Raw genomic sequence first — 288,358 nt, forward strand, 5'->3', positions numbered from 1 at the left:
CAGGTGCAGGTCGGAGATTGCGGGGGTCTGGGGGCCACCGGGTTCCATGGCCCGAGCAAACTGTTATGGGTCCGGGGGGTAGAACCTCTGTGCTATGGTGCAAGGAGGGACCCAGAGGGGCGTAACTAAGTATCAACCCGGACCGACCTTGGTCGTACGGCGGCTAATGACTCCGTGACCAGGGAGGGACCGAGCTGAGGGACCAGGTGCTACTCTGGGGACGACCTTGTAAGGGAGCAGGTGACTCCCACGGTACAGATGGCAGGGACTGACCGGAATAGCAGGTAGGCACAGCAGGCTGGCTGGCGAGCAGAAGCCTCCAGGTAGGCTATCAGGTAGACGTGGCAAGTTACGGCAGGAGTCTCTAGGTGGGCTGGCAGGTGGTCACGGCAAGTGACGGCAGGAGTCTCTAGGTGGTCACGGCAAGTGACGGCAGGAGTCTCTAGGTGGGCTGGCAGGTGGTCACGGCAAGTGACGGCAGGAGTCTCTAGGAAGGCACGGCAGGTAACAAGCAGGTAACAGGCAGGTCACAGGCAAGTGCTCCCAGGTGAGCGAGCTGGCAGGCACGGCAGGTAACAGGCAGGCAACAGGCAAGTGCTCCCAGGTGTGCGGACTGGCAGGCACGGCAGGTAACAGGCAGGCAACAGGCACGTGCTCCCAGGTGAGCGGGCTGGCTGGCACGGCAGGTAGCAGGCAGATAACAGGCTGGCGGGCAAGACTGGTAGTCAGGCTAGCAGCGGGACCTGAGGGCTGAAGCAGAGGTCAGAAACACTGCAACAACTTTGCTCGGGCACCTCCATTTTGGAGGAGGTGCCTTATATATGGGAGGACCCTCGGCTATTGGCCGGGGACTCCTTAGGACGGCGCGCGGCCCCTTTAAGAGGGAGGGAGCGCGCGCGCGCCCTAAGCACAGTGCCCGGGAAGCTGCGCGCGCCGGCAGTAGGAAGAGGAGCGCTGGTGAATGCAGAGCGGGGAGCGAGGAGGTGAGTGGGACTGCGTCTCTGCATGGCAGGGGGCAGAGACGCCGATGCTACAGCCAATAGCAACTCATCACAGCTCTGCTTCTATTTTGCTGCAGTTAATTAATCTGAGCTGTGATTGGTTAATATAGGCAACAAAGGACATTCTCAGTATAACAAAGCTTGTGTAAGGTAATAAGATGTCAGTTAGGGTCTGTTGGTGGAAAGGCTGATGTCAGTCACATTACTTCTATGTGAGAGGATATAGAAACTGCCAGTTACAGACTATTTTTACCACAATAATGCCTCATAAGAAAAGGAATTTCATGGCATGAATGTCAGCTGATACGAAAAGAAAAGCTGCATTACGGGCCAATGAAAAATGTGAAGACCGAGAAACAAGGCTGACACACATGAGAACAGCAGCTGCTTCCTCAAGAGCCAGTGAACTTTCTGAGCAGAGGGAAGCGAGGCTTGCAGACAAGAGAACAAGAGCTGCTTCCTTAAGGGCCAATGACCTTTCTGAGGAGAGGGAAGCGAGGCTTGCAGACATGAAAACAAGAGCTGCTTCCTCAAGAGCCAATGAACTTTCTGAGGACAGGGAAGTGAGGCTTGCAGACATGAAAACAAGAGCTGCTTCCTCAAGAGCCAATGAACTTTCTATCTATTTGTTTTGTGCTTTTTGTGTGGAGAATAAATTTTTGTTAACACATTCTATTTTGCTAACAGCAGATATTAACCCGGGCGAAGCCGGGTAGTACAGCTAGTATATATATACAGTTAGGTCCATATATATTTGGACAGAGACAGCATTTTTCTAATTTTGGTTCTAGACATTACCACAATGAATTTTAAACAAAACAATTCAGACGCAGTTGAAGTTCAGACCTTCAGCTTTCATTTGAGGGTATCCACATTAAAATTGGATGAAGGGTTTAGGAGTTTCAGCTCCTTAACATGTGCCACCCTGTTCATTTCTAGTACTTGGTTGAAAACCCTTTGTTGCCAATGACTGCCTGAAGTCTTGAACTCATGGACATCACCAGACGCTGTGTTTCCTCCTTTTTGATGCTCTTCCAGGCCTTCACTGCGGTGGTTTTCAGTTGCTGTTTGTTTGTGGGCCTTTCTGTCTGAAGTTTAGTCTTTAACAAGTGAAATGCATGCTCAATTGGGTTGAGATCAGGTGACTGACTTGGCCATTCAAGAATATTCCACTTCTTTGCTTTAATAAACTCCTGGGTTGCTTTGGCTTTATGTTTTGGGTCATTGTCCTTCTGTAGTATGAAACGACGACCAATCAGTTTGGCTGCATTTGGCTGGATCTGAGCACACAGTATGGCTCTGAATACATCAGAATTCATTCGGCTGCTTCTGTCCTGTGTCACATCATCAATAAACACTAGTGATCCAGTACCACTGGCAGCCATGCATGCCCAAGCCATCACACTGCCTCCGCTGTGTTTTACAGATGATGTGCTATGCTTTGGATCATGAGCTGTACCACGCCTTCGCCATACTTTTCTCTTTCCATTATTCTGGTAGAGGTTGATCTTGGTTTCATCTGCCCAAAGAATGTTCTTCCAGAACTGTGCTGGCTTTTTTAGATGTTTTTTAGCAAAGTCCAGTCTAGCCTTTTTATTCTTGATGCTTATGAGTGGCTTGCACCGTGCAGTGAACCCTCTGTATTTACTTTCATGCAGTTTTCTCTTTATGGTAGATTTGGATATTGATACGCCTACCTCCTGGAGAGTGTTGTTCACTTGGTTGGCTGTTGTGAAGGGGTTTCTCTTCACCATGGAGATTATTCTGTGATCATCCACCACTGTTGTCTTCCGTGGGCGCCCAGGTCTTTTTGCATTGATGAGTTCACCAGTGCTTTCTTTCTTTCTCAGGATGTACCAAACTGTAGATTTTGTCACTCCTAATATTGTAGCAATTTCTCGGATGGGTTTTTTCTGTTTTTGCAGCTTAAGGATGGCTTGTTTCACCTGCATGGAGAGCTCCTTTGACTGCATGTTTACTTCACAGCAAAACCTTCCAAATGCAAGCACCACACCTCAAATCAACTCCAGGCCTTTTATCTGCTTAATTGAGAATGACATAACGAAGGGATTGCCCACACCTGTCCATGAAATAGCCTTGGAGTAAATTGTCCAATTACTTTTGGTCCCTTTAAAAACAGGGTGGCACATGTTAAGGAGCTGAAACTCCTAAACCCTTCATCCAATTTTAATGTGGAGACCCTCAAATGAAAGCTGAAAGTCTGAACTTCAACTGCATCTGAATTGTTTTGTTTAAAATTCATTGTGGTAATGTCTAGAAGCTAAATTAGAAAAATGTTGTCTCTGTCCAAATATATATGGACCTAACTGTATATATATATATATATATATATATATATATATATATATATATATATATATATATATATATATATATATATACAGTGGTGGCCAAAAGTATTGGCACCCCTGCAATTCTGTCAGATAATACTCAGTTTCTTCCTGAAAATGATTGCAATCACAAATTCTTTGGTATTATTATCTTCATTTAATTTGCTTGCAAGGAAAAAAACACAAAAGAGAATGAAGCAAAAATCAAATCATTGATCATTTCACACAAAACTCCAAAAATGGGCCAGACAAAAGTATTGGCACCCTCAGCCTAATACTTGGTTGCACAACCTTTAGCCAAAATAAGTGCGAACAACCGCTTCCGGTAACCATCAATGAGTTTCTTACAATGCTCTGCTGGAATTGTAGACCATTCTTCTTTGGAAAACTGCTCCAGGTCCCTGATATTTGAAGGGTGCCTTCTCCAAACTGCCATTTTGAGATCTCTCCACAGGTGTTCTATGGGATCCAGGTCTGGACTCATTGCTGGCCACCTTAGAAGTCTCCAGTGCTTTCTCTCAAACCATTTTATAGTGCTTTTGGAAGTGTGTTTTGGGTCATTGTCCTGCTGGAAGACCCATGACCTCTGAGGGAGACCCAGCTTTCTCACACTGGGCCCTACATTATGCTGCAAAATTTGTTGGTAGTCTTCAGACTTCATAATGCCATGCACACGGTCAAGCAGTCCAGTGCCAGAGGCAGCAAAGCAACCCCAAAACATCAGGGAACCTCCGCCATGTTTGACTGTAGGGACCATGTTCTTTTCTTTGAATGCCTCTTTTTTTTTCCTGCACACTCTATGTTGATGCTTTTTGCCAAAAAGCTCTACTTTTGTCTCATCTGGCCAGAGAACATTCTTCCAAAACGTTTTAGGCTTTCTCAGGTAAGTTTTGGCAAACTCCAGCCTGGCTTTTTTATGTCTCGGGGTAAGAAGTGGGGTCTTCCTGGGTATCCTACCATACAGTCACTTTTCATTCAGACGCCAACAGATAGTACGGGTTGACACTGTTGTACCCTCGGACTGCCGGGCAGCTTGAACTTGTTTGGATGTTAGTTGAGGTACTTTATCCACCATCCGCACAATCTTGCGTTGAAATCTCTCGTCAATTTTTCTTTTCCGTCTGCATCTAGGGAGGTTAGCCACAGTGCCATGGGCTTTAAACTTCTTCATGACACTGCGCACGGAAGACACAGGAATATTCAGGTCTTTGGAGATGGACTTGTAGCCTTGAGATTGCTCATGCTTCCTCACAATTTGGTTTCTCAAGTCCTCAGACAGTTCTTTGGTCTTCTTTCTTTTCTCCATGCTCAATGTGGTACACACAAGGACACAGGACAGAGGTTGAGTCAACTTTAATCCATGTTAACTGGCTACAAGTGTGATTTAGTTATTGCCAACACCTGTTAGGTGCCACAGGTAAGTTACAGGTGCTGTTAATTACACGAATTAGAGAAGCATCACATGATTTTTCAAACAGTGCCAATACTTTTGTCCACCCCCTTTTTTAGGTTTGGTGTGGAATTATATCCAATTTGGCTTTAGGACAATTCTTTTTGTGTTTTTTCATTGAAGACAAATTAAATGAAAATAATAATACCAAAGAATTTGTGATTGCAATCATTTTCAGGAAGAAACTGAGTATTATCTGACAGAATTGCAGGGGTGCCAATACTTTTGGCCACCACTGTATATACACACAAACCGTATTTTTGGACCATAAGACGCACCCCAAATTTTGGGGTGGAAAATAGGGAAAAAAATATTTTTTATAAGATTGGGGTCCATCTTATAGTCTGAATAGGTACGGTATCTTACCGGTGGAGGGGTCACAGGAGGCAGGGTCCTTCAGAAAGCCGGCGAAAGTGGAGGAATGCTGCAGACCCTGGGTGCAAGAAGCCGGTGCTCCAGCAGCGGGGAGTTGCGGTGGTGGTGGAACAGGATCGCAGGGCCCTCCGTTCCCTCCCTCAGGAACCCGGCGGCTGCAGCAGAAGAGGTGAGATGCTGTGGAGCCCTTAGCCTGGCTGGGGCCTGTACAGGGCTGGGGCCTGTGCAGGGCTGGGGGCCTTAGCCTGGCCGGATGTCTGTGCAGGGCTGGGGCCCTTAGCCTGGCTGAATGCCTGTGCAGGGCTGGAGCCCTTAGCCTGGCCGGGCGCCGGGCTGGGGCCCTTAACCTGGCTGTTTCCTGTGCCTGGCTGGGGCCTGTGCAAGGCTGGGGCCCTTAGCCTGGCCGGGTGCATGTGCAAGGTCGGGGGCCATTAGCCTGGCCGGGTGCATGTTCAGGGCCAGGTGCCTGTGCAGGGCTGGGGGCCCTTAGCCTGGCTGGGAGCCTGTGCAAGGTTGGGGGCCCTTAGCCTGGCCGGGTGCATGTGCAGGGTCTGGGTGCCTGGGCAGGGCTGGTGCCGGGCTGTGAGCGGCGTCGGGCGGTGAGGCAGAATGGTGTGTGCGGGTTTCTGGTGGCTGCAGCCATCTTCCTAAAGCTGTGATCTACAGGAAAATGGCTGCCGGAGCTCCCGGTCTGTGCATGCGCATGCTGGGGCAGCCATTTTCCTGTAGATTGCAGCCTCAGTAAGATGGCTGCGCACACCGGAAAGTTGCGCAGGCCGCTCTGCTTCACCACCCGATGCCGCTCACAGCCCGACACCAGCCCCAGCACCGGCCGCTCTGCCTCACCACCGACAGCATCTCAGCGCTGCTGCCACAACCGCCGTGTTCCTGAAGGAGGGAGGGCCCTGCGATCCCGCTCCACCACCACCGCACCTATCCAGTAATGTAACGTTCGGACCATTAGACGCACCCCCCCATTTTCCTCCCAATTTTGGGGTAAAAAAAAGTGCGTCTTATGGTCCAAAAAATACAAGATATATATATAATTTTTTTTTTTAACTTCTGAATTTTTTAAGCTAATAATTTATGAAATAAAAATTAAAAATTTAAACTACAGGGTGGTCACAAACTTAAGGTACCAGGACATCAGTGGCGCCTCCTTCAGCATTGGTGGCAGATGAACCTTCAGCAAATACACACCCCTGAGGCTGGCCCTAATGTACGCTATGTTCACTCTCTGCCTTTTGCTATGCTTATGACCCAAAGTAATTGCTATCGTTGACAGTCAGGACCCTTTATGTAAGATGTGATCTCATGGATGGACACAACTTACCACAGGGTAATTAAATCACAGAATCCTGCTTAATTCTGATTTTAGAATTATGTCTGATCTCCTTACAGGGGTCCTGGAGCGTGGACAATATCATGACGTCAGCTCACAAGTGGTTGGTTGTATTACTGGAATACTAAAGCCTCTTTCACAACGTTTCTCAGAATGTCATCTTTTTATATCTCGGCTGATGGTTCTTTTCTTTATTAAAGGGCCAGTTCTATCCTTCATATATGAATGTGACTTTTTATCGGACTTGCATATTAAATCAGCAGTTCAAAAGGAAACCATTAAATATCATATAAGGAACAACTTATCTGACATATGGCCTTGGGGGTCTACAGGTGCTTCTCACAAAATTAGAATAGCATCAAAGAGTTAATTTATTTCAGTTCTTCAATACAAAAAGTGAAACTCATATATTATATAGAGTCATTACAGTGTGATCTGTTTCAAGTGTTTATTTCTGCTAATGTTGATGATTATGGCTTAAAGCCAATGAAAACACAAAAGTCATTATCTCAGTAAATTAGAATAATGAACAAAAAACACCTGCAAAGGCTTTCTATGTGTTTAAAAAGGTCCCTTAGTCTGTTTCAGTAGGCTCCACAATCATGGGTAAGACTGATGACTTGACAGATGTCCAGAAGGCAGTCATTGACAGACTCCACAAGGAGGATAAGCCACAAAAGGTCATTGCTAAAGAAGCTGGCTGTTTACAGAGTGCTGTATCCAAGCATATTAATGGAAAGTTGAGTGGAAGGAAAAAGTGTGGTAGATAAAGGTGCACAAGCAACCAGGATAACCGCAGCCTTGAAAGGATTGTTAAGAAAAGGCCATTCAAAAGTCATTTCTTCAAGACCCACCACACACACACGTATCCAGGACATGGGCTACAAGTGTCACATTCCTTGTGTCAAGCCACTCATGACCAATAGACAACGCCAGAAGTGTCTTACCTGGGCCAAGGAGAAAAAACCTGGACTGTTGCTCAGTGGCCCAAGGTGTTGTTTTCAGATGAAAGTCAATTTTGCTTTTCATTTGGAAATCAAGGTCCCAGAGTCTGGAGGAAGAGTGGAGAGGCCACAATCCAAGCTGCTTGAGGTCTAGTGTGAAGTTTCCACAATCAGTGATGGTTTGGGGAGCCATGTCATCTGCTGGTGTAGGTCCACTGTGTTTTATCAAGACCAAAGTCAGCGCAGCCGTCTACCAGGAAATTTTAGAGAACTTCATGCTTCCCTCTGCCGACAAGCTTTTTGGAGATGGAAATGTCATTCTCCAGCAGGACTTGGCCCCTGTCCACACTGCCAAAAGTACCAATACCTGGTTTATATACAACAGTATCACTGTGCTTGATTGGCAGCAAACTCGCCTGACCTTAACCCCATAGAGAATCTATTATAGAGAATCTATGGGGTATTGTCAAGAGGAAGATGAGAGACACCAGACCCAACAATGCAGACGAGCTGAAGGCTGCTATCAAAGCCACCTGGGCTTCCATAACACCTCAGCAGGGCCACAGGCTGATCGCCTCCATGCCACATTGCCGCATTGATGCAGTAATCGATGCAAAAGGAGCCCGACCAAGTATTGAGGGCATTTACTGAACATACATTTCGGATTTTAAAAACAATTTTCAAGCTGTTATAAAGTATTCTAATTTACTGAGATAATGACTTTTGTGTTTTCATTGGCTGTAAGCCATAATCATCATCATTAACAGAAATAAACACTTGGAATAGATCACTCTGTGTGTAATGACTCTATATAATATAGGAGTTTCACTTTTTGTATTGAAGAACTGAAATAAATTAACTTTTTGATGATATTCTAATTTTGTGAGAAGCACCTGTACTTTTATTGTAATGGCCAACTATTTACTGCTGCGTGTGTTATATAATGTATAGTAGTGTTAGGACCTATAGTACTATTAGTATCAAGTAAATGTGAATGAAGCCACAATCTTTGAGTCCATTGTAATGCTTTATACCAGTTCTACAGGAGGGGTTGACATTTTTATCAACAGCTTCCATACTCAATTGACAAAAATATACGTACGGGGTGTCTTGGGTGTAGCACACGACAAATAATTTCTCCTGCTTCTACAACCAAATAAAAATAATTACAATATTCCAAATCTATGTGCCCTCTTCCCAGGCTAGAATATGATCCGGTTTGGCAAAATATGAATACATACGTACCTACCCACACTAATACACTTATTCTTTACTTATAGACCTAAAATACAATAGTATCAGAACCAAGCTCATTCCATATATACAACACCAGAACCAAGATCAGTACAGAAATACAATACAAGAAAAACACTAATTACATAAATACAGTACAAGAAACAAACTAGAATCATAAATACAGCTCCAGAGCCAAGCATAGTAAATAAGTACACTATCAGAACTTGGCTTATGACATAAATGCATCACCAAAACCAAGCACAGTACATAAATAAATGCAGAACCAGAACTAAGCTTAGTACAGAAATACAACTCCAGAACCAAGTTCATGACATAAATATAGTGCCAGAATCAAACTAATAACATATATACAGTAGCAGAACAAAGCTCATTACTTAAAGTACCAGAACTAAACTCCTTACATAAATACAGTACTAGAGCTAAATTGATAACAAATGCAGCATTATAAGTAAGCTCTTTAAATAAATACAGTTACAGAACCAAGTTCATAACATAAATGCAGCACCAGGATCAAGCTATTTCTATAAATACAGCAGCTGAACCAAACTAAAAACACCATAATTAAGTATAGCTGAGTTTTAATACTCAATAGATTGCCCTGCCTACATGTCGACATGATATGCAGCATGATGTGCACCAATTCTAACTCTGGTCTTGATTTTTTTTCTCTTATATGTTACTCACGTGGTTATGGAACCACAATGCCACGGTCCGGAGAGAGCCTGAAGGGGTGTAACTAAGTAAACACCAGGTTCTTCGCTAGAGCCCCTTATAGTATCGGCGTCTCTACCCTGTGACAGGCAGAGACACCGTCCCTCTTACTGCTGCGCTGTCTGCCCGGCGTCCTCCGGCACTCCTGCTTCTGCTGCTGCCGGCGTGCGCAGCTTCTGGGGCACTGTGCTTAGGGCGCGCGTGCGCTCCCTCCCTCTTGAAGGGGCCGCGCGCGACGTCCTAAGGAGTCCCCGGCCAATGGCCGGATGACCTCTCATATAAAAGGCACCTCCTCCAAAATGGAGGTGCCGTGCAATGTTGTATCTTTGTGTGTAAAACTCTGCTTCAGCCCTCAGGTCCCGCTGCCAGCCTGACTACCAGTCCAGTCCGCCAGCCTGACTACCAGTCCAGTCCGCCAGCCTGATTACCAGTCCAGTCCGCCAGCCTGACTACCAGTCCAGTCCGCCAGCCTGACTACCAGTCCTGTCCGCCAGCCTGACTACCAGTCCTGTCCCCAGCTTGTTTACTCTCCAGCCCGACAGTCTGTCTACAGTCCAGTCCGCCAGTCTGTCTATGGGCCCTGCCCGCCTGCTTACCTGGAAGCACCTGCCTGTTACCTTCCGTGCCTACCAGCCAGCCTACCTGGAGGCTTCTTCTTGTTACCTGCCATGCCTACCTGTCAGCCTACCTGGAGGCTCCTGCTTGTTACCTGCCGTGTCTGCCAGTCCGTCTACCCGGATCACCCGTCAGCCTGCCTGCCGTGCTCATCTGCTGTACCGGTCAGTCCCTGCCTTCTGACCCGTGGGAGTCACCTGCTCTCATACAAGGTCTGGCCCAGAGTAGCACCTGGTCCCTCTGCTCGATCCTTCCCTGGTCACGGAGTCGATTGAGCCGCCGTACGACCTTAGTCAGTCTGAGTTGATACCTAGTTACGCCCCTCCGGTCCCTCCTTGCACCGCAGCACAGAGGTTCCACCACCCAGATCCGTAACACCCCTGGTGGTGTGGTTAGACTTGAACCCAGGTGAACACCAGGTGCTACTCCAGGACAAATCCCGTAGCCGCGGCAGCTGACCCCCAAGGGGACAGGGAAGCAGAACCAGCCAGGAACTGGTTAGCTGGAGGTATGTGGCTGGTAGACAGATGCAGGATAGGTACAGGAACACAGGACGGCCACAAGTGCAGGTTCACAAGTGCTGGTTCAGACGGGTCAAGATCAGGACTAGACACAGTCAGGGCGAGTTCAGGTATATGTAAATCAGAACGGACAGGATCAGGTGCAGACTAGGCGGACAGAGTCAGGTAAATGGGATGGACATGACCAGATACAGAGAGTACAGGTAAAGGGACCTTACAACTAGGTAGCAGGAAATGCACTGGTGCTAACGTTGCTAAGGCACCTCCCATTTGGGGAAAGTGCATTAAATAAGTTATGTCTCCCAGCCATTGGCTGGGGACATTTTTAAAAGCATGCGCCCTAGGCATTCTCCCAGGAGACCTGCGTGCCATGCACAGGCCCTGGGTGGGGACCAGAGCAGCATGGTGCGGTGAGTGAAGACTCTGGAGTTCCTGCTGAGAGGGGGAAGGGGACACATGCGGAGGCAACAGCGCTGATCTAACATTGTATCATAAACACAGAAGTACCAGAACTAAGTTCAGCTGATTACATAAATACCGCATCGTAACCATGTACATAACTTAAATACAGAACCAGAACTAAAATCAGTACATGAATCCAACATTGGAGCTGAGCTGATTACATAAATCCAGAACTTGAACTGAGCTGATTTAATTTCACACTTCCCCACCAGACCTGTCAATCTCTGTTAATGGATCTACACTTTTCTCAGTCTTACAGGCCATTTCAAAAGTCTCTCAAATCTGCTCTTTCCTCAACTTTGAGTTAGCAAAAATACCTTCATCATCTTCTGCCTAGACAACAGCAATATCCTTCTTCTTTGCCTCTAATCCACCCTTAACTCTGCTGCTCTTTGCTCTCTACCAATTCCTTCACTGGCTTCCCATTGCTCAGGAAATTCAGATCCAAATATATTTAAAGGGGTTTTCCTGTTTCTAAAAACCTCTGTCCCCCAGCTGCAGTTCATTTTGAACAACACAAACTCACCCTCCCTGGGTCCAGCGCTGTGTCTCCGCCGCTGCTCCAGGTGCCTGTTATAGTCTGCAGCGCTGACGTCACATCGTTAGCATTGCAGCCAATAGCTGAGCTCAGCGGATTTAGCATGTAGACGTCACAAGCCGCTCAGAGCCGCTGAGTGCAGTTATTGGTTGAAGTGCTATAGATGTCATGACAGCACTGCTGACAATAAAATACCCTGGGAGCAGCAGCTGAAACTCAGCGCCGGACCCAGGGATGGTGAGAAAAGCGCAGTTTGCCTTCTTAAGATAAACTGTGCCAGGAGGAGAGGGGTTTTCAGAAACTGGAAAACTCCTTTAAGGTTTTGAACTTTCCTACATACATCTACAACCTAATCTTGCATAATCTCCAGTCATCATAAGACCTACATATGTTATCACATACATTCTGGAAGGACATCTTAGTTACACCAATATTCTACTTTTTTTCAATCTGGCCTCAGCTGATCTCAATCACAAGAAGACCTGCAGTTCATTGCTATAATTAATGTAGTCATAAAATAAATGAAAACGGCACAATGCAGTTTCATGCCAATGTTACACCTAATAACCCTATATATACTGTGCTCGAGAGACTTGCTCTGCTGACCACTGAGGTAGACATGGAACACTGTCTCTTTAAGGTTTGGATTGGTTTATTAAAAAATATCATAAACCAATCTAGAGTTCATAATGTAAACACAGCCCATTCAGCATAACAACCAAGCAAAATAAAAGATACAGCACAGTCCGTATATTGGCCGAGGTCCGGGCACTCAGGGTTACCAATAACACATGGTCCAAGTTAGCACAAAACCACAAGCTCCTCTCTCTCTCAGGAGCTAGCTTCTCCATACACTGAACAACACCTGAGTCAAAAGGCTGGATATTTATAGCCCAGACCCTGGGGTGGAGATATGGTGAATGGCCTCCCACCCACACTATAGTAGGTCAGCATGGTGGCTCAGTGGTTAGCACTGCAGCCTTGCTGTGCTTGGCTCCTGGGTTCAAATCCCACCAAGGACAACATCTGCAAGGAGGTTGTATGTTCTCCCCATGTTTGCGTGGGTTTCCTCCGGGTTCTCTGGTTTCCTCCAACACTGCAAAAACATACTGATTTTGAATTTAGATTGTGAGCCTCCATGGGGACAGTGCCGATAATGTTTGTAAAGCACTGTGGAATATGTTGGCGCTATATAAAAGTAAAGATTATTATTATTATAGCCATTCACAAAAACTAAGCCCTTTTAAATATGGCTGATTAACCCTCTCAGCACATACCATGCAGGAGAAAACTTCCAGATTTCACATCACTGAAGCTAATAGCCTCAGTGAAACATATCTCCCCTCCAGCACTCTGCCAGTGACTTTGTCACAATGCTAATTGGGCTTGAAGATGGGAGCGAGTTACAATACATCTGAGCAGTTTAATGGCAACGCTTTCCAAAACACGGGCAACATGAATTAGAGCCTGGCCGCACTATTGCAGCTATTCTTTTCTCTGAAACGTTCTTACGGTTTCAGAGAAAACTTAGTTTAAAGATCCGACTGGGGACTATAGGGAAAGATGAGACGAGTCCAGTGCCACCGCCGATCGGCATCTCCCAGCACAACTACAGGTGGTTGACAGTTCTTTCCCATGTGTGTGCATTGGGAGAGACCTGTCAATCATCTAGAGCTGTGCAGGGAGGAGCCGGCCAGAGGCGGACTATCTATGCTCCCCAGCCAGATCTTTAAACTAGAATATGTCAGGCTCCGATTCATGCTATCCCCAGTTTTGGAAACATGAATCACCTGACAGGTTCCCTTTAAAGCCATGTAATGTGCTTGTTATGTGACCTTTCAGTAATAAGAAACACCACAAAATGCTTCGATGTTCCAAGAAGATTTGCCATTGTCCCATAGATCAGTGACAGTACATGTCAGAGTAGTCATATTTGCAATTAGTTCCGTATTCCTTCACGTTCCTCAACCAGGAAAATTCTTATGTGTAAAAAACTGCATTTTATTAAATTATATCTCAATTATTTAGCAAATTTTGACATGTACCTTGTTAGGTGAAGGTCACTCCAGTTATACAGTAAATAGAAGACAGGGAGGAGGGGGATGCAGCTGCAGTTTCCCTCCCTCTGTATCTGAGAGACTGGAGAGGACATAGAAATGAAGAGACTTGAGAGCAAATGGCACATAAATAAAAAAAGAAAAACATAATACACTATAAGTCCTTGAATAAACATGTATCTATAATAAGTAGCAACTCGCTACTTGTATAAAATCTCAGAAGTTCAGGTATAGGACTGCCTGGTCCTACAATGAGTCCTCAGCTGCTTCTACTCAACCCAAGATATTGTATCGTTGAGATTAGCCTTACAGTTAGTTTTATCGTGATGAAGTGTGCCCTGGAGAAAGATGTGGGAAATCCATGAAATTAAAATAATTAAATAAAATTATTATACATTTGTTGCCCATGCTTTATCACATCACCCTCCAGCTATACTGCACTCACTTTTCAAAGAGTTTCAGAGCTGGAGTAAAAATGCCAAAAAAATCACATTTTATGACATTTCAAACAGTTTACACCTGAGTTCTTCAGTACCTGGAATTTCTTTACTTTTCATCAAGAGGGACCTCGCTGGGTTTAGTGGCTTCGAACAGTTATCCAATTATGAAAACCTGATTACCGGACTAAATTATAGGATAAAAGTGTGACTTTTATCAGGTTAAATCACAAGCCTTAGGGTATGTGCCCACGTGTCTTTTTCAGGTGGATTTTGTCTGAAGAAGTGCTAAGAAATGGCAAAAAGAATGAACATATGCAGCGCAGTGTCAAAACAGCTTCCTGTGCACATGTCCACGTAAACCACTTCAGGCTTCGAAAGCCGTGAAGCCACTAGAAGTGACTTGACCATTCTTCTGGCGGCTTCCTTTTGGAAACTGTTACTACAGTGGCGTGAAAAAGTGTTTGCCCCCTTCCTGATTTCTTATTCTTTTGCCTGTTTGTCACACTTAAAAGTTTCAGATCACAAAACAAATTTAAATAAAAGACAAGGATAACACAATTAAAAAAATGCAGGTTTTAAATGAAGATCTTTATTATTAAGGGAAAAAGAAATGCAAACCTACAGGGGCCTGTGTGAAAAAGTGTGAAAAGTGATTGCTCCCCACCCCCCCTTAAACCATAAATTAACTGTGGTTTTTCACATCTTTGGGAAGCTGAGTTCAATTTCCCTAGCCACACAGAGGCCTGATTACTGCCGCACCTGTTCTCAATCAAGAAATCACTTAAATAGGACCTGCCTGACAAAGTGAAGTAGACACACTGCATTTTATATATGGAATTAAACAAAAATCGCCAGCAGTGTTACCGCAAAAGGTGTTCAGGATGACGTCAGAGAAAACCTCAGGGAAACCACCACCGGCATTTTCCTGAAGCTCTAAAAGATGCCAAGTGCACACACACTAAGGCTGTGTTCACACGGTGCGTTTTTGCAGCGTATTTTCCTTGCGGAATTGGCCCAAAAACGCTATCAAATCCTTTTGCCAGCAAAGTCAATGAGAATCCTGAAGTGCTGTGCCCATGATGAGTATTTTTCCTTTCAGGATTTGCTGTGCTTTTCTATCCACAGCATGTTAATTCTTTGTGCTTTTTTGCCTCGTTTTTCATCCATTGACTTCAATTGAGTCAGTCAAATACACATCAGTGACTGCTCTACAACTGATCCAGATCCTCATGGGACACTATGGATTATTTCATCACTTCAGACAGGTGAGGGATATGGTTGTTTTTTATTTTTTTTTACAGGTGACAATAGCTTTGGGGATTAGGTGTTAGGTGAGTATATGGTTGCTTTTTTATTTCTGTTTTTTTACAGGGGACAAGGGTTTCAGGGGATTAGATGTTAGGTGATTATAACTGTGTTTTTTATTTTTAAATAAATATGTAAAAAATGGTGTGGACTTTTATTTAAAATAAAGTATTTTATTCTTGCTGTGTCTTTATTTAAAAGCTTGTACTATTGGGTTAATATTTGAAGTGACCAAATACCAGAAAATAACCAACATACGTTGGAAGGAGGGTAAGTAAAGATTATCTACCAAAAAAGACAATTACCCATTAAAAATTAACTTTTAATTTAAACACACTAAAATAATGTACTCAATAGTACAGTTGGGACAAACTAACATATAAGAAAGGAGACATAGAGGGATATAAAGGTGAAAAAGGAATAGAAATAGTGTCAGCTAGGCCGTAAATAATACGCTATAAGGGATAATAGACTAATCCCTTTCTGGCAGTGGAGTATATCAGCCCCCAATATTCAAATAGTGCCCCCACTGTACCACGGCTATCCTTCACCTAGTCCCCAAGAAACCTTAATAATGCAATTCAACAAGTACACATATGAATTTTGCAAACAGTGTCCTCAGTAGCGTATTCAGCAAATATCCAATAATGACATCAATGGCATATAGAAAGCTAAATGTCCACAGTAATACTAACACCCCAATAAGTCAAAAAAATTGATGCGTATGGAAATGTAGTCCACCAGCATGCAGAGTCATGTAAGACTCAAAGAAAAAAAAGTCCAATTAAATCTTGAAATAAATATAAAGTCCAGAGATTTTTCAAAAAGCCATATCAGATGACCAGTGTAAAGCAAAATAATAGTCCAGTAATCACCAAAACAGTTACAGGAAATATAGATGATATTAGAGGTGCTGATGGATACAAAAATGACAATGTCCCAAATAAAGAAAATCCAATGAGAAAAAAACGCTGAATCAGGGATTCTTCCCCTACATCATGCTGCTCTCAGATTAGGTTGCGCAAACCTGATTGCAGATTCTCTCTTAAGCCCCCGTCTCACATAGCGATATCGCTAGCGAGATCGCTGCTGTGTCACGGTTTTGGTGACTCACCAGCGACCTCACCAGCGATGTCGCTGTGTGTGACACTTTGCAACGATCAGGCCCCTGCTGTGAGGTCGCTGATCGCTGCAAAGTGTCCTGGACCATTTTTTGGTCGTTGGCCTCCCGCTGGCCAGCACACATCGCTGTGTGTGACCAGCGGGACCAACGATCTGGCTGGTAACTATGGTAAACATCGGGTTACTAGGGGCACGCGCGCACTTAGTAACCCGCTGTTTACCATGGATACCACTCTGCTACGGTAAGCGGAGGCTCCCGCGCACCGTAGCAGAGTGGTATCCATGGTAAACAGCGGGTTACTAGGGGGACACGCGCACTTAGTAACGTGATGTTTACCATAGTTACCAGCCTGCTCCTGCTTGCAGCAGGCTGGTAACGGGAGCAGGACATCGTGGAACGATCCTTTCCACGATATCGCTGCTCCCCTGATCGCTGGTGAGCCTGCCTGTTTGACAGCTCACCAGCGACCACATAGCGACGCAGCAACGATCCCTGACAGGTCGTATCGTTGTCGGGATCGCTGCTGCATCGCTTAGCGTGACGGGGCCCTTAGGTTGCTTGTTGATTAATATCTTGAGGACACAGATGTGGCAGGCCTCATCCTCCCGGTGATGCGTGATGTTGTATACTAAAGGGATTCCCAGGATTAAAAAAAAAAAAGATGTGCTTATATTCTACACAGCGCCACCAATGTCTATATACAGTGTCTGGTATTGCAGCTTATCCCCAAGTGAGTGCTACAATACTAAACAAAGCTTATTGGACAAAAGTGGCGCTGTTCATGGAAACTTTATTTTTCATACAGCACCTTCAATCCTGTTAATACTAAGTGTATTTTGGACTTTAAAGACATATTCCCATCACAGACATTAACATGTGGGTCAACCAGTACAGCACACAATATAAAAGATCCCAAAAACCATAATAGACCCCCCAAAAATGTCCTAAAATATATAAGATGGTTTTGTTGGGGATACCTATAACCAAGACCCTGTTATTACAGACGACGCAACATTCCGCCCAGATTGCAGGGAGTTCCCAGTTGTGCTGTAGATGTCATCCCTCATGGACTTGTACAATAGTTCTTTGTTTTGCGATACAGCTGCCATTGTCCCTGAAATTATCGAGCAGAAGTTCTAAAAGTGATCGGAGAAGTTATCTCCAGGCTTTGATGAGAATCACAACGATTACTAACAAGTTCTCTTTCATCTGCTGAGAAGTTCATTAAATCAGTGGAATAATGTCATCTATTTCCAAATGTCAAAGCTTAGGTGAAACTTGTAGCTTCTGGGCTTCATCCTTTATTCTTCCCGCTAGAAAAAGAAAATGACAGACTTTAAGGGAACCAAATTCACTTACTAACGTGAATGAGTCTAAAAAAAAAAAAAATGGACAACACTCGGATGCCGTCTGAGCTGCACTTTTTCCGTACGTGACAAAATGGACGTATGAATGAGCCTTAATGCTAAGAAAAACTTATAAGAAAAACAAATGACACACTGACCAAAAATGGATGAAAATCAGATCCAGTGCACTGATGAAAGTTGCTCCTAATGAGAAAAAAAATATCAAGAGAATTTGCCCCAACTGCTCATCCTCCCAAGCTAATTAGTCAAGACCCCAAATGAGATGAAGTCGATAGAAATGAACTGACTCCAACTAAATATGTTCTATTCTCTATCTATCATCTATATGTCCCTCTTCCTGGTATATACTGTTTGTCTCTAATCCTGGCCCCATCTTGGTATATATATATACAGTACAGACAAAAAGTTTGGACACACCTTCTCATTTAAAGATTTTTCTGTATTTTCATGACTATGAAAATTGTACATTCACACTGAAGGCATCAAAACTATGAATTAACACATGTGGAATTATATACTTAACAAAAAAGTGTGAAACAACTGAAAATATGTCTTATATTCTAGTTTCTTCAAAGCAGCCACCTTTTGCTTTGATGACTGCTTTGCACTCTCATGCCATTCTCTTGTCCATCTGTGGACGTCGGGCCCTCATACCACCCTCATGGAGTCGGTTTCTAACCTTTTGTAAGACACATGCACATTTGTGGCCTGCTGGAGGTCATTTTGCAGGGCTCTGGCAGGGCTCCTCCTTTTCCTCCTTGCAGGCGGAGGTAGTGGTCCTGCTGCTGGGTTGTTGCCCCCTACGGCCCCCTCCACGTCTCCTGGTGTACTAGCCTGTCTCCTGGTAGTACCTCCAGCCTCTGGACACTACGCTGACAGACACAGCAAACCTTCTTGCCACAGCTCGCATTGATGTGCCATCCTGGATGAGCAGCACTACCTGAGCAACTTCTGTGGGTTGTAGAGTCCGTCTCATGCTACCACGAGTGTGAAAGCACAACCAACATTCAAAAGTGACCAAAACATCAGCCAGAAAGAATTGGTACTGAGATGTGGTCTGTGGTCTCCACCTGCAGAACCACTCCTTTATTGAGGGTGTCTTGATAATTGCCAATAATTTCCATCTATTGTCTATTCCATTTGTACAACAGCATGTGAAATTGATTGTCAATCAGTGTTGCTTCCTAAGTGGGCAGTTTGATTTCACAGCAGTGTGATTTACTTGGAGTTATATTCTGTTGTTTACGTGTTCCCTTTATTTATTTGAGCAGTGTATGTCCCACATTCTGGTATATTTGTCCCTTATCCTGGCCCCATCCTGGTATGTGTCCCCTGTTTTGCCGCTGTTCTTAAATGCATAGAAAAAAAATAAATGATTCTACTCCCCTTCCCCCCGCTCCCCCGCTGTGCGGTGTCCTCTTCTGAGGTCGGCAGCTGACTTCAGCGTGCAAGAGACCGGAGCGCATGAGGTCACTGCCATGTGCCCCCAGTCACATGCACACCGACATCAGCTGCTGGCCTCTGATTGGCCGGCAGCGTGTATTACAGCGCATGGACCCCTTACGCCACAATACACTGAATGGTGTCAGCGGGCCCTTCACCCACATGGGTCCAGTCACAAGTGCGATTGATAAACCCCTGTATCTATCTACAGTGGCTTGTGAAAGTATTCACCCCCCCTTTGCTTTTTACCTATTTTGTAACAATTTTGTAATCCGATTTGTGTGTAATGCATCAGCATTAAATAGTCTAAGTTGGTGAAGTGACAAAAATATCGGCATACATTTAATTTATGGGATCAAATAACTCAAAATTGGCATATGCTTATGTATTCACCGCTTTTGCTATGAAGCCCCTAAAAAATGTAGGTGCAAACAATTACCTTCATAAGTCTCATGCTTAGTGAAAAGAAGTTCACCTGTGTGCAATCTAAATGTCACATGTCAGTTTATACACTTTACCTTTTCTGAAAGGCCACAGAGGCCGCAACACCATTTATAAGAGGCACCACTAACCAAACACCATGAAGACCAAGGAGATCTCCAAACAACACCATGGTGACCAGGGAGATCTCCAAACAAGTCAGCGACAAAGTTGTTGAGAAATACAAGTCAGCGTTGGGTTATAAAAAATATCCCAATATCTGATGATCCCCGGAGCACCATCAAATCCATTATCATCAAATGGAAAGAACATGGTTCCACAACAAACCAGCCAAGAGAGGGCGCCCACCAAAACTCTCAGCCCGGGCAAGGAGGGCATTAATAAGAGAGGCATCACAGAGACCTAAGGTAACCCTGAAGGAGGTGCAGAGTTTTCAAGCAGAGACTGGAGTATCTATCCATACGACCACAATAAACCGTACACTCCATAGAGGTGACCTTTATGGAAGAATGGACAGAAAAAAGCCTTTACTTACACACAAATATTGTAAGGCTCGTTTTGAGTTTGTCAAAAGATGTGGGAGAGTCCCCAAATGTATGGAGGAAGGTGCAGTGGTCAGATGAGACCAAAATTGAACTTTTTGGCCACCAAGGTAAACGCTATGTCTGGTGCCAAACCAACACAGCTCATCACCCCAAGAACACCATCCCCACAGTGAAACATTGTGGTGGCAGCATCATGCTGTGGGGATTTTTTTCTACATCAGGCACAGGGGAAATGGTCCGAGTCAAAGGGAAGATGGTGTAAAATACAGGGATATTCTTGAGCAAAACCTGTTTCAGTATGTCAGTGATTTGAGACTGGGATGGAGTTTCACCTTCCAACAAGACAATGATCCAAAGCAAACTGCTAAAGCAACATTCGAGTGGTTTAAGAAGAAATGTGTAAATGTTTTGGAGAGGTCTAGTCACAGCCCAGACCTTAATCCAATTGAGTATCTGTGGTCATACTTGAAGATTGCTGTTCACCAGAGGAAACCATCTAACTTGAAGGAGCTGGAACCGATTTGCCTTGAGAAATGGGCAAAAATCCCAGTGGCCAGATGTGGAAAGCTCATAGAGACTTATCCAAAGCGACATGCAGCTGGCTGTAATTGCTGGAAAAGGAGGCTCTACAAAGCACTGACTTTAGGAGGTTGAATAGTTCTGCACACTGAAGTTTTCAGTTATTTTGTCCTATTTGTTGTTTGCTTCACAATAAAAAGAAAACCAAATGTTCACAGTTGTAGGCATGTTCTTTACATGAACTGATGCAAACCCTCAAAAAAAGAAGTGAAATTCCAGGTTGTGAGGTAGCAAAACATGAAAAATACAAAGGGGGAGAATACTTTCGCAAGCCACATTTTATTTTTTTATAAATATACCTTTGTACATGCATGGATTGCTGGATTTGATAGTAATGGAGGAAAGTTTATACATTTTAATGACATATGTCATGTTCTATTAGTCTTAAGGATATGTACACGTGGGGCGGTTGAGACGTTCAAATATTCAAAAGACTGAACATGATTTTACGATAGAAATAAGAAAAAATCTTTTAAATGTTTTTTTGAGCGGACTCAATGCCGATTCTAGATTTCCTGCTGCTTGAGGCAAAAATTGAAATGGCGCCCCTGCCCATAGTGCAACATAAACTTGCAGTGACTAAACGCAATTCTGTAATTTTTGGGGAGATTTTGCTTTTATGGTGTTCATTTTATTGGATAAAATGACCTATAAACATGATTCTCCAAAACAGTTTGATTATTGCGATACCAAACTTTCTGTGTTTTTCTTCAATGTTTGGTTAATGATGCTACTTTCTGAGACCCCAAACAATTTTTTATATTTTTCTGTGGACGGAGCTGCATGAGTGCTTGTTTTTTTGCATGATTAGAACTTAATTTCTCCATTGCCTGTGTCTGCGGTAATCGGACTGCAGTCAGATGACATCCGAGTGCAGTCCTATGTTTCACACTCACCTATACACGCATGATCTGCAGCATGCTGTGATTGTTTTCTCATGATTAAATATTTGTAGATCTGCCCTGCCCCATAGTATAACACTGGGCCGCGTGCTCTCCAAAAAAAAAAACACATCTGTATTATATGCCAGTGTGAGCGCGCCCTTAGGCTACGTTTCCACAAATGAGCTTTTGATGAGTTTTTGATGTTGAGGATTTTCTGCACCCATTAAGTTAATTAGGTTACTTGCATTTTTTCTAAAATACGAAGCGTCAAAAACTCATGGTGTGAACGCAGCCTAAAGATTAGATTACATTAGAATTATTAACATAGTAAACTGTATTTGTACTTAATTTATTACATTGTTAATGCACAAAACGGATGTCGTATAGATGTACAAAACGGGCATACAGATGACCATATGGTTGAAAAAAATGTGTGTTTTCCGGATGAAAAATGGACCATTTTGCACACGGATGTACCCAAAGACCCAGTCATGTGCACATTTTTGGCCAGTCCGCTGGATGGCGGCTATACTGAGAGAGAACTAAGAAACTAGAATGAAGAAGACATGATCATTGGTACAAATGATACCAATGTTGCACTCGATGAATATAATGGTGCGGCAGCGTTCCCACGATGAGAACTGCTCAGATTTTGATGTTGCAGATTTTAGGTAAGTTTGCTCATTTGTGTTCTTTCATATCGTTTTTAGCACATTTTTTCTCTTTTTGCCGTCATGTTTAGAATTAATCTGCTTTGTTTTTGACACTTTCTGGTATTTGGCTTTGATAAAACGTCATTGATACAGTCATGTGCGGATTATATGTGTTTTTAGTGCCTAATGCAATTCTGTGGGGAAATCTGCACATAAAACTCAGCATACCCGCAAGAGAAATTGCCATTTTGCAGAGTTCGAGCCACGGATCTGTTTTTTTCCTGCGTAAAACAAAAAGCACAGTGGGAATGAGATTTCTATAAATTCCCTCCACTTTGCTGGACAGTTAGGCTATGTTCACACTAGGTGTTTTTTCAGCGTTTTTTTTTTCTGCAGGAATTCCTAATCTATTGGCGGGAAAGAAGCCGCGGCAAAAACTTTTTTTGCTGTGTTTTTTGCTGCATTTTTTTTGCTGCGTTTTTGTCTCTTGTGCATGCTGATAAAGTTTAGTGCAAAAAAAACTAAAAATCTGATTCAATTTCATTAGGTTTTGGCAGAAAAAAACGCTGCAAAACCTGATACCTGCGTTTTTTGTAGTGTTTTTTCACCACCCATTCAATGGGTGAAAAACGCTGAAAGAAGAGACATATATTGTGCAAAAAAAACATGCAAAGCACAAAAAAAAAATCAGTGTGTGTGTATGATATTTCTGAAATCTCATAGACTTTGCTGGCACTGTAAAACGCAGCTGAAAATTTGCATTAAAAAACGCCTAGTGTGAACATAGCCTAAGACATTGTGTTTTTTTGGGTTTTTTTTGCGCAGCATCAAAATCTCATTGTGGGAACTCAACCTAACACAATGTGGAGTAACAATGGTTTGGGGAGGGATCCGTCTGGCTGCGGAGGCTCCAATCCTGCGGCGGCCGCTCGGCTTCTTAGGAGTTGTGAGCCAAGCACATGATCTCAGTCAGGTGGTGATTCACATCCAGAACAGCAGAAGCTGCTGGGAAAGAAGGAGGAAGTTTTTTCAGAGTTTCTAGTCAGTGATAGATGAGGCTGAGGACATGCTGATGTAGACATGAGGACAACGCTGCAAAGTCTCCTCTGGAGGACCCCGGCTCCGAGCCTCCTGCTAGGTGAGTGCTGCTCCTTTTTAAAACCAATTTTATAATTTTTGCTTAAAACACGTCGGTGATTGTATATAAATATATAGACTAATAGACATCGCAGAGCTGTGATTGTCAATTCATCATTTTTAATGGGTTTGATTGCAGTCCTATGTAAAACCACATTGTGATAGCAAGTAACAGTTTCACTTCTGCAGAGTTTCGTTGTTTCTAGATTTGCTGGATTTCTCGGTGCACACGCAGTTATTGTCCAGTGTACAACGCTCATCTAATCGCACCTTTTACGCGCTTAAAAATAATTGATCATTGGTTGTCAGCACATCCCCCACCTTGTGTAAATAGCAGAAGAGCTGTTGACAATTCTACAAATGATTTTTCCATCATACACGTTCATAAACTCTCTCCTCCACCAATCAATGCTACATGTGAATGTAAAGATCAGACGACAATTGATTTCCAATATCAGCGGCTGAGCCTCATTACAATCAATTTGTGTGAATTGACCCTTTTAGCCAAGCTGCTTTCTGGACCTCCCTTTCCAAAACATCTTCCCTCTACACCAGGGGTGCACAAACTTTAACTTTTTTTTTAGTAATCCAAAAGCCACACTGTCAGATTCTACTACTCCCAATGCCCACAAAAAGGGGCATTGCTATGTGTACATTGTATGTGCACAATAATCACTGACCGGTTCTTTTTTTAAAGTAAAAGTATAAGTTTACCAGGCATAGTTGTACCCAATGTCAAACTCCACTTTGCGCTATATCCGTTTTTTCCGACTTTCAGCGTGTGCATGTTAATTTATGTAAATCGCTTGATTTAGATTAATAACGAAGGACATCGTCATCTTCTTCCTCCTCTTATTGCTTTTCTCTGTAATCTTCCACAGCGTGGGCAGTCGTGTGCCAGCTCACCACCACCATCGCCCCCATAACCTCCACGCCTGATGCCAACTGCACCACAGTAAACACCACGGCCTGCGGGGCCTGCGCCCCTGGAGCACATTCCGACAATGGTAGGGGTAATACGTTGTGTGCGGTGGGGGGCTCCAGATCCCCTATTCTAGAGATCCTGTTATTCTGTATATTTGTAATAAATGCATTTTATGGGTCAACTCTATCAAATTATAATATTCTGCCACCACTTGTGGACGCCTGCCGAAGGGGGATTTATTGAGGTCTGTAGTAATTCCTATACAATGAGCTCCCCTTGTAGCTGCCTAAATTTATTTTTTTTCTGAAGTTTTCTAAAATTTAGTAGATCATCTCGAATAAAGAAATAAGCATTACTTTGTTTAAAGTGATGATGACCTGTCCATCAGTGACCGCTGCAGCTAATCAACACCCGTTCACAGCTGTGCACACCTTGTGTATTGGATCTGAGCTTTGTTTGATGTGAAATAAGACTGAAGATTTTCTATATTTTTTTTTTTTATATTATTGTGAATATATATTTGCCAGTAGAGTGGAGGGGCAGCATACTGGTGCGGTGTAAGGGGGCCCTATGGGATAACATAGTGCGTGGATGGACAATGGGGGGGGGGAGATCTTTGGGGCACGATACTGCATGGAGGCCATTAAGGGGATATTAATCTGTGTGGGAACACTAAGGGGCTTCTTTAGGGACACTATTTTTGTGGGGATGTACAAAACGAACTGGGCAGGTTAGGGATGTAGACTAGCTGTCGCTCTTTGCTGTCCTTCAGATTTGAGACTGTCCCGGGCAGAGGAACCTGTGCCTGCCCATAAGGAGAGGAGGAGAAGAATTTCCGCTCTATTGCTGAGTCGCCCCTGTAGCGAGACAAGAAATAGGGAAGAGTAGAGGTTGGTCGTGGTGGCAAAGAGATGGCACCGTGAGGGAGGGCAAGGAGAGACAGACCCCTGAGGAGACAGGGAAATGTAGTCACCAGGAAAAAGTGGTGAGTTTCTGCCGCCTGAGGGAGCTGACAAGCGAAAGGTTGGAGTTGAGCAGAGTTGTTACCCAGTCCTGTGGGTGAAGAGTAAGGAACGAGGGTCTGAGTGTCTGCAAAGACCTGGTGAAGAAAGTGGGGGTGCCACCACCAGCAGAGGAATCAGCCCGGGGTGAGGGGACAGTCCCTAGAGGACTGGATGGAAGAAATGGCTACAGAAGGACTGTAAATCAGTAGTTGCTGAAACATTTAAGGAGTCTGGACCTCGAGAAATGTTGTAAAATTACTATTCCTCAATGTCGCCCTGAGAAGGGGATCACCAGCCGGGGGCCATCCTGCAAGTTACACGAGGTCCCATGTCCCACAAATCGAGAGGTTTGATGCGGTGATATAAATGGTCAAGATGTTGTGTTTTCATGTTGATGTTCTCTGTGTAGGAACGTTCTGTGGATTTAGGTTATTTCCCTTTTTTTGTGGTCCTGTGACTCAGAAATATGTAAATGACTGGATTAAAAGGAAAAAACAAACAAACTATCAATAGCGTTCATTATAGAGAGCGGCCCGGGGGGGTTTAGGAAGAAAAAAAGTGTAACTTGTCTAAACGTGAAGATAATCTGATCATTATCCGCATGACATACGTTTAAGGCTTCAATCAGACGTCCATGGTTTGTTTGTGTTTTTTTTTGTATACTAGAGGAATAGTAGTGTGTGGCATATGCAAAAAACATACGTGTTCTCTCAGCGGGTTTTACAGACCATGTGCACATTATAGTTCATGGGGCTGTTCACATGTCTGCAGTTTTTTTTGTGTTTTTTTTTTTTATTTTTTGAACAGTGTCCACAAATAAAAGGACGTGTGCTTTGAACGGATCAAATTCACACATTCAAATCAATGGGTCCGTGAAAATAGGCAGCACATGAATGCCTCCTGCGTGATGTCCATTTTTTTTAATTTTTGGAAGTTTAAAAATGGGCACATGGAGAAAAATTGGATCTATTGTCCCCACGCACCACAAAAGAAAAAAAAAAGTTAAAACTGAGCACTGACTTTTATGGGCAACAGAGACCGATTTTTTTTTTTTTTTTTTTTTTCTTTTCTTCTTTCCCCTCTCGGGCACTTTTGATAAATGAGGCCCATGTGTGTGAAAGAATCTCTAGGGGTTTGCTCACATGTAACGTTTTTACAGAAAAAATGTAGAGTTTTACAGTAGTAGTAGCATCAAGAAAGTTACTTGTGAATATACCCCTTTAAAAGGTTTTCATAAGGTGAATGATTGCTTTCTTCCAGAAACGTCACTTTTTTTTTTACTCTTATCCGGTGCGTGTGTTTGGTATTGCAGCATTGAAAGGGAACCTGTGGTCAGATTCACGCGAACCATGGGTAACGTGAATCAGACATTGGCTGAGCGATTGTAACCAGGTATTTCTTTACTCTGAAACACTGTCGCGTTTCAGATAGCCCCTACTTTAAAAGGCCGGTGCTGACAAGGAAGCAGGTACCCAGCTGTCGCCTGCCTAACCAGATACCTTTTGACTGATAGGCCTCCAAAAAATCGGAATAAAAAGCGATCAAAAAATGTCATGTGCCTGAAAATGGTACCAATAAATACTTCAAGTCGTCCTGCAAAAAACAAGCCCTCACATGACTGTCGGCCGCAATATAAAAAAATTATAGCTCTCAAAATATGGCGATGCAAAAATTTGTTTTTGCAAAAAAAAAAAAAAAGAGAGCGTTTTTTAGTGTGTGACAGCTGCCAAACATAAAAATTAAATATAAATCTGGTATCACTCTAATCCCACTGACTCTTAAGAATAAAGTCTCCTAATCACTTATACCGCATGAGGAAAGGCGTAAAAAATAAATCCAATTTTTTACCTGCTGCTGTTTTGTTTTTTTTTATTCCATTCTGCATCCCAAAGATCACAGTAAGGCTCGGCTCACATTTATCCTGTGTTCTACGCTGAGCGCTTACACTGGGGTTTCCGTGTAAATCTCTGAAATACGTGATTCAGACGGAACCCCCAGCGGAAGATTCCCTGTAATGAGGCAGATGGAGGCACTGTGGACGCTGTCTGCCCTGTGATCTGGCGGTATCTGTCTTTTTACGTGTGCATAAAAGTGAGGTCGGCCACGGTTTTGTGCTTATCTGAAAAACCAGATACCACCAAACAGAGGTCAGACGGAGTACAGAATAACTCTGCTGCTTCATTAGTGAATGGATCCCTTGGGAGTTTCATTTGAATCGCGTCACTCGAAGATTTAGATGGAAACCACGATATAAGCGCTCAGCGTAGAGCGCAGGATAAATGTGATCCCAAACATTATGTAAAATGTTCTCAATAAAATTTCTACTCAATCCACCAAAAACAAGTCCCAACTCAGGTCCGTCATCTGTTAACAGTAATATAGGGGGCTTCCACGTTACTGGTAACACAAAGGGTCTGGAAAAGCGCCATGGCTCATCGCCCCCCCCCAAAAGAAATCCAGTGAAATCTGCAGTCTCAAATCCAAATGCCCCCTCCCTTCTGAGCCCCACATTGTGCCTAAACTGCAATTAGCGTCCACATGTTTGGTGATGAGAGCCCACTTAATTTACAGGTGCATGTCTCCAGAAGCACAAGCTGGGCATAATGTACTGGGCACTACAATGGAGGATTTGCAATTTTCACTCCACAACATCCGCTGCTGCTTGTTTCTGGAAAACAGCCATGGAGTCAAAATCCTCGCCACACTTGTAGATAAATTTCCAAATTGGGGTCACTTGAGGAGGATTCTGCTCTGCTAGCACTTAAGGTCTCTGTATATGGAGACTGCATACTTTTCTAGGAAAATTTGCGCTCCAGGAGGCAAATAGCTCTCCGTCCCTCCTGAGTCTCACGGTATGGCTAAGCACTACTGTACAGCCACATATGGGATATTTCCACGTTCACGAGAAGTTGTGTAACAAATTATGCGGTCATATTTACCCATTTCCTCTTATAAATGTAAAAATTTGGGGCTAAAACAACATTATAGTGGTATTAACGCTCAATGTTATAACAATTTGTTACACACCTGTGGTGTCAATATGATGGGTTCTGCTGTCCTGACAATTCAGGGGCTCTGCCAATGTGTCATGGCAACCGCAAACCATTCCAGCAAAATGTGCACTACAATTTGACGCTCCTTCCCTTCTGAGCTTTCCACTGTGCCTCAAAAGTAGTTTTTCCCTTCACCCATGAGTGCACACCTGAGAGAGGGATCCACCCCACCAAGGACAGGAAACCATCTGCAATAAAAGGGTGTACCTCTCTCCATCTTCAGTTGGTTTCCTGTCCTTGATGGGAACCTGGTCTGAAAATGGCAGAGAAGAAAGAAGATGGAGTATCTGTTACACTTACCCGGCCCTGACCTGATCGCAGAAGAACAGGCTCCGGCCTGTGCACCGGCCTTCAGGGACCGGAGGCGCTGTCCTCAGCTCCCTGGCGATGCTGCGTCCGAGCAGGAGCAGGCGGTGAGGAGGGCTTTGGCTTCGTGCAGACCGCTGCGCCGCCCTCCCCCCCCCCCCCCTGCCATGATTCCCTGGTCCACGTCACGGCATACTTCCGGGTGAGGCACCAGGGTTGCTCTGCCCTGACGCCGGGGCACGCTGGGAGAGGCGTGCCGGATCCAACATGGCGGCGCCCTTTAGCGTCGCTGGCCGGTTAATGAAGCCTTGACCGGCAAACGCAAGGAGGGGGCTGAGTACGTGGACAACCGGAAGAGGAGGCTCAGGATGGCACTGGCCCCCTATGAAAAGGGGGGCAGATGAGGGTAGCGTTGCTCATGCTCCAGCCAATGATCTTGGTAGCTATGGCAGACCAGGATAGCCAGGAGCAGCAGCAGCAGCTGACACCTCCACCTCAGCAGCGACAGCGAAAGAAACAGCCAGACTCCCCTCAGCCAGACAGCCGCTCGAGCAACCGGAGCAGCAGCCGTAGTAGCAAGGTATCAGAAGACTCCGTGCCATCCAGAAGGGATTCATCTCACATCCCGCTACATTCTCCAAATCCGGTATCCTTCAGTGACTACGGGGATGAGTGATCTTCGTGAATGTCACCATTTATTAATGAAGGTTTTATGTGTTTTAACCCTTAGGAGCCTAGGAAGAATAGCACAAAAAAGAAACACAGGATGTGTCTTATGTCAAATACCTCTAGGTCTAGATTGGCAGAAAGAGCTTTTCTTGGACTGTATCAATAGGACCATTGCTCAAGGTACCCCAGACTTCGCAGCAAGTCTTAGGTCTAATGTCCGATCAGAGGTAGAAGGCTCCCTAAAAAGGCTTACTTAAGAGGAAGAAGAGGCCTCATAGAGAAAGCTATTCTAGTTCCTCTCCCCAGTTAGAAGAACAATATGTTAGTAGTTCCACATCCTCTTCCTCTTCGGATAGTGACTGCGCTAGATCATGCTTCACCATAGAGGTTACAAACAAATTGGTCAAAGCCATTAGGTCCACTATGGGGAGGGAGGAGAAAGCAGCCAGAGGATATTATGTTTGCAGTGCTGGAGGAGAAAAAGAAACATACATTTCCAGTAAATTCTAAAATTCAGGCCGTCATTGACAAAGAATGGAGGAAGCTCGAAAAACGGGGCCATTACCCTAGTCCTCGAAGAGAAAATACCCCTTTGAGGACAAAGATTCTGAGTCATGGGACAAAATCCCCAAGGTTGATGGCGCCGTAGCCCGATCTTCAAAAAATCGTCTCTGCCCTTTGAAGACTCAGGGGACCCTAGAGATGCCCTGGTTAAAAAGGCGGACTCCTTCCTGCGTCACACATGGGAGGCAGCAGCAGGAGACCTTAAGCCACCGGTTGCAGGGACCAGTGTAGCCAGATCTCTTATGGTCTGGCTACAACAGTTGGAAGACCAACTTAAAGACAGAAAAGTTCCAAGAGATAAAATCCTGTCTAATCTGCCCCTGATGCAGGCGGCATCGGCCTTCCTTGCGGATACTTCAGCTGACTCAGTAAAGCTGTCAGCTAGATCAGCTAACCTTTCAAATGCAGCCAGGCGGACCCTGTGACTCAAAGGTTGTCCGGGGGACTTGCAGTCAAAGCATAAACTGTGCTCTTTACCATGTGACTGGAAGTTCCTATTTGGTAAAAACCTGGATATTTTAGAGAAGGCAGGCGACAGAAAAAAGCGTTTTCCAGGATTCTCAGGTGACACAAGGAGATCTTATATTTGGAGCAGAAAATTTAACCGTGGACATACTCCGGGGAGGAAAGGAGATGGGACTTCAAAACCAAAAAGGAGTCAGGTTACATGTTTGGAAGACCCTCCTCCTCCATGTCAAAAAATCCCTCACAATGACGCCTGGCCGATGGTAGGCGGAAAACTGTCCCGATTTGTTCAAGCTTGGGAAGTCATCACCTCGAGCCCCTGGGTGCTGGGCATAGTAAGAGAAGGCCTAAAGATACGCTTTCATCAGATAGCCCATCATTACTTTGTAGTCACCCCCATGAGGAAATCGGCAGAGGAGCAAATGACCTTGGAGGCAGAAATTCTAAACTTGGTGGAGAAACAGGTCCTTTACGAGATCCTAGATTTACAAAAGGGAAGGGGATTTTATTCCCCCCTCTTTTTGATAAAAAAAAACCAAACCCGTCCTTAAGGACCATCATCAACCCCAAGAACCTGAACTGAGTGGTGGAAAATCATACATTCAAAATGGAATCAGTGGACTCGGCAATAAAGCTCTTTCATCACAATTGCTTTATGTTGGTAGTCAATCTAAAGGATGCATATGATCACATCCCGATCCATCCGGACTACCAAAAAGAGTAGCCTTGTACATAGAGGGGGAAAATCAGGCATTTTCAATTCACTGCCCTACCATTTGGTCTCTCAATAGCACTGAGAGTATTCACCAAGCTTATGGCCAAGATGACAGCCTTCCTACGAATCAAGAACATAATGATCATCCCCTACCTGGACAACTTTCTTATAGTGGGGAAATCAGAGGACCACTGTTCCGCTCAGCTATCAAAGGTTACAGCGGTCTTACGGGGGCTAGGCTGGCTGATAAATACTCAGAAATAGAGTATGACATCACCTATGATGTAATTGAGGAAAGCGATGACGTCATGTCTCCCAGCGGTCAGGCCCAATTTCATTTGTGGCAACTCCATTGGGACGTCCTGTCAGCTCAGAAGTCATTGAACGGACATTTAGAAGGAAAAGTAGATCTTTCCTTGGAAATTATACACTCCCTCTCATGGTGGACAGCCAGGGAAAATTTGACTTTGCATGCAGTGGGCCAGACCCACAACCGATGCAAGCAGTTCTGGCTAGGGAGCCTATCTGGCAGACCACACAATTCAGGGGCGCTGGAGACCACAAAAAAAGGGGTCATCAAACCTAAAAACTGTGGGTGGTAGAAAAATCCCTGACAGGCTTCCTATCTCACATTTAGGGTCACCACGTCCGAATCACGTCGGACAATCAGACAATGGTGGCATACATAAATCACCAGGGGGAACAAGATCTCGCTCCCTGATGTTAGTAGTGAACAGGATCATTCAGCTAGCTGAGCGGTGTGAAGACCAGGGGTCTTACGTGGGCGTAATGCTACTCGGACAACACAGGGTGAGGGTAAAACAGCATGGCAATACTTTATTGAATCACAAAGCGGACAATAAACACACAGAACAGTCCCAGCAAATACCCAAGATGGTACAACATTACACAGTCTCACCCTTCCGCTCCGCTCCCACCTGGGATAGAACAGCTGCGACTTTGGGACTTCCAGGGCCAACTACCTCAACCAGTGGGCCCCCGCTTCTGGTGGGCCCCCACAGAGAGAAGGTAGCGGCAAGCTTAGGAAGCTAGCTGTCCATTGAGGTTCAAGGCCAGGAGACCCGAGAATCCCACCCTGGCCTCTCCGAGAGTTTCCATGGGGCCAGATGACCGGCGGGTCCCAATCTGGCTTCTCCGAATGTATCCATGGGTTCAAGGCTACTGGTGGGTCCCTCCTGGCAATCCCAAACAATATATCCATGGGGCCAGGTGACTTCCCACCCTAGTCTCCCCAAAATGTATCCATGTTTTTCTGATGGTCAGGGACGATACTCTTAAGCTAGAATCATGTAAAATCCAAGTCTGTCTCTTTGGGTAATGCCATGCAATCCATCTACTGTCCTTAAGGATGTCTTTCACTCTCCTTGTATTGTAAAGTCTTACTCCAATCTCTGTTTCAAGTCTCTTTTCAGCAGGATGGATAAACCCTTTTTTTATTTACATAAAAGGTCATCAGTCACGGGTCGAGGTTAGGGAGGGCATTACTCACATGGCTCATCTCTCATTGTTTGAGCTAATCTATTTACACAGTTGGTATAGTAGGAGCTCTTTTAAATCAACATTCAGGATTATTCAAACAATAGTCTGTGTTAACCAACCAAAGAAGATCACAGGTTAAAAAGTCAACATAAAAATAAAGGTATACTGCTCTTGCCATCAGAAAGTATGTCTGGCATAATTAAGATTTTACGCTGCATCTCCCATCCCTCATGGCACTACACATAAAAGGGGTAGAAAACACAAAAGCAAAGATCCAAGATGACCGCTGACTGAGGACGCTGTTGTAGACAGAGCTCCTCTCCAGACCTACAGCATCCGTGCCATCTAGCCTCGCAAAGACGCCATCCATGTGATTCAACCCCCCCCCCCTCCCCTCGCCATTTTGGCCCGGCGTGCACGCAGTCTCGCACCCTGAGAGGAGCGCAGTCTAGACGATCCACCCGTGTCTGCCTCCTGCACCAACAACCGGCTGAACATATAGCCCGCTCGGAGGGAGTGGTGGAAAAGCGAGAGGGGCGACGCCATCAAGGAGCGGTGAGAGCTCCGGAGATCACGGAGGCCTGAGATCACCTCCAGCCCCGACTCCAGAGCAGAGGGGAACAGACTGAGGGCGCGGGACCTGGGCAGTGCTGGGGAGTAGTGGAGACTCCTGCGACGGAGGCTGCAGCTCTCCTATTAAAATTGGCACTACGGACCCTGGCAAAACCTGAGCAGGGCTGAGGATCAATTGAGGACACAGAGACTGAGGCTGCAATTTTCATATAAAAATCAACACTGCAGGTCCCAGTGACACCTGGGCACCCACTGACATACTTTCCCCAGCCCACTGTTCTGGCCACATTTGAGATTGCAAGCTGTGTCCTGGGACTGACGTCTTGTGCAATTTAGAGGCAATAGAGAGGCTGTGAATAGAGCTTTACTACACACCACCATAAGCTCTCACCCTAGTGGATTGTACAGCTTTTTATTCTCTACTGCTGGTGTACTAAAACTCCCACCAGTAGGATCTACCAGTAATATACTTGGATTCTTACCATATAGCATTGCCTGATAAAATATGTCATATTAAACACCCCTAAACCAGCAGGGGGAGCCATTAACCATAATTTGACTATAATCTCCTTTACAGAGCTTTCCTGCAACACTATGGAGAAATCGAGTGTTAAGCCCCCCAAAAGTGTATCTAAAGCTGTGAAATCTGTCACCCAAGCTGATGTTGACCAATTCTTAAAGAAACAGGGCACTACAACAGAATCAACAAAGCCTGCCAAACACTTCGATATGAAATACATAGACGATTCTGACTCTGAGGTGGAGAGTGACACGGATGGAGAAATCTCGTCTAAGGACCCCATGGTTACCCGCTCCTTCATAAAGCGAATACTGGCTAAAGCCCTTGAACCAATTAGTCGAGAATTGGCAGAGATAAAGCATGACCTAACCCAGCAGGGCCACAGGCTGGAGATGCTTGAACAGTCCCAAACTGCACTCTCACATTAATCCAATACGCTGCTTGAACGCACATGAACGACAACTACATCTGATCCATAATACCCTGGAAGATCACGAGAATTGGGAGCGCCGCAACAATATTAGGATTAAAGGCCTTCCCGAATCTGTGGCATTTGAGGCTCTGGGCAAAGCTGCAGTAGAAATCTTCATGGGCCTACTTGCTGACGATGATCCCTGAGAAATCGAGCTAATCCAGGTCCATAGGGCCCACCGCCCCAAGGAGAGGCGCCCCGAAATGTATTATGTCGCTTTCTGGACTACAGAGTCAAAGATATGATTCTCCGTAGAGCAAGGGATCAACAGGAGATCATCTATGAGGACACACGGATCTAGCTCTTTCAAGATCTGTCGGCTATCATCTTGAAAAAACGAAGGTTGTTGAAACCTTTCACGGATGCTATATTGCAGAGGGGTCACCGTTTCCGTTGGCTATTCCCCTTCGGGGTCCATGTAACAGCAGGAGACATGAGGATCGTCGCCAGATCATCCGCAGATGTTAAAGCTGGCTGCAAAACCCGTGACATAACTCTTGAATCCTACCCTGATCTGGAGTCATTCCGTTTTGCGGCGCTGATTGAACCTTTTCCGAGCCCAGTCCCTTGGCAACAAGTGACCCCGAAGGCACAGCGCACGAGGAGAAAGTCAGCTTAAATCTCCGACTCCTAAAAAGCCTGATGATGCCACCTGAGCGGTATTTGCGCTCACTGCTGTCCCATCTTATCGCCTGTCCTTTTCGGGACAATTGAGGAGGGGAAAACTGTTTTGACTTTTTTTCTCCTGGGACTCTGTTGGTCTCGGTCAAGGAATTCAGGAACAGACTGTGGCCTTCCCCCTCTTTTGAATTCCTAAGTATGTTGTTTGACTCATACCATTCTCCCTTCAGGCCTTGGCACCGCTATTCGCTACTTCACGTAGCTCCTGTTATGCAACGCTCTACAAGGATGTTTTCGTTTAATATAAATTTGTATGTTGGACATGCTCCCCAAAGCTGGCTACCAATGCCACGCATTATGTTGTTTGAGTTTGAATCTGGAATTGTTATATATTGTTTTCAATTAACAAAACTAATGCTTCTCCTTTTCCATCTCTCTGACTCCTAGTCTTTCCTCCCCTCCTTCCCCTCTTCCTATCCCCTCCCATCTTCTAAACCCTATAGGCACAAACGGCTCCTTTTCACGGGAAACGCCATCTGAGAAAGCCCTATACCACCATAATGGATGCCGATAAGGTAATTACTTTTGCATCCCTAAACGCCCATGGTCTAAACTCGCCGAGTTCCAGACACCCCACACTACATAGACTTAAAAAACAAAAGGCGGATGTGCTATTCATCCAGAAGACCCATTTTAAACCCAACAGACTACCGAACTTTGAACGATCACTCTGACACATGGTACCATGCCACCTCAACCCAATCTGGCTCGAGAGGAGTCTCCATCGCTATGCTGCGGGGAGTTTCATTCCAGTTCAGAGAATCCCTCGTAGATCCTCAAGGGCGCTACATATGTGTTAAGGGGTTACTCAATGGGTCATTGGTGACCCTATGTAGCCTGTACGCACCCAACAAAAAACTGGTAAAATGGTTAATATCGACTTTAAAAAAGATAGAGCGCTTTAGAGACGGTGTGCTCTTGATCGGAGGAGACCTCAACATTGCGCTGGAACCTATGCTGGATACTTCCAAACAAAAAAGCGCTATCTCTCCTAGAGACCCAGTGAGACTGCGTACGTTTCTTAATTCTCTGCAGCTAGTTGACTCATGGAGATACTTAAATCCCTCCGTACGACATTACACTTTCTATTCCAATCCTCATAAATCCTACCACCGTATAGATTACATTTTTGTACTAAGATCGCTCTTGCCTAGACTGTCTACTGCAAATATAACCCCGAACGTTTATTCAGACCACGCCACTGTATTACTATCAATAAATGCACTCAGGTTCCAGATCTCGGCAAATAAATGAAGCACTACTGGGCTTACCTGATATCCGGGCGCGATTGAGTAAAAAACTTCACCAATACTTCCAACAAAACGAAATAGAGGGGACCTCCCCCCAGACCCTTTGGGAAGGACATAAAACAGTGCTAAGAGGCGAACTTATCTCCATTGCATCTTATTATAATAAAAAGAGACATCAGGAAGTTCAAAGCTTATACGACGATCTAGCTGAGCTGGAGCTGCGCCACAAAAAAACCATTCACAATACAACTTTGGCCTCCATCACCAGCAAGAGACAAAAATTGAAAGATATTCTCGTGGAAAAACAGGATGTTTGCACATGGAGATAAGGCCTCAAAATTTCTTTTATCCCGGCTCCGCAAAAGACAAGCCCGCACCCACATCCATTCCATCGTGAACTCCAGTGGTGTTACAGCTCAGAACCCCTCTCATATTGAGACGACCTTTCTGGAATACTACTCACAGCTCTATAATCTCTGTCCAAATGACACAGAGGCTCATGTGATGCAGAGAAAGTCAGACACTGCTCACTTTTTGCTTACACTGAATCTCCCGGTATTAACAACATCTCAACAAAACAAACTTACTAAACCTTTCACACTAGAGGAACTCCGGTCCACCCTGTCGAGGTGCCCGAAAGGCAAAGCCCCTGGCCCAGATGGGTTCTCGGTGCTATATTACAAAACTTTCGCCACCTCCTCTTGCCCCATCTTCTGAAGATTTGTAATGAAACACTAGAGGGTCAACCCCTTCCACAACAAATGCTCGAAGCCAAAATATCATTAATACACAAAGATGGCAAGGACCCGACCTTATGTAGCAGTTACAAACCAATATCTCTGTTGAATGTTGACCGAAAACTACTGGCCAGTATGTTTGCACGTAAGATTTGGCAAGAACTCAGAAATCCTATCTCATTGAATCAAACTGGAGTTGTGGGCAGGAGAGAGGGAAAGGACAATACTCACAAAACTTTGCACCTTCTTCAGTATGCCAAAGCCCACAAGATCCCTTTAGTATTGTTGGGTACCGATGCTGAAAAGGCCTTCGACAGGGTGGACTGGATCTACTTAGAGGAGACACTCCTACGATTCGGCTTGCCACCTGCACTGGTTACTGCCATTATGGCTATGTATCATAACCTGCCTGCACGCATCAAGATCAACGATTCCTTGACAAATACATTTACCATACACAATGGGACCAGGCAAGGCTGCCCGTTGTCTCCGCTGTTGTTTGTCCTGGCAGTGGAGCCTTTATTGATCTCAATACAAGAAAATCAGAGGATAGAGGGCATCAGAATACACAACTCACATTTTAAAACGGCAGCTTTTGCTGATGACCTTCTGGTCCTCTTAGAGGCTTGGTTAAGGGGTCTCCCTGCCTTGATGGCACTGGTGGAGCAATACGGCAGCCTCTCTAATTTCAAAATAAACCTTACCAAATCCAAAGCTCTGGACTTTCATGTCCCCATGCACTCCCTAGCAAAACTGAAAAACTTATACCCATTCACTTGGCCTAAGACCCATATCACATACCTTGGGGTGAAGATAGGCAGAACAGACAGAGAATTATTTAAATTGAACTTTCTCCCTCTGCTTGACTCCACAGTAAATCTCATTAAGCAGTGGAGAGACTCCTATCTATCGTGGATGGGGAGGAAGAATATAATGAAAAGTCTGATTCTGCCTAAATTTACCTACTTATTTCAGATGTTGCCCATAAAAATACCATTGTCTTATCTTCAGAGGGTGAATTCCCTTTTCTCTTCATATATCTGGAAGAGTAAAAAGCCCCACATATCTTACCACTTGCTGGCACTACCAAGGACGTGTGGGGGGATGGGCGCACCAGACATCAGGCGCTACTATAGAGCCGCAATTTTGTCTAGGACGGTGGACATCATACGAGGCTCCGAAGATGAGCAGTGGATCGAGGTGGAGGAGGCACTTGCTCCTCTCCCTCTCAGATCCCTTTTCCTAACACAGTCCCACAACTGACCTAACACTTCTATACCAAACCCTCATACTAAAGCCACACTCAAAATATGGCAAGACTCCAGTGACATCTTAGCCCCTGTCTCTCTCGGACATTCTAGGCCATTCAATGCCACACTCAGGGCAAACTAGAGACAGACTAAAGTACTCTAACATCTCTATCGATCATTTACTACGAGAAGGATCGCTCGCCCCACTACCGGAATTGCAGCATCACCCGGGCTTTTCGTCTCTAAACTTTGTCCAATACGGCTCCATCAAAGAATTTATAAAACGACATATTAAGCATTCCAATCTATCCAGAGCTCTAACTAATTAATTATGAAATGCTTTGCACCAGGATCACTAGACCCAAGAAAATATTCTCTATCTACCAGACCCTACTAACCTCTGGGATACCTGCCCAAAGAGAGCATATATTTCTCATTGGGAACGAGACTTAGGTTATCATTTCACGCAGGCCCAGACTCTCTATATCTATATGCATTCCCATGGCCCCATCCAGTGTGTCCGAGCACAAGAGAACTCTTTCAAAACAGTCACGAGATGGTTTCATACACCTCTCCGGAGTTCTGGCTGGAGTGCAGATGCATCAACTTCGTGCTGGAGATGCGGAACGGATCCTGGTAGCTACTTTCATATTTGGTGGCAATGCCCCATCATCCTTAAATTCTGGCAACAAGTAGAGAGCCTTATTCACACTGTGTGGTAAAGAAAAAATTGCGCCTGAAACCAGAGACAGTTTTATTGAACTATTTGATCTGGCCTGAACATAGAAAGACATCGATCTTGGCCCAACATATTATTGCTGCAGCCTAATTGTTAATACCGACCCACTGGAAAACCACTAACCTTCCCACCTTACTGCACCTCCAGGATAAGGTTCATATGCTTTCACGTGGCAGTAACGATGTCATTGGTGAACCACGCTCAGGCCTCCTTCCTAGACACTTGGCAACCATGGATCCCTTAATAAATAAATTAAATCTTACCTTGTCGCATTCCGTGACATATCGTGCCTACCTCCCCCCTCCCCCTCCCCTTTTCCTTCTCTTCCACTTTTCCATCTACCCCCCCCCCCTTACTGTATCTATTCTTCTTCTTTCCTCTCTCTTTGATCTTACTCTCTATTAATCTTTAATTCAATTTATGCATATCGTTGATTCTAAACACCTTGATTTTCAGGCAAGCTTAGAACACATGAGCGGACTCAAATATGTATTACTTTACTCTTGCAACAGACTTACATTCCGCACTACAACCGGTCCGTCCTGTTCTCCGAGGACTGAAACACTATCATAGTGCGGACCCCATTTCTCTTCTTGTTTGTTTTCATATTGCTTAACAATCGCTCATTACACATTACTTAATCTTGTTCCACAAGTAAGTCTTGTAACCTGTATGTGAAATTTACTCTTTGATAATAATAATAAAAAGAAATTTGAAAAGAAAAGAAAACACAAAAGCAGACTTTGAGTCGCCATACGTTAAAACAGGGAGAGCGGGCCCTAACCCTAATAATATTTCAGCAAAAAGTCCAGCTATGGGGTTTACCAGAGATAGATCTGTTCGCCTACAGATCCAACAGGAAAGTAGAGAAATTCTGTTCATTAGACCTAACAGAGGGTTCTTATGCAGTAGACTCCCTCCACATACCGTGGAATTTCGAAAAAGCCTACCCCCCCCCACCGATAGTGAGGAAGATAAGAGAGGATCAGGCGAGAGTAATCCTGATCGCCCCCTTCTGGCCAAAAAGACCTTGGTTTTCTCTGCTCCGACTGATGTCAATATCAGATCTTTGGATCCTGCCGGAGAGGCGGATCTTCTCATTCAAGGGCCAGTGTTCCACACACAAGTCAAAGGTTTCCATCTTGCAGTGTTAAGTAACAAAGGATTTTCCCCAGGCGTAGTCTCCACCCTGCTGAGTATCAGGAAGCCTATAACAACAAAAAGTTATGGCAGGACAATTCCTAGATTTTCTAAAAACCCTGTTAATGGATAAACCTCCAATTAAGGATATTTTAGAGTTCCTACAAAAAGGATACGACCGGGGATTGGCCACTAGAACACTCAAGGTGCAAGTGTCAGCTCTGGGGGCATTATATAATTGAAACCTGTTGGGTGACAGATGGGTTTCCAGATTCATTAAAGCCTGTGACAGGTCCAGACCGGTCCGGGTTCCCAGAATTCCTCCCTGGGACCTGAATCTAGTTCTGAACGCTCTTACGGAAGACCCATTTGAACCGCTACAGGATATTTCACCAAAGATCCTTACTCTTAAAACTATTTAGTGGCTTTAACATCAGCTCGTAGAATAAGCGACCTGCAGGCCCTTTTGGGAAATCCTCCTTATACCCAAATATATGATGACAGGATTGTTCTATGGCCAGATCCAGCATATCTCCCTAAAGTAGTATCAAGATTCCATCGTACTCAGTAGATTGTTACCTTCATTTTCCAGCATCTCTAGAAACCCAAGAGAAACTAGGTTTCATAGTCTGGACATTTAGGAGGTCACTATTACAGTACATGGCCATGACCAGCTAGTGGAGAAAGGATCATTCCCTATTTTTAGCCTACTAGGGGAATAGGAAGGGCTGCGGGGTATCAAAGTGTACTATCACTAGGTGGCTTAGGGAGGCCATTAGTATAGTCTACACGTCTACTGGTGCTCCGGTCCCGGATGGTATCAAGGCTCACTCCACCACTCTACCAGAGCTGTGGCGACCTCCTGGGCGGAAAGAGCAGAGGTATCGATTGACCAGATATATAAGGCTGCTACTTTGGTCCACACCATCCACCTTTTTTAAGCACTATAGGTTGGATCTGTCCTCCTCTGTTGACCTTACCTTTGGGAGAAGGGTGCTTCAGGTGGTGGTCCCTCCCTAGGGTGCTTTACATTCTCCAAAAGTCTCTCAGGTGTGCTGTCATGGGTGAAGGGAAAACACCAAGTTTACTTACCTATAGCTGTTTTTTTTTCCAGAACCCATGACAGCACCCGTATATTTACTCCCCCCCCCCCCCCTCAACCTCACTTTTTTTTTTCTCACCATATCGGCGTGCACTATAGTTTGGGTGCTTGTGTGATGTAGTTGTTAGTTATATGTCTAACATTTTATGAAGGTCCTCTCAATGCTCTGTAATCAACTGAAGTGGGAGAGACGTACTGCCCTTTTGTTTCAGATGGTTTCCTGTCCTTGGTGGGGCAGATCCCGCTATCAGATGTGCTGTCATGGGTTCCAGAAAAAAACGGCTACTGGTAAGTAACCTTGGTGTTTTGACCACATATGGGCTACTGGTGTGCTCAAATTGTACTGCTCGTTGTCTCCTGTTAGCCCTTTTAAAAATTAAAAACTTGGGGCTAAAACAACATTTTAGTTGGAAAAAATTTAACTTTTTTTCATTTTTTCAGTCCAATGTTATACAATTCTGTGAAATACCTGTGGGTTTAAAATTCTCACTACACACTAAGAAGAATTCTTCGAGAGGCGTAGTTTCCAAAATGGGGTCACTTGTGGGTATTTCTGCTGCAACATATCATCCGGAATCTATTCTAGACAATTTTGCATTGCAAAAATCAAATGGCACTCCTTCACTTCCAAGGGCCAAAACAAGAGTCTCTGACCACAATTGGTATCCCTGTACTCGGGAGGAATTGTGCAACAAACTGTGGCCATGTTCTCCTGTTACCCTTGTGAAAATGAAAAATTTGGGACTAAAACTAAATTTTTTTTGGAAAAAATGTAGTTTTCAATTTTCACGGTCCAATGTTTTAAAATTCCAACAAACACCTGTGGGTTCATGGTGCTTACCTTACCTCTAAATAAGTTACTTGAGGGGTGTAGTTTCCAAATTGGAGTCACTTGTGGGGGGTTTCCACTGTTTAGGCACATCCGAGGCTCTTCAAACGCAACATGGCGTCCACTATCTATGCCAGCCAATTTTTTTATCCAAAAGTCAAATTGTGCTCCTTCCGAGCCCGGCCATGTCCCCAAACAGTAGTTTTCCACCACATATGGGGTATTGATATACTCAGGAGAAATTGCACAACAAATTGTATGGTCCATTTTCTTCTGTTACCCTTGTGAAAAAGAGAAAAATTTGGGACTAAAGCAACATTTTTGTGGGAAAAATTATTTTTTTCATTTTATTTCCTTCAACATTGTCTTAATTTCTGTGATGCACCTAAAGGGTTAATACATTTCTTGAATGTGGTTTTGAGCACCTTGAGGGGTGCAGATTTTAAAAGTGGTGTTACGTAGGTCCCTCAAAGTCAATTCAAATATGTTGTGATCCCTAAAAAAAAAAAAAAAAAAAAAGGTTTTGTAAATTTTGCGCGTGGAAAAAAGAAAAATATTTAGATTTGAGTCCTCAGTGGTTGATACCTTTTTAATGGCTAACTGAAAAGATGGTAACAGGTTGCACGCTTTCGAGACTACTCAGGCCCATTCATCAGGTTAGTATAACCCAAAATCTGAAGTCACATATTTATACACAATAGGGCACAGAAATAATGCAATAGATGAAACCAGTGATGAAATGATGTTTGCAGAGCTATTACTATGGGAGAGATATAAACATTTCTGGCTGTAAATATTTTAGCAGTTCATAGATGAGCACTGTGAAAGTTTTATTGTTTGGTGCAGTGTTGTGATGACCCCACAAGTCTGATGGGCACATTCCTTAGTTGTAGAATGACCTAAATCCATGTGACACATTCATTCCAGCTCTGAAGGTGTCAAAGGTCATCATTAGTTTATATTCCTAGACTCTCCTTTCTCTCTGAGATTTGAAGTTACCTTTTAATACCAGTACTTTCATGTATTTGATGCTGTGATCAGGGGAACAAAAATGATTGGCTACAGGTAGATGGCTTAAAAAATTATGCAGATGTAAAGTAAACATGTGGTTAAATGTTATTTATCAACTATCTTGTGTGATTTAGAACTCTCTGGCTTAAGGTCATAAAAATTCAAAGTTTGAAAATTGCAAAATGTTCTAACTTTTTTTTGTCAATTTTTTATTTTCATAAATTAACACAAAAAATATCAAACCAAATTTACCATTTAACATAAAGTACAATGTGGCACAAAAAAAAACAATCTCAGAATCACTGGGATATATAGAAGCGTTTCAGAGTTGTTACCTCTTAGTCCACGGCCCCACTATCAGTATTTGGTCAATATTTTTTCTCAGGAGTGGGAGCCAAAACCAGGAGTGGGTGATAAATGCAGAATTGGTGACTTGTTTCTATTATACCTTTTCTCTGATTGTTCCTCACCTGGTTTTGGCTCCTACTCCTGAGAAAAAATACTGACCAAATACTGATAGTGGGGCTGTGGCCTTATAAGGACACCGGTCAGTTTTTAACCCCTTAAGGACCCTGGGATTTTCCGTTTTTGCATTTTCGTTTTTTGCTCCCCTTGTTCCCAGAGCCATAGCGTTTTTATTTTTTGGTCAATATGGACGTGTGAGGGCTTAATTTTTGCGGGACTAGTTGTACTTTTGAACGACATTGCTGGTTTTACCATATCTTCTACGGGAAAATGGGAAAAAAATTCCAAGTGTGGCGAAATTCCCCCCCAAAAAAGTGCAATACCACAATTTTTTTATTTTTTTTTTAACCACGTTCACTGAATGATAAAACTGACCTGTCATTCTTATTCTCCAGGTCTTGAGTTTGTAGATACCAAACATGTATAGGTTCTTTTTTTATATATGTGGTGAAAAAAAAAATCCAAAGTTTGCTAAAAAAAACAAAAAAAAAAAAAAAAACAATGGCGGCATTTTCCGAGACTCGTAGCGTCTCCATTTTTCGGGATCTGGGGCTGGGTGAGGGCTTATTTTTTGGGCACCGAGCTGATGTTTTTATTGATACCATTTTGGGGTAGATCCGATGTTTTGATCGCCCGATATTGCAATGTTGCTGCGACCAAAAAACGTAATTCTGTTTAGAATTTTTTTCTCATTACGCCATTTACCGTTCGGGTTAATTTTTTTTTTATATTGATAGATCGGGCGATTCTGAATGTGGCGATACCAAATATGTCTATGTGTTTTGTTTTTTTTAAAATGTTATTTTGAATGGGGCGAAAGGGGGGTGATTTAAACTTTTATATTTTTTTAATTTTGTTAATATTTTTAAAAACATTTTTTTTACACTCTTTGCTTGCTTCTATAGTCTCCATAGGAGACTAGAAGCAGCAACTGTCCGATCGCCTCTGCTACATAGAGGTGATGAACAGATCACCTCTATGTAGCAGAAATGCTCCTGTGCTATGAGCGCCGACCACTAGGTGGCGCTCATAGCGATCATTACATGACAACCACTGGGGTCTGCTGCAGACCCAGGGTTGTCATGCCCACCAATCAGTGACCCGCGATCATGTGATGGGGTCACCGATGGGAGGGGTAAGTGACGCGCTTCCGGCGAGGCGCTGTTAAATGCCGCTGTCAGAGATTGACACTGGTTGACAGCAGCAGGTGGATCGCGATTCTACCTGCGGCTGTTGCGGGCACATGTGAGCTGTAAGAATCAGCTAACATCTGCCTGGTTCAGTGCGGGCTCAGCGCCGGAGCCCTCACTGAACCTGAGATGATGGCCTGGGGCGTACTAATACGCCCCAGGCTTTAAAGGGGTTAAAAATGAGTCTCTGTCCTTAAGGGGGTTAAATAGAAGGGGGAGTTACCAGTGTGATGTGTGATGGCCGCTTTCTTCTCTCCTGATCTCGCTGCTGAGCTGTGTGTGACTATAACTGACACATCTGCAGGTTCCTCTCAGCTTCCATCTCACAGGCAGGCAGGGTGTAATATTGTTGCAATACAGCAGAGCTGTGACAGCTGCAAAAAATGTGTTTGCAAGAAGACAAAGTTGATATCTCCTGTTCCGTGTTAGTTACTTGTCTCACACTGGTAACGCCCCCTTTTATTTAAAATTCTCTCTGGAGGCGGAGTTATCTTTCTAGAACAGCTCATTTACATAAGAAAAACGTGGCTTTCTCTGGAATAAGGTATCGAAATAACAGATATTTAAGGTATAATTTTATTCAGCTTCCTATGACCTTTATGCCCATATAGATGGCTTAGGAGGGTTGATCCTACTAACAGATTCCTCTTAAGTGGATAGTCTACTCTGCATGATTCTTGCACGTCAACTTCAGTGATATCAAAAGAATACAGAATAATAATGTGCACAATGATGCACAAGAATAATGGAGACAAAATGTCATATGTACACAGACATCACATCGCAGGAAGAAAACTGTCATCCCGCATATACAATGATACACCAGCACAAAAACAATACATCACTATTGTTTGCCTTAGCCTACCACTGAGGCATCACTGTAATATAATCAGCAACAACGAGGAACCACAGCAATTCTAGGGCAAAACTTAATTTTCTATACCCCTTTTATTATCCATGACCACCACTAACTGCATCATATTCCTAAAAGCAGTTTGGAGGAAACGCTCTGGTCATCATTGACTTTATTCCCAAAATAATGCCTCTCATAAGATCTTGACTTTCTTTCTTTGCTTGACCCTAAAGAGACCTTATTTGTTTAGGAAACTTAAGTGCCGAGGTTTTCCTTCCTTTTTTCATAAATCAGTTCATCCTATGAAAGAGAAGTGAAACTGATGAGGAAAGACTGGTTATTGGCCCAAGGGCTGCAGAAATGCCCCCTTCTCATAAACTATGTTAATCTGTGATAATTTGTTTAATCATAATCAGATTTTGCTTGGTATTCATTACGGAAGATATAAGATAAAGTTAAGATTTATATTTATCAGATTTTTGTCGTGGATATGACTATGCACAGATGAAATCCACACTGAAAATCTGCGGCGATCTTTCAAATTAGCAGTGTGTTGTGTTTTTTTTCCTTTTCCCGCCCTTTGCCTTCCTTTTCCCGCCCTTTGCCTTCCTTTTCCCGCCCTTTGCCTTCCTTTTCCCGCCCTTTGCCTTCCTTTTTCCCGCCCTTTGCCTTCCTTTTTCCCGCCCTTTGCCTTCCTTTTTCCCGCCCTTTGCCTTCCTTTTTCCCGCCCTTTGCCTTCCTTTTTCCCGCCCTTTGCCTTCCTTTTTCCCGCCCTTTGCCTTCCTTTTTCCCGCCCTTTGCCTTCCTTTTTCCCGCCCTTTGCCTTCCTTTTTCCCGCCCTTTGCCTTCCTTTTTCCCGCCCTTTGCCTTCCTTTTTCCCGCCCTTTGCCTTCCTTTTTCCCGCCCTTTGCCTTCCTTTTTCCCGCCCTTTGCCTTCCTTCTCCCTCCATTTCTATAAAGTAGGAATTTTTCAAAGTGGAGAATCTCTGTTATATAAAAATTTTGCTTTTCTTCCAGATACAGAATCTTGTTTCTGCTGCGTCAGTGGCTTCTGTGTAAATTCATCTGATTGCACGCCTTGCTCATTTGGCTTTTACCAGCCACGGGGTGGTGAGGTGTCATGTCTGCCGTGTCCTACTGGACTGTATACCAAGTAAGGAACATTTTAATATTTCTAAAATGTATCACAGGCAATTTTATTATTTCTCATATCAGCAACCACGAATTGGCAATATTTAAAGAGGTTGACCAGGGCTAGAATAAAACATGGCTGCTTTCTTTCACAATCACCAGCCCCCGCCCCGGACCATGGGCTGTGTGGTTTTGCGGCTCAGCCCCATTGAAGGGAATGGATCTGAGCTGCAATACCACACACAACTCATGGTCAGGGGTGGCGCTATTTCTGGAAGAAAGTAGACATGTTTGTTTTTTGTTTTTTTTAATCTTGGACAATGCTTTTTAAGTTGGATTTTTTTTAAATGTTTTGAAAGTTTCTGAATATACAGTAAATAAAACTTCTGAAGTTGCGCTGTTATTCTTCCTGGAAATGTGTGTATAAATGCAAACTGGGTGTTACCATTCCCTTGGTCAGTAGGGTGTTTTCTTACACACCATCATACTATGAGAAATGATTGGACAAAGTGTAGACACACCCTTTTAACACAGGTGTGGTAACACCTAGTTGTCTATTTATATATTTCCAGGAGGAATAATCGAGGCGGCGTACCACAAATGTCTTCCAAAAATTGCTCCAGATTTGTTTGTTATGGTGAATACAAATATTTATTAAAACATTGTTCAGGAGAGCAGACAGAGCCCCTTTAAAGAGGACCTTTCACCTGCTCAAAGGTGGCCTGTTTTTGTTTTTTACGTTGTGACAGGTCCTCTTTGAACCAAAATTGCACACTGAGAGCTCCCAGTTTTACAGTTTGTGCATAGTAACTGTAACACTTACAGTTTCATATATGAAAATTGGAAATGCCTAGCACCATTTATATCACTACATGGACCTTGTTACTGAATACAGACCTTTTTTAAACTGATACTTTCTGTGTGTGCAATACGGGGTTAAAAGGGCTTACTTATCATGACAGCCCCTTTTAGGAATGAAGTGGGCCTGGAGATGGCTGATCTTGACTTTTGAAATCCCCAGTGATCTTGCTGAGAGAGTACCTTGCAACCAGCTATTTCTTTTCCCAACAGTGGCCACTACAGGGGAAATGTGGTATTACAGGCCAACATTGGTTTTCACTACATGACCTGTATATAGTCTTTCTCTATCTAGTCACAAGGTATAAATTGTCCTATAACGTCTCTATATTTAGCATGGACGTCTATTTTCATCATACAGCACAACGGGAAGTGTAATATGCCAGTCGTGCCAACCTGGGTATTTCACAAATGAGACGGCATCTGTATCTTGTATGCCATGTGAAAAAGGTAAGATCAATACGTGTACATTAACTAAAGCGGTGCCCAGTACTAATGTATATACAGCAATATGATCTGACATTTCCCAGCATTCCTTGCAGGTGCAGTATCTGCTCAGAGCTCGTCGCTGTGATCTGTAGCTCACACATACCAGGAAAACTAACTGTCCCCTGTATTATACACGCTCAGCTAATCTGCTAGGGACTGTCAACTGCATGTACTAACAAGCAGCAGAATTGTGAATGCAGCTCTGGAGTATAATACAGAACAAACGCATAACACATATTTGACATGCTACAGCTCAATGTCAGTCAGCTGGACAAATAGCCAAATGATAATCCTGAAATTATTCTGCCCATTACAGTTGTTTTAAATATGGTGCAAAAACCCCCCAAAAACAAGCGATTGAAAGATCTCATGACACTTCTGGTTTTATTTTTTTCTGTTTTTGTTTTCTAAGAGTCAGATGTCTTGGTAATGAATATCTATACATACAGTGGGTACGGAAAGTGTTCAGACTCCTTTAAATTTTTCACTCTTTGTTTCATTGCAGCCATTTGGTAAATTCTAAAAAGTTCATTTTTTTTTATCATTAAAGTATACTCTGCACCCCATCTTGACTGAAAAAAACAGAAATGTAGACATTTTTGCAAATGTATTAAAAAAGAAAAACTGAAATCACATGGTCATAAGTATTCAGACCCTTTGCTCAGTATTGAGTAGAAGCCCCCTTTTGAGCTAGTACAGCCATGAGTCTTCTTGGGAATGATGCAACAAGTTTATCACACCTGGATTTGGGGATCTTCTGCCATTCTTTATTGCAGATCCTCTCCAGTTCCATCAGGTTGGATGGTGAACGTTGGTGGACAGCCATTTTCAGGTCTCTCCAGAGATGCTCAGTTGGGTTGAGGTCAGGGCTCTGGCTGGGCCAGTCAAGAATGGTCACAGAGTTGTTCTGAAGCCACTCCTTTGTTATTTTAGCTGTGTGCTTAGGGTCATTGTCTTGTTGGAAGGTGAACCTTTGGCCAAGTCTGAGGTCCAGAGCACTCTGGAAGAGCTTTTCATCCAGGATATCTCTGTACTTGGCTGCATTTATGTTTCCTTCAATTGCAACCAGTCGTCCTGTCCCTGCAGCTGAAAAACACCCCCATAGCATGATGCCACCACCATGTTTCACTGTTGGGATTGTATTGGGCAGGTGATGAGCAGTGCCTGGTTTTCTCCACACATACCGCTTAGAATTATCACCAAAAAGTTCTATCTTTGTCTCAGACCAGAGAATCTTATTTCTCATAGTCTGGGTGTTATGATCTGCTACAAGCACTAAGGAAAGACAGGAGATCTGTCCCTACAATAGAACTAAACTGGATCCCTACGATGTAACGGGGAACCTGATCCTGCGATCAGACCCGCTAAAGTCCTCAGCTAGTCTGTACGAAGACCTATAGATGCAAGGGAGGGATCCCTAAAAGAACTAGGGACTGGGATAAAGTTGGACACCTCCTAGCAGAAATTGTAGCAGTAAAAGACAAACACACAACATAGAACATAGAGGTCAGAAGACCTAGCAAAACTAACAGAGAAAGGTAACAGAGCACCAAGCTAGCTCAAGAGTAGTAATTACAATGAAGTCCAGCAAGGCCAGGAGGGCGGAGCCGGATTAAATAGGCAAAAAAGGTCATGTGACCAGCAAACTAGAAAAAAACCAACAGGAGAGTTCTAACAGTACCCCCTCTTCTAAGAGGATCCTCCGGATCCCCTAGGCCCGGGCTTATCAGGAAACCTCCTGTGAAACGCTCTGACAAATCTGGAAGCAGAAACATCATCCGCCCTTACTCAGGAGTTATCCTCGGGTCCGAAACCCTTCCAAGCGACGAGATACTGCAAACTCCCTCTATACCGTCTAGAATTTAGGATGCGGGAAATTTCATATTCCCCGTCCTCCACCACCGGAGGAACAGTGGCAGAGGCGTCACCAACCGACACATCAGCTCTTTTCAACAGAGAAACATGAAACACCGGATTAATCTTCCAGGAGGTAGGAACCTCCAACCTAACAGCAGATTGGTTAACTATCTGAAGCACCTTAAAGAGCCCTACAAACTTGGGATCCAATTTTTTAGAAGGAATCCTCAATCGCAGATTCTTAGAGGACAACCAAACCATGTCACCAATAGCAAACGAAACCTCTTGCCGTTTCCTATCAAAGTACCTCTTAGATTTTTTGTTAGCCTCCTGAAGATTATCACGCACATCCGTCCAAACTCTCTCCAAATCACCGGAAAAACTCTCCTCCTCAGGCACAGCAGATACCAATTTGGAGAATGACCCAAAAGACGGATGTTTCCCAGAACAACAAAAAAAAGGCGAACACCCAGCAGAAGAGGATGTATGGTTGTTAAGAGCAAATTCAGCAAGTGGCAGAAACTCAGACCACCCCTCTTGATTGTCTGCCACAAAGCAACGTAAGAACTGCTCAACATCCTGGTTCTTTCTTTCTGTCTGGCCATTAGACTCAGGATGATATCCGGATGAAAACGACAAATGAACTCCCAACCTGTCACAAAAGGCACGCCAAAAACGAGCCACGAACTGAGGTCCCCTATCAGAAACAATGTCAGTAGGAACGCCATGTAGTCTGACAATTTTCTTGACAAAGGCCTTAGCGAGTGTCTTAGCGCAAGGCAGTTTGATGAAGGGAACCAAGTGACACCTCTTACTAAAACGGTCCACGACCACCCAGATGACCGTGAAACCTTCAGAGGGGGGAAGGTCAGTAATAAAGTCCATAGCCAGATGTGTCCAAGGTGCACTAGGAACCTCCAGAGGGCAAAGCAACCCCGCAGCAGGAGCATGCGAAGACTTAGATCTAGCACACACAGTACATTGACGCACCCACTTAATGACTTCCTTCTGCCATCCAGGCCACCAAAAACTGCGACCCACAAGTCTCTTGGTCTCAGAAATTCCTGGATGACCTGCCAACCGAGACTCATGACACTCAACAAACAAATCTCTCCTAAAGGTCCTAGGCACAAACAACCTCCCATGGGGAGTGTTAGATGGGGCATTCTCCTGAGCTTTAAGAATCTCATCCTCCAAAACGGAGTCCAAAGCAGCAATCACAACACCTTCTTGTAAAATGCTCTCCTCCTCCTCCTCAGCACTGACCATGGGAGAAAAGCTGCGAGACAACGCATCAGCTTTAACATTCTTGGTACCCGGGATGTAAGTAATGGAAAAATTAAACCGCGAGAAAAAAAGTGCCCACCTAGCCTGACGGGCATTCAAGCGCTTGGCAGCATCAAGATAGATCAGATTTTTATGGTCAGTGAAAACCTGAATGGGAAATTCAGCACCTTCCAAGAGATGACGCCAGTGTTCAAATGCGAGTTTAATAGCCAGCAATTCCCGATTACCAATATCGTAATTAAGTTCAGTCTCAGAAATTTTTTTTTAAAAAAAGGCACAGGGATGTACTCCATCCTTGCTTTCCTGAGACAACACCGCACCGACCCCCACAGAAGAAGCATCAACCTCAACCAAAAACGGCTTAGTCACATCAGGCTGCATAAGGATGGGGGCAGAGGTGAACCTCTCCTTTAGAAACACAAAAGCTTCAATGGCCTCAGAAGTCCACTGAACCGCATTAGCACCTTTCCTGGTGAGATCGGTCAGTGGTTTGACAATAATAGAAATTTTTTTTATGAATTTTCTGTAATAATTGGCGAAACCCAAAAACCTCTGTATCGATTTCAAACCAATAGGCCTAGGCCATTCCTGCACAGCTTGAACTTTAACCGGGTCCATCTCAAAACCTTCACTGGAGATAATTTAACCCAAAAAACTAATTCTCTGTACAGCGAACTCGCATTTCTCCAGCTTAGCAAAAAGCGAATTGTCCATTAATAACTAATACCTCACGTACGCTCCGCCAATGAGACTCCAGATCAGGCGAAAAAATCAGAATGTCATCCAAATACACAACCACATTTTTGCCGATCAAAGGTCTAAGGATGTCATTAATAAGATTCTGAAAAAATGCAGGTGCATTGGTAAGACCAAAAGGCATAACCAGATTCTCAAAATGACCCACAGGAGTGTTAAAAGCAGTCTTCCATTCATCACCCTCCTTCATGCGCAACAGATTGTATGCCCCCCGGAGATCAATTTTAGAGAACCACGTGGCCCCCACTAACTGGTTTAGCAAATCAGGAATCAATGGCAGTGGGTAAGGATTGCGTACAGTAATTTTATTAATCTCACGAAAGTCTAGACAAGGACGTAAACCGCCATCTTTTTTTTTTTACAAAAAAAAAATCCAACAGCCACAGGAGACTTGGAAGGCCTAATGTGACTGTATGTATTCCTCCAAAGCCTTTCTCTCAGGAATAGTAAGATTAAATAAACGACTTTTAGGAAGAGTTGCTCCAGGGACAAATTCAATGGTACAATCATAGTCTCTATGGGGAGGCAAAATTTGTGACTCCTCCTCAGAAAAAACTCTCCAAAAATCCTGAATAGGTACAGGTAATTCCCCTTTTTCCACCGCAGCAATACGTCCGTTACAACACTTGTCATAACATTTAGGGCTCCAGGACTTAATTTCATTGGTAGACCAATCCAGTACAGGATTGTGCAATTTTAACCAGGGCAACCCCAAAATTACTGGAGAAGGCAAATTATTTAATACTACCAAATCCAAATTCTTTTGATGAATACCATTAATAGTGAGGGGAAATTCACAGACCTTGTGAGTAACACATTTCAAGGGAGAGCCATCAACAGAAACCACAGCAATAGGGGATGACAAAGGTTTAGGTTTTAATCTAAGTTTTTCCAAGAATCCCCCATCAATCACATTCAGAGTAGAACCACAATCCACAAATACCCGAAATTCAATTAATTCTTCCTGAGCAGCGGTAGTAGCAGATAGGAATACTCCCTTAGTATTTAAACAGGCTATACGTGCATGACTGATCTTTTTTTTTTTTCTTTGTTCATACGAAGCATACAGTTCTTAATGAAATGACCAGAATTTCCGCAATAGAAGCACAAACCTCCAGAAAGCCTGCGGTCTTTTTCCTGAGAGTGGGGTGACATCGCCCCAATCTCCATCGGCTCTCTTTTGTCAGCACAGACCCTCTCAAGACTCGGAGCTGACATGGCAGAGGATTTACTCTCATTAACCCTTGCACGCAGTCTCCTGTCCACCCATATAGCTAATTGCATTGCCTCCTGCAAGTTTCCAGGTGTGGGATAAGCAATCAGCAAATCCTTAACCCTTTCACCTAGTCCTGCAAGAAACAAACTTTTCAAAGCTGAATCATTCCACCCCACCTGGGCAGACCACCGACGGAAGTGAGAACAATATTTTTCCACATTACCTGATCCCTGCCTCAGATGTCTCAATTCAGACTCAGCAGATGAGACACGATCAGGATCATCGTACAACAAACCCAAAGCAGGAAAAAAAACTATCCACTGATCTAAAGCACGGATCACTAGGTTGGAGAGAAAAGGCCCATCCCTGAGGATCTTTGCGCAAAAGTGACATTATGAACCCTATGCGCTGTGATTCATCACCAGAGGATCTGGGTCTTAAACGAAAATACAATAAACAAGCATTTTTAAAAGAAAAAAAATCTTGTTGTTCACCAAAAAATAGATCAGGCAGACGTACCTTTGGCTCCACAAAATGTGCTCCAGAACAGCTACTCGCGTGTTGTTGGAGCTCAGCCACCTCCAGAGAGAGTCCCTGCAAGCGTTGAGCCAAATCTTGAACCGAGACCATGATTGAAACTGGAGGTCTTTCCTTAGAGAAAAATTTTTTTTTTTTTTTTGGGCTGGACTTACTGTTATGATCTGCTACAAGCACTAAGGAAAGACAGGATATCTGTCCCTACAATAGAACTAAACTGGATCCCTACGATGTAACGGGGAACCTGATCCTGCGATCAGACCCGCTAAAGTCCTCAGCTAGTCTGTACGAAGACCTATAGATGCAAGGGAGGGATCCCTAAAAGAACTAGGGACTGGGATAAAGTTGGACACCTCCTAGCAGAAATTGTAGCAGTAAAAGACAAACACACAACATAGAACATAAAGGTCAGAAGACCTAGCAAAACTAACAGAGAAAGGTAACAGAGCACCAAGCTAGCTCAAGAGTAGTAATTACAATGAAGTCCAGCAAGGCCAGGAGGGCGGAGCCGGATTAAATAGGCAAAAAAGGTCATGTGACCAGCAAACTAGAAAAAAAACAACAGGAGAGTTCTAACACTGGGAGTCCTTCTTGTGTTTTTGAGCAAACTCTATGCGGACTTTCATATGTGGAGAGTCTTCCGTCGGGCCACTCTGCCATAACGGCCCGACTGGTGGAGGGCTGCAGTGGAGCTCAGCCACAGTGATCTTGGGGTTCTTATTTACCTCTCTCATCATGGCTCTTCTCCCACGAGTGCTTAGTTTGGCTGTACAGCCAGGTCTAGGAAGACTTCTGGTGGCCCCAAACTTCTTCCATTTAAGGATTATGGAGGCCACTGTGCTCTTAGGAACCTTCAGTAATGCAGAAATTCTTTTGTAACTTGGCCAGATCTGTGCCTTGCCTCAATTCTGTCTCTGAGCTCCTTGGGCAGTTCCTTTGAGCTCATGATTCTCATTTGGTCTGACATGCACTGTGAGCTATGAGGTCTTATATAGACAGGTGTGTGCCTTTCCAAATCAAGTCCTACCAGTTTAAATAAACACAGCTGGACTCCAATGAAGGAGGAGAACCATCTCAAGGAGGATCACAAGGAAATGGATAGCATGTGTCTTAAGTGAGACGGTCTGAATACTTATGACCATGTGATATTTCAGTTTTTCTTTTTTAATAAATTTGCAAAAATTTCTACATTTCTGTTTTTTTTCAGTCAAGATGGGGTGCAGAGTGCACTTTAATGAGAAAAAAAATGAACTTTTTAAAATTTACCAAATGGCTGCAATGTAACAAAGAGTGAAGAATTTAAAGAGGCCTGAATACTTTCCGTACCCACTGTATATCTATGTATTATCTATCTGTCTTGGGGGCAATTATTGTACAAGGACTTGTATGATTTAGACAATTACTTGATCAATATTGTGATTGTCATTATATCTTTCTTTTAAGGTAATTTTGCATCTGCACAAAATGCATCGCGCTGTGAGCCTTGTCCGGAGGACACCTCTTGCAAGTAATTTTTAAATAATTGTCTGTCCCTATTACTATATATATATATATATATATATATATATATATATATATATATATATATATATATATATATATATATATATATATATATATATATATATATATATATATATATATATATATATATATATATATATATATATATATATATATATATATTATAATATATTACACACACACATTATTATTATTATTTTTTTGACTTGCAATGGTCATACATAATACATAGAGTAAGCCTAAAAAAATGACACATAATCATAAATATAGTAAAATATATCAGATTTTAGTCATCATTAGTGTTGAGCGATACCTTCCGATATCGGGAAATATCGGATCGGATTGGATCGGACCGATACCCAAAAAGTATCGGATATCGCCGATTCCGATACCGGAAACCAATGCAAGTCAATGGGACAGAAATATCGGAATGAAAATAAACCCTTTCTTTCCTTGTAGGTTAATTCTACATGAAGGAAAACAACGAAGAATAATGTAGAATGTATTGGGAGAGGTGGGGGAGACAATAAAGGCATAGAGGTTTAGCCCAATCAAATGGAATAGCAGGAATTAATATTTTTTTTAAGACGTTCTGAGTTACGGAAATATTGACTATGTTAAGTATTTTTATATTTTGTCAGATATTTATGTTTCACTACTTCCATGCTCTTCACCTTATTTTTTACTTCTCCCATACTTTCTCCTTCATCATCCTCAGCATCAGCATCTTTTTCATCAACTTCTTCTTCACCTTCTTCATCTTCTTCTTCTTCACCTTCTTCGTATTATTCTTTTTTTTTTTACATTCTTCATATTCTTCTTATTCAACTATTATTCTTCTTCATATTCTTCTTCTTCATCATATTCTTATTTGTGACAGGCATTCCTGTAGTTGCTATCTATAAAAGTTTGAACATTACACCTTTCGTTCTGCCCGTCACAAAAGATTTACAACAGGATTTGTCCACGTTCAGTTTGGCCTGCAGCAGCAGGTCTTTTCCAGGGGCACCACGAGGAGGAACGGACTCACCCCCATACACTGCTTAATCATCTTCTGCTTATAATTTAGATATTATCTTTTGCTCTGATTTTTAGTCTTATGCTTAATGTTCTTCCGCTTTTTGTTCTGCAGCTTCTTGTACTTCTGCTTCTTGGTTTTCTGTCTCTTTTTCTTCTGTATCTTGGTGGTTGTCTTCTCTTCTTTGTCCTCTTGGTCAACTTCTTCAGGGTCATCTTCTTGGTGGTCTTCGGGGTCATCGTCTTCTGGGTCGTCTTCGGGGTCCTCGTCAGGGAGATCCAGAGTAATTACCAAGAACCATTTCAAAAAGCTTGAACTTGGAAATGTAGCAGAAGGTACAAGAAGGCTGAGGAACTACCGAGGACCAGCTGACGGTACTGGAACCCGGATGGGTAGCAGAAGGTACAAGAGCCAATGGAACTACCGAAGACCAGCTGACGGTACTGGAACCCGGATGGGTAGCAGAAGGTACAAGAGCCAATGGAACTACCGAAGACCAGCTGACGGTACTGGAATTTGGTTACTAAGCAGGAGGTACCTGTGCCAGAAAGCACTACCAAGGACCAGCAGACGTTGGTGGAACTTGGATACCGAGAAGGAGGCTCCTAATCCAAAGGCACTGCCGAGAACCAGCTGACGGTACTGGAACCCGGATGGGTAGCAGAAGGTACCCATGTAAAAAAAAGTTTCAAGGCCGCGAGCCGGCCGCAGTTACCAAAACCCACAGTCCTACAGGGGGTGCTTGTCCTATTGTCCTATATAGCCTTCATTGCCAGATCCCGCAGCCCACATAGGAGTCACCTAAACTGCAGGCACCATAGAGTCGGCTAACCCGACCGTAACACGACAGGACAACGCATTGGAGGCAAAGTGACGTTGACACTACCTGGAAACAGCTGGCGTGCTGGAACCAGGCTGGGCAGGAGGGAGTACTCGTGCCAAAGACACTGCTGGGAAACAGCTGGCGGTGCTGGAACCCAGGGTAAATACTAAAAACAGAGTGGAGCCAGAGGCGTAATTGGAGCAACTTTAAAATCTGTAGTAGTGTGAATGTGGACAAAGCAGGAGAATTTGCCGGACACACAGCTGGGGAACAGCTGACGTTACTGAACCCCAATAACACTGGAGCAAGCGTTGACTGTGCAGACGGCACTTCTGAGCAGCAACTAGCGGTATTGGAGCCCAGGGTAAATACTAAAAACAGAGGAGCCAGAGGTGTAATTGGAGCAAGTTTTAAATCAGTAGTACAGTGGATATGGACAAAGCAGGAGAATTTGCCGGACACACAGCTGGGGAACAGCTGACGTTACTGAACCCCAATAACACTGGAGCAAGTGTTGACTGTGCAGACGGCACTTCCGAGCGCCAACTGGCTGTGTTGGAGCTCAGGGATAATACTGAAAACAGAGGAGCCAGAGGTGTAAGTGGAGCAACTTTAAAATCTGTAGTAGTGAGAATGTGGACAGAGCAGGAGAAATTGCCGTTCGCACAGCAGGGGAACAGCTGACGTTACTGAACCCCAATAACACGGCAGCAAGTGTTGACTGTGCAGACGGCACTTCCGAGCGCCAACTGGCGGTGTTGGAGCTCAGGGATTACAGTTCAGGTGGTAGAAACATGAACACAACAGGAGACCTGGATACTGTTGCCAACCAATTATTTATTCTGGAAGAGGACTGGCAAATTCATGAGAGATCCAGGCCTTGTTCATTTTGAGAAAAGTAAGCCGGTCAACGTTATCGGAGGATAGTTGCATGCGACGGTCTGTTAGTACACCACCTGCGGCACTAAAGACGAGTTCCGATAATACACTAGCAGCAGGGCAAGCTAGCACCTCCAATGCATACTGACTAAGCTCTGGCCATGTATCCAGCTTACAGACCCAAAACTTGAAGGGAGAAGAGCCGTCTGGGAGTACACTAAGAGGGCAAGACATGTAGTCTGTCACCATCTGACGGAAACGTTGCCTCCTGCTGACTGGAGCAGTCTGTGATGGTGTAGACATTTGTGGCGGCGGGGACACAAAACTTTGCCACATTTCGGCCATACTGGTCTTGCCTTGTGCTGAGGCGCTGCTTCTGCTCCCTCTTTGTGCAGAGCTTCCTCCACTGCCTCGACGCACTGAGCTGCTTTGTAAAGCACTAGCAGCACTGCTCTCGGTTGGAATGGAGAACATGATGGAATGCACCAGTGCGTCTTGGTACTCCCGCATTTTACGCTCCCGGTTCAACGGTGTTATGAGGCTTTGTAAGTTGTCCTGGTAGCGAGGATCTAGGAGGGTGGACACCCAATAATCAGCCGTGTTGAGGATGTGGGCGATGCGGCGGTCGTTTCTCAGGCACTGCAGCATGAAATCAACCATGTGCTGCAGACTGCCAACTGGCCAAGAAACGCTGTCCCCTGCTTGAGGCGTGATCTCTGCCTGCTCTGCATCACCCCACCCTCGCTCTAGATACTGACTACTAGAGCATTGTGTACCTCCCTCCTCTGGACAGATGTCTTCCTCATCCATTGACTCCTCCTCATCCTCCTCACAAAGTGTCCCCTGCCTAGGCCTTTGTGAGGAACCACGTTGTGCAGACTGTAGAGAAGCAGATGGCATTTGTGACTCCTCATCCTCCACCTCTTCCAAAACCTCGTCCCTTAGTGCTTGCAGTGTTTTTTCAAGCATGCAGATAAGGGGGATAGTCATGCTGACTAGTGCATCATCTGCACTCGCCATCCGCGTGGAATAATCAAAGGCACGCAAAACGTGGCAAATGTCCTTCATAGAGGCCCACTCAGTGGTGGTGAAGTGTGAACGGCGCGCACTGCGACTTGTTTGCGCCTGCTGCAGCTGGTACTCCATTACTGCTGCCTGCTGCTCACACAACCTCTCCAACATATGTAACGTTGAATTCCACCTGGTGGGTAGGTCACATATGATGCGATGTTCCGGAAGATGTAATCGGCGCTGCAGAGCTGCAATGCGTGATCTTGCGTTGCTGGAATGCCGCAAGTGAGCGCACTCTATGCGGACCTTGTGAAGCAGTGCATCAAGATCCGGATAGTCCCTCAAAAAACTCTGCACGACCAAGTTGAGCACATGTGCCAGGCATGGGATGTGAGTGAGGTTGCCTAGGCCCAGAGCTGCCACCAGATTTCGGCCATTGTCACACACTACCATGCCTGGCTGGAGATTCACTGGCACAAACCACACGTCGCTCTGCTGCTTGATGGCATTCCAGAGCTCCTGCGCTGTGTGGCTTCGATTCCCCAAAGAAATTAATTTTAATACGGCCTGTTGACGTTTGGCCACGGCTGTGCTCATATCAGTCATCATAACAGGTAACCATTCACGGGTCGATGTGGAGGTAGACCGTGACTGCTCCTGCAGCGCTGATTCAGAGGAACTGGAGTATGAGGAGGAGTCAATGTGTACAGACTGGATTCCTGCAATTCTTGGAGTTGGCAGAACACGTACAGCGCCACTCTCAAGATCTGTACCCGGCTCCACAACATTTACCCAATGGGCAGTGAGGGAAAGGTATCGTCCCTGTCCATGCTTACTGGTCCATGCATCGGTGGTCAGGTGGACCTTGCTACTGACGGCGTTTTGTAGCGCATGTTTAATTTTTCCCTCCACATGATGTTGCAGGGCAGGGATGGCTTGCCTGCTGAAATAAAAGCGGCTGGGCACGTTGTATTGTGGGACAGCCAATGCCATAAAGTTACGGAAGGTGTCAGTCTCCACCAGCCTGAATGATAGCATTTCAAGGGCCAGTAGTTTAGCAATGCCAGCATTCAGAGCCTGTGCTCGGGGGTGGTTTGCCGAGTATGGGCGCCTTTTCTCCCATGCCTGTGCTAACGATGGCTGTAGACTGGCCTGGGAGTGTGAGGATGACTGGGAAAGTGGTGCTGTGGGTGGAATTACACTGTGTCTGTACAACAGTGCCAGAGATTCTTCCATGGCGATCCTGTGAGGAAGCCGAACCAGCTGTGTGTGAGCTGGAGGAAGAGGCTACAACACGAGCTGAAGAGGTGGTAGGTGGCGCTGTAGGTTGGCCTAGGTCTTCAGTGTGTTTTTGTAACTCCACCACGTGCTTGGTCCGCACATGTTTCCACATATTTGTGGTATTGAGGTTGCTGACACTTTTCCCTCTTTTCACCTTCTGATTACACAGCTTGCTTTTGACAAAGCAAATGTCATCTGCAACTGTGTCAAAAAAAGACCAGGCACTGCAAGTCTTGGGAGCGCCCGCTTTGGATTTTGGAAGAGCCATGCTCCTAATGGGTGCCGAAGTGGAGGCTACAGGCAACCAAGTCTGCCCCCTCCCTCTCCCTCCTTTTTGGGCTGTTCGGGGAATCTCTTCCTCAGAGCTGCTCCCACCACCTTCCTGTCCCTCACGCCATGATGGGTCAAGGACCTCACCATCTACACCACCCTATTCAAACAACTGCTTCTGCTGGGTAGTCTCGACAGCACAGTACGCACCAGAAAGTGGAACCTAAGTCTAATCATCAGATGCGTACTGAGGTGTGCTGCTGACCATAGGCACTGGCCCACCCGCCTCTTCAGATTCAGAGAGACAAAATGGTTGCGCATCACTGCATACTACCTCTTCTTCAAATTCTCGAATTCTGCTTGGCTGGCCCCCTCTTTCCACGCCAAGAGATTCAGAGAACAGAAGTAGAGATGGCTCCTGTCCAGGGCTCTCTGACTGCCTGGGCAATTTGGCAGGTGGTGAAGAGACAGATGGGTGCTCTTCAGTGCTCAGGACCTGAGCGGATCTGGAACTAATTGAAGTCGATGCGTTAGCTGCCATCCATCCGACAACGGCTTCAATTTGGTCCTCCCGCAGCAGTGGGGTACGGCTAGCTCCTACAAAGCTGCACATAAAGGACTGTTCCCTGGTAAAACTGGTGGATGCTGAGTCACTGGTGCCCGCAGCAGGCACAGAATCCCCACGTCCTCTCCCTGCAGAAACTCCACGTCCACGCCCATGAGCCTTACTCCCTGCCTTCTTCATCTTGGTAGACTGATAAAGATAGGCAGAAAAGTACTAAGGGCTTAGTGTGCTTATTCCTGAACAGCTGCTAACAGGTATAAGAAACACTAATTTTATAAAGTGTGGACTAGACTTTAATATGAGCTAATGTGGCCTACACAACTGTAAAGTGGAGTGTTTGGTGAACTTTATTTAGGTTTTTTTTGTCACAAAAAGACACTGGATGTGCCCAAAGATGTAATACCGATAGTATCGCAAACTTTTTGTAGCTATTACAATGCAGGAAGGTAACCTACAATGCAATAGATGAGGCTACAAAAAATAGGCTAATACTAATCTGGCTGGGGCTGCAGGGCCCAATGCTGCAGAAAGGCTCCTCTAACTACTCCTATATAGTGTGTTTGGAACCAATTTAGCTGAATACGGATGGAACCACCACACTAATAGGAGATATCAGGAAAAATTATGAATTGGCAAAAAAGGACAATGTATGAGGCAGTGACACACACTGAGTACACTACAACCAGACGTGGCTGAAGCACACACTACAGGGTGAGCTGCACTCACACACCAGACCTTGCAGACAGCGGTGAACAGCACAGAGAACTGTGCACTAGCACTGCAAGGCACAGCGATTTATAAAGTAGCTTGGGTAAAGCAGAATAGAGCAAATAGGTAGCTAAAACTGTCCCTCAGAACAACAGCGTCCTATCCCTAACTGAATTCACAGCAGAGTGAGCTCAAAATGGCGGCGGCGGCTTTTATAGTGCATCATGACATAATTTCAGCAGCCAATCACAGCCATGCCATTAGTTAAGATGCCTACATGCCTAACAGGATGTGCCCACACTTCTTAGGATCCTCATTGGCTGAATAAAATGAAACTGGCTCATTGCATTATGGGAACTTCCGATTCCGGCATACGATATTGCATAAGTATCGGAATTCCGATACCGTGACTGTCGGCCGATACCCGATATTTCAGTATTGGAATGCTCAACACTAGTCATCATATTAAAAATAGTTCAAAATATAAAGATTAAGGAAAAAAGTCTCTAACAAATGGCACCCAGGGTTCAGAAGTACAGAATTCAAGACAAGCTCATATTTTGGGTCATGATACTAAATTAAGACATGATTCACCTATATACCAGATAGTGCATTATTGTAAATCAATCAAAATAAAGTGCAATATGCTATACCAGTAAATCTACAACAGGTAGGTTAATCAGTAGATAATTTGTGCATCGCCTAGGAAGTACATGTCCATAGTATCACAGATCCATACATAAAGTATACGAAATAGGCAGAGCAAACATGTCAGTATTGGTATCTTTTGACCCCAGGGTGCCACGACTCCTCTGACGCGCGTTTCGCCGTGTTGCTTTGATGAGGATCCTGAACCCTGGATGACATTTGTTGGCCGCTTTTTTTCCTTTAATCTTTATATTTTAAACAATTTTTAATATGATGAATAAAATCTGATATATTTTACTATATTTATGATTGGTAATTTTTTAGGTTTATAATATTGATGGACACATAACAAATGCTTACTTGGTTATCTCTTTATTGAATAATACATAGAGTGCAAGATGTAATTCACATATTGTCTCATCAAAAGCCCCGATTGCTGCTCTGCTCCTCCATGCTTTACACTTCAGATTTGCTTGTTCAGCCTGGTTACTCCATAGAAGCACAAGTTCACCAGGAAGCCAATGCATGGGGAATGGATTCAAAATACAATGCAATTAGCATAAGCTTGGCAATGGAAGAATTGGGAATATAAATTTTGAAGAATAGAGGGGAAATAATTTATTTTAAAATTGTCCCCCCATCCTCACCTTAGGATAAGTGATCACTTCCTGATTGTCAGAGGACTCCCATAATCCTCGTGACGCGCCCCCTGGGCCGTGGGGGTACCCGGAGCCGGGCCTTGTAGATGCTGGGGGTAGTAGTCACCGTGGCGGTGACCCGGTCCGTGACCCAGGGCGGTCAACCCAGGGTAGTTTACGTATATTATTTATAATGTCCGACTGCGCCACCACTGGAATGCGGTTACCGCTGAAGCTGGTGGTATGTGCAGCAAGGTAGTGTAACTCCCCACAGGAAGATTGTAGCTTCAGGGCAGCGTGTATAGATGATGGTGGTGATAGTGCCTGGATCAGTAATGATAACACGGAGTCTTTGCAGTGCAGTCCTAGGGTCTTTACTGGTGGTAATTATATAGGCCCCAGCGGGAGTACTTGCTAGGGATGAGGGCCTGGTCAGTCTGGGAGCAATCCTAGAATTCCCCTGGTCAGGTGGAGTTGTAGGCCTGCCGTTCTGACTGTACTTTTTTGACTATCCCGCTTATAGTCGTGTTGTAGCCCATGTCCCTGAGTGTGACGTGCTGTGCTCACCCATATGGCTGGTGACTCGGACCTTGTGTATTCCTCGCTCCTCTGTGGCGGTACTAGTCCTTTCGTGTGGCTGAGCCTCCGGGCTTCTGTTGGGCCAGGAGACCTGCAATCCCCTGCCCTGCGGTATCTGCTGCTGGGCCTGAAGGGTCCCACAGCCTCGGACTCCGGTCCTCCTGTATGCTGTCCAGGACGAGCTATCTCCAGCTCCTGTCCCTGGCTCCTTACTCCTGTGTCCTCAACTCGACTACAGCCCTGTCTGAGCTAACCCCGCCTCCAGATCCAGTTATATAGGGCAGGATCCTCCCCTTTCTGGCCTCGGGTAGGAGGTGTTGCATGTAGTGTGTTCCCTGACAAGGAAACTGCTGTTTTGCTCCCAGACATGGTATTACTACCACTGTGGAAACCAGACCCCCTGTGGTGCCACACTCGCAATATTAGTTAAAGGTTATTCTCATCATGGCAAGATATCCATATGATGGGTGATCACTTGCTGATCATTGGGACCCAAATGGATCCTAAGAATGGAGCAATGGCTGCTCATGAGCGCCACCGCTATGTTCTATGGGACAGATGGACATGTCTGTTGAACATGGCCGCACTCCAGCTAACACAGAGGTGGCGCTCATGGGCAGCCATTGCTCCATTAAAATGGGCATTTAAGAGCCCCATTCTCAGGATCCCTAGGGCTCCCATATGATAACTTGCGAATATGGAAATATCCTTTAAGTGCCTGTTCACTTGAATAAAGTGATGATCGTTGGCCATTTAACTTTTTTTTTGTCTTTGGAGGGAGGCTATGTAATCTGTGTAATCTACTACAACCAATATTTTATAATTATTTTATGTCTGCAGCATGTCTTCATGTACCCACTGCACAATGTGCCCAGAAGGGCAGGAATCTCTGGAAGTCGGCTCCATAGAGTGCTCCTTGTGTCATCCCGGTAAATATACAATCGGTTGGATAATTAATTCATCATTCATTATGTGGGAACATAACTCTACAGATCATGATCTGCTTTTCTTTGTCCGGTCATCCATACACAATGCATACAAGATATCTCACTGTTCCATCAGGTGAGATTAGAGATTGGGCATGTTGGATTTCTACATGCCTGAGCCTGTGATCCTGTAGGAAATAACCCATTGATGGTGAAGTCTGGCATCAGCTTTTACCCCTCTCCATAATGAAATAAACACTCACACAAGCCAAAAAGTTGTCCGACTGCAATTTCTATCGATTCTTGGCAGAGCATATTTGGCAATCAATCTGAAAGAAAAATTGCCGGTTCAGCCTCATTTTGTGTGTGGGCACCTTCAGGATGGCTAATGTGTCTCAGAGAAGAAGCCGGATATGTTCTCCTGTACTATATTTGTATTCTTTATCTACCTAGGTATGTATAAAGGACATGGAGACAATCGATGCAAATATTGCCCTGATGGTGAATACCAGGTGAACTCGGGAGGAGAACGCTGTGAAGTCTGTCCTAAAGATCACTACTGTCCTGTAAGTATTTAGCTTCAAGGGGAAGAAGATGACCTTGGTCCATGTGGATCACACAGTTGGCACTGCGTTGGGTTTTCCATTAGAATTCCCCCCAAAAAGCAGGATTTTGATGGAAACCCTGATGGAGTCCTTCACTATTGTGGCCAAGATTGTCACTTTGGACTGCTGGCAGTATTTGTCTTTTTCAGTCGTGCACAATATATTTCTATGAGGCTGTTCCACTCGGGTCGGGAAACCCACCGGCCAGTCTGTACATTGCAGTCCAATCTCGGACCGATTTTATACGGACGTCTGAATGCACCCTAATGGTGAATGGCTCCATTTGGGTTTCCGTTGGAATCCTATATCTCAGGGTTTTTGATAGAAAACCCAACGCACTGTTCATCAGAGAACACTTTAAATGTGTGACCTTAATCTTATGGAACCATAATGCGGCCCCCTTTGTAAACCTATAGACTAGGACTATGAAAGTCGGATGTGGTGTGATGTCTGGATCGGCCATGGTTCTCCAGACCCAAACTCTGCAGCCTCAAGGGCATATATGAGGCTGTCCAGTTTGGGTCATGAGTCCATACTCAGACTACGACACACGGGTGTGTGAATCCGGCACGATGTCAATCCAGAATACTCTCGATCAGTCTAAAAATCATGGTCTGTATTTGACGGTGAAAATTGCATATGGAAATCTGGCCTTTTACTGTACGATGGTGGAAAGAAGACAAGAGTCCAAAAGTATCAACCAGCGGGTGGGAGAGTAATCTAGACGAAAGGAAGCAAAAATTAAGCCATGTACTTGGATAACTTCATAAGATGTCTTCTCTCATGCACAGAGTCCAGACATTAATCCCATCAGCTGTCCTGAAGATGCCTTTTGTCCCTCTGGGAGCACCGAACCGAGTTATTGCATGGAGACATTCTTGCGTAAGGATGGAGAGTCCTGTCGACTGGCGCCTTTAACCATCGCCATACTTGTAGTTTGCATAGTTGGTAAGTTGAGTAATTATGATGTTTATTTACTCTGCTCCAAGAATGGTAGACGCAGTGTTCTTCTAGTACCATCCTGGCCAGTTGTACAACTTCAACAGATGACAACTACCAAACTCGTCCATGTTGGCATGACCAGCAGACCATAATGTGTTAGAGATTTTGGCTGATGTTCTTTGGCTGATACTGGGTCATCAGATATTAAGGGGATTGGAGTTGGAATGGGCATGTTGTAGTTAAAGGAAGATGAGCCTTCAATAGACGTGTCTGGTAGTGGCTTAATCCCCTCTCCCTAAGGCACACGTCAAAGCCAAATCTGGCCCGTCGGGTGATTTTATACTTGGCCCATGACGCCAGCACCGTTCCACCCACCTCCCGGCATCGTACTTGCAAGTGTATCTGCATGCCAATACAGTTGAAAGGAATGACGGGAATATTTCGGGAACGACGAGTAGTATTTTTATTTTTTTTTCCAATGTGAAGCCCTTTATAATGTGTGAGGTGAAAGAAAAAACTAGCTCACCGCCATCAATGCACATGAGGTTCTGGAACACGGAAAAGCGTCTTTGCTTGAAAGCCATGATAAGCGGCATAGGAAATGGGGATCCAGCTACATAGAGTAAAACTTTTCTTTATTGTGAATAAATTCAGTTCCAATAGTAAGGGTTAAAATATTATATCGAAGGCATAGCATGACTATAACGTAAGTGCGCAGTCCGTGACTCGATGGTCAGATAACCATCATAAGAGTGGATAACACCAGAAACGCGTAGATTGCCTGGTCGATCATCTGACCATTGAGTTGTGGACTGTGCACTTACTTCATAATGGGGCCCTCTATTCCGTGTGGAGGGCTGCGTGGGGCCCTCTATTCCGTGTGGAGGGCTGCGTGGGGCCCTCTATTCCGTGTGGAGGGCTGCATGGGGCCCTCTATTTCGCGTGGAGGGCTGCGTGTACAGTAAGGTCATCACACCGTGCGTTTGGAGGAATTCACTGTGGTGAGACATGCTCTTCTGTTGCCCCACCGAATATTAAGGTTTCTTTAGGGGGACTTGTGGGGCACAATTAGAACTTCTGCTATGGGGCCTCAATGATTTCTATGTATTCCCGTGCCTGCAAGGAAATACCCAATGCTCCGGTTATGTGATCTGACTCTTAAGATCTATTAATTAAAATGTACTTTGTTCGTGGGACAACCCCTTCAAGTTTCTTTCCGTATGAAATGGTTCATTGTTATATTTGATTAGGAAGCATTTCCTCACCTGTAGACATGTTTTCTTTTTTTTTTTTTCTATAAACATGAAGGTTGGACCACGACTTTTTCCAAGTTTTTAATTTTGGCCCTCTGTGTATTTGAGTTTGACATCTCTGCCCTATTGGGAACACTTGGCCAAACAGAGAGTGCATCAGTATGGGAATACCAAGTGCACATGGTGGTATCCCCCCCAATAAATGTAGCCCAGGTAACCACATATCTGTTTTCTTTGTATTTCTTGCTTCAGTAATACTTCTTTGCGTGATGTATATCATTCGAAAACAGATGTCGGAGAGCAGACGGGTGATGGGTTTCAGCCCTAATTCTCCTCTTCTACACCCAAAGCGATCTTCTAGTTCTCTATATGGGATCACGTACGATGCAGAACCTGTGTACGCCGGATGGTAACATATAGGTGCCCACCCAATATACCACAACATGTGCTCGCTGGATGGAGGCATGCTGGTATGGACCTATATCCCACTGGATGGACGGTGGACGATTCTTTCTACTGACTTGAAACTACATTGTTGTTGTTACGTTCATTTATTATTATTTTGTACATTCTGTGAATAGTCTTTATTTAAGGTTCTATAGGTCCACTTGGGGTATAGCCGTTATTTATAGTGATTTGTAAAAATTATTTATCCTATGCATATGACGCAATTCTTGTGTTACAACCGTGTTTTTTTTTTTTTGGCCACTTATTGGGTTGTTATGGATCCCGTTCTGTTTATAGCAAAGTGCTATATATATATAATTTCCATATAAATAAGCACTAGGTCATGTCTTTATGCCGTGCTGGTTAAGGAAAAGAAAACAGCTACAATCAGGTTTCATTAAAACTGGAGACTGTGTGTGATTTTGTGTGAAATAAAAAAATAAATAATGCAATGAATGTTTTCTCATAAAGCAGTAATAGGTTCTGGCCACTAAAATGCAAAAGGTGGCTACTTTTTGCGCGAGTCAGCCAATGGTAAGAAGAATGGTTGATTGACAGGAGTCTATTTTTCATTGTGATTCACAAAGTCCAGACTGTGACAATTTTGTGCCAAAATTCTGGCTGGATATTTTGGACCCTTATTCGCATGTCCGAATCTGTATTCATAAGCCAAAAGTGGCTACAAAACGCAGTAGACCTCCCTGATCTTCAGTTTACACCAGAATTCTGCCATAAAACAGAGTTGTGCAAAAATTTAGTGATACTTCAGATTTGTAAAAACACAAAGTTGCAAAATTTGTTTTGGCACCAACTTTTCAAAAAGTGCCTGAAGCTCAGTCAAGAAGCGGCATAGCAAACAAAGCCATTCATCATAATTTACACCAAAAAAGTGGCATAAATTACAACAAACGGTTTCCTGACTCTTACTGGAGTATATTTCTTGGTGCATGGTGACTAGAACATGGTCCAAAATCATTAGGGTCTATGCCACATGCGTCATCCAAGACTGTGGCTACTGGCCGAGGGGGGCTTGCAAATCGATTCGCTCATCTCTAGAATTTAGACTAGGCAAATTGAGTATGGTCATTCTCCTATGATCCCTCCAGGGTCCAGAAAATGTGAAACCAGGATTACGGTATATAAAGGCAGTAAAAGGTCTGTGCGCACGGAGTGTTTGGAAAAGAAACTCTCTAAATCCACCACCAAAAATTTTTGGAGCAGGAAGACTGGTCACAGTCCCTGAGACTTGCTTAGTGGGGAGTGAAGGTTTCTGCTGCTGGAAGCTACATCTCCACATCTGACTCTTCAACCATCACTCATGCTAATCGCTTCTCCATGAAATGTAAAGCAGATTCGGTGGTGCACATATTGGTGGTTGAGTAACTAATTTTCAAGCTTTTCTATATTTACCAAAAAATGTGAGTGGTTCACGGCCTAGGTGTGAGGGGAAATGACAAAGTTTGAACAGTTCTTGTTTTCCGTTACTGCATTGGATTCTATATTGTAAGGCAATGGATCTTCTGACCATCAGTGTAAATGATTGAGCACAGGACAGTTGGGGGTAGTTTGTGTGTTCTTGAAGTATTTTGCTTAAAGACTGCAACCCTAAGGAACTAAGAAAACCTTAAAATAATTATTTTTTATTAGGAACCTTAAAGTATATTTATTTTTTTTGTTATATTCCCTTGCTTGTCCTCCATTCACTCAAATGCCCACGGCATCCATATGAATGTGCACAGACACAAACTTTCTACTGAGCGCCTGTGGCAGGACCTGAACTCTTATGACTTTTGTTTGGGTCTTGAGAAATGTCCCCACCACTGATTGCTTGGTTCCTGCATAAGAGCACATACAGATCCACAAGATGTAAGTAATATCTTATCATAAAGGAGCTGAGCCTAAAAGTCATAACGCTCTACTTACTCTATACCTCCTCTAGTATTAACATCAGCACAAACACTGCGCCCCCGCCAGGAGCCGTACATCACCAAGCACAATGCTGAGCGTCAGATAGAGTGGTGTAAAGCCGCCACCACTGGACTCTGGAGGAGACTTGGTCTGTGCAGTGACAGATCACACTTCTCTATCTGGCATCTGATAGACAAGTCTGGTGAATGCCAGGAGAATGTTGCCTGCCTGACTACATTGTGATCGGGGTACAGTTTGGTGAAGGAGGGATAATGCTATGGGGATGTTTTTCAGGAATCAGCCCTTTAGTTCCAGTTAAAGAAAATCTTAATACTTCACCATAAAAGACATTGCGGACAGTTGTAGCTTCCAGCTTTGTGAGAACAGTTTGGAGGCCATTTTCTCTTCCCCATGACTGTGCCCAGTGCACAAGGTCCATAAAGGCATGGTTGGGGAAAGAACGTGATCGACCGCACCGAGCCCGGACCTGAACCACATCCTACACCTGCAGGATCAACCAGAACGAAGATTGTTATACTGGCCTCTACCCAACATCACTGTCTGACTCACAAATGCTCTTCTAGATGAAGGGGCAAAAATTCCGTAATATATACCTCCAAAACCTGTAGAAAACCTTTCCACTAGAGCGGAGGCTGTTATAGCTGCAGAGGGGACAATGCCATTTTAAATGTCTATGAATTATGTTCATTAAGGCTCCAATTCATTAAAGAAATTGTGCCAGAACGCTGGAGTAAATCGCTTTGAAAAGGCACAACATTTTTGCAGCTTTTGACGTTCACACCAGTTTCTCACTACTCCGCCACAATGTGCACAACTTGGGCCGGACTGGGATGTGACACCGCAGCTCATCTAATTCATGATGAACTGTGGCATTCCTGCGGTCAGAAATCCCACTCCAGTCAGGGACTGGAGTAAGATTTGTGGCAAGGCATATGCCACTCATCAGATGTTTCTGATTCAGTAAAAGGCATGCGCCTCTTAAAGAATCAGTAGTGTTTGACTCCTACATGTCCCCTCAGTAAGCACAGGGAAAAAAAATCACTGGTCTTGGGCCATGATGTAGAAAAAAAGATATTTTTTGTATCTGCCATGAAGTGACTCTTACTAAATACAGGCGCTTTCAATTAAATCTCTTCAGCGCTGTACATAATGAGGTCCCTCGAAGAACGGTATCTGCAGTTTTCTGTTGGTGCAATTTCTACAACCTGTCACTTCTAGGGGTCAACGACCTACAACGATATCACAGCTTTAATACCAGGGTGGTTCAACTACACCGATCACCAGGAAACACTATGTTGATTAATGGTCGATTCAGTTTAAAGGAAATCTGAGAGTAGCATAATATAAAGACAGATTGGGTGGCAAAAGCCTGATGAACGAGACTCTAGTTTCAACAATGTGTCCATTTACTGGGATGCTTGCTGTAATTTTGATAAAATCACTGTTATTGGCTGCAGAGCTACTAGCTCTCAAATGCTGAGCTCTGTATAACCCCACCCACAGCACTATTGTGTACGCTGTGCATAGGCAGAAAGCAGCCAATCGGTGTGGGGGGGGGGGGCTGGGTTATACAGAACTCGGCATTCGGGGAGCTAGTAGCACTGCAGCCAATAAAACAGTGATTTCTCCAACCCCCTCCATGACAGCACCACAGGAGGTTGCCTCCCCATCCTAACTAGGACCCGTAAACAGATGTTAAATAGCCCCTACCCACCTTCTAGCCTCAGTGTTTTTCCTGTGTAAGGGCATGAAGAGGTTACCGGTGGGGTGATGTGGCCAGCGAAGCAGGGACCTAGGATACTACCTGAGTATTAAGCCAGGCTGCAGAGGTTGATCGCGCTGCAGAGGTTGATCGCGCTGCAGCTTCACTCTCTTGCGCTTCAGGGTAATGCTGAGTGGTGTCGGGGCTGGGGTCCTCCTGTAGCTCCTCAGCCGTAGTTTTCCTCTTTTGCTCCATGTTGGCGTGTGACACGCATGCAGAAAGTACCGAAAGTTACCAGGATCCGCATGATGTCACTTCCGGGTGCGGTCCAGCATGGTGTCTTGAGCGGCAAATTTGAAAATGGACTGCTAAAACTACACCCTAGAGCAGGGGTCTCAAACTGGGCTGGGTAGATGGGCCGCACATGGAAAAAATTTGAATGGGGGGGGGGGGCTGCATTCGTTGCAGGTCAAAGTGACATTTTTAGTGATATTTTTTTTGCATCCACCTTTTGAACATTTTTGCCGTATTTTTTTATCGCTTGGGTCGTGCACTTTTTTTGTTTACTTTAGTTTATATATAAAACGGCATTTTTAGTGCCAAAATATTTTTCATTCTTTTAACTTTTACAATTTTGTTTCCCCCAATTGGCCACATACACTAATATTTTCTTACAATTAGCACCATGTAGTAATTCTGACAAACATCTTGTGGCTAGGTCCCCCATCCCGGTCTCCATGTTGTGGCTATGTCCCCCATTGTGCTGTTCTTCACACGCATAAGAGAGAGAGAAAAAAAAAAAAAAAAAAAAGATTCTCATCTGTCCACTGTTCCCTTGGCATCCTTTCTGGAAATGTGGCCCGCAGGCACCACAGAATCAGACCCATTGACGATCCCGACCTGGTCCAGGAGGAGCCGCCGACAGCAGCGCTGCATTGCTGCACACTGCACTCAGAGACAGGCTCCCAGTACAGCATTACCAATGCCAGTCGCTGGCCAATCAGAGACCAGCAGCTGATATCTGCGCATGGCAGTGACAGCATACGCTGCTGCGCCGGCACGCAAATGTCAGCAGCTGGCCTTCGTAATGCTGTGCTGGGAGACTGTCTCTGCGCGCAGTAATGCTGCTCTGCTGTCGGCAGCTCCTCCTGGACCAGGTTGGGATAGTCAAGGTGTCCGACTCTATGGTGCCTGCGGGCGGCATAAAGCAGCCGCGTGTTTGAGACCTCTGCCCTAGAGGATCCCTGGGCCGGTTTCTTTCAAATGAAGGAGGACTCTTTCATCCCATTGGATGCTGGCACGCTGAATCACAGTCTCTGCCCTTATACAAGATCCGGATTTAAAAAAAAAGACACCTTAAAGTAGGACAAGAGGTCTTTGACTATGGAAGGTGTGGTGTCCCTAAGATCTGCATCTGCAGAACCCAGTAAGTATTGCTGGTGTGGGAAAGTTCCCACTCTCTTTGGTCAGGATCCAAATTTAAATAATCTCCCCTCTTATTTTAGGAAGACAAGGATCCTGACCCAAGAGTAAAGGAGAAAACTGCGAATCGCAAATGCGCAATCTGTACTAAAAAGCTCCAATCTGCCCATAAAATAAAACCTTTAGGCCAGGGGTGTACAGAGATTATAAAAGAGGAACAACCTTCCCTTATGGAAGAACTAAGGGGAATGGTACAGCAGGAGATTGAAAGGAGGCGAGGGAAGACAATCTGTCTCTATGGGCCCATCCTCCGCAAAAAAAAAAAGAACAATCCTAGGGAAAGTTCTGTCTTTGAGGCAGACGTTTCCATCTCTGACGAGGGGCTAGAAGAAGGGGAGTTGAGCTTGAATCGAAACCTGGGAGGTGGATAAAGTGTATTATTTTTCCTCTGAAAATATGGAGGAACTGTTGTCAGCAGTGAGACATGCAGGTAGAGGAAGAGGATACTACTCAAACCGTTCAAGATGAGCTGTTCAGAGGGTTAAAATCCAAAAAAGGAAGTTGAATACTGGATGAATGGGAGCTTCCAGAAAAACAGCCGAGCATTCCAGGAGAAATGAAGGATAGATTTCCCCTTGAAGACGATATAGGCAAATGTTGGTCCGAGATTCCAAAGGTGGATATTCTGGTAGCTAGACTGACAAAGAAGACTACTTTACCATTTGAGGACTCCTCAACTCAAAGATCCGATGGACCGGAAAATGGATAGTTTAGGAAGGAAGTCTTGGGAAACATCTGCGGCTTTGTGGAGGACAAATGTCGTTTGAACCTGTGTAGCAAGATCCACTTTACGTTGGGTTACAGCAGCTGGAAGAGCATCTCTGTAGGGGCTCTCCGAAAGAGGACCTACTTGCCTCCTTACTGCTGCTTCTAAAAGCTATGGGATTTCTAGAGGATGCATCAGCGTAGTCAGTCAAGATAGCAGCAAAATCTTCAGTCTTATCAAACTCCTCAAGAAGAGCACTCTGGTTGAATATGTGGAGCAGAGATATTGTTTCTAAGTCCAAGCTTTGCTCTATTCCCTCCCTTCAGAAGGGATCATGTATTCAGATCTGCCCTAGATCTTTTAGGAAAGGCAGCAGATAAATTTAAAAAAAAATTGCTTCCCGAGCCAAAACATTTTTAAGAAAAGATCCTTTCGTCCATCACCAGCCCAAACCCTACAGTACACAGAGGGAAGGGTAAATCGGGACCCTGGGAGTTATCCTAAAGGAGGAAGGGGAAAAGGAGATTTTTGTGTACTCACCGTAAAATCTCTTTCTCTTAGCCTCTAATTGGGGGACACAGGACCTTGGGTGTTATGCTGCTGTCCACTAGGAGGCGACACTATGCTTATCTGAAAAAGATTAAGCGTGGCTCCTCCTCTGCAGTATACACCCCCGGACGGCATCAGCCTACTCCAGTTTTGTGCAAAAGCAGTAGGAGGAACGTAACATAGATAACATAACCATGCCTATAAAAAGGCAACTATGTAAGAACTCAAAGGAAAACCAATATGGGAACTCAACTTAACAGCCCGGAACGGGCAAAGGGTGGGTGCTTTGTCCCCCAATTAGAGGCTAAGAGAAAGAGATTTTACGGTGAGTACACAAAAATCTCCTTTACTCTGTCGCCTCATTGGGGGACACAGGACCTTGGGACGTCCCAAAGCAGTCCCTGGGTGGGAAGCAATGGACGAATATTGTGTAGATGGGTCCCTACAATTGGGGCACCGCCGCCTGCAGAACACGTCTGCCCAGGCTCGCATCTGCTGAGGACTGGGTATGAACGTTGTAGTGTTTTGTAAACGTGTGTAGGCTAGTCCAAGTGGCTGCCTTACACACTTGTTGTGCCGAAGCCTGGTGCCGAAGGGCCCAGGAGGCCCCTACCGCACGTGTAGAATGTGCCGTAATACCTGCTGGAATAGGCGAATTTTTGAGGCGGTAGGCCTCTTGTATGGTGGATTTGATCCACCTGGCAAGGGTAGCTTTGGAAGCTGGTAGACCCTTGCGGCCGCCTTCCAGAAGAAGGAAGAGAGAATCAGACTTCCGGAAGGGCGTAGTCCTAGACACATAGATACGCAGTGCCCTGACAAGGTCAAGCGTATGCAAAGCCTTTTCCACTCTATGAACCGGAACCGGACAGAAGGATGGTAGTGAAATTTCTTCAGTGAGATGAAAGCTGGATACAACCTTCGGAAGGAAGGATGGAACCGTACGAAGGACTACCTTGTCCTGGAAAAAAATCAGGAAAGGCTGTCTGCAGGAGAGTGCCGTGAGTTCAGACACCCTGCGTAGCGAGGTGATTGCCACGAGGAAAACCACTTTCTGGGATAGAAGACGGAGTGGGACTTCCCTAAGGGGTTCAAAGGGTGTTTCCTGTAATGCTGTCAGCACCAGGTTGAGGTCCCATGCTTCTAGAGGTCGTCTGTAGGGGGGAACCACTCAGGAAACCCCCTGGAGGTATGTTCTTACTTGCGGTTTATGAGCAATGCATTTTTGAAAAAGCACTGAAAGCTGACACCTGGCTCTTAAGGGAGGCCAGGGATAGTCTGGCTTCCAGACCCGATTGGAGAAAACAGAGTACCCTGGGTAGGGAATAAGGGAGTGGGGTCTGGTTACGAGATTCGCACCAGGTAAAGAAAGTTTTCCAGGTACGGTAGTAAATCTTGGCAGAGGTTGGTTTTCGTGCTCTGATCATGGTTTTAATGACGTCTGGCGAAAAACCTGCCTGGGTTAGAACCCAGGTCTCAATGGCCACGCCGTCAAATTGAGGGTCTCTAAGTTCTGGTGGTAGAACGGGCCTTGTGACAGAAGATCCGGGCGGTCGGGAAGACGCCAGGGAACGTCTGCTGTGAGTCGTACGATGTCGGCATTCCATGTACGCCTGGGCCAGTCCGGTGCGATTAGGATGGTTGGAACTCCCTCCTGTTTGATCTTTCTCACCACTCTGGAAATCAGGGGGGAGAGGTGGAAAATTGTACAGGAGCTGGAACTGGGTCCAGTCCTGAACCAGGGCGTCCGCCGCTAGAGCTCTCGGGTCGCGTGTTCTGGCCATGAAGTTGGAGACTTTGGCATTGAGGTGAGACGCCATTAGGTCCACGTCCGGAGTGCCCCAACGATGGCAGATCTGTTGGAAGATTTAGGGATGGAGAGCCCAGTCTCCCGAGTCTATTCCTTGTCGGCTGAGAAAGTCTGCTTCCCAGTTGTCTATACCCGGAATGTGGACCGCAGAGATAATGGAGCTCGTTTTCTCCTTCCAGTGAAGGATGCGTGTCATCTCTCGCATTGCTCTGGCACTGCGGGTTCCCCCTTGGTGATTGACATATGCCACGGCTGTGGCATTGTCCGATTGTACTCTGATGTGAGAGGCTGCCAGTAAGTGATGGAAGGCTCTCAACGCCAGGAGGATGGCACGAATCTCCAGGATGTTGATGGGCAAGGTTGCTTCCGCTGGGGACCACTTGCCCTGTGCTCTGTGATGTAGGTGTACTGCACCCCAACCTGTCAGGCTTGCATCGGTGGTCAGGACCTTCCATTGACCTGGGAGAAAAGATTTCCCTTTTGTTAGAGAGGTCCAGTTGAGCCACCAGTGAAGGGACTTCCTGGTTGACGACGTCAGCTGGAACTTCCTGTCGAGAGAAGAAGGGTTCCTGTCCCATGACTTGGAAATGTCTAGTTGGAGAGGTCTGAGGTAAAGCTGGGCAAATGGAACCGCTTCTATTGCCGCCACCATCCTGCCAAGGACTCTCATTGCAAACTGGGGAGATGTTTGCTGAGAAGGGTTCCTAGATGGAGAGGCAGTGCCTTGTCTTTGGGGAGAAGCATTAGGCCCTTGGAGGTATTGAATAGCATTCCCAGGAATGTCAGAGACTGGTTTGGGGTTGGTGATGACTTTTGTAGGTTGACTAACCAACCCAGGCGACTCAGGGTGTCGATTGTGATTGGGACACTGAGCTCGCAGTCCTTGAAGGTAGAAGCCTTGACGAGAAGATCGTCCAGGTATGGAAAGACTACTATGCCTCTGGAGTGTAGAACATGCATGGTGGCTGCCATGACTTTGGTAAACACTCTGGGAGCCGTGGCGAGTCCGAACGGGAGAGCCACGAACTGGGAGTGGTCCTGGTCGATTGCGAACCTGAGAAATCTCTGATGGGCAGGTGCAATCGGTATATGCAGGTATGCATCTTGTATGTCTATGGAGGCGAGATATTCTCTTTTCCATGGATGCAATGATTGACCGGAGGGACTCCATACGGAAGTGACGTACTCGTACATATTTGTTGAGTTGTTTTAGGTCTAGTATGGGGTGTACCCCTCCTCCTTTCTTGGGGACTACGAAAAGATTGGAGTAGAACCCCTGGAAGCGCTCGGCTGTGGGAACAGGTATTATGACTCGTGCTTGAAGAAGCGATGAGACCGCTTGGTGGAAGGCACGAGCTTTCACTGGTGATTTTGGGGGAACAGATATAAGGAGTCTGTTTGGTGGGTTGGAAGTGAACTCTATTTTGTATCCTGAAGATACTAGTTCCCTGACCCACTTGTCTTCTGTAATAGGTAGCCAGACTTGATGAAAGAGTAAAAGTCAGCCTCCTACAGGTGGAGTGTCTTCCTGAGTCTGTGAGTCATGATGAGGAGAAATTCTTAGATTTTCCTCCTTTTGATTTTGAGTGGCCTGCCTTTGACTGCCAGGATTTGTCCGACCTTTGTGTCGGCCTCGAGCTGTTATTTTATGGTGGCCGTGAAACGGACCAGCCGGAAGAGTTCCGAAAGGATCTGAATCGAGCTTGGTTACGCTTGTTATAATTGCGCTTGGGTTTCAGTTGGGGAAGAGAGATACTCTTACCCCCTGTGGCATTGGATATCAGTGTCCAAGCTTTCACCGAAAAGTCGACCGCTGAGGTATGGAAGGTGCGTGAGGGACTTCTTTGAGGCTGCATCCGCTTTCCATTCACGCAGCCAAAGGATACGCCGAATTGTGATGGCGTGTGATATTGCGCCCGCTGCACCTCTTGCAGAATCCAGAGCTGCATGAAGCATGTAATCTGCCACAACTGCTATCTGAACTGCTTGGTCCGACAGTTCAGGGGCAGAAGCTTGGAGGCCAGTTTGTAGATTTTTTGCCCAAGCCAGTATGGCCTTGGCTGCCCAGACTGAAGCGAACGCGGGTGCTAGGGAGGCCCCTGTGGTTTCGCAAATTGAGCGAGCCATACTTTCTACTTGCCTGTCTGCTGCATCCCTAAGGGTTGAGCTATCTGGCAGTGAAAGAAGTGTCTGTGCTGCCAGTCTGGAGCCTGGGGGGGGGTCCACTGCTGGTGGGTCTGCCCATTTTTTGGTGGTTTCCTTTGGAAAGGGGTAACGGGCCTCCAGAAACTTGCGATTGTTAAGCTTCTTGTGAGGCTGTGAGAATTGTTTTGTGAGGATTGATTTAAATTCTGGATGATCCAAGAAAACCTTAGGTGGTTTCAGAGCTCCTTCAAATGAAATCTTATTTTGTGGTGCGTCCGGGATCGGATCAGAGATGTCCAGCACCCGATGTATGGACGACATTATGTCCTCAACTAGCGCTGCATTGCTAGGTGGGATTGGAGTTAGGGATCCATCAGTTTCCTTGTCTAAGTCAGAATCGCAGATGCCTTCTGACTCCTGTGCATCACTAAGGTGTGTCCTAGGTGACCCAGAATGAGGGATTTCTCTGGACGGAGATTGGTGCAGAGAAATATCATGTCTGTCCTTGGTAGGGGACTGTGTAGATGACCTGTGACTACGGTATCTCTCCCTAGACAGGGATGACGCAGATGAGCGTGACCTATGGGTGCGCTTGCGTCCTGACCTTGACATAGATGTGCTTGGGTCAGTATGTGACTGAGTCCGGCTTTCCCTTTGTTGGGTAGCATTCATAGTCGAGGTATGGCTTTGCAGAGCCTGAAGCAATTTGGAGGTCATGTTATCTATGGACTGTGTCATAGATTGTGACATTTGCGTGACCCATTCCGGCGTAGGATTAGACACTGAAGGGTTGGTAGGGGCTACTTGGGACTCTGGCACAGTAGTCTGAGTACAATCCTTGCAATGCGGATATGTGCTGCCGCTGGGAAGAGCATTACTGCAGGCTGTACAGAAAGCGTAAAAGCAGTCCTGCCTGGTTTTCTTAGACTTTGAGCCTGGCATAGTGCACCTGTAGTGGCTATGCAAAAGGGCTAACTGTGCAGAGGAGGATACAGAGTAATAAAATTCACAGCTGAGGTAACTCAGACTGTGAACTTACCCCACCAATGTGCCCCTGTGAACAGCGCTGAAAGAGCCTGGTCCTGTGCTAGGCCGAAGCCGCAATGTAAATTTATTTTCTATGCCCAAAAGGGCTCCAGGCCAGCGCAGTAGTCCGGGGGGGGGGGGGGGTCGGATCAGAACAGGACCCCCCCAGATTGAAAGGCAGAATGGCGGTGGGGACATAAGTGGAAGGGGGTCTCTGAAAAGAGTCCCCCTTAGGCGCTTAAGATGAAAAGCTGCCGCAGGTGCAGGGCCTGTGAAGGCCTGTGCCGGTGTGTGCCTTGGCAGCCTGCACTCCCCCCGGCTCCTACAGGGTCCCACAGACTGGGGCTCCTGTATTGCTGCTGGTCCTCGGCGGCAGTGTGCTGGCTGGTGAGAGCTGCAGATGCTGCCGTCCAGGCCCTACCTGATGGTGTCTCAACCTAATACCCCGAGGGGGGGATTAGGGAGTGTGCCGCTGTCACCTGTCAGGGGGCTTTGTCCTCGCCTCAACTTCGGACCAAGACCGAGGGAATTGGGGAAGGAGGGGGGTTCTTAACTTCGAGCCTGACCCGAGGGGCCGGAGAAGGAGCAGCATGGTGGCTACGCCATCTCAAATTTCAACTGTGCACCCCGTAGGAGGGGGCAGAGGAAGGAGCCATGCCAGGGGTCTCTTAAGAGACCCTCTTTTCTTCATCTGTAATCCCGTGCTGAAGTGAGGGACGAGTGAAGGTCTGAGGTGTGCCTCCTTGCGACACTAAGCAAAAACTGGAGTAGGCTGATTCCGTCCGGGGGTGTATACTGCAGAGGAGGAGCCACGCTTAATCTTTTTCAGATAAGCATAGTGTCGCCTCCTAGTGGACAGCAGCATAACACCCAAGGTCCTGTGTCCCCCAATGAGGCGACAGAGTAAGAATATTTTCCAGAACCAGCACACCGAAAGGCAATGATGCCAGGCGTGTAGGAGGCAAAACTGCAAAATTTTCTCTCGCGGTGGCAAGAAATCTCGTCAGACCAAAAGATCATAGAATCCGTGGGAGTAGCAGCAAAAATAGTTGATCTTATCCTCCTCGGAGGCTAGAAATAACATCCCTGTCATCCCCAAAACTACAAGAGATCCTGATATCAGGGCTTCAAGACCTGCAGGAGTCAGGAATGATATCACCAGTTCCAGTGATAGAACAAGGTAGGGGCCACTAGTCTCATTTATTTCTAACAAACAGGGACTTACGGAATATTCTTCAATCTAAAACATCTGAACCACCATGTTATGTACAGAAGATTCAAAATAAAGTCCACGATTGCACTGATTGTTGCCATGATGAAATCCTTGCCTATTGATTTTCAAGAGACATACTACTAATACTACTGCCTCATCCACAACTACCACAAAAGACTTCAAGCTGTCACTGATGTTAGAGGGGGAAATACACGGTATTAAGAACTGGGGTATATGAACTTTTGATCAGGGTCATTTGGATGTTTTTGGTTGTCGTTAAGATTTAAGAAGAGAAAACACAGTAGTTTGACAATGGCTTCACCCAACCAATAACCATGAGTGGAGAAAAAGCTTTTTGTTATCATTCATATTCCCTGAAACAAGGCCAAGAAAGGAAAAATTCTGCCGGGGTATGTAAACTTTTGAACACAACTGTAGATCCCAGAGAATGGAGTCTAAATACAGATATCTTCCAGATGATTACGAGAAGATGGGGTTATCCAAAGGTACATCTGTTTGCAAATCATCAAAATGCAAAAGTAAAACCATACTTTTCCCTGGATCCCAAGGACACTTCAACGGTGGTAGATGCATTTGTCCACTCTTGGAAGGTCAAGCTTGCTTATGCGTTTCCTCCAGAAAATCAGGGCAGAAGAGGTCAAGACTATCCTCATAGCTCCAATATGGCCATAAAGAGGATGGTTCGGGACGCTAGACAACCTGAAAATAGAGGGTTCTCTGGTTCAAGACCTGCTGTATCACGGTCCGATCTATCAACCGACTCCCAGAACCTATGTCCAGTTGCCTGGCTTCTGAAGCCTCAATCCTAAGAGCTAGAGGCCTTTCGGAGAGCGTGATCCATACCCTCCAGAAGAGCAGGAAGCAGATTACTAATTCCATCTATACTAAGATTTGGAAGACCTTCAGGTTATAGTATGGGTCATTTGGATCCTTTCCATCCAGACATTGCCAAAATATTGGATTTCTTGTAGGAAGGCTTGTTAAAAGGGTTAAAACCTAGTACCTTCAAGGTCCAGGTGTCAGCCTTTATCCGCCAGATTTCTATTGAAATAGGAGCTTATCGATGGATAAAGAGATTTATGACAGCTGCCTCTCGAATGCATCCAAGAAGATCCAATCGTGGGATTTGAATTTTGTGCTCAAGGGTCTAACCAGGCTTCCCTCTGAACCAATGTCCTTGTCACACAAACTGTCATGGAAAGCGGCATTGCAAGTCACCATAACCGCTAGAAGGGTTAGTGAAATCCAGGCCCTCTCTATCAGGGAGCCCTATCTAAAGTTCATAGCGGAGAGAGTGGTACTCCAGCTAGACCCATCATTCTTACCAAAAGTCACAAAAGACTTTCATATGTCAGCAGATAGTCCTCCCTTCCTTTTGTCAGAATCCAAGAAATCGTAAAGAATTGCATGCTTTGGATGTTCAGAGGACTAGTCTCTTCTACTTGCAACAGACAGAGGCCTGGAGGAAAGATCAGAATCTTTTTGTACAATACGGTGGACTCCGCAAAGGGAAGATCTCCAAAAAATGTGTTAGTAAACTCAATTAAGAAGGCAATCTGCGAATCATATAAGAGCCAGAATCTATCTCCTCCAGAATCGCTGAAAGCTCATTCCACCAGAGCCATGTCTGTCTCCTGGGACGAGGGGGCTAGTGCCTCCATCGAGCAGATCCACAGAGCCGCTAGCTGGTCCTTGGTCCATACTTTCTCAAAACATTATAGGCTAGATTTGATGTCAAATAGGGATTTAGCCTTTGAAAGGAAAGTCCTTCAGGCAATCGTCCCCTCCCTAGCATTATTCTTTGGTATTTCTCCTGTGGTGCTGTGGTGGAGGGGATTGGAGAAAACAATTACACTTACTGGCAATTCAGTTTCTAAGGCCCTCCACAGCAGCACCATTAGTTTTCCACCCCTTTTTATTCTTTAATGATTATTCCTTCAGAAAAACACTAAGGTTAGAAGGTGGGGAGGGGCTATTTAACCTCTGTTTCTCCTGTCCCTAATTAGGATAAGGAGGCAACCTCCTATGGTGCTGTCGTAGGGGGTCTTAGAAACAAAGTTACAGGTGAGTGTAATTTTATTTATCAAAACTATGGAAAGCATCCCAGTAAGTGACATCGATGGAATCATGGTCTCTGTCCCTACATCAGGCTTCACTCAAGAGAATCTGTCACCAGATTTTTGCCACCCTTTGTAACTGCGGGAAATCAGAAAACTTAAATGCCCCATTATTGATCCCGTGTAAAAGCGGATTTATTAATCTTTTGGAAAATAAAATGCAATCGGACACATTAAAGTAACGAAAACTCTATTCTGACAGCTCGTGAAAAACAAAAATAAAAAAAATAAGAAACATTTTGTATTTAGTTCAAGTTGAAGTAATGATACAATAAAGGCATTACATGTAATAAAGTGCGTCTTTCATTGCTGATGAACAGTTTTTTAACAACTTCAACAAATGGGAATCAAAAAGTTCTGATTCTTCAATATACGAGTTGCGACTTTATCCCGTCTGTAATACCAGGATCCAATAACGTACAGCCTACTTATACAGATTTCTTCTCTTCCTTATTAAAATCAGGACAAAAATATAAGAGCTACCGTTCAACCTATTTTCTAAAAACACGCTAAAACAGAGGTGTAAACTGATTTAAAGGGGCCAATCTACGCAAATCCCCCACCCACCCCCGAGCACCTAAAAAGTGATGTCTGGGATTAGAAAAACATGGCGGCTATGAGTTTTTCCGGATTCACACATCCGTGTGCCGTGGCCCCATTATGGACCGGTCGCCGGGCTCCTGACCTCCACTTCACAGCCTCACATATGCCTACAAAGACGAGTTCGGGTCAGGAGAGCTGCAGCCGGTCCGTCACTCACAAGTGTCATATTGCAGCTCATAATCCTTCACTACGAATGGAGTAGAAATTAAATACCAGACTCAACCAACAGCCCTGTGTGGCGCTGTTGCTGCAAGAAAGCAGCCACGCTTTTCTAATCCTAGACAAACTCTCTAAATATCCCCTTAGGAGGTCAGATCATGCAAAAATATAAGATGTGTAGTTAAGTGAATGTTCCCTTTTCTTATACATTGTAATAAATCAAAAATTAGATCCCGAGTGATTTTATTAAACAAGAGTTTGTGTTTGATAAGGATCTCCCAAAAGTCAAATAATATTTTTTTTTTTTTTTGACTACCTGCCGTCACCACCAGGAGGAGCTGAAGAGCATACTGATATTACATTGAACTCAACAAAATATGTATGCAGTGAGCTCCCTCTAGTGGAGGCAGATGGTAGTCAATTGATAACATTTTAGCTATGTGGATGGAGGCCTGCAGGGCATCGGGAGGCCGTTTCACACGTGCAACACGCACTGTAAAAGGATCTATAAAATGCATGGGGTTAAAATTGGACATTACTTTCCAAGATTGCCTAGGATCCTGGCTAAGTAATCGATCCCCTAACCCAAATTGCTACTTTTCCCAGTAAAACTTCAGAAAAAGGGGGGGGGGAGCTAAATATTTGCCAAGCCTGATTTCCATAACAGCCATCTTCCCAGAACGAAAATCCAAGATACGTGAACAATGTGTAATCTCCCTGACACGGTGCCTGGCGCTAAAACTCAACAGTGAGGAATCCCAGCCTGAGCGTACAGAGGTATACGACACCATGTAATTGTATAAAAAATAAAATGGGCAAATCTGCCTCTTTATATATATAAAAAAACAACAAAAAAAACCTCCTCCCAAAGGAAAGTTCTCTGAAGCTTGAAATGACAAAGCCATGAGGTTGCGGATTTACATCAATCCTTAAGAGCAGATGGGGATGCTCCGCTGCGGCGGCAAGGAGCGTTTTGCAGTCCCATCGCAATATTAAAAAAAAAAAAAAAAAAAAAATGTAGTTTAGGAGCCACACTTGTAGCCAGGTGAGGTAGCAACTGTACATTTGTAAAACGAGCACACTACTGTGACTGAATACAAGAGAAAAACTTTATAATAAAAAAACCCAAAAAGACAAGCATAGCAATACGTTCTCGCAGTCCAGCTTAAAATGTTAAAAACCTGCTAAAAAAAAAAATAAAAACGCAGTTGACAGCACTGTTAAACTAGCAGGTCATATGGCTGTATGAACGTGGTAAAAGTGGCATTGGCAATGCTAAGCCCAGTGCATGGTGTCACCGTTGCATGCAATGTTGCGGCCTAATGCACATTGCAGCGCCGGCAAAAATGAAACCGTGGTGCAAGTCGCATTGGCATGCATGAAGCGTCAACGCTGCAAAGTTTGGTTTGTGCAGAATAGTCATTTCTTGGCCTTGTGTACGTAGTCGCATAATCACCAAGAGCGATGCCGCCCGTGCTATCATGGGCTTCAATGTGACGCACACTGCGCTATCAGAGAGTTGATGTGTGTAACGTTGGCATGATGCAACCTAGTGCACGCAGTGTTGTCCTCCCTGAGCTCTGCGGATGTAGCATTACCATTATTGAACCCGTTGTGAGCCATTATCGAGGCTGTTGTATGTAGCATAACAATTTCAAGACTGTTGCTGTGTGCCATTATCGAGCCTGTAGTATGCAGCACACCATTATCAAGACTGTTGCACGCAGCGCGCCATTATCAAAGCCCACAGTGCACAATTTTCAAGCCCCTAGTATGCAGCGCGCCATTATCAAGACTGTTGCACATAGCACGCCATCATCAAGACTGTTGCACGCAGCGCACTTTTATCAAGCCCACAGTGCACAATTTTCAAGACTGTTGCACACAGCACACCATTTTCAAGACCCTAGTATGCAGCGCTCCATTATCAAGACTGTTGCACAAAGCACGCGATTTTCAAACCCTAGTATGCAGCACGCCATTATCAAGACTCTCACACACAGCGTGTCATTATGAAGCCAGTTGCACACACAGCATGCCATTTTGAAGAATGTTGCACACAGCACGCCATTTTCAAGACTCTTGTATGCAGCGTGCCATTATCAAGACTGTTTCACTCAGTGCACAGTTATCAAAACCCAATGCACGCAGTGGCGCACTGAATCTGGTGCACGCAATGCCGCCATTATTGAGCCTGTGGAACGCCATGCTTCCACTATTGACCCAAGTGCACACAGCGCTGTCATCAATGAGCCCTTTCAGCAAAAGAACAAATTGAAAACATTTTTTTTTCTTTCTAAAAGTTGGGTTAAATGTACCTATAATTTTTGAAAAAAAAGCGTAAACGCAGAGAACCTTTAGGACTAGTCTTAAAAAAAAAAAGAAAAAAAAAAAAAAAAGATATAGATTTCCACGGCGGACCAATAGTGTCTTGTTTTACAAAAAGAAAATATTTGCTGTAAGCGGCTCCAGTTGTCACTTATCACACACAGCTTTCCATTGGTAAGGGTATAGCGGTGTAAGTGTGGGGGTGTTATTATACGGGGAGTGAGCGATGGCAGGAGCAGTCGGCGATCAGTGCAGGCGCAGCCAAGGCTGCAGAGGATGGCTCAGTGGGTATGTTCTGTCCTGAATCGGGGTATATCACAAGAGAGCAGAGCAATCAATGAGAAAAGCGTCCGTCTCCCCCTTTATCCTTATTCACAAACAGTCCTATGTACAATAGTGTTGCAGTCCACTAGTTATCTGCTCCTCGGGCTCTTTTTACACTTGGCTTTTGAGTGCTCGTTCGGTATACATTCAGCTTGTACTTCATTGAACTCGACCGGGTCGTGGTCTAGACAGCCGAGTCTGCCGTCAGCCGTCTTTCTGAACAGTCCATCCTCGTGGTGACTTTTGCAAAATGAGTTTGGACACAGGCTGCAAAAGCTCACCGAAGCCTTTCCACAGACATCGCAGTGATGCCACGGGCACTCCCACTTCCCTGTAAGTAAAGTTCATATCAGTTAACATGTTTTTTTTAGAACATTCCCCTCCCCCAGCTCCAAATCTCCTGCATAGACATTGAATAATTCTGGCTTCCCACAAGCACCACTAGAGGGAGCTCACTGCACTGTGTAAAGTTAATGCAGTGAGGTCCCCCTAGTGGTGACTGCAGGGATCTAGAATCTTGTAATTTCACACCACGTCTATGCATCAGATACACACTGACAGCTATAAAGCTATGTTCATGCTCACATTTAGGATCATACCAAAACATATGTTGGAGAGTTACTCACCGAACGGCCTTTTGTTGAGATCGAGACATGAGAGGTGATAGGTCTTCGTACACAGCTTCTTGTCGCAGAGAATTAGCTCGCCGCCATCGTTGCAGCGGAAACAGTAATCCTCGGATTCCTTCTTCCCTTCGCCTTTAGTCTTACGTTTTTTCGGCTTTTTCTTGGCCTTCTTGGCTTTTTCGTCATGCGACAACGCTGAGGAATTCTAGAATACCAGGGACAGAAAAAAAAAAGGTGATGTCAGATTGGATGCCGACCTAGTTACCAGAGTACATGCTGCCACTTCTGACAGCGTTTCAGGGTTCCTGCATCCACAATGGCCACCGTCGTGACCTGGGGGCAATGGCAAGTCTGAACCACATCTTTGAAGCACAGGAAAGCCATGGCTTAGACATGTTGGTTGCAGGAGGAACACACCGCCTAAGTTGGTGGAGGAAGCTACAAATGGAGGGCACCAGATGGGGCAATTATATGTGACAAATATACAGACACTGCAGTGCCGGGGTGAAAGGGTTGTCCTGTTCACGCGTTGTGTCAGCTACACTGACGTACATCGGCAGAGCCGCCATACCATCCCCAACCTGTGAACAGTTGGATGAAAGCCGCCATGTTTTGATAATTAGAAAAACAAAATCCTTTAAAGAGAACCCATCACTAGATTCATGCTGCCCAAATTGGGCAGAGTCTCCTGCACCGCTCCAGGTGATTGACAGGCCTCTGTTTGGTGAAACATGGACCCTGCTTGGACTGTAACCACCAGTGCGGCCCGTGGGTCTCCTAACCGTAGTGTAAATACCCACACACATTAAAGGTGAACACATGGGCTAATTTTTTCCATGACAGTTCCTTGGATGGATTTCCTTTATTATGTAAGGAGGCTGTGATAAAACAGCCTCTTCTCTTAATCAGCCAGACATCTAGATTTGTTTAGCCAAGAGAAATACTCTATTGTGCTTACTTTAGAACTTGTGTGTGTTTCTTTGGTGGGTCAAGAAGGACAGACCAGTATTTGTATAACCCTGAATGTTGTTTTCTATTGGTCTGTGAACAAATGATGTTTGTTATTATGCTAATTACATATTATACTAAAGCCAGCTAGATGTTGATTTAATGAGCCCCCCTGCTATACCAACTAGGTAAATTGATTAAATGCTCAAACAATGAGACCTGAGCCCTGTGGAATAATACACTCTCTAACCCTTGCACTGTGGATGTGTACTTGAAAGAAAAAAAATGTGAACTATTTAAGGAACATATGCCTCTGTAGCAGGCAGAATTGAAAGAGACTTTACAAGGAGAATCAAAGATCAGCCTCTCTTCAGACCACCAGCTTGGTAGGATGGCTTTCACCAAAGAGACACAGATTTGGTTTGGATTCTACATGATTCCAGCCTAAGGTTACAAGGCCCTGACTGGATAGATACGGATCTGCTCCATTGGCCATCAGAAAGCCCATGGATACATTTGGGGATACCGGCTTGGGATGATGAAGTCACCTGGCCTCAGATATGTTGTTTGGGGTTACCAGGTGGGACTCTCCGGTCGCCTGGAACCCATGGAGACATTTGGAGAAGCCAGACTGGGACCAGCCAGTCATCTGGCTACATGGAAACTCTCGGAAATGTCAGGGTGGGATCCTCGGGTCTCCTGGCCTTGTACCTCGATGAACTGTCAGCTTCCTAAGCTTGCAGTTACCTCCTCTTGGTGGGGGCTCGCCAAAAGCAGGGGGACACTGGTTGAGGTAGTCAGCCCTGGAAGTCCCAAAGTCGCAGCTGTTGTATCTCAGGAGGGCCAGCGGAAGGGTGAGCCTGTGTTATGTTGTACCATCTTGGTTATTAGCTGGGACTGTTCTGTTTATTGCCTGTTTTGTGGTTTAAATAAAGTATTGCCGCACAGTTTTACCCTCACCCCGTGTTGTCTTAGTAGCGTTACGCACACGGAAGACCCCGGGTCTTCACAGAGGCATTGATGTAGAAAGGCCGATCTTGTATCCCATATACTTGTATGTGCTGAGAGCGGATGCCACGTGTTCTACACGTGCTTGGCTTACGACATCACTCTTATACGCACATCGGTATTCTAAATGTAGACGAACCTTGGGTCGGTCTCCAAGGAATCCACTACAATTCGGAGCCCCGCATCTGCAGACAGTCTTCTCATTTCCAAGGCAATCCAAATTATAGTTGAATGTTAGCTCTTCTCCTGCAAAATGAAGAAATATACGAGTTCATTACATAAGGAGAAAACATGCCCTGAACAAGCAGCACAGTGGAATTCCTTGATAAGTTGCTGGGTCACATTGGAGAGGTGCTGCAGTCTTAGTAGGAGAAGCAATGTCCGTGAGAATAACCCTTTAAGTGGTGGCATATTTTAGGATTAAATATTATCACAGATCCAAAGGATAAGAGATAACTTGGGACCCTCACTGATCCCGAAAACAGGGCTCCGAACTACCCAGACACAAGGGAGCGGCGGTCGTGCACACGTCACTGCTCCATTCATGCTCGTTAGAAGTCACAGATAATGGCGGAGAAGCGGCGCACATGTGTAGCCGGGGGCATTTCAGAACCCCATTTGTGGGTGATTTTTGATGGCCTCAGCTGGACAGGAGCCCTGCAAACCGCTTGCTACAAGACAACATCCCCGACTACTCTTCATTAGCCATTCGTTGAAGTCGAGCCAGACCGGCTAACCGAAAGAGGAGCGGGTTGGCGGTGGATTCTCAGGGCTCCCGTACAGCGGCCATGGGCTACTGGACGAATCACTATAATAATAAACCTTCCACTGGGAATAAATGGACTTGTATCATTACCTGCAGGGATGTCCCGTACAGCGAAGAGGCCTACACGGGTGTCTCCATTTACCGTCCATTTCTGGGTGTCACAGTTTGGCTGACAGCTGTGATTCATGAAGCGGGAAAAGTTGCCCTTAGGTCCTGCGTCAATAACCCGGTCCTGCAGAAAAACACCCATCCAGTCAGACATTAAAAGGACACAAACCTGATTCTCATAGTAGAAACTTTTCTACTTTAATATAGGTCTTGTCATTTGGATAGACTGAACTGTGCTTTATTTTACATGTCTGTCACATGTTGGGTGCGGAGGTAAAGAGCGGGGTCAGGCGGTGCCATACAGCCGGCATCTGCCTCTTACAGCAACAATATGAGCTGGGGTCAATCTCAGACCGCAACATTTAACTGGTGCCCTCTTGCAGCAGCTCATCGCGCCACTTCCACCCTACAAAATGATCTGGATATCCTTTGGGATAAATAACTGCAATCGCTTCCTATGACCATCAACAAGCTTCTTACACCTCTCAACTGGAGTTTTGGACCCCTCTTCTTTTGCAAACTGCTCCTGGTCTCTCAAATTTGAGGGCACCTTCTACTAACAGTAATTTTAAGATCTCTCCACAGGTGATCAATGGGATTTAGATCCGGACTCATTGCTGACACTTCAGAACTCTCCAGCGCTTTGTTTCCATCCATTTCTGGGGGCTTCTTGAAGTATGTTTCATTGTCCTGCTAGAAGAGCCATAATCTAGGAAGCAAGCCCAGCTTTCTGACACTGGGCGCTACATTGCTACCCAAAATCCTTTAGTAATCTTCAGATTAAAGCAGCATGCAAATATGAAATATGAATTGCATTACTGCTCTAGAAAATAGGAAAAATTAAGATTACTTAGCGCATAAAGTGGCCAATTCATGTGTACCCAGCAGCCACGATAAGGCGATTTTTTCTGCTGGGAACCGATCTAATCTGAATCCTCTCTTAGGCTGAAGCCTACATTTATATGGGAAGATAGGATCCTGCTGTGATCAAAACCACCTTACCGTTGCTGCCAGGTACACATGAAGTGGCCATTTTGTGTGCCAAGTATTCTCAATTTTTCCTATTTTCCGGAGAAGTAATGCATTTCAAATTTCATATTTGCATGCTATAGCGCTACAGAGTGCTACTTTATTTGTTATATATCTAGATGACTACTCTTAGTAAGCACCTGTACACACCAGTTTTCTGTTTGGAAGTGACTGTCAGTCTTTATATATGCACACAGTCAAGGCACCCAGCTCCAGAGAAAAGCAAAACAACCCCATATTTGACGGTAGGTACTGTGTTCTTTTCTTTGTAGGCCTCATTCAGTTATCGGTAAATGGTAGAATGATGTGCTTTACCAAAAAGCTCTATCTTGGTCTCATCTGTCCTCAAGACGCTTTCCCAGAAGGATTTTGGCAAACTGCAGTGTAGCTTTTTTAGGTCTCTATGTCTACAGTGGGAGCCTCCTGGGTCTCCTACCATAGAGTTTCATTTTATTCAAATGTGGACAGATAGCGACAGGGGAGACTGATGCACCCTGAGCCTGCATGACAGCTTGAATTTCTTTGGAACTTCATTGGGGCTGCTTATCCACCATCCAGACTATCCTGCGTTGCAACCTTTCATCAATTTTTCTCTGCCGTCCACGTCCAGGGAGATTAGCTACAGTGCCATGGGTTGTAAACGTCTTGATTATGTTGTACACAGTAAACAAAGGACCATCAAGATCTCTGGAGACGGACTTAAAAAAAAAATATATATCAATCTCAAGGTTATAACAATTTTGGTTCTCAAGTCCTCAGACTGTTCTAGTCTCCTCTTTTTCTTCTCCATGCTTAACCCCTTTCCGACCTGGTCTGTAATCGTACGCACCAGGTCGGAAAGGCTGGTTCAGCTGGGGCTCCGGCGCCGAGCACGCACTGAACAAGGCAGATGTCAGCTGATTCTTACAGCTGACATGTGCCCGCAACAGCCGCGGGTAGAACAGTGATCCACCCCCCGCCCATCGGTGACCCCATCACGTGATCGCGGGTCACCAATGGGTAGGCATGACAACCCAGGGTTTGCAGCAGACCCCTGTGGTTGTCATGTCTCAACTGCTATGAGCGCCACCCAGTGGTCAGCGCTCATAGCAAGTGCGCATTTCTGCTGCATACAAGCGATCTGTTCATCGCCTGTATGCAGTAGAAGCAATCAGACAACTGCTGCTTCTAGTCTCCTATGGAGACTATTGAAGCATGCAAGTGTAAAAAAAAAAAAAAATATAAAAAAGTTTAAATCACCCCCCTTTCGCCTCATTCAAAATAAATGTAAAAAACCCCCCCACATAAACATATTTGTTACTGCCGCGTTCAGAATCGCCCGAACAATATAAAAAAAAGAATTAATCCGATCGGTAAACTGCGTAACTAGAAAAAAAATTCTAAACGCCAGAATTACGTTTTTTTTGGTCGCTGCAACATTGCAATAAAATGCAACAACGGGCGATCAAAACATCGGATCTACCCCAAAATGGTATTAATAAAAACGACAGCCTGGCGCGCAAGAAATAAGCCCCCACCTGGCCCCAGATCCCAAAAAACGGAGACGCTACAGGTCTTGGAAAATAGTGTTTTTTTTTTAAAGCAAACTTTGGATTTTTTCACCACTTAAATAAAAAAGAACCTGACCTGGAAAATAATGATGGCAGGTCAGTTTTAGCAATCAGTGAATGTGGTAAAAAAAGGACCCAAAAAACAACCATGGAAATACATTTTTTTTTTGCAATTTCACCGCACTTGGAATTTTTTCCCCGTTTTCCAGCACAAGATATGGTAAAACCAGTGATGGCGTTTAAAAGTACAACTCGTCTCGCAAAAAATAAGCCCTCACATGGCCATATTGAACGAAAATTAAAAAAAGTTCTGGCTCTGGGAAGAAGGGGAGCAAAAAATGAACACACAAAAACAGAAAAACCCAAGGTCGTTAAGGGGTTAATGATGTGGCAGACAGACGATGCAAAGATCGAGTCAATTTCTCCCAATCTTTAGGCTATGTGCCCACGATGCAGAAATGCTCAGGATTTTTTCCTGAGCGTTTCTGCATCTCCCTGGCAGAAAAAACGCATGTGGATTGTACATGCAGATTGTACATGCGTTTTCCTGCCAGGGACATGCGGATATGAAGCGTTCTTCAGATGCATTTCCACATGCGGGTTGACAAGCGCTTTCCAAGCAAATTTAGCATCACTTGGAAAGTGCTTGACAACTTGGTCACACTATATAAATCCATGCAAAAGGCAACCGGCATATATAGTGTGACCGAAACAATGGTAAAAAATAAATCTATACTTACCTTCCGATGGCCCCCGCAGTCTTGATTCCCTCTGTCCTGGCTGCCGGCAGCTCGCGGTACACTGAAGGACTTGCCGACGTCAGCGTCGCGTGACCTGTCACATGACTATGACGTCAGCGCAGGTCCTTCAGTCCATCGCTAGCTGCCGGCATGAAAGGACGAGGGCAGCGGGGGCCGCCAGAAGGTAAATATAATCTTTTTTTTTTTTTCTTTTTTTCACAGTTTCTATGGTACCCAGGTCCGGAGGAGAGTCTCTTCTCCTCTAGACCTTGGTACCATCCACACACTAGAACACATGGAATGCGCATGTCCTTATCTAGTGAAGCGGAATGCACGCGTTCCAATGCAAGTCAATGGTGGCGAAAACGCAGCGCTTCCGCAAAATAATTGGTAGTGCTGCGTTTTTTCCCACAATGATAATCCGCAGCGGACATTTCCGCAGCATGTGCACAGCACATGCGGATTATAATTGGGGAACATGGCAGGCCTTCTACCAAGCGTTTTTTTTTTAAGCGTTTCTGCAGCGGAATTGCCGCTGCAGAAACGCTTAAAAAACGCATCGTGGGCACACAGCCTTATCTGGTTTCAGGTGCGATTTTCGTATTGCCAAAATCTGTTACTTGCCACAGGCGATACAATCACATACATACATTACTTATACAATTTTAAAGCACAAATTAGCTTAATTTTCAATTAAAATATTGATAGACCAGACATTTACTGAACTGGGAACAGGGGGTGAATAATAATAATAAAAAAAAAAAAAAAAAAAAAAAAAAGGATTTTTAGTACTTACAGTAAAATCTCTTTTTTGGAGCCTTCATTGGGGGGACACAGTTCACCATGGGTGTATGCTGCTGTCGCTCCTGTGAGCTCCTCAGCAGTGTACACCCACCGACTGGCACAAAGCTCGTCAGTTAGTGAAAAAAGCAGTAGGAGAAGCAACAACAACATAACTACGTACAGGCCCAACAGAGGTACAAACCAGGGAGGGTGCTGTGTCCCCCAATGAAGGCTCCAAAAAATATTTTACGGCGAGTACCAAAAATCCTTCCTTATCACTTCACTGAGGGACACCGGTAACCACGGGACATACTAAAAGCAGTCCCAAGGGACTAAGTCAGGCGGCAGCGACTACCGCTTGCAGGACTTTTCTTCCCAGACTGGCAGCCGCCGAAAGGTAGGTATGTACTCTGTAAAACCTCATGAAAGTGTGAAGAGATGACCAGGTAGCCACCTTGCAAATCTGAGATGCAGAGGCCTGGTGGCGAATGGCTTCATTCGAGACACCATCAGATCGACGTCGTGGGTGCCCCTTCTCTGACAGATCTGATTGAACATGTTGGAGTTGAATGGCCATGACAGTTGCCATCACCTTCGTGAATACCATGGGAGCCAAGGCTGGGCCGAAGGGGAGCGCTATGAATTGATAGGGATTCCCTTGACAGCGAACCGGAGGAATCTGATGCGGTACTCTGAATGTGCAGGTAAGTGTCTTGAATGTCCACCGAGCAAAGAAACTTCTCGGGTTCCATTGTGTCGATTACAGAGCGAAGCGACGGAGGCGTACTCGTCGGTTTAGGAGTTTGTGGACCAGGATTGGATGGAGGGAGCAGTCCTTCATTGGGACAACAAAAAGGTTGGAATAAAAACCTGAGAAGTGCTTGTGAGAGGGAACAGGTACTATGACTCCTGACTGGAGGAGAGAGGAGATTGCCTGAAAGAAACCTGGAACAGGAGGGGGGGGGGGTGAGACATGAAATAAAGTTCTTGAAGGAGGTGGGGGGAATCTATCTTGTACCAGGAAGACATGATCTCTCTGACAAACGCATCGTCGATCACGGATCACGTGCGTTCCGGAAGAGAACACTGCCACCCACCCTGGGGGAAGTCGCAGGTGGGGGGGTGACCAGTCATGCTGAAGACGACCCACTGGAGCGGGAGTGGGACCCGGAGGACTTTTAAGAGTGAGTCACTGCGCCAGTTATGGCCTGAATGATGGTTTCTGTCTCTTCCGCTGGGCAGAAGAACACTCCTGTTGGGAGGTCGTCCCTGGAGAAGAGAATTGACAAAAAGGAGCGAAACTAAAGAATGCCTCCTTGTAAAAGGACGTTTTGGTTTGGGCTGCGGTAGGGAGATTCTCTCACCGACTGTAGCATCCGAAATGATCTGATTCAATGAGTCTTCAACCCCGGAAGGGGAGATTAGTAAGGGTCTTCTTGGAAGCCGGATCCACGTTCCAAGCCTTAAGCCAGAGAATTCGCCGAATAGCAATGATATTGCTAGTGACGCGGGCCGAACAGCTGGCCGTGTCCAGGGATGCAGTGAGCAAGTACTTCCCTGCATGTGCAATCTAGTCCGCCAGGTCAGCGAGCTCATCCGGGGGAGCGGCTGATAGAATGCCCAGTTGGAGGAGTTTTGCACAGGCAGAAAATAGGAATTATTCCTACCGTTAATTACGTTTCCAGGAGTCCATCAAAACGGCACGACAGGAGTTAAGTCCTCTGTTCCTCTAGGTACAGGAAACACATGAGAGGTTAAACCCCCCCCCACCTTATCACACCCTCTGTTTGTACTAATCACCAACCAGGATGGATGCAACTCTATTTTATTATATACATATACCAATGTTACATTCACATTAGTGTCAAGAGCAGGGGAGGGAAATATGGTGCCGTTATGATGGACTCCTGGAAACATAATTAAAGGTAGGAATAATTCCTATTTTACCAGTACGTCCATCATAACGGCACGACAGGAGACATACCAGATCAAAAATTAGAACATTTAGGGCGGGACTACTACGGCCATAGGCTAATTGTTGACTTAACGATACATCTAACTTATAATGTTTACTGAATGTTGATATACTAGACCAGGTTGCTGCCTGGCAGATTTGGCCTACTGAAGCTCCCGCTTTCTCCGCCCAAGAAACGGAGATTGCTCGAGTGGAATGAGCTTTAAGAGAAATTGGGGCGATAGTCCTTGTCAACCACCTTGCTAGAGTCGGCTTAGAAGCTTTCTCGCCTTTATTCACACCCGAGAATTGCAGAAAAAGGTTTGAGTCTCTCCTCCAGGGGGCTGGGACTTCTATATAATTGCCCTCCTGACGTCCAAGGTATGGAAGGATTTTTCCTTTTCATTTTTGGGAGACTGGCAGAAAGACGGCAGTATTATTTCTTGATTCAGGTTCGTACTGGACACCACCTTGGGGTAAAAGGAGGGATCCAGTTTAAGAACCAATCAGTCCTCCAGAATCTTAAGGTATGGGTCTAGAACTGAGAGAGCCTGGATCTCACCTACCCGCTTCGCTGTAGTAACTGCCACAAGAAAGGCTGATTTCATAGAGAGCAGGTCTACTGATGTTTCTTCCAGGGGTTCAAAGGGAGACTTACATAAAGCCCTCAACACCAGGTTCAGATCCCACGGTGGTACTAGACTCCTTATCGTGGGTCTTAAACGAGAAGTTGCTTTTATGAACCTTGATATCCATGGGTGGTCTATTAAGGAGTAGTCCAAAAAAGCACTTCGGGCCGAGATATGAACTTTTAACGTATTTGGCCTCAGACCCTTATCCAACCCCTCTTGGAGGAAATCCAGAATCTTTGGAATATTAGGGAGAGACAAATTTCCCACAGACTGACCTGCAAAGCTACAGAACTGTCTCCAGATCCTAGAATAGATGGCTGACGTTACTGGTTTCCTACAGGCTTGGAGAGTTGTAATTACTCGAGGAGAAAGGCCCTTAGAGGCTAGGATCCGCCTCTCAGGTTCCATGCTGTCAGTTGGAGGAATTGGATGTTCGGATGTAACAAGGGACCCTGCAACAGAAGATCTTTCCTGGCTGGGAGTCTGAATGGGAGATCCACAGACATCCGGTGTAACAGAGGGAGCCAGCTCTTTTTGGGCCAGTAAGACGCTCCCCTCTCCTGTTGGATTTTCCTTAGTACTCTTGAGATGAGAGGGACTGGAGGAAAAGCGTACACCAGTTTTGTTCCCCATGATTGAGAAAGGGCATCTATTCCTTGTGGGCTGTCGGCTGCGTCCAAGGAAAAAAAAGAGCTGCAGCTTCCTGTTTTTTCTTGTCGCGAACAGGTCTATGGACGGGGTGCCCCATAGTTGAATGACTTGATGAAACACATTTGGATTCAGCTCCCAATCTGAGGGACCAACTCTTGCTCTGCTGAGAAAATCTACCACCACATTATCGGACCCCCTTAGATGAATAGCCGATATTGAAAGAACATTTCTCTCCGTCCAGTGGAAAATTCTTGCCGCCAAGGATTGTAACCATTTCCCTCTTGGACCTCCTTGTCGACGAAGAAAAGAGATGGTGGTTCTGTTGTCTGAGAAAACTTTTACGTGATTTCCTCTGAGCAAATGTTGACATCTTTGAAGAGTTTCCCTGACCGCCTTTAGCTCCCTGAAATTTGACGACCTGTGTTGTATCTCTTTGGGCCACATCCCTTGTAGATATACATTTCCTATGCTTGCTCCCCAGCCTTTTTGGCTGGCATCCGTATGGATTTGGATTGAAGGAAGGATCCAGTCTACTGAATTTCCTAAGTTTGAAGAGTCTGTCCACCAGGAAAGAGTTTTTTTAGCTCTCTTGATAGTCTCATTTTCTTGTCTAATCCCAACGGTCGTCTGTTCCAAACTGACAGGATCGATTTCTGTAACGGCCTTGAACGGGCCTGTGCCCATTTCACGCTCGGAATGCATGAGGTCATCAATTCTAAGATCCGCATGGCGTATCTGATTGAGGTGGTCTTCCGTTTCTCGAAGTTGTAAATTTCCAGTTTTATTTTTTCTCTTTTCACCTGGGGCAAGGAGGACTTCTAAAGACTGGAATCTATAAGCACCCCTAGAAATACTTTTGTAGTACTTGGATGGAGGCTTGATTTTTCCCAATTGATGTTCCACCCCAAATATTCCAGGGTTTTGATCGTATGAGCTGGTGGACTGAGAAGAAGAGACTGCCACCAACAATATATCGTCCAGGTAAGGGATTATTACAATCCCCTGTGTTCTTAAGAAGGCCGCTACTTCTGTCATAACCTTTGTGAATATTCGGGGGGCCGAGGATAGACTGAAGGGTAGGCAAGGGAATTGAAAGTGGTGTACTGTGTCCTCTTGCTCTAGAGCGAACCTTAGGTATTGCTGGTGACTTGGGTGAATTGGAACATGGTAATATGCGTCCTTGAGGTCTAGGGTGCACATTACCGATCCCTTCTCTATCAATGGAATGCTGGTTTTTATAGTTTCCATTTTGAACCTTTTGTATTCCACCCACTGGTTTAGGGGCTTGAGGTTTATAACCGTACGGCGTTTGCCTGAGGGTTTTAACACAGAGAATAGGGGGGAATAATGGCCTAAACCCTGCTCTGAAGGGGGGACCTGTTTTACCACGTGTAGGGATTGAAGGACTAATATATCCTGCCATAGACTTCTGAGATCTACAGGGGAGTGAGGACGAGTGATTTGGAAACGACGAGGGGGGGGGGGGGGGGGGGGGGGAGTATGGGAGAAGTCTATTTTGTAACCTTCCCCTAAGGAACGTAGGATCCATTGATTTTTTGTAATGGACGCCCACTTGTCCTGAAAGAAACGAAGCCTGCCCCCTATTTCAATGGCATCATGGTCTAGCTGGGGCTCCAGAGGCGACCTGATCTGCTCTGTCCTTTCCTCCCTTCCTGTAAGACCATCTCCCTGTCTTACCCCTGTAATCACATTTAGGGGATCGATGGGTTCCACAAAAGGGCCGGTAACTTTTAACCCTATCCTCGGGAAACCCTTTTTTCTTGTCGGACGCTCTTTCTAGGATCTCGACCAACACTGGACCAAAGACCCGGGTACCCGAAAAAGGAATTGAGCACAGCTTATTTTTGAGTGGCCATCATCCGAACACGTTTTAGCCATATTGCCCATCTAGCGGTATTAGATAGTACACTACATCTAGCTGCGAACCTGACCGATTCGGCTGAGGCATCAGCCATGAATTGTGTCGCCAGTTTTAACATGGGAAGAGAGTCTGATAGCATTTCTACTGGGGAATCGGACCTAATTTGATCTGACAGATCGTCCAACCAGAGGCACATGGATCTTGCCATTGAAGTGGCAGCGATATTAGATTTGATTATGGCTGCTGAGGCTTCCCAACTCCTCTTGAGCATGCTCTCCGCCTTCCTATCCATTGCGTCTTTGAGGCAAGACGAATCTTCAAAGGGGATGGACGTTTTCTTAGCCACTTTTGCTATTGGGACATCTACCTTAGGGATTTCCTCCCAAAGTTTGATGTCCTCCGGATTGAAAGGAAGACGGGATTTAAAGTCTCTTGGCACAATGAGTCTTTTTTCCACTTCTTCCCATTCCTCCATAATCGCTTTTAGATGCTCATTTACAGGGAACACTATTCCTCTGAGTCCTTAGACCCACAAACATTTTATCTTGTCTGGAGTGGGAGACCTGAGTGTCTTCCAAGTTCATAGTATGTCTAACGGATTTCAATAGCTCATCCGTATGTTCTGCAGAGAAGACATTTTTTCCTCTCTTGTGAGGGTAACTGTGAGAAGCGATCCTCATCCTCTTCCAGACTTTGCTCTGATGCGGAGTCTAAATATTCCCCTTCCTCAGACAACTCTTCCATCTCCCACCTGGATCTTTTCTGGCGAGGAGAGGGTTGAACTATTTGGGGTGATGGCTGCGTATGGGAAGGTATAAGGCTCGAGACTGTGTTCTGGACCTCCTCACGGATCATAGATATGTCCGTCAAAAAGGAAGCTTTTTCTTCTTTTAAAACTTCAGCTATACATTCTTTACACAGCCTCTTTTTATACGAGTCCAGAAGCTTAGTGTTACAGGATACACATCTTTTGGATTTTTTGGAGGACGATCCGGACCTCTGGGCTCCCCTATCCTAATCCAGAAAAAAGGACACAGGAGACTGCTAATAAAAGAGCTGTCCTGGATTACAGGGTTCAATTATCCAGGCAAGGGCCATAGACTATACTCACACTGCCCAGGGACTCTGAAGGGGCTTCTGACCGTGTAGGATTGGATTCCATGGTGTCAGTGTGTGTGCCTGAGGTGTACCCTTTTATAGGGTCTTACCTGATCCAGGTGAGTAGGCCACGCCCCCAGCATCAACCGCTGCTTGTTGCCATTCCTTTTTTTTTTTTGACGTGCCCTGAAGGCTCACCAGTCCCACTTCCCGGCATCATCGCCCCGGAAGGAGAAGCCCACGTGGCGTGCGTTCCACCCTGGAACGCACGCCAGCCAAAAGCGGATGTCCGCTTATCTGACTCTGCCCCCGGTGTCTCCCGGCCGGAAGTCTAGGCTCCGTGGAACACAAGCAGCCTCCGATCTTCATGGAAAATGCCGGCGGCAGCGCAACGCTCAGAGCCCCCTGTCCGGGGGATACAGCTGCATGGCGGCGGTTCTCCTGGCTGAGAGACCCCCGCCCAGTGGGGTATCAGCATGGAGCCTCCGGACCAAAGGAAGGGGAGAGTTCAGACCCCCCCGATATTCTTTAGTGAGAACCTTTTCTAGCGTCCTGTCCTGCTAGGGACAGGAAAAACACTGAGGGTGTGATGAGGTGGGGGCTTTAACCTCTCATGTGCTTCCTGTCCCTAGAGGAACAGAGGACTTAACTCATGTCGTGCCGTTATGATGGACGTACTGGTAAAACAGATTTTGCTACCCACGTGGAAGCAAAAGCTGCACCACCAGCCTCAAAAGTCGATTTGGCTAGAGCCTCGTTCTGTCGGTGGCATCCTTGAGCAAGGAGCCGTCGGGTAGGGATATAACAGTCTTGACGGACAGGCAGGAGACGGATGGATCAATGGCCGGTGATTCTGTCCACTTATTGATAAGGTCTGGGTTAAAAGGGATATAGGATATCCAATTGTTTTCTGCAGGAAACAGCGCTTTTCCAAATGCTCCCAGTGTTTCAAAAATACTTTATGATTTGAAGACATCCGGGAAGGACATTTCATCCTTTTAAAAGAGACAGAGTGGTCCATGGGGAGGATCCTCGTCCTCCTTAATATTAAGGCTTTGGTTTACGCCTGATATGAAGGTGTTAACCATATCCTAGAGCTTGAAAGTCTGATCGTTTCCAGATTGGATTCTGAAAGATTACCCAGGGCCACCTCGGGAGAGGAGGCGTGGGATACTGAGGGCATCCTGGAGGATGTGAACGGGGAACAAGAGCTGGACGAGAAGCTTGCGCAAGTCAGTTTCTTAGATCTTACTCTTGATCTTCCCTTCTGAATGTGGTGGTGGGGTGCCTGCAAATCATACAGAGGAATGGTCAAAACACTGGTGGAGGTAGACAAGTTAGGCAGACGTTCTAGGGCCTGGACCAAAGACTGAGATACCTCGGTGAGGTCTGATACTGACTGACAAATGACAAAAGCCCACGGTGGGGGTTTCCAGTGATATCAGCATGGTGGAAGGGCTGCAAGTTGGGCAGAAGGCCGAGGTCTGACCTGTGAGCCAGTTTTTCTTGCAGAGGGCACAGGAATAGTGAATGATAATAGGGGAAGGGCGGTAGGTTTTCTCCCTACCTCTGGGCATGTCAGGATCTGTCGATTACTGCTGAGGAAAGAGTCTAGAAGAAAAAACTAAACCTGGACAGAGCCTACCCGGTTTTGGCGGCATTTAATTGTGGAGAGGCGCTGGACCGGAAGAGTAATCCTTTAATGCTGTGACTTGAAGCACTGCGGGGAGACGACCGGAGCTGCTGCATACCGACCGGGAAGAAGCGTGGGAGAGGATGGGGAGGCCCGAGCAGAGATTGTGATTTAATCTGCAAGCATGGGAGGAAGAGGAAGGGGGCGTGTGCAAACATCCGCAGTGATTGGCCGGCCAGCCAGGGGGCGTGGATAATCTGGCATGAAGTTACCGGTGTGTTCATAGGCTGTACGTACTGGCGGGGGTGTGGCCAGCTGCAAGGACGGGAAGAAGAGAGGACATGATAGGGTAAAAAAAAAAAAGGAGCGCGGTAGTTTTCTGCACACTGAAGCAGGAGAGGCGGCGCGCCAGGAAGTACAGTCATATGAAAAAGTTTGGGCACCCCTATTAATCTTAAGCTTAATGTTCTATAAAAATTGGTGTTTTTGCAACAGCTATTTCAGTTTGATATATGTAATAACTGTTGGACACAGTAATGTTTCTGCCTTGAAATGAGGTTCATTGTACTAACAGAAAATGTGCAATCTGCATTCAAACAAAATTTGACAGGTGCATAAGTATGGGCACCTCACCAGAAAAGTGACATTAATAGTTAGTAGATCCTCCTTTTGCAAAAATAACAGCCTCTAGTCGCTTCCTGTAGCTTTTAATGAGTTCCTGGATCCTGGATGAAGGTATTTTTGACCATTCCTCTTTACAAAACAATTCCAGTTCAGTTAAGTTTGATGGTCGCCGAGCATGGACAGCCCTCTTCAAATGATCCCACAGATGTTCAATGATATTCAGGTCTGGGGACTGGGATGGCCATTCCAGAACATTGTATTTGTTCCTCTGCATGAATGCCTGAGTAGATTTGGAGCGGTGTTTTGGATCATTGTCTTGCTGAAAGATCCATCCACTTTGTAACTTCATATTTATCACTGATTCTTGAACATTATTGTCAAGAATCTGCTGATACTGAGTGGAATCCATGCGTCCCTCAACTTTAACAAGATTCCCGGTGCCAGCATTGACCACACAGCCCCAAAGCATGATGGAACCTCCACCAAATTTTACTGTGGGTAGCAAGTGTTTTTCTTGGAATGCTGTGTTTTTTTGCCACCATGCATAATGCCTTTTTGTATGACCAAATAACTCAATCTTGATTTCATCAGTCCACAGGACCTTCTTCCAAAAAGAAATTGGCTTCTCCAAATGTGCTTTTGCATACCTCAGCCGACTCTGTTTGTGGCGTGCTTGCAGAAACGGCTTCTTTCGCATCACTCTCCCATACAGCTTCTCCTTGTGCAAAGTGCCTTGTATAGTTGACCGATGCACAGTGACACCATCTGCAGCAAGTTGATGCTGCAGCTCTCTGGAGGTGGTCTGAGGATTGTCCTTGACTGATCTCACCATTCTTCTTCTCTGCCTTTCTGATGTTTTTCTTGGCCTGCCACTTCCGGCCTTAACAAGAACTGTCCCTGTGTTCTTCCATTTCCTTACTATGTTCCTCACAGTGGAAACTGACAGGTTAAATCTCTGAGACAGCTTTTTGTATCCTTCCCCTGAACAACTATGTTGAATAATCTTTGTTTTCAGATCATTTGACAGTTGTTTTGAGGAGCACATGATGCCACTCTTCAGAGGAGATTCAAACAGGAGAACAACTTGCAAGTGGCCACTTTAAGTAGCTTTTCTCATGATTGCATACACCTGGCTATGAAGTTCAAAGCTCCATGAGGTTACAAAACCAAAAAAAGTGCTTTAGTAAGTCAGTAAAAAGTAGGTAGGAGTATTTAAAACAAGAAAATGATAAGGGTGCCCATACTTATGCACCTGTCAAATTTAGTTTGAATGCAGATTGCACATTTTCTGTTAGTACAATAAACCTCATTTCAAGGCAGAAACATTACTGTGTCCAACAGTTATTACATATATCAAACTGAAATAGCTGTTGCAAAAACACCAATTTTTATAAAACATTAAGCTTAAGATTAATAGGGGTGCCCAAACTTTTTCATATGACTGTAATAAGGAGAAGGGGGGTCCACAGTTAAAAACAGTGCCCCTGTCACAGAGCGTCGGGATCCACCCATGTTCCCCTGCCGCCGTGGATGCTGCGGAGAAGAGGCAGGACAGTACTTTTTGATGCACGTCCCGAATCCTTCTCCACTTCTGAGGATGGCTTCAGGGGGCCCTCCGTTGACAGAGGGGGGTCCTGGTGACTCCTCCTTCCCGTACCGTCTGGTCCTAGACAGTGCAGAAGACTGTCGACCCCTTGAAGAGGGAAGGTCACCTAAAAGGAACCATCTTCTTCCTCCCAGCCCGCTCTGAGGAGGGGGCTGGGGTGGGGAATGGGCAAGGACCAGCCACTGGGAAAAGCCCTGAAGCACCATGAAGTGACGGGAGAAGGTACTGTCCAGCAGACAGAGTGGATGACACCACACTGTTCCCTCGGCCACTTATGGGTGGGAAAACGGTGAGAATTTACACCCTGTTACCCTGTAGAGAAGTCTGAAAAATAAAAGATTAATAAAACAGGGTGACCTGAAAAGGAAAAGACGGATCCGGGTCTGCCTCCTTCTGACACTAAGCTTAAACTGGCGAGATTTGTGCCAGTCAGAGCCGCTCATTTTTCTGCCTAGTGTCAGCCTACTAGCGACAGCAGCATACACCCATGCTTACCCATGTCCCCCAATGAAGAGATAAAGAAATAATTGTTCAATAACATATTATATATTTAAATGACCTTCATTCTATGCAATTCCCTCTGAACCCAGCAATGAGGAAGAAAAAAAAAAAAAAAACTATTGATTTTCTTTACAAGTTTCTTTAACCGATAGAACACATCTATAACAGGTAATCAAGAAAAGAAAAAAGGAAGATTGACTGCATCCTTAACCCCTTCACGCCACAGCCAATTTCTGTTTTTGCATTTCTGTTTTTTCCTCCTCTTCTTCCCAGAGCAATAACTCTTATTTTTTCTGTCCACATAGACATATGATGGTTTGTTTTTTGCAGGACAAGTTGTACTTTTGAATAACACCATTCATTTTACAGAACTGATCACTTAACAGCGTTCACAGTCACGTACCTTGTCAATGGTCAGCATGTAAAAGTGCATGATATCGTTCTCCTGTGCGTGGCGAATTCTCGCCATACACTCCTCTTCGTCTATAAGCTCCCCTATATATTCATTTACAAACTCTCCCTGCAAATGAGAGACAATAATTAGATTTTTTTTTTTCATACTGCTTAGGTCGACCTCCGTATTTCCCTATAGGGATGGGAGAAGGATGCACATGACTTACAATAGATAAATGACTTTCCCCCTTATAGGGGAAGCTAAGTCTGCACAACTAAAAGGGCTATTTCTATTTTCATTGATGGATAGTCGGATAGAGCTTGTAAATACAAGCACTTTTGTAATTTAATGTTTATTAAAATTTTCAGTCGTTCTTGAGATAAAACATTTTTTTTATTTTGTTCACAGCTCATCGCCTAGGAAACAGACCACCACTGCTGTCTGGCTTCTAAGGAGGTAACCCTTTGCTCCAGTGATACCAGCCAGCTTCAAAACAATAACTTACAAGCTTAATAGCAAAGAGGTTGCATGTTCAGCGGTCTAGCAGCGGTGGTTGGTTTCTTAGGCAACATGCTGTAAATAAAAGTGTTAATATCTCAAGAATAGCTGAAAATTTTAATAAGCCGTAAATTGCAAAACTGCTTGTATTTACAAGCTCTATCCAAAAATATCGGTTTACGAAGACGGGAATAACCCGATAAAGGCCAAGTACCCCTTTGCCCACAAAGACTAGCAATATTTAAAGTCTATTTTTTAACAATTTTGCTGCAGTAGAGTGTTTAAGTCCTAAATCTAGCTCAGTGATCTACGAAAATGTTACAAATCCATAAAAGCACAAGCTCCTGGATCTCTTCTCTACCCTTCTCTCAGTGTTAGGCTATGTGCCCCGATGCAGAAATGCTCCGGATTTTTCCTGAGCGTTTCTGCATCTCCCTGGCAGAAAAAACGCATGCGGATTGTACATGCGGATTGTACATGCGTTTTCCTGCCAGGGACATGCGGATGTGAAGCGTTCTTCACATGCATTTCCGCATGCGGGTTGTCAAGCGCTTTCCAAGCTATTTTAGCATCACTTGGAAAGTGCTTGTCAACTTGGTCACACTATATAAATCCATGCAAACAGCATGGATTTATATAGTGTGACTGTAAACTCCCGTCATTTAGTCATGTGACTGTCACGTGACCGCCGACGTCATTGGTCGCGTGACCCGTCACATGACTAAATGACGTCATGGCAGGTCCTTTTAGTCCACCGCCAGCTGCCGGCAAGTCAGGACGCATCGGATAAAGACACCGGGGGCCATTAGAAGGTATATGTATATATATTCTCCAAACCAGGGTACCATCCGCACATTGAAACGCATGGTATCCGCATCTGCAGATGCAGTGATGCGGATGTCAAGCGTTCCAATGCAAGTCAATGGCGGTGAGAACGCCACGATTCCGCAAAATAATTGGTAGTGCTGCGGATTTTTCCGCAATGATAATCTGCAGCGGAAGTTTCCGCAGCATGTGCACAACACATGCGGATTATCATTGGGGAACATGGCAGACCTTCTACCAAGTGTTTAAGCGTTTCTGCAGCACAATTGCCGCTGTGGAAAAGCTTAAAAAATGCATCGTGGGCTCACAGCCTTAGAGACACTAGCAGGAAGGAGGATTTGCATAGATCTTCAGTGTGGAGAGGAGAGAAAGCACATACAGTCTCAGGGAGGGCAGATGAAAAAAAAAAAACTGTATAAAAAAGGAGGAAAGCATATGGAGAGGCAATGAGTAGAGAATAGAAGCTGTGCTGATACATGAAGACAACAGCATCCTGGATGCTCACAGCCAGCCTATACTACAGAAAAAGTAACTTGACAAAAAAAAAAGGAAGGAAGATAGCTTGATACAGCAATTGTATTAACTAAAGTTATCCACTAACATGGAAAAAAAGCTTAAAAAGCTTTATTTTTTTCACATATGTCATAAGCTCAAAGTAAGATCAAGCTGCAGTTTACCTTTTTTATGTCTCTTGTAGCAATGAGACCCCATCCTTTGCCCTCGGTTTTGATGATCTTGGTCTCTGGATACAGACGTTTGGTGAAACTCTGATTATGGCATCTATTTCCAGCGGGGCACACTTGCGGGTGGCATTCATACATCAGCATGCGATTCAGACATTCAGAGTCAAGTCCACAGGGTTTGTCGCTGGTCGGCTTACAATTGCACTTGGGTATTTCCGAGATATCAGCAGTGTAAACTTGGACTTTCCCATAAGGTTTGTTTACCTAGAGGAAAAATAAAAATAGATTAAAAGAGGTTAAGAAAAAAAACACAAATGCATCACCGCCACTAAGGCACCCAAGATTGTGAGGACAGGGGACTCTGGTGCTCCGATTGAATGGAGTTGGTGAGCATGCATGACCACCACGCCATTCACCTATATGGGGTGATGGTCGTGCACGACCATCATTCCTGCAGACAATGAATGGAGCGGTGGTCATGTATGCTCACTAGGACTCCATTCACACAGACCCTCATTGGGATCGACAAGGCTTACCAACGCAGCCGCTGTTATGAGCAGAAATCTTTTTACCATACCTTTATGTGCCTATAAGGTGGCGGCTTTTTTTCGTTTTCCTGAGTTTGTTTGGCTTTTCGTTGCAACTGGATCTCAATAAATCGTTCTTGAGCTTCTTGTAAAGCTTTAAGGGATTTAAAAAAAAAAAAATCTTAGAATTTATTTTCCATTAAGAAAGAGGTTTCCAACATCCAACAAGAACGAGAAATGAACAGATGTCAAAAACAAGCCACATAGACGGCCAACAGTTGCAACAACCGCACACCGGCAGCCCTTTATTTTTTTTATTTTTAGGCCTGAGCAGATTTTAAAGGGTACATATAATCAAAAATTACTGTTTATAGGGGTATTCTAATCTCTAAGGTGTAGTAGATTTAATAAAATTAGCAAATACCTCCAATTAGAAATGTAGTATAGTTCTTCCGATTAGCTTTTGTGCTTACCCCATGTGCAGGGCATTGCATTAGCTTAGCTATCCATGGTTAAGACCACTGAGAACTGTCACTATACCAGTGGTTGTAACCATGGATAGCTAAGCTTCTGCAATGCCCTGCACATGGGGTAAGTGACATAGCGAATCAGAAGAACTATACTACATTTCTAATTGGAGGCATTTGCTTATATTGTTAGTATACCTAATACATATTGGGATATGATCTTGGAGATGGAAATACATTTTACCTAAAAACATGACTTAAAGGGGTATATATATATATATTTTTTTAATTATTTATAGTTTTCCTGTCACTATAGCAGTTATACTAGAAACTTATGAAAATTACCAATAGACTGACTAAACCTATTTGAGTGTATAGAAACATGATCTGCTCATGCTCTGACTAGGAAAAAGATCACCGAAGAGAAAGGGAGGAGGTGAGCTGTGCCATCACCTATTGTGAATGGTGGATCCTGTGTTATCTACTGTATATAGAGGTGTTATCAGTCATTGTACAGGAGGTGAGCTGTGACATCATCTATTGTGAATGGTGGATCCTGTGTTATCTACTGTATATAGAGGTGTTATCAGTCACTGTACAGGAGGAGGAGGTGAGCTGTGACATCACCTATTGTGAATGGTGGATCCTGTGGCATCTACTGTATATAGAGGTGTTATCAGTCACTGTACAGGAGGAGGAGGTGAGCTGTGACATCACCTATTGTGAATGGTGGATCCTGTGGCATCTACTGTATATAGATGTGTTATCACTCACTGTACAGGAGGAGGAGGTGAACTGTGACATCACCTACTGTGAATGGTGAGCCCATGTTAACTATTGTATAAGGTCTATAAGTATAAGACATTAACACACAGTATCAAAAATTTAAAAAAAAAAAAACACTAAAACAACTAACCCAAAATCTTGAGATACATAAAATTTAAACCCAATTTAAAGGGGAATGTTCATCTATCTTTGAGAGCACACAGCTACCCAACCTCCCGGTGCGCTCCTGAAGATTGCCGATTCAGAACAGAGGTCACACCACTTTGCTTCTGCAGCAATGGATAACCGCGACATCAGTAAACTATAGAATTAAGAATCCTTCCGTTCTTGAGAAGGAAATTGCAAAGTTGCTTGTTTTTACAAGCACTTTGGAAATGTAATCATTCATTTCCTGATGATACATTCCCTTTGCTACAAGCAGTGCAAGGCCGGACCCAGCCGCCCCCAAGCAAAGAGAAGCGGGAGCAGCAAGCAGTCACTTGCCTGTTCTGGCGGCCATTTTAAAAAAGGGGATGTCCCATCAGTTATATTAGTCCATATTAATGGTGGTCAAAAACAAATACGTCTTGGATGTGGCCACCAGCTCATATTGGCTATGGATAACGAAATGTGGCACTGGACAGTTTTGCATTGATTTTTGGAAATGATCGGCGGCTCTCACCACTAATGTGTTGGATCATAAGGAGCCCGATTATTCAATGATATCACAGGTGACAGTCGGTGTAATGTAAAAAAGACTTTTTATATTAAGATTCGGCCACTTTTCTAAGCTCACCATTTTTAAACACTTTGCCGATGCTTTTAGCGCCGTGATGTTTAGTGCCACGATCCCCCTCCATGTACGGGAACACCCGCGCCTGGTGCGTCCAGTAATAGTCTTTGGAGCCAAAGAAGTACACCGGGAACTCCCCGATCTCATGTTTCATTTTCTGGATATTTGGAGGGATATTTTTGGGGTGACATACTTCTGCAGGCCACCATCTATAAAATAAAAATAAAGATAAATGCACAAGGACATTTACAATGACTTAATACATAATGGAGAATTATTTAGATTGCACAGATTTATTTTGGTGCATTTTTGACGCAGTTTCTCTCTGAACCACACGCACAGGCTGATTTAATATAAAGAATTTTTCTTACTTGATCACATAGGATTTTGTGTCAAAATGTGTGTGTGTGTGATTCCACCCAGTTACTATCCGGCCAGTCTTCATACTGCGTTTTTCTGCACTGGCTAATAGATAGTGGTCTTTACTAAAGACCCCCCTCACAGTACAATACTTAGTACCATGACCCTTCTGAGCTTATTGGATCAGTTTTGTCTTTAGGGAAATCAGTGTGTATTGATCTTGAGCTTTTTTCATGTCTTCCGTTCACTTTTCATCCCTCAGAGTTACTTATCATAGACTGTTAGAGCTGGAGGGGACCTCCAGGGTCCTAGTGTCCAACCCCCTGCTCCATGCAGGATTCACTAAACCATCTCGGACAGATGTCTGTCCAGCCTCTGAAGACTTCCATTGAAGGAGAACTTGCTACCTTTCGTGGCCGCCTGTTTCCCTCATTGATCATCCTCACTGTCAAAAGGTTTTTTTCTAATATCTAATCTGTAACTTCTCCCTTTCAGTTTCATCCCATTGCTTCTTGTGTTTCCATGTCCAAATGAGAATAAGGATGATCCCTCTACACTGTGACAGCCCTTCCTTTTTTGAAGATAGGGACAACATTTGCCCTTCTCCGGTCTTCTCCTATTATCCAGGAATTTTCAAAGCTTCTGGCTAGTGGTTCTGCAGTTCCCTCTCTCTGTCAGTACCCTAGGATGAAATTCATCTGGACCAGGAGATTTAAATTCATGTAAAATTAGTTAAGTGTTCCCTCATCATCTCTCCGTTTATAGATAGTGTGGATTCTTTTAGTCCTTCAATAGAAGAACAGTTGATTCTACATTTGTTTTCTTAGAGAACACAGATGCAAAATAGGAAGTTTAAAGTTTGGCCTCCTCAACATCATTTTTGGCCACTTCACCCATTTCATCCTGTAAAAATCCTATAGCATCTTTGACTTTTCTTTTGCCATACCCCCAAAATCCTTTATTATTGCTTTTGGTCTCCCTTGCATGCCTCACTTCATTACTGGCTTTAGCTCTTCTAATGCTTGCTCTGCAGACACCTTTATATTCTTCTTTAGATATGGACCCTCTTTCTATTTGATATACATTTCTTTTTATCCTTTTTAGCAGGTGCTCAAGTTCTGTGTTCATCCATCCTGGTCTCTATATTCTTCCAATTCTTCCTTTTCTGGATGGTTACTGATTGTGTAGTGGGAATTTCGTTTAGCAAAATCTCGCATCCTTCTTGGACATTTCTGTCCTTTAGAACATCCAGACATTGGACCTTTCCTACCCTCTTTCTGAGTCCATTAAAATCTGCCTTTCTGAAGTCCAACCTTAAAGTCCAAGTCCAAAATTTGAGGAAAGCATGATCGCCGTCTCCTAAAATCCCAGCCACCTTTACTTTCTCAACCATTTCTTCCCTGTTGGTAAGAATTAGGTCCAAGATAGAAGATCCTCTTATTCCCTCTTCTACAACACAACCCTTCTATAACACTGGTACCTGTAGTTGCCTAGCTTCACCCAAATAATGTCTTGAAATCGTGGCTTCTTCCCCGCTCGGCAGTCATTGCAAAACCAGCTGCCGTCTGGCATTTCAATATTCAAGCAGTCAGGATGAAAAGCAGCAGGACAGGACTCGCAGCAAAGCAGACTTCCACCTACAAGGCAAGATCCCCCCCAAAAAAGGGTGTAAAACATAAAAAGAGGCCATGTCACATCTAGAGCACAGAAGTATTGGATTAGGGCATGATCCAACAGTGCATACATACCTTTGGAGCACACGAAACACCAGCATATATTGACGAGGCCATGGTGGCTTTTGCCCTTTTTGGTGACAAAGTGAGCAGAACAGATGATGCTGGAGGGAGAAAGCACCGTGCATCCTGCAGATATGCAGGAGTCTCCTCCGTGGTACGCCACCGGGCAGCGGACACACCGTGTCAATTTAGCTAGAAAACATGAAGCATCTCTTTCACATACGGCACCAGGAACCTTTACACAAGCACAGGACAGACCATGGAGGGACAGACCATGGAGGGACAGACCATGGAGGGACAGACCATGGAGGGACAGACCATGGAGGGACAGACCATGGAGGGACAGACCATGGAGGGACAGACCATGGAGGGACAGACCATGGAGGGACAGACCATGGAGGGACAGACCATGGAGGGACAGACCATGGAGGGACAGACCATGGAGGGACAGACCATGGAGGGACAGACCATGGAGGGACAGACCATGGAGGGACAGACCATGGAGGGACAGACCATGGAGGGACAGACCATGGAGGGACAGACCATGGAGGGACAGACCATGGAGGGACAGACCATGGAGGGACAGACCATGGAGGGACAGACCATGGAGGGACAGACCATGGAGGGACAGACCATGGAGGGACAGACCATGGAGGGACAGACCATGGAGGGACAGACCATGGAGGGACAGACCATGGAGGGACACACACTGACCTCTGACGGCCCGGGAACATGAACGTTGAGGCATAAGACAGCTGGCACAGTGATGCAGCGGGCAGCGGACTGCTTTCCCATCAATTACGGCATTGGGATACAGCCGTAGACAGGAATCGTGGTAAAATTTGCCACAGTTTGATGCGATGCAGCGCTTCACATCTCCATCCTTTTTTTTGCATACAAAACATGAGTGAATCCCTGCAGAGGAGCAGAAAACCATGGGAGCGTCTAATGGACAATGGTAAAGTTACTTTATTTTAGCATCTAAAATGAGAAATGAAACATCTTCGCAAGGGTGGAAATTAAATATTTTTTTCGGTTTTGTTTCTTCAGCTCTTAAGCAGACCTATGCATATCTATGGTGATAGATCGGGTTCCCCCTCCATACGGCGACCCCGCCAGTCACGCGTTCCCCCTCCATACGGCGACCCCGCCAGTCACGCGTTCCCCCTCCATACGGCGACCCCGCCAGTCACGCGTTCCCCCTCCATACGGCGACCCCGCCAGTCACGCGTTCCCCCTCCATACGGCGACCCCGCCAGTCACGCGTTCCCCCTCCATACGGCGACCCCGCCAGTCACGCGTTCCCCCTCCATACGGCGACCCCGCCAGTCACGCGTTCCCCCTCCATACGGCGACCCCGCCAGTCACGCGTTCCCCCTCCATACGGCGACCCCGCCAGTCACGCGTTCCCCCTCCATACGGCGACCCCGCCAGTCACGCGTTCCCCCTCCATACGGCGACCCCGCCAGTCACGCGTTCCCCCTCCATACGGCGACCCCGCCAGTCACGCGTTCCCCCTCCATACGGCGACCCCGCCAGTCACGCGTTCCCCCTCCATACGGCGACCCCGCCAGTCACGCGTTCCCCCTCCATACGGCGACCCCGCCAGTCATGCGTTACCCCTATACGGCGACCCCGCCAGTCACGCGTTCCCACTATACGGCGACCCCGCCAGTCACGCGTTCCCACTATACGGCGACCCCGCCAGTCACGCGTTCCCACTATACGGCGACCCCGCCAGTCACGCGTTCCCACTATACGGCGACCCCGCCAGTCACGCGTTCCCACTATACGGCGACCCCGCCAGTCACGCGTTCCCACTATACGGCGACCCCGCCAGTCACGCGTTCCCACTATACGGCGACCCCGCCAGTCACGCGTTCAAACTATACGGCGACCCCGCCAGTCACGCGTTCAAACTATACGGCGACCCCGCCAGTCACGCGTTCCCACTATACGGCGACCCCGCCAGTCACGCGTTCCCACTATACAGCGACCCCGCCAGTCACGCGTTCCCACTATACGGCGACCCCGCCAGTCACGTGTTCCCACTATACGGCGACCCCGCCAGTCACGTGTTCCCACTATACAGCGACCCCGCCAGTCACGCGTTCCCACTATACAGCGACCCCGCCAGTCACGCGTTCCCACTATACGGCGACCCCGCCAGTCACGCGTTCCCACTATACAGCGACCCCGCCAGTCACGCGTTCCCACTATACAGCGACCCCGCCAGTCACGCGTTCCCACTATACAGCGACCCCGCCAGTCACGCGTTCCCACTATACAGCGACCCCGCCAGTCACGCGTTCCCTTCTGTCCTTTACTTCTTGCTAATCAGCACAAAAGCAGATAGTGAAATAGGACTGCAGACAATACTAAAGTGCTAAATGTGTTTGGTGTGGGTAATTTTATCCTCGGCCTCCTACCTGATGTACATTCTTCACATTGAAATGGGCCATTTGGTCTTTCTGAGAGTCCAAGACATGATAAATGGAAAGCAGAGCAGCACAGACCTTCACATAACACGAGATCACCTGTTTTTTCACATAGCTAGAAAGAAAAAAAATATTTGTAATGCACAACATGAAAAAAAAAAAATAAAAATTCAGCACAATACGGATGACTGTCGGACATTGTGAAAAAAAAAGAAGAGAATTTTTTTAAATATCCATATTCTTACAAAAAATATATATATAAATTCCATATTAAAAAATATATATACCTATATAAAACAAAAATATTGATCTCCATATTCTAAAAATATATACTTTTTTTTAAAATTTTATTTAATACATAACAAAAAAATGTTCGAATATGGACAACCCAAATGGGCAAGGTATCCACTACGGTGGCCCGAGCTGTCCTGTTGCACAGTCAGCCATCTACTTGAATTTTTATAGTATTTCTACATGTATATATACAAACACATACACACTCCACGTGAAACTCTTCAAAAAATTTATTTTTTTAGAATTTATCCTGCCGTGCGATCAGCTGATCACTGTGGATCTAGTCTATTAAAGGGAAGTTGGTATCTAAAAGACAGTGTTTAAGGGTTCTTGTGACATTTATTATTTTAAAATGTTTGTAAAGTTTTTTTTTTTTTTTTTAATTGAAGATATGAAAAACAATCTTGCAATTTTCAAACTGGCCACTGGGGGGCAGTTTTATACTCATACTTCCTGTTCTTTCAAGAAAAGTTTTTCATAAGGCTCATTATCATCACAGGCAGGATCACAGCTTCCCCCTCCTTTCACAATGACCTTTCCACACGCACATAAGAGGCTTCAATACAATGTGGCTAATGTTCATGTATTTCCTAAAAAGCCCTAGTGGCCGGTGTGAAAAATTGCAAGATTTAATCATTTTTATTCTTTATATAGATTGTAATTTGCCCAAAAAATAAATAAGTAAAAAAAATAAAAAAAGAAATCAAAACTACATTTTAAACAAATAAAGTTTATTAAAAAGTATGAGAAGGATGTACATAAATCAATGCAATACAGTTTTCATAAAACCTTTTCATAAGATCTACGCCAATTAGATATGAAAATGTGAATATGCACAATACCGAAAGTCTAACACAACAATAAAAGAAAGTTAAAAACAAGTTTAGCCGCCATGTGCTCACTGAAAATAAGAGAAGAAAAATACAGATATATCATAATCAGTCGTTCTCAACATCGCCAGAGACCTCCTAGGACCCCCACAGCCGACTATGAGGGTGCACTCAGCTCGTACAGTCACTAAGGTGAGACAGCGGAGGTCCGAGGAAAGCCAAGCCCATCTGTCCCAGATTCTAGAAGAGTCATCCAGTATCCCACAACACACTTTCAGGTGATAAACAAGGGCCTTGATTCCATTATTGCATTTTATACCTGATTTTTGTGAAATCATTGTTTTTCTTTCATTCTTTCCATTTGCACCATTTTTAAAATTGTTTGTATGTGTGTTCGCTGGTAGTTTTAGGGTTTCCTGATGTTTTGGCGCAAGAAGTCAAGGTCTCAAAATCTGTTGCAAATGTGATCCTAGTTGTCCACTTCGCGGAGTGATTTTAAGTGTGAAAAAAAATTGTGCGATTGACGTGTCATTTTATGAAACATGCGACTTTTTGCGGGAAAAAAAAAAAAAGGAGCGGTCAAAAAACGCAAAAAGGGTAAGAAAAAAAAAGTAAAAAGACAAAAAAAAGGAGGGGGGGGTCAAAAGCCGAACAAAGGGTAAAAACAAAGGGTTAAAAAAAAAAAAAAAAACACTTTAGGTTGTGCACCATTTTGATGAATTTCAGACCCTGATGCAAGTGGGAAAAAAATGGTCCCCACAACACAAGGCATGAGTCCAGCATTGCTGGTGCCAGAGAGCCCAGAAGCACCCCAGCTAAATCTTGCAGAGTAGGTGGAACATATGGGACCTGTGCCCGCAGGGAGTGCCCAAGTTGTAGGAAGCGAAAGAAAAGATGGTCAGGGATGAGAAATTCTTCCTTTAGGGTTTTAACTGGCTTAACGCCAGCCATATACACTGTGTTCCAAATTATTATGCAAATAATATTTTCTCAGATTTTCCCAAATTACCTATATGAATTGCAGTCATTGTAATTTTCCAGTCAAATAACTATTAGGCTGAGTTCACACGATGCGTTTTTCATGCGTTTCCGCGGCGTTTTTGCAGTTGCGTAAACGCCGCGGAAACGCATGGTAGAAGGGCAGCAATGTTCCCCAATGGAAATCCGCATGTGCTGTGCCCATGATGCGGATTTTTCCGCAGCGTAAACGCTGCGGTCAAAAATCCGCAGCATGTCAATTAATTTTGCAGAAACGCTGCTCTTTTGCCGCCATTGACTTGCATTAGACCGCATGGAATCCGCATCACTGTATATGTTGATGCACTTTTCATGCGGTCTAATGTGCGGATGGTACCCGGGTGTGGATGAGAGGACTCTCATCCAGACCCAGGTACCATTAAAAAAAAAAGAATAAAATAAAAAATATATATATTCTCACCTTCTGACGGCCCGCGCTGCGTCCTGCCGGCTTCCCGCGCACTTCGCGGTTGAATGAAGGACCTTCGCTGACGTCAGAGTCATGTGACGGGTCACGTGACGCTGACGTCGGAAGGTCCTACAGTCTTCACTGCCGGCAGCCGGGACCGATGAAGCAGGACACCGGGGGCCATCAGAGGGTAAAGTATAGATTTATTTTTTATTTTTTGACATTCACACACTATATAAATCCATGCCGGCTGCATGGATTTATATAGTGTAAAGTTGACAAGCACTTTCCAAGTGATGCTAAAATCCCTTGGAAAGCGATTGACAACCCGCATGCGGAAATGAAAGTGAAGACCGCTTCATTTCCGCATGTCCCTGGCAGGAAACCGCATGTACAATCCACATGCTTTTTTTCCTGCCAGAGAGATGCAGAAACGCTCAGGAAAAAATCCTGAGCATTTCTGCATCGTGTGCACATACCCTTAGAGTACAATTGAAAGGTTTTTGTACAAACTGCCTATGATAACAGTATATTTAAAAAAATAAAAAACTCAAACTGCACTCAAAATGCATGTTCCAAATTATTATGCACAGCAGAGTTTTCAACCTTTTCATTTTAATAAAGAACAAAAAAATGGTCATTTTTGAAATTATAAGCATTAGCAGGTTATTACACACTGAAATCAAACAGTTTTCAACTCAAAACTTTATTCTAGGTGATGTTACATTTGCACATAGGACCCCTTGTTCGAAAGGAGCTTCTGAACTCTCTCGTCCATTGAATTTGTCAGGTTTTGGATGGTTTCTGCTTCAATTGTTTTGCATGAGGACAGAATACCCTCCCAGAGCTGTTGCTTAGATGTGAACTGCCTCCCGCCATCATAGACACTCCTTTTGATGATGCTCCAGAGGTTCTCAATGGGGTTGAGGTCAGGGGAGCATGGGGGTCACACCATAAGTTTGTCCCCTTTTATGCCCATATCAGCCAGAGATGCAGATGTGTTATGTGCAGCATGAGACGGGGCATTACCATGCATGAAAATGATCTTGCTGTGGAATACACGGTTCTTCTTCTTGAACCATGGCAGGAAGTGCTGTTTGAGAAACTCAACATACATTATGGAGTTCATCTTTACCCCTTCAGGGATCTTAAAAGGGCCAACAATCTCTCTCCCCATGATTCCAGCCCAAAACATTACTCCACCTCCTCCTTGTTAGCGCCGTAGCCGTGTTTGCATGGGGTGTCCATCAACCAGCCATCCTCCACTCCATCCATCTGGACCATCGAGATCATTTTCATGCATGATAATGCCCCGTCTTATGCTGCACATAACACATCTGCATCTCTGGCTGCTATGGGCATAAAAGGGGACAAACTTATGGTGTGGCCCCCATGCTTCCCTGACCTCAACCCCATTGAGAACCTCTGGAGCATCATCAAAAGGAGTGTCTATGATGGCGGGAGGCAGTTCACATCTAAGCAACAGCTCTGGGAGGGTATTCTGTCCTCATGCAAAACAATTGAAGCAGAAACCATCCAAAACCTGACAAATTCAATGGACGAGAGAGTTCAGAAGCTCCTTTCGAACAAGGGTCCTATGTGCAAATGTAACATCACCTAGAATAAAGTTTTGAGTTGAAAACTGTTTGATTTCAGTTTCTAACAACCTGCTAATGCTTATAATTTCAAAAATGACCATTGTTTTGTTCTTTATTAAAATGAAAAGGTTGAAAACTCTGCTGTGCATAATAATTTGGAACATGCATTTTAAGTGCATTTTGAGTTTTTTATTTTTTTTAACAAATATCCTGTTATCATAGGCAGTTTGTACAAAAACCTTTCAATTGTCCTCTAATAGTTATTTGACTGGAAAATTACAATGACTGCAATTCATATAGGAAATTTGGGAAAATCTGAGAAAATATTATTTGCATAATAATTTGGAACACAGTGTAGATCAGGCCTAAACATACCAGATCTGCCCAATCCCGCCATCTCACACAGACAGGAGTATTATTGTAAGGCAGTACATTAAATAATTGCTGAACCGTTGCCCAGACCAATAAGTGGATAATTTTTATGCTTGTACAATACACCGGTCAACAATCAGAACACTGTATGCAACGGGTGCGCGAGGTCCAGGTCATCTGGATTGTCCAACGAACAAAGTACACTTACACTTTTACAATTGGATGTGTTTAAATAAAATGTTCCTGTACCAAGATAATCCTATAAATGTGCCCCTGCTGTGTACTGTGTAATGGCCGAGTCTGACCGTACAGGAACATGGTCGAAACAAAATAAATCTCAAGGCACGGGAACACGGGTCAGTGTGGGGGAGGGGCCCATTATTCTGTACGGAGGCCTGTGTGGGGGCCCATTATTCTGTACGGGAGGCCTGTGTGGGGGCCCATTATTCTGTACGGGAGGCCTGTGTGGGGGCCCATTATTCTGTACGGGAGGCCTGTGTGGGGGCCCATTATTCTGTACGGGAGGCCTGTGTGGGGGCCCATTATTCTGTACGGGAGGCCTGTGTGGGGGCCCATTATTCTGTACGGGAGGCCTGTGTGGGGGCCCATTATTCTGTACGGGAGGCCTGTGTGGGGGCCCATTATTCTGTACGGGAGGCCTGTGTGGGGGCCCATTATTCTGTACGGGAGGCCTGTGTGGGGGCCCATTATTCTGTACGGGAGGCCTGTGTGGGGGCCCATTATTCTGTACGGGAGGCCTGTGTGGGGGCCCATTATTCTGTACGGGAGGCCAGTGTGGGGGCCCATTATTCTGTACGGGAGGCCAGTGTGGGGGCCCATTATTCTGTACGGGAGGCCAGTGTGGGGGCCCATTATTCTGTACGGGAGGCCAGTGTGGGGGCCCATTATTCTGTACGGGAGGCCAGTGTGGGGGCCCATTATTCTGTACGGGAGGCCAGTGTGGGGGCCCATTATTCTGTACGGGAGGCCTGTGTGGGGGCCCATTATTCTGTACGGGAGGCCTGTGTGGGGGGCCCATTATTCTGTACGGGAGGCCTGTGTGGGGGCCCATTATTCTGTACGGGAGGCCTGTGTGGGGGCCCATTATTCTGTACGGGAGGCCTGTGTGGGGGCCCATTATTCTGTACGGGAGGCCTGTGTGGGGGCCCATTATTCTGTACGGGAGGCCTGTGTGGGGGCCCATTATTCTGTACGGGAGGCCTGTGTGGGGGCCCATTATTCTGTACGGGAGGCCTGTGTGGGGGCCCATTATTCTGTACGGGAGGCCTGTGTGGGGGCCCATTATTCTGTACGGAGGTCTGTGTGGGGGCCCATTATTCTGTACGGAGGACTATGTGGGGTCCATTATACTGTATGGAGGACTATGTGGGGCCCATTATACTGTATGGAGGACTATGTGGGGCCCATTATTCTGTACGGGAGGCCTGTGTGGGGCCCATTATTCTGTACGGGAGGCCTGTGTGGGGACCCATTATTCTGTACGGAGGTCTGTGTGGGGCCCATTATTCTGTATGGAGGACTATGTGGGGCCATTATTCTGTACGGAGGTCTGTGTGGGGCCCATTATTCTGTATGGAGGACTGTGTGGGGCCCATTATTCTGTACGGGAGGCCTGTGTTGGGACCCATTATTCTGTATGAAGGACTATGTGGGGCCCATTATTCTGTATGGAGGCCTGTGTGGGGCCCATTATTCTGTATGGAGGCCTGTGTGGGGCCCATTATTCTGTATGGAGGACTATGTGGGAACCATTATTCTGTACGGAGGTCTGTGTGGGGCCCATTATTCTGTATGGAGGACTATGTGGGGCCATTATTCTGTATGTAGGACTATGTGGGGCCCCTTATTCTGTACGGAGGTCTGTGTGGGGCCCATTATTGTGTATGGAGGACTATGTGGGAACCATTATTGTGTATGAAGGACTATGTGGGGCCCATTATTCTGTATGGAGGACTATGTGGGGCCCATTATTCTGTATGGAGGACTATGTGGGGCCCATTATTCTGTATGGAGGACTATGTGGGGCCATTATTCTGTATGGAGGACTATGTGGGGCCATTATTCTGTATGGAGGACTGTGTGGGGCCATTATTCTGTACGGGAGGTCTGTGTTGGGCCCATTATACTATATGGAGGACTATGTGGGGCCCATTATTCTGTATGGAGGACTATGTGGGGCCATTATTCTGTATGGAGGACTATGTGGGGCCATTATTCTGTATGGAGGACTGTGTGGGGCCATTATTCTGTACGGGAGGTCTGTGTTGGGCCCATTATACTATATGGAGGACTATGTGGGGCCCATTATTCTGTATGGAGGACTATGTGGGGTTCATTATTCTGTATGGAGGACTATGTGGGGCCCATTATTCTGTATGGAGGACTATGTGGGGCCCATTATTCTGTATGGAGGACTATGTGGGGCCCATTATTCTGTATGGAGGACTATGTGGGGTTCATTATTCTGTATGGAGGACTATGTGGGGCCCATTATTCTGTATGGAGGACTATGTGGGGCCCATTATACTGTATGGAGAACTATGTGGGGTTCATTATTCTGTATGGAGGACTATGTGGGGTTCATTATTCTGTAGGGAGGACTATGTGGGCCCATTATTCTGTATGGAGGACTGTGTGGGGCCCATTATTCTGTATGGAGGACTATGTGGGGTTCATTATTCTGTAGGGAGGACTATGTGGGCCCATTATTCTGTATGGAGGACTATGTGGGGCCCATTATTCTGTATGGAGGACTATGTGGGGCCCATTATACTGTATGGAGGACTATGTGGGGCCATTATTCTGTATGGAGGTCTGTGTGGGGATCACAGTTGGGGCATTATACTGTGATGGGTCACCATACTTTGCTGGGCGGGGGTACAGTAGGGTCATCATACCTTGTGTGGAAGAGTTCACTGTGGGGGTATCATACTGTGTTTGAGGGGGACACTTAATGGCATCATACTTTATCTGTATTTATTAATTCAAGGTTTTTTATGCTTTATTACATATTTAAAACAGGCCATTGGGCAATATGCTTTTTACTGCTCTTACATAACATTATTCCTGTGGCCCCGTTTGTGATTATTTATTCTAAGATCTATTAAAATGTACTTCATTTGTGGGACAACCCCTTTAAGTTTGTTTCCATATGAAAAGCTTAATCATTATATTTGATAAAGGTAAAAACTTCCTCAATTGTACACTTTTTTTCTAAATAAACATTAAGGACGTCCCGCGACTTTGTCAAAGTTTTTAATTTTGGCCCTCTGTGTATTTGAGTTTGACATCTCTGTCTTCAAGAACGCAGACTAGATCCACGGAGAACAACTGACCGCACAGAAGGCTAAACTTCAAAAAAGTTTTAGTATATTACACAAATTGTTTTGTGGAACCATAAAAAGTAGTAATCTTCAAAACTGTGGTTTCACAGCTTATGCTGAAGTACTCGGGGCATGCTGGGAGTTGTAGTTTTGGAACAACTGGAGCGCCACAGATTGAAAATCAGTGATGTTATGTGACCAGGGTCGCTCTTCTGCTGGGAAAATAAGGATCAATACTCAATTTAAAATAGGGATCAAAATTTGAAAATTGGTTCCCCAGGAATGGAAGAATCGATTTGTCAATGGACAGTGCACTGAACTGCTCAGCCACACCAGGGGTGCACCGAGCGCCTGTGCTTGGTTTGAACAGTCATTCTGTGCTGACTAGAGGGTTGTCCGGTGAAAAAAAAGTTATAACCTACCCATTGGATGGATTATAACTTGACCGGTGATGGTCCGACCGCTGGGACCTACACAACGCGGCACTTTTATCCACCGCTCCATTCATGCTCTATGGGGCTGCTGAACGCAGCAACCGGCTTTTTTACAGGGAATGGAGAGACAGTCGGACGTCTGACCTGCCACGCCATTTTTTTTTTTTTTTTTAACGGGCACAAAAGCCCCCCCATTCTACTTATCGAGGCAGGTACGAGTGGCAAGACCCCACTGATCACCCCTTTACTTTCCATTAAACCCCCTGATTAAGCTTTACTGGCACTAAATAAGGGTGTGGGGGTGGTGGGATCAATCAGGGGGCCAAACTATTTAAGTAGTGGGCTGGTGCCATGAAATGTAAAGTTGTCATGTGTTACCAGGCACACAAGTTCCTTCTTTCCTTTTTCGGATTTCTTGCACAGTAACAATTCATCGGCGCTTTCGGAAGGAGACTCCGATCTTTCATCAGACACCTACGACAGAAGAAAAACGCTAGTTTAAAAACATCGGACGTCACCACCATCTTTCCATACGGGTAAAGAGAGACTTTGATCTTAGAGTTGAGAGTCACTAGTCAGTCAGTGTCTGCTACGCCAGAGCACTGCGAATCTTCTCCTACCCACCGACATCCCTTGTGACTCTGATTCGTAGGCCCCGCGACATAGTGTGTGTGCGCCATGCCGTAAAAGATTAGATCGCATGGGGCCTACTAATCAGAAGGGCGACAGGCTAGGAATTTGCTCGCAGCGCTCCGATGTAGCGGTCACGGATTGCAGACGTGACTGCTGGATCAGAGTTTGACAAATCTTTTTTGTTCAACTCTAACCATTGCAAAAAAAAAAAAAAAAAAAACACACGTCTGCAAAAATATCACCATATAGTCCCAGCATGAAACAACACAACACAGATACAGAACGGTACGTACCTCGTTCTCAATCATAGACAAAGGAGATGAACTCTTGCTCGCGGCCAGTGTGACCGAGGCCAAGTAAGAATTGCGAGTCCTCTTCTTCAGTGGCTTACAGGCATCAGACAGGTTGTGCACTGCTGCTGAAAAAAAAAAAAAAAAAAAAAAAGTCTTCATTTACTGCACCACTAGCTAATCACGATCATTACGAGACTAAAATGATGTAGCAGCGTTTCTGAAAAAAAAAAACATCTTTTGAAACAAGCCAGTTTTGGTTTGATTGACAGGTCTCTCCTTATGTGTGTATTGTGAGACCTGTCAATCAAACCAAAACTGGACGGGGAGAAACCAGGGGACAAGTCTCCGCATTGCCCGGCTCATTTGTAATACTGTATGTTCTTAGTGGGGGGGTTGGCTCCACACACCCAAATTTCATGGTTTAAGTACGGACTGATGTAGAGACCGGCCACTGGTCCTGACCCAAAACAAAAAACACCCAATATTTGGGGTATCAGGAGCCAGGCCAGCAGTAATCATATTAAAAAAAGGGTCATCTGTGCGGAAACTACCCATACAATTATATACAATAATATAATCAAAACTTCTTGCAAAATTGCCAAGTAAACTTCTGGGTGGGTGGTCTTTCTCAAAGAGGATGGCCAGTATGTAGAATATTTGTCACAATAAATCGGATCTGGATAAGGTGGTGTGCGTTACCTGTCTGGGTCCTAACGGGGGCGCTTTCTCTGCTTCTAGAGGGTCTGGAGGACTTTTCATTACTGGGCTCCACTTTCTATAAGTTAGGGGAGAAAATAAAATAAATATATCAATATTGCTTAACCTTACAGTTAATCGGTATCTTTAAAGCAGATTTTTTTTTTTTTTATACAGAAATGGGCATGAAATGAGCGGCCGATGAGAGCGAGGTGGGGGCAGGGATAGGGCAACATAGGAAGAGTCCCTTTATGCCATACACCTGTCCTTGGCTGCCATCTAGTGGACAGAGTGCAGAAGAGCAGCCTGCAACCAACAGCTACGCAGACAGGAAGTGACATGACGCTGTACGTCTGCAGCATGATGTGCATGGAGGGAGGGGGAGGTAATAGAAATATCTGAAATCAGCAGTGAATGAAGAGAAGGACGAGCTCGTCATTGCTGTATTAATAATGTAGAGCCTGTGTGTGAATCAGACATTACAGCTCATTTCCATTGAGGAGAACGAGGATAGGCCGTAATACCAGACGGGGAGGACAGGCCGTAATACCAGACGGGGAGGAGGGGGGGGGGGGGAGAATTCAAAAAAAAAAATATATATATATATATATATATATATATATATATATATATATATATATATATATATATATATATATATATATATATATATATATATATATATATATATATATATATATATATATATATATATATATATATATATAAAAAAAAAATCCTTTTAAAAGCGTCTCCTTTACGGGGTTACAGGTAGGAAAGATGTGTGGAGTATATTCTGCACATTCTTGGAAAAAAATATTTCTTACCTGCAGAATGTGTTTGCACCTATAGCGGAGACATTGGGGCAATTACCATTAGCAATAACAACAAAAAAAAGTTTTCCATGTTTTTGGAAAATGATTTAAGCAATCCGATTGGCTGCTTTCATCCCCATTTATACTCTCCTCACTGCGTGCAGCCGCGCCAGTGTATACCGGGGGATCCAGGCCCCTCGTCTGCTCTAGGAGTAAATCTGCAGGGACCCTGTGACTTACAGATCTATGCAAGGAGTAGGAGGTGATTTGGCCCGGTCCCCAGGCTCGGACTGGATTACTGCATTCCCTTCCTACAGATCCGGTGCTGGCCATGTATAAATATTGCATGGCGTACTATTTATAAAGAACAGCCGTGTGCTTCATCTCTGCAAATAGCGATCTGTATACAGCTGGAAAGAGCAGTACAACCCTGCAGTCCTATGAAAAAGGTCATTTACCCAGATCCTGCAGAATAGCAGGTAACAGCAGAGACACAGATCAAGTATTAGAGCTGTGCACGCAGGAAGGAAGGCTTGGGTTTTTTTTGTACGTTAAATTTAATTTTATTTTTTATGTGCATTTATTTGATCTATTTTGTGTATTTTTATGCGCATTTAATTATTTTGTGTATTTATTTTTTATATGCATTTAATTTTTTTATTTTGTGTATTTTTATTTTATGTGTATTTGAGAATATATATATATATATATATATATATATATATATATATATATATATATATATATATCAAATAAACACATTAAAAAAAAAAAATTTTTTTTATATAAGATGCATCGAGGAAAAAAAAAAGTTGCAAAAGTGAAATTTAAAAAATTGCAATAAAAAATGGTTGCAAAGTGGTAATAAAAACATCCCTTCATCATTCGTATTATAAATTCATATGTAACAGACGGCGAAAGATTCTCGAATCCATTCTGAGGACTTGTAGCTAAATAGGTATTGTTTTATTATACATTTATTTTTATTATTAAAAAGGACTGCTGATTAGCTTATTCTGAGGTATAAAACTTATAGGATATATAAGGTGGCAGCAGGATGAGTTGTCTTGCAAAATTGGATAGTAATAGCAGTGAGACGGGAGAGGTTCTTTATAAGATGTTTCTACCACATTGAAGTTCTCACTTTACATTTAAAACTTAAAGTGTTGTCCATGTTTGAGGATATTTTTTTTCTTTACACGTATGTATTTGGGGCTAAAATCATTTTTGCAAATTGGGTTTCGTTAAGAATTTTGCACCGTATGCCTCCTATAGTCTCTGTGCTGCACTGACTATTGTTGGCTGCAGGATGAGTTAACTGAAAATCTGTCAGTGAGCTTAGTCTGGTGGGAAAGCTAAGAGAAGAGTCAGACGTACAATGGCCGGCGGCTCTCCCGACCCGAGCGTGACAGCTGCATAGAAATACATGCCTTCACGCACAGATCAGGAGAGCCGCCGGCCAGTCCAGGCATAGCGATCCTCGTCTGCTGTCTGACTCTTCCCTAACGCTGTGTTCCCAACAAAGAATTCCCCATAGAACTGCATTAGATGCAGAAAATCCACAGATTGAGAAAAAAAAAAAATAAAGCAGAAAATGTACTAAAAAAAAAATGCATATAATCCGCACACGACGGTAGCAATCAAGTTTTGTCAAAGCTAAATACCAGGAAGGATAAAAAGAATGAAGATTTATTGAAAACAAAACATACCATAAGGCTAAAAAAAATAATAAAGATGCAGCAAAAACAACGTAAAGATTCAGGAAAAAAAAAATACCGCAGGCATAGTCAGCTAAAAAAATTATGTGGTTATGCTGGCGTCTAAGATTTGAGACAGTCAGAAAGTTTTCTTGTGGAAACCGTTGCAGGAAACTCTCCCCATTCAGGGGTTTTATTTTCTAAAGTTTTTTTTGTAAGCAGCATTTTGATTGGACAGCACCTAGCTTGGAGCACATGCTCTTTTCCCGTTTGACAATGGAAATAAATAGTGTTTAAAGCGATTCCTCAGGCAGTTTACTCCCAATAAAAAAAAAAAATATGAGCACACATACACTTATCCATCTTCTTCACAACACTTCTCAGCTGATTTAGGACCCCAAGCCAAGTCAAAGTTGAGCCTGTAAAAGCCATTCAGCTTTGATGTGGTCATAAATCAGCAGAGGGGAGCCGAGAAAAAGACAAAACTCTCCCATCTGACTGAGCTCACTCATGGATACTTAGTTATCTCATTCTGCAGCCAGTTATAAATGTACAGGCTGTGGAAGGCAAACGGTGCAAAATGGTTAGTGAAGTCCAATGGCCAAAATGATTTTTAGCCCCAAATACATACATTTACGTAAAAATAAAGATGGCTTTAGAATTCCTCCAGTTTCTGGTACTCGTTCTGCAGACAGAAAAGTAAGCTGTAGATTTGAGCTCACCATGTCATTGGTGCCGTCTATCAACGGGACATTAAGAAGGGGTTTACGCCACGAGCCAATAAACCCTTTGCATTGAATAAATCAATAGATCACAGTTATGTGCTGGATCCTTTTAGAAGTAAATGCAATGTTGACCGTTACACAAGAAGTTCTCAAAGTGACGGGATTCATAATGTCGTGGTGGTCTGCAGGGTTAGGGCTACGTTGTTAGTATATCGCTACTAGTGCAGATGGAAAGACGTTACCTTCTGAGTCTGGGTCCTGAGCCTCTTCCTAGGAGCCGCTTCCTCGTCGGGGGCTTTGCCGTCCGCCTCTATGTGGCTTCGTGTGTTTTCATGCAATCTACCTTTAGAGGGAGGTTGTGAAACGTGTATGAAAATCCCAGGAATAAGAAAGGCGCGCCTCTCCAGCCCCTCATAACATTTGGTCACATTTTTCTATGTCAGATCTAATAGCAAATAGACCATTTATTTTTGCAAATATGTAAAAGAAGATAGCAGCAAAGCGGCAGTCCCCATCGGTCAGGTCCGAGGCTTACACCATAAATGTATGATCCATTGGTACGCCAATGATCGCCAGAGCTGCGCCCTATCGGCTTTTCACATTTTCTACCACAGGTCCAGAGGGGGGCATACTGTACTTTAAAGCATTATTTTTGGTACCCTGCCAAATGGATCATACATTAAAGTTTAAAATCCTGATTAATAGGGGTCCAGGTGCACGATTGCTAAACTAAGGGGGGAAAAGGAGCGCTGCTCTCCTCCAAGGAGGACTCAGACTTTTACTAGCGCTCGCCTGAGTGCTTTTTGCCTTCAATTTTTAGCAATCCTGGTGCAGTGACCCCCATTTATCATAACTTATGACACCTGTAAACCCTGGGAGAGAATCCATTTAACACTCCAACAAAAAAAGGAAAAACCAGAGCACTGGGGATTTTCCAAAAAAGTCTGGCGCTATGCATGATGTGTGCGCGAAGGGGGCTGGCTGACTGGTTCATTTCAAGCCAGCCAATGTATAGAAAGTAGGGGTCATTAGCGCTACTTTATGTGCGTGGTATTAGGTTGCCCATTTTTGCAAATGGGTTTCATCACAAATTATGCACAGTTTGCATCCTGCAGCTTCTGTGTTGCGCTGTCTTGTGTTGGCTGCAGAGTGAATTAACTGAGAATCGGTCAGATGGGGACATTTTAATTTTTGTCTGAGCTTCTCTCATGACCACATCAAAGTTGAATGGTCTGGAAGCCAAAACATACATAAGAGAAGCTCAGAAAAATACAGATACAAACTCTCCCCATTGGACCGATTCTCAGTTAACTCACTATACAGCTAACAAGACAGCGCAACACAGAAGTTGCAGAATGCAAAAAAAAAAAAAAAAAAAGATTTTTAACCCAAAATACATGCATTTAAAGAAGAAAAAAAAAAGTTACCAAAGATGGATAACCCTTTAATATCTCCCCAGAATGCAGAAACGGGTGTAAGCATGCTGCTATATACCTCTGCATGAAATTGGAAACAAGACAAAAATTGGCACAGTTTGGCATAAAAAGGTGCACTTATCTGGAATTCATCCGGTGCTGTGGTTTTTCCTCGGACTTTTCGGCTAGTAGGTGGCTCGTATGTATGTGTAGTGTGCACAAAGACAGGACGTAAAAGCAACGCCAGGTAAAAGGTCAATTGTTTTATTTATTGCTGGCTAAGGTCACCCATTGAAAACCTTAAAGAAAGTGAAAGCGTCGGATGCACAGCATATAAATAATCACAGTTTTCCTTCCGTCATCATCATCATCATGTTTAGCGTGATTTTCGGTAATACATGCGACTCGGATAATACACCCAGAAAGTGTCCGCCCCGCGCACAACGGAGGAAGAGAATGGGAAGGAAACTTTTTTTTTTTTTTTTTGTTATCTCGGACATAGCTAGCATAGTTGCAACAACCACTATAGTTACTCCATGTAAGAAAAAACAGATGAAATGACTTTGTTTATTAGGATGGACAGGTTTACCATTAAGGGAGGACCACTGTGCCGATACAACGTGTGACTGCACAACGAAGGGGGAAGAACCACGAGAACAAAAGAAAAATATATATATAAAATTATTATTATTATTTTTTTTTTTTAAAACAAGCAGTCTCTTCATAAGGAAGCCGTACGACAGTAAAAGAGTACAAGTGTGTGTGTCCAGAAGCCGGCAACCTTCGACACCGGATGCGGCGCCGGCAACCTTGTCAACACCAAACGCGGCACCAGCTTAATATCTAACTGGACGGGAGTATATATGTATATATATATATATATTTCCAAAAAAGAGATGCTTAACCAAACGCCGCAACTTTGTGATATTACATGCAGTTGTGGGTTGTGTTTTTTTGTTGTTTTTTTTTAAAAAAAGGGTTAAGAAAAAAAAAAAATTGGGAAAAAAAAATAAATAAAAGACGTTAAAAGAACCCATCTCTACGCTCCGTTTACGAAGCGTTTCCATCGGAAATGAACGGACAACATGAATTTCATTTACTTCTTGATCTCCTCTCTGGTCGCTCTTCGCGTACATTTCGCTTGACGTCCTCAGCGCTCTTCTGCTTTGTACCTTGGAAGGATACAGAAGTGTTTTTGTTTTGTTGTTGTTTTATTTCATTGTTCCCCAATATTTCATGACAAATTGCTGAGAAAAAGGCAAAAAATAAAAAATAAAAATAAATCACTACTCCAATGGTGGGGATGGACCACCAGAAATGCTTTTAGGGTGGTCTGAGATCCAAAGTCAAGTCTTTAGTGGGTGGCCACCTACAGGAGACATTTCTCTTCTGGAGGACGAGCACCAATTTACACACTTGCCTACACTAGCTTGATCAAGTTCCGATTTTTTTTTTTTTTTTTTTTTTGGCCGATACCATATGGGTAAAATAACTTTAAATCCTGATAGATCGGACTCCTATGGACGCAGAGATACTAAACATTTTTTTTTTTTTTTTTATTATACTAAAATAGAATGTGTTTTTTTTTCCCCCGTTAAAAAAAATGAGTCATTCGAATTTTTAGGGTTTTCATTTTTTTGTACTTTAGGGACATGAACCTATGATCGTCCTACTGCTTGTTCTATATACTGCAATACCACTCTATTTCAGTATATAGCTAAAATCAGTGTCTTACAGCTTGCCCATGTAAATGCACACCTTATATGCCACTGTCAGAAATTGAGAGCAGCGTTTAAAGCAGTTAGCAGCAGTGATCAGAGCTAGCTCGGCTCGCTGCTGCTTCAGGCAGAAGCCGGATGTGTAACACAGCCTGCAGGTACAGCGGCACCCAGTGTGACGTATATGTACATCACACCTCGGAAAGGGGTAAAACCATTAAATCTATGCAACTAATATAGTTTATGCAATTACACTTTCTTTAGCTGGACAATCCCTTTAAAAGGGGGTCTTACCACTGGAATATCCCACAAAAGACTAATCAGGGGTGGGTACAGACACGTGATCCCATTACTAGACCCCCCCTCAATCAGGTTTTTTGGCTTATCCTATTAACATGGGAGTATTCATTTCCTAAAAAGGAGCATCGGAGATTGATAAATCTAAACTTTATCACCCATGTTCAGCAGCCTCTATATCGTACTTGTAGAGGGATCTTTTCCCCTCCATTTAATAAAAAAACATATCTATTTGTCTTTGGATCAAAGAACATTCTGTCCCCCTTTGTATAATGGATAGAGCTCGTAAAAACGAACACTTTTGCAATTTACTGCTTGTTAAAATTTACAGCCGTTCTTGAGATATTAATATTTGTTTAAAAGCTAGTTGCCTTGGAGACCAACCACCACTAGACTGCATAGGTGGTTGGTCTCCGAGGAAACGAGCTAGAAACAAAAGTCTTAATATCTAAAGAACGGCTGCTAATTTTAATAAGCCGTAAATTTCAAAAGGGCTAGTTTTTACAAGGACTATCCGACAATATCCATATCTATGACGATGGGAAAAACCCTTTAAATCAGTGGGTTATTTAGAAATGGGACTTGCATCTATTTTTTGGCCTTCATCATCACTTAATCAGCAGCATTTTTGAAGCCATTATTTTAACTCTTCCGTTCAATTTGCAGCAGGAGAGGTTGTTTTGAGTGTGATGAGTTGAGCTTTATATACATGCCCCATATTGGTGCTTTTTTTTATGTCCTTTTCGTTATAGGGTGGTGGAGGGTGCAAATCAAAATCATCCATCCCCGTATTGTTTTTATGTGCTTTACTGCTGTTTATCTTCATCCTATGGGTTAGACCGATTGCGGTGGTATCAAGGATGTAATTTATGTTAAACTGGTTTCACCTTAATTGTAGACTCAGCCCTGATTCCCCCCCCCCCCACCCATTACATTAGTTTTCCCTTATCAGTAATCTTATATTGTGCCGTTGCTCTGTTACTTCTCCGGGATACATTTGGGGCTATAAATATTTTTTAAATTGGGTTTCATTAAAAAGTTTGCACAGTTTGACTTTTGCAGGCTCTTTGCTTCCCGGGACATTCATCTTTTATGTTGTCTATGGTTATAAATCAGCTGAAAGGAGCTTAGAAAAAGACAAAACTATCCTGTCAGTCAATGAGAGTGAGCTCACTAACAAAATCTCAGTTAACTCATTCTGCAGCCAGCAATAGGTAGTGCAATACGGAGGCTGTAGAAGGCAAATGGTGCAAAATTTATACTGAAACCCAATTATAAAAATGATTTTTAGTCCTAAATACACTTAAGAGGGAAAAAAAAGTGTTCTCAGAGTCAATGTCTGCAACCCAACTAACAATACAAGTCGAGTCCAAGTCTCCTTTCATCTGCATGTAGAGGTTTTAGGGTACTTGCCCCTCATCAGTGCAGAGCAAGGGTCTGTGTCAGACCACGGACGAGGATCTAGGAGGGGTGGTAGGCTGGGGTAACGTTTCTACATTTGGAGAGCAAACGGAAAAATTAGGGAAAAAAAAAAAAACTGCACTTCCACCCCCAACCCCTCCCTTTCCTGGAGGAGTAACAGAGGGACAATACAAGGAACATTTATTTTAGGGGACGAGCAGACAGATCCGCTTACGTCAATCGCCTACAGACAAATATACATTTTACATAAGGTGTGAATGCGCCCCTTTAATAAAGTGGTCTTAAAGGCATTGCACGTAACCTTTCAATAAAGATCTAACTAAACAGCAGCGTTATAACGGTGGGGTGGGTCACAGCTCCAGATAGCGAGCGTACATATTATACAGAATATATTGGGTCGTATCGCCGTCTTGGCTGCCATTTTTTTTTTTTAAATAAAAATGGCGGCGAAATCTGCGACCGAACCACAAAGTGTGTATAATTCCTTTAGTAAGAAAAATTAATAATTACAGAAAATGAACTAAAAATATGCTGTCAGGCTAAAAATCAGTACAGACGCTTCCAATATGGCAGAAAGCATCTCGGTCAAATGTAAAAACCAAGAAAGGGAGGATTTTTTTTTTCCCCCTCCCGTTGGCTTTTTTTTTTTCTTTCATTGCTATAAAATAGACTCTCTACATCTGTGTTATACGTAAAACAATAGAAGAGGAGGATGAGGAGATGTAACTACGTCAGCGGGAACATACAAAAACAATGGCCAATAGATATAGTAAAAGGGATTAGTAGAAAGGGGTTTTTTTTTTTGCTCCCATTTAAAAGCATGATGAAAGCTATTTAAATGCCTTAGAGTACAGTGCAGTATCAGGTTTACCAGAGTCTTCTTCAGATTTGGGCGAGGTGATTATGGCAAACTTTGTATTATAACGGGCTTTTTGTTTATCGCTGAGCATGTTCCATTGCGACTCAAGTAACTCTTCGATCTCTTCGCTGGACGCGTCGGGATGTTCACTTATAACCTACGGAAGGGAGGAAAAAAAAAAAAAAAAAGGGTAAAAAGTTCACAAAAAAAAAACACCGAAAGTCATTCTACATACAATAAAGATGTTGCATGTGTGGCACTGACAATTGAGGAACTCCAACCTTGTAAGATACTGACACTGAGTGTACGTTTTTATTTAAAGGGCTATACACCACTTTTTTTTTTTACCACGCAACATACACTTTTTTAAATTGGATATTTGCGTTTAAAAAAAATAAATAAATCGCAAAATCTTTTTCTTATTGACTACAATGGGGGCAGAAAAAAAAGTATAAGACTTGCCGAAGGAAAGCTAGACACAAAGTAGAAAAAAAAAAAACCTTTGGTAGTTCTACATGGTGAGCTATAACCGCTCCTCGGACACCAGAAGCCAGGCTTAGTGCCAACTAGGAACCAACATCACTTTAACCCAGGAAAGAACATAAAAACCACAGATAACCAGAACGGACCCCAGTACCAGGAACGGAGGAGGATCTGCTTCCCCCTCCCATTGTATTCAACGAGAAAGTAGTTTTAAAGAAAATACAAAAATCCTAAATTTTCTTAATAGCATTGGGGGACACATGACCGTGAGGCGTCCTAGAACAGCTAACCATGTACACCGGCTAGCAGACTGAGGTCCAGTTTTCCACTACGGGAATGTTTACTGTAGAGGGCACTGAAACGTGAAGAGCCAACCAGAGAAGAATCCTGGCGGTTTCCCTCAAGGCTGAGGGGCTCCTGGTGACCCCTAAAGATTCAGGTAGGCCACAGAAATCAAATTCTCTGCATACAAAGTAAGTGGTCCCTGAGAAGGGAGGACAAGTGGTAGAGGGGCAGAAAATTGGCTCTCAGTTGTAGAAGGTTGATCTGGAGGCAGGATTCTTCCAGAAAACTAGAGTAAAGCGACCACACCCCAGCCTGAGAGAAGGGCAAGGAAGGATCGGCCGGAAAGTAAAGCCAGGGTTGTCCAATACCAAATAAGGTCTCCAGACTAATGGGGAAACCAAAGAAACGATCAAGGAGTCAGAATGGGGTGGGTGTGAAATTGGGCTAAGGGTACTGACTGAAATGGACCACCCTGACCAGAACCCTCATGCAGAAACAAATTGAGCACAAGGACTACAGCCGCCAATGAGATACTCTAGCTCGAAGGGAGAGCTTGAACTGTGGGAGAGAATCCCGACCTACCTGAAAGGTCATATTCAGAAGTTACAGGTGCTGGGATGGCTCAGATATGACTTACTCCAGTGGATGATCTAACCAAAGAATCTAAAGAGTTTGAGACTGGACAAATACTCTTCCCTAAATGGGCTAGTCACCAAAAACATATCCAGATAAGCGATTATTGCCACCACTGGCATGGAGGAGCGCAATCCAGGGAGGCTAGAACCTTGGTGAAGACCCTGGGAGCTGTTACTAGTCTGAATGGAAGTGCAAACAAACTGGTGATGAAGAAAACGTATGGGAAAGAACCTGTTTGGGAGTACGGAGGTGAATTTGATCTTCTAACCAAGAGATGACACTTCCTTATCGCAGGAGTCATCCAGATCTCTCAGATGGTGATTTGAGTGTAAGACCTAGATGTGGAAAGCTTAGTGGCCTTGGGAGAGGCAAGCCAGAAAAGTTTAGGCTTGAATGAGGAAAGCATGACGTTGTAGGGTTGGGAGAACGTCTCAACAAGAGTGTAGCAGAATAGGTCTACGATTCTGGGGAAACAGAGCACTCTTACCCCCAAGTAGTATTCTTGATGATCTCATCTAGGCGCCTTCTAACGAGCCCATCTTCTTTACAAGGGAGCCCAGTGGACCAGGAACTGAGTCAAGTAAAACACTGAACAGCCATGGAATTGGCAGTAAAACGGGCCACAAGTTGTACAGACACTAGAGAAGCCTCAAAAAAGGAATTTTGAGGCGAGCAGCATGTGAGGAGAGGTCAAGAAAACACTTCTGTGGAGGAGTGGAAGATGAACTCGGGTGAAAATGCATAGTCCAGGCTCTACAGGCCTTGCTGACCCAAGATGCTGCAAAGGAAGGAGAAAAGACCACTTTAGAGAGGGAGTAAGGTAGTGGTTTTAGAGAAATGATCAGGTGTTCCAACGAGGAAGCTGAGGAAACCAATTCACCCTGGAAAGGGTAAGAGTGCCTCAAACTTTCCACGAGGAAGACACGCAGCTATCTGAATCGTTTTCGTTCTTTCACAAGAAGATTGTCAAAACCTTCTTGGTTGGGAAAGGTGATCTGTTTCCAGTGGTGGAAAGAAATTGCTTCTTGGGAAGGGGCTTTGGATTCATCCTTGACATGAAGGGTGTCCTTCAACTGTCTTAATAAGGTCCTGCATGGCCAAAGTCATGGACTCAGTGTGAGGTGTACCCAAAGAATTCATATTGGGCATGGGGAGAAGAGGTCTCATCAGCTGTCGCTCTGCCCCAGGAGTGATTTGGAGACAAAGATCCTACATCTCTTGTGAAATCGTGTGTAGAGAGATGATGTAGGCTGCTCAAGCTCAATGTAAGATGAAACCGACTGGGCAAGTGAACACCGAAGGTAGAACTAGGCTGCTAAGTGCTCCAGAAAATCAGTCAGACTGGAGGGGACTGGCCAAATTACCTATAGCCTGGGACAAAGACTTGGCCCACACGAGGGAGCTTTGTTCCTGAGGGGAATTAGAGGGCTCCAGGCACTGGGTGCAAAGGGAGCCTGGCTGACAGCACGGTAAATGTTTATTGCAGTGGTGCAAACAGAGAAGACTAGGGGGAGTCACCCCAGAAAATAAAGCCCCAGAAATAGGGGAAAACATGCAGAAAAACAGACCCAAAATAATGCAGTTGCCGAAGAAGGTGTGTGTGTGTGTGTGGGGGGGGGGGGGGGGGGGGAATAGGGGTCGGAGGTTAAAATGGTATCCAGAATGACCATGTAAAATGCATACTTGGAGGCAGAACAAAGGTGCAAGACTTTGATGCAAAAACATCCTAAACCATACCAGGGAAGAGGGTCCTCCAGGGAAAGGTAGAACACAGGGAATAAAAATGAGGAGGGGGGGGGGGGGGGAGCCACTTTTTGACCTAGGAATCAGACTGTAGGAAGGTGAGCTGGGGGGGGGGGGGGGGGGGGATATATTAACCCTCCCGATGTTCCCAGACACCAGTGGTGTTACCTCTTTGGTGACCTCCCATGGTCAAGTAGTTAATAGTGCACTGCTGTGGCAACCACCAGGTACAAGTGACCGATGGACAGGTGTTATCCACAGGAGGGGCTTGTGGTTATGCTCTGTGCAAAGGTCATTGTACAAGAGGGGGAGGAGGTCAGCTGTGATATCAGCTATCAAGATTGGTGGATCATGAGGAATTTACTAAATTATGTATGTATGTATGTATGTATGTATGTATGTATGTATGTATGTATGTATATGCAAAACACCCTCCGAAGCAGCAGGAAGGACATTACACAGCAGTACTGAGTAGTGTAGCTGTGAGTCCAACACTGGCGCGAGATAAACAATTACTAAAAAGCAGAACCCACTGTCCGTATGAGTCTCTGCCTCTTCCCTCTCCATGAACAGCTGTAACCTGATCCCTCAGTGAACGGAAAGCCCATCTCCTCTCTCAAGATTTTAGCAGAAATAAGCGTGAATGATGAATTTAGGAGGCAGAGGGGAGAGAAAGAAGTGGCTCATAAGTGGAGAAAGAAACAGCTTCTTACAGTCCCTTGTACTATAAATTTATGTAAAGTTTGTTAAAACGAGAGTCACCATATAAATAGTGTGCAATACTAAAACTAATGTCGCAAGGTAAGGGAAAACGTGGATTACAAACCTCGTCTTTGTGCTTCTGGCAAAATACTAGAAACTGGTTCACAGCATCTCCCTTTCTTCCTCTTACACCGTGCCCTCCAGACTTCTTTTTCTGCGGAGGTGACGCCATGCCACCTTTCGGCTCCGAGCTTGCGGTAGTGGTTTCAAAATCAGGGTCAGTGTCTTGACAGGTAGAAGATGAATTCCTGGATGCCCTCCGCCTCTTGCTGGGTACTTCATCTTCTTTCTTGGGGCTCTCTGGTGGCTCGTCTTCTTCATCTTCATCGTATGCCTCCACAGGGATAGCAGCTTCCCCAGACACTTTAGGGTTAAGATGGGGACGGTCCTTGATGTAGATGAAAGTAAACTTATCCTTCCTCTCCTCCTTAGACATGGATATGGCTTCTGTAGCTTGCTCTATACCCATGTCCCATTGGGCTTTAAGTTTACCGGAGATCGGTTTTAAAAGCTAAAAATAAAATAAAAAAAAAGCACATTAAAAATGGCAACTTTATTATAGCATATCACTAATATTAATTTGTGGGAGGTCCACAGATTCCAAAAATGAAGAGGCAGCGGTAAGTATTTCCTGTGCAGGTATCACCGCCAAAAAGAGACATTGCGCCAAACCATCACCATCATTCTGGGGATGGTGTGTGGGGGGGGGGGGGGGTGCTCACATGTCCTACAGATACAGGATCACTTCTAGAAATAGAAATACATCATGGAAAAAAAAAAAACATGCAAAATGTACAATCAAACATTGAAATCAGTTACGCACCTTGATTTTTTCAGCTTTGGGCGCTTGTTTCGCGCTCTCTTGGCACAGGCGATCGTACTCGTGCTCTCCCTTGAAGTTTACCAAACTCTTCTCAAATATCCAAGCTCTTTCAGGTGCGTTGCCAAAAAACTGCACGTGGTATTGGCGGATACTCTTTTTTTGCCCTAAAAAAAACAAAACAAAACATTACCACCTAGAAAGCAGATGTAGCGGCATCCCTGTTTTTCACGATCAAATTCATAGTCCAGCTCAAGACAAATGTTGGTAAAAACTGAAGTGACTTGGGGCTAAAAGCAGAGTGCGATTGGTGGGGCCGAAACGCTGGGACCCACCACTCCCCCACCGCTGGGACCCCGCCTTCCCACTCCGATCCCATACCGCTGGGACCCCCCCTTCCCACCAAACGCTAGGACCCCCCACCGAACCCAAACACGAGCATGTGGTTGGCTTACCATTCCAGGCAGGGATGTGGCCACATATATGTGGAGGTCACACTCTAGCAAAGTGAATTAGGTACATAAACCATTTACCTCCTTCTTAACCGATTCGACCAAGAATCCGATACATATTTTTTTGACCCATCTATTGTATATAAATGTTACACCCAAAATAAATGATGATTTTACCCTTTATCTTTGTGTGGCTGTGCAGGACAGGGTCAGACGTCACCATACATGGCCACCAGGGATAGCCGGACACTTTGGACCACACCAAATCTCCAACTGAGAACTTTGTTTCTTCGTGTTCTTGCAGGTCTGAGGTGTTCAAATCCGAACACGACTATGGGAAGAAAATAAAAAAAATTACAGCAAAGATTCCTCTGCCCGGAACAAGGAGACTTAAATTGCACATGCGCCGATCCTATTATGTACGGCACAAGAGATTAGGACTACAGTGCGGATGACGAAGGGGATAACATCCATGGCAAGCAAGAGAAAAAGGACTGGCTTTGCTAAACTAGGTTGCCAACTTATAAACACAAAGTTTAGGTTTGGAAACACCAATACCTTCTCTTCAGGGGCTTCGGCAGAACTGGACTCCTCTGGGGTGGTTTCCTCACTCGCTTTATCCTCCTCATTCGCTTTATCCTCCTCATTAGGCTCTAACTTTATGCTTTTCCGTTTCCTTCCTCTCTTGCCTTTGGTCTCCGTCACCTCGGGTTTCGGAGCTTCTTCCCCTTGCTCTCCGCATATGGAAGATTCGAACAGGGGTTTCCCGTTCATGTAGGTTTTGGTGATTTTCAGTTTTATCTCCGGGGATCCGTTCTTACTTGGAGTGGTGTTGGGTGGAGTCTCAATGCCTTGAATTTCTGGTGCGTCGATACGCACTTTGGCTTCTTGAGCTCCGGATTCCCCATTAAAAACCCGAGACGTCAGATCCTTCAGTTTGTCCGTCGGCAGGAATGGCAAGGAGTCGTGGCCGTTCAGCTTCTGTATTACTCCCTCTTTTTGTATTGTGGTGGAAATCTGTGCTCTTCCCAGGAAGACCGAGCACTCCCGACTCACTTCCTGGGGTGCAGTCTTGGCGGCGGGATTGGGAATGATATGAGGAACTTGCTTCATTGTGCTCGAGTGTTATAACTTCTGTGCAGAACTTCAAGTAGTCGTCCGGACTCACACTACTGCAAGACAAAGCGGGCAAACATCTTCAGAAACTGGGTCCTTCACAAAAAAACAAACCATGGACCAAGAAAACATACTTTATTTCCAATTTTTTGGGCTACTTTTTATTTTACTATTTCTCTATAACGTTTCTTTGAAGGGACAGACGTGAAACTGAGTGTACACGTGAACAGAGACGAGAGAGATGGCCATTGGGTAGCCATACACATTAGATGCTATCTGACCGTAATGTTTACTCACTACTCCTTACACGTGCACGCTTGGCTCAGTGGAATGTGCATGTGTTTCTAGTAGTAAGAGGGGAGTACCAAAATATAAGAAGGTCGAAATTCAACTACCCGAAGATTATCTCCCCCCCAATATCACCTATCTTGGGGACAAAATACATATCAACGGTCTTGCTAAAATAATGTGCGATACACATGGCCAAGCTTAGGTTTGCTTCAGTATATTAATATACTCCATGTACAATTACTAAATCCCCAGACCAGTTACTTAGAGAACGACTCCACAATTTCCCCAAATTAAATCAATGGTAGCGTGGTTCTTGTGCTGGTTGAAATTGCCCCTTGTGGAAAACATTCATGGAAATCTTCTCAAAAATTAATGTGCCAGTGACTTCACCCAAAATGTCAATCCATGCAATGCTTAGAGAAATTGCCAAAAAAAAAAAAAAAAAAAAAAAAACACCAAGAGCTACAGCTCAGACTCTAAAGGCCTCGGTTAACATGTTAAATATTCAAGTTCATGATAGTACAATTACATTCAAATTTTAAAAATAAAAACTCAGGTCCTAAAGCAGAGTTGGCTGTGTGGGCGCTTATATTCCTATAGTCACAGAAGGCAGATTGGTTACACGCATTTACATACATATTAATAGGGTTGTGTCTTTGGAGTGCACATACATTTCTGCTATCCCCACTCAAAGCTGGAAAAGCCGCAGAACTTCATCTGCAAAACAACTGGTCAAACGTTCATCAGACTTCCGGTTTTAGCAAAATGATCAATATAGGGTTGGAGTGGGTGGGGTAATGATATTAAAAAAAAAAAAACACTGACCTAAAGGGACCGTCACTACAGTAGGTTGTACAGTCTGCATTTGCCTAACATATGTGCTTTCCTACACCACCGCAAAAAATTTTATACTGTGAGGTATATATATTTTTTGCAATGGGAGTCTAATGTGGAAGAGCATCCCAGCAACCATCCAGACTATGGCCACCATCGGGGAGGCTGGAAGAGCGTCCCACCATCTATCCAGACTGGCCGCCATCGGGGGGTATACCTTATAAGCACATAAGTCTGACTATGGCTGCACATGCAGTGTGGACCAACCAGGGCTGTGGAGTCGGTGCCCATTTTAGTGGCATCGGAACAAAATGGACCGGCTCTGACTCCTAAAATATATAATAAATTGGGTACAGTAGTTCAATGTAGTTTGTGGGGAATATTTTTTCATAAGAATTTGGGAAAGTTATGAAATGTCCTATAAATGTCTGTCCTATTCCTGATCTAATGGTCTAGACTTTTAGCTGAGATGAATCTGAGCTACAGTAAATTTATCACAAACATGAGCCATGTATGAGGAAGTCTGTGTCATGGAAAATGAGGGGTCGAAGGTTTGGCTTACCGACTCCACAGCCCTGCCCGGCACCCATGCAGACTATGGCCGCCATCGGGGAGGCTGGAAGAGCGGGCCAACATCCATGCAGACTATGGCCGCCATCGGGGAGGCTGGGAGAGCGGGCCAACATCCATGCAGACTATGGCCGCCATCAGGGAGGCTGGAAGAGCGGGCCAACATCCATGCAGACTATGGCCGCCATCGGGGAGGCTGGAAGAGCGGGCCAACATCCATGCAGACTATGGCCGCCATCGGGGAGGCTGGAAGAGCGGGCCAACATCCATGCAGACTATGGCCGCCATCGGGGAGGCTGGAAGAGCGTCCCGGCATCTATCCAAACTGGCTGCCGTCAGGGGTATACCTTATCAGTGCATAACTCGAGACTATGGCTGCACATGCAGTGTGGGCCAACAGTACATTTAGGCAGATTTCTTCCCCCATACATCTTGCAATATTAACGTTCGGTGCCCAGTTTTCGTCAGCAGCACATCCCCCATTCACACGACGACATGTGCTCCTGAGAAGCTGCCTCAATGGTTCAGGCAGCATGTCTGCATGGGTGAATGATGGGAGCAAGTCCTCTTACAAACAATTATCGGCTATTTTCTGTCGGTAAGAGAAATACTGATCGATATCTATTGACAAGTAGATTTGACATAATTGATTTCTTGAAATTAATTAAAAAAAATATATATTTTTTTATAAATACCAGGTCTGCATCCCATGATGGAAGCTTAGACTGGGCTACAGATCGTCTGCTCTGTTCAGGGTAATGTCATCTGAGATGACAGACAAACCATGAAAGACAAGTAATTCATGACTCGGCCGTATGAGGTCCCGTATACCTGGCTGTACGATTCGCTGTGCTGTCACATATCCATATCTTTACTTGCGGATGAATAAAAAAAAAAAATAGGGGGGGGGGGGGGAGGAAGCAGCTGATAGACACAGACGCCATGCAACAAGACAACAGGAGAAAGTGAAGAAGTCTGAGTATTATGATCCAAACGCACCTCCAGCTTAAGAAAAAAAAAGAAAAAAGGAACAATTCCCATTGCATTATTATAGAAGGGAATCCATTTTGCCTTAAAGGGGGTGCGGTATCTCTTTAAGAAAGCTGCAGTCTGGCTGACTACAGGGAAAACCAATCAGAGCGGAAGCAAACGCACAATTAGGATTTATAGCGCTGGGATAATGCAATGCAAACTAATCGCTTTACTGAATGCTAATGAAAGCTTCTAATAAAAAGCAAAAAATAAGCAAAATGGAAAAAAGAAGGAAGGTGGTGCACATCCAGACTGTGGAGGGGGGACTCAGCGCTGGGGGCCGGTACTGACAGGAGGGTCCGCGGCTGGGAATTACTACATGCCAGATATGTGGTGAGCTATTAATATAGACTGGATGTAAACCCGGGAATAAGGTGCGGGGGCGGGAAGTCACAGAACGGCACGCTGCGGACCACCACACAGCACATCCATCACCCCAAATCGCAGGAGGAAAGGCTCATCCGTCTCTTCAGCTCTTACGCTTTTTTGGCCAACAGGGTCAGAAAGGCGGATGTGAAGACCCTGCTGATCATAGTACCGAGAGGAACAATACGAGCCCAAAGATTACAGAATTAATGCCACATGTTAGAGCAATCGTTCTACAAGTGATCTTTCTTCTTCTGGAGACCAGAGGTAGTCTTATAGTCTATAGGCCCTATAGGCAAGGGAGCTCTCCTTTAGAAGAATGAACGCCGGCTCTCCGCTGCCACCTATTGGAGGAAGTTGCCCTACAAAAATGTTTGAATTTCAAAGTTTTGCCCCATGAGAGGCATTTGACAAGGCTCTGGATGGGGTAATTAAAGGGAATCAGCAAGTAGAAGGAAGCTGAGCAGAATGATAAGAGTCCAGTGGGCGGGCCTACATACAGGAAGACTGTCAGTCACTCACTAGGACCGCCCACTGGACTCCTGGAAATGTATAAATATCAATCAGCTCCTCCTGCCCAATAACATGCCGCCTGCAGATCACGCACCATGTTTAACATGACAGGGTCCCTGTAAAGCTCCTTCTTGTAGAGACCAACAATAGATGGACAGAAAATGTTCAATAATGGGGTTCTCTCATCTCAAAAAGGAAATGTTTTCAGTGGTAATCAAATCCCCAGGGACCCCGACCAATCTGGGGAATGAAGGGGCTTCAGGAACAGCAGGATTAACTACTATGATATCATATGGAGTAAGTGTAGAATCACAGTAATGTCATAATGAAGGGGAAACCTGCACGTGGAACCACAGGTGGTCCTTGTCTGCACCGACTTTGGCCTCTTCTCCTCTTCTATCAAGTTTACTCAGGCCACTGAATGTAATGGAGTTCACCACCCCTGATGTACAGCAAAGAAGCAAAACTGAATAAAAACAACCATCACCCGAAAAAAAAACACACAAAAAAACAGTGCAAGTAAACTGCCTGTAGTCCTGGCGCTTTCATACTGAAATACACAATTATAGAGACAGGCGTTGGAGAAGCCAGAGTCAATGTGAATGAGTTGTGGGTCATTATAGCGGTTTCCCAATCACTGACAGCAAGCAGAGATATCGGGGCGGTGAGGAAGGGAAACTAATCACAGGCTTCAAACAAAGTTGTTTACCCACAATTTCGGAAAAGTGCCAACAATTATGTCGTCCAGCTCATTTTTTGCATTTGGTGTGAAATTATGTCCAGTTTGACACTTTTTCTCTCTGTTTTTTTTGTGTTGTTCCAATACACAAAAAGGAAATAACCATGTGTATAACAAACCATGTGTAACTGCAACCATTCTCTGGGAGAAATCCTTCATTTCCTGGAACTATTTCAAGAGCACCAACACGTACGTACGTGTGTGTGTGTGTGTGTGTGTGTGTGTGTGTGTGTGTGTGTGTGTGTGTGTGTGTGTGTGTGTGTGTGTGTGTGTGTGTGTGTGTGTGTGTGTGTGTGTGTGTATATATATATATATATATATATATATATATATATATATATATATATATATATATATATATATATATATATATATATATATATATATATATATATAGTAAATAAGTGATGTGTAATACTTTATTTCGCCTGTGGGGGCGATGTAGGAGAACTGAGCACTTGCTGATAGCTCAACGAAAGTCAGCTGATCGGTAGGGATCCCTACAGCGGACGGGACACCCTGTAATCAACTATTAGGAAATAGTGAAGCGAACCATTGAGTGAAGAGTCCACATGCGATGACCAGGAAAGAAAAAAAAACATAAAACAAACACACAACATAGTGAATAACAGTCACAATCGCCGGCATAAACCAACTGTACGGCATTAATATCTAGGCCTAGCAAACCTCATGATGAAATATTACATGATGCAAAACAGAGTTTTCAATAAGAATAAAAAAAAAAAACGAACCCACACATTATGGCGCCCCCTGCTGTTCTTTTCAGAATGTGCTGTGAGAGGTGGGGCTTATTGGCTGCTCATACAATAGGAATCACTCCGCTGCCCATGTACATGAGGATCCGGGAGGCAGCTACTGAGCAAAGCGAGACACTAACTGAAGGCCCCAAATACTGAGCAAAGCGAGTCACAACCCAAATATACCAGCGGCTACTAGAGAAAAATAAAGTAACTTTTTAACAGGTTTGAAATCATTTTCTAACCGGTTTGTGTTCACAGCTCCTATACTGGTTAATGTGTCCCCATGGCAACAGATGACAAACGCTGCATCATCTGATGCCTCATTCATTCCCTTCTATCACCTACTTGGCTTTTTTCTCCCCCCCCACAAAGCAAAGGAAAGATATGGAGAGAAATGAAAACTGCACAACTTTTGTTATCCGTTACCATGGAGACACATAGGTTGGCATATGAGCTGTGGAAACAAAACGACAAGGAATTTTTAAATCATGACATATTGCAGCCTCCCCCACACACATGCATGCATGCTCTGTTCAGGTGAGTGTGCATGTATTCTGGATAGATAGGTTTTATTTACCTCGAGTATAATGGATCGGGCATGTTGAAATTCAGCCCCATCCTTTCCCTATCTGCTCTTGTAGGAAAGTTAGGACACCCCTATGGACACTAGATGGTCAACCACTCCTGCGTGTCCGGCTTACACGGCCGTTCCTGTGTTTTGCAGCTCAGCTCCTACTAAAGTGAATGTGACCTGAGCCGCAGTACCCAAGAATGGCCACTACACGGTGTATGGAGCTGCAATGTTCCGCACATATGCAGCCACCGCGGAGGCTGCAAACATCTGATCAGTGGAGATACCGGCAGTCGGACCACCACCGATCTGATATTGATTACCTAGAATTAGTTTGTCCGCAAAGCTCCAGATGTGTATAAAATACCACAAATCCTAAATACACATACCAAAAACGCTAAGCCCCCTCCTGTGCCCCCGACATCAAGCTATACCAAATCCCAGTGACCCCATTTCCAGGAATGTACAAACGAATGACTACGCCTGAGTCACAGGAAATAGGATTAGGCCCGTCTCCTGACTTCCGACCATGCCGCACACACATGTAATCTGCATTACTGAAAGCCAATGAGCCATCATAGTATGGGGCCCCTTCAGCCATTTCCCCGGAGTCCCCCAGAGTAAAACAAATTGTGTATATTGTTCTCTCCCCCTGATATATATACAGGATGGCCCGGTACCCAGCATGACTAATACCTGCTCAACTTTCACCCTATTCCAGGTGGCCGGCCGGGCAGCTGCTCCCGAGCATTTTCATGGAGACTACAAGCTCCTCAATTGGGGGCTGCAGAAATGCAGTGTAGATTTCACTTTGGAAGTAAAGACCCCCAAAAGTGCATGACAGCAAAGTCAAGATATCCAGGAAGTGCAAACGTGGGAGGCAATTTTGCAACATCCCCCTGGAATTCTCAGACGTTTCTCCGGCAGATTTCTACATTGTATTGTTTGAAAAAAGCCGTCGAGGAAAACAGGCCCCGAAGCACCCCTCATTCAGCGAGGTTACACCCTGCGAGGAGCGGCGCTTTATATCAGCATTCCTCTGCCGTTATTATACACAGATCCTTTCACCGCCTACTGCAGAGCTGAAATCTGTGTGATACGGCCCCCCTCTACAGACACCGAGGGGGCATCTGTGGTGAACCAGCGCATGTCATACCCTCCCATACGACTCATGACGCAGCTACTGCCGCTGGCACAATGAACAGACGAGGTTAGATTGCACCCAGCAAGGATTGCATATTGTGGAATTGCAGGAAATCATCCGGCCCCCTCTTGCTCATAAAAAGGAGCAATTGCAAAAAAACACAGGAATTGTTATACTAGCAATTCCTTCATACACATCTCCATACTGTTGCATCCATTATTACTGCTGCAGATCATTATGCTTCCCATTGGACGGTGGGAGACAGGGTGCAAAGGGGTCTGTATGATTTCAGCTGCCCCATACACACTGCACCTAGTTAAACATTGATTGTGGAGAGTGGAGTAGACCGCATATAACAGCCGCCCAGACTTTATGTGAGCCTTTAGATCACCAAAGGCTCCTTATAGTCCTCTGGGTGTCATGCCTGCTGTAAAGCCTCATTCAGACGCCCATGTATGGACCACGACTCCAGGCCCGGGTGTGGGTCTCCTGAACTGAACTTGACAGCCTCATATATGCCTTTGAGGTCATTAAGTTCAAGTCTGGACCCCAGCCAGTCCGTGCTTCTACATTTGCAAAACAAGAGCACTTAAAGCCACAAACACCCCAATGTAGGCAAAGCAAGAGCAATACCATGTAATGTGAACTGTGGAGAGGAAGACAAAAGGGGTCTAAGCACAGGGGAGACCCCAGTTTCAGCACCCAAGGTGCCCCCTCAGTGTATACTTTTGCAGCTCTGGGCAAATTTGATACATTGTTATAACATCCTAGCATTGGGAGAATACAATGCATCACAATAGAAAATACCATGGGCAACACTGTTCTCAGGATGATCAGACAGGAAAGACTTTGATGTGACCAATGTGCCATAAAGGTATTATAAGGGGAAAAACCCAACGCTTCGTCCTTCCCATAGAAGATTTATATTAACTGCTCAACTCGGAGCTGCCACACAAAGATGGCCGCCCATAAGGACTTATGACAGCCATACCGGTCAGAGACAAGTGATGGAAACGTACATGATAGTCAATTAGCCGATAGTAGAAGAAGTTGGGTCTGCAATGTCCTAAGTCAATGGGATTAATCCAGACATCCCAGGGGGCCCAGCAGCAGCCGCACCCCATGGAAAGGGGTCGGGGGGGAGCAGCCACATGGAGGACCGCTCCACCTGAAGCTGCAATAAGAGTGCAGTCTGAGCCAAATCCAGTAGCAGATGCAGCAGGAAAGAGACGTACTGCCCCTGCATTTCTATTTCCCAATCCCATAGAATCCATTCATGACCTTGGAAAAAACAAAACTGTATCCAAATATGTAAAAACCGCTCTAAAAAGGCTGTGCCAACATCTGCCCTTCCCACTAGGCCATGTCAATAGGCCTCTGTATTCTGCCAGCTGCCCGAGGGAGTAGTTCACGATGGAAGACAAGTTGTTTTTTATAAATGCAGGAAAAAAAAATAAAAAAAAATTGACAAAGCCATGCACATTTCCCCATAATTTGCTGCAGTTTGCAATGTATTAATTACCACTTTTTTACAAAAAAAAAAAAAATTTACAGTTGGAAAAGGTGTTTTGACATGTACAAAAAAGGCAGGGAATGCGTGTCATTCATCCTGCGCATTAGGAAGCAAAAAGCAGAAAATCCTCAAATCGGCGGTGTGTGCGCAGGAATTATCAGCAGGTCCAAAAATAGCTGCGCGGTGCATTGCGGTAACGGTGCAATGCAAAGGGTGAAAGCCGTGGCATAACAACACACAGGCCAAATTACACCGTGGATGAAGTTCATACAGGACGCTGCCACTATAATACCCTGCACTTCCATACCTGCACTGTGTGCCCCTAGCTCAATAGTGGTACATAGGGACGACGTCACTCATTAGTGCGGTCTAGCAAGTTACATGGGACCCAAACAATGAGGCTCATTGCCATTTTTTGCATCCACTATACAATGCATTTGTGCCGGCGGCAACAAAAGGACCACTGTGCCCAGGTTTCAACAAAGCAGGCTCAGGAGCTGATTCTGCTACATACAGGGTAGGTGCAGTCTGTGTTATACAACTAACACCTGAACCTAAGGGCGCAGTCACACAGCCGTATAAAACGGAGCGAGATCGGAAAGCAGTGCACGGTTCTCCCGACCTGAGAGTGACAGCAGCATAGAAATAAATCATGCTGTCAAGCTTGGGTCGGAATAGCTGCCGGCCAGTCCGTGCACTGCGTTTCTATTTATACGGCCATCTGACTGCAAATCAGCCCTAGCTCAGATTGCAGCAGTCTAACCTTTAGTTGTGAGGGGTCAATTAGACCCTAAGCAAGTTTTTGACATTTCTGCAAGGTAGGTAACCGGCTGTTTCAATGGATCGCGAGATGCAGCGTCGACTACACGTGCCACAGCGAACCCAGCGCGACAGGTGGATAACTGCTTAAAGGGAACCTGTCACCAGTTTGGCACCTTCTTTAACTGCTCCTGTTCTGCATCCCACAAACGTGTTTATCAGCTTCAAACTCCCCCTTATCTATCCCCCAAAAATACCATATGATACGCTTCCTCGCTGTATGTAAATGAGGGTGGTCCAATAGGCGTTCCATGTCCCTCCACTCCTAATCGCGTAATAAAGCATAAAACAGCACTGCGCAAGCGCCTGGCCTTGATTGATGTTAATGACGCTGACAACGTCGCTATGCGCTCACGCAGTGCTGCTTTATGCTCTGCTCACAGTATGGCAGAGTGCGTCTGCACGGTCCTGTGAGGCGCAATACCTCTGTTCGCAATGAAGCGTCAATCAAAGCAGGACTACGCGATTAGGAGCAGAGAGGGGAGACGAGGCAGGGCGCCGCAAAGAGGGGAGACGAGGCAGGGCGCCGCAAAGAGGGGAGACGAGGCAGGGCGCCGCAAAGAGGGGAGACGAGGCAGGGCGCCGCAAAGAGGGGAGACGAGGCAGGGCGCCGCAAAGAGGGGAGACGAGGCAGGGCGCCGCAAAGAGGGGAGACGAGGCAGGGCGCCGCAAAGAGGGGAGACGAGGCAGGGCGCCGCAAAGAGGGGAGACGAGGCAGGGCGCCGCAAAGAGGGGAGACGAGGCAGGGCGCCGCAAAGAGGGGAGACGAGGCAGGGCGCCGCAAAGAGGGGAGACGAGGCAGGGCGCCGCAAAGAGGGGAGACGAGGCAGGGCGCCGCAAAGAGGGGAGACGAGGCAGGGCGCCGCAAAGAGGGGAGACGAGGCAGGGCGCCGCAAAGAGGGGAGACGAGGCAGGGCGCCGCAAAGAGGGGAGACGAGGCAGGGCGCCGCAAAGAGGGGAGACGAAGGGAAGAGACAGGGCGTCGCAAAGAGGGGGGAAAAGGGGAAGAGAAAGAGCGACGCAGTGAGGGGAAGAGAGAGGGTGCAGCAGAGAGAGGGTTGAATGGGACAGGGCGCCACAAAGCGGATACCCATCGGACAGAACCAGGCGAGGGTGGTATTTTTGGGGTATACAGGGGGAGTTGGGAGCTGATGGGCACGTTTGGGGGATGCAGCACAGGAGCAGATAAAGGTGGTGCCACTTGTAAAAAGGCTCAAAATCTGGTGACAGGTTCCCTTTAAGATGCAGTGACAATAGTGACAGCAGCATGTAAGGCGGTTATAAACTGCTGTCCATCAGCGCACGCCATCACATGATCAGCGGCCGCCATGTTTGTACACCCAGAGCCTGTGACGGGCTTCATGGAGCTGTAATAATACAACATTAGAGCGCAGGACTGTATTATCATACAAGTGCTAAAGTCACCCCGGGTTTAAAGTCCCAGGAAAGGAACAATAAAAAGAAAAATATTCTTAAAAAAAAAAAGTTCATATCCCCAATATTTTTTTTCGATTAGCATTTATCACCGGTCCGAACTAATGAGATATAATACTTAACCTGTATGGTGAACGCCAGCAAAAAATTGACAGGGCAGACCCGATGATTTTTGGTCACTTTACCACCAAAAAATAAAATCTAGCATCAATAACCCCCGCAGCAGCTCTATTACAGAGTATCAGCCCAGCAGGAAGCAGGGCTCAGAGCCGGATCACATCCAGCTTTCCCGCAACCCTGCACACCTGTCCCCCGGAGCCTCCGGGCATGCTGGGAGTTGTAGTTTTGCAACAGGTTGTAACATGATTGCTAATGCATAAAAGCCGTGTAGTGTGCACAGGGGCTGCAGGAAACCATATAACGCGGCTGCAGATGACAGGAGTATAATGGAGCCCGCAGACCGCGCACAAGGCCCGCACTACACACGGAGCAGACGCAGAGGCGATCCCGCCAAGTTTCAGGCCCAGCCGCCCACCTCCTCACTCACCCCCTCCTCCCTCCCTGTAAGGGGAACATGAAGCGGCTGCTGGCAGTCAGGCCCGGTATCCGGGCGCGCAAACACGCAGCTACGAGGGCCGGGGAGGGACAGACGGCCAACACTCACCTGTCTGTGGCATCCTTCTGCGCTGGCGGAGGTGAGAGCTGCTCCTGGCTGGTAATCAATGGAGAGAGACAGACAGCACACGGCGGCGACAGGCCACTCCCCCCTCATACCCAGCGACACGCCCACTAGAGAGGAGCCCAGGACACGCCCCCTCTCTTCGCAGCAGCCCGCGGGAAAATCTCCGGCCTGTGATTGGCTGCAGGGGGGCGGGGGGAGGAGGAAGCGGCGGCGCAACCGGACATTTCAAATGTAACGTTTATAGCATGACGTCAGGAGGGAGGAAGGATGGCGGCCGGGGAGGAGCGGGGACCGCTATTGATGACAGATTGCAGCCTCCTCAGGGGAGTCCGGGGTTATAGCGGGAGCCTCTACCAGTGTGTCAGGGGCCAAACGTGTAACAGTGGGGCCCCATACAAAACCGCACGATACGTCACATCCCAGCGTCATACATCACCTCCATCACATCACAGCGTCATACATCACCGCCGTCACATCCCAGCGTCATACATCACCTCCATCACATCCCAGCGTCATACATCACCGCCATCACATCCCAGCGTCATACATCACCTCCATCACATCCCAGCATCATACATCACCGCCATCACATCCCAGCGTCATACATCACCGCCAGCACATCACAGCGTCATACATCACCGCCATCACATCCCAGCGTCATACATCACCGCCATCACATCCCAGCGTCATACATCACCGCCAGCACATCACAGCGTCATACATCACCTCCATCACATCCCAGCATCATACATCACCTCCATCACATCCCAGCGTCATACATCACCGCCATCACATCACAGCGTCATACATCACCGCCAGCACATCACAGCGTCATACATCACCGCCATCACATCACAGCGTCATACATCACCGCCATCACATCCCAGCGTCATACATCACCGCCATCACATCCCAGCGTCATACATCACCGCCATCACATCACAGCGTCATACATCACCGCCATCACATCACAGCGTCATACATCACCACCATCACATCCCAGCGTCCTACATCACCACCATCACATCCCAGCGTCATACATCACCGCCATCACATCCCAGCGTCATACATCACCGCCATCACATCACAGCGTCATACATCACCACCATCACATCCCAGCGTCATACATCACCGCCATCACATCCCAGCGTCATACATCACCGCCATCACATCCCAGCGTCCTACATCACCACCATCACATCCCAGCGTCCTACATCACCGCCATCACATCCCAGCGTCATACATCACCGCCATCACATCACAGCGTCATACATCACCACCATCACATCCCAGCGTCATACATCACCGCCATCACATCACAGCGTCATACATCACCGCCATCACATCACAGCGTCATACATCACCACCATCACATCACAGCGTCATACATCACATCCCAGCGTCATACATCACCTCCATCACACCACAGCGTCATACATCACCTCCATCACATCACAGCGTCATACATCACCGCCATCACATCCCAGCGTCATACATCACCGCCATCACATCACAGCGTCATACATCACCGCCATCACATCACAGCGTCATACATCACCACCATCACATCCCAGCGTCCTACATCACCACCATCACATCCCAGCGTCATACATCACCGCCATCACATCCCAGCGTCATACATCACCGCCATCACATCACAGCGTCATACATCACCACCATCACATCCCAGCGTCATACATCACCTCCATCACACCACAGCGTCATACATCACCTCCATCACATCACAGCGTCATACATCACCGCCATCACATCCCAGCGTCATACATCACCGCCATCACATCACAGCGTCATACATCACCGCCATCACATCACAGCGTCATACATCACCACCATCACATCCCAGCGTCCTACATCACCACCATCACATCCCAGCGTCATACATCACCGCCATCACATCCCAGCGTCATACATCACCGCCATCACATCACAGCGTCATACATCACCACCATCACATCCCAGCGTCATACATCACCGCCATCACATCCCAGCGTCCTACATCACCACCATCACATCCCAGCGTCATACATCACCGCCATCACATCCCAGCGTCATACATCACCGCCATCACATCACAGCGTCATACATCACCACCATCACATCCCAGCGTCATACATCACCGCCATCACATCACAGCGTCATACATCACCGCCATCACATCACAGCGTCATACATCACCACCATCACATCACAGCGTCATACATCACATCCCAGCGTCATACATCACCTCCATCACACCACAGCGTCATACATCACCTCCATCACATCACAGCGTCATACATCACCGCCATCACATCACAGCGTCATACATCACCGCCATCACATCACAGCGTCATACATCACCGCCATCACATCCCAGCGTCATACATCACCGCCATCACATCCCAGCGTCATACATCACCGCCATCACATCACAGCGTCATACATCACCTCCATCACATCACAGCGTCATACATCACCGCCATCATATCACATCACAGCGTCATACATCACCGCCATCACATCCCAGCGTCATACATCACCTCCATCACATCACAGCGTCATACATCACCTCCATCACATCACAGCGTCATACATCACCACCATCACATCACAGCGTCATACATCACCGCCATCACATCCCAGCGTCATACATCACCGCCATCACATCCCAGCGTCATACATCACCACCATCACATCCCAGCGTCATACATCACCACCATCACATCCCAGCGTCATACATCACCTCCATCACATCCCAGCGTCATACATCACCGCCATCACATCACAGCGTCATACATCACCACCATCACATCCCAGCGTCATACATCACCTCCATCACATCCCAGCGTCATACATCACCGCCATCACATCCCAGCGTCATACATCACCGCCATCACATCCCAGCGTCATACATCACCGCCATCACATCACAGCGTCATACATCACCACCATCACAGCACAGCGTCATACATCACCACCATCACATCACAGCACAGCGTCATACATCACCGCCATCACATCCCAGCGTCATACATCACCACAATCACATCCCAGCGTCATACATCACCGCCATCACATCACAGCGTCATACATCACCACCATCACATCACAGCGTCATACATCACCACCATCACATCCCAGCGTCATACATCACCACCATCACATCCCAGCGTCATACATCACCACCATCACATCCCAGCGTCATACATCACCGCCATCACACCACAGCGTCATACATCACCGCCATCACATCACAGCGTCATACATCACCGCCATCACATCCCAGCGTCATACATCACCACCATCACATCACAGCGTCATACATCACCACCATCACATCACAGCGTCATACATCACCACCATCACATCCCAGCGTCATACATCACCACCATCACATCACAGCGTCATACATCACCGCCATCACATCACAGCGTCATACATCACCGCCATCACATCCCAGCGTCATACATCACCGCCATCACATCACAGCGTCATACATCACCACCATCACATCCCAGCGTCATACATCACCGCCATCACATCACAGCGTCATACATCACCGCCATCACATCACAGCGTCATACATCACCGCCATCACATCCCAGCGTCATACATCACCGCCATCACATCACAGCGTCATACATCACCACCATCACATCCCAGCGTCATACATCACCACCATCACATCCCAGCGTCATACATCACCGCCATCACATCCCAGCGTCATACATCACCGCCATCACATCACAGCGTCATACATCACCGCCATCACATCCCAGCGTCATACATCACCGCCATCACATCACAGCGTCATACATCACCACCATCACATCACAGCGTCATACATCACCGCCATCACATCCCAGCGTCATACATCACCGCCATCAGATCACAGCGTTATACATCACCTCCATCACATCCCAGCGTCATACATCACCGCCATCACATCCCAGCGTCATACATCACCGCCATCACATCCCAGCGTCATACATCACCGCCATCATATCCCAACGTCATACATCACCACCATCATATCACAGCGTCATACATCACCTCCATCACATCCCAGCGTCATACATCACCGCCATCACATCACAGCGTCATACATCACCTCCATCACATCCCAGCGTCATACATCACCTCCATCACATCCCAGCGTCATACATCACCGCCATCACATCCCAGCGTCATACATCACCGCCATCACACCACAGCGTCATACATCACCGCCATCACATCCCAGCGTCATACATTACCGCCATCACACCACAGCGTCATACATCACCGCCATCACATCCCAGCGTCATACATCACCGCCATCACATCACAGCGTCATACATCACCGCCATCACATCACAGCGTCATACATCACCGCCATCACATCACAGCGTCATACATCACCGCCATCACATCCCAGCGTCATACATCACCTCCATCACATCCCAGCGTCATACATCACCGCCATCACATCCCAGCGTCATACATCACCGCCATCACATCACAGCGTCATACATCACCGCCATCACACCACAGCGTCATACATCACCGCCATCACATCCCAGCGTCATACATCACCACCATCACATCCCAGCGTCATACATCACCACCATCACATCACAGCGTCATACATCACCGCCATCACATCACAGCGTCATACATCACCGCCATCACACCACAGCGTCATACATCACCGCCATCACATCCCAGCGTCATACATCACCACCATCACATCACAGCGTCATACATCACCACCATCACATCCCAGCGTCATACATCACCGCCATCACATCCCAGCGTCATACATCACCTCCATCACATCCCAGCGTCATACATCACCGCCATCACACCACAGCGTCATACATCACCGCCATCACATCCCAGCGTCATACATCACCGCCATCACATCCCAGCGTCATACATCACCGCCATCACATCACAGCGTCATACATCACCTCCATCACATCCCAGCGTCATACATCACCGCCATCACATCACAGCGTCATACATCACCTCCATCACATCCCAGCGTCATACATCACCGCCATCACATCACAGCGTCATACATCACCGCCATCATATCATAGCGTCATACATCACCTCCATCACATCCCAGCGTCATACATCACCGCCATCACATCACAGCGTTATACATCACCTCCATCACATCCCAGCGTCATACATCACCGCCATCACATCCCAGCGTCATACATCACCGCCATCACACCACAGCGTCATACATCACCGCCGTCACATCACAGCATCATACATCACCACAATCACATCCCAGCGTCATACATCACCGCCATCACACCACAGCGTCATACATCACCACAATCACATCCCAGCGTCATACATCACCGCCATCACACCACAGCGTCATACATCACCACAATCACATCCCAGCGTCATACATCACCACAATCACATCCCAGCGTCATACATCACCGCCATCACACCACAGCGTCATACATCACCACAATCACATCCCAGCGTCATACATCACCGCCATCACACCACAGCGTCATACATCACCACAATCACATCCCAGCGTCATACATCACCACAATCACATCCCAGCGTCATACATCACCGCCATCACACCACAGCGTCATACATCACCACAATCACATCCCAGCGTCATACATCACCGCCATCACACCACAGCGTCATACATCACCACAATCACATCCCAGCGTCATACATCACCACAATCACATCCCAGCGTCATACATCACCGCCATCACACCACAGCGTCATACATCACCGCCATCACATCCCAGCGCCATACATCACCTCCATCACATCACAGCGTCATACATCACCGCCATCACATCCCAGCGTCATACATACATCACCGCCATCACACCACAGCGTCATACATCACCGCCATCACATCCCAGCGTCATACATCACCGCCATCACACCACAGCGTCATACATCACCGCCATCACACCACAGCGTCATACATCACCTCCATCACATCACTGCGTCATACATCACCTCCATCACATCACTGCGTCATACATCACCGCCATCACACCACAGCGTCATACATCACCGCCATCACACCACAGCGTCATACATCACCGCCATCACATCCCAGCGTCATACATCACCGCCATCACATCCCAGCGTCATACATCACCGCCATCACATCCCAGCGCCATACATCACCTCCATCACATCACTGCGTCATACATCACCGCCATCACATCCCAGCGTCATACATCACCACAATCACATCCCAGCGTCATACATCACCTCCATCACATCACAGCGTCATACATCACCACAATCACATCCCAGCGTCATACATCACCTCCATCACATCACTGCGTCATACATCACCGCCATCACATCACAACGTCATACATCACCGCCATCACATCCCAGCGCCATACATCACCACAATCACATCCCAGCGTCATACATCACCTCCATCACATCCCAGCGTCATACATCACCACTATCACATCCCAGCGTCACACATCACCGCCATCACATCCCAGCGCCATACATCACCACAATCACATCACAGCGTCATACATCACCGCCATCACACCACAGCGTCATACATCACCGCCATCACATCCCAGCGCCATACATCACCACAATCACATCACAGCGTCATACATCACCGCCATCACATCACAGCGTCATACATCACCACCATCACATCACAGCGTCATACATCACCGCCATCACACCACAGCGTCATACATCACCGCCATCACATCCCAGCGCCATACATCACCACAATCACATCACAGCGTCATACATCACCGCCATCACAGCGTCATACATCACCACCATCACATCACAGCGTCATACATCACCGCCATCACATCCCAGCGTCATACATCACCGCCATCACATCCCAGCACAGCGTCATACATCACCTCCATCACATCACTGCGTCATACATCACCGCCATCACATCCCAGCGTCATACATCACCGCCATCACACCACAGCGTCGTACATCACCACAATCACATCCCAGCGTCATACATCACCACCATCACATCCCAGCGCCATACATCACCGCCATCACATCCCAGCACAGCGTCATACATCACCTCCATCACAACACTGCGTCATACATCACCGCCATCACATCCCAGCGTCATACATCACCGCCATCACACCACAGCGTCGTACATCACCACAATCACATCCCAGCGTCATACATCACCGCCATCACATCCCAGCGCCATACATCACCACAATCACATCCCAGCGTCATACATCACCTCCATCACATCACAGCGTCATACATCACCGCCATCACATCACAGCATCATACATCACCGCCATCACATCCCAGCGCCATACATCACCACAATCACATCCCAGCGTCATACATCACCTCCATCACATCACAGCGTCATACATCACCACAATCACATCCCAGCGTCATACATCACCTCCATCACATCACTGCGTCATACATCACCGCCATCACATCACAACGTCATACATCACCGCCATCACATCCCAGCGCCATACATCACCACAATCACATCCCAGCGTCATACATCACCTCCATCACATCCCAGCGTCATACATCACCACAATCACATCCCAGCGTCATACATCACCTCCATCACATCCCAGCGTCATACATCACCACTATCACATCCCAGCGTCACACATCACCACAATCACATCACAGCGTCATACATCACCGCCATCACACCACAGCGTCATACATCACCGCCATCACATCACAGCGTCATACATCACCGCCATCACATCCCAGCGCCATACATCACCACAATCACATCACAGCGTCATACATCACCGCCATCACACCACAGCGTCATACATCACCGCCATCACATCCCAGCGCCATACATCACCACAATCACATCACAGCGTCATACATCACCGCCATCACATCACAGCGTCATACATCACCACCATCACATCACAGCGTCATACATCACCGCCATCACACCACAGCGTCATACATCACCGCCATCACATCCCAGCGCCATACATCACCACAATCACATCACAGCGTCATACATCACCACCATCACATCACAGCGTCATACATCACCGCCATCACATCCCAGCGTCATACATCACCGCCATCACATCCCAGCACAGCGTCATACATCACCGCCATCACATCACAGCACAGCGTCATACATCACCACCATCACATCACAGCGTCATACATCACCACAATCACATCACAGCGTCATACATCACCGCCATCACATCCCAGCACAGCGTCATACATCACCGCCATCACATCCCAGCGTCATACATCACCACAATCACATCCCAGCGTCATACATCACCGCCATCACATCCCAGCACAGCGTCATACATCACCGCCATCACATCACAGCACAGCACAGCGTCATACATCACCACCATCACATCACAGCGTCATACATCACCGCCATCACATCCCAGCACAGCGCCATACATCACCGCCATCACATCCCAGCGTCATACATCACCGCCATCACATCCAAGTGTCATACATCACCGCCATCACAGCACAGCGTCATACATCACCACCATCACATCACAGCGTCATACATCACCGCCATCACATCCCAGCGTCATACATCACCGCCATCACATCCCAGCGTCATACATCACCGCCATCACATCACAGCGTCATACATCACCGCCATCACATCACAGCGTCATACATCACCGCCATCACATCCCAGCGTCATACATCACATCCCAGCGTCATACATCACCGCCATCACATCCCAGCGTCATACATCACCGCCATCACATCCCAGCGTCATACATCACCGCCATCACATCCCAGCGTCATACATCACCGCCATCACACCACAGCGTCATACATCACCGCCATCACACCACAGCGTCATACATCACCGCCATCACATCACAGCGTCATACATCACCGCCATCACATCACAGCGTCATACATCACCGCCATCACATCCCAGCGTCATACATCACCGCCATCACATCACAGCGTCATACATCACCGCCATCACATCACAGCGTCATACATCACCGCCATCACATCCCAGCGTCATACATCACCGCCATCACAGCGTCATACATCACCGCCATCACATCACCGCCATCACATCACAGCGTCATACATCACCGCCATCACATCCCAGCGTCATACATCACCGCCATCACATCCCAGCGTCATACATCACCGCCATCACATCACAGCGTCATACATCACCGCCATCACATCACAGCGTCATACATCACCGCCATCACATCCCAGCGTCATACATCACCGCCATCACCTCCCAGCGTCATACATCACCGCCATCATATCCCAGCGTCATACATCACCGCCATCACATCCCAGCGTCATACATCACCGCCATCACATCACAGCGTCATACATCACCGCCATCACATCCCAGCGTCATACATCACCGCCATCACATCACAGCATCATACATCACCGCCATCACATCACAGCGTCATACATCACCGCCATCACATCCCAGCGTCATACATCACCGCCATCACACCACAGCGTCATACATCACCGCCATCACATCACAGCGTCATACATCACCACCATCACATCCCAGCGTCATACATCACCACCATCACACCACAGCGTCATACATCACCGCCATCACAGCGTCATACATCACCGCCATCACATCACAGCGTCATACATCACCACCATCACATCCCAGCGTCATACATCACCACCATCACACCACAGCGTCATACATCACCACCATCACACCACAGCGTCATACATCACCGCCATCACATCCCAGCGTCATACATCACCGCCATCACACCACAGCGTCATACATCACCGCCATCACATCACAGCGTCATACATCACCGCCATCACATCCCAGCGTCATACATCACCACCATCACATCACAGTGTCATACATCACCGCGATCACATCACAGCGTCATACATCACCGCCATCACATCCCAGCGTCATACATCACCGCCATCACACCACAGCGTCATACATCACCGCCATCACATCACCACCATCACAGCGTCATACATCACCGCCATCACATCCCAGCGTCATACATCACCACCATCACATCACAGCGTCATACATCACCGCCATCACATCCCAGCGTCATACATCACCGCCATCACATCCCAGCGTCATACATCACCGCCATCACATCCCAGCGTCATACATCACCGCCATCACATCACAGCGTCATACATCACCGCCATCACATCACAGCGTCATACATCACCACCATCACATCACAGCGTCATACATCACCGCCATCACATCCCAGCGTCATACATCACCGCCATCACAGCGTCATACATCACCGCCATCACATCCCAGCGTCATACATCACCACCATCACATCACAGCGTCATACATCACCACCATCACATCACAGCGTCATACATCACCACCATCACATCCCAGCGTCATACATCACCGCCATCACATCACAGCGTCATACATCACCGCCATCACAGCGTCATACATCACCACCATCACATCCCAGCGTCATACATCACCGCCATCACATCCCAGCGTCATACATCACCGCCATCACATCCCAGCGTCATACATCACCGCCATCACATCACAGCGTCATACATCACCACCATCACATCCCAGCGTCATACATCACCGCCATCACATCACAGCGTCATACATCACCGTCATCACATCACAGCGTCATACATCACCGCCATCACATCACAGCGTCATACATCACCACCATCACATCTCAGCGTCATACATCACCACCATCACATCCCAGCGTCATACATCACCGCCATCACATCACAGCGTCATACATCACCACCATCACATCACAGCGTCATACATCACCACCATCACATCACAGCGTCATACATCACCGCCATCACATCACAGCGTCATACATCACCGCCATCACATCCCAGCGTCATACATCACCACCATCACATCACAGCGTCATACATCACCGACATCACATCCCAGCGTCATACATCACCGCCATCACACCACAGCGCCACAGCGACATACATCACCGCCATCACATCCCAGCGCCATACATCACCGCCATCACATCCCAGCGTCATACATCACCACCATCACATCCCAGCGTCATACATCACCGCCATCACATCCCAGCGTCATACTTCACCGCCATCACATCCCAGCGTCATACATCACCACCATCACATCACAGCGTCATACATCACCGCCATCACATCCCAGCGTCATACATCACCGCCGTCACATCCCAGCGTCATACATCACCTCCATCACATCCCAGCGTCATACATCACCGCCATCACATCACAGCGTCATACATCACCGCCATCACATCCCAGCGTCATACATCACCGCCATCACATCCCAGCGTCATACATCACCGCCATCACACCACAGCGTCATACATCACCGCCATCACATCCCAGCGTCATACATCACCGCCATCACATCCCAGCGCCATACATCACCGCCATCACATCCCAGCGTCATACTTCACCGCCATCACATCCCAGCGTCATACATCACCGCCATCACATCCCAGCGTCATACATCACCGCCATCACATCCCAGCGCCATACATCACCGCCATCACATCCCAGCGTCATACATCACCGCCATCACATCCCAGCGCCATACATCACCACCATCACATCCCAGCGTCATACTTCACCGCCATCACATCTCAGCGTCATACATCACCGCCATCACATCCCAGCGTCATACATCACCGCCATCACACCACGGCGTCATACATCACCGCGATCACATCACAACGTCATACATCACAGCCATCACATCCCAGCGTCATACATCACCGCCATCACACCACAGCGTCATACATCACCGCCATCACATCACCACCATCACAGCGTCATACATCACCGCCATCACATCCCAGCGTCATACATCACCACCATCACATCACAGCGTCATACATCACCGCCATCACATCCCAGCGTCATACATCACCGCCATCACACCACAGCGTCATACATCACCGCCATCACACCCCAGCGTCATACATCACCGCCATCACATCCCAGCGTCATACATCACCTCCATCACATCCCAGCGCCATACATCACCGCCATCACACCACAGCGTCATACATCACCGCCATCACATCCCAGCGCCATACATCACCGCCATCACACCACAGCGTCATACATCACCGCCATCACATCACAGCGTCATACATCACCACCATCACATCCCAGCGTCATACATCACCGCCATCACATCCCAGCGTCATACATCACCGCCATCACATCCCAGCGTCATACATCACCGCCATCACATCCCAGCGCCATACATCACCGCCATCACATCCCAGCGTCATACATCACCGCCATCACACCACAGCGTCATACATCACCGCCATCACATCCCAGCGTCATACATCACCGCCGTCACATCCCAGCGTCATACATCACCTCCATCACATCCCAGCGTCATACATCACCGCCATCACATCACAGCGTCATACATCACCGCCATCACATCCCAGCGTCATACATCACCGCCATCACATCCCAGCGTCATACATCACCGCCATCACACCACAGCGTCATACATCACCGCCATCACATCCCAGCGTCATACATCACCGCCATCACATCCCAGCGCCATACATCACCGCCATCACATCCCAGCGTCATACTTCACCGCCATCACATCCCAGCGTCATACATCACCGCCATCACATCCCAGCGTCATACATCACCGCCATCACATCCCAGCGCCATACATCACCGCCATCACATCCCAGCGTCATACATCACCGCCATCACATCCCAGCGCCATACATCACCACCATCACATCCCAGCGTCATACTTCACCGCCATCACATCTCAGCGTCATACATCACCGCCATCACATCCCAGCGTCATACATCACCGCCATCACACCACGGCGTCATACATCACCGCGATCACATCACAACGTCATACATCACAGCCATCACATCCCAGCGTCATACATCACCGCCATCACACCACATCGTCATACATCACCGCCATCACATCACCACCATCACAGCGTCATACATCACCGCCATCACATCCCAGCGTCATACATCACCACCATCACATCACAGCGTCATACATCACCGCCATCACATCCCAGCGTCATACATCACCGCCATCACACCACAGCGTCATACATCACCGCCATCACACCCCAGCGTCATACATCACCGCCATCACATCCCAGCGTCATACATCACCTCCATCACACCCCAGCGTCATACATCACCGCCATCACATCCCAGCGTCATACATCACCGCCATCACACCACAGCGTCATACATCACCGCCATCACACTACAGCGCCATACATCACCGCCATCACACCCCAGCGTCATACATCACCGCCATCACATCCCAGCGTCATACATCACCGCCATCACATCCCAGCGTCATACATCACCGCCATCACATCCCAGCGTCATACATCACCACAATCACATCCCAGCGTCATACATCACCGCCATCACATCCCAGCGCCATACATCACCACAATCACATCCCAGCGTCATACATCACCGCCATCACACCACAGCGTCATACATCACCGCCATCACATCCCAGCGCCATACATCACCGCCATCACATCCCAGCGCCATACATCACCGCCATCACATCCCAGCACCATACATCACCGCCATCACATCCCAGCGTCATACATCACCGCCATCACACCACAGCGTCATACATCACCGCCATCACACCACAGCGTCATACATCACCGCCATCACATCCCAGCGCCATACATCACCGCCATCACATCCCAGCGCCATACATCACCGCCATCACATCCCAGCGCCATACATCACCGCCATCACATCCCAGCGTCATACATCACCGCCATCACATCCCAGCGTCATACATCACCGCCATCACACCACAGCGTCATACATCACCGCCATCACATCCCAGCGCCATACATCACTGCCATCACATCCCAGCGTCATACATCACCGCCATCACATCCCAGCGTCATACATCACCGCCATCACACCACAGCGTCATACATCACCGCCATCACATCCCAGCGCCATACATCACCGCCATCACACCACAGCGTCATACATCACCGCCATCACATCCCAGCGCCATACATCACCGCCATCACACCACAGCGTCATACATCACCACAATCACATCCCAGCGTCATACATCACCGCCATCACACCACAGCGTCATACATCACCACAATCACATCCCAGCGTCATACATCACCACAATCACATCCCAGCGTCATACATCACCGCCATCACACCACAGCGTCATACATCACCGCCATCACATCCCAGCGCCATACATCACCTCCATCACATCACAGCGTCATACATCACCGCCATCACATCCCAGCATCATACATACATCACCGCCATCACACCACAGCGTCATACATCACCGCCATCACATCCCAGCGTCATACATCACCGCCATCACACCACAGCGTCATACATCACCGCCATCACACCACAGCGTCATACATCACCTCCATCACATCACTGCGTCATACATCACCGCCATCATATCGCAGCGTCATACATCACCGCCATCACACCACAGCGTCATACATCACCGCCATCACATCCCAGCGTCATACATCACCGCCATCACATCCCAGCGTCATACATCACCGCCATCACATCCCAGCGTCATACATCACCGCCATCACATCCCAGCGCCATACATCACCTCCATCACATCACTGCGTCATACATCACCGCCATCACATCCCAGCGTCATACATCACCGCCATCACACCACAGCGTCATACATCACCACAATCACATCCCAGCGTCATACATCACCGCCATCACATCACAGCGTCATACATCACCTCCATCACATCACTGCGTCATACATCACCGCCATCACATCACAGCGTCATACATCACCGCCATCACATCCCAGCGCCATACATCACCACAATCACATCCCAGCGTCATACATCACCTCCATCACATCACAGCGTCATACATCACCGCCATCACATCACAGCATCATACATCACCGCCATCACATCCCAGCGCCATACATCACCACAATCACATCCCAGCGTCATACATCACCTCCATCACATCACAGCGTCATACATCACCACAATCACATCCCAGCGTCATACATCACCTCCATCACATCACTGCGTCATACATCACCGCCATCACATCACAACGTCATACATCATCTCCATCACATCACAGCGCCATACATCACCACAATCACATCCCAGCGTCATACATCACCTCCATCACATCCCAGCATCATACATCACCACAATCACATCCCAGCGTCATACATCACCTCCATCACATCCCAGCGTCATACATCACCACTATCACATCCCAGCGTCACACATCACCGCCATCACATCCCAGCGCCATACATCACCACAATCACATCACAGCGTCATACATCACCGCCATCACACCACAGCGTCATACATCACCGCCATCAAATCACAGCGTCATACATCACCGCCATCACAGCGTCATACATCACCGCCATCACATCCCAGCGCCATACATCACCACAATCACATCACAGCGTCATACATCACCGCCATCACACCACAGCGTCATACATCACCGCCATCACATCCCAGCGCCATACATCACCACAATCACATCACAGCGTCATACATCACCGCCATCACATCACAGCGTCATACATCACCACCATCACATCACAGCGTCATACATCACCGCCATCACATCACAGCGTCATACATCACCGCGGTCACACCACAGCGTCATACATCACCGCCATCACATCACAGCGTCATACATCACATCACAGCGTCATACATCACATCACAGCGTCATACATCACCGCCATCACACCACAGCGCCATACATCACCGCCATCACACCACAGCGTCATACATCACCGCCATCACACCACAGCGTCATACATCACCACAATCACATCCCAGCGCCATACATCACCGCCATCACACCACAGCGTCATACATCACCGCCATCACACCACAGCGTCATACATCACCGCCATCACATCACAGCGTCATACATCACCGCCATCACAGCGTCATACATCACTTCCATCACACCACAGCGTCATACATCACCGCCATCACACCACAGTGTCATACATCACCGCCATCACACCACAGCGTTATACATCACCGCCATCACACCACAGCGTCATACATCACCACCATCACATCACAGCGTCATACATCACCATCACATCACAGCGTCATACATCACCACCATCACATCACAGCGTCATACATCACCGCCATCACATCACAGCGTCATACATCACCGCCGTCACATCACAGCGTCATACATCACCGCCGTCACACCACAGCGTCATACATCACCGCCGTTACATCCCAGCGTCATACATCACCGCCATCACACCACAGCGTCATACATCACCGCCATCACATCACAGCGTCATACATCACCACCATCACACCACAGCGTCATACATCACAGCCATCACATCCCAGCGTCATACATCACATCCCAGCGTCATACATCACAGCCATCACACCACAGCGTCATACCTCACCGCCGTCACATCACAGCGTCATACATCACCGCCGTCACCCCACAGCGTCATACATCACCGCCGTTACATCCCAGCGTCATACATCACCGCCATCACACCACACCGTCATACATCACCGCCATCACATCACAGCGTCATACATCACCACCATCACATCCCAGCGCCATACATCACAGCCATCACATCCCAGCGTCATACATCACCACCATCACATCCCAGCGCCATACATCACCGCCATCACATCACAGCGTCATACATCACCGCCATCACAGCGTCATACATCACTTCCATCACACCACAGCGTCATACATCACCGCCATCACACCACAGTGTCATACATCACCGCCATCACACCACAGCGTTATACATCACCGCCATCACACCACAGCGTCATACATCACCACCATCACATCACAGCGTCATACATCACCATCACATCACAGCGTCATACATCACCACCATCACATCACAGCGTCATACATCACCGCCATCACATCACAGCGTCATACATCACCGCCGTCACATCACAGCGTCATACATCACCGCCGTCACACCACAGCGTCATACATCACCGCCGTTACATCCCAGCGTCATACATCACCGCCATCACACCACAGCGTCATACATCACCGCCATCACATCACAGCGTCATACATCACCACCATCACACCACAGCGTCATACATCACAGCCATCACATCCCAGCGTCATACATCACATCCCAGCGTCATACATCACAGCCATCACACCACAGCGTCATACCTCACCGCCGTCACATCACAGCGTCATACATCACCGCCGTCACCCCACAGCGTCATACATCACCGCCGTTACATCCCAGCGTCATACATCACCGCCATCACACCACACCGTCATACATCACCGCCATCACATCACAGCGTCATACATCACCACCATCACATCCCAGCGCCATACATCACAGCCATCACATCCCAGCGTCATACGTCACATCCCAGCGTCATACATCACAGCCATCACATCCCAGCGTCATACATCACATCCCAGCGTCATACATCACAGCCATCACACCACAGCGTCATACCTCACCGCCGTCACATCACAGCGTCATACATCACCGCCGTCACCCCACAGCGTCATACATCACCGCCGTTACATCCCAGCGTCATACATCACCGCCATCACACCACACCGTCATACATCACCGCCATCACATCACAGCGTCATACATCACCGCCATCACATCACAGCGTCATACATCACCGTCATCACATCCCAGCGTCATACATCACCGCCATCACATCCCAGCGTCATACATCACCTCCATCACATCACAGCGTCATACATCACCGCAATCACACCACAGCGCCATACATCACCGCCATCACATCCCAGCGTCATACATCACCGTCATCACATCCCAGCGTCATACATCACCTCCATCACATCACAGCGTCATACATCACCGCCGTCACATCCCAGCGTCATACATCACCACCGTCACATCACAGCGTCATACATCACCGCCGTCACATCACAGCGTCATACATCACCGCCGTCACACCACAGCGTCATACATCACCGCCATCACACCACAGCGTCATACATCACCGCCGTCACATCCCAGCGTCATACATCACCATCACATCCCAGCGTCATACATCACCATCACACATCACCACCATCACATCACAGCGTCATACATCACCGTCATCACATCCCAGCGTCATACATCACCGCTATCACACCACAGCGTCATACATCACCGCCATCACATCCCAGCGTTATACATCACCGCCATCACAGCGTCATACATCACCGCCATCACACCACAGCGTCATCCATCACCGCCATCACATCCCAGCGTTATACATCACCACCATCACAGCATCATACATCACCGCCATCACAGCGTCATACATCATCGCCATCACATCCCAGCGTCATACATCACCGCCATCACAACCCAGCGTCATACATCACCGCCATCACATCCCAGCGTTATACATCACCAACATCACAGCGTCATACATCACCGTCATCACATCCCAGCGTTATACATCACCACCATCACAGCATCAAACATCACCGCCATCCCAGCGTCATACATCACCGCCATCACATCCCAGCGTCATACATCACCGCCATCACAACCCAGCGTCATACATCACCGCCATCACATCCCAGCGTCATACATCACCGCCATCACATCCCAGCGTCATACATCACCGCCATCACATCCCAGCGTCATACATCACCGCCATCACATCACAGCGTCGTACATCACCGCCATCACATCACAGCGTCATACATCACCGCCGTCACATCACAGCATCATACATCACCACCATCATATCACAGCGTCATACATCACCACCATCACATCACAGCATCATACATCACCGCCATCACAACCCAGCGTCATACATCACCGCCGTCACATCACAGCGTCATACATCACCACCATCACATCATAGCGTACAGTACAAACCAAAAGTTTGGACACACCTTCTCATTTAAAGATTTTTCTGTATTTTCTTGACTATGAAAATTGTACATTCACACTGAAGGCATCAAAACTATGAATTAACACATGTGGAATTATATACTTAACAAAAAAGTGTGAAACAACTGAAAATATGTCTTATATTCTAGGTTCTTCAAAGTAGCCACCTTTTGCTTTGATGACTGCTTTGCACACTCTTGGCGAGCTTCAAGAGGTAGTCACCGGAAATGGTCTTCCAACAATCTTGAAGGAGTTCCCAGAGATACTTAGCACTTGTTGGCCCTTTTGCCTTCACTCTGCGGTCCAGCTCACCCCAAACCATCTTGATTGGGTTCAGGTCTGGTGATTGTGGAGGCCAGGTCATCTGGCGTAGCACCCCATCACTCTCCTCCTTGGTCAAATAGCCCTTACACAGCCTGGAGGTGTGTTTGGGGTCATTGTCCTGTTGAAAAATAAATGATGGTCCAACTAAACGCAAACCGGATGGAATAGCATGCCGCTGCAAGATGCTGTGGTAGCCATGCTGGTTCAGTATGCCTTCAATTCTGAATAAATCCCCAACAGTGTCACCAGCAAAGCACCCCCACACCATCACACCTCCTCCTCCATGCTTCACGGTGGGAACCAGGCTTGTAGAGTCCATCCGTTCACCTTTTCTGCGTCGCACAAAGACACGGTGGTTGGAACCAGAGATCTCAAATTTGGACTCATCAGACCAAAGCACAGATTTCCACTGGTCTAATGTCCATTCCATGTGTTCTTTAGCCCAAACAAGTCTCTTCTGCTTGTTGCCTGTCCTTAGCAGTGGTTTCCTAGCAGCTATTTTACCATGAAGGCCTGCTGCACAAAGTCTCCTCTTAACAGTTGTTGTAGAGATGTGTCTGCTGCTAGAACTCTGTGTGACATTGACCTGGTCTCTAATCTGAGCTGCTGTTAACCTGCGATTTCTGAGGCTGGTGACTCGGATAAACTTATCCTCAGAAGCAGAGGTGACTCTTGGTCTTCCTTTCCTGGGGTGGTCCTCATGTGAGCCAGTTTCTTTGTAGCGCTTGATGGTTTTTGCAACTGCACTTGGGGACACTTTCAAAGTTTTCCCAATTTTTCGGACTGACTGACCTTCATTTCTTAAAGTAATGATGGCCACACATTTTTTTTTTTACAAAATTGGTATCTGTCACCATATTCTAAGATCCGTACAGTTTTAATTTTTCAGTCGATAGAGTTGTGGAAGGGCTTGTTTTGTTGAGTCATGAGCCACTATTTTTATTGGTACCCTCGTGGGGTACATACAACATTTTAATCGCTTATTATTGCAATTTTTGCAAAAAGTGGAAACCAAAAAATGGCAATTCTGGTGTTTTTTTTAAATTTTATTCTTGCTCTATGGCAAGGGTGGGGCCCGCAATGACATTTTCTCTGGCTCCCGAGAACCACAATGCTTGGGCCAAAGTACTCATTTTGCTGGCCGCGGGCCCTTTATTTCTTTCTTCCATGCTTACGCAGTATTCACTACTGTATGCAGCGGCACATGCAATGAAGGACAGTTCCAGCTTCAGGACATTCTCGTGGGTGGAGTCCAAGCATTTCCTGTGATGGATCTGCTCCTGACCCAGCATCTGTTTTGGTGTAAATGCTCCTGCCACAGCGTCTCCTGTGATGTATATGCTCAAGCCCCAGTGTCTCCTATGTGATGTATATACTCCAGCCCCAGTGACTCCTAAGTGATGTATACAGTAGTTTTGATGTCTATGTGTTGTTTACAGTAGAGTCTTGGTATCTCCTATGTGATGTATATAGAGTAGTCTCGGTGTCTCCTATGAGATGTACATACAGCAGTCTCTGTGTCTCCTATGTGATATATATACAGCAGACACAGTGTCTCTCTTGCCATAATACAAATTCTAACAGTCTATTCAGTAGGACTATCAGCTGTGTATCCACCACTTCTGCACAACACAACTGATGGTCCCAACCCCATTTATAAGGCAAGAAATCCCACTTATTAAACCTGATAGGGCACACCTGTGAAGTGAAAACCATTTCCGGTGACTACCTCTTGAAGCTCATCAAGAGAATGCCAAGAGTGTGCAAAGCAGTCATCAAAGCAAAAGGTGGCTACTCTGAAGAACCTAGAATATAAGACATATTTTCAGTTGTTTCACACTTTTTTGTTAAGTATATAATTCCACATGTGATAATTCATAGTTTTGATGCCTTCAGTGTGAATGTACAATTTTCATAGTCATGAAAATACAGAAAAATCTTTAAATGAGAAGGTGTGTCCAAACTTTTAGTCTGTACTGTACATCACCGCCATCACATCCCAGCGTCATACATCACCGCCATCACATCCCAGCGTCATACATCACCGCCATCACATCCCAGCGTCATACATCACCGCCATCACATCCCAGCGTCATACATCACTGCCATCACATCCCAGCGTCATACATCACCGCCATCACATCACAGCGTCATACATCACCGCCATCACATCCCAGCGTCATACATCACAGCGTAATACATCACATCACTGTGCAATACATCACCGCCGTGACATCACTATACACAATACATTACTGCTCTGACATCACCATGTAATACATCACCACCATGACATCACTGTACAATACGTTTCTGCCATGACATCACATCACCACACAATACAGCTCCGTTGTGAAAGACGGCGCTGCTGTGACATCACTGCACAATATGACCCAGCTGTGACATCAGCGTGCAGCGCGGCGCGCCACATCCAGCCTTTTGGCTGTTGCAGCTGCTCCTGGGGACCGGAAAAGCCAACGGGCTGGAAATCAAATGCAAGTGACCTAAGCCCCGTACACATTAGATGGCCGTCAGCCGATACTTCTGCCCATCTGTCCGGCAGCCATCTTGGCCATCTCTCCCGTACACAGAAGATCTGTTGGTGCCCTGATGAAGGGGTGTGGAACACCCGGAAACGCGTAGGCATTTACCAATAAACAAGGATATTATTACATGTTCCTGACTTGAGGATCTTTCAGCGGCGCGGACGTATATCTCTACTTTCACCGCCTTTGGATTTATTCTGGTCCTGTGGGACACCCATTGGAGATCCGCTGCAGCTGCTTTTTATACGTTATGGTGGTTGTGTCCTTACACAACCAAACCAGGTGAGCACCACCTTTTTATTATTCATTCCTATGTCTACAGGTGAAACTCTATTGGTCTTTGCGCTCTCTCTCTCTTTGTACACAGAAGCGCACACTCGGCCGAGCACTCCTGTTATTTCTATGAGAAAATTGGACATGCGCGATCGACATCTTCCCCAACCGTCAGTCGTCCGGCGCCCCCGTGCACACTAGACCGTCGCCAGAACCCAATGATATTGAGAGCTGCGGCCGGTGTTAGTCTCATGTGTATGAGGGGCTTTAGACGCAGGTCAGGTGCATACACCATGATGGAGAAACAAGAGGACGGCAGAAGGAATGTGAGCGACGAAAGAAAACGAGAAGAAAACAAAGAGCGGGAGAGGAAGCAAGAAAGAGAGCGGAACGACAGACCAAGGGAGAGAGCAGTCCGCAGGTCATACAGTCACTGCACATCTCCGCGCTACAGAGGCGACTGTGATCTTCTGTGTCTGTATTATGCTGCCAAAGCAGCTTGCACTTGTTCACACTTGCTTTATTCTGTTCGGAGGTGCTGATCAGTTTTTTTTTTACAGAGATAAAATATTATAATAATAGTAATATAATATTGAGCAGAAATTATTTCAGCCAATGGATTTGTCTCTCCACAATATCGCCCTCTGGTGGCTGTGGATATTTCCATACATCGCCCTCTGGTGGCTGTGGATATTTCTATACATCGCCCTCTGGTGACTGTGGATATTTCTATATTTCTATACTTTGGTGGCTGTGGATATTTCTATACATCGCCCTCTGGTGGCTGTGGATATTTCTATACATCGCCCTCTGGTGGTGTGGATATTTCTATACATCGCCCTCTGGTGGCTGTGGATATTTCTATACATCGCTCTCTGGTGGCTGTGGATATTTCTATGCTCTGGTGGCTGTGGATATTTCTATACATCGCCCTCTGGTGGCTGTGGATATTTCTATACATCGCCCTCTGGTGACTGTGGATATTTCTATACATCGCCCTCTGGTGACTGTGGATATTTCTATACATCGTCCTCTGGTGGCTGTGGATATTTCTATACATCGCCCTCTGGTGACTGTGGATATTTCTATACATCGCCCTCTGGTGACTGTGGATATTTCTATACATCGCCCTTTGGTGACTGTGAATATTTCTATACATCGCCCTCTGGTGACTGTGGATATTTCTATACATCGCCCTCTGGTGGCTGTGGATATTTCTATACATCGTCCTCTGGTGACTGTGGATATTTCTATACATCGCCCTCTGGTGGCTGTGGATATTTCTATACATCGCCCTCTGGTGACTGTGAATATTTCTATACATCGCCCTCTGGTGGCTGTGGATATTTCTATACATCGCCCTCTGGTGGCTGTGGATATTTCTATACATCGCCCTCTGGTGGCTGTGGATATTTCTATACATCGCCCTCTGGTGGCTGTGGATATTTCTATACATCGCCCACTGGTGGCTGTGGATATTTCTATACATCGCCCTCTGGTGGCTGTGGATATTTCTATACATCGCCCTCTGGTGGCTGTGGATATTTCTATACTCTGGTGGCTGTGGATATTTCTATACATCGCCCTCTGGTGGCTGTGGATATTTCTATACATCGCCCTCTGGTGCTGTGGATATTTCTATACATCGCCCTCTGGTGGCTGTGGATATTTCTATACATCGCCCTCTGGTGGCTGTGGATATTTCTATACATCGCCCTCTGGTGGCTGTGGATATTTCTATACATCGCCCTCTGGTGACTGTGGATATTTGTATACATCGCCCTCTGGTGGCTGTGGATATTTCTATACATCGCCCTCTGGTGACTGTGGATATTTCTATACATCGCCCTCTGGTGGCTGTGAATATTTCAATACATCGCCCTCTGGTGACTGTGGATATTTCTATACATCGCCCTCTGGTGACTGTGGATATTTCTATACATCGCCCTCTGGTGGCTGTGGATATTTCTATACATCGCCCTCTGGTTGTGTGGATATTTCTATACATCGCCCTCTGGTGGCTGTAGATATTTCTATACATCGCCCTCCGGTGGCTGTGGATATTTCTATACATCGCCCTCCGGTGGCTGTGGATATTTCTATACATCGCCCTCTGGTGGCTGTGGATATTTCTATACATCGCCCTCTGGTGGTGTGGATATTTCTATACATCGCCCTCTGGTGGTGTGGATATTTCTATACATCGCCCTCTGGTGACTGTGGATATTTCTATACATCGCCCTCTGGTGACTGTGGATATTTCTATACATCGCCCTCTGGTGGCTGTGGATATTTCTATACATCGCCCTCTGGTGGCTGTGGATATTTCTATACATCGCCCTCTGGTGGCTGTGGATATTTCTATACATCGCTCTCTGGTGACTGTGGATATTTCTATACATCGCCCTCTGGTGACTGTGGATATTTCTATACATCGCCCTCTGGTGACTGTGGATATTTCTATACATCGCCCTCTGGTGGCTGTGGATATTTCTATACATCGCCCTCTGGTGGCTGTGGATATTTCTATACATCGCCCTCTGGTGACTGTGGATATTTCTATACATCGCCCTCTGGTGACTGTGGATATTTCTATACATCGCCCTCTGGTGACTGTGGATATTTCTATACATCGCCCTCTGGTGACTGTGGATATTTCTATACATCGCCCTCTGGTGACTGTGGATATTTCTATACATCGCCCTCTGGTGACTGTGGATATTTCTATACATCGCCCTCTGGTGACTGTGGATATTTCTATACATCGCCCTCTGGTGACTGTGGATATTTCTATACATCGCCCTCTGGTGGCTGTGGATATTTCTATACATCGCCCTCTGGTGGCTGTGGATATTTCTATACATCGCCCTCTGGTGGCTGTGGATATTTCTATACATCGCCCTCTGGTGACTGTGGATATTTCTATACATCGCCCTCTGGTGACTGTGGATATTTCTATACATCGCCCTCTGGTGGCTGTGGCTATTTCTATACATCGCCCTCTGGTGGCTGTGGATATTTCTATACATCGCCCTCTGGTGGCTGTGGATATTTCTATACATCGCCCTCTGGTGGTGTGGATATTTCTATACATCGCCCTCCGGTGACTGTGGATATTTCTATACATCGCCCTCCGGTGGCTGTGGATATTTCTATACATCGCCCTCTGGTGGTGTGGATATTTCTATACATCGCCCTCTGGTGACTGTGGATATTTCTATACATCGCCCTCTGGTGACTGTGGATATTTCTATACATCGCCCTCTGGTGGCTGTGGATATTTCTATACATCGCCCTCTGGTGGTGTGGATATTTCTATACATCGCCCTCTGGTGGCTGTGGATATTTCTATACATCGCCCTCTGGTGGCTGTGGATATTTCTATACATCGCCCTCTGGTGACTGTGGATATTTCTATACATCGCCCTCTGGTGACTGTGGATATTTCTATACATCGTCCTCTGGTGACTGTGGATATTTCTATACATCGCCCTCTGGTGGCTGTGGATATTTCTATACATCGCCCTCTGGTGGTGTGGATATTTCTATACATCGCCCTCCGGTGACTGTGGATATTTCTATACATCGCCCTCTGGTGACTGTGGATATTTCTATACATCGCCCTCTGGTGACTGTGGATATTTCTATACATCGCCCTCTGGTGACTGTGGATATTTCTATACATCGCCCTCTGGTGGCTGTGGATATTTCTATACATCGCCCTCTGGTGACTGTGGATATTTCTATACATCGCCCTCTGGTGACTGTGGATATTTCTATACATCGCCCTCTGGTGGCTGTGGATATTTCTATACATCGTCCTCTGGTGGCTGTGGATATTTCTATACATCGCCCTCTGGTGGCTGTGGATATTTCTATACATCGCCCTCTGGTGACTGTGGATATTTCTATACATCGCCCTCTGGTGGCTGTGGATATTTCTATACATCGCCCTCTGGTGGCTGTGGATATTTCTATACATCGTCCTCTGGTGGCTGTGGATATTTCTATACATCGCCCTCTGGTGACTGTGGATATTTCTATACATCGCCCTCTGGTGGCTGTGGATATTTCTATACATCATCCTCTGGTGGCTGTGGATATTTCTATACATCGCCCTCTGGTGGCTGTGGATATTTCTATACATCGCCCTCTGGTGGTGTGGATATTTCTATACATCGCCCTCTGGTGGCTGTGGATATTTCTATACATCGCCCTCTGGTGGCTGTGGATATTTCTATACATCGCCCTCTGGTGGCTGTGGATATTTCTATACATCGCCCTCTGGTGGCTGTGGATATTTCTATACTCTGCCTCCTGCCCTATATACCTCTGTATAGGTGACACCCGCCATCACGCCCCCTGTGCACACAGCAGCGGCCGGGGCAGCGGCGACCGCCATCAGCAGTCATTGCCAATGTCATTCACTGACAGACAGGGGGAGCCAGACCCGTCTGACGTCACAACACAACTGACGGAAGCCCCGCCCACAGACAGTAAACACGCGATGATGATTGGCTGCCCAGTGTTAAGGGTAGCTTTGCTGCCGCTTGTGCTTACCGGGCTCCGGTGGTCGCGCTGACCCTTCCCGATGTATAAACTCTGCGGTCACACCGACATCACCGCACTAAGGGGCGCCTGCGTGATCCTGACAATATTTTTTTGGCGGGAACGTCAGTGAGGGTGGGGGGCGTGGCCTTGGTGTTTACTAGCTGTCACCACAGAGGGAGGGCGGGACTGCGCGCTGTCATGGTGACACTGATTGACGTGTGGCCACATACGGGGCATTGCCAGCCTTCTCTGATGGGCTACCAAATACTGTTGAGGCAACTCCAACTATGAAGGAACCAAAACAGAAAAAAAATCAAACCCCCCCCCCCCAAAATATTACTATAGTATCTTCGGGCTAATAAAAGGCCAATCAATCGACATATAATCTTATGTAATGGGTACAGTAAACGCTATGAGGAAAAAAAAATCACACCTCAGTCCAAAATGTAATAAAAAGTAATAAAAAGAATAAAATAACATCCATTAAAACCACAGCTAGCCACACGAAAAGATCAGCCCTCACCCGGCCCCATCCACGGGGAAAAAATAGTCACGGGCCTCAGAAAATGGCCACAGAAATCACATTTTTTATTTCTTTACCAAGCGATAAATTAGTTGTCTTTTTTTCAAAAGTCCACAAGTTTGATGTCTGCCGTAATCATATCGAGCTGAAGAACGATATTTTCAGGTAGTTTTTACCTCACAACACCAGAATAAAAGGAAAAAAAAAATGGCGGAATTGCGTTTTTGTTTCTCATCATTACATCCCTCTTGGATTCAAAGCTGCAGCTCGACACCCTGCAAAACAAAAGAACAAGGCCGCATACGGCTATGGGGACGATAACGCATAAAAAGGGGCGTCTAAAAAAAAAATCCTCCATAAGGGCGTATAGAGGACCTGACACCGAGCCAGACCTGGTCGTGTGAATGGTCGACATCTCCCATGTCCATCCCTGGCTTTGCCTGCCAAAATCCTCCATTTGCTGAAGGTGTCGAAAACTTGTGGCTATGCCCAAAAAAACCAACTAAATCTGACGTGTGAAAAAAATAAATCTTTCTTTTTTAGTTTTTTCAGGGTGCTTTAACATTGCATACTGTGTCCCCATTGGGGCATATGTCCAAAATTCACCCTAAAACGTATGCGCCAACGGGGCCATAGACTGTACCAGTGATGGCAGAGCGAACGTGTACTCTGACGTGCACCATTTTAAGGAGTGTACCCTACAGGACACTCCAATGCAGCCTACTACGTCCAGGTGTGCGCCTCTTGCAGGTGTACACTCCCGTAAATGATGCACAGCAGAGCGCACGCTCACTCTGCATCATTACAGTCTATGGCCCCGTCGGCACATACGTCCGGACACAGTTTTGAGGGGGATTTCGGACGTATGCTCCGACGGGGACACAGAACGCAATGTGAAAGCATTGCTCCACTACATTTATATTGATAGCCTATACAGAGAATGGATCATCAATATCAGATCAGTGGGGGTCCGACACGCGGCCCCACATCCCCACCAATCAGGTGTTCTTTAGTGTCGGCAGCAGCCGGCTGTTGGTGGTCCCTGAGCTAAACAGCACAGATCCATCTATCATGTAGTGGCTGCTGCTGGGTCCTGCAGATCTGCCCGTTAGGAAAAAATAGGAGAATTTTCGAAAAAGTATACCTGTCTGCAGTCATACAGCCAGGCTCTAATTCATGCTGCATCAACATTAATCCTTGTTGCCTTTAAAGGGGTTGTCTATTTTCTTTTCTTTTACTATGGACCTAAAAGCAAATAGTCAGGTATTGCTAATAAACTTTATTCTGTTTTGATATAAAAACCCTGAGTGTATCCGGGCGGCTACCAGAGAGCCAAAAAAAAAACAATGTCCATGGGTCCTTAAAAAACTCTGACTGAACACATTTGCAAGCCCACCGTTAAAATTGGAAATGTCCAATGAGCGCTACAGGCTTCTGCTGTACCACGGGAATTTGTCACTCCCTTGGGAATTAAGGAGGTCTTCCCTTTTTTTCGGGAGACTTTGGGTAAAGGTATGAATAAACCTAATGCTCCTTGATCACATGATCAGTCGACTACCATTTTATTTTTTGCTGAATTACATGGCGCCCCTCCCTGAGACGTTGTGGGAAATCCGAGCGTTACATCTGTTTCTATCTGACTGATCACTCGCTCACGACTCACTGATTGGGATGTTTTCATCACTTAGTCGATGTGTGACACTCGCCCCAAATAAGGTTATGCACCACACCAATATAGATTTGCATGCACTTTCGGACTGCGTAGGTGTAATTTTTTTTCCAGAGCTGTCACCGCTCCTATATTAAGATTACCAGTTGAGATTGTTTTGTAGTAAAACCACTTCCTCCAAGGATCTGAGCTGTATAATAATAGCATCGACTTAACCCGGCACTCTCATAATCATTCACCAGTAATCACATGTGGGTCTCCACTGTACTCTACAGGTTAGCAGGGTTGGATCACACACAACCTTTATCACCAAACCGCAGGATATACTAAATGCACGGTCACTTGGTAAGAGATTTAATGAACAGGTGCCCGTTTGTAGAACGCATGATCGCGGCTTCATTCAAGACCCCCTTTCTCGTGATTGTGGAAGAGCGTGCATGACCATTGTGACACCCCAGGGGTCTGGTTGCCACAGTGATAGAGATATTACGTCTGAGAGCAGGTGGGAGGTCTCTTGGTCAGGAATCCTATGCATGCCACACCTCCTGCCCAGTCCTGGGAGGGGAAGAATTTCCCCTGTATAAACCTGGGGCTGAGGCAGGGTTAGAGAGTGGAGAGGGAGAGTTCAGCCAGGAGGGCTGACAGGGAGCTGTGGCTCCGGCTGGGCCCAGCTCCTGGGCCATGCCAGAAGTAGAGAAGAGAAGCAGCATAGGAAGAAACAACAGGAGCTCTGTGGGAGCAGTGTTACAAGGAGTCAGGGGCTGGCAGCTGCAGAGCTCGCCCTGACTGAGAAGATTTCTTACCGGACCCGGAGTCCGAGGCTGTGGGGACTAACTCCTACCCAGCAGCAGAATCCGTCAGGCAGGGGATTTCAGGTCCTCTGGCCAAGAAACCCGAAGGCACGGTCGCACGCATGGGACCAGCACCGCCGTCGTGGAGCGGAAGCTACTAGAAGGCCCCGAGTCACCGGCCATACGGGTGAGCACCACACGGTACACTCAGGGACGTGGGCTACTTATACTCGCTTCAAGCAAGGTAGCCAGAAGAGTATCGTTAGTTTGGGAGGCCCACAACTCCGCCTGGCCAGGGGAGATCCCATCTGCTCAAGGACTGACCAGGCCCCAACCGCTAGCCAGTACTCCGGGAGGGTCTATCTTTGTCACCAGTAAAGACCCTGAACTACACCGCATCGTCTCTGAGTGGTTCCTGCTACCCCCATCATCCACGTCGGCTGCCCTGAGGCCATACCCCTCCTGTTGGGGGTTATACCATCCACGCTGCACCATCCTTCCACCGGCCTCAGCGGTCTGCCCTGCAGCGGCAGCTCCATAGCTGCATTCAACGGGTGGCGTAGTCGTCCATCATCTACCGCTGATACATCGCCGCTCAGTTTGACTCCCTGGGCACGGACCGGATCACCGCCACGAGACTACAACCCTCAAGAGATCCGGCTCCGGGTAAGCTCCCGCATGCGCAACGCAGCGCGACACAGGCCCAGGGGCGCGTCACCATCACTCCTACAGACAGTGAATAAAGTGGTGGTCTACCACTTCAGGACCCCCAGCAATCAGACGTTTGTTACTTATCCTGTGGAAATGTTGTAACTCACCCATAGACCACTACTTGCCTTGTAAAGGGCCCCTTTGGCCCCCATTAGTCCAGTATATATTATTGATGTTTTTATCTCATACCGTATCGGCCTACTCCTTGGTGGTATAGTTGTTTTTTTTATCAACATTGGGAGACTATTGATATACATAGATATCCCCCTCAGACACCACAAAAAGCAGAGTGAAAACACGCTAATACTTTCAAAACCCGTCTTTGGAAAAGCCGTATCTGAGATTCAGGACACAACAGACCTACTGAATAAACTAGCAGCAATAGTTCCTCTACCAGAAGGAACCATCATGGCCACCATGGATGTGGAATCTTTGTATTCTAATATCCCACACAAGGATGGATTAATGCCTGCAAAATCTTCATGGAAAATACAGGAATGGATGCTGATTCCGTGGTGAAACTGACAAAATTCATCCTCACCCACAATTACTTTGAAGTTGATAACAACATATATCTACAAGAGACTGGTACAGCGATGGGAAGTAAAATTTCTCCACAGTACACAAATCTTTTCATTGCCAAGCTTGAAAGTGACTTTTTGTCCTCATATCCCATTAGGCCTCTGGCCTACTATCGTTTCATTGACGATATTTTAATCATCTGGACGGAGTCTGAGCAAGAGCTGAACACTTTAATCGATTTCATCCCACCATCAACCTAACACTCAGCTACTCATGTACTGAAATTAACTTTTTGGACAACTTCATCAAGCTACAGAACAATGAAATAGAGACATCCTTGTACCGGAAGCCAATCGACCATCCAACTTTATCTTAAATGGGACAGTTTCCATCCGAAACACATAAAAAACTCTTATTGTCTACAGTCAAGCCATCAGATACAATCGGATATGTTTCAACCCTATGGATAGAGACAAACACCTTGATGGTCTCAGAAAGACCTTTTCGAATCAGGGCTACCATCCAAGAACAATTGAGAACCAGATTACAAAAGCCACCAGAATATCAAGGAATCATCTCCTACATTACAAAACCAAACAAGAAAGCAACCGGGTGCCTCTTGTAGTCACCTAAAATCCAAATCTGGAGGCGCTAAGGAGAGTTGCACAGAAACTACAACCTTTACTACAAAAAGATGCCCGATGTCACGGGTGTGTCGCCACGAAGATCGTCACGATTACACAGCCTGACTTCTCGCAGCTGACTTTTTGGTGCTTTGTGTTTTCGGCAGTGAGGGAGTTAATTCTCTCTCTCTCTGTGCTAGACGAGGTCCAGCCTCGCCCAGCTGCAATCAATGCTGCTGTAGTGAGTCTCCTTCAAATGCCTGCTGGTCTGTTTGGGAAGTGTCGGTGAAAGCATTTCATACAGACTTACAGAGCGGATCGTGGTATTTGGAGTTTCTGAGATAAGTGTTTTTGGAGTGTTTTTTCCCTTCCTCGCTTTATCATTTATCTCCTTTCCCGTTGGTGTTCCCTCTGTTGTAGTTGTGTAGTTTTTGTATGCAAGGTGGTTTTGGTTTTTCCCTTGTACTGTCTCATTCGTCTAAGTACTGTGTGTGGGCATATTATTACTTGTCCTCTTTTGTTGTGATCGGGGTCCTTCTCAGGACTAGATTACTTAGGTGCAGGGATCCTCAGGAGGTAGGGGTTACGCTGGCGGCCTGGACCTCTGTACCTTTAACAGTACCTCCAGGTTGAGGGATTAGTCAGGGCCCCAGCTTAGGGTCAGCTTAGGCCCCCTACCTCCAGTATACAGAGACAGCGTGACATTTTCACCGACCCACTTAGTTTTTCTCCAGCTACCATGGATCCAGTAGCCGGTCTAGCTCGGCAGTTGCAGAGTTTGTCCATGGAGCTGGCGGACGTTAGGTCCAAGGTTTTGCATCCTCAGGAGCAAGCCGGACCAGAACCTAAAGTAGCTCTCCCTGACAGGTTCACTGGGGGGCGGGACAAGTTTTTTGTTTTCCGGGAGGCATGCAAATTGTACTTTCGGCTGCGGCCTTGGTCATCGGGGAGTGAAGAACAAAGGGTGGGAATTGTCATCTCGCTCCTACAAGGGGACCCACAATCTTGGGCGTTCTCTCTTCCCCCGGGCTCCCCGGCTCTCCAGTCAGTGGATAGGTTTTTCGCTGCTCTGGGACTCGTATATGATGACCCAGATCGGATCTCCCTTGCTGAGTCTAAGTTACGTAGGATCCAGCAGGGAGATCGTCCGGCGGAGGAATTCTGTTCGGAGTTCCGTAGGTGGGCCACGGACACCCAGTGGAATGACCCGGCTCTTAGGAGCCAGTTTTGTCAAGGTTTATCCGACAAATTACAGGATGTGTTGGCACAGTATGACTCTCCCGCGTCACTGGAAGCCGCTATGGCCCTGGCTATTCGCGTTGACAGACGGCTTCGGGAGAGGTGCGGGATAACTCGACCCCCTGTGATGACTCCACCTCCTACAAGGTCCCCTCATATGGTCGTTCCCCTGGTCAGTCCAGAGGAGCCTATGCAATTAGGAGGGACATCATTTCGGGGGAGGGGACCGGTGGTGCGCCATAAGACAGGAAGGTGTTTCTTCTGCGGGAGAAAAGGACATTTTATTGGGGGGTGTCCATCCCGTCCCTTGCAGAGTGAAGAGTCGTCGGAAAACTGTTGATCCCAGGTTGTGTGGTGGACGGCAATCTGGGAGTAGGTATTGGAGGCTCAGGGGGACGCCCCTGTTGGACCTCCGGGGAGACTGTTTGTTCCAGATCAGTTGCGACAAAAGGTGATCGAGGCACACCATAACTCAGTTTTGGCAGGACACCCGGGGAGTAAAGCAACTGTGGATCTCCTCTCGCGTCGGTTTTGGTGGCCTAACTTACATAAGGAGGTGGTAACTTTTGTCGCGTCCTGTGGGGTTTGTGCGCGCTCTAAGACCTCACATACCCGTCCGTCTGGGGCCCTCTTACCTTTGAAGATCCCGGAGCGTCCTTGGACTCATCTGTCTATGGACTTTATTACGGACCTCCCTCCGTCTTCGGGTAAAACGGTCATACTCGTTGTAGTGGACAGGTTCAGCAAGATGGCACATTTTATCGCTCTTCCGGCTCTCCCTAATGCTAAAACTCTTGCGCAGGTGTTCATTGGGGAGATTGTGAGGCTTCACGGGGTACCCTCCGATGTAGTGTCTGATCGGGGGTCTCAGTTTGTGTCCAAGTTCTGGAAGGCGTTTTGTGCACGGCGGGGGATGCATTTGTCATTCTCATCGGCTTTTCACCCTCAGACCAATGGTCAGACGGAACGTATGAACCAGAGCTTGGAGACATATCTCCAGTGTTTTGTGTCAGAGAACCAGGAGGACTGGGCTTCTTTCTTACCTCTGGCAGAGTTTGCTCTTAATAATAGGCGGAGCGAGTCCACTGGTAAGTCCCCGTTTTTTGGGGCATATGGTTTTCACCCCCAGTTTTGTACTTTCAGTAGGGGGGGCTCTTCGGGGGTTCCTGAGGAGGAACGATTTTCCTCATCACTCGCTTCAGTATGGAGAGGGGTGCTGAAGAATCTGAATACTATGGGGAACCGATACAAACGTATGGCTGATAGGAGGAGAGTGTCTGGTCCGGACCTAAGTGTGAACGATCGGGTATGGTTGTCTACCAGGAATATTAAACTTAAGGTTCCCTCCTGGAAACTGGGTCCCAGGTTCATCGGGCCGTACAGAATCAGTTCTATTATTAATCCGGTGGCATTCCGTCTTGACCTCCCCCCTACGTTTAAAATTCACAACGTGTTCCACAGATCGTTGCTTAAGAGGTATGTGGCGCCGGTGGTACCGTCACCTTTACCTCCCCCTCCAGTGGTGGTCAATGGTAACTTGGAGTTCCAGGTATCAAGGGTCATCGATTCACGTTTTAATCGCCGGTCCCTTCAGTACCTGGTTCATTGGAAAGGGTATGGTCCTGAGGAGAGGATGTGGGTTCCTGCGTCGGATATTAACGCAGACCGATTAGTTCGGGCCTTCCACACGACTCACCCGGATAAACCTGGCCCTGAGGGTCCGGAGGCCCCTCGTAGAAGGGGGGGTACTGTCACGGGTGTGTCGCCACGAAGATCGTCACGATTACACAGCCTGACTTCTCGCAGCTGACTTTTTGGTGCTTTGTGTTTTCGGCAGTGAGGGAGTTAATTCTCTCTCTCTCTGTGCTAGACGAGGTCCAGCCTCGCCCAGCTGCAATCAATGCTGCTGTAGTGAGTCTCCTTCAAATGCCTGCTGGTCTGTTTGGGAAGTGTCGGTGAAAGCATTTCATACAGACTTACAGAGCGGATCGTGGTATTTGGAGTTTCTGAGATAAGTGTTTTTGGAGTGTTTTTTCCCTTCCTCGCTTTATCATTTATCTCCTTTCCCGTTGGTGTTCCCTCTGTTGTAGTTGTGTAGTTTTTGTATGCAAGGTGGTTTTGGTTTTTCCCTTGTACTGTCTCGTTCGTCTAAGTACTGTGTGTGGGCATATTATTACTTGTCCTCTTTTGTTGTGATCGGGGTCCTTCTCAGGACTAGATTACTTAGGTGCAGGGATCCTCAGGAGGTAGGGGTTACGCTGGCGGCCTGGACCTCTGTACCTTTAACAGTACCTCCAGGTTGAGGGATTAGTCAGGGCCCCAGCTTAGGGTCAGCTTAGGCCCCCTACCTCCAGTATACAGAGACAGCGTGACACCCGATTACAATCCATATTTCCAGAACCCCCACTTTTGTGTTTCAGGCAGCCCCCAAATCTAAGAAGCATCATTGTCAGAAGCTCCCTGTCATCTCCACCAGCTCCAGGTACCTTTCCTTGGAACCAGAAAAAATGTAAAACCTGTCCGTTAATAATGACCACAGACAAGATAAAGATACCCAATACTCATCAAGACTACAATATCTCAGGTACTTTCAGCTGTATCACATCTAATGTAGTGTACTTAATTATATGTACCAAATGTCCAGCTGGGGGTCTTTATGTAGGGGAGACGGGGCAAAAACTTAGGAAAAGGATGAATTCTCATCGCCACACAATAAAATAAGAAAAAATTGATCTACCTGTAGCCAAGCATTTTTGTTCCCCTGATCACAGCATCAAAGACATGAAAGTACTGGTATTAAAAGGTAACTTCAAATCTCAGAGAGAAAGGAGAGTCTAGGAATATAAACTAATGGTGACTTTTGACACCTTCAGAGCAGGAATGAATGTGTCGCATGGATTTATGTCATTCTACATCAACTAAGGAAAGAGCCCATCAGAATTTTGGGGTCATATCAACACTGCATCAAACAATAAAACTTTCACAGTGCTTATCCATGAACTGCTAAAATATTTACAGCCAGAAATGTTTATCTCTCCCATAGTAATAGCTCTGCTTTTCATCACCTGTCTAATCTATTGCATTATTTCTGTGCCCTATTGTGTATAAATATGTGACTCTTCCGATTTTGGGTTATACTAGCCTGATGACTTGAGACTTGAGTAGTCTCGAAAGCTTGCAATTTGTTACCATCTTTTCATTTAGCCATTAAAAGGTATCAACCACTGAGGACTCTCAAATCTAAATATTCTCCCAACTCCCAAAACTCTCCGACAGGGGTTGTCACTTTTTTTTTAGTTTCGGAGAAAAGCAGGCGCGTCACAGTTGTCCCATCCTCAATACACCAGAAATGGACACTCTTTTGGTTTACGTGGCGCCATTTGTGGTCTGTTGAGGACAGGATCTGGAAACAGAGACCAGCGGTGGATCTGGCTGACTGAATATTAAAGGGGCTCTTCAGCTTTAGGGTACAAGTCCGTGAAGATTTTCTGGTGACGGGTGCGGGTCCCCAAGTATGTAATTTACATAAATGCGGTCAGGTGCCGACTAGATGGGCACAACTTCTCTCAATGTAATCGTGAACGGCTTCAAAGCAAAAGCCGCCTAAAGAACAGTTGGGTCACTTCTTTAGAACGGTTTGTGTCTTTAGAAACGTGAATAAAGGAAACGCAAAAGACTAAACATGCACAGAATGTCGTTTTTACATAGCAGTGCATATGTTTTTTTCTATTTTTTTTTAACGTTTCTTTAGTGCTTTTTCAGGTGGCATACAAAGCCTGAAAAAGACATAATTTGTAAATATTTTTAGGCCCCGGTTCATCAAGACTGGCGTTTCGTACACCATGAGGGGTGGGCAGGATTAAGATTCGCCAAATCTAGTAAGTGGTAAACGCCACTTATTAAATTCAGTATATCGTATCAGTGACGTGCTACTTGCCAGAAATGTTACTCTAGTCAGGGACTGGAGTAACATTTCTAGACCGGCATTTTGGCTGAATTTTGACCGGCGGGTGTAGTTATGGTTCCTCTCCAGCTCGGCCCATTTTGGTGGAGCTGTTTCAACCTTGCGTGAAAACACCAAAAGTTGCAAACATTTTGATGAATTAGCCCCTGGAGTGTTTCATCTATAGGATTTGCCATTCGGCTAGGGCTACATGGCAACTTTGCCCATGACATGGGTCACTCAGCCAAAGATCGCAGTATGCAGCCTCCAATGTGCTGCATAATGGAAGTGAAATGTCATACTGCAACCCACAAGGTACCACAACTGCAACAAGCAAGCCGCAAAAGGTCAGAACCAGTTGACCATGTAGCCCTCTCTTAAATGTTCGATAGACGAGGGACCCAGGAACAGACGTACGTGCTGCTGTAAGGAGATGAACTTGCTACCCACATTTCCCCTTGAAGAAGCAAATGTAAATGTTATGTGGTGTAATGTGAATTGTGATGTGCATTAAAGGTATTAGTAATATTGATAGGGTGTGTAGTTTGATAGTTGTATGGTGTTTGGGACTAGCCCAGAGTGGGAGTGCCTGAGTTGAAGGGTAAGTGACGATTTCCTGTTACAGCATCAGATATGGCCTGGAGTGCATAGAGAAAGGGCCTCAGGTCCATTGTGAGCATTGCCGCATTCTTGGGTGTCCTAAAGTGAGAGGAGACCGAAGCAAGAGATAGCAAGATCCCGAGCAGAAGTAACTAAGAGACAGAGTTATCGATCGGAGACGGGTCCTGGGAGAGGACACCTAGCAGCAAGGCCCAGAGTTTATAACTCTTGAAGATAACTGGTCCAGACAGGACTGAGTACGTGAGACGAGTAGAAAGTTCTGGGAGTTCCAGATCATCAGAGAGCTTGAAGCTGGGTTCAGCCATACTGACACCCTAAGGGGAAAGAAGACCGTGGGTCGAGTAAAGGACTCTTGCTAAGCAGGACTGTAGTACTGAGCTGGGTTGTGGTGTAGTAGTGAAAAACGGTGGCGAAAGAGGACAAGTAGAGAGTGTAAAGAGGAAAAGTGAAGATTTCCCGTTCCCGTACAGAAAAAAGTTTATTTTCAAACTGTGGTCTCCATCATTGAACAGTCTAACATCTGGTCCTGGCAAACCACTAACATCGGTTACATGCGGCCTGCATGGGCGTGGCGCTCTCACAGCACAAGTCCACACACCCTGCCAGGACCCCCACCTTCATGTAATATGCTGGAGCATAAGAGACGAGTACCTCGCCTATATCTACTGCCCCGCGTCACGTAATATGGCTTTCTCTTTTTTGGGAGATCCAAAAATTGCTAAGCATGCACGCTCCTGCTACTTTGGCTTAATTCCATGAATCTCAGCAAAAGAGGGCAAGTGCAGGTTTTGTCGGGCCAGACTCCTAAAAAGATTTGATTACACTAGCGCCATTTTTACAGCGAATTAGCTGCCATATTTCACATCCGTCCGGGCAATCTTCCTGGCATCTGGATGTAAAGGCAGCTACTTCTGATAAATATTTGATACCTCGTCTCCCATTTCCCTCCATGTCTTTGTGAGAGGGAAGCTTTTCTTCATGGCCTCTTATGTCAGGACTCCACAGCCTCCCGCTGTGCTTTATTTTTTTTTTTTAGAAGAATTGAACAGAAGCGCCAAGATCAGAGGGGCCAGCCGAGTATAATGGTCAGGTGGGGGAAGGGACCACACAACGAAATACCAGGCCATTAATATAGGGCCCTGATGCAAACTAAAGCCGCTCTGACAACTTATTAATTATAACGCACGCAACACCAGTTTGACTGGATGATGCTAAAATTTTACTCCCTTCCAGTACGTAAAATTTTGCATAACTTTCCATTAAAAGTTATTAAATATGCGCGGAAGAAAATACCTATTTCATTTTTTTTCAATTCTCTGAATATGAAATATAATAATTGAATTCTAAAATGCAAACCCGCTCAAGCTGAGAAGGGCCTGGTATGCAGTAACTGGGTTAATAAGCCCCCTGGGTCCTTATCAGAATATTTTAGTTACTTTTTAATTTAATTTTTTTTTGTAAATGTTAGGAAAACCCAAACCACATTTTTAATGGGATGTATAAAAGCCATGCGGTAAAATACAGTTGTGGATCAGTCGCAGGGGATTGTTATGTGAAAAGAACCTCAATATTATAATGGAATTTGGTTTGTTTTTTAACCCCATCTCAACCAGGCGATTTTACAATTTTTGCGATTTTTTTTTTTTTTCTTTTTTTTACCCTTACTCTGAGTTTCATAACTTTTTTTAACTTTTCTGTCGATACAGCTGTATGAGAGCTTGTTTTTTATGGGACAAGCAGTAGTTATGAATAACACCATTCACTTTACCATATAATAGTAAAATGCTGAAAAATGGGTACAATTTTTTTTAGTTGGTTGCAATGGTGAAACTAAAAACCAAAACACGCAATTCCGTTCTCGATTTTTGGGTTTTGTTTTATGGTGTTGTAAGATGGCTGCCGGACATGTCCTTGAGGGGAGATATGTATCGCTGAGGTTGGCAGCTTCAGTGATGTAAAACCGGGAATGCATACTCCAGCACACATAGTGCTGAGAGGGTTAATAGGGCATATCAGGGCTAGTTTTTACAAGCAGTCATAAGAGATGAGTGGGAGTAGCTGCTCACATATCTCCACCCCGGGGCGTGATTTGTTGTAAATAAAATGGAGGCCAAGTGTCTCATTTGGGGTCTGTGTCTGGAGACGTGTGGATCTCCAGTGTGTTGGTCTGTGCTAAGGCCGTAAGAACTGGACACTGACCACTAGCGGGCGAACCCGCACCATTGCATGGACATTTTGCTTGTGTTTTCCCTTTGTTCCGGAAAAGGCTGTCTTTGTGTTTGCCTATTCTAAGCGGTTCATGAAGTCAGAATAAATCTGCCTGAACATTTTTATGAAAATGTTTCCTGTTCCACTTCCTACCTGAACCGTGGCTGAGTGAGTACCAAACCCCTACAATTGATGCTAGAAGTGCGGGCATGATTCCAGGAAAACGTGTTCCTGCTTCAGAGATCGATGGATGTCCTGGGTAAAGGCCGTCAGCCAGAGATGTCCGGCACCATGGAGGAGCTACTCAAACACCTGCTGCAAAGCCAACAGCAGCAACATCAACAGCACTTGCAGACCCAGCAAAGCTTGCAGCAGCAGCAGCGGGAGCAGCAACAGATTAATAAACTCCTGATGCAGCAGATTCAGCAGCAACACTGGCAGATGGAACTCCAGGTGATGATTCGCATGTCAGTAAGACGGTAATGAGAGCCCTGCAAAAGATGACTCCGGGTGATGACGTTGAGGCGTTCCTGACGGTCTTTGATATGGTGGCGAAGCGGGAGAGATTGCCTCCAGAGCAGTGGGTGGAGGTGCTGGTGTCGTATTTAACGGGTGAGCCACAGAAAGCCTATTATGACTTGGCCTTGCAGGATGCAAAAAAGTACGCCAAATTGAAAACAGAAATTTTGGCGCTTTTGGGAGTGACTCTGGCTGTCAGGGCGCAACGGGTGCACCGCTGGGCCTATTGCAGTGACAAACCTCCCCGGTTCCAGATGTTCGACCTCCTGCACCTGGTTCAAAAGTGGTTGCAACTTGAATCCTCCTCCCCAGCACAGATGGTAGAAAGGGTCATCATGGACAGGTTCATCCAGTCCCTTCCGAGGTCGGTGCAAGCCTGGGTTGCCCAGGGAGATCCCCATAATGCTGATGATCTGGTGGGGTTGGTGGAAAGATACCAGGCGGTGGAAAGTTCCTTGAGAAAGCCCAGGGTTGTAGCGTCTCCATACTGGGGTTCCCAAAAGGAGGTGGACACCCAAAAGAGGGGAACTAGAGCCGCATCTGGGAAGCGTCCTAGAGCCCAGGTGGGGTCTGAGTTGCTGCCAGAGGTCATGGCCCTTAACATAGTATGTTGGCGATGTCACACCCCAGGTCACAAAGCCGCCCGGTGCCCCATGACAACTGAGGACTGCAGTGCAGGACGGCATTGCTCATATTTTGCATATCCTGCCTGCAGTGCTGTCTCAACCAGGCGAGAGACCGCAGGCATGCCTCGTGTCGGTGTATGGTATGCGAGTGACTGCTCTGTTAGACTCGGGGAGTTTGGTAACACTTATGGTTCCGGGGAAAAAGGTTGGCGTCCGTTGTATCCATGGGGACGCTAAGGACTACCCTGTGGCCCGAGTGGTCATAGACACAAACTGTGGCACCGAGTCCCATGAGGTCGGCGTAGTCAAGGACCTGCTGCACCCTGTGATAATAGGGCGGGACTTTGCCTTGTTTTGGGACTTGTGGGAGAAAGGGAGAAAGCCAGGTTGTCCAGACAACAACCAGGTTGTTCCTGTAGAAACGTCATCGCAGGCCACCGCCGATGGGTTTCCTTTTTGTGTGCTTGTTGGGGATGAGGATGAGGCAGGTTGCCCGGAGGCCAATATTCCTGAGCTGGAGGTGTCCGGGAGAAACTTTGGAACCGCCCAACTCAGGGACTTATCTCTAAAAGGGGCATTTGATACTGTCACTGTTCTGAATCGTGTTGCTCAAGAGCCGGGGGGCTGACACCCGATATCCGTACTTTGCTGTGAATGGGGAGTTGCTATATCGGGTCACCAAGCTCAGAGGGGAAGTAATCGAGCAGTTACTAGTGCCAGGGCCGTAAAGACGCAGGGTGTTAGATATGGCCCATACACATGTCTTAGGTGGGCATCTGGGGGTAGAAAAAAAACAGGAAAGGATCCTCCAGAGGTTCTACTGGCCCGGTTGTCACAGAGAGATCATGAATTATTGTAGGTCCTGTCCCACTTGTCAGCTGACCTCCCGTGGCTCACTTCCGTAGCTCCTTAGTGCCACTACCCATCATTGAGGCCCCATTCGATTACATCGCCATGGATCTAGTGGGGCCCCTGGTCAAGTCTGCCAGAGGACATCAGTAGTCCTCAGTAGTGGTACTGGACTACGCTACCCGGTACCCGGAGGCTGTACCACTACGAAACTCTTCTGCCAAGTGCATAGCCCGGGAGCTGGTCCACATCTTTTCGAGAAATTGGTTGCCTAAGGAGATCCTAACGGATCAAGGGACCCCATTTATGTCAAGGGTGATGAGGGAGTTGTGCAAAACCCTGCAAATCACACAACTCAGGACCTCAGTCTACCACCCACAGACAGACTGCTTGGTGGAGAGGTTTAATAAAACCTTGAAGCCCATGTTGAAGAAGGTCATGGAGAAAGACGGCCGGACTGGGACTGCCTACTGCCGTACCTTCTGTTTTCCATTAGAGAAGTCCCACAGGCCTCTATTGGATTCTCCCCATTTGAGCTGTTATATGGCCGACACCCCTGCGGACACCTGGACGTAGCGAAGGAGACCTGGGAGGCGGAGTCTACACCCTACCGGAGTGTAATCGAACATGTGGCCCAGATGCAAGAGAAGATTGCAGAGGTGATGCCCACTGTGAAAGAACACCTCCTCAAAACACAAGAGGCACAGTCGAGGGTGTACAATAGGTCGGCGAGGGTGAGACACTTCAACCCTAGGGATCGGGTAGTGGTACTGGTACCTACGGTGAAGAGCAAATTCCTGGCCAAGTGGCAGGGCCCCTATGAAGTGATTGAAAAGGTTGGCGATGTCAACTATAGGGTCCAACAACCTGTGAGAAGGAAGTCCTACCAGGTGTACCACGTCAACCTGATAAAGCCATGGCGAGATAGGAAGCCCGTGGAAGCTCCGTGTTTGGTGGCAAAGTCGGAGGCCGACATGGGAGATGTCAAGGTGGCAGAATCGCTGTCATGTGCCCAGAAGCAACAATGCCAAGAGTTGTTACAACGGAACAAGGACCTGTTCTCGGATCTACCGGGGTGTACGCAGATCGTAGAACATGAGGTGCTTATGGAGCCTCATGTTCGAGTGAACCTAAAGCCATACAGGATTCCTGAAGCCCACCGAGAGGTAATCTCGAAGGAGGTGAAGCGCATGCTGAGTCTAGGTGTCATTGAAGAGTCCAAGAGTGGCTGGTCCAGTCCCATAGTCTTGGTGCCGAAATCAGATGCAGAATGGCAGTTCTGCAATGACTATAGGAAACTAAATGAGGTCTCTAAGTTTGATGCGTACCCAATGCCAAGGGTAAATGAACTAATTGAAAGGCTAGGGCCGGCCAGGTACATTACCACCCTTGACCTTACAAAAGGGTATTGGCAAATTCCCATGTCCCAAGAGGCCAAAGAGAAGACTGCCTTTGCAACTCTGGATGGGTGTTTCCAATACACCAGGATGCCGTTTGGGTTGCAAGGAGCTACAGCTACCTTCCAGAGAGCCATGGATCGAATCCTAGCTCCCCACAAGAAGTATGCAGCGGCTTACCTGGATGATATCGTGATCTACAGCCAGGATTGGGGAAGCCAAAGTCCAGGCGATATTCAATGCTCTACGGAAGGCGGGGTTTTCCATCAACCCCAAGAAATGTGCCATGAGCATGGAGGAAGCCAGATATTTGGGCTACAGTGCTGGCCAAAAGTATTGGCACCCCTGCAATTCTGTCAGATAATACTCAGTTTCTTCCTGAAAATGATTGCAATCACAAATTCTTTGGTATTATTCTCTTTATTTAATTTGCTTGCAAGGAAAAAACACAAAAGAGAATGAAGCAAAAATCAAATCATTGATCATTTCACACAAAACTCCAAAAAAGGGCCGGACAAAAGTATTGGCACCCTCAGCCTAATACTTGGTTGCACAACCTTTAGCCAAAATAACTGCGAACAACCACTTCCTGTAACCATCAATGAGTTTCTTACAATGCTCTGCTGGAATTGTAGACCATTCTTCTTTGGCAAACTGCTCCAGGTCCCTGATATTTGAAGGGTGCCTTCTCCAAACTGCCATTTTGAGATCTCTCCACAGGTGTTCTATGGGATTCAGGTCTGGACTCATTGCTGGCCACCTTAGAAGTCTCCAGTGCTTTCTCTAAAACCATTTTATAGTGCTTTTGGAAGTGTGTTTTGGGTCATTGTCCTGCTGGGAGACCCATGACCTCTGAGGGAGACCCAGCTTTCTCACACTGGGCCCTACATTATGCTGCAAAATTTGTTGGTAGTCTTCAGACTTCATAATGCCATGCACACGGTCAAGCAGTCCAGTGCCAGAGGCAGCAAAGCAACCTCAAAACATCAGGGAACCTCCGCCATGTTTGACTGTAGGGACCGTGTTCTTTTCTTTGAATGCCTCTTTTTTTTCCCTGTACACTCTATGTTGATGCTTTTTCCCAAAAAGCTCTACTTTTGTCTCATCTGACCAGAGAACATTCTTCCAAAACGTTTTAGGCTTTCTCAGGTAAGTTTTGGCAAACTACAGCCTGGCTTTTTTATGTCTCGGGGTAAGAAGTGGGGTCTTCCTGGGTATCCTACCATACAGTCCCTTTTCATTCAGACGCTGACGGATAGTACGGGTTGACACTGTTGTACCCTCGGACTGCAGGGCAGCTTGAACTTGTTTGAATGTTAGTCGAGGTTCTTTATCCACCATCCGCACAATCTTGCGTTGAAATCTCTCGTCAATTTTTCTTTTCCGTCCACATCTAGGGAGGTTAGCCACAGTGCCATGGGCTTTAAACTTCTTGATGACACTACGCACGGAAGACACAGGAACATTCAGGTCTTTGGAGATGGACTTGTAGCCTTGAGATTGCTCATGCTTCCTCACAATTTGGTTTCTCAAGTCCTCAGACAGTTCTTTGGTCTTCTTTCTTTTCTCCATGCTCAATGTGGTGCACACAAGGACACAGGACAGAGGTTGAGTCAACTTTAATCCATGTTAACTGGCTGCAAGTGTGATTTAGTTATTGCCAACACCTGTTAGGTGCCACAGGTAAGTTACAGGTGCTGTTAATTACACGAATTAGAGAAGCATCACATGATTTTTCAAAGGGTGCCAATACCTTTTTTAGGTTTGGTGTGGAATTATATCCGGTTTGGCTTTAGGACAATTCTTTTTGAGTTTTTTTCATTAAAGACAAATTAAATGAAGAGAATAATACCAAAGAATATGTGATTGCAATTATTTTCAGGAAGAAACTGAGTATTATCTGACAGAATTGCAGGGGTGCCAATACTTTTGGCCAGCACTGTATGTCGTAGCCAGAGGCGTGATAAAGCCCCAAATAAATAAAATTGAAGCGATCCAGGGTTGGCCACAACCTTTCTCAAAAAAACAGGTCAGAGCCTTCCTGGGCATTGTGGGCTATTACCGAGGGCTCATTCCTAACTTCGCCATGATAGCCGCCCCTTTGACTGACATCCTGAAAGGGACAAAGTCGGCTAAGTGGTCTTCAGAAGCTGAGACGGCTTTCCAGGAGCTAAAGCAGGCACTGTGTAAACAGCCAGTGCTGGTGGCACCGGATTTCTCAAAAGAGTTTGTGGTCCAGACGGACACTTCAGATGACGGACTGGGGGCTGTCCTATCACAAGAGGTGAACGGGGAGGAGCACCCCATAATGTATCTAAGCCGGAAGCTGACATCTTGTGAGAAGAATTACTCCACAGTGGAGAAGGAATGTTTGGTCATCAAGTGGGCGTTGGACACACTGAGATACTACCTCTTAGGCAGAAAGTTCAGGCTGGCATCAGATCATGCCCCACTAAGGTGGATGAGAGAGAAGAAGGGGAACAATGCCCAAGTGACCAGGTGGTTCCTAGCCCTCCAGGACTTTAGCTTCCATGTAGAGCATAGGCCTGGGAAACTGCATGGCAATGCTGACGCTTTGTCGAGGGTCCACTGTATGTTAGCCGAAGGTGCCAAGCCCCCCGACTTTGGGCAGAGGGAGGGGGTATGTAAGATGGCTGCAGGACATGTCCTTGAGGTGAGATATGTATCGCTGCGGTTGGCAGCTTCAGTGATGTAAAACCGGGAAAGCATGCTCCAGCACACATAGTGCTGAGAGGGTTAATAGGGCGTATGAGGGCCGGCTTTTATGAGCAATTATAAGAGCTGGGTGGCAGTGGCTGCTCACACATCCCCACCCCGTGGTATGGTTTGTTGTAAATAAAATGGATTACAAGTGTCTCAGTTGGGGTCTGTGTCTGGAGACGTGTGGATCTCCAGTGTGTTGGTCTGTGCTAAGGCCGTGAGAACTGGACACTGAACCCGCACCATTGCATGGACATTTTGCTTGTGTTTTCCCTTTGTGCTGGAAAAGGCTGTCTTTGTGTTTGCGTATGCTAAGCGGTTTATGAAGTCAGAATAAACCTGCCTGAACATTTTTGTGAAAACGTTTCCTGTTCTTACTTGAACCGTGGCTGAGTACCAAACCCCTACAGTGTTTATTGTGTGGTAGAAATAACCAGGCACCATAATTATTCAGGTTAGTACAAGTATGACAATACGTAATATGTATAGTTTATTTATTTTTATTTTAGTGGTTAAAATTTTTCCAAACTTTTGGTAAAAAGTAAAAAAACAAAACAAAATTGGTATCTGTCACCATATTCTAAGATCCGTACAGTTTTAATTTTTCAGTCGATAGAGTTGTGGAAGGGCTTGTTTTGTTGAGTCATGAGCCACTATTTTTATTGGTACCCTCGTGGGGTACATACAACATTTTAATCGCTTATTATTGCAATTTTTGCAAAAAGTGGAAACCAAAAAATGGCAATTCTGGTGGTTTTTTTTTTATTTTATTCTTGCTCTATGGCAAGGGTGGGGCCCGCAATGACATTTTCTCTGGCTCCCGAGAACCACAATGCTTGGGCCAAAGTACTCATTTTGCTGGCCGCGGGCCCTTTATTTCTTTCTTCCATGCTTACGCAGTATTCACTACTGTATGCAGCGGCACATGCAATGAAGGACAGTTCCAGCTTCAGGACATTCTCGTGGGTGGAGTCCAAGCATCTCCTGTGATGGATCTGCTCCTGACCCAACATCTGTTTTGGTGTAAATGCTCCTGCCACAGCGTCTCCTGTGATGTATATGCTCAAGCCCCAGTGTCTCCTATGTGATGTATATACTCCAGCCCCAGTGACTCCTAAGTGATGTATACAGTAGTTTTGATGTCTATGTGTTGTTTACAGTAGAGTCTTGGTATCTCCTATGTGATGTATATAGAGTAGTCTCGGTGTCTCCTATGAGATGTACATACAGCAGTCTCTGTGTCTCCTATGTGATATATATACAGCAGACACAGTGTCTCTCTTGCCATAATACAAATTCTAACAGTCTATTCAGTAGGACTATCAGCTGTGTATCCACCACTTCTGCACAACACAACTGATGGTCCCAACCCCATTTATAAGGCAAGAAATCCCACTTATTAAACCTGACAGGGCGCACCTGTGAAGTGAAAACCATTTCCGGTGACTACCTCTTGAAGCTCATCAAGAGAATGCCAAGAGTGTGCAAAGCAGTCATCAAAGCAAAAGGTGGCTACTTTGAAGAACCTAGAATATACGACATATTTTCAGTTTTTTCACACTTTTTTGTTAAGTATATAATTCCACATGTGTTAATTCATAGTTTTGATGCCTTCAGTGTGAATGTACAATTTTCATAGTCATGAAAATACAGAAAAATCTTCAAATGAGAAGGTGTGTCCAAACTTTTGGTCTGTACTGTATATTATGTACAAGTTCCTTTTACTAAATTAGAATATCATCAAAAAGTTAATTTATTTCAGTTCTTCAATACAAAAAGTGAAACTCATATATTATATAGAGTCATTACAAACAGAGTGATCTAATTCAAGTGTTTATTTCTGTTAATGTCGATGAATTATGGCTTACAACCAATGAAAACACAAAAGTCATTATCTCAGTAAATTAGAATAATTAACAAAAAACACCCGCAAATGCTTCCGATGCGTTTAAAAAGGTCCCTTAGTCTGTTTCAGTGGGCTCCACAATCATGGGGAAGACTGCTGACTTGACAGATGTCCAGAAGGCAGTCATTGACACACTCCACAAGGAGGGTAAGCCACAAAAGGTCATTGCTAAAGAAGCTGGCTGTTCACAGAGTGCTGTATCCAAGCATATTAATGGAAAGTTGAGTGGAAGGAAAAAGTGTGGTAGAAAAAGGTGCACAAGCAACCGGGATAACCGCAGCCTTGAAAGGATTGTTAAGACAAGGCCATTCAAAAATTTGGGGGAGATTCACAAGGAGTTGCTGGAGTCATTGCTTCAAGAGCCACCTTGCACAGAAGTATCTAAGACATGGGCTACAAGTGTCGTATTCCTTGTGTCAAGCCACTAATGACCAATAGACAACGCAAGAAGCGTCTTACCTGGGCCAAGGAGAAAAAACCTGGACTGTTGCTCAGTGGTGCAAGGTGTTGTTTTAAGATGAAAGAAAATTTTGCATTTCATTTGGAAATCAAGGTCCCAGAGTCTGGAGGAAGAGTGGAGAGGCCACAATCCAAGCTGCTTGAGGTCTAGTGTGACGTTTCCACAATCAGTGATGGTTTGGGGAGCCATGTCATCTGCTGGTGTAGGTCCACTGTGTTTTATCAAGACCAAAGTCAGCACAGCCGTCTACCAGGAAATTTTAGAGCACTTTATGCTTCCCTCTGCCGACAAACTTTTTGTAGATGGAAATTTCATTCTCCAGCAGGACTTGGCACCTGTCCACACTGCCTAAAGTACCAATACCTGGTTTAAAACAACAGTATCCCTGTGCTTGATTGGCCAGCAAACTCGCCTGACCTTAACCCCATAGAGAATCTATGGGGTATTGTCAAGAGGAAGATGAGAGACACCAGACCCAACAATGCAGACGAGCTGAAGGCTGCTATCAAAGCAATCTGGGCTTCCATAACACCTCAGCAGTGCCACAGGCTGATCTCCTCCATTCCACGCCACATTGGTGCAGTAATTGATGCAAAAGGAGCCCCAACCAAGTATTGAGTGCAATTACTGAACATACATTTCAGTAGGCCAACATTTCGGATTTTAAAAACATTTTTCAAGCTGTTGTTATAAAGTATTCTAATTTACTGAGATAATGACTTTTGTGTTTTCCTTGGCTGTAAGCCATAATCATCAACATTAATAGAATTAAACACTTGAAATAGATCACTCTGTTTGTACTGACTCTGTATAATATATGAGTTTCACTATCACGACACAGCTGTCGGGTGATCAGGGATCAGGGGCTCCTACCCTGACCCTAACACTAGGGAGCGCCCTAGCTCGCCCTATTCCCCAGGATACCTCTGAAGGTGAGGATGCTGAGGCCTCTGTCCTTGCCCTAACTCCTGAGTTAGCCCTCCGCTTGTTCTCCTCCCCCCACTCGGGGAAGAGGGGCGCTACTGTGCACCGAAGTACACCCACCCAGCAAACAAGGCTACACGGACAGGGATAAACAGAAAACTCCAGGCACACAAAATATTCTCTCACATATAACAGAGGGAAGCACTGGGGTGTGTAGGTAGGGGGAATAAACCAAAATGGAGAAGGATAAGGAATAACCACGCATACACACCAGGCAACAGTCACAAGTTATTCCTCCCAAACTCCTTCTCATAGATCTACTCACTCTCCTTAGCCATGCAGCAAATTGTTATGTTCTGAAACTTAGAACTAAGGAATAGGAGGGTAAAGCTGTCCCTGCACTGAGACTCAGCTTAACCTTACGCTGGGGTGGGTGCCCTATTCCTTGTGAATAGGCCCACCGACACTCCTGCACTGAACTCAAACGAAGACCTGAAGGAAGGGGAAAGGGTGTCCCTAACAGATCTAAGGACTGGGAGCAAAAACAGGAGACCTCCTAAAAGAAAAGTAAGTTGCAGAAACGAAGATAAAAGGAAACAAAACTGGTGGAACAAGAAGTCCCAGGATATCAGTTGTCCTAAGCACAAAGAACTAACAAGGCAACTTAGCCAGAGCACAAGCGAAACAACACTGATGTCCAGCGGGGAATGGGAGACAGGTGCTGAGTAATAAAGAGTGAAGAGATCACATGACCAAGACACCCAGCACCAGAGGAAAAGACTAGAAGCCAGCAAACCACAACAAGATGGCTGACAACATAGATTCTAACACAAATGCTAGCTCTGACAAGGACTTCATATCAGAGCCCAGGTTATAAAGGGAAAGGGAGTGGCTAACCGAGCTCAGCTGTGAGCACAGAGAAATCCAACATGGCCGCTTAACCCCTGTTCTGTTGGAAGAAATAAATACATTTAAAATGACAGAGAAGTGCTTCTTCTCGGAGTTGGAGCAGGAGCCCTCAGGCGCTGAGGTCTCCTGGCTCCAACCTGTTACGGTAACCCCGTGACATTCACTTTTTGTATTGAAGAACTGAAATAAATTAACTTTTTGATGATATTCTAATTTAGTGAGAAGCACTTGTATATACAGCAGTCTCAGTGTATCCTATGTGATGTATATTCAGCAGTCTTGGTGTCTCCTATGTGATGTATATTCAGCAGTCTCGGTGTCTTCTATGTGATGTATATTCAGCAGTCTTGGTGTCTCCTATGTGATGTATATAGAGCAGTCTAGGTGTCTCGTATATAATGTGTATATATAACAGTCTCGGTGTCTCCTGTGTAATGTTCACAGCAGACCTCCCACTTCTTGAATCTTATGTTATGTGAGCAGTGATGAATTTCCCACTGTGAGGAGACCTGCGGTGTAATATACATCTGTGTTCAGAACAACTTACAGCTGCGAGATCTTTACAAAACGTATCTGTAACATACCTGGCGGCGTCCTTGCATAGTGGTCCATCTCCCACTGTGCAAGAGCGCGCACTTGATCTCAAGTCCAGTCTGCTAGCCTGGCTTCCCTCCATGCTGTCTGCTTGCCTCTGCTTCTGCTGCTTAAGGGCGGCGCCCGATCACTTCCTGTTTCTTGTACCTGCTGCGGGCACACCCCTTGTGCGTCATCAGCCTATTGCTGTCTGTCACCTGGTATTTAACTCAGCTCCTCCCAGGAAACCCTGCCTGAGCATTGTGTTTCATTCAGTGTGTTCTTTCACTCTGAATGTGCCAGGTCCCTTTCTGTGTTTGCTTGCCTGCCTTTCCTGGAGGCTGTATTTCCAGGCCTGTCTGAACACGCTCCTAGCCTGTTCGTTCCGCCTTCTAGGGGCCGCATACCTAGACCCGCTCCTGTATCTTGTCTGTCCTGTCTGAACACGCTCCTAGCCTGTTCCTCCCGCCTTCTAGGGGCTGCATACCTAGACCCGCTCTTGTATCTTGCTACTGTGTCTGTTCTTGTCTGTATACTCTTCTAGCCTGTTTCCTGTGTTTCTCTATGTCCGTACCTTTCCTTTTTCTGCAGAGTCTGAACTCGTACCTAACTCCTGCTCGTTGTCACTGTACACTTCCGTTTGTGAGTTTGTGGTCCACTCGCTACTTCACTGCAAGTACCCTGTGGGTATCTGGTTCTGCCTTTCCCTTCCTGCCTGTTCCTTGTGTACAGAGCCCTGTCCCCCCTGCTCTGCCTTGCTCACCGCTCCGGCGGTTCTAGCCTGCTCTGCTTTGCTCACCGCTCCGGCGGTTCTAGCCTGCTCTGCCTTGCTCACCGCTCCGGCGGTTCTAGCCTGCTCTGCCTTGCTCACTGCTCCGGCGGTTCTAGCCTGCTCTGCCTTGCTCACCGCTCCGGCGGTTCTAGCCTGCTCTGCCTTGCTCACCGCTCCGGCGGTTCTAGCCTGCTCTGCCTTTGCTCACCGCTCCGGCGGTTCTGGCCTGCTCTGACCCTTTTCTCACTGCTCCGGCAGTCTTGCTCCGCTCTGACCCTTTGCTCACTGCTCTGGCAGTCTTGCTCCGCTCTGACCCTTTGCTCACTGCTCCGGCAGTCTCGCTCCGCTCTGACCCTTTGCTCACTGCTCCGGCAGTCTCGCTCCGCTCTGACCCTTTGCTCACTGCTCCGTCAGTCTCGCTCCGCTCTGACCCTTTGCCCACTGCTCCGGCAGTCTCGCTCCGCTCTGACCCTTTGCTCACTGCTCCGGCAGTCTCGCTCCGCTCTGACCCTTTGCTCACTGCTCCGGCAGTCTCGCTCCGCTCTGACCCTTTGCTCACTGCTCCGGCAGTCTCGCTCCGCTCTGACCCTTTGCTCACTGCTCCGGCAGTCTCGCTCCGCTCTGACCCTTTGCTCACTGCTCCGGCAGTCTCGCTCCGCTTTGACCCTTTGCTCACTGCTCCGGCAGTCTCGCTCTGCTCTGACTCCTTAGCTCACTGCCCCGGCAGTCTCGCTCTGCTCTGACTCCTTGCTCACTGCTCCGGCAGTCTCGCTCAGCTCTGACCCTTTGCTCACCACTCCAGGCGGCCTTGTCCTGCTTTACTCTTGATCACCGCTCCAGGCGGCCTTGTCCTGCTCTACTCTTGCTCACCGCTCTAGGCGGTCTCGTCTTGCCCTGCTCTCGCTCACCTCTCTGGGCGGCCTCACTCTGCTGTGTTTGTCCGCCACATCTGTGGTTCTGTTCCTGAGTCCCAGTGTGTACTGGGTCCTATCCCGCCTGTGTTCCAACCTGCTAGTGCCTCCCTGTCTGCACTCTAGCCGTGCTTGCCTGTACCCCCCTGCCTGCATACCCGCCTGCCTGCATACCAGTCGTGCCTGCCTATACCCACCAGTCTGTGTGCCAGCCTAACCTGTCTGTTCCTGTATTCCCCTGTGTGGGTCAACAGCCGTGTCCGGGGTCTGTCCTGGAGTAGCACCTGGTCCCTCTGCTCGTATGCCGTCGTGCGACCCTGGTCGGATCGGGTGAATACCTAGTTACGCCCCTCCAGGCATTCACTCTCTGGCACGGTCCAGTGGAATCACACGCACACGCCGCTCAGCCCGGGCGTGTGCATTACAGTATCATTACAGTGTCGCCTGCGCTCCAGACCGATGCAAATCTGGAAAAGCAGTTACGAGTAGCAACATCATCCATACCACCTAACATCACACTTCTCAAAGAGAAGCCGCTCAAGTGATCATATTAAGGGAGAAGTAATTAAATGTTTGACCATATATACCAGGATCATTTTAAGATGATAATTTTGTATGGTTCCCAAGTAATAGTAAAAATACCCAACTGGCCCCTGGCAGAAAAAAAAGGTTCCCCACCCCTTTTCTATGGCATTTAGCATATGGCTCAAAAAGAAATGCAATATTTTCTTACTTTGGACTGTTATGGACGCAACAACAAATGGGTTTATTTTTTAATTGGGGTATATTTAAAGTTTTAGAAAACTTTTTTTTTATATTATTTCTCCTAAAATGACTGTAAAATTATCGGTCACTGGTATAATGCAGACTGCACTTGTCCGGTATGAAGCGAGGTCAATGTCTGAACCCACTCCATATATCCACACCCAACTTAAAGAAGGGATTCAAGAGGTTTACCTGCAAAACTAATAGTGTGAAAGGTGCCCCGATCACCATGTTGCCCATCCATTCTGGCAGCGCCTCATTCTGTCCATTGCTTAACACAATTGTGTTCTTTATCTGATAGGGCTTAAAAAAAAATACTTTGAGTGATTGTCCATCAGCTTTCCTGACTCGGGGGTGAAATCTCGGGAAAAAAAAGAAGAAATTCCACAATTGTTTGATGGGTTCAGCGTTCATTATGTTGTGAAACTGACCTGAAAGTATGATTCCTGAGGTCGGTACAATTACTTGCGATAGCAAATTTATTGATACCATTTTAGGGGACATACAATGTTTTAATCACTTCTTGTTGCAGTTTTTGAAAGAGGTGTGACAACTGAAAAACGGCAGATTCTCGCATTTGTTTTTGGTTTACCTTACGGTAATATAATTTTAGATTTTAATTGAATGAACTTCTAGGGATGTGAGGATACTAAATGTATTTTTTCTATAGTGATTCCAAATTTTTTAGTTTATTTTTGCTTTAATTTTACAATTTTTTTTATTTTTTTTAATTTTGCAATATTTTTTTAATTTTTTTTCCAGTTTCCTTAAGGGACTTGACCCTGTGATTGATCACTTTTACTATATAATGAAATACAACTGTATTTGCTGTACATAGAGAAAATCACAGTCGCCTAAGACTGGGCTTCACAGGAGTACCAACATCGCAGATTGCGTTGAGGGGGGAGGGAGGGACCAATGGGTGCACAAAATGGTGTGCCCCCTGAACTGCGCGCCTTAAACACCTATGGGGGTTAACAGTGGCAATTGAAGCTTTGCTCTGATTGCTGCTGTTACAGGAAGATGCTGACTGTGTGACACTGCCAGCATTATTATTATTAAATAATCTGCTATATACAGTACAGACCAAAAGTTTGGACACGCCTTCTCATTTAAAGATTTTTCTGTATTTTCATGACTATCAAAATTGTACATTCACACTGAAGGCATCAAAACTTTGAATTAACAAATGTGGAATTATATACTTAACAAAAAAGTATGAAACAACTGAAAATATGTCTTATATTCTAGGTTCTTCAAAGTAGCCACCTTTTGCTTTGATGACTGTTTTGCACACTCTTGGCATTCTCTTGATGAGCTTCAAGAGGTAGTCACCGGAAATGGTCTTCCAACAATATTGAAGGAGTTCCCAGAGATGCTTAGCACTTGTTGGCCTTTTTGCCTTCACTCTGCAGTCCAGCTCACCCCAATCCATCTCGATTGGGTTCAGGTCTGGTGACTGTGGAGGTCAGCTCATCTGGTGTAGCACCCCATCACTCTCCTTCTTTGTCAAATAGCCCTTACATAGCCTGGAGGTGTGTTTGGGGTCATTGTCCTGTTGAAAAATAAATGATGGTCCAAATAAACGCAAACCGGATGGAATAGCATGCCACTGCGAGATGCTGTGGTAGCCATGCTGGTTCAGTATGCCTTCAATTTTGAATAAATCCCCAACAGTGTCACCAGCAAAGCACCCCCACACCATCACACCTCCTCCTTCATGCTTCACGGTGGGAACCAGGCATGTAGAGTCCATCCGTTCACCTTTTCTGCGTCGCACAAAGACACAGTGGTTGGAACCGTAGATCTGATATTTGGACTCATCAGACCAAAGCACAGATTTCCACTGGTCTAATGTCCATTCCTTGTGTTCTGTAGCCCAAACAAGTCTCTTCTGCTTGTTGCCTGTCCTTAGCAGTGGTTTCCTAGCAGCTATTTTACCATGAAGGCCTGCTGCACAAAGTCTCCTCTTAACAGTTGTAGAGATGCGTCTGCTGCTAGAACTCTGTGTAGCATTGACCTAGTCTCTAATCTGAGCTGCTGTTAACCTACGATTTCTGAGGCTGGTGACTCAGATAAACTTATCCTCAGAAGCAGAGGTGACTCTTGGTCTTCCTTTCCTGGGGCGCTCCTCATGTGAGCCAGTTTCTTTGTAGCGCTTGATGGTTTTGCAACTGCACTTGGGGACACTTTCAAAGTTTTCCCAATTTTTCGCACTGACTGACCTTCATTTCTTAAAGTAATGATGGCCACTCGTTTTTCTTTACTTAGCTGCTTTTTTCTTGCCATAATACAAATTCTAACAGTCTATTCAGTAGGACTATTGTGAAGCCCAGCTGTGCTTGGTATCACAGATCCTAGAAGGGTGTATTGATGGATTCCTCCACAAGAGGCCCCCATAACCATTCACACATCTCCACCTTCCACCTCAGACCACCAGAGGGAGCCCTTTAGGGATATAAAAGGGAAGGTGGAGCCAGGCAGCAGTTAGTCTAGTCTGGAGTCTAAGTGAGTTGCAGTCAGAGTCTATTCTGGTTTAGCAGTGAGTCCAGTGCAGTCTGAGAAGAGTTACCTCAGAGGACAAAAGCCTGTTCCAGCTCCTGCAATTGCTATCCTGCAGTGGAGCTTATCCAGATCCAGACTCAGGTGTAGCTCAGAGAGGTGAGCTTTAGGCGTGCCGGCGCCATAAGATCGGTGAAGCGCAGCAAGCTGCGGTTAGTGTGAGTAGCCTATTGAGGGCCCGAGTAGGCATACATACAGCAGTCTCTGTGTCTCCTATGTGATATATATACAGCAGACACAGTGTCTCTCTTGCCATAATACAAATTCTAACAGTCTATTCAGTAGGACTATCAGCTGTGTATCCACCACTTCTGCACAACACAACTGATGGTCCCAACCCCATTTATAAGGCAAGAAATCCCACTTATTAAACCTGACAGGGCGCACCTGTGAAGTGAAAACCATTTCCGGTGACTACCTCTTGAAGCTCATCAAGAGAATGCCAAGAGTGTGCAAAGCAGTCATCAAAGCAAAAGGTGGCTACTTTGAAGAACCTAGAATATACGACATATTTTCAGTTTTTTCACACTTTTTTGTTAAGTATATAATTCCACATGTGTTAATTCATAGTTTTGATGCCTTCAGTGTGAATGTACAATTTTCATAGTCATGAAAATACAGAAAAATCTTCAAATGAGAAGGTGTGTCCAAACTTTTGGTCTGTACTGTATATTATGTACAAGTTCCTTTTACTAAATTAGAATATCATCAAAAAGTTAATTTATTTCAGTTCTTCAATACAAAAAGTGAAACTCATATATTATATAGAGTCATTACAAACAGAGTGATCTAATTCAAGTGTTTATTTCTGTTAATGTCGATGAATTATGGCTTACAACCAATGAAAACACAAAAGTCATTATCTCAGTAAATTAGAATAATTAACAAAAAACACCCGCAAATGCTTCCGATGCGTTTAAAAAGGTCCCTTAGTCTGTTTCAGTGGGCTCCACAATCATGGGGAAGACTGCTGACTTGACAGATGTCCAGAAGGCAGTCATTGACACACTCCACAAGGAGGGTAAGCCACAAAAGGTCATTGCTAAAGAAGCTGGCTGTTCACAGAGTGCTGTATCCAAGCATATTAATGGAAAGTTGAGTGGAAGGAAAAAGTGTGGTAGAAAAAGGTGCACAAGCAACCGGGATAACCGCAGCCTTGAAAGGATTGTTAAGACAAGGCCATTCAAAAATTTGGGGGAGATTCACAAGGAGTTGCTGGAGTCATTGCTTCAAGAGCCACCTTGCACAGAAGTATCTAAGACATGGGCTACAAGTGTCGTATTCCTTGTGTCAAGCCACTAATGACCAATAGACAACGCAAGAAGCGTCTTACCTGGGCCAAGGAGAAAAAACCTGGACTGTTGCTCAGTGGTGCAAGGTGTTGTTTTAAGATGAAAGAAAATTTTGCATTTCATTTGGAAATCAAGGTCCCAGAGTCTGGAGGAAGAGTGGAGAGGCCACAATCCAAGCTGCTTGAGGTCTAGTGTGACGTTTCCACAATCAGTGATGGTTTGGGGAGCCATGTCATCTGCTGGTGTAGGTCCACTGTGTTTTATCAAGACCAAAGTCAGCACAGCCGTCTACCAGGAAATTTTAGAGCACTTTATGCTTCCCTCTGCCGACAAACTTTTTGTAGATGGAAATTTCATTCTCCAGCAGGACTTGGCACCTGTCCACACTGCCTAAAGTACCAATACCTGGTTTAAAACAACAGTATCCCTGTGCTTGATTGGCCAGCAAACTCGCCTGACCTTAACCCCATAGAGAATCTATGGGGTATTGTCAAGAGGAAGATGAGAGACACCAGACCCAACAATGCAGACGAGCTGAAGGCTGCTATCAAAGCAATCTGGGCTTCCATAACACCTCAGCAGTGCCACAGGCTGATCTCCTCCATTCCACGCCACATTGGTGCAGTAATTGATGCAAAAGGAGCCCCAACCAAGTATTGAGTGCAATTACTGAACATACATTTCAGTAGGCCAACATTTCGGATTTTAAAAACATTTTTCAAGCTGTTGTTATAAAGTATTCTAATTTACTGAGATAATGACTTTTGTGTTTTCCTTGGCTGTAAGCCATAATCATCAACATTAATAGAATTAAACACTTGAAATAGATCACTCTGTTTGTACTGACTCTGTATAATATATGAGTTTCACTATCACGACACAGCTGTCGGGTGATCAGGGATCAGGGGCTCCTACCCTGACCCTAACACTAGGGAGCGCCCTAGCTCGCCCTATTCCCCAGGATACCTCTGAAGGTGAGGATGCTGAGGCCTCTGTCCTTGCCCTAACTCCTGAGTTAGCCCTCCGCTTGTTCTCCTCCCCCCACTCGGGGAAGAGGGGCGCTACTGTGCACCGAAGTACACCCACCCAGCAAACAAGGCTACACGGACAGGGATAAACAGAAAACTCCAGGCACACAAAATATTCTCTCACATATAACAGAGGGAAGCACTGGGGTGTGTAGGTAGGGGGAATAAACCAAAATGGAGAAGGATAAGGAATAACCACGCATACACACCAGGCAACAGTCACAAGTTATTCCTCCCAAACTCCTTCTCATAGATCTACTCACTCTCCTTAGCCATGCAGCAAATTGTTATGTTCTGAAACTTAGAACTAAGGAATAGGAGGGTAAAGCTGTCCCTGCACTGAGACTCAGCTTAACCTTACGCTGGGGTGGGTGCCCTATTCCTTGTGAATAGGCCCACCGACACTCCTGCACTGAACTCAAACGAAGACCTGAAGGAAGGGGAAAGGGTGTCCCTAACAGATCTAAGGACTGGGAGCAAAAACAGGAGACCTCCTAAAAGAAAAGTAAGTTGCAGAAACGAAGATAAAAGGAAACAAAACTGGTGGAACAAGAAGTCCCAGGATATCAGTTGTCCTAAGCACAAAGAACTAACAAGGCAACTTAGCCAGAGCACAAGCGAAACAACACTGATGTCCAGCGGGGAATGGGAGACAGGTGCTGAGTAATAAAGAGTGAAGAGATCACATGACCAAGACACCCAGCACCAGAGGAAAAGACTAGAAGCCAGCAAACCACAACAAGATGGCTGACAACATAGATTCTAACACAAATGCTAGCTCTGACAAGGACTTCATATCAGAGCCCAGGTTATAAAGGGAAAGGGAGTGGCTAACCGAGCTCAGCTGTGAGCACAGAGAAATCCAACATGGCCGCTTAACCCCTGTTCTGTTGGAAGAAATAAATACATTTAAAATGACAGAGAAGTGCTTCTTCTCGGAGTTGGAGCAGGAGCCCTCAGGCGCTGAGGTCTCCTGGCTCCAACCTGTTACGGTAACCCCGTGACATTCACTTTTTGTATTGAAGAACTGAAATAAATTAACTTTTTGATGATATTCTAATTTAGTGAGAAGCACTTGTATATACAGCAGTCTCAGTGTATCCTATGTGATGTATATTCAGCAGTCTTGGTGTCTCCTATGTGATGTATATTCAGCAGTCTCGGTGTCTTCTATGTGATGTATATTCAGCAGTCTTGGTGTCTCCTATGTGATGTATATAGAGCAGTCTAGGTGTCTCGTATATAATGTGTATATATAACAGTCTCGGTGTCTCCTGTGTAATGTTCACAGCAGACCTCCCACTTCTTGAATCTTATGTTATGTGAGCAGTGATGAATTTCCCACTGTGAGGAGACCTGCGGTGTAATATACATCTGTGTTCAGAACAACTTACAGCTGCGAGATCTTTACAAAACGTATCTGTAACATACCTGGCGGCGTCCTTGCATAGTGGTCCATCTCCCACTGTGCAAGAGCGCGCACTTGATCTCAAGTCCAGTCTGCTAGCCTGGCTTCCCTCCATGCTGTCTGCTTGCCTCTGCTTCTGCTGCTTAAGGGCGGCGCCCGATCACTTCCTGTTTCTTGTACCTGCTGCGGGCACACCCCTTGTGCGTCATCAGCCTATTGCTGTCTGTCACCTGGTATTTAACTCAGCTCCTCCCAGGAAACCCTGCCTGAGCATTGTGTTTCATTCAGTGTGTTCTTTCACTCTGAATGTGCCAGGTCCCTTTCTGTGTTTGCTTGCCTGCCTTTCCTGGAGGCTGTATTTCCAGGCCTGTCTGAACACGCTCCTAGCCTGTTCGTTCCGCCTTCTAGGGGCCGCATACCTAGACCCGCTCCTGTATCTTGTCTGTCCTGTCTGAACACGCTCCTAGCCTGTTCCTCCCGCCTTCTAGGGGCTGCATACCTAGACCCGCTCTTGTATCTTGCTACTGTGTCTGTTCTTGTCTGTATACTCTTCTAGCCTGTTTCCTGTGTTTCTCTATGTCCGTACCTTTCCTTTTTCTGCAGAGTCTGAACTCGTACCTAACTCCTGCTCGTTGTCACTGTACACTTCCGTTTGTGAGTTTGTGGTCCACTCGCTACTTCACTGCAAGTACCCTGTGGGTATCTGGTTCTGCCTTTCCCTTCCTGCCTGTTCCTTGTGTACAGAGCCCTGTCCCCCCTGCTCTGCCTTGCTCACCGCTCCGGCGGTTCTAGCCTGCTCTGCTTTGCTCACTGCTCCGGCGGTTCTAGCCTGCTCTGCCTTGCTCACCGCTCCGGCGGTTCTAGCCTGCTCTGCCTTGCTCACTGCTCCGGCGTTTCTAGCCTGCTCTGCCTTGCTCACCGCTCCGGCGGTTCTAGCCTGCTCTGCCTTGCTCACCGCTCCGGCGGTTCTAGCCTGCTCTGCCTTTGCTCACCGCTCCGGCGGTTCTGGCCTGCTCTGACCCTTTTCTCACTGCTCCGGCAGTCTTGCTCCGCTCTGACCCTTTGCTCACTGCTCTGGCAGTCTTGCTCCGCTCTGACCCTTTGCTCACTGCTCCGGCAGTCTCGCTCCGCTCTGACCCTTTGCTCACTGCTCCGGCAGTCTCGCTCCGCTCTGACCCTTTGCTCACTGCTCCGTCAGTCTCGCTCCGCTCTGACCCTTTGCCCACTGCTCCGGCAGTCTCGCTCCGCTCTGACCCTTTGCTCACTGCTCCGGCAGTCTCGCTCCGCTCTGACCCTTTGCTCACTGCTCCGGCAGTCTCGCTCCGCTCTGACCCTTTGCTCACTGCTCCGGCAGTCTCGCTCCGCTCTGACCCTTTGCTCACTGCTCCGGCAGTCTCGCTCCGCTCTGACCCTTTGCTCACTGCTCCGGCAGTCTCGCTCCGCTTTGACCCTTTGCTCACTGCTCCGGCAGTCTCGCTCTGCTCTGACTCCTTAGCTCACTGCCCCGGCAGTCTCGCTCTGCTCTGACTCCTTGCTCACTGCTCCGGCAGTCTCGCTCAGCTCTGACCCTTTGCTCACCACTCCAGGCGGCCTTGTCCTGCTTTACTCTTGATCACCGCTCCAGGCGGCCTTGTCCTGCTCTACTCTTGCTCACCGCTCTAGGCGGTCTCGTCTTGCCCTGCTCTCGCTCACCTCTCTGGGCGGCCTCACTCTGCTGTGTTTGTCCGCCACATCTGTGGTTCTGTTCCTGAGTCCCAGTGTGTACTGGGTCCTATCCCGCCTGTGTTCCAACCTGCTAGTGCCTCCCTGTCTGCACTCTAGCCGTGCTTGCCTGTACCCCCCTGCCTGCATACCCGCCTGCCTGCATACCAGTCGTGCCTGCCTATACCCACCAGTCTGTGTGCCAGCCTAACCTGTCTGTTCCTGTATTCCCCTGTGTGGGTCAACAGCCGTGTCCGGGGTCTGTCCTGGAGTAGCACCTGGTCCCTCTGCTCGTATGCCGTCGTGCGACCCTGGTCGGATCGGGTGAATACCTAGTTACGCCCCTCCAGGCATTCACTCTCTGGCACGGTCCAGTGGAATCACACGCACACGCCGCTCAGCCCGGGCGTGTGCATTACAGTATCATTACAGTGTCGCCTGCGCTCCAGACCGATGCAAATCTGGAAAAGCAGTTACGAGTAGCAACATCATCCATACCACCTAACATCACACTTCTCAAAGAGAAGCCGCTCAAGTGATCATATTAAGGGAGAAGTAATTAAATGTTTGACCATATATACCAGGATCATTTTAAGATGATAATTTTGTATGGTTCCCAAGTAATAGTAAAAATACCCAACTGGCCCCTGGCAGAAAAAAAAGGTTCCCCACCCCTTTTCTATGGCATTTAGCATATGGCTCAAAAAGAAATGCAATATTTTCTTACTTTGGACTGTTATGGACGCAACAACAAATGGGTTTATTTTTTAATTGGGGTATATTTAAAGTTTTAGAAAACTTTTTTTTTATATTATTTCTCCTAAAATGACTGTAAAATTATCGGTCACTGGTATAATGCAGACTGCACTTGTCCGGTATGAAGCGAGGTCAATGTCTGAACCCACTCCATATATCCACACCCAACTTAAAGAAGGGATTCAAGAGGTTTACCTGCAAAACTAATAGTGTGAAAGGTGCCCCGATCACCATGTTGCCCATCCATTCTGGCAGCGCCTCATTCTGTCCATTGCTTAACACAATTGTGTTCTTTATCTGATAGGGCTTAAAAAAAAATACTTTGAGTGATTGTCCATCAGCTTTCCTGACTCGGGGGTGAAATCTCGGGAAAAAAAAGAAGAAATTCCACAATTGTTTGATGGGTTCAGCGTTCATTATGTTGTGAAACTGACCTGAAAGTATGATTCCTGAGGTCGGTACAATTACTTGCGATAGCAAATTTATTGATACCATTTTAGGGGACATACAATGTTTTAATCACTTCTTGTTGCAGTTTTTGAAAGAGGTGTGACAACTGAAAAACGGCAGATTCTCGCATTTGTTTTTGGTTTACCTTACGGTAATATAATTTTAGATTTTAATTGAATGAACTTCTAGGGATGTGAGGATACTAAATGTATTTTTTCTATAGTGATTCCAAATTTTTTAGTTTATTTTTGCTTTAATTTTACAATTTTTTTTATTTTTTTTAATTTTGCAATATTTTTTTAATTTTTTTTCCAGTTTCCTTAAGGGACTTGACCCTGTGATTGATCACTTTTACTATATAATGAAATACAACTGTATTTGCTGTACATAGAGAAAATCACAGTCGCCTAAGACTGGGCTTCACAGGAGTACCAACATCGCAGATTGCGTTGAGGGGGGAGGGAGGGACCAATGGGTGCACAAAATGGTGTGCCCCCTGAACTGCGCGCCTTAAACACCTATGGGGGTTAACAGTGGCAATTGAAGCTTTGCTCTGATTGCTGCTGTTACAGGAAGATGCTGACTGTGTGACACTGCCAGCATTATTATTATTAAATAATCTGCTATATACAGTACAGACCAAAAGTTTGGACACGCCTTCTCATTTAAAGATTTTTCTGTATTTTCATGACTATCAAAATTGTACATTCACACTGAAGGCATCAAAACTTTGAATTAACAAATGTGGAATTATATACTTAACAAAAAAGTATGAAACAACTGAAAATATGTCTTATATTCTAGGTTCTTCAAAGTAGCCACCTTTTGCTTTGATGACTGTTTTGCACACTCTTGGCATTCTCTTGATGAGCTTCAAGAGGTAGTCACCGGAAATGGTCTTCCAACAATATTGAAGGAGTTCCCAGAGATGCTTAGCACTTGTTGGCCTTTTTGCCTTCACTCTGCAGTCCAGCTCACCCCAATCCATCTCGATTGGGTTCAGGTCTGGTGACTGTGGAGGTCAGCTCATCTGGTGTAGCACCCCATCACTCTCCTTCTTTGTCAAATAGCCCTTACATAGCCTGGAGGTGTGTTTGGGGTCATTGTCCTGTTGAAAAATAAATGATGGTCCAAATAAACGCAAACCGGATGGAATAGCATGCCACTGCGAGATGCTGTGGTAGCCATGCTGGTTCAGTATGCCTTCAATTTTGAATAAATCCCCAACAGTGTCACCAGCAAAGCACCCCCACACCATCACACCTCCTCCTTCATGCTTCACGGTGGGAACCAGGCATGTAGAGTCCATCCGTTCACCTTTTCTGCGTCGCACAAAGACACAGTGGTTGGAACCGTAGATCTGATATTTGGACTCATCAGACCAAAGCACAGATTTCCACTGGTCTAATGTCCATTCCTTGTGTTCTGTAGCCCAAACAAGTCTCTTCTGCTTGTTGCCTGTCCTTAGCAGTGGTTTCCTAGCAGCTATTTTACCATGAAGGCCTGCTGCACAAAGTCTCCTCTTAACAGTTGTAGAGATGCGTCTGCTGCTAGAACTCTGTGTAGCATTGACCTAGTCTCTAATCTGAGCTGCTGTTAACCTACGATTTCTGAGGCTGGTGACTCAGATAAACTTATCCTCAGAAGCAGAGGTGACTCTTGGTCTTCCTTTCCTGGGGCGCTCCTCATGTGAGCCAGTTTCTTTGTAGCGCTTGATGGTTTTGCAACTGCACTTGGGGACACTTTCAAAGTTTTCCCAATTTTTCGCACTGACTGACCTTCATTTCTTAAAGTAATGATGGCCACTCGTTTTTCTTTACTTAGCTGCTTTTTTCTTGCCATAATACAAATTCTAACAGTCTATTCAGTAGGACTATTGTGAAGCCCAGCTGTGCTTGGTATCACAGATCCTAGAAGGGTGTATTGATGGATTCCTCCACAAGAGGCCCCCATAACCATTCACACATCTCCACCTTCCACCTCAGACCACCAGAGGGAGCCCTTTAGGGATATAAAAGGGAAGGTGGAGCCAGGCAGCAGTTAGTCTAGTCTGGAGTCTAAGTGAGTTGCAGTCAGAGTCTATTCTGGTTTAGCAGTGAGTCCAGTGCAGTCTGAGAAGAGTTACCTCAGAGGACAAAAGCCTGTTCCAGCTCCTGCAATTGCTATCCTGCAGTGGAGCTTATCCAGATCCAGACTCAGGTGTAGCTCAGAGAGGTGAGCTTTAGGCGTGCCGGCGCCATAAGATCGGTGAAGCGCAGCAAGCTGCGGTTAGTGTGAGTAGCCTATTGAGGGCCCGAGTAGGCCGAAGGCGAGTAGAGAGAGTTAGTTCATAGGGGGCAGAGGAGCATAACTGGCTCACCCTGAAGCAGTTACCGGACACCGGGTCCGAAGCTTACCGGGATCTCCATGACCCAGTAGGATAAACTGGAATCCCTGGAGAACTACAAGTCCCAGGATCGCTAAAGTGCTGATACATAACAGAGCCAGGAGACACATAGGCCCCTTAAGTCGGGAGCGTGTAATCCAACAGAAGGCCCTACCACAAGGTCAGCCAGCGCAGGACAGAGACAAAGTTAGGCCTAGCTCCAGGCAGGTCAGAAACTTACTACGCAGAGTCAAGAAACAGGAGGCCCAAAACCCGCTCATTGGGGAGGATCCGGATATACACCCTTCACCCTACAGTGCTCCGGGGAGTGCCTGAATTTCCATCAGTAAAAGGTACTGAAGTGACTATCGTGTCTGTCCCTGTTCTTACTCTGACCGGGCTGGGTCTCTTCGTCCTGCTTTCACCGTTCATACACTGCCCTGAGGCCTAGCTCCACCTGTGGGGAGCCATATCATCCAGCTGCCTTATCACCAGCCTCAGTGGACTGCGCAGCGCTGGTGATCATCACCAGAAGCCACAGGTGGCGTCACAAACTCTTTTATAAACTTAACAAATCACCAACCCTTTTAAAGGAGAGGCCCAGGGTACGGGCCCGGGAGCCGACCACCGCAACATCCCTAAAGGCCAGGCTAAAGGCCCAGGTACCGAGTCATCCCCATCCCCCTGGGCGAGTCACTATCAGCTGTGTATCCACCAGACTTCTGCACAACACAGCTGATGGTCCCAACCCCATTTATAAGGCAAGAAATCGCACTTATTAAACCTGACAGGGCACCCCTGTGAAGTGAAAACCATTTCCGGTGACTACCTCTTGAAGCTCATCAAGAGAATACAAGAGTGTGCAAAGCAGTCATCAAAGCAAAAGGTGGCTATTTTGAAGAGCCTAGAATATAAGACATATTTTCAGTTGTTTCACACTTTTTTGTTAAGTATATAATTCCACATGTGTTAATTCATAGTTTTGATGCCTTCAGTGTGAATGTACAATTTTCATAGTCATGAAAATACAGAAAAATCTTTAAATGAGAAGGTGTGTCCAAACTTTTGGTCTGTACTGTACATACAGAACTGTGCAAAAGTTATTCATCATGAGGCCAGACATTCATGAAACTGTTTATCCACATAGATCATGTGCTCCCCCTAGTGGAACATTTGTTTATTGTGTGCTCTAAATTACAAGGGCGAAATTTGCATTGAATTGCGCAAAAAAGTATTCACAAGCTGCAGATTTAAAAGTTGCAGCTCCATTTATGATTTAAAGATATTTCTTAACCCTTTAAGGATGGAGTCTAATTTTGTCATAAAGAGCAAACATATTTATCTATTTTTTTGTGGCGGGATGAACAAGAAACAGCAATTCTGTGGGGTTTTTTTTGCGGCATTCACTGTACTGGATGAATACAGTTTTATATTATGGGTTGCTACAAACATGACATATACCAAATTTTTTTGGATCGTTTGTTTTTACCCCCAGATTTTTGGCATTTTAGGGATTTCTGACCTGAAATTACATCCTCAGATGAGACTATAAATTCAGGTCACGAGATCCGCGGTCATTCCGATTTGTATACGGACTGTAAAATACGCCCGTGTGAACTCGGCCTAACATTGACAGGACGTCTATTAGAAGAGACACATCGGTATATGGCAAACACAGGTTATTTCTTGGCCGCATCAACCCATCCGCACCTAGGGATCACGCGTCAAGGAAGGTGTGAGTGGGGGCTAATGAGCTTTCACTATTGACAGTGGTATACAAGGGGTTAAATTGCTAGGATCGGTGGGAACACTGATTCTGTGGACCATTAAAGATGAAATTGAAAAAAATAAATAAATTGCACATTGTTCTATACTTTTTATAACATTTTTGTGTTTATTATCTCAGCCCTAAACATAACCCTATCCCTAATGCTAGCACTAACTCTAGCCCTAACCCTAGTTAGGCTTAGAAAATTGATTGGTGTGGGTTCAAACTCTGGGACCTGAACTGATCGGCAAAATGGGGAATTTTTATCCCCAATACAATGGAGCAGCAGGTTGGACATCCAACCGCTGCTCCATTTATTCTCTTTTTGCTGGAGAAAGTCAAGCACAGCCCCATAGAGAATGATTGGAACAGAAGTGACGCATGAGCAGTGCCGCTTTCTACCAATCGGTGCAGGACCCAGCGGTCGGACCCCCACCGATCTACAAGTTATCACCTATCAGGGAAGATGAGGGATTTTTTTTACAAGGTATTTAAAAGGAAACTGTACATTGAAAACGGTATAATCACTGATGTGTCGTCTCACTGCAAAGTAAGAAAAAGATACCCACTGTAGAAGGATGGCTGACATCTACTGAGCATGTGCGACCTGTCATAGACGAACCACAGAACGTGTCCATGGGCAACCAGATAGGCAAAAACATCTAACAAGCGGTTATCGTTTATCTACGCAGCAGAGAGCACTTTCTCCAGATGTCTGTGATTCATCTCTAGCAGAGGAGAGTGAAGACAGCACTGATTGGCCTCAGGGGTCACTTGACATAACAATGTCACGCAATCTCCGGGAGAACCAGTGCCGATACTACTGAAATGGCGCTGGTATTAGAAGTGAGTATAAGGTTACAGCCCCACTATCCGTATTTGGCCAGTATTCGGTCAGTATTTTTCCTCAGGAGTGGGAGCCAAAACCAGGAGAGGGTGATAAATGCAGAATTGGTGACTTGCTTCTATTATACCTTTTCTCTGATTGTTCCTCTCCTGGTTTTGGCTCCCACTCCTGAGAAAAAATACTGACCGAATACTGATAGTGGGGCTGTGGCCTAAGTGTTATTATTTTACTGGAGGGGAAACTTATTCAGAAGAGGTTATATGAGTAGTGGAAAACCCCTTTCATCGCTCGGTCAACAGTAGTCACAGTTTTCACAGAGGGAGGGGATTCCCTTTGTTATCCTGTTGCCCCTCCACCTGTGTGATTGCTATTGTTTTTATGATGAACAAAGTTTTTATACAAGTTTTGGGGTGAAATATCTTTCGTTTTTATCTCTGTAGCGTTGTCTTCCACGTTGCAAATTTATTAAAATAGGCTTGTGCCTTTTTTTTGGGAGCAAATTCATGGAGCACATACACAAGAAAATTTTGGTAAAATTTTAGATAAATTTATAAATAATTAAAGGGGTTGTCCACTACTAGGACAACCCCTTCTTGATCTAAATTTTTTTTGACCCGATAAAATAAAAAAGCTTATTAATTTTATTGGAGCCAGACCTTTAGATCAAGAAGGGGTTATCCTAGCAGTGGACAATCCCTTTAATACCAAAAAGAACAGATGTTTGCCCCTTGAAGAGGAAATTTGTAGGTTTCTAAATGAGCGGGCACGACTTTCTCTACACATAAAATATGTTCCACATTTATTACTGGCGTCCACCAATTTTCAGGAAGATAATATTGGTATAAAGTAAACCATGCGGCCAAGCCTTTATGTATTTCCTACGGAGAAAATGTAGCCGCGACTTATCCCCCTCTCTGAGGAACTTTTATTCCTGTTGCAAAATGGAACGACCGGTTGGCAGCCGTATGGAAAGTGAATGGTGCAGTGGTTGTGAATTTTACCTGTCGCGTCACTTTGGGACAGGGATAAAGGGTCCATGTTCTGCCGATTAGTTTGCGTCCCAGCAGCCGGACCCCCACCGATCAGTAGGTTATCACCTATCCCATGAATAGATGATGACTTGTTTTAAAGGGGCTGTCCTGTCCAAATCAATAAGTCTGTAGTCACTCTGTGTGATTGCAGACTTATGAATCCCCCAGCCCATGCACTGTGTGCATTCGCCGGTTTCTGAGCCGGTATTCATACCCCCGGCCAGTGGGCGCAGCCTCCTTTCTATACACCTGTATGGAGCAAGGCCGCGCCCTCTAGTAGGCCACGCCCACATCTCTAGATGGGGTACAGCCTCGCACCATACTAGTGTATGGAACGAGGCCGTGCCCAGGGCGGTCAAACCAGTGGCAGTCTTAGGTAATAACAAATGTCCGACTACGCCACCCGTGGATTGCGGTGAGTGGGGACCGCCGCTGCGCTGCAGACTGCTGAGGCTGATGTAGTTTGCGCAGCCGAGTATGGAATAACTCCCCACGGGAGAAGTATTGCCTCAGGGCAGCTAGTGTGGAAGATGGGAGTGATGGTGTGAGCGTCCCAGTACTAATGGTGCTGGTGCGGCGATGAAACACAGAGACGTGTGGTACAGTTCAGGGTCTTTACTGATGGTATAAAGCAGACCCTCCCGGGAGTACTGGTTAGCAGTAGGGGCCTGGTCAGTCTGTGAGCAAGCAGGATCTCCCCCTGGTCAGGTGGAGTTGTAGGCCTCCCCGTCTATCTGCACTCTTTCCTGGCTACCTTGCTCTATGCGGGTAGAAGTAGGCCACGTCCCTGAGTATACCGTGTGGTGCTCACCCGTATGGCCGGTGACTTGGGGCCTTCTGTTAGCCTCCGCTTCACAATGGCGTTGCTGGTCCCTTGCTTGTGACCGTGCCTCCGGGCTTCTATGGCCAGATGACATGGAATCCCCTGCCGGTTGGATTCTGCTGCTGGACCTGGATGTCCCCACAGCCTCGGACTCTGTGTCCGGTATTAGTGTCTTCAACCAGGGCGAACTCTGCTCAGCTCCAGCCCCTGGTATTCAGCTACTGTTCCTACAGAGCTCCTGGTTCTTACTTTCCCTCTACAGGCTCTGACTGCTCTGCTTGTTCTGCAGGCTCTGTCTCACCTAATCCCGCCCCATACCCAGTTTATAAGGGCAGATTCCTCCCCTCCCAGGTCTGGGTGGGCCGTGTTGCATGCTTAGGGCTCCTGACCAGAGAAACCTCCCGCTTGCTCTCAGACATAATATTTCTATTACTGTGGCTACCAGACCCCTGGGGTGCCACATTCCCCCCTAGTAAATTTTAGTACTCCGAGACTAAACACATTTTTAAAAAAACATAAATGCAGGGTATAACAATAATACAATAACATATTTACAAGAAGCTTTAGTTCTTTAAAGGTCATGGCGTGTCCGCAATCGGGTGTCCATATCACCCAAGGTGAAGTTTGTGAAACTAGAGGGTGTCCATGTCACCCAAGGTGAAGCTTTAAGCGAAGTAGGGGACCTGTCCAAAGCAAACCCCTTGCGTTGGCCTTGGGCGTGGCTGCAAGGCTGGAGCTAGCTACTTTGGGCCGCAAGGAGGCCACGCCAGACAGGTTTTCTCTTCCGCGGCCGTCTTCGCAAGAGGCACAATGTGCAACTATCTACAAAACTGTTCCGGTTATCCAGCGTCCATAACCTGTTAGTACAAATAAATCTGCAGGGTAACTGAGAAACATGATTAATAACAGGCAACAAACATAAACCATAAACAGTTAAACAGATAAACTCACAGTGCATTCATTTAGATTTTCCAGCGAGCGGGCATCTGACCTCTAGTGACTCTAGTGGACCTACGGAGCTCACTAACTGGTCCTGCACTACAGGGTGTAGGAGGTGTTATGGGCAAGCTGGGCAGCTGTCTGCGTACTCTTTGGCTCACTAGGGGCACGGCAGGCTCACTACTAGCAGAGGGTTGATTCTCCTGTGCTGCTGGTGTGGACTCTTCTGCCTCCTGGGCCGGCTGCTCTTCCAGCTCTACCTGGTCTTCTGTAGGCACTTGAGGGGCTGGCTGGAGAAAGGTGAGGACGGGCACCACGATAGCGTTGTTTACTTGTGTCCAGGACCGGGGAAAGTCTCCGAGTTCGGTGCTGATCATTTCCTCCTTTTCCTCTACGGGTTGAGGGTCTTCCTGATCTTCAGCCGTGGTTTGCAACTTCTCGGGGCACTTTTTCAGGTGGTCTCTGGAGACAGTGGCTGTGGTCTCTCCTCCATCCTTACTGATGACGTACACCTTTGGATTATTGTGGCTTGAGGGCAGTACGGTGTACGGGTCCTTTTCCCACTGGTCGTCCAACTTATGGAGCCACCTTTTTCTTTTTAAGACCTGCTCTCCAGGTACCAGGGGAACAGCGGGAGCATGTTGGTTATAAGTCCTCTCCTGCCTTTCTCTTGATTGACAGAGACTTCGCTCGACGCTCTCCTGTACTTTCCGGTACTGTTGCTGCCGTTCTGTATCCCAGTCTGCTTCTGGTGAGGTGTCCTCGGGTATCAGGACTCCCATATCCAGGTCAACAGGCAGCTTACCCGGTCTTGCTCGCATTAGGTAAGCCGGGGTACAGTTGGTGGAACCTACCGGGATGTGGTTATACAGGTCCACCAGATCGGGCAGTTTCTCAGGCCACAGACTGCGTTCTTCCAGGGGCAATGTTTTTAGCAGATCTATCACCACCTGGTTCATCTTCTCGCAAAGTCCATTGGTTTGGGGGTGATAGGGCGTTGTTCTTATCTTCTTGCAGCCATACAGGTTTCAGAACTCCTGGAAGACCTCCGCTTCGAAGGCTGGCCCTTGGTCCGTCAGCACTTGGTCCGGATACCCGTGTGGGCGGCAGAAGTGCAGCTGGAAGGCTCTGGCTGCTGTCTGAGCCGTTAAGTCTTTGACAGGGACCACCACCAGGAACCGGGAGTAGTGATCCACGATGGTTAGGGCGTAGACATACCCGCTTCTGCTTGGAGCCAGTTTAACATGGTCCAGAGCGACCAGTTCCAGCGGCTGCCTGGTGATGATGGGCTGCAGGGGAGTCCTCTGGCTGGCACGGTCCCTTCTTCTTAGATTGCACGGGCCACAGTCTCTACACCACCTCTCAATGGCTCCTCTCATGCCTATCCAGTATAACCGTTCACACAGCAGGAACTCCAGCTTCTTCCATCCGAAGTGCCCTGCCCCATTGTGGTAGGCCTCCAGCACCATAGCTGCGTCCCGTCTCGGTACCACCACCTGCCAGATCAGTTCATGTGTCCGGGAATTGACCATTCTGCGGCACAACTTCTCCTTGTAGAGAAACAGTCTGCTCTTTTCTGTCCACAGTTGCTTGGTCTCTTCCAGAGCATCTGGGTCCAAGCGGGCGTCAGCCTGGGTCAGCATCTCCTTTACCAGACGGACTGCGGGGTCACTGTCTTGCGTCTCCGCCCAGTTGTAGTGGGGTAAGGGGTTGAACGTAGCGGATCGCTGGCCCCTCACACAGTGGGAATACTGGGTAATCCCATTACGGTGATACGCAGGGAGTTCGATCTCTTCCAATTCTTCTGGATCCTCCCCTTCGTCCGGTAGGTTTGGCATCCTGGACAGGGCGTCCGCATTGGTAAGTGATAGCAGGGCGCCTGTGGGTCACAGCGCCACCTGGTGCCGGTTCTCGGAGCACCCGGATGGCTCTGTCCTTGAACTGTGCAAAGTCCAGGTCAGGGTCCTGTAAGGCTATTGCCCGCAACTGGGTTCGGTGGGCATTGCACAGTAGACCCTCAATAAATTGTTCTGTCAACAGCTTGTCTTCATTTCCCACGCTGTCAGGGTCTGCCTGTTTAATGGCTCTCAGGGCCTCTTGTAAGTTTAGAGCATAGTCTCTTATACTTTCATGTGCCCGTTGTTTGCACCCGTAAAATCGTAGTTTTATCTCGGCTGAGGTTCGGGTATCAAATATGTCTTTCAGCCGGGCTAGTATTTCTCTGACAGTCCTCTTCTTCCCAGCTGACCAGGACTTTACCTCCCTTTGGGCTGCCCTGATTAACTGGGCCACCAGGATGCTCACTTTTTGCTCTTCCGTGAGGGGGTATACCTGGAAGAGGCTATCCAGTCTTTCCCTAAAGTCACTTAGAGTATGTGACTCCCCTGAGTACTGGGGTAGCCAGGTTGCCCCCGGGATATAGGGCATGGTGAATGGCATGACCGCTGCAGCGGTTGCTCTGGCGGTGGCTGTGGCAGTGGAGCTCCCCTCGGTGTCCGACATCCTTCTTCCCCCCTAGTGGACCGTGGCCTACCTTGTGATGCTCTTCTTCCGTAGGCCGCAGCTCCGCAGTCAATCGTCGGGGTAGAGGACCTGGCGTCGCGCTCCGATGACGTCAGCGTCGCTCTTCCTCCCTTCCAGGACCTTGCGCAGCGTCGGTGCGTGGGGCGGAGCTTCGGTTCTCGCGCACTTTCGGAGTCCACGCCCCTCTTCTTCCCGTGGGGCGTCCCAAAGATGGCGTCCGAAGGCGGGAAGCAGCTGCGGATGGCGGGAAGACGGCAGAAGACGGCGGGAAACGGTCCAAGATGGCGTCCGATGGCGGGAAACGACTCCGGACGGCGGGAAACTTCGCCACAAGTAAGTACAAAAGTCTTTTTCAGGCACGCAGTACCCGGTGGTTGTGGGCACGAAATCCTGCTGACTACGCCAAAGTTGACGCGCCCCCTGGGCCTGTGCTGTGCAGGGGATACCTGGAGCCGGATCGCTGGGGGTTGTAGTCCTCCGTGGCGGTGACCCGGTCCGTGCCCAGGGCGGTCAAACCAGTGGCAGTCTTAGGTAATAACAAATGTCCGACTACGCCACCCGTGGATTGCGGTCAGTGGGGACCGCCGCTGCGCTGCAGACCGCTGAGGCTGATGTAGTTTGCGCAGCCGAGTATGGAATAACTCCCCACGGGAGAAGTATTGCCTCAGGGCAGCTAGTGTGGAAGATGGGAGTGATGGTGTGAGCGTCCCAGTACTAATGGTGCTGGTGCGGTGATGAAACACAGAGACGTGTGGTGCAGTTCAGGGTCTTTACTGATGGTATAAAGCAGACCCTCCCGGGAGTACTGGTTAGCAGTAGGGGCCTGGTCAGTCTGTGAGCAAGCAGGATCTCCCCCTGGCCAGGTGGAGTTGTAGGCCTCCCCGTCTATCTGCACTCTTTCCTGGCTACCTTGCTCTATGCGGGTAGAAGTAGCCCAAGTCCCTGAGTATACCGTGTGGTGCTCACCCGTATGGCCGATGACTTGGGGCCTTCTGTTAGCCTCCGCTTCACAATGGCGTTGCTGGTCCCTTGCTTGTGACCGTGCCTCCGGGCTTCTATGGCCAGAAGACATGGAATCCCCTGCCGGTTGGATTCTGCTGCTGGGCCTGGATATCCCCACAGCCTCGAACTCCGTGTCCGGTATTAGTGTCTTCAACCAGGGCGAACTCTGCTCAGCTCCAGCCCCTGGTATTCAGCTACTGTTCCTACAGAGCTCCTGGTTCTTACTTTCTCTCTCCAGGCTCTGACTGCTCTGCTTGTTCTGCACGCTCTGTCTCACCTAATCCCGCCCCAGACCCAGTTTATATTCGCAGATTCCTCCCCTCCCAGGTCTGTGTGGGCCGTGTTGCATGCTTAGGGCTCCTGACCAGAGAAACCTCCCGCTTGCTCTCAGACATAATATTTCTATTACTGCGTCAACCAGACCCCTGGGGTGCCACATATAACTCATACATACCCTCCGGTCCCACGTCAGAAACCGGCGAATCCGTGCAGTGCACAGTGCTTGCACTGGGGGGATCAATAGGTACAAGGGGAGAATAAAAAAAAAAAAGTATTCAAAACGTTTTTAAAAATATTGTAATAATAATAATAACAAAAAAAATGAAAGTTTAAATCAAGCAACACAAAAATAAAAAAGTTAATAAAAAAATGAAAGTTTTTTAAAAATATTATATATAAAAATAACTAGTTTAAATCCAACAATATAAAAATAAAAAAGTTAATACAAAATGAAAAATTCTAAAAAAAAAAATAATGTGGAAGTTCAAATCCAGCAATACAAGAATAAAGAAGTTAATAAAAAAATAATTTAAAAAGTTTTTGAACATAAACGATAAAAAAACATAAAAGTTTAAATCCAACAATAAAAAATAATAATCTTTATTTATATAGCGCCAGCCTATTCCGTAGCGCTTTACAATTCAAAATAGTAAATGAAAAATGGTAATTTACTTAAAAAAAAAAAAAATTATAAAAATAACATGGAAGTTCAAATCCAGCAATACAAGAATAAAGAAGAAAAAAAATGAAAAATTAATTTAAAAGTTTTTTTTTTAATATTATATATAAAAAAATAACAAGTTTAAATCCAACAATACAATAATAAAGTTAATAAAAAAATAATTGAAAAGGTTTTTTAAAAATATTATAAAGATAAAACAGTTTAAATCCAACAATAGAAAAATAAAGAAGTTAAATATACAGTATATATTTATATAAATAATAACATGAACGTTTAAATCCAACGCAAGACTAAAAAAAGTAAAAGAAAAATAAATGAGATTTTTTTTTTAAATTATAAAAATAAAAAATAACAAAAAAAGTTTAAGTCCAACAATACAAAAAAATAATATAATAGACGTATCACCAAAAAAAAAATTCCCCGAGGCCCCTGAATTGCTGTTTTATCGAACTGTTATATGTTTATTTGTGTCCATCAAACTCGTCCCACAAAGATACGAGCCCTCGTACAACTTTGTCGATGGAAACTATGGGTCTATTCGTGAAAGGGTTAATTATTTGCCGAAACAAAACAGGAAGGAAGCATAAAGAAAGTGCCCGCAGCGCGGTGCCTTATGGGTAAGATCTGCTGTGTGACCCTTTTCCCTCATACACCAATAATCTGCAATGTCACAGCGCCCGGCTCTGCCCATTACCAAAATGGCCGCTGATATAGTTTCCGAGCAATTGCGTCATCCCACCCAGAGCAGGATCACGTGCGCCTGCCTGCAGTCCTCTGGACCTCTCATCCAAAATGGCCTCTGCAGCACACGCAGACGCTATCACGTGCCATGACGTCATCGCGTAAGCTCCGCCTCCTTAACCGGCAATTGTCTCTGCGCATGCTCAGTGAGGGAGCTTGAGGTGGGGATTGTTCTGGCAGCAGGACATGGGGAAACATTCATCCAGGACTCATCCCCGGGACTGATCTTTCACTGTCTCCCCCCGCCGCTCCGCCCGCCCGTCCTGACAGCATGGCCGCCCTGCTGGTGAGAGGCTGCCTGCCTAAGTCCTCCTGGGGAGCCCGCACCCCGCTGCTGTGGAAGCGGGGAGACAGCAGCAGAGGTGAGAGGAGGCCGGGGAGCCTCAGCGTCACACACAGGCCCGGCACACCTGACTCATATATACATATGTGATGGGGTTTTTCTTCTTGTTAAAGGGATTGTCCACCCTTAGGGAGGACAATAATTTATTCTTTACTGCACTGTTTTGCTTTTTGTTTTCCTGCACATACAACGTTGATAAAAAGTTACAAACTCTCCCATCATACCATCACAGCGCGCTCACTGACAGATTCTTAGTTAACTCCTTTTGCAATCAGCGGCTATGAAAGTAAAAACGGTGCTAAGTTTTTAATAAAAAAGGAGCCCCAAATATGTGCAGTTTAGTAAAAATAATAATAATGTCCTCAAAGCTGGACAACTCATTTAACCCAGAGCTGTAGTAAGGATTTTACACCACAAAGTATTTGAAGCGCTTTCAAAGACAAGTCCGGCGATACCTTTACATGGCCGATCCGTTACTGAGATATCAGCGTTTATATTGATATGCAAATGAGGCTGAAGAGCTGTGGTAGATCTGGAGTGATGGAGGCTTCGGATCTACCATAGCTCTTCAGCCTTATTTGCATATCAATATAAACGCTGATTTCTCAGTAACGGAGGAAAGGATCGGCCGTGTAAAGGTATCGCCGGATTTGTCTTTGAAAGGAAATAATTTGAGGGGGGGGAGTGAAATTTCTGAGAATAGATTCCCTTTAAAGGGGAACGAAGCATCGGCCAATCGTGCAGTCTACGGGCATCCTGATGACCGGCATGACCGCTGTGTCGCTAGGATCCCCAGGGATCAGAGACAGCTTCTCCTTTTGCCGTCGTGTTACAACTCCCCTTTAAGATTAGCCGGAGGATTAGTTTGGATTTGATGTAGCTCCCGGCCGTCAGCTTCTCACCACGGCCACATTATACTGGAACCACAGCTACTTACTGGTGGAAACTGGTTATTATCGGGCTCTGCTATAACATGAGCTGTGTAAGATGTCTGGCCTCCCAGTAGTTACCAGTAACTGGTTAAAGCCAGACTGGGAAGACTGGTGACAGCAGGACTGATGCCCATTACTGATGCTTCTAGGCTTGGAGCCCGAGGCTGTACCACTGAGGTCTTGGGGGGGGGGGGGCGGGTGGCATTTAGGTGAGCGGCATCTCCTGCCCTGGATTTATCAGCGCTCTTCCTTTTTCTTTACCATCTTTGCGCCTCTTGGAAGAAGTTTAAAGGGATTCTGTAAGATTAGAATAAGGCTTCATATCCCATATTGAGCTGCAGTACCTGACGCCGCTCATTGATATGGGGGGGTCGCTGCTCCTGCAGAAATGAAGCAGAGTTTGTCCTCGCGTAGCAAATGCCTGATTGTTGATCCATCTCCTTTTTTTCTTTTCCAGGTCTTTTTTCGGATCGCTTTTGTCTCGACTGCACTTCCTTAAGGCTGATAAATCATCGGTAAGAGTTTATCTCCCTCCTTGTTGTAGATCTTGTCTTTATAGCGTGCCTACAGCTGTCCGTACTCGCTGATTCTGGCCCCCCGGGTCTGCCGATCACCCCCCCAACTCCAGATGTCAGAGGAGAGAGATGAGGACTGGGTTTGGATTTCAACTCCCTGATCAAATCTGCCCACTCAGAGTTGCGGTGTTTCTTATGGATTTTTCAAAATAAAGACCCCATTAACTGTGCAAGACCCCCTTAGGCTGTGTGCCCACTATGCGTTTTTTTTAAGCGTTTCCGCAGCGGCAATTCCGCTGCAGAAACTCTTAAAACACTTGGTAGAAGGCCTGCCATGTTCCCCAATGATAATCCGTGTGTGCTGTGCAAATGCTACGGAAATTTCCGCTGCGGATTATCATTGCGGAAAAATCCGCAGCACAAACAATTATTTTGCATAAACGCGGCGTTTTTGCCGCCATTGACTTGCATTGAATTGCTTAATATCCTCGTGACTACATGTGCACATGCGGATATTAAGCGATTCAATGTGCGGATGGTACAGAGGTCTGGAGAAAAGAAGACTCTCACCCAGACCCGGGTACCATAGTACCTGTAAAAAAAAAAAAAAAAAAAAAGAATTTTTAAAATAAAAAATATACATTATACTTACATTCCGATGGCCCCCGGTCTCCATAGCGATGCGTTCTGGCTTCCCGGCAGCTCGCGATGGTCTAAAACGACCTGCAGTGACGTCATGAAAGGTCCTTTTACACAAACGCGAGACACTGAGAAGACCGGACGCATCGGATAAGGAGACCGGGGGCCATCGGAAGGTGAGTATATGTTTTTTTAAAATTTTTTACCATTCTAATTCTTTTTTTTTTTTAACTAACTTGGTCACACTATATAAATCCATGCTGTTTGCATGGATTTATATAGTGTGACCAAGTTGTCAAGCACTTTCCAAGTGATGCTAAAATCGCTTAGAAAAGTGCTTGTTAACCCGCATGCGAAATCGCATGATCAAAATGCTTCACATCTGCTTGTCTCTGGCAGGAAAAACGCATGTACAATCCGCATGAGTTTTCTCTGCCAGGGAGTTGCAGAAACGCTCAGGAAAAATCAGGAGCATTTCTGCATCGTGGGCACTTAGCCTTACTCGTAAAAGTCTTCAGATGATGTAGTATATAGTCACCGGCTCAATTCTCCTCCGCTCCTGCGGTCTCCGCCAGGAGAAAAACTGATAACATCCCGTTCTTTATCCACCTAACCACTGAAACCTGTGATTGGCTGCAGTGGTCAGATGACCCGACAGGACTTTTAACGCTTCAAGTAGCGCAATGTCACTTTCATTAGTCATTTGACCACTGCAGCCAATCACAGACATCAGCCGTCAGAAGACTGAAGAACAAGACATCATCAAAGCTCCTCCCGGGGAAATTAACCCGATAGCTTAGCTTTTTTTTTTTTTTCTAATATTTTCCACTTTTGGCCAAACTTTTTGAACTTTTCTTCCAACCCCTTCCTGACAGGCCGATTATTAATTTTTGCAGTTTTTTTTTCCCCCTCAAAGAGGCAAAACCTTTTATTACATTTTTTTTTCATTTGATCATATATTTATTATTGGCCTAAAAAAATGTAAAACTTAAAAAAATAAAAAATCAGTAATATATATTGTTTGGAGCCGAGTGGGGGCTCATTTTTTGCACAGCGAGGTGACTATTTTATTGGTACCATTTTGAAGTGCATACAAAGTTTTGGTCAATTTTTATTCCATCTTTTTTTGGGGAAAGGTATGACATCCCAAAAAAACACCAAAAGGCAATTTTATTTTATTTTTTTCTGTTAACATTTACTGTACAGGATCTTTAGTTTTATATTTTTGCCAATGAGACTTTTTTTCAGACATGAAAAAAAGAAGTTGAAGCTGGTAGTACGAAGCGCTAGGATGTCAAAATGAGGGGCAAACAGTCCATGAGCTAAAATTTTAAAAGTAAGCCAAAGCAGCTCACCAGTAACCCCAAAGGTGTGAAATGTGGAAAATACAAAAGGTAAAAGCTGGTGATAAGAAGTGCTAAGGCATATAAAATTTAGCAATTACAACCTTTAATAAAGTCCTTGAAAAAACACAACGCGTTTTGACGGCATGCAAGCCGTCTTCATCAGGTGATCGCCTGATGAAGACGGCTTGCATGCCGTCAAAACGCGTTGTGTTTTTACAAGGACTTTATTAAAGGTTGTAATTGCTGAATTTTATATGCCTTAGCACTTCTTATCACCAGCTTTTACCTTTTGTATTTTTTTCAGACACGGCAGATATAATAATATTAATAGTATTTTTTTATTTTTATAGCGCCAACATATTCCGCAGATATTTAGGATTGCTGATTTTTTGGGGGTTTATTTCGGCAGCCGCTACTTTTTGTCCATCCCTTTAAGAAATGATGGAATATTTATCGTTCTGACTCTTTATTTGCCTCCCGCTTGTGTTACTTCTCCATCTTTTCCTTCTCACCCAGGACTTCTCACTTTCGGAGTTGTGCTGCCGCCCATCCGGTTTACATTTCGCTAAGAGACGGGGATAGCGGGTTCTCACGGACTAACGGCCCTGAAAGAACCTACTATAGAGTCCACGCTTCATCCCCCGCATGGAGAGGTGTGCCCGGCCAGTACACCTCGGTCCGGGGCTTGCACTTTTCCAGTCCCCTATTCGACGACTCAGTGGTAGAAAAATCCTTAAAGTCTTTGAAGGACAAAAATAAGAAGCTGGAAGAAGGTGGCCCGGTGTACAGTCCCAACACGGAAGTGGAGACCGTGAAGAAGTCTATAGGACAGAGGGTGATGGACGAGTTAAAGCACTATTATCACGGCTTTCGGCTTCTCTGGATTGACACCAAAATCGCAGCCCGGATGATGTGGAACATCCTCAATGGGAGTAATTTATCCAGAAGGGAACGGAGACAGGTAAGAAAAGGGGGGGTATGTAAGGCGGAGAACACTGGGAGACTGCTCCTTTGGGAACGGCCACCATATTGGATCTGCATGTGCTGCAGTCGGTGATTTACCTGTGTTCGGGCTCGTCTGTCTGCTTCCTTCCCCGTGACATATCTGCACAGAGGCGGCTGAGTCACCCGGGTGTATTGCACTAATTGTTTCCAGTAATTGGCAGGACGGGCTGCCAGGACGCCCCGCTGCCAACGCTGACGTCTGTGGGTAATCTCCACTGTTTTGTTGTCTGGGATATCAGATCGATGTTACTTAATGGGGCGTACGCCCGTCTGCCGTGTTCTCGAACACCTTTAATCTTCAGTATACGGAAGATTAGTAGTTGTTTTAGTATGAAAATGGCTTTTGAAGAAAAAATAGAATAGATGTTAATTGCATCCAGTTCCCACTCTTCATATATAGCAAATTTCCTTTTAATCTGGCACCCAGTAATCCGGACTGTGTCCGTTTTAAGCACTACTGTGCTGAAAAACTGAGGAATTTCCGGGGAAAGGAAAACTCATCCAAAAACGACAGTTTGTGGAGTTTTTTTTTTTTTTTTGCATCTTTTTGATTAAGCACTGCCTTTTTTTCCAGTTGATTCAATCAGAATCTATTTCAGAGAACTGACAGGCACTTTTTTTTCCCCAGTACATCTTTAAAAAAAACAAAAAACAAGACACTCCTCATATGAACACCATATAAATTGTCAGTGTTTTTTGATGAGGATTTTAGAGCTGATCTGCACAAAAAACTGTTACTTGTACAATGTTCGCATTTAGTTTTTGAGCAGAAACTCTCAAAATCCTCCCCAAAAACTTGGGAGTTTCCACTCCAAAAACTCAGCAAAAAAAAACTGTGAACATACCCTGAAAGGTTTTATTCCGTTACTTAAGTATCTTTTCATTATTTTTTTATCGTTTGAGTCCCCTGTCACTCCGATGCTCCCTAATTGGAAGTGATAGAGATTTTCATTCCTGCAGTCCTGTACTTCCTCCCTGCTGATAGACCGCTACAGCTAAAATCAAACACCTAACATTGGCCACTGCAAACTTTTTTTTGGGGGGGAGGGGAATCTCATGCTCAGAATGATCCTAAAAAAACGTCAGGACAATACTTGCATTAAAATGTTTTTGTCTGGGTGTATAGTTTTACTGATATAAGTGGGTGTGAGAAGCAGGGGGGTAAAAGGCCAAATACTATGTGTATACACAAGGTTTGTATTGGTGGGTGACCCTTAGGTGCTCTTGTAACTAAAATAACCTTTATAATTCCCTGCTTTTCACGATATTTAGTATCCGTGCGCTTGTAGAGAATATGCAAACTGCTAAAGTCCTGTGATTACAGCAGCCTCTGCACCATTGCTGCAGACTGGCCCAGCAAAGTCCTGTGGTTACAGCAGCCTCTGCACCATTGCTGCAGACTGGCCCAGCAAAGTCCTGTGGTTACAGCAGCCTCTGCACCATTGCTGCAGACTGGCCCAGCAAAGTCCTGTGGTTACAGCAGCCTCTGCACCATTGCTGCGGACTGGCCCAGCAAAGTCCTGTGGTTACAGCAGCCTCTGCACCATTGCTGCAGACTGGCCCAGCAAAGTCCTGTGATTACAGCAGCCTCTGCACCATTGCTGCGGACTGGCCCAGCAAAGTCCTGTGGTTACAGCAGCCTCTGCACCATTGCTGCAGACTGGCCCAGCAAAGTCCTGTGGTTACCGCAGCCTCTACACCATTGCTGCAGACTGGCCCAGCAAAGTCCTGTGGTTACCGCAGCCTCTGCACCATTGCTGCAGACTGGCCCAGCAAAGTCCTATGGTTACAGCAGCCTCTGCACCATTGCTGCAGACTGGCCCAGCAAAGTCCTGTGGTTACAGCAGCCTCTGCACCATTGCTGCAGACTGGCCCAGCAAAGTCCTGTGGTTACAGCAGCCTCTGCACCATTGCTGCAGACTGGCCAAGCAAAGTCCTGTGGTTACAGCAGCCTCTGCACCATTGCTGCAGACTGGCCAAGCAAAGTCCTGTGGTTACAGCAGCCTCTGCACCATTGCTGCAGACTGGCCAAGCAAAGTCCTGTGGTTACAGCAGCCTCTGCACCATTGCTGCAGACTGGCCAAGCAAAGTCCTGTGGTTACAGCAGCCTCTGCACCATTGCTGCAGACTGGCCAAGCAAAGTCCTGTGGTTACAGCAGCCTCTGCACCATTGCTGCAGACTGGCCAAGCAAAGTCCTGTGGTTACAGCAGCCTCTGCACCATTGCTGCGGACTGGCCCAGCAAAGTCCTGTGATTACAGCAGCCTCTGCACCATTGCTGCGGACTGGCCCAGCAAAGTCCTGTGGTTACCGCAGCCTCTACACCATTGCTGCAGACTGGCCAAGCAAAGTCCTGTGGTTACAGCAGCCTCTGCACCATTGCTGCAGACTGGCCCAGCAAAGTCCTGTGGTTACAGCAGCCTCTGTACCATTGCTGCAGACTGGCCCAGTGAGTAAAGAGGGGCTGTACATTGTTATGGCTGTGTGCCGATACAGCCTGGACCCCCATTTATTATCCTGATTGTATCTAAGCCATGGGAAGAGAGACCTGGGGTCATTGTAAAGTAATTATTCTTGTCCTGGACTAAGACATTGATGTTCTTTTCTGAGATCAAAATCGTATCGACACCTGGCGTCTCCACCGACCGGCTGTTCTCCGCTCTCGCTCTGCCGGGTGCACGGAGCAGTGGTCATTCCTGGGTACCGCCACTCTGCTCTTATTAAAGTGAATGGGAGCTGAGCTGCAGACGATCACTACACAGTGTGCGGCACTGTTGTGTCCCAGCTCTGTGCGCCAATTCCTGCCACCACAGGACCTGGCTAACAGCAGTGTGCCGGGGCTTGGGTCCGATGAGCGATATTGAAGAATGGGTCGTTAATGTCTTAGTTGTGGACAATCCCTTAAAGCAGCCAGAGCTCAGAGCCGCTGTGGTCAGACCCAGCTGGGTCCACGCAGTATCTGGAATAGCTGCTGTGGCCACTGCAATGAACGATGTACAGCATCTCACAAAAGTGAGTACACCCTTCACATTTTTGTAAACGCTTTGTTACAATGTGAAGTAGTCTATGTACAGCTTGTGTAACAGTGTACATTTGGTGTGCCCTCTAAGTAACTCAACACACGGCCAATTATGTCTAAACCGCTAGCAAAAAAATAAGTGAGTACACCCCTAAGGAGTGTACACCGGGGGTCAGACATCACCGGGTGCTGCAGTGCGGAGTGTCAGGGCAGCTCCTCTTCTTCCGGTCAGTTTTGGGCCCAGTTTTTGCTTCAGGGTGAATTCACTCATTCAAGATTTTGTTGCAGAATATTTCTACAATTAATGCTTTTCTTTCAGACAACCCCTTTAAGGTAAGCTAGTGAACAATGTAAGGGTAGCAAAAGCTTACACACTCTTAAAAAGTATTAAGATTTCATTTTTTCCAATGCTGTGCTATGAAATGGTGGCCAGACACATTTCACACCCGTTTTCCAGCCTCGGTACAGATTAGCTTGTGGTTAGCGCGCCTCGTGACTTTGATCCTTCACCTCTTTTATCCCATTTGTTTCTTCCAGTTCCTGAGGATATGCGCTGACCTCTTCCGGCTGGTCCCCTTCCTCGTCTTCATCATCGTCCCATTCATGGAGTTCCTACTCCCAGTCGTATTGAAGCTGTTTCCAAATATGCTGCCTTCCACGTTTGAGACCACTTCAAAGAAGGTGAATATCTGATCTGGAGGAGCACGCCGCTCCAGGATTTAGGGGTTGTTTTAAATTGTGAGTCTTCCCAAAACTAGATGTAGGATATTCCTCCTTGTGATATTTGCTGTCTTTCTTGCACCCCCCAGGAGGAGAGGTTGAAGAAGGAGCTGAGAGTAAAGCTGGAGTTAGCAAAGTTCTTGCAAGACACTATTGAGGCGATGGCACTAAGGAACAAAGCCGCCAAAGGGAATGTGACCGCCGAATTTTCCAACTTTTTTCAGAAGGTATGACGCCACCCAATAATGTATTCCCACTTCTGCTGGTTTCTTCCTACATTGAGTTTTTGCTGCAGAATCTGCCCCTAAACCGCCTGTGCTCTTACTCTGAATTCTAGCACAAAATATATTAAGGAGGTGCATATATTTTTGGGGGACCAGCAGACACCAAGCACACTGAGGAAATGCTACCCAGAACTTTGCAGTCATGGGTGCCTCAATGAAATCTTGCATCAAGGTGTAAGATTTTGTATTTTAGTCTTAGAAATTTAATGTCTGTGACTAAAATACGGATTCCAGCAAAGATCTAAAGTTCCTGTATATAAACCCCCACCCCCCACCCCTCCTGGAGACCGTAAAGGCTTTAATTGATTAAAGGGTTGATAACATGAAGAGGTGTTCCATTATCCCTGTAGAACCACCACCTCACCAAAGATCTCTGGCTGCTCAGGGAGGTCTATGATTGTAAGGCAACGTGCTGTGATTGGTAAGGGGGTTGATAACTTGAGCTTGAGGAAAAGCTCCTGTATTCCTCTACCGAGTTCATAGGATGCTGTGCAGGGAATGGGCTGACAATAAAAGACTCATTATTGATAAGTGGGGTTGATAACCTGAGGAAAAGCTCCTGTATCCCTCTACTGTGTTAATTAGATGCTGTACAGGGGAAGGGGTGACAGCAATAGGCTGTTATTGGTGAGAGGGGTGTTAACATGAGGAAAAATTCCCGTATCCTATTTTTCCATCCTTTGGAGGCTGTAAAAGGGTCACCCCTCACACAAATCACAGCCTTTTACTCCATTATAGCCTCCAAAGAATGGGAAAGAGGATACATAAACTTTTCATCGGGTTAACACTTAGCAATCGCAGCCTGTTACTGTGACCCCCCCCCCCTGTGCACAGTATCCTATGAACCAGAAAGAAGGATACAAGAACTTTTCTTCAGGTTATCACCCCTCTTACCAATCACAGCCTGATGAAAAGTTCCCCTTTTCCCCATTGGACTATGATTATTGAGCCTGGTATAATTTTAAATGGCTAATATTTTATATTTTAATGTGTTAAAGTGATTTTTCCGTGGTTTTTGGCGTCGTCGGGCTGCAACGTACTATGTATTTCCTTGAGGGGAGGATGATGCCTGATTCTTCTGTTCTTAGGGGAGATAAGCTGCTGGCAGAGATATATGGCAGCTGCTTTCTCCTTTCTGCCCATTCAGAATACATACATACTCATGTTGCTGGCTAGTGCAAGTGACAAGCTGAGGGAAAGTAAGTAAAGCCCTATGTGTAGGGTGGGTCTCCCCGCACAGTGATCCCAGTTACACGCTGGGCCGGCCGGTGTACCAGAGGTCACAGAGGAGGAGAATGAAGAGCCGCCAGTAAGTGACTTATCTCTCAATGTCCTTTGTCCTTAAGATTATAAATGATTTCCAGGAAACCAGGAAAGGACCGATATTAAATTCTGCCTTTTCAGACAACACCTTACATAACAGGATCTTATTAACCGTTCGCTGTTCAAACACCCTTTTTTTATTTACTCCCTTTAATTTCGTCATGTCATTTATCCCCCCCCCTCCTAAAAAACAAACACAAAATTCAGTTGTGCTTTTTTCTTTTTTTGCGCCATTCATTATGCAGTAAAGATGACTCTGTGTCATGATTCTTCCAGTCAGTTTGATTATGGTCATACCAAACACACATACTTTTTTTTTTTTTTCTCTTTATAGCGGCATACATTTTTTTTTTAAACTGTAATATAAAGAAAAATAAAGTAGATTGTGTGACATTTTATTTATTTTTTTGAGACCGGTAACTTTTTTTTTTTTTCTTTAATGTTGATGAAGCCTTTTGAGGTTTTGTATGAGAAACTGTACTTTTTATTGGTACCATTTTAGGAGTTCCATACGGCCTTTTGATCTTTTGTATTGCATTTTTGTAGGGGGAGGTGCATATTATTATGTGGTGTTGTGTTGTTGTTTTTAATTATATTTTTTAATTTTCTTTATGGAGATTATATATATATATATATATATATATATATATATATATATATATATATATATATATATATATATATATATATATATATATATATACATTTTTTTTTCTATTAATTGGGAAAAGAAGCACTAGTATACTAATATATTTTTAAAAGATTATTATTTTAATATAATAAAATAATATTTTTTAAAATATAAAGAAACTAGTGCTTCTTTTCCCAATTAAAGGAAAAAATATAACCATATTTTGTGCTGCTCAATCTGTAAAATTATTTAAACCATTAAATGGTCTAAAGAAAAAGAAAAATCTATAATTAAAATTGTATATTTTTATTATTATTATTTATTAATTTTCACTTTTAGTTTCCGTAGGGGTCTTTTAACCTGTGAGGTTGACAGTGGCATTTAAGTGATTAAATGGCAGCAATCAAAGCTAGGAAGCTCCGGTTGTTGCTGTTAGAGGCCTTCTGTGGAGCAGCCTCAGCTCTTGTGCCCACTCCTTCAACCCCCTCAGTCTTCAGGGGTGTTTTTTACGTTGTGGAGCACGTTATATTGTGCACAGATTTTCCACTACACATCACAGAACTGTCTGAGTGTTAGTTCACCAACGGCCATCTCTCCTCATCTCCCCTCCTCCATAGACGTGCATGCTCGATTTTTTTTCCGAGCGTGCATGCATGTGCTCAGAATCTCTCCCTAGTTGCCTGTAGGAATGTGCTGTGTGGCCCATGGGCCTGTTCCCCCTTCCCCTTCTTACAGACCGGCACCGGTGTAAGGAAACGTCTTGCTTTTACTTCCAGATCCGGAGCACCGGCGAGCGGCCCAGCAATGAGGAGATCGTGCGCTTCTCCAAGCTGTTTGAGGACGAGCTGACCCTGGATAACCTGACGCGGCCGCAGTTGGTGGCTCTGTGCAAACTCCTGGAGCTGCAGTCCATCGGGACCAATAACTTCCTCCGCTTCCAGCTGACCATGAAGCTGCGGACGATCAAGGCGGACGACAAGGTGAGCTGTGCGCACTAGATAGCGGCGCGCGTCACAGGCTCCACAGCCTTCTCGGAGGAGCCCACCAGATAGGCTTGAAAAAATGCGACGAACTGATGAATCATCCAAAGAAATCTGGAAACCTAAGAGCTCACCCACCAAGTAATTAAAAACAAAACAAAAGACACCACCTATAAATTAGACTTAAAATAAGACCCACATTTTTGGAAGAATTTAACGTAAATCAATAATAAAAGCCACAAATGGAATTTGGAACTTCGATAAATTATTTGGTATGAAAATGTAGCTTTTTTTTTTATAGAGGTTTAAAAGCTCTTTCTGGATTCTGGAAAATCCAGTTTAGTTTAAAAAGAGAAAAAAGGTGCTTTACTCACTCTCATCGGGCCCAACACCGAGTTTCCACCGCAGCTCCCAATGTGTGATATTGCCTGCAGCGCAGATGTCATGCAGGCAATCGGTGCGTTTTAATTATTAGCTGCAATGTGACCACCACTGCAGACAATCACCGGGAGCAGCGTCAGAGATGAGGTGCTGGACCCAGGGATGGTGATTGAAGCACAGGTATTATTATTATTATTATTATTATTATTATTTTTTTATTTTTTTTTCAAACAAACCAACTGGATTTTCTAAAAATGGATTTTCCTATATTTTCAAGAAAAATAGAAACCAACTCCCATCAGTCTGGGAAATGTTTATGATGCTTTATGTTCTTTTCGGTGACAGCTGATCGCAGAGGAAGGGGTGGACTCGCTGAATGTTAAGGAACTGCAGGCCGCGTGCCGTGCCAGAGGGATGAGAGCGCTCGGCGTCACGGAGGAACGGTTACGAGAGCAGCTGAAACAGGTCAGAGACTGCTGCAAAGCCTCCCACGTTCATACATGTATATCGTGTCTATTAAATTCTCGTACGTTACATCAGAGAACCCTCAGGGCATAAACTTTTGTCAATATTTTTTTTTTTTTCTAAGTGCTTTGAAAAGTCCTTCTTCTTAATGTTACCTTAGTAGGTATGACGTGTGTGACCAGTGGGGCAGGAACGATGGTAGGAATCAATTTGTGAAGCCCCTGGGGGTTCCAAGTGCTCACTATGCATCTAGATATGTGCCTTGCGGGGTCTAGTTTCCAAAATGGGGTCACTTGTGGGGGAGCTCCACTGTTTAGGCACATCAGGGGCTCTCCAAATGCAACATGGTGTCCGCTAACAATTTGAGCCGATTTTCCATTCAATTTGTTAGCGGACACCATGTCGTGTTTAGAGAGCCCCTGATGTGCCTAAACAGTGGAGCTCCCCCACAAGTGACCCCATTTTGGAAACTAGACCCCCCCCCCCCCAAGGCACCTATCTAGATGCATAGTGAGCACTTGGAACCCCCAGGTGCTTCACAAATTAATCCGTAAAAATAAGTGTTTTTTTTTCCACTTTTTCATTTTTACGAATCAATTTGTGAAGCACCTGGAGGTTCCAAGTGCTCACTATGCATCTAGATAGGTGCCTTGGGGGGTTTAGTTTCCAAAATGAGGTCACTTGTGGGGGAGCTCCAATGTTTAGGCACACAGGGGCTCTCCAAATGCAACATGGTTCCAATTTGTTAGCGGACACCATTGTGTAGTGTATGTCAGGTTGATGTGCGGTGTGGTGTAGTGTATACACCACACACACAACACCTCACATACACTACAACACACACAACAATCTGACATAGACTCCTCAGCTGAGTACGCCCTAGACTGGGATGAGCGGGACGGGTGGGACATTTTGTGTGCATGTGTTAAAAAAAAAAAAAAAAAAGTTTTTTTTTTTTTTTTTATTATAGTGTGAGTGCTTGGTGTAACCTTCTGCAGTCACGTGTAGGGGGTGCGCTCAGGAACACGGGGCGCATGAGGGGGTGGTCAGGTGTAGGAGGGGGCTGAGGAGATGGAGGAGCCAGCAGCAGCAGCAGGGGGGTGATTACAGGGGCAGAAAGGGGAGCAGGAGCCGGCAGCAGCAGGGGGGTGATTACAGGGGCAGAAAGGGGAGCAGGAGCCGGCAGCAGCAGGGGGGTGATCACTGGGTTTGCGGGGGGGGTGAACACTGGGACGGGGGGGTGATCATTGGGAGGGGGGGTGATCACTGGGACTGGGGGATGGTGGGTGTGATCGCAGGAGCAGTGCATTTACACTGAGCCTGCTGCTGCCTGTGATCACAGTCTACTAGCTGTCAGAAGGAGAGCAGCAGCCGGTGGATGAAGACGTGGAAGATGGAAGGAGCGAAGGTCGGGGTGCAGGAATGAAATTGGGAGGGGGGGGTCGGGGGGAAGTGGGGGCAATACTACCTGCTGCGGATCAGGGACGGGATGGAGCTGGGGAGTTTCAGCCATCGTGAACAACTCCCTCCACATCTGATTGGGGCTAGTGTCCATGTGACGCTAGCCCCCCAATCAGATCTGGGGGGAGGGGGGGAACAGAGGTGACACTCCCCCCAGCCAATGGCTGATGCTATATGCATCAAGCCATGCCCAGATAGTAAATATTTCACCAATTTCCATTGGTGAAATATTCATTCCGATTGGCAGTTTCACTTTCACTTTAGTGAAACTGCCAATCGGGGGGGTTTTAGGCATGGGGGGGTTAATCCACCACCTGAGGGGTAAACTACAGGTGTCACAGTTGCAGTAGCAACTGTGACACCTGAGCGACCCCGCCCGCACGCGCTGCAGGGGCGCGATCCCTCCATGTCACAGATGCTGTGACACGGGCCGGGAACGAACTGATTTCCATGTCACAGACGCTGTGACACGGGTCCGGAAGGGGTTAAAGTAAAAAAAAAAAATGGCGACAAATGTTAAACATTGTTAAAAAAAAACAAGCAAACCCTTTACCTCTTCAGTCCTCTTCTGGACCAGTAGAGAAACTCTTGACTTTTGCTGTACTGGAAGCTCTTATAATGACAGCAGCCCCCAATGCTTTTTTTGCTGGATCATGGGGGCTATTGGAGAAGGGTTATGTATGTATTTTTCCCCTTCATCAATAGTTGGAAAACTTATTTCATTTTTTTTCCCAGTATTTACTTGTTAAGGATGTATTTCACCCTAATAGATGTTTTTGTGAAAGGGGAAAGTTTTCACATTGTGGATGCTTCTTTCTCTCTCCCGTCAGTGGCTGGAGCTGCACTTGAATCAGGAAATTCCCACATCGCTGCTGCTATTGTCCCGGGCTTTGTATCTCCCTGACACATTGTCACCAGCTGATCAACTCAAAACAACCCTGCAGACTTTACCCGAAAGCATGGTATGTACGTCACCCCCTCCCCCAACGGGGTCAGCATATGTATAATCAGCGCACACGCTCTGCACAGTGTAAAATATGCTTTGCTATTGCAACCAATTCAGACAATACTGATCCTAAATCAATGTTGCATCAATCATGTCGTGACCACTGCAGACAATCACAGGCCTAGGCACTCACTTGTCGCACCTGTATCTTGATTGGCTGCAGCGGTCACGTAACTGATCAACATGACGCGCCTGAGCTGATCCAGGCTCTATAATACCAGATACAACTTTTGTCCTCTGCTTCTCAGGCTAAAGAGGCCCAGGTGAAGGTGGCCGCAGTGGAGTGCGACAAGGTGGACAACAAGACCAAGCTGGAGGCCACGCTTCAGGAGGAGGCGGCGATTAAGAAGGAGAAGGAGATGGAGAGGTTGGCTGAGGTTGCCAAGGAAAGCTTACAGACAGCAGCTAAGGTAAAGCTGTGCTTTCTTATTGGATTGAGAAAATCTGGAATACTGGAATAGCAGCAGCGCGATTATGTGTCGACCCGCCACCGGCGCGTGTGATTCACTGGGGGAAATGCAGCCTGAGATAGACTATTGTGCCGGGTCTTCTTACACCGGAGGACCCAGCACATCAGCCATTGATGTCTGTGTGGACTATGTAATACCTCATTTTCCCTACCGTGGCGCTGCAGGAAAACTGAACACTTTTTTTTTTTTTTTCCCTTTCTAAATTTCCCCAGATTTGCAGCGGATGACGAGGGGCTCCTGCATGCGGACACGATCTGCTCAGCTAATGTTCTACCAAAAAAGCATTTTTATTTATTTTTTTTCCATTTACCTTATTGGTCAAATAGGTTTTATATATTGATATATCAGACTTTTACAGATGCGGCAGTATTGTGGCTTAAAAAAAAAAATCATATATATATATATATATATATATATATATATATATATTAGTTAAAACCAGAGGTTTCCATGTTTGGTATATCCTTCCACAAGCTTCTCACAATATTTGGTCGGAATTTGGGCTTATTCCTCCTGACAAAACTGGTGTAACTGATCCAGGATTGTAGGTCTCCTTGCTCGCAGCCTTTTCAGCTTTGCCCATAAATTTTCAAAAGTATTGAGATCAGGGCTTTATGATGGCCACTCCAAAACATTGTCTTTGTTATCCTTAAGCCACTTTGTTACCATTTGGGCAGTATGCTTCGGGTCATTGACCATTTGGAAGACTCCTTTCTGCCCAAGCTTTAACTTCGTGGCTGATGTCTTGAGATGTTGCTTCAGTATTGCCACATAATCTTCTTTTCTCATGATGTCATCTATTTTGTGAAGTACACCAGTCCCTCCTGCAGCAAAACAACCCCACAACATGATGCTGCCACCCCCATGTTTCACAGTTGGGATGGTGTTCTTAGGCTTCCAAGCTTCTCCCTTTTTCCTCCAAACGTAACGATGGTCATTATGCCTAAAAAGTTCAATTTTAGTTTCATCAGACCACAGGACATGTCTCCAAAAATTTAGGTCTTTGTTCCTGTGTGCTTTTGTTTTTGTCCTTGGGTTGATACAGTACTCGTTTCACTGTGGTTATTGACACAATCTTATCATCTTCACAAGGTCTTTTGCTTTTGTCCTTGGGTTAATATGCACGTTCATCTCTGGGACACAGAACCCGTTTCCTTACTGAGCGGTATGATAGCTGGACATTCCCATCTTGTTTGTACTTGCATATAATTGTTTGTACAGATGAATGAGGCTCCTTCAGGTATCTTAAAATTGTACCCAAGGATGAGCCAGACTTGTGCAAGTCCACAATTCTCTTCCTGATATCTTTGCTGATTTCTTTAGACTTTTCCATGATGCTACACAAAGCAGCAGTGTGTTTCAGGTGTGCATTAAAATACATGCACAGGTGTGTCTCTAAAGCTATCAGAAGCTTCCAAACACATGACATCATCATATGGGTAGCCCAGAATTGTTTAAAGGCATAGTAATCTTAGTGTATGTAAACCTTTGACTTTTCAGTAAGTAGTAAAAATGCCTTAAACATTCTCTCTCTCTCTCTCTCTCTCTCTCTCTCTCTCTCTCTCTCTCTCTCTCTCTCTCTCTCTCATAAATTTTTATTCATTCTATTTTTGGCTTCCCAAACTAATGATGACGTGACTTAAATGCCTGTGATTGGCGGCAACATTTCAGGGGTTAAACAGCAGCGATCCTAGTTGGCTTGAGTTGCTGCTGACAGAGGCAGGTGCTGCCTGCATAATGCAGCCGGCATCTGCCCTGTGTAGAGCGGGATCAGCCTCCTGAGCCTGCTCCATACACCCCGAGCCACTTCATGTATGAAAGATATATGGAGCATCAAATTTAACTTGCAACACCCAAAAAAATGTTTCGGGCTGTAGTAATTTGGCCACTGAGCCAGCTTATCTTTCCCTTTTATATCTTCTTAGGTGGAGGCCGCTCCAGAGCTGGAATCAGTTTCTGCTGAAGTAAAGATCAGCCCAACAGAAGTGCCAGAAATGTCTCCAGCACAAGCAGCCGACCAAGCGGAGGTCCTGAGGGACGCTGCGCCCATTCTGGAGGGGATCAAGGTTTGTATCCTGCTTTATAATTCCTTGTCTGTGTATCTTCTGTTTAGTGATTTCACAATGTAAAGGGATCCTGACAGTGGACACACGATGCCTGATCCACGGGCAGCGTGATTGGACATCAGCTGTCAGGTTCCCTTTATAACTTACAAGTCCAACTAGCGCTAAAGTCATTAAATGCTCATTTTAATGTTGTGCAGGGAAACGTTCACACTGCTTGCTAACCAGGATTATACATTTTGTCTACACATGTCCAGCATCATAAATAGCATTGGGGGATACAGTGCCTTGGGTGGGTGTATGTCCTACCACTAGGAGGCTCCACACTAGGTAGAAATAATATTACTGGCGCTGCCTGGTGGGCTTTAGCCGCTCCTCAGACGCAAGACAGCTCAGTTTTAGCCTAGTATTATTATTTGTTAGAATATATTTTTTATTTTAGCTTTTTTTTCCTCTTTGTAGTGTGGCTGTTCCCCACTTTTTTTCCTTCACTCCAGGGAGAACACTATGTGCACTCCACAGTAATGTACCTCCCTGCAGACCCCACATATCGACCGGTCACCTGTCCTCCGAGGCTTATGCCGGAGCACAGAGCCGGTAGCGCTCCCATTTGGACTAGCGACAGCTCCCAGGGTCTTCACCAAGGTTTTCCCTTCTCTCACGATGCTGCTCTGTTCAGGAGTTCTGGCAGTCATTCCATATCTCAAACAATCTTTTGTTGAAAGTCTCGTCTAGGGAAAATATTTTTGTCCAGTCTCCAAATCGCCTTCGATTCCTTGCAGCTCTTTGGTTAGATCATCAACCAACAGAAGTCATGTTGGGAATGCCATCCCAACACCTGGAATTTCAAGGCATATGACCTTCGACACCTTGGTGGGTTGGGGTTTCCTAACCCCAAACAAGCTCTCCCTTTTGCAGGCCAAAGTGTCTTTTGTTGATGGAGCCCACATACCCAATCTGTTTCTGCTGGACGGCATCAGTCTTTGAGGCGGTACGCTTTGCCTAGTTTTACCGTTCCCCTTTGCAGTATTCCACTTTGTCTCTTTGGAACAAGTCGGTGGACCCTTTATATCATCACATTTATCTTATCGTTCAAGTCTGCAGAGATCTTTGTTGGTTGACAGCCCTTGCTCTACTTTGTGGCAGGTCCTTTCTTCCATTAAAATGGAAGGTGGTGAGGACCAAAAGCAGTCTCTCTAGCTGGATAGCGGAGTTCAAGTGTACTCATGGTGTCTGGAGGAATTCCAACCCCAGATCAACTTTCTGGAACTGAGAGCCATCTTTCTGGTTCTCTCCCACTGGTCCTCCCTTTCCGTTAGGGCTGTGGAGTTGGTAAGCCAAACCTCCGACTCCTCCATTTCCATGACTCCGACTCCCTCATACATGGCTCATGTTTAAGTGATAAATTTACTGTAGCACAGATTTATCTCAGCTAAAAGTCTAGACCCTTAGATCAGGAATAGGACAGACATTTATAGGACATTTCATAACTTTCCCAAATTCTTATGAAAAAATATTCCCCACAAACTACATTGAATTAGTGTACCCAAATTATTATATATTTTAGGAGTCGGAGTCGGTCCATTTTATACCGATTTAGACTCCACCAAAATGGACTCCAACTCCACAGCCCTGCTTACCTTAACTGTCCTCTTTGAGTACAAACAGTCTACTCTACTGCAGTGGCCTTCCTGAATCATTGGGGGCACCAGAAGCCCCTTAACCATGAAGGAAATGGTTAGGTTTCTTCTCCATGGTTCACATTCCCAACGTGGAAAGCTGGGCTGCAAACTTTCTCCGCCTAGAAACCCTGAATCTGTTGCATCCTCTGAGGTGTTCAGCCAGCTCTGTCTTTGCTGGGGCACGCACTTCGAGGATCTCTTCACAGCTCATCTCAATCACAAAGTCCCAACCTGTGTTGCCAGGTCCTGAAGGCCTTTGCAGCAGATGCACTGGTCTCTTCTTGTACAGAGTTCTCTGCTCTGTTCCCTTCACTTCCCTGTGTCCTAAAGTGGGTCAAGACAGAGGATGATCCTGATATCTCCGGACTGTCCTTGCCGGGCATGGTTCACAGACGTTATCCAGTTAGTTGCAGAAGCTGCCTGGACCCTCCCTCCTCATCAGGACTTTCTTCCACAAGTTCCTCTCTTCCACCCCACTTTCCCTCAGCCGCTTTTTATGCTGTGGTTGTTGCGAAGACAAGGTTTCCTGATCCATTGACATTTCTGACTTTGGTGTCCAGACCATGCTGAAGGCTCGTAAACCTCAACATACCACACTTTACCTCCGCACTTGGTAGCCCTACTTTTTCTTCAGTCTCCTCTGGATGCAGGCTCAGCTTCTCCTGCCCTGAAGGGGTTAATTTCTGGCTTTTTGCATACAGGTCATCATCCTTCTGGGGGTGGGTAATGCCACCTGGTGCCTGTAAGGAGGGGAGCAATCTTGAGACCTTATCCTTATTTTTCTCTGCTCTCCTGCAGTTTACATTTTCAGCCTCTTTTGCAGCATTTCCCCAAAGTTTCTTTTGGAGAAGGTGACATTTGTTGCCGACAGCCTCCATTCACAGGGTGTCTTGAGCTCACTGCTTTTTCCTGCAAGACTCCCTTCCTTCCCCATTAGGGCAAGATGGTCTTGCATCTGCTGGCATCCTTTCTTCCAATGGTGGTCCTGGCTTTTCACATCAACAAGAACATCGTCCTAACCTCCTTTTGCCCATCTTTGGTACACCATCTTTTGGAGCAATTTTCCCGCCCTTTAGGTCTGGTCAGGGACATTCAATTCTACCTGATTCCTTTATGGGCCATCAGCCTCCAAAATGACCTTTCATAATAGTTCATGTTGGTTACTATTGAGGCCTACATGGTCAAGGATAAACCTCTGCCGTTTCTAGTTGCATCTTATTCCGCAAGGGTGGTTGGGGACTACTGGACCGTCAGGCTTTGTGCGTCTATCTCAGGTTTGCAAGGCTGCCACCTGGGCCACTGCCACCTTCATCATCCTCTACAAAATCCTTTATGGCTTCTACGGATGCCACCTTGAGGAGTAAGGTGCTGCAGGTAGCTCTTTGCAGTCTGCATGTTCATTTTTTTTCCCTCACCCATTGGGACTGCTCTGGAACGTGCCATGGTCCTGTCTCGCCAGTGCCATCAACGAGAAATGTGGATTTTTCTGCTTGCTCTAATACTTTTTTTTTGTTGACTATATTGGAGGACACCGCTCCCAACCTACTGCTGGTGTTCCTTCCCGGGGATCACTTCTCGTTGCCTGTGGTCTTAGTTTTATTTCCTCGGGTTCAGGTTCTGGTTGTTTCTTTGAGTAGTTTTTGGTTCTGCTTCTCTCCTACTGTGAACCCGAACCAGAGCTGCCTTGTGTCTAAGGAGCGGGTATAGCCCACCTGCCAATACTTTTCTTTACCTAATGTTGAGCCTCTTAGAAGCAGGACCTATACCGGTCGGAGGTCGTCGTCAGTGTCCGCCGGAGGTCGGCATCCGCTGTAGGTCGTCGACCTGGGCTAAATGGAAGAACGTTATTTTTTACTCTACTACAATATCTCCATAAAAGTGAATGAATCCCATTAGTAGATGTGGTATCGCCGCATTCTTGAAAGTCTGATTTATATTAAAAAAAAAAAAAAAGAATTAAATAACCAGATGAGATAAATGCTGTAAAGAGAAGGAAAATTAAAACAAAAGTAGTCCGCCGGAGATTGGCGTCGTCGTCGACCTGGGCTTTTATAGAAGAAGGTTCTTTTTTACGATGTGCTAGAATATCTCCATAAAAGTGAATGAAATAATCAGAAGTTCAAGTCCCATTAGTAGATTTGGTATGGCCGCATCCGTGAAAGTCTGATTTATAAAAAAAAAAAAAAAATAGAAAAAAAATATACCAAACTTCTACTTTTTTGCTGTTCTCTTTTTAATCGTACTGACCTACCTGAGGAATTATTTAAGGGTAATTCTTACTACACCATAAATGCCATGAAAAAACTTGGTGTGACTGACAGATTGCCTGTCTTTGTGTTTTTACGAATCTACCGGTAAATTCCATGATGGTGACGGGCAGTGGGACAATTCTTACATTGACTTTACCTTTCAGGGCGAGGAAATAACCAAGGAGGAAATTGACGTTCTGAGCGACGCCTGCACCAAGCTCATAGAGCAGAAGAAGCTGCTGACGAAGGAGAAGGAGGAGCTGTCTGAGCTGAAGGATGACGTCCAGGAGTACTGCGAGGTGAGAGGGGAGACCAGGAGTACTGCGAGGTGAGAGGGGAGACCAGGAGTACTGCGAGGTGAGAGGGGAGTCCAGGAGTACTGCGAGGTGAGAGGGGAGTCCAGGAGTACTGCGAGGTGAGAGGGGAGACCAGGAGTACTGCGAGGTGAGAGGGGAGACCAGGAGTACTGCGAGGTGAGAGGGGAGACCAGGAGTACTGCGAGGTGAGAGGGGAGACCAGGAGTACTGCGAGGTGAGAGGGGAGACCAGGAGTACTGCGAGGTGAGAGGGGAGACCAGGAGTACTGCGAGGTGAGAGGGGAGACCAGGAGTACTGCGAGGTGAGAGGGGAGACCAGGAGTACTGCGAGGTGAGAGGGGAGACCAGGAGTACTGCGAGGTGAGAGGGGAGACCAGGAGTACTGCGAGGTGAGAGGGGAGACCAGGAGTACTGCGAGGTGAGAGGGGAGACCAGGAGTACTGCGAGGGGAGACCAGGAGTACTGCGAGGTGAGAGGGGAGACCAGGAGTACTGCGAGGTGAGAGGGGAGACCAGGAGTACTGCGAGGTGAGAGGGGAGACCAGGAGTACTGCGAGGTGAGAGGGGAGACCAGGAGTACTGCGAGGTGAGAGGGGAGACCAGGAGTACTGCGAGGTGAGAGGGGAGACCAGGAGTACTGCGAGGTGAGAGGGGAGACCAGGAGTACTGCGAGGTGAGAGGGGAGACCAGGAGTACTGCGAGGGGAGACCAGGAGTACTGCGAGGTGAGAGGGGAGACCAGGAGTACTGCGAGGTGAGAGGGGAGACCAGGAGTACTGCGAGGTGAGAGGGGAGTCCAGGAGTACTGCGAGGTGAGAGGGGAGTCCAGGAGTACTGCGAGGTGAGAGGGGAGTCCAGGAGTACTGCGAGGTGAGAGGGGAGTCCAGGAGTACTGCGAGGTGAGAGGGGAGTCCAGGAGTACTGCGAGGTGAGAGGGGAGTCCAGGAGTACTGCGAGGTGAGAGGGGAGTCCAGGAGTACTGCGAGGTGAGAGGGGAGTCCAGGAGTACTGCGAGGTGAGAGGGGAGTCCAGGAGTACTGCGAGGTGAGAGGGGAGACAATTCTGTTCATCTTAAACTGAACCACTTCAGGACCTCCCAACCAAAGACATTTTAATTTTTGCATCTTTTTTTCATGATACATGGGGCCTAATTTTTATGTTATTGTTTATTTTTTTTAATATGGGTCTTTTTATTTATTTATTTTTAATTTATTTCACACTTTTTGCCCATTATAAAAACTTTTTTTTTATTTGGGGGGAGGGGGGGCACATTTCAACATTTTAAATAAAGTATATAAAATGTTGAAATGTGCCCCCCAATAAAGAAAAAAAAAATAAAAAAAATAATGACAATGTGTGAAATGGAAAAAAATAAAATAAAATCTGATTTCCCTTGTAACCGGGGCTGGTAGAGTCACCTGGTTACAGGGATAATTCAGCTTCCTGCATAGCAGACGTGACTTGATCTCCTAGTACCCAGCAGCTCCTGCATTTTCCATACAACCAGTGATCACATGAAAATAAATCATTGATTGGTCAATAGAAAAAGTGTATGTAATTGGCACTATATTCACAGATCATACACACAAAATCACTGGTTTTTGCATTTTTTTAATAGATACTAATAAACAAACACAACACAATTCTCTCAAGAAAAAAAAAGTGACCATATCCAATATAAAGATTAAAAAAAAAATCAGGTAGTACAAGAGTAGGGGGCAGTCACCCTAAAATGACCACTGACCTCCTCCCCAATCTACGCGTTTCTCCATAGGATAGGCTTCATCAGGAGCACATGCTATGTAAGTTCATAGAGCGACAAATATGAAAATGAGTCGATCACTTAGCTGGTGAAGACGCCAATGGCATTGCTCTTAAATCAGCCCCGTGCAGTTTCTTGATAGCGATGGCCTTGTGGATAAGATGCCTCATGCATGCTCTGGATTCAATGTCCAAATGTGGGTGGAAGTCTTGCCTAATGCCAACATAGAACTAGCCCCCACCATGTAGCATGTCCACCTTTAGACAATGATGAAGGTTTACAGGCTTATAAACATCATCTGCACCACACATAGATATTAAGTTGTAGCAATGTTGCAGGATTTGGAGGAAATAAAGAAGGAACTTTCCAAGTCTGGACAAGAAATGGTGGTGGAGGAGTCGAAGGCAAGCAAGAGGCTGACAAAGAGGGTGAACCGCATGATCGGGCAGATGGACAAAATCATAACGGAGCTGGAGAACGAGGACAAAGTTCTGGATGAAGGAAGTGCTGCTTCTCCACCAGTTGGGTAAGTGCATGACACTAGTGGTGTCTTAGGTGAATTTTTATCCATTTTTTATTTTTTTAATAAAACTATAGTTTCTCCAAGCCTGATGATTGGCTCCTAGGCTTTCCATTGAGCCTGTATTCAATCTTTCAGGAAAGGAGCACTCAACTAAGCTTCTGCGTCTTAGTTTCCATGATCGGCGGAGGTCTCAACACCTGAGCCGCCATCAATCAAAACCTCCTCCTCTAGATCCACAAAGTGTATTCCTCGTTACTGAGGGAATATTTGACGCATCGCTCCATATAACTTTGCTCAAGAATCTCTCTGTATTCTTTTTTTTTTATGTAGTTATTAAATTGTAATACATTCTATATAATTTATTTTTTTAATCTTCCCCTTTTTCCCATTCAAAGATAAATAAATTAAAAAAAACTAAAAAAAAATCCTATTTGGTTTCACCACGTCCTTTTTACACTCCTTTTTAAAATATAAAAAAAAAATCCATACAGGAAGTGACGCAAAGAAATGAGGAGAAAAAAAACTATAAATCAGAATGCCAGAGTTGTTCTTTTTCACTCGCTGCACCACCCTAAGAAATGCAATAAAAAGACATCAAAATGCTATAAGTAACCTGAAATGATACCAATAGAAACGTCAGCTCATCACAAAATAAAACAAGCCCTCGTACGGCTCCAACTGCAGAAAAAAAAGTATGAATCTCAGAAAATTGCACATTTTTGTAATTTCTAAAAAAAAAAAAAAAAAAGTTACAAAAGTTTGAAAAACTTCAAAGTTTGGAGTTGTGCTGATTGCACTGACTTGGAGACTTGGGTTGCAAGATCCTTTATCGCGCAATGAAACGAAACCCTAAAACAATGGGGGAATTGTTTTCTTATTTCACTGGTGGAATATGGAAGGGGGAAAAATAAAAACAAACAAATTAAAATTATGCTGTAGTGCTAGAACGTTTCGCCCCTGCTGAATCCTAATTAATCTATATTGTTTCAGTGTGGCCGGAGTATGTCGTGTTGTGTTTTTTTTTTTTTTTTTTTTGTGTGTGTCTTGTATTTTCTCCTTCTGTGTTCTCCTGTAGTCTTGCGTCCCGTTTCATGTCCATCGTGTTTGTGATCATACAATCATTTCCAGATCTTTTGTGAGCGGCAATCATCAGAGGTCACCGGCTTAATCGCCTCTCCCTGCTTCCCTTTTCCCCCTTTTTAGTTTTTTGCTTTGGCTCTTTTTCCCTTATTTTAATAGCTATAACTGTTTGCTGTACACAGATTGTATTTCGCCTTTAGGGAGAATCTCGTCAGCATTAATGAGCTCATTAACATCATGAGGCACATCCAGAAGATCCCGGAGCCAAAGCTCCTGAGATTAGCCGAGGCTCTGGACGAAAACCGGGACGGGAAAATCGACCTCGATGACGTGGCCAAGGTATGAAGTGTGTTTTCACACCTGCTGCTTCTGTTAAAGACGTTGAATTGATACCCTATATCCGTAGGATAAGTGATTGATGTCCCTTCCAATGAGACCCTCATCGATCCCAAGCGCCATGTAAGTGGTGCAGTGGTTGAGCATGAGCATTGCCGCGCCATTCATTCCCTACGGGACCATTAGAGATACCGAAGTACCATGTTCGGTTGATCTTCGACACATTAAAAATTAAGGAAGTGTCTGTGTTCATGCTCAATCACTGCCCTGTTCTCAAGATCGATGGGGACACCACATAAAAGGCCATATGTTGCTTCTGTTACGATGAGCAAGATGGGTGGTCTGTGCGTGCTCCCATGGTCTGCAGCGTCTCCGGACTATCCTCCAATCGAGTATGTTGGGGTCGTCATTAGTCGGTGATTTTGCACAGGGAGCTGCCAGCAGTGGATCTTGATTTGCCCAAGTGTACTCAATGGCAGAACATTCCTCAGACGACCATCAATAACCTCATTGATGGCAGCTGAGGCTGCTATCAATTCTGAATAAATCGAGATGTTATGAAAATGTTTCCATTTTTTCATCATTGCGAAAGTCTAATGCACAGGACAGGAAGTGTGAGTCTAGTGTTGAGCCTAGTGCCCAGTGTGAAAATTGTAATATTTTATTAATTTTTTTTTTTCCACATTTCCCCTCTGTCTCCTCTCAGGTCGTGGAACTGATTGACAAGGAGGACATCGACATCTCCACCAGCCAAGTTGCCGAGATCATGGAGCTTCTGCAAAAGGAGGAAAAACTGGTTGTGAAAGAGAAAGCGAAAGAAAAAGCCGAAAAGGAGCATGTGGCGGAAGTGCAGAATTAGACCTCACCGATCCATATTCTATGTACACACGCACATCTCGTAATTTATCCATACAGCTGCTACCGTGTTTCTAATGCTTTTTCGGGTGATTTCATTACCAAGTGAGATATTCGCGTGCACTGTCGTATGGAGTGAAATAAAGGCTTCGTGTACAGTGACCACCATTCCAGGAGCAGCGGGCTTTGTACCACTTTAGTCAATATAAAATCCAGTGCTATTATTTTTTTCACATATATTGCACAATTATATATATAGATTTTTTTCTTAATTTATGGGATTGTAGACTTTTGGCTTTATGCTCCTTTCCATAGTAAACAACCTGGTCTCCCTTGGATGTGCCCTGTTGTGCTGTATCCCTATCAGATGCCTTCCACCTGTCCCGTTGCATTTGATTTTGGCCATAAAAAGGACACCATTCGCACAATTTTTCATAAAAAAAGTGGCATTTTATGCTAATTTTGGGCATTTCCAGGTCAATGTGTAGTCACTTGACATATTGGGCCCTATAGGGGATATAGCAAAATGGAGCGATGTGCACAATTCGTAAAGGCTGTAGTAAAATTTTGGCATCTGTATAGTCCTTATATAGGATGTGGAGGTGGAATATGTAAGTAATAGCCCTGTGCTGGTTGGTGGATCCCCATAGGAAAAAAGTTAAGGCGGTTCATAGTATGGTGTAGGGAAGTACCCATGGCAGTACCCTTAGGGACTGAAGTAGAAGGTGCAATCCCAAATATGTAGAGGTTCACACATTCATGCGGTCCTATGTAAGTAGAAAAGACATCTTAAAGGGATACCAGGCTCTTTCTTATGGCCAAGAACAGCTGGAAGATACATTTCATACAAACCAATCCATCCATTTTTGGTTTAGTTTCTGGGAGTATAGCAGAACCTTGTAAAAAGGGGGTTGTCCAGGATTAGAAAAGCATGGTGACCACGCCTGCCCATAGGTTGTGTCCAGAAATGAGCAAAAAAGCGTATGCACTACCCCAGTCCATGGAAGCCAGATGGGGGGCTGCTCAAAGCCCCCATGATGTCACATGACACCTAGTGACTGTGCCTCATGTGATATCATGGGGTCCAAGTAACCACAAAAGGCGCCCAAAATATATTTAATGTTGCAGTGAATACCAGTGCACTAGAAACTGCAATACCAGACACAACCCATACACAGGTGGGGCGCTGTTTCAAGAAGAAGCCGTCATTTTTATTTCCCAATCCTGGAAACCCCTTTAATTAAATAAAGCTGCTTTCTGTGCACGCTCTCCAAATCCTAAACCTTTAAAGGGACTCTTCATTATTGCTGCTGTTGGTTATGGGCTTCAAGCAACCAGTCATGACCTAACGGCTACATTGAAAATGCCCTTTAATTTTTTTTTTATTTTTTTTTTTTATATTGGCCTTTATTTTTATTTTTGAACCTATTAATTTAATTTTCTGCGGCTGCCTCCCGGGGGGCAAAGAATGTATTATTGTGAAAATATATATTTTTATGAATTGCCTTTATTCATATACTAGGAAAAATCCTATTTATTTGAGGCCCGGTTCTGCGGTGCTTTTTTTTTTTTCTTTGTGTTAAAGCCAGGAATGTAATATAATTTTTTTTTTTTTATATTATTTCTATGCGTTTTAATACGGCAGCACACAAATCTTCATCTAGTCATTAGTGGATATTGTCCAATACTTTTTATACTGATTATAATAATACGGATCTGCAATGACTCTAATCTTCCTGTGTATGATTGTAAATAAGATAAATGGCGATGTGACGGGCGGAGGAGAGGGTGGTGGGCTCGCCCCGGGGGGTTCCTGTTTCTCTTACTGCTGCTTTGCTAATAAAACAATGTCTGTAGAAATATCCAGACGAATGTTCACTGTGTATATTCTTATTTTAGAGAACTTCCCAAAATCGGTGAGTTCTACCCCTATCTTACTAGACTCTTCGGATCTATCACTTGCCTAGAGATCAAAATGGATCTTTTAGTATAAATTAATATCGAAATGTAAAACTGTTTTCAACTGGAAACTGTGAAAAAGCTTCTGTTGACAGATCCTTCATTAAAAAAAAATGACACAGGATCGCTGGGGATCCAGCTGCTGAGACCCCCACTGATCCTATGACTAAGGGTCCCAAAGTCCTCTTTGAATATAGAGATGGTCGCACATGCTCACTATGATTTTCAGACTTTGAGATCCCCATGTTTCTCCTGTAGTGGTCGCTGCAAGAGAAATGTGTGACTGCCTTTATGCCAATAGGCCCTTTGGGGAGGCGATTATCAAAAGAAACAACCCCTTGTAAAGATGTCTGCTTAAAGTAATATAAACATCTCTCCTCCTTTTTTTTTTCTCCTTTCCGCCTTCTCTCGTCCGCGCTTTCCGCCTTCTCTCGTCCGCGCTTTCCGCCTTCTCTCGTCCGCGCTTTCCGCCTTCTCTCGTCCGCGCTTTCCGCCTTCTCTCGTCCGCGCTTTCCGCCTTCTCTCGTCCGCGCTTTCCGCCTTCTCTCGTCCGCGCTTTCCGCCTTCTCTCGTCCGCGCTTTCCGCCTTCTCTCGTCCGCGCTTTCTCTTCTCTTCTTTACTTTTTCTAAAGAGAAACTCCCCTACTAAGAGATCCCTTTATAGGGGTATTCCCATCTTCAAGATCCTATCCCAATATGTAGTAGGTGTAATAATAATATTAGCAAATATCTCAAATTAGAAATTTAGTATAATTCTTCAGATTCGCTATGCTGCTTACACCATGTACAGGGCATTGCAGTATCTTAGGTATCCATGGTTACGACCACTAAGAGCTGCCTAACGGTCACTAGGAATTGTTGTAACCATGGATACCTACTACTACAATGCCCTGTACATGGTGTAAGCAGCATAGCGAATCTGAAGAATTATACAAAATTTCTAATTTGAGATATTTGCTAATATTAAATACCTACTACATATTGGGATAGGATCTTGGAGATATGGATACCTTCATTTAAAGTGGGTATTCCTACTAAACCCTCAGTATAGCTGATCTAGATGCCACAATTGTCTGTACTAAGTGGGCCTTCTAATATACCCAGCCCTCTGATTTGTAAGACATGGTGTTTTTCCTGTCTGATTTTTCTCCAAAAACCACATCGCAGCTCAGCACCATTCACTTACAGAAGAGCCGATCTGCAATATCTATCTATGAAAGAAAACAGCCTTGTTTGTAATCTTGAGCAACCCCTTTAAGTGTTAATTATGCAAGAAAGTGTCACGTGACCTCTCAGATATAAAGGTGGCTGAGTGGAGGAGAGGCCTACGCAACAAGCTATTTTCCAGCCTTTAGGAGATGATTGGGACATTGTAATTGCAAGGAGGGAAAGCAAAAGCCTTGTAGGACTCAAGTACTGATTCTTTCTATGGTTTCCTGCCTACATGGAACCAGAAACCTAATTTAATAGTCTTTGGTGACGTAGAGCAGGGTTCCCCAACTCCAGTCCTCAAGGCCCACCAACAGGTCATGTTTTCAGGATTTCCTTAGTATTGCACAGGTGATAATTCCATCATCAGCACAGGCAATAGTTACATCACCTGTGCAATACTAAGGAAATCCTGAAAACATGACCTGTTGGTGGGCCTTGAGGACTGGAGTTGGGGAACCCTGACGTAGAGGATCTAGGGTTACCGCCCTAAGGGCCCTATATGTATTTATGGTGTCGGGGGGGGGGGGGGGGGGGGAATCCTGCAGTTCTATTCCCATCTGACTACACAAGGTTTGTTTGTAGTCTGTCACCATGGAGACACTTGTCTGACTACACAAGGTTTGTAGTCTGTCGCCATGGAAAAGCTGAAAAATACAAAATAATACATTTTTAATTGAAGATTTGCAAATGTTGCTTTTTTATTTTCAATGCGAATAATAAAACTTGGCCTTTAACCCTCATGTTATGGAAGTTCTGTAAAATAAGTCTGTTTTACTGTGTACTATTAATTTTTGCAAAATAATAGACTTGCAATAAAAAACATTTTCTTCTATGTTCTTTGGCAGTAATGTAAAGATTTTTACTAAATGGTTTTATTTCTTTTTAAAGATCAAATATATAGTATGTTGTCCGACTACAACTCCCAGCATGCAACAGTTATACAAAGCTAAACTGCATAGCGTTTACTAGTGTGGTTTAGGTCAGACACTTTTATTATCCGTCCACTGGATTGGTGATAGATGCTAGATCGGTGGGGTCTTATGCTAAAAGGGGGTAAAGGGGGAACAAGGGACTGGGGGTCCTGATATGTCCAGCATTTATATCGCCCATCCATTGGAAAGGTAATGGATACTTCCGACCAGAACAGGGCAAAAATTACCTGTGGCCAGAGAAGGGGCATAGAGGCTCGGGTGAACATTTAAAGGGGCTGTCCAGTGCGGTTTACTTAAACAATGAGACGTGATTTGGGCTGATGACATCACATCTGTACATAGCTGCCGGGACGCTTGATGTCATGACATCCCCTGTAAACCACTTGTGCCTATTAGCTGCCTGCTCATGTGGTCCCCAAAGATTTAAGACAGTACAATAATTGGTCCATGTAATAGGGGTGATGGTGAGTGCTTCTGAAGACTGAGCCACCCAATTGCAAAATTTAGAAAACCTGCAGGTCCTGCGTGACAGTCGTTGATCAGTCAATTGAAGCATAAAAAAAACAAAAAACAAAACTTCACTCCAAAAGCATCCACCGACGAGAAAATTACATCCACTGATATTCAATTTTTTTTGTAAAATGAGATTTAAACTTTGTGGTGTATGACTTTAAATAAACCTGTTTTGCCTTTTCATCCATTGATGTTTTTATGTGTTTTAATTTGATGTACTGAATATATTAATATTTACATTAAAGGGATTGTCTAGGCATTTTTTTATATTGATGACCTATCTACGGGGGGTCTGAGATCCGGCACGAACAATAGGATGGTATTGGCTGGACGTGAACCTTGAAGGGATCTTCTCTGTGTAGTACTGATCAGTGTGTGTAGCGGCAGCTGATTGATGAGGGTTCCCGGGTATCGGACCCCCACCAATCTGATATTGATGATCTATCCTGTGGATGTTGTATTCATGTCCTGGGAAGGGGTCCTCACATGTGGAGGAGGCTCAGGAGCTGCATGCACTCCACACGCGGCAGATACCGGTAATACTGCATCAAGCCGATATCTGTCTCTTAACATCGAGTTCCGACCATGGATGTTAACCATTTTAATGTCCGACAGCGGCACTTAAAAGGAACATTCACCGACTTCCACAGTCCCCCCTTGATGCGATCACTGGGGATCGATGGTTTACATCTGTCCTCCTGCGAGGCTCACAGATAGGAGACCAAGATTTTCACTATATATTACAATATTGCAGTATATAGAATAAGCAAGTTCACTTAAGGGGATTAAAAAATATAGAAAAAAGTTTCTAAAAATATAAAAAACTTTAAATTACCCACCTTTTCCCCTATTAAAAATATAGGAAGAAAAAAAATAGAAAAACATATTTGGTATCGTTATGTTCAGAAATGCCCGATCTATTAAAATATGGAATTAATTACCGTATTTTTCTGACTATAAGACGCACCCCATATTTTGGGGTGGAAAATAGAAAAAAATATTTTTTATAAGATGGGGGTCCATCTTATAGTCTGAATAGGTACGGTATCTTACCTGGGGGGCAGTGGAGCGAGGGTCACAGGAGGCAGGGTCCCTCAGGAAGTCGTCGGTAGCTGCAGCAGAAGAGGTCAGATGCTGTGGAGCCTGTGCTGGGCCGGGGCTTGTGCCTGGCTGAGACCCTTAGCCTGGCCGGTTCCTGTGCTGGGGCCTGTGGCTGGGGCTGGGGTTGAGGCCTCTGGCTGAGGATGAGGCCTGTACCGGGCTGGGGCCTGTACCGGACTGAGCCCGGGGCCTTGGACTGGGGCCTGTACCTGGCTGCGGCAAATCAGTGCGGCCTGCGCAGGTTTCCGGTGTGCGCGGCCATCTTCCTAGAGCTGTGATCTACAGGAAAATGGCAGCCGGAGCTACCGGTCTGCGCATGCGCCGGTGGCCATTTTCCTGTAGATCACAGCTCTAGGAAGATGGCTGCGCACACCAGAAACCTGCGCAGGCCGCACTGCTTCGCCGCTCACTGCCTGACACCGGCCCCAGCCCCAGTACCGGCCGGGCACAGGTCCCGGCCCCAGCCGCTCTGCCTCACCTCTGCTGACACCGCCACCACTGCGATCCTGGAGGGCCCTGCAATCCCACTTCACCACCACTGCAGGTAACGTTCGGACCATAAGATGCAGCCCCCCCCCCCATTTTCCTCCTATAGGGGAAAAAAAGTGCGTCTTATGGTCCGAAAAATACGGTAACCCCACCAGTAAAGAAAAATCAAAACTCCCGGAATTGCATTATTTTTTGCCTCCTTGCCTTCCTAAAAAAAAAAAATGTAATAAGCGATCAAAGCATCTTATGTACACAAAATTGGTATCAATAGAAATGTCCGCTCGCCACGCAAAAAAACAAACGCTCGCTCAGCCCCATTAGAAGAAAAATAGAAATATTCTGGTTCTCGGAAAATGGCGACACAAAGCAAATAAAAAAAAGTTTGCAATATTTTACGTTTTTTTCATCACTTAAATAGAAAAAAAAAAAAGCAATGCATGATTGTCTACGTCAGTCCGATTGTAACGAGACCAATCATGTTTCCTGGTCGCACAATAAAAGCCGTAAAAACAAAATCCCCCCCAAAAAAACAATGTTTGAATTATATTTTTTTCACCATTTCATCCCAGGTGTGAAACAAGGTTACATTATTCGCCATCTATGGGACACTGCGGTTGGCAATTTGGCCGCTGCTTACTTTTCAGCTTTGCTGTGTAGACTGGTACAGAATGAAATACCAATGAGTGAAGGGACAGGGAGCAGGAAGCCGAGCGCTGACGGATTTGTAACTTTTTTTTTTTTTTTTTACAGATCACTGAGCTTGATAAAGGACTAATAAAATAACTAAACAATAAGAGAATGTGACTGTAGGTGTTACAGAAGTAATTGCAAAATGTATAAGTAAGTTTAATAAAAATTAAAAAAAAGTACCTCACCCTCGCAAAAAAAATATATTTTTTTTACGTAGATTAAAATAAATACATTTTCCATACTGCCTAATTGTAACAACCCATAAAGTTATATGAATACGCAAAACTGCCCTTCTTCACCCCTAGCACCATGTAGATCCATTTTGCTTTTTATTGCTGTAGATTAAATTTCCATTTTATCTTTTTTTTTTTTTTTAATTTGAAAAACTGAAAAATGTAAAAATTATTCCTGGAAGTCACATATCATTTTACAGTGCGCTGGTGTCTTGTAGACCCAAATTTTCATGTTCATGCAGGGAAAATATATATTTTTGTACCGTGTTATCCAGTAAATAGAAAAATATTTAGATTTGAGAGTCCTCAGTGGTTGATACCTTTTAATGGCTGACTGAAAAGATGGTAACAAATTGCAAGCTTTCGAGACTACTCAGGCCTCTTCATCAGGCTAGTATAACCCCAAATCTGAAGAGTCAAATATTTATACACAATAAGACACAGAAATAATGCAATAGATGAGACAGGTGACTGAAAGCGAAGCTATTACTATGTGAGAGATAAACCGTTCTGACTATAAATATTTTAGCAGTTAATAGATAAGGAGTGTGAAGGTTTTATTGTCCCGTGACTAGGTCCAGTGTTGTGATGGCCTCACAAATCTGAGGGGCACATTCCTTAGTTGATGTAGAATGACATAAATCCATGCGACACATTCATTCCTCCTCTGAAAGTGTCAAAGGTCACCATTAGTTTATATTCTGAGATTCTTCTTTCTCTTTGAGATTTGAAATTACCTTTTAATACCAGTACTTTCATGTCTTTGATGCTGTGATCAGGGGAACAAAAATGCTTGGCTACAGGTAGATCTATTCTTTTTTCTTTTATTGTGTGGCGATGATGATTCATCCTTTTCCTAAGTTTTTGCCCCATCTCCCCTACATAAAGACCCCCAGCTGGACATTTGGTACATAAAATTAAGTACACTACATTAGATGTGATACAGCTGAACGTACCTGGGATCTTGTAGTCCTGATGTGAGTTGGATATCTTTATCTTGTCTGTGGTCATTATTAAAGGACAGGTTTTACATTTTTTCTGGTTGCAAGGAAAGGTTCCTGTAGCTGGTGGAGATAACAGGGAGCTTCTGACAATGATGCTGTTATGATCTGCTACAGGGACTAAGGAAAGACAGGAGAACTGTCCCTACAATAGAACTAAACTAAATCCCTACGATGTAACGGGGAACCTGATCCTGCGATCAGACCCGCTAAAGTCCTCGGCTAGTCTGAATGAAGACCTATAGATGTGAGGGAGGGATCCCTACAAGAACTAGGGACTGGGATAAGTTGGACACCTCCTAGCAGAAATAGTAGCAGTCAAAGACAAACACACAACAAAAAGCATAGAGGTCAGAAGACCTAGCAAAACTAACAGAGAACGGCAACAGAGCACCAAGCTAGCTCAAGAGTAGTAAATACAATGAAGTCCAGCAAGACCAGGAGGGCGGAGCCGGATTAAATAGGCAAAAATGGTCATGTGACCAGCAAACTAAAAAAAACCTAACAGGAGAGTTCTAACAGTACCCCCTCTTCTAAGAGGATCCTCCGGATCCCCTAGGCCCAGGCTTACCAGGAAACCTCCTGTGAAACGCTCTGACAAGTCTGGAAGCAGAAACATCATCCGCCCTCACCCATGAGTTATCCTCAGGTCCGAAACCCTTCCAAGTGACGAGATACTGCAAACTCCCTCTATACCGTCTAGAATTTAGGATGCGGGAAATTTCATATTCCCCGTCCTCCACCACCGGAGGAACAGTGGCAGAGGCGTCACCATCAGACACATCAGCTTTTTTCAACAGAGAAACATGAAACACCGGGTTAATCTTCCAGGACGTAGGAACCTCCAACCTAACAGCAGATTGGTTAACTATCTGAAGCACCTTAAAGGGCCCTATGAACTTGGGACCCAATTTTTTAGAAGGAATCCTCAATCGCAGATTCTTAGAGGACAACCAAACCATGTCACCAACAGCAAACAAAACCTCTTGCCGTTTCCTATCAAAGTACCTCTTAGATTTTTTGTTAGCCTCCTGAAGATTACCACGCACATCCATCCAAACTCTCTCCAAATCACCGGAAAAACTCTCCTCCTCAGGCACAGTCGAAACCAATTTGGAGAATGACCCAAAAGACGGATGTCTCCCAGAACAACAAAAAAAAGGCGAACACCCAGCAGAAAAGGATGTATGGTTGTTAAGGGCAAATTCAGCAAGTGGCAGAAACTCAGACCACCCCTCTTGATTGTCTGCCACAAAAAAAAAGCAAGAACTGCTCAACATCCTGGTTCTTCCTTTCTGTCTGGCCATTAGACTCAGGATGATATCCAGATGAAAACGACAAATGAACTCCCAACCTGTCACAAAAGGCACGCCAAAAACGAGCCACGAATTGAGGTCCCCTATCAGAAACAATGTCAGTAGGAACACCATGTAGTCTGACAATTTCCTTGACAAAGGCCTTAGCGAGTGTCTTAGCGCAAGGCAGTTTGATGAAGGGAACCAAGTGACACATCTTGCTAAAACGGTCCACGACCACCCAGATGACCGTGAAACCTTCAGAGGGGGGAAGGTCAGTAATAAAGTCCATAGCCAGATGTGTCCAAGGTGCACTAGGAACCTCCAGAGGGCAAAGCAACCCCGCAGCAGGAGCATGCGAAGACTTGGATCTAGCACACACAGTACATTGGCGCACCCACTTAATGACTTCCTTCTGCCATCCAGGCCACCAAAAACTGCGACCCACAAGTCTCTTGGTCTCAGAAATTCCTGGATGACCTGCCAACCGAGACTCATGACACTCAACAAACAAATCTCTCCTAAAGGTCCTAGGCACAAACAACCTCCCATGGGGAGTGTTAGATGGGGCATTCTCCTGAGCTTTAAGAATCTCATCCTCCAAAACGGAGTCCAAAGCAGAAATCACAACACCTTCTTGTAAAATGCTCTCGTCCTCCACAGCACCGACCATGGGAGAAAAGCTGCGAGACAACGCATCAGCTTTAAGATTCTTGGTACCTGGAATGTAAGTAACAGAAAAATTAAACCGCGAAAAAAAAGTGCCCACCTAGCCTGACGGGCATTCAAGCGCTTGGCAGCATCAAGATAGATCAGATTTTTATGATCAGTGAAAACCTGAATGGGAAATTCAGCACCTTCCAAGAGGTGACGCCAGTGTTCAAATGCGAGTTTAATCGCCAGCAATTCCCGATTACCAATATCGTAATTAAGTTCAGTCTCAGAAAATTTTTTTGAAAAAAAGGCACAGGGATGTACTCCATCCTTGCTTTCCTGAGACAACACCGCACCGACCCCCACCGAAGAAGCATCAACCTCAACCAAAAACGGCTTAGTCACATCAGGCTGCATAAGGATGGGAGCAGAGGTGAACATCTCCTTTAGAAACACAAAAGCTTCAATGGCCTCAGAAGACCACTGAACCGCATTAGCACCTTTCCTGGTGAGATCGGTCAGCGGTTTGACAATAATAGAAAAATTTTTTATGAATTTTCTGTAATAATTGGCGAAACCCAAAAACCTCTGTATCGATTTCAAACCAATAGGCCTAGGCCATTCCTGCACAGCTTGAACTTTAACCGGGTCCATCTCAAAACCTTCACTGGAGATAATGTAGCCCAAAAAACTAATTCTCTGTACAGCGAACTCACATTTCTCCAGCTTAGCAAAAAGCGAATTGTCCATTAATAACTGTAATACCTCACGTACGCTCCGCCAATGAGACTCCAGATCAGGCGAATAAATCAGAATGTCATCCAAATACACAACCACATTTTTGTCGATTAAAGGTCTAAGGATGTCATTAATAAGATTCTGAAAAAATGCTGGAGCATTGGTAAGACCAAAAGGCATCACCAGATTCTCAAAATGACCCACAGGAGTGTTAAAAGCAGTCTTCCATTCATCACCCTCCTTCATGCGCAACAAATTGTATGCCCCCCGGAGATCAATTTTAGAGAACCACTTGGCCCCCACTAACTGGTTAAATAAATCAGGAATCAATGGCAGTGGGTAAGGATTGCGTACAGTAATTTTATTAATCTCACGAAAGTCCAGACAAGGACGTAAACCGCCATCTTTTTTTTTTACAAAAAAAAATCCAACAGCCACAGGAGACTTGGAAGGCCTAATGTGACCGGCGGCCAAGCTTGTCTGTATGTATTCCTCCAAAGCCTTTCTCTCAGGAATAGTAAGATTAAATAAACGACTTTTAGGAAGAGTCGCTCCAGGGACAAATTCAATGGTACAATCATAGTCTCTATGGGGAGGCAAAATTTGTGACTCCTCCTCAGAAAAAACTCTTCAAAAATCCTGAATAGGTACAGGTAATTCCCCTTTTTCCACCGCAGCAATACGTACGTTACAACACTTGTCATAACACTTAGGGCTCCAGGACTTAATTTCATTGGTAGACCAATCCAGTACAGGATTGTGCAATTTTAACCAGGGTAACCCCAATATTACTGGAGAAGGCAAATTATCCAATACCACCAAATCCAAATTTTCTTGGTGAATACCATTAATATAGTGAGGGGAAATTCACAGACCTTATGAGTAACACTCTTCAAGGGAGAGCCATCAACAGAAACCACAGCAATAGGGGATGACAAAGTTTTAGGTTCTAATCTAAGTTTTTCCAAGAATCCCCCATCAATCACATTCAGAGTAGAACCACAATCCACAAATACCCGAAATTCAATTAATTCATCCTGAGCAGCAGTAGTGGCAGATAGGAATACTCCCTTAGAATTTAAACAGGCAATACGGGCATAACTGACCATTTTTTTTTCTTTCTTCAAACGAAGCACACAGTTCTTAATAAAATGACCAGAATTTCCGCAATAGAAGCACAAGCCTTCAGAAAGCCTGCGATCTTTTTCCTGAGAGCGGGGTGTCATCGCCCCAATCTCCATCGGCTCTCCATTGTCAGCACAGACCCTCTCAAGACTCGGAGCTGACATAGCAGAGGATTTGCTCTCATTAACCCTTGCACGCAGTCTCCTGTCCACCCGTATAGCTAATTGTATAGCCTCCTGCAAGTTTCCAGGTGTGGGATAAGCAATCAGTAAATCCTTAACCCTTTCACCTAGCCCAGCAAGAAACAAGCTTTTCAAAGCTGAATCGTTCCACCCCACCTGGGCAGACCACCGACGGAAGTGAGAACAATATTTTTCCACATTACCTAATCCCTGCCTCAAACGTCTCAATTCAGACTCAGCAGATGAGACACGATCAGGATCATCATACAACAAACCCAAAGCAGAAAAAAAACTATCCACTGATCTAAAGCACGGATCACTAGGTTGGAGAGAGAAGGCCCATCCCTGAGGATCTTTGCGCAAAAGTGACATTATGAACCCTATGCGCTGTGATTCATCACCAGAGGATCCGGGTCTCAAACGAAAATACAATAAACAAGCATTTTTAAAAGAAAAAGAATCTTGTTGTTCGCCAAAAAATAAATCAGGCAGACGTACCTTTGGTTCCACAAAATGTGCTCCAGAACAGCTACTCACGTGTTGTTGGAGCTTGGCCACCTCCAGACAGAGTCCCTGCAAGCGTTGAGCCAAATCTTGAACCGAGACCATGATGGAAAACTGGAGGTCTTTCCTTAGAGAAAATTTTTTTTTTTTTCTTTTAGGGCTGGACTTACTGTTATGATCTGCTACAGGGACTAAGGAAAGACAGGAGAACTGTCCCTACAATAGAACTAAACTAGATCCCTACGATGTAACGGGGAACCTGATCCTGCGATCAGACCCGCTAAAGTCCTCGGCTAGTCTGAACGAAGACCTATAGATGTGAGGGAGGGATCCCTACAAGAACTAGGGACTGGGATAAGTTGGACACCTCCTAGCAGAAATAGTAGCAGTCAAAGACAAACACACAACAAAAAGCATAGAGGTCAGAAGACCTAGCAAACCTAACAGAGAACGGCAACAGAGCACCAAGCTAGCTCAAGAGTAGTAAATACAATGAAGTCCAGCAAGACCAGGAGGGCGGAGCCGGATTAAATAGGCAAAAATGGTCATGTGACCAGCAAACTAAAAAAAACCTAACAGGAGAGTTCTAACAGATGCTTCTTAGATTTGGGGGCTGCCTGAAACAGAAGTGGGGGGTCTGGAAATATGGATTGTAATCGGGCATCTTTTTGTAGTAAGGGTTGTAGTTTCCGTGCAGCTCTCCTTAGCGCCTCCAGATTTGGATTGTAGGTGACTACTAGAGGCACCTGGTTGCATTCTTGTTTGGTTTTGTAATGTAGGAGATGATTCCTTGATATTCTGGTGGCTCTTGTAATCTGGTTCTCAATTGTTCTTGTGTAACATGTTGACATGTCTTTTTAGTAATGAGTTCATATTACTGACAGTATAAATTTCTCCTGCAATAACTTAGTCCGGCCATTAGGGGTCAGCAAGAAACAAGTAAAGAAAAAGCCCGGGGATCTGTAAAAAAGCCCAGGAAACACAGAACCAAGAAGTCCTCCGAGGAGACGAGACGTGACGGATTCCTAGGGAACGTTTTTGAGCTTATACAGACTGCAGCCAGACGGTGTGTCCAAGAAGAAGCTGTGCCTTGTGAGTAACTGAGATATGTGACCGGTCACCAACTGTGTAGTCAGTTAGGGAAAACTAGTTAGTGATTCCAGTAGTGCTGAGAACTGCCTGGTGTATATCACTGCTGATGGACTGGTCAGTCTTGATCCAGAGATTGTGAAGGATCTGGTATACTAAGACTGTGTACGTGGATACTACAAAGGAGCCCTGTTGTGAACTACACTTTGAGACTGAGATTGATTCTAATTCCTGCTTACACCTGAACGTGCTGGAGAGCTTGGTGAGAAGTAGTGATGAGCGAACGCGCTCGCCACTACTCGGTACTCGCCCGAGCATCATGGTGCTCGACAAGCTCGGCGAGTATTTCCGGGTTGCTCGGGCGGGAACTCGGGTCCCCTCCCTGCATGTTTGGCGCTCTTTAGAGAGCCAATGAACATGCAGGGATTGCCTGCCATGCACTGTAATGCCGTAGCCATGTTGGTTGTGGGCATTACAGTGATAGGCTGGCCGCACAGAGTCATCAGGTCTATATCAGACCTGGCGCCGTCATGCTCGTCACAGTCACTCCGGATCAGACATTGTAGGGAGAGGTGCTGCTGCGTCAGGGAGAGATTTGCTTGTGTATTAGGTAGTGTAGGGAGAAAAACCGTACATTACACATATCCATCTTAACAAACAGTCCTTATGAGGACTAACTAATCCATCTGCAGAGATGTCAGGCAGGGTATATAGGCAGGCAGTGTATATAGGCAGGCAGGCAGTGTATATAGCACAAGAGGCTCCATTCCAATTCTGCCTTCTGCTGCTGTTAGATATTTCTGGAAATAGGCCCAGGTCTCAGGGGCCAGGAATAATTGTTTTGCATCTTAATCCTCATTATTTGCTTAAAAAGCAATCCAGAGAACACGGCATTGAAGTGCCTCCAAATTTTTGGCAGCCCTTGCATTCACTGCATAGGCCAACACTATGGGAGACTCTCTCCTTTCTAATGGGAATTTGTCGTTACTGTGGCCCTGCTCTATGTGTCTTTAAATTCTTAGTGGGGTTTTTCCTAAAATTGGTCAGCCGTTGGACTCACTGCATACCCTATAACTGTATAGCAGACCCTCTCCTTTCTAATGGGAACATGTTGTACCTTGTTGCTGTGGCCCTGCTCTATGTGTCTTTAAATTCTTAGTGGGGTTTTTCCTAAAATTGTCAGCCGTTGGACTCACTGCATACCCTATAACTGTATAGCAGACCCTCTCCTTTCTAATGGGAACATGTCGTACCTTGTTACTGTGGCCCTGCTCTGTGTGTCTTTAAATTCTTAGTAGGGTTTTTCCCAAATTTTGGCAGCCCTTGCAGTCACAGCATGGGCATTACCACTATAGGAGACCCGCTCCTTTATAATGGGAACATTTTTTTTTACTTAGACCCTCCTCTATGTCTCTTCAAAGGGGTATTGGGTTGCGTCCACATTTTTGGCAGCCCTTGCAGTCACTGCATACGCAATAACAGTATAGGAGACCCACTTGTTAATAATGGGAACAACAAAGCATTGCCGGCTGATGGCTCTCTAACAATAGCTAGGGCCGACTGCTGGCCTTTTAAGAATAGTAAGGGCCGTCTGATGTCCCTATAAAAATAGGCTTTATGACTTTCAGAGTCCCTCCATCATAAATAAAAAAGGATGTGTCTAATGATGTGTCACACACCACATTGCCAGATAAGGTTGTAAAATGTTAAAATGACATTTCCCGGTGAATGCATTTGTCTTAAAAAATAACGTAAAAAACAAACAAACAATAGGATCTTTCTTTAGTATAAAAAACAGCGTCACCAATTTAACCTCAATGTAATCACATTGTTCAGCTCATGCACCTCCTCCTCCATTTCCGAACTGACCACATCAGTCACAAGCTGACAGCACTGCATCACTGCCTTGGCCAAGCAGCAACAGGCTGTGCTGAAGATAACATGCTTAATGCTTAATTGACAAACCGCTCAGCGCTGCAGAGTTGTTGAAAGCTGTAACACAGCAGCCTGATCTGTGGTTCTCACCGCTGAAAATACAGCCAGGCATGGCCGTGTGTGACAATGGGCGGAACCTGCTGACGGAGAAATGACAGCCGGGGTAGGTACGGTTTCCCTCTATGCCAGTCTTTTCACCGAGCTAAAGAATATGGCTGTGGTGAAATACAACTCCCACTGAGAAGCTGTTTCAGATTGAAAAACATTGTGCCCACCAGAGGATTTGATTCTGAGGGCTAACCTTTCTCCCCCGCTCAAGAGCCCCATAGCAGCTGCAAAGTTAGCGCTATCATGAACTCTCCTGAGGTAGAAGCCAAGGCATTCTCTGGTGGGACCGTCCAACCCTGCTGAGAAGCAGTCCTGGCTTAGAAAAGTGTGTGGGAAGGTTCCTGGACACTATATGGCTGCTTTTTTACTGAGGAGGAAACACAAGCAAACATGGGGAGAACATACAAAGTCCTTGCAGATGTTGTCCTTGCTGAGATTTGAACCCAGGATCCCAGTGCTGCAAGGCTTCAGTGCTAACCACTGATCCAATGTGCTGCCATTCACCCTCTAATATCTAACAGGCTGGAGAAACTTGCACCTACTGCCACTCTATCTTCAGCTCCTTTGTGAGAAAATGTATTTGGGCAGCCACTCAGTCTACCAAATAAAATTCCTGAGAAGGAAATTGGGGAAGGCTTCGCTACTGGTACTGGGGGCAGTGCTAATACCATGGCGTCGTACCATAGTTTACTGGAAATATTCCAGGCTGGTAGGAGGCAAGCAAATTCCCACAGAAAAGTACCAGCAGTAATGTTCAGGGACCCGCGCTTGTAGAAGACGGAGACGGGAGAAATAGTGACGGCTGGGGACTGAGTATGGACACGAGGCATGAGGTTGTGAAAAGCTTCCGCCTCCACGAGCCTAAAAGGCCACATTTCAAGTGAAAGCAGCATTACAGGACTTACTGTGAGAAATGACATGCAGGGTAGATACGTTTTCCCTCTATGCCAGTCCTTTCACCGAGCTAAATACAACTGTCAGCAAAAAAAGTTGTGGACTGGCTCCGTACCGTCCCTGGCCACATTCAGGCTCCGTACCGTCCCTGGCCACATTCACCTGTCCACGTGTTTGTGATTAGGCGGTTCTTCCCAGTAAGTGCACTGGGGAGGGCACGGATAATGTTGTGGGACCCGTGCTTGTGGAAGGTGGAGACGACACTGGGAGAAACAGTGGCGGCTGGGGACCGAGTATGGACACCCGGCTGCCGCCGGCATGAGGATGTAAAAAGCTTCCGCCTCCACGAGCTTAAAAGGCCATATTTCAAGTGCATAAAGCTGCCCAGAAATCTGACAGTTTAGTGTTGCGGCCTGTGGGTGGGTGGCTGACTGCATACTTGCACTTGCATTCCAAGTAACAGAAAACTAAGCAGATGGTGGCCTCTATCATCATCATGGCCTCACCTCGGCACTATGAACTCTCCTGAAGGAGAAGCCAGAGCCCGCTGGAGGAGTCTCCGGTTCTCTGGTGGGCCCGTCCAACCCTGCCGAGAAGCAGCCCTGGCTAAGAAAAGTGTGGGGGAAGGTTCCCGGACACTCTATGGCTGCTTTTTTAATGTGGATCGGCCATGCTTATGCATGTTATTTCTCAAACCGCATTACAGATCAGGCCATTGTCCAACTCTGTATTCAAGAAATTAAATGCGCAAAGAAAGATGTGTGTGTGTGTGTGTGTGTGTCAAAGCACCACCGACAAGGGCGAGTTGATGTTGGACGGGCTGCCATTGCTTCTGCAACAAGCTGCATTACAGGAATTCCTGTGAGAAATAACACGCAGGCTAGATAGGGTTTCCCTCTATGCCAGTCCTTTCACCGAGCTAAATACAACTGTCAGCAAAAAAAGTTGTGGACTGGCTCCGTACCGTCCCTGGCCACATTCACCTGTCCACGTGTTTGTGGTTAGGTGGTCCTTCCCAGTAAAGGCACTGGGGAGGGCACGGGTAATGTTGTGGGACCCGTGCTTGTGGAAGGCGGAGGCGATACCGGGAAATATAGTGGCGGCTGGGGATCGAGTATGGACACCCGGCTGCCGCCGGCATGAGGTTGTGAAAAGCTTCCGCCTCCAAGAGCCTAAAAGACCACATTTCAAGTGCAAGCAGCTGTCAAAAATTTGGCAGTATAGTATTGCAGCCTGTGGGTGGGTGGATGGCTGGCTGCATACTTGCGCTTGCATTCCAAGGAATGGGGTAGGGACAATTGAACGCTGCAGTGGGACAAGGACGTGGACGGTGATTGTTGCAAGTCTGCAATGACAGGTTCATGGAGGGAGGCATCTTCGCATGCGCCAAGGATCACTTATGATGGGCACACTTTTAGGCAGTGACCTGGGAGTCAGAGATGCTTCCAGAGGTCTTCCCCATGCTGTTCCCATAACTTTTCAGCACTGTATGCATGTGTCTGATGATGTGTTATACACCACATGGCCAGATAAGGTTGTAAAATGTTAAAATGAAATTTCCTGGTGAATGCATTTGTCTTGGTTGAAAGCAATGCAAAAGTGCAAAAACGCATCAAAAACGCTACGTGTGAACATAGCCCAAGGTGTGGAGGAGTATTTTTGTTTTTGGTTATTTATTTTGCTTTATATACATTGTACATGTCATGGAAAGGATGTTCCTTAACATATTTCCCAGGAAAATCCATTTTGGTTTCATTCTTGTATGTTTTATTGTGAGTCCGTAAAAGTGACGTAATACCTCTGACAACGTTGTTGACAGCAGTGACCTGGGAGTCAGAAATGCTTCCAGGGGTCTTCCCCATGCTGTTCCCATGTCATTTGAGCACTGTTACCATCAATTTGGGCAATTTTTAGACCCTCTGCAGACTGCCGGGGGGAGCCGCCTGAAAAATGCTCGAGTTTCCCATAGACTTACATTGGGCTCGTTACTCGGGTCGAGCACCCGAGTATTCCAATGTGCTCGACCTGAGAAACAAGCACCCGAGCATTTTAGTGCTCGCCCATCACTAGTGAGAAGGAGAAGCTGATCAAACCCTGTGGCCAGAGATAAGGGTCTAATAAAAGGTTTAGTTTGTTAACTGTTTGTATATGTATTAAGTCTGAGAGATTTCTCTTTGCTCTTGTAAGAAAAGAAACTGTACACTGTATAGGTAACGTGTTGGCTAAATATATATATATATATATATATATATATATATGGGTGTTTTCTAAGGGGAAAACAAGGGTACTCAGATCCCATTGTATTAGTGTGGGAGAGGGGTGTAAGGTTATATTCCTGGGAGGACCATGTGCCACGTCCGCGGTAACATCCTGGGTAGGCCCTGTACTGAATAAGGCTGGGAGCGGCATAGCACAGGGGTAGTTTGGCTCATTCCCGCGAGATTGGCACTTGGGCTCTCTCGGGCTGCATAACTTGTAATTTGTGTTAGTGGCTGTTGTGGCCCATATTTTGTAGAATCGTTTAACCCTGTCATTTGTGTGACCAGTATAAAGAAAGTTATTTGCCACTATACGAGGTCGGACTCATTCATAGCAGCTCCGTATCCCTCATTCACATTCGACTGGCGTTCCGGTCGTTACACTTGGATGGTAGCCCTGATTCATAAAGGTGTTTCTGAGGCCATCAAGGTGTTTGTCTCTATCCATAGGGTTGGAACATATCCGATTGTGTCTGATGGCTTGGCTGTAGACAATAGAGTTTTTTTATGTGTTTTGGATGGAAACTGTCCCATTTGAACTCTCTGGTATCAGGTCATTGGCTCTTATGGATTCATCAGCAGACAAGATACCAACTTGTTTAGTTCCTTGTAATAGTCCTGTGTAGGGTCAGACTACACATGCAAATTTTTTTTATTTTTATGATTGTACTGCCAATAGCAAACACTAGATGGCGCTCCAAGACTGAAACACCATTAGACCCTGCACTGTACCTGTACACATTGTACGGTACCTGTTCATTGCTGCGGTCAATTATTGAACTATCTTCATCTTAAACAATATGACAGCATTGAATATCTCTATGGTGCCATTTAGAGATATTCTGAAATATGGAGGCTTTCACTTTTTTAGGGGTCATCTTTTTGCTCTCCCATGATTAGAAGACTGGATGGGGCGTTTTCTATTTTTTTTTCTCCTTAGTCTGACCATATATGTTAGATCTCATTCAGACGTCCATTTTTCACAAAGACGATTTACCTGTGCTTGTCAAGAAAAAAACACGTACTTATTATGCTGAAAACATATAACTCTACCTTTCACATCTCAAAACAAACCTACTTTAACAACCTCATAATCTCACTTTCCAATAATCCTAAACGACTCTTTGACACGTTTCATTCTCTCCTCAATCAAACAGCACAGGTCCCGACCACCGACCTCAGCGCTGACGATCTGGCCAATTATTTCAAAGAACAAATTGACTATATCCGACAGGAAATTTTCACCCAATCCCCAAATGTTATGCATGCTCCCCCCCCCCCCCCCCCCACATTGTATCTTGCTCACTTTCCGACTTCGAACCAGTCACGGAAGATGAAGTGATCAGGCTCCTTGCATCTTCTCGCCCTACCACCTGCACCAGTGACCCTATTCCCTCACATCTCCTTCAGTCCCTTTCTCCAGCTGTCACCACTCACCTAACTAAAATTTTCAACCTCTCCCTCTCATCTGGTATCTTTCCCTCTTCTTTTAAACACGCCAGCATACATCCATTACTTAAAAAAAACATCTCTTGACCAGAACTGCACGGCCAACTACAGACCTGTTTCCAATCTTCCCTTTATCTCTAAACTCCTGGAACGACTGGTCCATTCCCGTCTGATCCGCTATCTCTCAGGCAACTCTCTTCTTGACCCTTTACAATCTGGTTTCCGCTCTTTACATTCTACTGAAACTGCCCTCACTAAAGTCTCTAATGATCTACTAACAGCTAAATCTAATGGTCCCTGCTCCCTGCTGATTCTCCTGGATCTCTCTGCAGCATTCGACACTGTGGATCACCAGCTCCTCCTCACTATGCTCCGCACTATTGGCCTCAAGGACACTGTTCTCTCCTGGTTCTCCTGCTATCTCTCTGACCGCTCCTTCTCTGTGTCTTTCGCCGGCTCCTCCTCCTCTCTCCTTCCCCTTACTGTCGGGGTTCCTCAAGGATCAGTCCTAGGCCCCCTTCTTTTCTCCTTATACACCACTCCTATGGGACAAACAATCAGCAGATTCGGTTTTCAGTACCATCTCTATGCTGATGACACCCAATTATACACCTCTGCTCCGGACATCACCCCTGCATTACTACAAAAGACCAGTGATTGTCTCTCTGCTGTGTCTAACATTATGTCCTCCCTCTGCCTAAAACTGAATCTGTTAAAAGCTAAACTACTTGTGTTTCCTCCCTCCACTAAACTACCTGTGCCCGATATTGCCATTTCCGTTTGTGGCTCAACCATTACTCCCCAGCAACAAGCCCGCTGTCTTGGTATAATTTTTGATTCAGATCTTTCCTTCACTCCTCACATAAAATCACTCGCTCGCTCATGTCATCTATGTAGCGTCGGCGTCCCTGCCTCCTGCTAGGCAGGGACGCTGTTCCCCTCACCTCTCCGCTCCGAGCCCGGCGTCTTCCTCCCGCTCTGCTGGCAGCGCACGCTCATTCCCGGCCACTGTGCTTAGGGCGCGCGCGCGCTCCCCCTCTCTTAAAGGGGCCGCGAGCGCCGTCCTAAGGAGTCCCCGGCCAATGGCCGAAGGATCTCTCCATATATAAGGCACCTCCTCCAAAATGGAGGTGCCCGAGCAATGTTGTTGCAAAGCCTTCACTCTGCTTCAGCCCTCAGGTCCCGTTACCAGTTACCTGCCAGTCACCTGCCAGATTCCTGCTTGTTATCTGCCAGTCACCTGCCAGATTCCTGCCTGTTACCTGCCAGTCACCTGCCAGATTCCTGCTTGATACCTGCCTGATATCCGCTTACCTGCTTGCAAGCCTGCGGTCCGACGGTCTGCCTTCCGACACCTGTCAGTCTGTCTATGGACCAGCCTGCCCGCTCACCTGGGAGCGCTCACCTGCTACCTGCCTGCTAGCCTACCTGGAGGCTCTGTCGTCACTTGCCATGACCACCTGCCAGTCCAGAGACTCTTGCCCGCTCACCTGGGAGCGCTCACCGGCTACCTACCTGCTAGTCTACCTGGAGGCTCTGCCGTCACTTGCTGTGACCACCTGCCTGTCCAGAGACTCTTGCCCGCTCACCTGGGAGCGCTCACCTGCTACCTGCCTGCTAGCCTACCTGGAGGCTCTGCCGTCACTTGCCGTGACCACCTGCCTGTCCAGAGACTCTTGCCCGCTCACCTGGGAGCGCTCACCTGCTACCTGCCTGCTAGCCTACCTGGAGGCTCTGCCGTCACTTGCCGTGACCACCTGCCCGTCCAGAGACTCTTGCCCGCTCACCTAGGAGCGTCCACCTGCTACCTGTCTGCTAGTCTACCCAGAGACTGTCCCTGTCACTTGCCGTGACTACCTGCCCTTCTACCCAGAGACTGTCCCTGTCACTTGCGGTGACTACCTGCCCGTCTTCCCTGGGAGCCACCCGCTTCCTTACAAGGACCGCCCCCTTGTATAGTTGCTCAGAGGTTCCGCCTCCCAGATCCGTTACAATTTGCTCGGGCCATGGAACCCGGTGGCACCCAAGCTCCCTCGCTCTCGGACCTATGTCATGAACTTTCCCGTCAGATGTCCCAACAGGAGTCCATCCTGAGTCACCTGCGTGGAGTTAACTCTCGCCTGGACACTCTGACTGCTCCACCAGCAACCACCGCTAGTGCCATGACTCGCAACCCGGCAGTGCCGCTGCTCACCAATACCATGGTATCCTGCCCCGGACCCCGGCTTTCTGCACCTCCTCGCTTCGGAGGCGATCCCGCTCAAGCCCGGGGCTTCATAAACCAGTGCACCCTGCACTTTGAACTCCTGTCCCACCAGTTTATCTCTGACCGGGCCAAAGTAGCCTTCATTATGTCCCATCTCACGGGGGAGGCACTGGCTTGGCAAAATCCTCTATGGGAGAGAGGAGACCCCCTGGTGTCCAACCTGCCAGCCTTTCTCACGGCTTTCCGGAAAGTCTTTGACGAACCCGGACGGAAGACCTCATCCGCATCATCTCTGCTACGCCTTCATCAAAGAAATCTCACCGTGGGCCAATATGCCATACGGTTCCATACCCTGGCTTCGGAGCTGGCCTGGGATAACGACGCCCTGGTGTCTGTCTTTTGGGAGGGTCTGTCCGGCCGTATTAAAGATGAACTCGCCGGTCGGGACATTCCTACCACTCTCGACGACTTAATAACTCTTGCCACCCGGATTGACATCCGGTTCCAGGAGCGCGCCAAAGAGGTCACCCGTGAGAGGAGGTTTCCACGTCTAGCTCCTACCTTTCAGAAACCCGTCTCTTCTCCCGCTACTCCCCAGGCGCACTCACCCGGACCTATGCAGGTCGACCAGACCAAGATGGTCAAAACCCGTCTAGAGTTACTTCAAGCTGAGGGGAGCTGCTTCTACTGTGGCAGTAAGGACCACCGGATCCGTACTTGCCCGGAGAGGTCGGGAAACGCCTGGGTCTAGGATCACTCAGAGAGGTCGTCCTAGACAAGAATAAACCCTCTCCATCTCTGCTGCTGTCGGTCTCTATCATCTGCGGGGAGAACCGTTATTTTGAACTAGCCCAACTTGACTCTGGAGCTGCCGGGAATCTCATTTCTCAGTCCCTGGTAGAAAAATACCGCATTCCCACCAAACCTCTGGCTGTACCCTTATCTGTCGCTGCCGTGGATGGGGGCCTCTTACCACATCCCATCCAACTCATCACCGAATCCATTACTCTGCAGGTGGGAATGCTGCACTCTGAGAGCATCTTCTTTCATGATCTGCCTGGACTCTCTCACGCCCTCTTGCTAGGCCTACCTTGGCTTCAGAGACATGCACCCGTGCTTTATTGGCAGACCGGAGAAGTCCTTCGCTGGGGACAGGACTGCCATAAGACTTGTTTAGTTCCCGTCCATCCTGTCCGTCCTTCTCCTACCCCAGCTAATCTACCTGGACTTCCGATTCCTTATTGGTCTTATGCGGACGTCTTTAATAAAAAGGAGGCAGAGACATTACCCCCTCATAGACCATACGACTGCCCAATCGACCTGTTACCCTGCACTACTCCTCCCCGTGGGCGTATTTACCCGTTGTCCGCTGCTGAGACCCGGTCTATGTCTGAATATATTGAGGAGAATCTGGCCCGGGGATTTATCCGGAAATCTACCTCCCCGGCGGGAGCAGGCTTCTTCTTCGTTAAAAAGAAGGACGGCTCACTCCGTCCCTGTATGGACTATAGAGGCCTTAACCAGATCACGGTGAAGAATAAATACCCCCTTCCGCTCATTCCGGAATTGTTTGACCGTCTGAGGGGGGCTAGAATCTTCACCAAGCTGGACCTCCGTGGGGCCTATAACCTGGTCCGTATCCGTCAGGGGGATGAATGGAAGACGGCATTCAACACCCGGGACGGCCACTATGAATATCTGGTAATGCCCTTTGGTCTCTGTAACGCTCCCGCCGTCTTTCAAGAGTTGGTCAATGACATCTTCCGGGACCTTCTCTACTCCTGCGTAGTTGTGTACCTGGACGACATCTTGGTCTTCTCTCCGGATCTCCAGACTCACCGGAGGGATGTTCGTCAGGTTCTGCTCAGGCTCAGGCAGAACCACCTCTACGCTAAATATGAGAAGTGCCTCTTTGAGCAGACCTCGCTTCCATTTTTGGGCTACATAATTTCTCAGACCGGCCTACGAATGGATCCTGAGAAACTGTCTGCCATCGAGAAGTGGCCTCGACCAGAGGGGTTGAAGGCTATTCAGCGGTTCCTGGGCTTCGCCAACTACTACCGCCTCTTCATACCGCACTTCTCTTCCCGAACTGCCCCAATCTCTGCGCTCACCCGTAAGGGCACTAATCCCAGAGAATGGCCGCCCGAAGCAGAGGAAGCCTTTCTTTCCTTAAAACAGGCTTTCTCTTCCGCCCCGGTGCTGCATCGCCCGGACGGCAACAAGCAATTCTTCCTGGAAGTTGACGCCTCCTCCTCTGGAGCCGGAGCGGTACTTACCCAAAAATCGTCTTCCGGGAGAATGGTAACTTGCGGCTTCTTCTCCAAACTCTTCTCCTCTTCTGAGCGCAACTATTCTATAGGAGACCGAGAGTTATTGGCCATTAAGCTGGCATTGGAGGAGTGGCGTTACTTGCTCGAGGGGGCTCTTCACCCGGTAATAATTTACACGGAACACAAGAACTTGGCTTACCTCCAGAGTGCCCAGAGACTTAACCCGCGCCAAGCCCGGTGGTCTTTGTTTTTTGCTCGCTTTGATTTTGTTCTTCATTTTCGCCCGGCTGACAAAAACATCAAAGCTGACGCCTTGTCCCGATCCTTTCTGGTGTCTGATCTTGAGGAGGAACCTAAACACATCATCGATCCCGCCAGAGTAATGCAGGTGGCCCCCGTGAGTCTAAATCGTCTCTCTCCCGGTAAGACGTTCGTAACGGTACCTGATCGGGAGAAGATCCTACACTGGGGTCACTCGTCTAAGCTAGCTGGCCACGCCGGTCAGAAAAAGACCCTCCAGCTTATCACCCGGCACTACTGGTGGCCTACCCTGCACAAGGACGTAATAGACTTTGTTTCTGCCTATGTGTCCTGCGCCCGCAACAAGGTTCCGAGACACCTGCCAGCCGGTCGCCTCCTTCCTCTTCCAGTACCTGCTGCTCCCTGGCAGCATATAGCTATGGACTTCATAACAGATCTCCCTGTCTATGCCGGTTGTACGGTCATTTGGGTGGTCGCTGACCGCTTTTCCCAAATGGCTCATTTCATTCCCCTGCCAGGCCTCCCGTCTGCACCCGAGCTGGCTAAAGACTTTATCCGCCACATCTTCCATCTTCATGGCCTGCCCCTCCACATCGTGTCGGATCGTGGGGTTCAGTTCACCTCACGCTTCTGGAGAGCCACATGTAAGCTGCTAGACGTCACCCTGGACTTCTCCTCCGCATACCACCCACAGTCCAATGGTCAAGTGGAGCGGATCAATCAGATCCTGACCAGTTACCTCCGGCACTTCGTTAATGCCCACCATTCAGACTGGGTGGATCTCCTGCCATGGGCCGAATTGTCTTACAATAATCACGAGAGCGAATCTTCCTCCAAATCCCCGCTTTTTGCAGTCTTCGGTCAGCATCCTCGGATCCCATTTCCCGTCTCCACCTCGGTGGACAATCCGGCTGCTGAATCTCTCGTTAGCAAATTTTCCTCCATTTGGGAGAGTACCCGATCCGCACTCCTTCAGTCGTCCGAGCGGATGAAAAAACACGCTGACAAAAAACGCCTGGATCCTCCACAATTCCGTCCTGGAGATAAAGTCTGGCTCTCGTCCAAATATGTCCGGCTCAAGGTTCCTTCCTACAAGTTAGGGCCTCGGTTCATCGGCCCACTGGAGGTTATCAAACAGATCAACCCGGTGGCCTATAAATTGAAATTCCCGGCCAACTTGCAGATCTCTAATTCCTTCCATGTATCTCTCCTCAAACCCGTGGTACTTAACTCTTTTTCCAAGTCTACAGGTACGCCTCCTGCTCCGGTTTCCGCTGAAAACGAGTTTGAGGTAGAGAACATTCTGGCCACCAAAAGGGTAAGAGGAAAGACCTTTTTTCTAGTAGATTGGAAGGGGTTTGGTCCTGAGGAGAGAACGTGGGAGCCCCGGGAGAACATCCATGCCCCTCTCATCTTTGGTAAATTTCTGTCTGGCCTAAAAAAGGGGGGGCCTAAAGGGGGGGGGGGTACTGTAGCGTCGGCGTCCCTGCCTCCCGCTCTGCTGGCAGCGCACGCTCCTTCCCGGCCACTGTGCTTAGGGCACACGCGCGCGCGCTCCCCCTCTCTTAAATGGGCCGCGCGCGCCGTCCTAAGGAGTCCCCGGCCAATGGCCGGAGGATCTCGCCATATATAAGGCACCTCCTCCAAAATGGAGGTGCCCGAGCAATGTTGTTGCAAAGCCTTCACTCTGCTTCAGCCCTCAGGTCCCGTTACCAGTTACCTGCCAGTCACCTGCCAGATTCCTGCTTGTTACCTGCCAGTCACCTGCCAGATTCCTGCCTGTTACCTGCCAGTCACCTGCCAGATTCCTGCTTGATACCTGCCTGATATCCGCTTACCTGCTTGCAAGCCTGCGGTCCGACGGTCTGCCTTCCGACACCTGTCAGTCTGTCTATGGACCAGCCTGCCCGCTCACCTGGGAGCGCTCTCCTGCTACCTGCCTGCTAGCCTACCTGGAGGCTCTGTCGTCACTTGCCATGACCACCTGCCAGTCCAGAGACTCTTGCCCGTTCACCTGGGAGCGCTCACCTGCTACCTGCCTGCTAGCCTACCTGGAGGCTCTGCCGTCACTTGCTGTGACCACCTGCCTGTCCAGAGACTCTTGCCCGCTCACCTGGGAGCGCTCACCTGCTACCTGCCTGCTAGTCTACCTGGAGGTTCTGCCGTCACTTGCCGTGACCACCTGCCTGTCCAGAGACTCTTGCCCGCTCACCTGGGAGCGCTCACCTGCTACCTGCCTGCTAGCCTACCTGGAGGCTCTGCCGTCACTTGCCGTGACCACCTGCCTGTCCAGAGACTCTTGCCTGCTCACCTGGGAGCGCTCACCTGCTACCTGCCTGCTAGTCTACCTGGAGGCTCTGTCGTCACTTGCCGTGACCACCTGCCAGTCCAGAGACTCTTGCCCGCTCACCTGGGAGCGCCCACCTGCTACCTGCCTGCTAGCCTACCTGGAGGCTCTGCCGTCACTTGCCGTGACCACCTGCCTGTCCAGAGACTCTTGCCCGCTCACCTGGGAGCGCTCACCTGCTACCTGCCTGCTAGTCTACCTGGAGGTTCTGCCGTCACTTGCCGTGACCACCTGCCTGTCCAGAGACTCTTGCCCGCTCACCTGGGAGCGCTCACCTGCTACCTGCCTGCTAGCCTACCTGGAGGCTCTGCCGTCACTTGCCGTGACCACCTGCCTGTCCAGAGACTCTTGCCTGCTCACCTGGGAGCGCTCACCTGCTACCTGCCTGCTAGTCTACCTGGAGGCTCTGTCGTCACTTGCCGTGACCACCTGCCAGTCCAGAGACTCTTGCCCGCTCACCTGGGAGCGCCCACCTGCTACCTGCCTGCTAGCCTACCTGGAGGCTCTGCCGTCACTTGCCGTGACCACCTGCCTGTCCAGAGACTCTTGCCCGCTCACCTGGGAGCGCTCACCTGCTACCTGCCTGCTAGCCTACCTGGAGGCTCTGCCGTCACTTGCGGTGACCACCTGCCCGTCCAGAGACTCTTGCCCGCTCACCTGGGAGCGTCCACCTGCTACCTGTCTGCTAGTCTACCCAGAGACTGTCCCTGTCACTTGCCGTGACTACCTGCCCTTCTACCCAGAGACTGTCCCTGTCACTTGCGGTGACTACCTGCCCATCTTCCCTGGGAGCCACCCGCTTCCTTACAAGGACCGCCCCCTTGTATAGTTGCTCAGAGGTTCCGCCTCCCAGACCTGTTACAATCTACACCTCAAAAGCATCTCAAGAATCAAGACTTTTCTCACCTTTGACTCGGCAAAAACTCTTACTGTAGCTCTTATTCATTCTCGCCTCGACTATTGCAACTCTTTACTTATCGGGCTCCCTCTTACTAAACTCTCCCCTCTCCAATCCGTCCTTAACGCAGCAGCCAGGATCATATTTCTCGCCAACCGCTACACCGATGCCTCTTCCCTGTGCCAGTCATTGCATTGGTTGCCCATCCAATATAGAGTTCAATTTAAACTTATCACGCTTACCCACAAAGCGTTCCATGCTTCAGTACCCTCCTACATCTCCTCCCTTGTCTCAGTCTACCACCCTACATGTGCCCTCCGTTCTGCCAGTGACTTAAAACTAAAATCCTCCATAATCTGAACCTCCCACTCCCGTCTCCAAGATTTCTTGTGTGCTGCGCCAATTCTTTGGAATGCACTACCCAGGGCAGTTCGATTAATTCCCAATACCCACAGTTTCAAGCGGACCCTAAAAACCCATTTCTTTAGACTGGCGTATCGTCTAAACACACTATCTGTCCGTCCCAGTTTTCCCCCATATTAAAATCTTCTTCAATTTCAGGTTCATACCAACCATGCACATAATAGCCTCTGTCAGGACTATACACATACTGGCAGGCGACCAGTCCATGTATTATTATTTATCCTATTTAGTATATCAGGGCTGCATTATACAATGTATGTTCATTTTACCTTTTGTGTCTCCCCGATTTCCTCATAGACTGTAAGCTCGCGAGCAGGGCCCTCACTCCTTTCGATATGAGATATGCTTATTCTGTATTGTTTGTATAAGTCCCCCCTAAAATTGTAAAGTGCTGCGGAATATGTTGGTGCTATAAAAATAAAAATTATTATTATTATAGGCTACGGCCATTTTCAAATGTTCGTGTTTTTTACAGTGTCTGCAAAAAAAATAAAAAGCTGGAGGCATGCCAGTTTCTGACCTAAATCATGGGACAATCTCACCAATCAAGTCTATGGGTCCATGAGATAAAAACAGGCAGCACACAGACGCCACCCGTGTACCATCTAAGTGGTGTCCATTTTTTATTGTCTGATGGTTTGGAGACATTTTGGAAATTTTTTATTTTTACATACGAGAAAAACGGATTCACGGAGAAAAATCTGATATGGCACATTGATAAAATAAAAAACTCTCTTAGGGTATGTTCACACTGTACATAGTTATTTATGCCACGTATTTTGAGCTTTGCTGCATTGTTGCCAAGTCGCACCACGTCAATTCTTTCAGGTTTTTTTTTCCAGCCCTTTTCATTTATTCAAACGCGACAAAAACGTGCAAAGTATACGCAGCAAAAACGTAATGTGTGAACATACCCTTACAAGAAAAAAAATGGGCATCTGAATTCGGCCTGTGTTGAATGTTTGTCCGATGTCCCAAAAGTTGTGCTGAAAGACCCTCTTCTCCCTTTTTATGACACATGGATGATCGGTTGGGCCCAGTGTGCATGTGGATGAGCAGTAGGGGTGTAACGACCATGGTCTCAGAGGTCGCCACTGCAACCGGGCCCGGCGGGTGAGGGGCTCGCCAACGCCAGCCCCTCCTTCAGCTGGATGTGCGTCCTCGGACGCACATTCAGCAGAAGTGTATTGTATTTTTTTATAATCAGTGAGTACATGGTGCCCGGGGCCATACTACTACATGGATGACTATGGGCTGTGCATTATACTTTATGGATGATCATGGGCTTTGCATTATACTACATGTATGACCATGGGCTGTGCATTATACTACATGTATGACCATGGGCTGTGCATTATACTACATGGAGGACTATGGGCTGTGCATTATACTACATGGAGGACTATGGACTGTGCATTATACTATATGGAGGACTATGGACTGTGCATTATACTACATGGATGACTATGGGCTGTGCATTATACTACATGGATGACTATGGGCTGTGCATTATACTTTATGGATGACTATGGGCTGTGCATTATAATATATGGAGGACTATGGGCTGTGCATTATACTTTATGGATGACTATGGGCTGTGCATTATACTACATGGAGGACTATGGGCTGTGCATTATACTACATGGATGACTATGGGCTGTGCATTATACTTTATGGATGACTATGGGCTGTGCATTATAATATATAGAGGACTATGGGCTGTGCATTATACTTTATGGATGACTATGGGCTGTGCATTATACTACATGGATGACTATGGGCTGTGCATTATACTTTATGGATGACTATGGGCTGTGCATTATACTACATGGAGGACTATGGACTGTGCATTATACTATATGGAGGACTATGGGCTGTGCATTATACTACATGGAGGACTATGGGCTGTGCATTATACTTTATGGATGACTATGGGCTGTGCATTATACTACATGGAGGACTATGGGCTGTGCATTATACAACATGCATGACCATGGGCTGTGCATTATACTATATGGAGGACTATGGGCTGTGCATTATACAACATGCATGACCATGGGCTGTGCATTATACTACATGGAGGACTATGGGCTGTGCATTATACTACATGGAGGACTATGGGCTGTGCATTATACTACATGGATGACTATGGGCTGTGCATTATACTACATGGAGGTCTATGGGCTGTGCATTATACTACATGGATGACTATGGGCTGTGCATTATACTTTATGGATGCCTATATGACGCGCCCCCTGGGCCAGTGTTGTTTGGGGGATACCCGGAGCCGGATCAGATGGGGGTTGTAGTCTCCGAGTGGCGGTGACCCGGTCCGTGCCCAGGGTGTCAAGCTCAGTGTGTGGCAGTCTTTACAGATGTTATTAGTTGTTCTTTGTGTCGACTACGCCACCCGTTGATTTGCGGTCAAAAGGCCGCCGCTGCAGCAGGGTCCGCTGAGGCTGGTGGTATGTGTGCAGCTGTGATAGTATAACCCCCAACGGGAGGGGTATAGCCTCAGGGGGTCAGGTGTAGAGGATGGTGGTAGTGGTGGTGCAGTGTGGATGGTAAGAAGACTCAGAGTCGGGCTGTGCAGTTCAGGGTTTTTACTTACTGCTGTTCTGTTGGTCACTCTGGCCTTGAGTGACCGCCCGAGCCGTGCTGCGTCCACCAGGTCCTGGACTCGGCCAACCCCCAAGCAATTCTGGAGCGTGGTCCTGAGCTCCCTTTCTGACTGTCCTCTCTACTGGCCGTTCCCACCAGGGGTCCACTTATGTCCGGCTCCCTCGGGTCTCCTATTGGGTGCACCTCTTCGGGGTTCCCTGACCCTATACCTGGTGTGCCTTCTTAGTGGACTTGGTGAGGGGCTGCTCCACATGTAATGTCGCAGCCTCCGGTTCTTAGCTGAGGGTTGTTTCTCTCCTCCACTAATTTGGGATCCGGTTCCCTTGCGTGCCAACCCTTCACCCTTCTGGTCTAATTCTGGGTTCTTGGGGTTCCTTCTTCTCCCCCTCTGGGTCCTTCTCTTCTCCTCTCTCTCTTCTCTCTGCAGGCGCTCCTGGACCTCTCTCAGGACTGACTAACCCTCTACAGAAGACTGACCGACCCTCTACAGAAGACTGACCCTGATCTAAGATGGTTCCCACCTTATATACTCCCTCTATGTGTGAGCTCAGGTGACCAGCACCCAATGAGCTCCTAGCATTACCCAGACTACTCCCCCTATCTGCCCCTACACTACTGGGATATTCCACCCCCCTCCCACTCCAGCCAGGGACAGACACTGTCGTACCTGCACATTAACTGGTGGGAGTACCATCGGTCTGTCCCTCGGAAATGGGATGTATGTAGTGTATGCAGCTAACTGAGCTCAGTTCCACACTCCATCCTTACCCGGGAGTGGAATATCACACCTCTGGCTTGAGGTGCAATACCCCTGTAGCAGCCGAATCCTCAGGGTGCTACATATACACTGCGCATTATACTACATGGAGGACTGTGGGCTGTGCATTATACTACATGGAGGACTATGGGCTGTGCATTATACTACATGGATGACTATGGGCTGTGCATTATACTACATGGAGGACTATGGGCTGTGCATTATACTACATGGAGGACTATGGGCTGTGCATTATACTACATGGAGGACTACGGGCTGTGCATTATACTTTATGGATGACTATGGGCTGTGCATTATACTACATGGAGGACTATGGGCTGTGCATTATACTACATGGAGGACTATGGACTGTGCATTATACTATATGGAGGACTATGGACTGTGCATTATACTATATGGAGGACTATGGGCTGTGCATTATACTACATGGAGGACTATGGGCTGTGCATTATACTTTATGGATGACTATGGGCTGTGCATTATACTACATGGAGGACTATGGGCTGTGCATTATACAACATGCATGACCATGGGCTGTGCATTATACTATATGGAGGACTATGGGCTGTGCATTATACAACATGCATGACCATGGGCTGTGCATTATACTACATGGAGGACTATGGGCTGTGCATTATACTACATGGAGGACTATGGGCTGTGCATTATACTACATGGATGACTATGGGCTGTGCATTATACTACATGGAGGTCTATGGGCTGTGCATTATACTACATGGATGACTATGGGCTGTGCATTATACTACATGGAGGACTATGGGCTGTGCATTATACTACATGGAGGACTATGGGCTGTGCATTATACTACATGGAGGACTATGGGCTGTGCATTATACTACATGGATGACTATGGGCTGTGCATTATACTTTATGGATGACTATGGGCTGTGCATTATACTACATGGAGGACTATGGGCTGTGCATTATACTTTATGGATGACTACGGGCTGTGCATTATACTACACGGATGACTATGGGCTGTGCATTATACAACATGCAAGACCATGGGCTGTGCATTATATTATATGGATGACTATGGGCTGTGCATTATATTATATGGATTACTATGGGCTGTGCATTATATTACATGGATGACCATGGGCTGTGCATTATACTACGTGGATGACTACGGGCTGTGCATTATATACTACATGGAGGACTATGGGCTGTGCATTATACTACATGGATGGCTATGGGCTGTGCATTATACTACATGGATGACCATGGGCTGTGCATTACACTACATGGATGACCATGGGCTGTGCATTATACTACATGGATGACCATGGGCTGTACATTATACTACATGGATGACTATGGGCTGTGCATTATACTACGTGGATGACTATGGGTTGTGCATTACATTACATATATGACTATGGGCTGTGCATTATTCTGCAAGGATGATTATGGACTGTGCATTATACTACATGGAGGACTATGGGCTGTGCATTATACTACACAGATGACCATGGGTTGTGCCTTATACTACATTGATGACTATGGGTTGTGCATTACAGTACATATATGACTATGGGCTGTGCATTATACTACATGGATGACTATGGGCTGTGCATTATACTACATGGATGACTATGGGATTTGCATTGTATTACATATATGACTATGGCATGTGCATTATACTATATGGATGACTATGGGCTGTGCATTATACTATATGGATGACTATGGGGAGTGCATTATACTATGATGGGGCATTGGGCAATCCTTAAGCAATCGTTGAGATTTAGATCCCCCCCCCATGTCTGGTTACCTTTTCTAACATTTTCTATAAGGTTTGGTTGACCTGTGCCCTTGCTGCTATTTATATCTCTGTCTTCCTGCACATGCCATCCGTTGCTATATCTGTGTATATTTTAATGCATATCATGTAACTAATAAAGTTTATATATTTATTGAATGAACCCGTAAAACTCCTATTTTTTTCATTGTATTTGCATTATACTATATGGAGGACTATGGGGAGTGCATTATACTATGGGTCCCTATGACTTCTATGTTTGCCTTTGGTAAGTATAATGGTTTCTTTTTTTCTATACATTAAAGAAGAGCGCCTGAACAGGGGACATATACCAAGATGGGGGAAATATATACCAGGATGGGGCACAGGATAAGGAGCATATACCAGGATGGAGGACATATATATATACAGTGGGTACGGAAAGTATTCAGACCCCTTTAAATTTTTCACTCTGTTTCATTGCAGCCATTTGGTAAATTCTAAAAAATTCATTTTTTGTTTCTCATTAAAGTACACTCTGCACCCCATCTTGACTGAAAAAAACAGAAATGTAGAAATTTTTGCAAATTTATTAAAAAAGAAAAACTGAAATTTTACATGGTCATAAATATCCAGACCCTTTGCTCAGACACTCATATTTAAGTCACATAGTTACATAGTTTATAAGGCCGAAAAAAGACAAGCGTCCATCCAGTTCAGCCTATTTCTTGTGCACTGCAGCTATTCCGCTATTCCTATACCATGCGGTATAGGCCAATTTACATCATTGAGGAAAAATTCACTTCCCGACTCCAATCTGGCAGTCAGATTAAATCCCTGGATTAATTAACTAAGCATAAGATGTAATTTTATTGTTCTCAAGAAAGGTGTCCAGGCCTCTCTTGAACTCTTTAAGTGAGTTGGACATCACCACTTCCTCTCCCAGAGAGTTCCAGAGTCTCACGGCTCTGACCGTAAAGAATCCCCTTCTATGCTGGTGCAGGAACCTCCTTTCCTCCAGACGCATAGTGTGCCCCCTCGTCTTTGTCACCATCCTTCGTATAAACAGGTCATGGGAGAGATCTCTGTACTGCCCCCTGATGTATTTATACATGTTTATGAGGTCTCCCCTAAGCCTTCTCTTTTCCAATGTAAATAGGCCTAATTTTGACAACCTCTCTGGGTATTCTAGTCCCTCCATTCCCTTTATTACCTTAGTCGCCCTCCTTTGTACCCTCTCTAGCTCCAATATGTCTTTCCTGAGCACCGGAGCCCAGAACTGTGCACAATATTCTAAGTGCGGCCTTACCAGCGCTTTATACAGAGGAAGAACAATGTTCTCATCATATGCCCCTATTCCTCTTCTGATGCATGCCATGACTCTATTTGCCTTGGCACCTGCTGCCTGACACTGGGCACTCCAATTTAATTTGCTATTAACCAAGACGCCCAGGTCCTTCTCCATGTCAGATTTCCCCAACGGTTTCCCATTTAATATGTATGGGTGACTGCTGTTTTTCTTTCCCATGTGCATGACCTTACATTTATCGGCATTGAACCCCATTTGCCATTTTTTAGCCCAACTCCCCAATTTATCCAAATCCTCCTGTAGCTGTGCCCTGTCCTCATCTGTATTAACTACTTTACAAAGTTTAGTATCATCTGCAAATATTGCTATTTTACTATGCAACCCTTCCACTAGATCATTAATAAATATATTAAATAATATAGGGCCCAAGACAGACCCTTGAGGCACCCCGCTAGTAACCCTGACACCCCCTGAGCTTACTCCATTGATAACCACCCTCTGCTTTCTATCACTCAGCCAGCTATTTACCCACTTGCACACATTATCCCCCAGACCAAGCATTCTCATTTTATATACCAACCTTTTGTGTGGCACGGTATCAAACGCTTTGGAGAAGTCAAGGTATACAACATCCACTGACTCTCCCCGGTCCAGCTGTGAGCTCACCTCCTCGTAGAAGGCCATCAGGTTTGTTTGGCAGGAGCGATCCCTCATGAATCCATGTTGATATGGAGTTAGACAGTTATTATCATTAAGATATTCTACAATAGCATCTCTAAGAAATCCTTCAAACTATTTACCCACAGCAGACGTTAAGCTGACTGGTCTATAGTTCCCAGGGTCACTTTTAGACCCCTTTTTGAATATTGGTACCACATTTGCTTGGCGCCAGTCTAGTGGGACAGTCCCTGTCCATAAAGAGTGCTTGAATATAAGATACAGCGGCCTGTCTATCACATTACTTAATTCTTTTAGTACCCAGGGGTGTATGTCATCTGGGCCTGGTGACTTGTCTATTTTGATATTATTTAGGCGTTTCTGAACTTCCTCCTGGGTTAGGTGGGTGATATTTAGCGGAGGGTTTACTTTATCACTCTGCATTTCCTCCGATAAATTGTTTTCTTTTGTGAAAACAGTGGAGAAGAAGCTATTGAGTAGGTTTGCTTTACCCTCATCGCCCTCTATGATTTTACCCAGGTTATTTTTCAATGGCCCAACGCCATCAGTTTTAATCCTTTTACTGTTTATATAGTTAAAGAACAGTTTGGGATTCGTTTTACTTTCCTTGGCAATTAGTCTCTCTGTCTCCTCTTTTGCTATTCTTATTTGTTTCTTACAGATTTTGTTTTTTTCCCTATAAGATATTAGCGCTTCCTCGCTGCCTTCTTGTTTAAGTTTACCGAAAGCCCTTTTTTTGTTTTTCATTGCCCTCTTGACTTCCTTATTTAGCCACATTGGCTTCCTCCTATTCCTAGCCCTTTTATTCCCATAAGGTATGTACCTTCTACAGTGACTATGTAGGACTGTTTTGAAAATTTCCCATTTTCTCTCCGTGCTCCTATTACTAAAGATACTATCCCAGTCTATAAGGTGAAGGGCATCTCTTAGCTGAAGTTCAGTGTTTTTGTGACTCCCTTGCTGGGCACCTACTGAAGCACATGTGGAATTGTATAATGTTGTGGTC

General features: G+C 46.1%; 3 protein-coding genes across 13 annotated transcripts; 2 read left to right on the forward strand and 1 right to left on the reverse strand.

The window, feature by feature from the left end:
- Window positions 1-23,347: 23,347 nt before the first annotated feature.
- LOC141162707 (uncharacterized) lies at window positions 23,348-146,928 on the forward strand. 4 transcript variants are annotated; one of them, XM_073649077.1, is made up of 9 exons: window positions 23,348-23,542; window positions 24,423-24,548; window positions 46,572-46,707; window positions 47,905-47,993; window positions 55,129-55,192; window positions 64,470-64,558; window positions 65,009-65,121; window positions 65,952-66,108; window positions 145,102-146,926. In XM_073649077.1, exons 1-9 carry the CDS (start codon window positions 23,485-23,487, stop codon window positions 145,464-145,466), a joined length of 1,197 nt encoding a protein of 398 aa, XP_073505178.1. In that variant the 5' UTR covers window positions 23,348-23,484; the 3' UTR covers window positions 145,467-146,926. The 4 variants fall into 4 exon arrangements, with proteins under 4 accessions (XP_073505178.1, XP_073505190.1, XP_073505183.1 ...); XM_073649089.1 differs by lacking the exon at window positions 145,102-146,926 and adding an exon at window positions 67,646-68,240; XM_073649082.1 differs by lacking the exon at window positions 145,102-146,926 and adding an exon at window positions 67,608-68,237.
- On the reverse strand, window positions 85,770-176,827 carry NSD2 (nuclear receptor binding SET domain protein 2). Of its 7 annotated transcripts, none has more exons than XM_073649035.1 (23): window positions 176,682-176,827; window positions 138,146-138,759; window positions 137,765-137,918; window positions 137,139-137,302; window positions 136,380-136,826; window positions 132,419-132,563; window positions 129,211-129,357; window positions 126,938-127,038; window positions 123,462-123,537; window positions 122,763-122,887; window positions 122,215-122,310; window positions 113,530-113,653; window positions 111,815-112,015; window positions 111,113-111,292; window positions 110,845-111,001; window positions 109,008-109,213; window positions 107,030-107,133; window positions 106,447-106,716; window positions 104,456-104,572; window positions 89,352-89,493; window positions 88,635-88,741; window positions 86,540-86,744; window positions 85,770-86,244 (listed from the first exon to the last, which is right to left on the reverse strand). In XM_073649035.1, the coding sequence occupies exons 2-23, from the start codon at window positions 138,698-138,700 to the stop codon at window positions 86,003-86,005; spliced, it is 4,065 nt and encodes a 1,354-aa protein (XP_073505136.1). In that variant the 5' UTR covers window positions 138,701-138,759; window positions 176,682-176,827; the 3' UTR covers window positions 85,770-86,002. The 7 variants fall into 7 exon arrangements, with proteins under 7 accessions (XP_073505136.1, XP_073505129.1, XP_073505143.1 ...); XM_073649028.1 differs by lacking the exon at window positions 176,682-176,827 and adding an exon at window positions 149,838-149,962; XM_073649042.1 differs by lacking the exon at window positions 176,682-176,827 and adding an exon at window positions 145,077-145,458.
- Window positions 176,828-225,178: 48,351 nt separating this feature from the next.
- Window positions 225,179-253,294, forward strand: LETM1 (leucine zipper and EF-hand containing transmembrane protein 1). 2 transcript variants are annotated; one of them, XM_073649092.1, is made up of 14 exons: window positions 225,179-225,413; window positions 226,784-226,841; window positions 229,343-229,787; window positions 233,387-233,530; window positions 233,659-233,796; window positions 236,584-236,787; window positions 237,514-237,633; window positions 239,925-240,056; window positions 240,349-240,510; window positions 242,496-242,636; window positions 246,729-246,863; window positions 248,979-249,166; window positions 250,426-250,582; window positions 251,286-253,294. In XM_073649092.1, the coding sequence occupies exons 1-14, from the start codon at window positions 225,323-225,325 to the stop codon at window positions 251,436-251,438; spliced, it is 2,268 nt and encodes a 755-aa protein (XP_073505193.1). In that variant the 5' UTR covers window positions 225,179-225,322; the 3' UTR covers window positions 251,439-253,294. The 2 variants fall into 2 exon arrangements, with proteins under 2 accessions (XP_073505193.1, XP_073505194.1); XM_073649093.1 differs by having other exon boundaries at window positions 250,444-250,582.
- The last annotated feature ends 35,064 nt before the right edge of the window (window positions 253,295-288,358 follow it).

The sequence above is a fragment of the Phyllobates terribilis genome, unplaced genomic scaffold (assembly GCF_046119375.1).
Source record: "Phyllobates terribilis strain yellow unplaced genomic scaffold, ASM4611937v1 Scaffold_1__5_contigs__length_1240528914, whole genome shotgun sequence".
NCBI lineage: Eukaryota > Metazoa > Chordata > Amphibia > Anura > Dendrobatidae > Phyllobates > Phyllobates terribilis.

Coding starts and splice junctions, on each gene's coding strand:
- LETM1 (XM_073649092.1), top strand. CDS start 225,323: ATGGCCGCCCTGCTGGTGAGAGGCTGCCTGCCTAAGTCCTCCTGGGGA. Junction 233,531..233,658: donor TTGAGACCACTTCAAAGAAG/GTGAATATCTGA, acceptor TGCACCCCCCAG/GAGGAGAGGTTGAAGAAGGA. Junction 237,634..239,924: donor TACGAGAGCAGCTGAAACAG/GTCAGAGACTGC, acceptor CTCTCCCGTCAG/TGGCTGGAGCTGCACTTGAA.
- LOC141162707 (XM_073649077.1), top strand. CDS start 23,485: ATGAGGACAACGCTGCAAAGTCTCCTCTGGAGGACCCCGGCTCCGAGC. Junction 23,543..24,422: donor GGCTCCGAGCCTCCTGCTAG/GTGAGTGCTGCT, acceptor AATCTTCCACAG/CGTGGGCAGTCGTGTGCCAG. Junction 64,559..65,008: donor GTGCTCCTTGTGTCATCCCG/GTAAATATACAA, acceptor TTATCTACCTAG/GTATGTATAAAGGACATGGA.
- NSD2 (XM_073649035.1), bottom strand. CDS start 138,700: ATGAAGCAAGTTCCTCATATCATTCCCAATCCCGCCGCCAAGACTGCA. Junction 137,303..137,764: donor CAGCCACACAAAGATAAAGG/GTAAAATCATCA, acceptor TGTTTTTTTTAG/GGCAAAAAAAGAGTATCCGC. Junction 127,039..129,210: donor ACCAGAGAGGAGATCAAGAA/GTAAATGAAATT, acceptor CTCCCTCTAAAG/GTAGATTGCATGAAAACACA.